At 38.3% G+C, this 288,358-nt stretch overlaps 8 protein-coding genes and 1 pseudogene across 8 annotated transcripts in view; 3 read left to right on the top strand and 6 right to left on the bottom strand.

Annotated features, from left to right (window-relative positions):
- The first annotated feature begins 4,254 nt into the window (after nucleotides 1–4,254).
- LOC140231613 (lipase maturation factor 1-like) lies at nucleotides 4,255–12,423 on the top strand. The gene is made up of 8 exons (XM_072311764.1): nucleotides 4,255–4,395; nucleotides 6,845–6,910; nucleotides 7,345–7,515; nucleotides 9,190–9,361; nucleotides 10,090–10,243; nucleotides 10,636–10,819; nucleotides 11,397–11,509; nucleotides 11,785–12,423. The coding sequence occupies exons 1-8, from the start codon at nucleotides 4,336–4,338 to the stop codon at nucleotides 12,014–12,016; spliced, it is 1,152 nt and encodes a 383-aa protein (XP_072167865.1). The 5' UTR covers nucleotides 4,255–4,335; the 3' UTR covers nucleotides 12,017–12,423.
- Nucleotides 12,424–20,576: 8,153 nt separating this feature from the next.
- On the bottom strand, nucleotides 20,577–31,807 carry LOC140232358 (uncharacterized). Its single transcript, XM_072312483.1, has 3 exons — nucleotides 28,633–31,807; nucleotides 26,690–26,860; nucleotides 20,577–25,212 (listed from the first exon to the last, which is right to left on the bottom strand). The coding sequence occupies exons 1-3, from the start codon at nucleotides 31,787–31,789 to the stop codon at nucleotides 24,959–24,961; spliced, it is 3,582 nt and encodes a 1,193-aa protein (XP_072168584.1). The 5' UTR covers nucleotides 31,790–31,807; the 3' UTR covers nucleotides 20,577–24,958.
- A 56-nt stretch (nucleotides 31,808–31,863) lies between these two features.
- LOC140232081 (N-lysine methyltransferase KMT5A-like) lies at nucleotides 31,864–52,281 on the bottom strand. Its single transcript, XM_072312233.1, has 6 exons — nucleotides 52,221–52,281; nucleotides 41,278–41,333; nucleotides 35,606–35,723; nucleotides 33,364–33,523; nucleotides 31,970–32,417; nucleotides 31,864–31,887 (listed from the first exon to the last, which is right to left on the bottom strand). Exons 1-6 carry the CDS (start codon nucleotides 52,246–52,248, stop codon nucleotides 31,864–31,866), a joined length of 834 nt encoding a protein of 277 aa, XP_072168334.1. The 5' UTR covers nucleotides 52,249–52,281.
- A 23,027-nt stretch (nucleotides 52,282–75,308) lies between these two features.
- Nucleotides 75,309–76,169, bottom strand: LOC140231556 (uncharacterized; annotated as a pseudogene).
- Nucleotides 76,170–104,294: 28,125 nt separating this feature from the next.
- Nucleotides 104,295–117,830, bottom strand: LOC140232080 (kelch-like protein 38). The gene is made up of 8 exons (XM_072312231.1): nucleotides 117,355–117,830; nucleotides 115,554–115,715; nucleotides 114,723–114,908; nucleotides 113,865–113,988; nucleotides 108,774–109,262; nucleotides 107,895–108,064; nucleotides 107,211–107,375; nucleotides 104,295–105,667 (listed from the first exon to the last, which is right to left on the bottom strand). Exons 1-8 carry the CDS (start codon nucleotides 117,797–117,799, stop codon nucleotides 105,528–105,530), a joined length of 1,881 nt encoding a protein of 626 aa, XP_072168332.1. The 5' UTR covers nucleotides 117,800–117,830; the 3' UTR covers nucleotides 104,295–105,527.
- Nucleotides 117,831–125,215: 7,385 nt separating this feature from the next.
- LOC140232079 (tripartite motif-containing protein 2-like) lies at nucleotides 125,216–161,265 on the top strand. Its single transcript, XM_072312230.1, has 2 exons — nucleotides 125,216–125,241; nucleotides 159,420–161,265. Exons 1-2 carry the CDS (start codon nucleotides 125,216–125,218, stop codon nucleotides 161,263–161,265), a joined length of 1,872 nt encoding a protein of 623 aa, XP_072168331.1.
- A 4,851-nt stretch (nucleotides 161,266–166,116) lies between these two features.
- On the bottom strand, nucleotides 166,117–167,061 carry LOC140232057 (urotensin-2 receptor-like). The gene has a single exon (XM_072312209.1). The coding sequence runs from the start codon at nucleotides 167,059–167,061 to the stop codon at nucleotides 166,117–166,119; it is 945 nt and encodes a 314-aa protein (XP_072168310.1).
- An 11,635-nt stretch (nucleotides 167,062–178,696) lies between these two features.
- On the bottom strand, nucleotides 178,697–225,037 carry LOC140232077 (uncharacterized). Its single transcript, XM_072312229.1, has 16 exons — nucleotides 224,753–225,037; nucleotides 224,185–224,356; nucleotides 223,177–223,210; nucleotides 218,120–218,268; nucleotides 217,377–217,453; nucleotides 202,521–202,638; nucleotides 194,626–194,803; nucleotides 189,780–190,063; nucleotides 187,073–187,212; nucleotides 186,500–186,671; nucleotides 183,484–183,600; nucleotides 182,211–182,510; nucleotides 181,061–181,438; nucleotides 180,314–180,727; nucleotides 179,185–179,269; nucleotides 178,697–178,820 (listed from the first exon to the last, which is right to left on the bottom strand). The coding sequence occupies exons 1-16, from the start codon at nucleotides 225,035–225,037 to the stop codon at nucleotides 178,697–178,699; spliced, it is 3,027 nt and encodes a 1,008-aa protein (XP_072168330.1).
- Nucleotides 225,038–244,600: 19,563 nt separating this feature from the next.
- LOC140232287 (small G protein signaling modulator 3 homolog) overlaps nucleotides 244,601–288,358 on the top strand; it is a 68,525-nt gene continuing 24,767 nt past the window's right edge. The window contains exons 1-17 of the mRNA XM_072312416.1: nucleotides 244,601–244,706; nucleotides 246,772–246,923; nucleotides 248,489–248,555; nucleotides 252,903–253,033; nucleotides 254,295–254,432; nucleotides 255,609–255,665; nucleotides 256,363–256,497; nucleotides 257,329–257,445; nucleotides 258,161–258,239; nucleotides 260,503–260,648; nucleotides 261,971–262,066; nucleotides 276,094–276,225; nucleotides 277,014–277,068; nucleotides 277,732–277,862; nucleotides 278,668–278,823; nucleotides 280,909–281,072; nucleotides 284,270–284,363. Of these exons, the coding sequence (XP_072168517.1) occupies nucleotides 244,640–244,706; nucleotides 246,772–246,923; nucleotides 248,489–248,555; nucleotides 252,903–253,033; nucleotides 254,295–254,432; nucleotides 255,609–255,665; nucleotides 256,363–256,497; nucleotides 257,329–257,445; nucleotides 258,161–258,239; nucleotides 260,503–260,648; nucleotides 261,971–262,066; nucleotides 276,094–276,225; nucleotides 277,014–277,068; nucleotides 277,732–277,862; nucleotides 278,668–278,823; nucleotides 280,909–281,072; nucleotides 284,270–284,363 (1,917 nt within the window). The 5' untranslated portion in view covers nucleotides 244,601–244,639. The remainder of the gene's footprint in view (nucleotides 244,707–246,771; nucleotides 246,924–248,488; nucleotides 248,556–252,902; nucleotides 253,034–254,294; nucleotides 254,433–255,608; nucleotides 255,666–256,362; nucleotides 256,498–257,328; nucleotides 257,446–258,160; nucleotides 258,240–260,502; nucleotides 260,649–261,970; nucleotides 262,067–276,093; nucleotides 276,226–277,013; nucleotides 277,069–277,731; nucleotides 277,863–278,667; nucleotides 278,824–280,908; nucleotides 281,073–284,269; nucleotides 284,364–288,358) is intronic.

Genomic DNA, 288,358 nt, shown 5'->3' with positions numbered 1-288,358 from the left:
GTCAAGGAAGGTGAACATTCAACACATTTGTGACAAACTTGTCATTTCAATATTTTGCCAATTTTGTGAAAATGTAATCACACATTGTCCACATATACTATCTAGACCTATTGGGAAAATCATGCATTATGGCGGAGGCATACCAGTCGCCAAAGCGACATTTCTAGTTTTACTTGTATTGTACATTGGCTACAAAATGCTACTCCTTCGCCATTTCTAACCCGATTTCGATTCCGTTTGCTTTATGTGATGGCACTAGGTGAGGGCTTCAAAACGTCTACACAGAATTTTGACCTTTGACTTCTTTGACCTTTGACCTTGATTTTTGACCTATATTGTACATTTTGCTACAAAATGCTACTTCCGGCGGGGACATATATTACGCACCGCGTAATTTCTACTTTTTATGCCTCCGCCACGAAGTGGTGCCGGAGGCATTATGTTTTCGGGTTGTCCGTCCGTCCGTCCTTCCGTCCGTCCGTAATGAATTTTGTGGACAAGGTAACTATCAAAAGCTGTTGAGGTATCCTAATGAAACTTGGCATGTATGTGTATTAGAGGGTGAAGTTGTGCCTATCAACTTTTGGGTGCACATGCTCAAGGTCAAAGGTCAAAAGGTCAAGGTCAAATACATAAAATTTCACTATTTCCACCATATCTATGCAATGCCTGAAGATATTTTCTTGAAACTTAGTGTATACATGTATTACCCAATTTAGATTCTCTGGTGAAAGTTTGGGTCTTGAGGTCAAAGGTCAAAGGTCAAAAGGTCGAGTAAAAGTATTAAAACTTCTTTTTTTTTCTCTGTAAATTGGAAAATTGTTCAAGGTATCTTCATGGAACATAGTATATACATGTACTGACTGGCAGTGATTATCTAGAGAATGTAGAGTTCATGGGGTCAAAGGTCAGGGGTCAAAGGTCAAGTGCAACACTTCAAAATTTTACTAAAAATTCCCTCATGTTCATGCAATGCCAGCAGGATCATTTTTTTTTTACACTTGGTGTATGTATGTGTAACCTAATAGAAATTCTCTGGAGAGTTTTTTTTTTTTTTTTTTTGCCTCAAAGGTCAAAAGGTCAAAGATCAAGTAAAAGTGCTGAACTAACTTTTTCCTCCATATTTCGGAAGTGGCTCAATTTATCGTGAAACTTACTGCATATTTATGCATGTTCTACCTGAAAGTGATTATCTTATGAATTTTAGGGTCAAAGGCCAGATGAACATGGTAACAATTTACTATTCAGTACAGAAGTTGCACTTTTTCTCTATACCAGTACCATGAAAATTACTCAATGCATAAATGTTTGAATGGGTCAAAGTCAAGTTAAAGTCCTTAAATCCCCAAATACATGCTCTCTTATTCATCCAATTAAACCAAGGTCAAGGAAGGTGAACATTCAACACATTTGTGACAAACTTGTCATTTCAATATTTTGCCAGTTTTGTGAAAATGTAATCTCACATTGTCCACATGTACTATCTAGACCTATTAGGAGAATCATGCATTATGGCGGAGGCATATCAGTCGCCATAGCGACATTTCTAGTTTTACTATGATCCTGCATTGCTGCATATTCATTGTCCCAAAGAATTGATAGTCATGCTTTACTGGTCTTTACCCTTTGATAACAGTGTGATACATTAAACTGCAAGTGAGGCACACTGCATCACAAGTTTCTGCCCAATTCACACAATGTTGGAGATTGTCTTAGCTACATGTAGGTAAAAATACCATCATTTTGTGATGAAATACAGTTCTGATACTTGAAATGTACCTGCTTGTTTAGTGTTTGTAATTGTTTTTCTGGGTAGGAGTAGTATCAATAGGCAATAGGGATAAGACAAAATGGGGGGGGGGGGGAAGAAGACAATCTTTCTAGATTTAGTGATAGTAAAGCAAGGAAACCATTTTGCCCAGGCTTCATTTTATCACCTGTAGACTGAACTCAAACTGTGATTTTTTCCCCGAATTGTGACCATGTGCACTTGCAATTATTGTATAGTCTTTAAGCATTCCGTTTTTTTTTTTCTTTTAGTGAATAAGGTGAAATGTCATTGTATTTGATCAGACTGAATTCCACATTTCTTACTTTCATGATCTCAACTTGTCAATTTGTCCTATTTTGACAATGTAGGGGAGGCTTTTCGAAAGAGGCCCTAAACTTTGCCCCCACCCTCCTCTGGTTTGGGGACCTAGACCAACACCTGGACTGGTGGCTGGACGCTGTGGCATACGCTGGACTGGTCCTGTCTGGGTTCGTTGTGGTCCTTGGCTGCAGCAACATGGTCATCATGGCTGCCCTGTGGGTCCTCTACCACTCCCTTGTCAATATCGGCCAGAGATGGTGAGCATCTGTCTCACCTTCCCAATTCATAAACAAACATTGAATGATATTTACAACATAGAATGAGACTACCAGTGGTAATACTCATAGCCCAAACTACCAAAAGGTGAACAGTTTGAAAGGAAAGTTTTCTTCAAAGCTCCCTTCATTGCCTCAGAATACCTCAAGATGTCTTCTCAGGCTAAAGCCAAAATTGTCTAATTTCCTGAGTACGAGAATAAAATGTTTTTCCATTCCACTAAAATGTTACATCATAACCATGTTTAGAATGTTGTGACTACAGTCAGCAAAATGAAGTTGCATTTCAGGTTAGCGCGCAACACCACAAAGCACAAGGTACTGTAAAGTAAGCAGATGGAAAACCCTGATATTTGATTAGTGCAGATTGCCAGTTTTTAGCTCTGTCTGAGAGTTTGCATTGCCGTTCAGTTTTCATAATTATTATCTGCATCAGTGTGCTTATTACGAGATGATGCTGTAGTAGTAGAAGGTATAATGTAAATACTGGAAAATCTGTCATGAGTCCCATGCACAGCATGTTCATCTTAACAGCCTCACTCACTCAAAAAAGATATTAGATAAGGTATAGCATAACCGACAATGATATAAACTCCAAGATTTGAATGCTGTGTATGCATGTCATGGGTTGAAAAAAAAATAAACAACCAACATTACTAATTTCACAAGAAAATAACATAACTATGTAGTGAAAGGACAGGAACCGTTGCATTGCAGCGAGGTTATCCAGTGGGCGTCACAGTAATAGAAGAAATGTGCAGAGCCATTTCTATGGCTTTGACCCAAATAGTGTTATGTAAGCAAATTTTGCAGATCGCATGTGAAGGGTTTATTAATGAAAATGAAATATTAAAGGTCAATATCACCTTTTTGTGTTTTTACAGGTATTCATTTGGTAAGTATGCGAGTGATTATTCATTTCTTTAAACTATGTTTGATATTGAAAGAAACTAATGGGCAAAATGAGGAGACACTCGTCATTTTATCTCCTCAAATATTGAGAGTGTAATAAATTTAGAGCTGAAATGCCATGAACCAGTATATATAATGTGTGATTTCAGCATGAAATTCTTCATAGTATCCACCCCTTAATTCTCTTTCTTCTTTCATTTCAGTTTATAAGTCGTAGTCCTTTAATGTCTTCATTTTTCCCCCAGGACCCTGAGTTATGAAAATACAAAATGTAATGGCAAGTGTCTTTCCTAATTAGGCATGTTCTCTGGTGCCTGGCATTCTTACATTCTTTCATAAAATGCACTTGTTGATTTAGTTTCATACACCTGAAATCTTGTAATTTGTATTCAGTGTTTGACTGTGAAAGTTGGAAAGTAGCTGGCCTTGTCTCTTTGAAGCATAGGAAAGTAGCAGGGTTGACAATTGCTCAATAAACAAAAGTTTTAAGTTTATTTGCAGCCTTTTTGTACAAATGAATTCAGAACTTTTGCCTTCTCAGGTTGTTTCTTCCGAGTGTGTTTGCCCACTGCACTCTTTCCACCATTAAAATTTCCACAAAGAGCTATTAACAAATTGTAGTGTCAAACATGATTCATCTAATGATGCAACATGCCAACTAAGAAGTATGTGTGATATTTCACAACTTAAAGTTAGATAAAAATACTTACAAGAACAGAATTTTGATCAGCTTATCTGCAATATTTTGAAAGGCCTTGGTATATGTACCCCCCCCCATAAAGAAGAAAATGAGAGAAATAATTGTGTAGGTCTTAAGAAATTACCTCATCTGTTTTAGGGCGTGGCGTCTTGGGTTGGCACCATTTGGTCTCTTTACCAAGCCACGAGCCACCTTGGGCAGTGGTAGTTACAACAGATTGTCTGGTGGTGATGTCATATGGTTAGTTCATTTTGTTTTCCACACCAGGCTGGGAGTCTCAGCTTCTGGAAACAGGCTTCCTGGCAATCTTTGCCTGTCCCTTGCTGAGCCTGTGCAAGTTCCCCCGACACACCCCAATGCCTTGGGTGGTCCTCTGGGGCTACAGGTGGCTCCTCTTCAGAATCATGATGGGAGCTGTGAGTATCAGCAAGAACAGCGTGACATCGATAAGACTTCTTGGTTTAAAGGGATGGTGTCATATTGGTTGAGGTGTGGAATTCAGATTTGAACTTTTTGGGAGATAATTAGAAACCACCTATGAAATATCAAAGAGCATACAATTCTAAGAGGTCTTCAAAGTCTGTTTGATAATAAATAGTTTTGAACTGACTGAGATATCCAAAAACAATGAAATGTTTCGTAGAAAGGATGAAATTTAGGGCATTTTAATCTGTCTTCCTCACTATGTGTCTAAAATTAATCAGTCATTGCTACATCTTTTGATATTTGACTTTAACTATGCGCCATACTTTTTTTATGTCACGCAATTCCCACTGCGATTTGCAGTGTTTGATGCCAATACTTTGTGTTTGGATTGATAATTGTGATCGGTATGTGTTTTCTGGTGTTGGAGCTCAGTTAATAAGGCAGTTGTTTGAGAGATAGCTCTAGCACTAGCACTGAACTTGAAATCACCCATTGTTACAGATAAGTCACAGTTGCAGATGCTTTTTTGTGCCTCCGCCAACGAAGTAGCTGGAGGCATTGGGCCGAATGCATAAAACAAGCAATTGCTTGTAAGCAATTGCTTCAAGCAAAAGCACAAGCTCGTCTAGCAAAAGGTCTAGCTCAAGCAATTGCTCAAATCCATATGTATAACCTTTTGCTAGTGCTTATACCTTTTGCTTGTCCCGCACAGGCAATTGCTTGCGTTTTCAACAAAAGGGACGTCACGCCTGTGCGAACACAAGAACAAAGGCGAGTGTGGCAGCATGTATTTGAAAGGGCATGTGTGCAGAAACATTTCCTGACATAGCAGAAGAGCTATGAAATGACACTCATATGTGCACACACAGACGCACACACACAACTACACACACACACACCACATATCACTGGCTGATTCCCATCACTCCTTACAGTAGCCCGGATCTGCCAGATCGCACGTGGAGAGGCGTCTTGCTCCCCACCGAAGTCAGACACCCTACCTGTTTTTCATCACATTTTGCGTGCTGACCACTGGACATTCCTGTTGTTGAAATGAAAAATTTCCTACTCTACTTATGAGTAATTTCTTGTAGATTTATACCACTCCTTCACAAGTGTGGTCTTTCTTCCATGAATATGAAAATGGTACTTAAAAGGGAACGTCCCAGATAAGCAAAAGCTCAAGCTCATTTTACAGAGCTTGTAAAATCGTAAGCAATTGCTAGCAAGAACTAGCAAAAGGTATGTTTTATGCATACGTTTTTAAGCAAATGCTTGGTCTCTAAGCAATTGCTTGCGGGCAGCAAGCAATTGCTTGTGCTTGTTAGCAAAAGCTTCTGCTCACAAGCAATTGCTTGTTTTTATGCATACGGATTCGAGTAAAAGGCTAGCACAAGCAATTGCTAGCGTTTATGCATCCGGCCCATTATGTTTTCGGGTCGTCCGTCCATCTGTACGTACGTCCGTCCCATTTTGTTTTTGTCAATATCTTAAGAACCGTGTGGTGGTTTTACATCAAACTTGGTATGAGGGTATATCCTGGGGGATAATACTTTGTTTGGATTTTAGGGTCGCAGGGTCAAAGGTCAAAGGTCATAGGTTATTTTGTGAAGAAAAAAAGGTTGAAATTTCATGTTTTTCTCCATATCTCGCAAATGGTTCAAGGTATCTTCATGGAACTTAGTACATATGCATGTACCGATGGGCAGTGATTATCTAGGGTAGTTGGGGTCATGGGTCAAAGGTCAGGGGGTCAAAGTTCAAGGTCAACTCCTCAAAATATCACTACTTTCCTTATATTTATGCAGTGCCTGAAGGATTTTTTTTTTTTTAACTTGATGTATGCATGTATTACCCAATATATATTCTGTGGGAAGTTTCTTGCCAAAAGGTCAAAGGTCAAGTGAAAGTGCTAAATTGCACTTTTTCTTCCATATCTCGAAAGTAACTCAAGGTATCATCATGAAACTTACATATTTATGCATTGTCTACCTAACAGTGATTCTCTTTGGAACTGTGAGGTCAAAGGTCAAAGGCCAGGTTTAGATAATACTATTTTACCATTTGATACTGAAATTATACTTTTTCTCAATACCTTGAAAATTACTCAATGCATAAACTTATAAAAGGGTCAAAAGTAAAAATCATCAGTTCCCCAAATACCTGCACTCTGACGTTTTAATCATTCATCCAATTGAACCTAATTCAGCACATTTGTGGCAAACCTGTCATTTTAATATTTTGCCAATTGTGTGAAACTGTCATCACACATTGTCAAGACATTGTACTATAGACCTATTAGGAGAACCATGCATTATGGCGGAGGCATACCAGTCGCCGTAGCGACATTTCTAGTTATTACTGCAGTACTTTCTCACAGTGCCTTAACTTTACTTTCTCCCATCATTTTTTTTTTCTCCATTTTCGTCAATCCTACAGGGTTTGATAAAGATTCGAGGAGACCAGTGCTGGAGAGACCTTACATGTATGAACTATCACTACGAGGTGAGCTGTTTACCAGTGCACCATCAAACATAGATACTAGTGACAATAATGGTATCATGGTTCGGTCCTATAGACTCACCAAGGTGTTAGCACTGCTCTACCAGAGGACCCTGCCATTATCACTATCACATCATTGCAAGTTACCCATTTGTATGCCGCAGTCTAGAAGTAGAATAACGTTGAGGGTGAAACAAGCAACTTGCCCAAGGGTGTGAATAGTGCTCAGAATTCAAACCCAGGTCCATCTATATTCAAAACCAAGACCTTGCTACTAACCACAGTACTTCTACATCTTAAAAATTGAATATGAATATGAAAAGAGCTGATTAGCAGATGCTTCTTTCTATTATTAAGCAAGCCTTAACATGGAGGTACCCCATACTCAACTGGAAGTAAGAATTTTTTTTCTCTCTCCTTGATTGCTACGCTTTCAGACCCAGCCTGTTCCGAATCCAATGAGCTATTACATGCACCAGAGTCCCGAGTGGTTCCACAAGTTTGAGACCGCCTCCAATCACTTCATCGAGCTCATCGCCCCCATCTTCCTCCTCATTCCCTGGAGACCGCTGCGTCTCGTTGGAGGAGTGATACAGATTCTTTTCCAGGTGTGTGTCACTTATGTGTTCCTGTGATTGCTTCTTCCTTCTCACCCAGCCCTCCCCAAATGCAGTATTATATCACTGATGTTGGGCACTTCCATTATCCAGGCTAATCCAGTATACATGTGCTTTTATACACAAGCCCATGCAGTGCCTTCTCGTTTGGATACTTACAGGTGAAAATATTAAATTTGCAAAAAAAATGCACAGGGTATGTAGTGGGCACAGAGAAATCCAAAATACTTGTGACCTGATGGATTTCTACGGTCATAAATGGCATTTTGATGACACTTTCTCAAATATCTTCAGCGATGGGGTGCATTTTTGCTTTGTTTTATTTTGCTTTTGCTTCATCAATACCCAGAGGTATTCTGCTTTCTTTCAAATGTACTTGAATCTTGTTACTCCTTTGAGAATTAATGTTATGATAGGCTGTTGTATATCTGTTTTGAGCATGTGCATTATTCTTGATTATTTCATTTTTTTCCCCTATAGATGTGAGATTCAAAGTTTGCTTTGCAAGTATCATAAGCTTGTTGGTTCTCTTTTTTGATTTGATATATTCATCTACACTTTTTATTCTACTATATTTTGAAACACGTTGTGTATCAAACTGAATTGACTCTTCAGCTTTTTAGCTCACCTGAGCCAAAGGCTCAAGTGAGCTATTGCGATCGCCCTTCGTCCGTCGTGCGTCGTGCGTCGTCCGTCGTGCGTAAACTTTTTACATTTTCATCTTCTTCTTGAAATCCCAAGACCGATTTTCATCAAACTTGGCAGGTAGCATCCCTAGGGGGTTAGGAACTCAATTTGTTAAAATGGGCACCATGCCCCACCCAGGGGGCCCCCAGGGGGCCCAAACCCCCCAAAATTAAGGAATCTGTAAAAATCTTCTTCTCTAGAACAAGAAGTGATAGAGCTAAGTTAATACTATGAGTTAGTACATTGATGACTGTAGTTTCAAGTTTGTTCATGGCAGAATCGGGGGTGCCCCCCTTGGGTCCCAGGGGAGGGGTCCTAATGGGGCCTAAATTGTACATTTTCATCTTCTTCTTGAGAACCCCATGACTCATTTTCACCAAACTTGTCAGGTAGCATTCCTAGGGGGTTAGGATCTCAATTTGTTAAAATGGGCACCATGCCCCACCCAGGGGGCCCCCAGAGGGGCCCAAACCCCCCAAAATGAAGGAATCTTCAAAAATCTTCTCTAGAATCAGAAGATAATACTATGAGTGAGTACATTAATGACTGTAGTTTCAAGTTTGTTCATAGCAGATCCAGGGGTGCCCCTCTTGGGGGGGGGGGGGGGGTTGGGAAGGTCCAAATGGGGGCCTGAATTGTACATTTTCATCTTCTTTCTGAAAATCTCATGATGGATTTTCGTCAAACTTGGCAGGTAGCATCCCTAGGGGGTCAGGATCTCAATCTATCAAAATGGGCACCATGCCCCACCCAGAGGGCCCCAGGGGGCCCTAATCCCCCCAAGTTAAGGAATCTTAAAAAATTTGGGCCCTTATTGTACATTTTCATCTTCTACTTGAGAATGCCTGGTCAAATTTTAGTAGAGCTGTGAATAGTTCAGATTAGTGACTGCGTGAAAGGTGAACATGCGATACTCAGGTGAGTGCTAGACCCGCGGGTCTCTTGTCTCTCTATCTCCTTGACACTTAATATTTTCAGGTCACTCTCATCATCAGTGGTAACCTCAGCTTTCTCAACTGGCTGACCATCCTTCCCGCCATCAGCTGCTTTGATGACCGTAGCCTGTCCTGGCTCTTCCCATCCTGGCTAAGCAGCGCCGTGGCAACGACTGGGAGGATGCACTGCGATGGAGAGCCTCGGCCCAGCCTGGGTGAGCTCGATTAGTGGCATGGGCGCCGACCAGCTAGTTATTGATGGCTGAAATAATAGAAATGAATGATGATGAGGAGGAGGAGGAGGAGGAGCAGGATAATGACGATGATGATGTTGTTGATGATGATGGTGATGATGATGATGATGATGATAATGATGACAAGAATGATCTGCAATATGTAGATAGCATTTTGTACTTAGTGTTTCATTTGCATAAAGTTGCCTTGTAATTAGAGTTTGATGAGCCCTTCTTGGAAAACTCAGACTTGAACAACTATTGCTGAGAAAGTCACACAGGTTCAGTGGAAATTGGTCTAGCAGGACTGCAACAGTTATCATTCCATTTGCCCAGTGTGTGATGGGTGGTGAACACAGTAGCACACAAATGAGTGATAATGCATGTAAACACAGTCTAATTATCACCCAAACATGCAGGTACACTTATCTTGAGATGTGTGCATCATCATCAGTGTGTGGCAAGTTTTGTAGTTTACATTCTTTTGAAGGACATTGCTCTCTTTGGCCACTGCTAGTGTATTTATCAACGTCTCTGTGACATTATCAGTTACAATACTGTTGGAACAAATGTTCACTTGCAAAGACCATGCAACATGCGTGATCAGATGTTTTGAATCTGTTAACATTTAATAATTAGTGCTCAGCAACTTGGTTTGTAAAGGCACATACAGTATAAACAAGACAGCTACTTTTGCTTTTTTCTTGTAGGTGACTACATTCGCACAGTGGCGCACATATCACTGGCAGTGCTGATTGCCTACCTGAGCATCCCGGTGGTGAAGAACCTTCTCTCAACCCGTCAGGCTATGAACACTTCCTTTGACTCCCTCAGGATAGTTAACACCTACGGAGCTTTTGGCAGGTATATCGTTGATCCATGTACAATGGTCTGTATCATCTATACTTCCTGTTTAATGTATGTGTTAGAAACTTGGGTCCGTAAATGGATTTCTTTGTAATTTGGGGTATTTTTTTGTTTGTCAGATACTTTGTGAATCAGCAGCTGAAATAGTGGGGGAAACCCCCAAGGAATATGCAATCTATTGAGATTAGAGAAAATGGTTTGTTAATGAATATGTGCTATCAGATTGCTTATGATGATGGCAAGCATCTGAACCTACGAGCAAGATTTACACACAATGCAGGAAATAATTGCAGAAGGAATGCAAATCTTTACAATAGGTGCCTTCTCAAGCCAAAGCAGTATCATATGGTCATTAATGTTTGTTGTTCTTTTCTTTTTTTCATTGACAGTGTCACTAAAGTGAGAGATGAGGTGATATTCCAGGGGACGAGCAGCCGCAACCCCAACGACCCGCGGGCAGTGTGGCTAGAGTACGAGTTCAAGTGTAAACCAGGCAACGTCACCAGGCGTCCATGCCTCATCTCGCCCTATCACTACCGGCTGGATTGGCTTCTTTGGTTCGCTGCATTCCAGGTCTGAACTCCTCTTTCAGTGTCACCTTTACATTTGAGGTGTCTGCTGGTGATGGGGTGGGGGGGGGGGGGAGAACATATGATCCTCTATATTTGATATTCCTTCAATATTGTAATGCTTTACCAGTGTACTCATCTTCCCTCCTGTTTTCATTAGTTATTCAGACTTGCTCACTTCAGCAACTTCATGGAGTCATTGGAGTTAAAAAAACAAAAAAGACTATTAAACATTAACCGAAAATGGAATATGCATAGTTATAGTCATCTTGTTTAGTAATTGGTGTCTTGCTTGTTAAATTAGTTTGCATTTTTAAGTCGAACATCGTATTTGCACTGTAAATTGCTTCAGTGCACACGTCATGTGTTTTTCTTTGCACAGAGAAATCTACATGATTAAATATATTTATGTCATTTGACACCCAACTCGATTGTGATTTCTTCACAATGATTGTCCTAATATATGAAATTGATCATTTGTCAGCCTCTCACAGTAATTTAAGGAGTCAGCTTCTCACCAGAAAAAGGTGATTCTTCAGTGACAGGTTAACATCACTACTTTCTCCTGTCATTCAATACAGAACTACCAGTCCAACCCCTGGTTTGTTCATCTGGCAGGCAAACTGTTAATCAATGATGAGCAGACACTGGATCTAATCGCTTACAATCCTTTCCATGGTCAGGACCCTCCAAAGTAAGTCATCCTTAACACCTTGAAAAAAAGAAATAATAATTTTTGTTGTTTTGCTTTTATTCTTTGTCAGGCTCTATGAAAATTACCTAACTCTTCTGAAATAGGCTGTAGAATTGCATTTGTCATGTCATGAACGTGTTGTCATGGTTTTGTCGTGATGTTGTCATGATTTTAAGAATAGAACATGACCACTTCTTGTTGCTCAAGTATGAAGAAAACACAGTGCATCTAGGATCTGATATGTATTAACTATCTAACTTCCATTTGGTTGTAAGGTTCATAAGAGTGGAGCACTACCGTTACCAGTACACCAAGGCGGGCAGCAAGGAGGCCCTCAGTGGCCAGTGGTGGAAGAGGAGACGGACGAGGGAGTACATGCCTCCGGTATCCCTGGAGTCGCTGGAGAACTACTTTGTGCAGCAGAGCTGGGACTTGCCCAAGCACATCAAGAGGAGGATTCGGGAGGAACGGAGAGCCAAGGCCAAGATGGGTCAGCGAACAAGTTGATGGCATCAGCCGATTCTGATTGGCTCATTGTCATTTTCGATTATCATTCTGATGGAACACCATGTCGAAGAAAGGGGTAAAGGTGACGAATCATGTTCCATTGCTAATTCCACTCTTTGTGATGTTCATCTTACAGATATCTCTATTGCAGTATAAACCATGAAAAGCAAAACACATGTGAGAATGATGAATTTTTTATGAAGCGCGAAAGAAAAAGAAATGATTCTTTACCCGTTTGAAGTACAATCCTTATTTTATGTTAAGTAATGTATAAAAGGCAGAGATGTCTTGATGAGATCCAGTTAGCAGGTGTGCTAGGCCAAGTTTTCAATCTTAAAAAGCAGAATTCAGACTGACAGACAAGTTTAATACATGAAAGGACGTAACCTCTCCCCTATTACATTATTTGTGAAGTAAGGATTGAACTTCAAACAGATATTTGAGTTATCATTTAATTTCTGTACATTGTGGTGTAATGACGTCAGGATATTAAATCACAATGAGAGGTTCAAAGCAAGATTTCATAGTCCGTGGATGTACAGATATACTTGGGCTGGTCAAATTTAAATGCATCCCTGCCTGTGCAATCTGCGATGCCGCTAACGTGCAGCTGTACAATCAAGTTTATGATACTATAAAACTAGAAATTCCACATCTTATGAAGAAAGTCAATGCCATGCATTTGCAATCGCTCGTATACTACTTTCGTCGCACACTGCCCCGCTGTTGCAAATCTCGAGCCAGGCCTCAGACTCCAAAGTGGCTAGCTGGGCCATTAGCTTCAATCGCTGTGCCTGTGAGGTTATTGATGTGTATTCCGCAGTTTCTGAGTAAGTTTATTGATTCTAGCACTGCAGTCCAGCGCAACAAAATCTGATATTATAAATGTGCAAACGTACCTTACCAGTCGGTATTATTCAAGCGAATATTGGGAGGATCGCCTGTGTCCATTTTGTCCACTTTTTTGCTGTTGTGAGTCTCGTCATCCTGCCGGTGCCCACAGTGTCTACATCTCGAGATGGGTTCAAAGCGGTATTGCTCTGCTCCACTTTTCATCACTATTGACAACCAACAATTTAACACCGTTACTAGGTATTTCGCTGAGCAGAAAATGTTCATGAACATTGTGAATTATTGGTTTTATCAGAGTTTGTAAATGAAGACAATCAAGTTCACTAACAGTTGCCAAGAAATTCGTTAACAGTTTTCATAATCACACTTTTTCTTACCTCAAAGAAAACTGAGATATTCAAAATTTCTTTGTAGCAGAAAAACTCATTTGCGACAATACAAACTGCTTGCAAATTTGATTGCAACTGTTGACAGACTTGATTGCAACTTTTATGAACCCCAACAAAACCTAAAATTTGCTACGTTCATAAACATTTGCAAACATTCACACCTCTGTCAGATACCTCCTTTAAACAGCAGGTTTGAAGAAATGTTGAAATAGCTAAAAAAACAAACAGTCTACATCTTGAAATATATGCAGCTTATCTACAGGTTCATGTGTGGATGAAAGTTCTATGAGTGAATCATCTCCCTGGCACATACATTCCTCTTCCACAAAGAGGAAACTGATATTCAGTCAAAGTCAATGAGATCTTGAGATGCTTGAATTTTCAATGATGTCTTTCCCGAACTGACATCTGTTTGCAGGCATAAGGGGACAAAGTTTGTTCAGGATGTCACATTTCTTGCTTCCTGGGATTCCGCGAGCACCACTCATCGCTGGAAATCGCTCACCCTTTCAGAAGTTTCTCGGCAATTTTCTTCTTCAGAAATTCTCCAGAGAAGAAGTTGCCATCCTCCATTGTTGTCTTCCAGTGCAGTTTGCTGGAACCTCAACGGAACTGAGCTTCACAGACAGTGTTGAGGCAGGGCTTGTCTGTGAATCCTGCATTGCTCATCCCGTTTTGCCACTTCACTGAAGTCTGCTGGCTCCATCTGCATTGCAGTCCCTTTTTCGTTGATGACTTCGACAAAGTCTCCTAAAGTCATACAAGTTCTCTTTTGCCTGCATTCCCACTTGTGCATGGAATGCGTCTGCTGCCATGAAAGTGTGGCCCCTCTCAAAGTACTTGTGTTGTAAGCAGGACTCTTTAAATGATGACGCTGACGCTGCCAGTCTCCAGTTGAAATTGCAGGGATTTATTTAACAAATAAAACAGCCCCTATAAAGGGTGAACAACATCCCATAAACAATAGTCAAACATCTTTACAGTTAAAGCTATGTCACACATACATGTAAATAATGATGTCAATCATTTTCATTATAATTCAACCATCCGCATTATAATGCGATAAATGTAAATTCCATATATCATTTAAACTCAATATTTTGGTTTCATTTAATAATTCACGTTTGGCGGCATGTTCAGTTCAGCTTAGCTTAAGAAGTAGTAGAAAAAGAAGAATAATTATAATGATAAATTGGAAAGGTTTCACTCACCAGACTGCCGATACATGTACTATAATTGCTTCAAACTCCGGTATTATCCTCCGCTATGTATGTGTACACGTCGTAGTGCTTCTACAGTATAACAAATATATAAACTATTCAATATAGAAGAGCTGAGAGAATATGTCTATTTGTCTCTCAAGTAAAAGTGAATATGAATTAAATCTGTGTGTTTAATAGCTCATGAGAACAAAATTTGTGTTTTGCCCATGCCAACCACGCAAGCTGCGCCATTGGCATGGTCACAACACGTCCTTGATGCATTGATGTTACAATGGCGCATTGTCCCATTTACCACACTTGAGCGTCACTGTCTTGGGCCCTCCTTCCTTGTTCACCTCATACACCAATCTGGTAAACAGAGTCCAGTTCTTGTTTTGGGCAGCACAGTTGTCATATGTGCTCATGACATCTTCAGCTTTTACTATTTCCCTCATATTCATGCAATGCCAGCAAGATTATTTTTTTTAACACTTGGTGTATGCATGTATAACCTGATAGAGATTCTCTGGAAAGTTTTTTTTTTTTTTTGCCTCAAAGGTCAAAAGGTCAAAGATCAAGTGAAAGTGCTGAACCAACTTTTTCCTCCATATCTCGAAAGTGGCTCAAGTTATCTTGAAACTTACTACATATTTATGCATGTTCTGCCTGACAGTGATATCTTCTGAATTTTTGGGTCAAAGGCCAGATGAAAATGATAACAATTTACTATTCAATACAGAAATTGCACCTTTTTCTCCATACCTTGAAAATTACTCAATGCATAAATGTATGAATTGGTCAAAGTCAAGTTAAAGTCCTTAAATCCCCAAATACATGCTCTCCTATTCATCCAATTAAACCTAGGTCAGGGAAGGTGAGCATTCAACACATTTGTGACAAACTTGTCATTTTAATGTTTTGCCAATTTTGTGAAAATGTAAATCACACGTTGTCCACATGTACTATCTAGACCTATTAGGAGAACCATGCATTATGGCGGAGGCATACCAGTCGCCATAGCGACATTTCTAGTCCTTTCTGTCCTCTCACTTCTCCCCAGCTTTCTCTCCTTCCTGACCTTGCTTCTCCTCCGCCTTTGCACCATCCCTCTCCTTTTCTCCACCTCGACGTTCATCTCTCTTTTCTTCCTTCCTTCTGTCATCTCTCAGTCTGTCGCTTCTCCTCCACCTTTCCACTAGGGTTTTCAGGTCAAAATTATGTATACCTCCAGGTACCATAAAATTAGTGTCATTTTGAAGCTCTTGATAAGAGAAACAAGGTGTTTTTTAAATCATTCAAATTTGTTGAGTAGTTTTGGAGATATCATGGTTTTTAGTTCGCCAACATAGGCATATCCTGAAGCCCCATGCTGCACATAATAGGTATACCCCCTTGTGGACCCAAATGATGCAAATTAGGGCTATATCAAAGTAATTAAACTTCTGTCATTTCATTAATATTAGTGCTATTGGAATTTAATTTCACTCACTTACATATTTTTTTATGCTTTACAAGAAAATGCATTTGTTTTTTGAAAAGTGTCAAAAGTTCCCGGGAAAAAAGCAATATTTTCCCGCCGGGAAAGTTGTTTTGATCCATAATCTGTGCATATTATTTGAATTTATGTTTGAAATATGCACCTTTGACTGATTTCTTATAGTGCAGATTGCAGTTGTTATTATTTTAAATTTTTCCCCTTTTATTTCACAAGTTTTTAAATTAATTTTCCCTGAAAATTCCTGAATCACAAATGTTTTTCCCGAAACCGGGAATTTTCCCGGATATTCATATTTTAAGAATCATAAGCTGCTTGCTGATCAGTTTTTACTAGACTTACATCAGTGGTACTAGCAAACTGAAATACACATGTATACACACAAACACACACATGCACACACACACACACACACACACATACATGTTTATGGCGTCAACCGTGGACCAAGTTTAGTGCTATGCAATAGAGGACGTATGTAGAATATAATCTAATTAGCGCTTTTGAATTTGAAAACAATTAATTAACTGCTTAGAATAATTATTTTTTATAAATGCGCTAATATTTCATTATATTAATATATATCTTTAATATTTGACGTTACGCATTCAACTGTGGACGTTCTACAAGTGCGCATGTGCAAATCACCATCACACGTTACACAAAATGTACCTCACACCGCGGACGTACCGCAAACAGGTGCAATAACCGACGGTCCTTGATCTCATACCGATATAGACATATGCTGGATATCGGTAGGCCCTATACGTGCCGAACCAGTTTTTGGGAAAACTTCGCTTGAAATACCGTTAGTGAGCGGTTAAGCAGCTACATTAATTTCAGTCAGAGACTGGGGGGAGGGGGGGGGGGTAGGGGGCGGGGCGGAGGTCTGCACTCAAACATGAAAATGACATAGGGATTGGAATGCATTGCAAGTTACCATTGGAATTGAAACAAAAACCAACGTTTGTAAGCTTTAAAAACGCACTTGACCGAAACTGTTACTTGACAACTTTTTCAGTTTCCCTCTTTTGTACGGGCTTCTCTCTCCCTATCTCTCCTCTCTCTCCTTCTCTCTCTCCCTCTCTCTCTGTGTTTCTCTTTCTGTCTGTCTCCCTCATTCTCTCTCTCTCCTGAACTCTCATTTCTTTTTTCGTCTCTTTCATTTTAAACTACGGCGATGTACTTGTATAATTGTACATGGTTATCTTTGATTGATCATGTTTGTTTCTGTCGAAATGTGTGCCGCAGTTTCATCAACATGTTATTGTTTTTTTCTATATTTTTTTTTGTTTTTAAGTATGAGTTTTGTTTGTTTGTTTGTTTGGGTTTTTTTTTTTTTGGCTTCTTTGTTCATTTCTGTATAAAATGTATATCTATGTTGTATTTTTTATCCGCACGGACCTGCGGAAGAACAGCCTTCGGGGCTGAAGTATGTGCCGTGCATAAATAAATGAATGAAATGAAATGAAAAAAAAAAACAAACAAAAAAAAAAACCTTTAGCTGACCATCTAAACGGAAAGGAGGGGAGTGCTTTAGGTGATACACCCCAAAAAATAGAAAGTCGTTTGGGCACTAAAAAAAAAAATTGTGTGGGTCTTTCTGTAGGCCTATATACCACGTCAGGCTAAATTCAAATTCAAATTCAAAGTTTATTTCATTTTTCGACAAAACATATGTTCCACTTCTTTTGATAACAGAGAATAAGGTAAATAATAAGAACATAGTGAAATGAATAGACTGTACAATTGAGGACCTATAGTAATCATACATTGTATAAAAAAAAAGAAACAGAAGTGATCAAAGTGAAGTACATGTATACCGTTGCTTACAGTGCGAAAAATGGAGGGACCCACTAAAAAGACACTAAAAAGACCCACTATTAAAAAAGAAAGAAAGAGAGAGAGAGAGAGGCTGTTCAAAGGTAAACGTAGGTAGGCCTAATAATTTTGATGTATAAGGGTAAGAGGGTAAAAAAGGGAAAAGGGTAAATTTTGGGATTTTTGTGACAAATAAAAAAATTGTTGCCATTGGGTGACAAATTGTAAAATGGTGGGTTATCGGGTGACAGTGCCCCCCCCCCCCAGGGGGGGGGGGGGGTCTTTTTGATCGCACGTATGAACTGAATGTTGATTACCTATAGACGGTAATTTAATATAGGCCCTGCCGACATCCTACAATGGGCAGAGCTGTCTACCGGTGAGATCGAGGACCGTATATTACATCATTATCACAGATACCACAGTACATCCGCGATGTACGGTAATAATTTGTGTGACGTACGTGTGATCGTGATTTGCGCAAGCGCAGTTGTAGAACGTCCGCGGCTGAATGCCAAGTAGAAACATTAAATACATGTAGTGATAATTGCACTCGAATCTAGATCGTTTAAATTATTCTATCAGTTTTGAAGATCAAACGGGATAAACAAATTATATTCTACATAGGCTACATGTACGTCCTCTATTGACTAAAACCAAACTAAAAAAAATAATAATAATAAACCCCAAAGCTCTCATAAAGCAAAATAAACTTGTGCTACCACTCTCGCTAGCATTGAGTTACCCTTCCTAGCGGAGGTCTTCGGGGATAACTACTACAAGGTACAAGGTACTGCATATAGCACTAACCTACATTTGGACGAGCTGTAATTACCGTTGTTCAAGGGTCGGGTCCCGTCACTTTCACGGAATTAAATCACATGGGGGGGGGGGGCTACTTTTAAAGGGACTGATGTATACAATAATCCAATTGGAATGTTATCCCATTTTAACCCATGGCTTTTACCCATGCACCTTCTTCATATATTGGAACTACCGTCATGACCATGTGACCAATTACATCAAAACACACCAGTCGTTAAGATTTGCATGTCATATTATAATGAACATATTTTTTTTTGATATGTATACAGGTGTATTCTAGACTTGTATCGCCCTTTTTATGAAATGTGCTGGTGGATTACTAGCAATTGCATGAGATGAATATGTTTTGATGTGTTCCCCCCCCCCCCCCCAGGGTGGTGGGGGGCGAGTACACGGCAACATAATTTAGGCCCTGCCGATATTCGCCACCAGTATGAGATCGAGGACCGTCCATTATCGCAGATACGTCCGCAGTGTGAGGTATATTTTTTGTGACGTGTGATCGGGAGTTGCGCAAGCGCAGTTGTGGAACGTCCGCAGTTGAATGCAAATTTAAACATTCAAAATTGATAATTGCTCTGAATCTAGCTCGTTTAAAGTAATTCTTAACAGACTTTAAATTCAACAGGGCTAAATACTTTTGTTTCTACATGCTTGTACGTCCTCTACTGCATAGTACTAAACTCCATTTGGAGGAGCCCTAGTTGTTCAAGGGTCCCTGTCACTTTTGCCAATTTCAGTGGGTCACGTGCCAACTGGTTTCAATGGGGACAAATTCTATTGTTTCACTTTCCATGTACAACAGTACTCCCAATTGTCAATGTGTATTCAATAGGGATCTCCAATGGGGATTCAATTGGATATTCATCCTTGGATAGCCAAATAAGAAAATTATTGTTTCATTTGGAACACAAATTAACAGTTGGCCATATTTTGGTTACAGGTACGGTATGTGCAATGAAACTTATGTACACTGGGGCATAAGCATGGATGTTCCCCCCCAAAAAATGTATATGTTCCTTATTAGTCCTCTGTAACACCACTCTTTTCTTAGTAATTTCCTTTCTTATTTATTTAATTCATTCAATGCACAACCTTCATGCCACCACTAAAGAAGTTTTGTCATTTATTAAGCTTTGTTCATACTTCCACCGCAATGTGATATGTGTTACCAATATACATATTAACAATTTTCTGCCAAAACTCATCACAACAATGAAACTTTATTACGATATCTCAATGCTGTGATTTGGAAATAGATTGACATTCCTTCAACTCAACTCAACTGCATCGCAGTGCAGTGGAAGTATCGTTCTTATCGTTCCAGGTTTTTTTGTTTGTTTTTTTAATCCGAGTTTGTCCCGTCACGGAAGTGGCCGGAATTACCTCACAGCACTCACAGCAATGGTTCTCACACCTTCTCGGCACCTCTACCAATTTGGGGCATCCTCCTTTCTTAAGCCAATCTTCCAGGGGGCATTTCATGAAGCATTTTGTCCGACAAGTTGTCGGACAAATTGGGCTCTCAGCCAATCAAATGCAAGGATTTCAATAGCTTGTAACAGTTTGTCAGAAAAATATCCGACCAAAATGCTTTATGAAATGCCCCCCCCCCCCCCCCGAGCTCTTAATTCCTCCACCTGCCTCTTTCCCTCTTTCCACATTTTCTTTGGTCGATCTCCCTTGCTTTCGTAGCTCATTTACTTTAAACTGTGACACCTTCCTCAGGACATCCTCCTCCTTCTTCCTCAACACATGTCCATACCATCACACTCCATTTGCCTTTGCCAGCTGTTCCACTGATTCCTTCAACCCAAGCATCTCCATTATATCCTCAGTCACCCAGTGCCCAGTCACTGGGTATTCCCCTCCCCCCTTGCACAACCTGACACTTATAGTTCCATCATCACAACAACCCCTATCTCTCCACTTGAAATAATCATATCTACATCAAAAGACCTTTGAGTTTGAAAGAATCTGGTTAGAACAAAGAAACTAATATACGTCCAGTCTGACGCACATTTAATTATTGGATGCATGAAATTTGTCCCAGGCAAACTAGGACACTAAAGGGACATTGTATTCCACACCATTGCAACTCTACAATGACGAAAAAACAAAATATCCAGCTAAACAGTAAGTGCGCGATCAGAAAACATTTGTTAAACAGTCCACCATGTCAGTTGGATGTTTATAAAGGTCTAAACTTTAAACAACATTCACATTATGTCACTTCAAATTGACAGATGACACTTGCAAGCTTTGTGGGACATTACGCTAATCTCAGCCTAATGTCACACTGTCCTGAATGTTAACTCCCGATGAACACAAGATTATGGAATTTTAAGAATTTAGTGATCAGGAAGGTGCTCCAGGAGGCCCAAAAACACTACCAGCGGTCACACGATGTTTTCAAAAGCCAACACAAATGACTACGGCAACACCAATGTGACATTTTCCATAATCGTGTGTCCATCGGGAATCAAAATCGGGGCAGTATGATGCCTGCTTTAATGTTGCATGGCTTTGACCTGAACTGTGTAAAGACCTGTTCCTTCTCCTCTGGCCACTCAGTCAATGTACTCTGGAATTAAATGGCACATACATGTAACACTTCTACCACGAGTGGCATATTTTCCCTCTACACAACAGACACAATGTCTCATTGAAGCAATACCAGCAAAACTCAGAAGCAAAAGTGTACCTTCACATGGCAAGAATTAGATTTAATCACTGTTATACAAATTGAAGCACGATATCAGACATGTGTCTAGCATGGTGCCGTAATTCTGTGCTCTAATGTACCTTACCCTTCATTATCGTTCTAATATACTTCAATTATGGATGATATTTGCATCAGACAGATTTTATTGTAGTTCTTTTTTTGGTGACAGTGCAGTGATTGAGTGAACATAAATGTCCGAATGCAATAGCAATGCGAAGGTGTCATGCCTCAACATACATGATGCATGCACAAAGACAGCAATCATTGCAAATTATTCAAATACATACTATGTAGTCCCGTTTTTACTGACACAATAAAATCAACAGACTATAGCTCATATGTGTGCTACTTTTACAGCACACAAACACTCTACATGTCATGTACATTCCCACTGCACATTCCTCATTTAAATGTAAAAAGAGTGCAGTGACAACCATCTGAAACACCTCGAGTGTTGTTTTTTTTTTAAATTCATGTGACTTTCAGTATCTGTATTGATATCCTAGTCATTCTAATTTGCACTCTAATATCATTAGACTCCTTGCACATTTATGCATGTAATTGCTAAACACCAATTTCAGTCATTGGAATTGTATTCACATTCGGAGTGTTTTGGTGTAATTATACAATATAAGACAAATAAGCTGTAACTACTAACTACTTTACAAATGTCTAAGGATTTATAGCTAATATGCCAAATACAAACAATGAACATCTTAAAACATTTAAAAAATGCATCAACGAGTGGGTAACACAAGCCAATATACCATTACACTGCCACCTGAAAGTCGGCATGCACTGTACTGACACAAACTAATCCCTTCATAGAATTCTAATTCCACCTGAATGAAGTTCAATCATTACCATTTATCAAAACTATCTCAATTCATAATCTAGCTTTTCCTTGACCCTGTACACTCTTAACAAAATATTAAATTCTCAAATGGTAATAGATATGTCATGTGGTTAGAATCTTAAATATTCTAAACTAAGCCTATGTAAAGATAATTACAAAACCTTCAAATTTTTAAGAGCCTTCAAAAGGTTCTTACCAATAGATGTCCCTTATCTCATTTTTTTTTTGTTTTTGTTTTTTAAATGTCCCCTCAAGAACTCTGAGGTACCCAGGTTTCTAGGTTCACCTCTCACAACAATTCCTAAACATTTTTGGTTCTAATTCAAGTTTACTATTTTTTTTCTACAAATTGATCTACCATATGTGAGGAATCGGCTCTCTGATTTGATCAAACCAAGAGTGCAGCTTTATGTTCACAGATGTCTGTGAGTAATTGTATTATGTCGTTTTCTTCAATTCTCATCTTTTTACCAATTTTTAGTGGAAATAACAAGTTACAACATATACCTCAAATACAAGGTACTGCAAAATTAGAATTCACTGTTGCAATCAATAAGTGGTCCCTTTAAAAAACACTTTATATTGTTGAGGTATTGACCAATAGTCATAACCAATGTTCTCAACAAAAATCCATGAAACTACAACTACTGGGCTAGTCAATAAAGTGTGAACTTGCCAACAAGAAGTGAAATATTCTAATGGAATAAATCTACACACCTTTTTATTTGGGCTTATTCAACCACACGTGCTTGTTTTGCATTTGCGTTCTCAAGGTCAAAATTGTAATTACATTGCATCAAAATGGCTCACTTCATTTGTGGAAAACTACAATACAACAAAATCTTCAAAATCATAACCACTGTGACGAGTCACATATAAAGTGTGAGCTTGCAGACAAGTAGGCCTACGAAATTTTAATGGAATAAATCTACATGTGGTTTTAATTAGGCTTAACTCAACCACAAGTGTTTGCATTGTATCTGGGTTCTCAAAGTCAAAAGCATATATACATTTTTATCAAACTGACTTGATTCTTTTGTGGAAAACTATATGATATCCTGTATTGTAGAAACTACAATATAATACAATATAATACGAAATCTTCAAAACCATAACCATACTGTGGCGAGTCACATAATAAAGTGTGAAACTGCCAACAAGTGCAAGACATATGAATAGAATAAATCTATTTTCGTTTTTAGGCTCAATTCAACGACAGGTGCTTGCATTGCATCTGGGTTCTCAAGGTCAAAAGTGTATATACATTCCATTAAAATGACTCCCTTTTGGCCCCAACAATTGCAGGCGCATACTTTTGATGAGAAACTTTTTGAGGTGAAGTTACTTTAAAAAAGATGATTCAATTATGCAATAAAATAGGCCTACCTGATAAAATAAACAAGTTCGAAATTTGTTCATACTTGGAAATGATCCATGATCTACTTTCTTAGAGAACAAAACAGGATCAATTCTTCACGTAGGGAAAACAATCTTATTTTTGTAGTAATTAAGATCTACAAGCATTATATCACCACATAATCATATTATAGGCCTACATACTTTTTTTTTCTGAAATCAGGATTTGCTAAGAATGAGCAAGCCCACTATTGTTATGGACAATTGCCTAATTGATTTTTTAGTTGAGGTTCAGGACAGTTGAAGAATGTGGTCCTCCTAATCTGGTGTTGACAGATTATGATGCCACACTTCCTCATATGTACCAACATGCTAACTTCTTAAAATTTTTGTGTGCCATTGCCTGTCATTTATATTTCCATCATTTCACCTCATTTGAAATTTGAAATGTACCAAACTTGTCAACATAATTTTCTGTGAATTTGTATATCTACATGTCAATCAATCGAACACATTTTCTGGTAGTTTACGTCATTTACATGCCCTACATGTATTCATACTTGATCATAAACTAATGCATATACACTGCAATCGAGGCTGAAGTGAAATACACTTTATTATTTTGCTAGTGCTTCAATTCAACTATTCACCAGCAAGACTCACTAGTAATCCAAATTCATACATGTATTTCACTTGTTAAGTGACCTCCAGTGTCTATTTCATGTGTTGTTTCCCCTAATTTCCTTGCATTTCACCATTATGCACTGGTCTTTGCCCAGTTTCTTACAGCCATATTGAAGTGCAAGCCCATTTCCATTAGAAGACAAACCATTGATTCTACACTGGAAACTTCTTCATACTTAAAGAAATATCAAGACAAGAAAAATTTTGTCCCACATTAACTTTTCTACATCTGTAACCAATGAGTTAAATGTTGATCTTTTAAATCGCAAAACAAATGTTGCATATATTTGTGCTCATCTTCAATTTTTCTTTTTAGCCAAATCTTGTGTGACAAACTGTTTTCTTTTGTTTTGTATTTACTATCAGTAATGTGTAATGGTTTGCAAATACAGATGAATAATCTTGCATCTCTATGAAAACAGGCAATTTACTGCAGTTCATTTCATTGTGGAAGTTCAGTGGACATAAAATGTGATAAATACAACACCAACCTTGTGGCGTTGTGCCACTGCGTCCATTATCACATAATTTGCAAAACAAATTCAAGCCGTATGATCCATCACTGTCCATGGCCACAATGAAATAACATGATTATGCAATGTAGGTCTAGTCCACCTACTACATGGAGAGCTTGTTCTTAAAAACTTCATTTAGTATGTATCTATTGATTTGGAAACATCAAAACAGTTACAATCTGGTATTCTTGACTCGATACAGCTGAAAAAAGAATATCCATGTTAGATCCTATCCAAGAAATCTAATGGATCCGCCTTTCTAATCTGATTCCTTACAAAATCTTTAATGTTGTGCCAATCCCGTCCCCGTAGTGATTTTTCACACTTAAGGCACTCTTCACACTGAGCTTTTCCTGGTAAACTTGTTGTTTCAAAACAGGTCTTCAGTCTCTTTGCTACAGCCAGTTTCTCTTCTTTAGTCCATGGTCTCTTTCTCTTCTGACCCCTTTCTCGTTTCGTACCTTTCACTTTGGAACCTGAATGGTAAAAACGACAAACGTTTACATTTGAATTTATCCAGCAAAAAATGTTACTTGTAATTTCATAGGCATGAATGGCGTTCCAGGAAATGGAAAACTCATTGGCTTGCTACTGTTACTTTCAATCAGAGGTAGGTTATACATAGAGTACAAGGCTTGTAATTTAGGCCCCAGTCCCATATAGTTAGAGAATCAACACGGCAGTCCTGGACCATACATGGTGGCTACAAGGACCATACCCCCCCCCCCTCCCCCCCCCCCCCCCCCCAGATGTCACCATCTCCCCGCACCATCAAGCCCCAGTTCCATATATACTATACAGGCCAAAAGTTTGGACACACCTTCTCATTAAAAACGTTTTCTTTATTTTCATGAGCACCCTTTCTTGTAATTACTGCTTTGAACACTTTTGGCATTCTCTCGATGTCCTTCAAGAGGTAGTCTCCTGAAATGGTTTTGTCACAGGTGTGCGTTACTAGGGTGAATTACACTGTATACAGTGGATTTTTGTTGTTGTTGTTGTTGTTGTTCTATCAGCAGGATTGGAATTATCAGTTGTGTTGTGCAGAAATAAGTTTAGTACACAGCTGACAGCCCTATTCGACAACTGTTAAATTTCATATTATGGCAAGAACTATAATGAGCTTATAGAAAAATGAGTGGTCATCATTACTTTAACAAATGAAGGCCAGTCAGTTCAGAAAACTGCAAAAACTTTAAATATGTCCCCAAGTGGAGTCCAAAAACCACCAAGTGCTACAACGAAATTGGCACACATGAGGAAAGACTCAGGAAAGGAAGACCACGAGTCACTTCTGCTTCTGAGGATAGTTCATCCGAGTCACCAGCCTCAGAAATCGCAAGTTAACAACGGCTCAGATCAGAGACCAGGTGAATGCCACACAGAGTTCTAGCAGCAGCCCCATCTCCAGAACAACAATTAAGAGGACACTGTGAATCAGGCCTTCATATGGTAAAATACATTTTTGTACCTGCTAGGGAACCACATGTAGGGGTGTTGCCATAATAATAGGGATACTGACCAGTGACCAGCGACTAGTGACCAGCTGTAATAGTGTGTGTGTTCATGCAAAACATGTCATATGGGGTACTGACAAGAATAAGACATAATGGCGGTCTTTATTGCATTTTCCTTATTTGGACTCCACAAGAAAAACAAAATAAAGGCCATCATTATGTCTTAAACTTTGCTCTGTACCCTATATGACATGGTTTACAAGAGCACACACACACTGCCATCATGAATAAACTCGAATTATCACTTTAAACAATGTGATGAATTCCCCAACCTAACACTAAGGGAATTAAGCTCAACTAGCAATTATTTTACAAAAAAAAAAAATACCATGGCAATGTCAAATTTTTATTTTTGGTTCCGTTGAAATAACATTCAATTTGGCTCTGCGTCACTGTGTGAGCAAAAAGCTGCAATATAGCAAGACTATTTTCTTACCAGATTTGATCACTGCCTTTACTCTTCTAACTGCATTTTCTTTGTCAAACTGGCCAACATCAGAATGCTGTAGCTGGCTAGCATCCGTTGATACTTCAGCATCCATGACTATGTCCTCTTCATCAGCATCATGATCTACATCTGGATCAAGGGCATCGTCTAGTGGTACTTCTGGAAATGCAAATTCAAATTGGAGAATAAGATGCAAGAAATCATTATAAAAGAGGCACTTCACAAACCACAAAGGTTCCCAGCCTTATGGTAGTAAAAGGGGACATCATTGCAATCAAAAGATACCAGAATTGTATCTAAGTAAGCTCAAAATAATTATGTGGTAAACGACACTCAGTTTTGGGGGGAATTTCAAGGATTAGCTCATCAAACTTTTGATTATGAAGGTGAAAATCAGTAAACATATTTACACCAAAACCACAAGATACTAAAATCTTTTAAATTTTAGCCAAGAACACCACCTCACATCATTGTCGTATTGGGTCATGTAACATTCATAATGATAAATTATCAGGTAGTTGAGTAAATGGGTTGACATATTTTTTTAATTCTGTCACTACTTTGCCTTATCATGAACTGCCTGTTGGCCTGATACTAGATTGTTCTTCAGTGGTTTAGTAGTATAAAATTATCAAAAAATATATCTCTAGATTTATATGTTCTTATTAAGTTATAAGCATCAGCTTCTGGAATTAACTATATTGGTTCTAATCTAAAATCATTTACACACTTAGACCTCTCCTTTTCCTTCTCTATTCTTCCCTGCTCCTCTTTCCTTGTTCTTCGTTGTCCAGTATCTGTCTGAGGGCATTTCCTCAAATTCTGTTATTTCTGTGTATTGAGTTATTGTTGTTGTTGTCGTCGTTATGTTTTTTGTGGCCGATTGCATATCTTCCTTTCCATTCAATTTTCCTGGCACACCTGGCCCCATAGTGTCTGTGCCACAAATGTGATATGTTACATAGTTTATACGTTTGCATCCTAAAATCCTAGTAAGTATTGTTTATAGTATCAGCATCATTATATTAATGAGTAAAATGTACAATAGTATATAGAAGAATTTAAAATGAATATATTGGTATAACAAATTGGTGCTGTTGTTGTTTTGTTCCAGTGTTCCACGTCTTACAAGCGTGGCTTTTTTTAGTGGAACACTGTTTTCCATCATTGTGATTATTTACTATTTTTGTTGCCATGACAAAGTGCATTGTTTCTTTTTTACGACATCATTCGTGTATAATATACTTTATATTGTATTGAAAAAATCCTTTATCAGACGAGTGCAAGAGATATGAAAAAAAAATTGTATCACTTTGGATTATGTCAACTTTTCTTTTCTTTTCTATGTAATGATGGAAATGAATAAACTATTGAATTGAATTGAATTGAATAGACCTTGATTAAGAATATCGAACAATTTTCAAAACTGTCTCATTCAAAATTTAAAGCATACCATATTAAATAGTAGGCTTTTTAATCTTGGGAACTGACACTGTTTTATGTAACTACCAAGGTGTGAATGATCTCTCTATATATTATTGAACTGCGATCAGGGAGACATTAAAGGCCTACATCCAATTATTATTATTTTTTTTTTTGCGGGGGATACAAGTAATTTTTTCTTTGTTTTCAAAAATGATCCTGTTCAGATTACAATTATACATAAAAATAGTCATTGGGCTCAGTGGTGCTCTGATAACAATATCAGAACAAGCAGTACTGCCCACAATCTGTCTAACTTGAAGTACATGTACGTAGTGAATGTGTATGAGATAATGGGCCCAAGCCCTGTATACCACATGTTCTATGCACATTAAGTTCCATGCATTAAAGAACATCAATTATAACCGCATTATCTCTCACCCAATAATAACATTTCAGTCAAGCTTCCCAGAGTATGTTAAGTGAATATTATTTAGTTGATAACATACCTTCTCCTTCATCAAGCTGAACCTCATCAAGAGTTGATCCATGAAGTTTACCAAGGGAGCCTTTGTCCATGCACATGAGAATCTTGGAAACCTTAGCTACTTGCATGACATGATCGGGAAGACGGTAAAAGTTCCGGTGAATGCGCACATCGTGTCCCATAAAATTGGCCAGCACATCAAGCTCATTGTCTCTTAAGTTCATCACTTGTGAGACCGTGGCAATATGCTTGCGCAACCTTGTAGATGTTATGTACGAAGGCTTGCTTGCACCACAAGATATGCTGAATTTCCTAACCACGTCACTCCCTCTGATGTGGCCATTAGAACTTGTCAGGGCAAACACATAAGGATTGGTCTCATACACACCAGCATCTCCTCTCTTAGCAACCAACAAGTCCATACTCCTTTTCATCTCACTTGTAAGAAGAACAGGAACTGCACGTTGTTTCTTCCCCACAATTTCCAGACGCCACAGGTTTTTACCGAGTTTTGCTTCCCATTTGGACAGGCCATAGTCGTCAGTCACCTCATCACCTTGCTTACACTTGCTGAAGTCATCTAGTTTCATTTTGCTGACTTCTCCAGATCGTTTCCTGTTAAACACTATTATGGATGTCAATGTCAGCTCAGCTAGGTATCTGTACTCCTTAGATATGTCCTCATCTGTTGTCTCTTCATTGAGTTTTGTGATGACTTCTTCAGTCTCAGTTTTCAGATATGATGTAAGTTTAACTACATCCTTTGTGACAGGTAGGTAAGTAGGATTGTTCCTCTTATTCTCATTCAGGGTGCGTAATGCGTGACTCGATACACTCTCTGTCCACTTCAGCTCGCAGAGTCTGATGAATTGGTTGCATCTTCTTTCCATGGCTTCATTCTCTTTCATGATTGCCTGACCCAAAAGAACACCAGCTGCCTTCTTCAGGGTATGACCAAGCTTTAGGGCTAAGCTTGGCGTTGTGTAAGTATGACTCTTCTCATCAAACCCTGAAATGTTCCTGGTTGCTTGTACAATGTCGGTGAACTTGCTGGGATGGATCAAATCTGCTAATCCTGCATTCTTGTCAGCAGTTACCTTTCTATACTCCAGTACTAATCTTCCAGTTTCCCTCAATTTGGTTCTGATGTAATCAAATTGGTCTTCATCATGGCCAAGTTTAAATGCTAGTTTCTCTGCCAGCAGTCTAGTCAGTTGATCTCCTTTAATAAAAAAGGAGACACCATTCTCATCTTCTCGTAGGCCTGCATAAATTTCTCTGACTTTTGTGGACATACCAGGAGCTGGTTGCAAAAGTCTTCCCTTTTTGATGCAACTTGGTTTTCGCTTCTTTTGAGATGTTTCATGCTTCTCATTTTCATCAGGAACCAACTTACAACTGTGTTTCCATAACTCTCTTTTACTGAAGTATCCTTTGCATTGATGGCAAGGCACATACTTCTTATAGTTAGCATCATAATTCGGTCGATACACAGTTATGATCTCGCCTTCTCCTTCTTGAAGTACGGCATGATTGTGTAAGTAATTGCCCAGATTTCTCATCTTGGTTAATAGTTGGTCCTTCAAAACCTTGTCAGTTGTAGCTTTCCATCGAACTACATCCAGCTCATCTTTATGTCCCTTAAATTCAGCAAGATGACGGGGCAATTTTTTGACGTACTTCCTGCAGAAGGGACAATATGAGCCTTTGTCCCACAATCTTTTGCCTTTTGTGTTGTGTGTCCGCATAACCGTTATTTTTTTCGTCCCTTTATCAGTTTTACTGGCCTGTTGCTCACATTCAGACTTGCTGGGATTTGGTGATCCTTGTGCCAACTTGCCCAATGGCTGATGACACATGTGACATTCAGCTGATGTCCCTGCTTGTTCAAGTTGCTCACTCTCTTCCTCTGATGCATTATTGCTGTGATTTGGTGAAGTTTGATCCACATACTTTCTCCAGGATTTGTGTGGGATAAACTCTTCATCTTCACTATCTGTGCTTACATCCTCAGACTCGGGAACATAGTCATCATCTGTCAGTTGGTCACTTTCTCCCATTGAAACCACAGAAGGACTGCTCAAACCCTGACTGCCATCTGCATCTGTTCCCTTTTCACCACCGAGATAACATTCCACTGATGTCCCAGTTTGTTCAAGATCATCATGTTTCCCCTTTGATACCTCAGAATGATGGCTCAAACCCTGACTGCCATCTGCGTCTGTTCCATTTTCATGCACTAGATCACATTCCGCTGATGTCCCAGTTTGTTCAAGATCCTTATTTTCCCCCTTTGATACCTCAGACGGACTGCAGAAACCCTGACTGCCACCTGTGTCTGTTCCATTTTCATGCACTAGATCACATTCCGCTGATGTCCCAGTTTGTTCAAGATTCTTATTTCCCCCCTTTGATACCTCAGAAGGACTGCAGAAACCCTGACTGCCACCTGTGTCTGTTCCATTTTCATGCACTAGATCACATTCCGCTGATGTCCCAGTTTGTTCAAGATTCTTATTTCCCCCCTTTGATACCTCAGAAGGACTGCAGAAACCCTGACTGCCACCTGTGTCTGTTCCATTTTCATGCACTAGATCACATTCAGCTGATGTCCCAGTTTTTTCAAGATCCCTTTTCTCCCCCTTTGATACCTCAGAAGGACTGCAGAAACCCTGACTGCCATCTGTGTCTGTTCCATTTTCACCCACGAGATCACATTCCGCTGATGTCCCAATTTGTTCAAGATCCTCATGTTCCTTCTTTGATACCTCAAAAGGATCATTGCTCAAACCCTGACTGCCATCTGTGTCTGTTCCATTTTCATGCACTAGATCACATTCCGCTGATGTCCAATTTTGTTCAAGATCTTCATTTTCCCCATTTGATACTTCAGGCAGATTGCTCAAACCCTGACTGCCATCTGCGTCTGTTACATCTTCATGCACGTGATCACGTTCAGCTGATGTCCCAGTTTGTTCAAGTTCCTCATGTTCCTCCTTTGATACCTCAGAAGGACTGTTCAAACCCTGACTGCCATCCGCGTCTGTTCCATTTTCATGCACATGATCATATTCAGCTGATGTCCTAGTTTGTTCAAGATTCTCATTTCCCCCCTTTGATACCTCAGGAGGATTGCTCAAAACCTGATTGCCATCTGTGTCTTTTCCGTTTTCATGCATAAGATCACATTCCGCTGATGTCCCAATTTGTTCAAGATCTTCATTTTCCCCGTTTGATACCTCAGGAAGATTGCTCAAACCCTGACTGCCATCTGCGTCTGTTACATCTTCATGCACGTGATCACATTCAGCTGATGTCCCATCAGTTTGTTCAAGTTCCTCATGTTCCTCCTCTGATACCTCAGGAGGACTGCTCAAACCCTGATCTGGACAACTGCAATCTGTGTCTGTTCCATTTTCATGCACGAGATCACATTCAGCTGATATTCTGGTTTTCTGAAGTTGCTCACTCTCTCCTAGGCCCTCTGATGCCTCATTGCTGTGATGATTTGGTGATGTTTGTGCCACTTCACTCAAAAGCGGCACATCATGTTCTGCTGATTCCTTGGTTTGTTCAAGCTGCTCACTCTCATTGTTCCGCCTTCGACACTTTCTTCGCCACCACAGATTTGGTGCCTTGTAGTCATACCTAATTTCATCACCAACTTTTATGTCTTTAATTGCAAACAAGCAAAGAAAAACTTTTCCGCTTTCTTCCACCTTCCTCATCCTGGAATTGCATTCACTTGTCCCTTCCTTTGCATCATTTACAAAACGACCGTTGGACTTGGTCTCAGTTGCATCAATGCTGTAATAAATGATGAACAATATAATGTCCTCGCTTAGTTTGGGTACTGGACAGAATTTTAAGATTTAATTCAGGGCTGGATTTCATTTAATTTAAGTGATTTATAGTTTACCCATATTGTGAGAAAAGCTTGGTTTCATTCTCAAAACAACAAAAGTAAAATTTTGATTTTGGCTTCATTGATTACTAGTTGGCTTCATCTCTGACAGGGACCACAAATATTCCCTTGAAACAAAGTTTAGGGGACTTTCAGAAACAAAATTCCAAATTTAAGAGAAAACAAAAACTGGACATGATGTAGAATACACTGCAGAGCTATGACTTGAAATAAAAACACCTTGTGTTATCAAGCATTTCATATTAATAGAGTTTGTGTTACCAGGCCCCCATAACATAGAGGTTTGCAATCAATCATAAAGACACAGGTATTGGTCAATCAAGACCATTGTTTCATGCGCATACATGTATATTCCAACATATCCACTATTAACCAATCAGAATTACTCTTTGAATTTACCGACTGATCACAAATCTTTGTTTTACGGGCCCCTGGTTGTCACCGTATTATGTACCAAAAACATAGCAACTACATTTATGTGTAGCCCAATTGCCAGCTGTGGAAATTGTGGAACATACAATATTAATGTACACTATAGGATAACGCCATGCTAAACCATGTAGGATAGTTTCATGTGTAGTGCTTATTCTGCTGATAAGGTTCTGTGAGATTCAGTCAGGTTAGGCCTACCGAGTCCACATTCAACTGCATCAAAGTTTATACCCTGGACTTTTCAATATGGGAACACTTATTTCTAAGTCTTGAGCAAATCATATCTGTCAATATTAGCTCATTTAAAGAGTATTGATCCAATCAATTTTATCAGGGCATGATAAGAAAGTATCCCATTCATGACAACCTGCTGTTAAATAAGTATTCACTGCTTACCACATTGTTTTTCCTCTATAGGAATAGAAGAATTGGTAGTGGTGCTCCGTCTTGTACCTCTCTTCCCTTGTTGCTGCTTCCTCCTCTGATATCACGTCACCTTTATATTGCAGTAAAAACTCCCCTTTGGTAAAGGACCTTGTGGCAAAGATCCCACACCCTTCATGACAGATAAAGTAACAATAATTCAGTACACAAGACAAGCTGTACGTATCAACTGATAAAACAAAATATTTGGTGGTAAAATGCACATTAGAATTCTGCTGATGACTGGCTCATGCCAATTTTAGTTTGGAACAGGTGTATGATCAAAGTTTTAAACCAGCATATTATCAAGCTATTCCATTTGAAATCCACAAGCCATCCCACCCCAGGGAGGAATTATTTGTTACATCAATTTCAGTTGAAACAAATGTTAACTAGAAATGTCGCTACAGCGACTGGTTATACCCCCGCCAAACAACATTTCATAAGCTTTGGTCAAAACAACATTTCATAAGCTTTGGTCAAAAAACTGAGGAAGTAGTTAAATCCGCAAGATCTTTCCTTGATCATCTGCCATTAATATGCCGTTACCATGGCAACGTACTTTCGGGTACTGTCGTAAAATGCATCTTGCACATCTACAACCAAAGGCACACATCTGTACCAAGTTTCATGGAAATTGGGCAAAAACTGAGGAAGTAGTTTGCAACACAAAATTTTCCATCATTTTGGCTCATAATATGTGAGCTGTTACCATGGCAACATACTTTTTGTCACTGTCAAGAAATGTGTCATGCTGACCTATATCCTAAGACAAACATTCAATATGAATTCCATGAGAATTGGAAGAACACTGATGAAGCAGTTTTGCCATGAAGCATTTTGCCCTATATTTTACCAATAACATGCTGTTACCATGGCAACGCACTTTTGCCACTGCGGAAATATGTGTCTTGCACATTAACATATTCAGATGAACATCTGTACCTAATTTCATAAAAATTGATCAAAAACTGTGGGAGGAGTTCGCGACGCAAGATTTGTACCCATTTTTGCCCATAATATGCCGTTACCATGGCAACGTACTTTTGGGTACTGTCAGAAAATACGTCTTGCACATCTACAACCCAAGGCACACATCTGTGCCAAGTTTTATTGGAATCGGTTGAAAACTGAGGAAGTAGTTCGCGACGCAAGATTTGCAACGGACCGACCGCCCGACCGCCCGACCGACCGCCCGACCGTCCGCTGATTCCTATATACCCCCTTCAAACTTCGTTTGGCGGGGGTATAAATATTAGCTCATACTGGGTTAAATATCAGTTGATGTTGTGTTATATTTTGGTATAGGGTGTATTTCAAATGGAAGAGTATGAGCACTAAATGCACAAGTTGACTTTTTTCATTAATTTCTTCATTCTTTTTAATTCACTATTTTGATAAGGTGCGATGTAGTAGTTAGATCCAAGCATTATCGTCCATTATCATCCACAGGCTGTGATGATACAGACTTTGATCCTCTTTAATACAGCCTGTGTGCAACTTGGACAAAATGTTTTAAAAAATTGTTTTTTGACAAGTTTTGGTCACAGATTCAAGAGATAAATGATTCCTAGGTTGGATTCTAAAAGAACCTTTTAGATATCTGATTTTGAGAAAATTTCACCATTTGCATCCAGAGACCAAAAATTTTTTTTTCCTTTCTACAAAAATATTTTGTTGTTACAATTTTTTGGTAGAAATTGGCATTTTTAGTGAAATCTACTGCCATAAATAGACTCATTTCCTTAAAAAAAAAAAATAATATACATATATATGAAGAGTTTGTTTGCAAAAACCGATAAGTCCATATTTGCCAAATGGAGATATTTGCGATTAAAGGTCAAGAAAAATAAAGAGAATAATAAGAAAATTTTTGCTTCTTTTGACCATAACTTAAGAAATATACCTGTATATGTAGTGACCAATATATCATTTAAAAGGTATTATTTTGTACTTTATGACAGAGATCGTACTTCAAAATCTTCAAAAATGGACTTATCGGTTTTTGCAAACAACTCTTCATATATATATAATATATATGCATATATACATAATCAGATGTACATTAGATCAATATGGTAGTTCACAAGTTATAGAGCCCAGCATTGTTTATCACTTGAGCATTAAAATTGAATATGTCTACAAACAAGTCTTGCTGTTCTGGTTAATTAACACTGGCTATTAGCCAAATACTTGCTAATGTTTTCTGACTCACCTATCAGTTTGTTTACTTGTTTGACTTCAAGTCCTTGTGGGTCGTCTTTATCCAGATATTTCTTATATTCATCTTGTTTACGATTTGTCTTCACTGCACATGATCTGGTGACCATTCTCTGCAAGAAAAGCAACATTTGTAATTCATACTATGTTCCTATCCTGTTGCCCTCTTGCAGTACCGTATCTATGTATTTTATAAACCAAGTGTTTCTTTGCTAAAAACTAGATTCCAGGAGAGAAACGGTTATCTTTTTTCCTTCTTCCTTGGACATCACTTACATGTACAGTGTATTATTACCAGTTGGAATCTGGCATGTGTACAACAGGTTTGAGTAATTTGGACAAACTAGGCAAATAAACACACTTCTCTTTTATAATCTGCTTGCATGGTATCCATGTGCATTCAAACCTTATGTACACAAGCAATAGAGGACAGTCCTCAGTTTCATGTAAAAAATCACACTTTACATCCACTCTACCTAGATTATGTACAATACACTTCCTTGGTATCCATACACTCAAACATAATGTACACGAGTAATAGAGGACAGTCCTCTGTTACATGTACAAAATCACACTTTACATCTAATCTACCTAGATTATGTACAATACACTTCCGTGGTATCCACATGCAATGTACACCTCAAACATCGTACTTGAGCAATAGAGGACAGTCCTCAGTTACATGTACAAAATCACACTTTACATCTAATCTACCTAGATTATGTACAATACACTTCCTTGGTATCCATGTACACTCAAACCTAATGTTCTGGTCCATGCCAAAAATAGATCTATGAACCAAGAGCTTCTATTATAAAAAAGTAGAAGCCAAGAGAGAGACATAAGTTATCTTTTTGTTTTCCCCTTGATGAACACTTATATTTATTACCAGTTGGAATCTGGCATGTGTACAACAGGTTTGAGTAATTTGGACAAACTAGGCAAATAAACACACTTCCCTTTTATAATTTGCTTGCATGGTATCCATCAGTATGCATTTAAACCTTATGCACACAAGCAATAGAGGACATGCAGTCCTCATTTTCATGTAAAAAATCACACTTTACATCCAATCTACCCAGATTATGTACAATACACTTCCTTGGTATCCATACACTCAAACATAATGTACACGAGTAATAGAGGACAGTCCTCAGTTACATGTACAAAATCACACTTTACATCTAATCTACCTAGATTATGTACAATTCCTTGGTATCCATATACACTCAAACATCATACACGAGCAATAGAGGACAGTCCTCAGTCACATGTACAAAATCACACTTTACATCTAATCTACCTAGATTATGTACAATACACTTCCTTGGTATCCATTATTGTACACTCAAACCTAATGTTCTGGTCCATGCCAAAAATAGATCTATGAACCAAGAGCTTCTATTATAAAAAAGTAGAAGCCAAGAGAGAGACATCAGTTATCTTTTTGTTTTCCCCTTGATGAACACTTATATTTATTACCAGTTGGAATCTGTTGTATGGATATACAATGTACCATGCATGTTTTATTATTTACTAATAGTTGTAATTGAGGACTGTTCTCTATTGCATGTGTACATTGGATTTGAGCAAGTTGGATAAACCAGGCAAACAAACACACTTTTCCATTCAATGTACTTGAATTACGATTTCCTTGCTTGGCATCCACATACACTCAAATGTAATGCACACAAGAAATAAGAGTCCACGGTCCTCAGTTACTTGTAAAAAAATCACACTTCACATCTAATCTACCTACTGTATTATAATACACTTGCTTGGTATCCACACTCAAACCTAATGTTCCAGTCCATGCCAAATACAATGTAGGAGCCAAGAGCTTTTTTGATAACAAGCAGAATCCAGGAGAGAGATGGTAATCTTTATTTTTTCCATCCCTGAACACTTACATGTTTTACCAGTTAGAATTTATAGCATGGATATACTTGTACCATGCATGTTTCATCATTTACATGAATTGAGTAATGTTCTCTCTTGCATGTATTTGTGTACATCAGGTTTGAGTAATTTGGAAAAAAAAGAGGCAAATAAACACTTCCCATTCAATGCACTTAGATTAAGATTTGCTTGCTTGGCATCCATACACTCAAACCTCAAGTACACAAGCAAATAGAGGACAGTCCTCAATTATGTGTAACAAATCACACTTCACATCTAATTTACCGAAATTATATATAAGCATCGACAGTGATCAGGACATTCTCATCTCCGATGGTGGCATAATTACAGTGAATACGACTCCATGGCTTGTCAGGAAATTCGAGGGATCGACAATATAGTTGTAAGATATTTGCCAATGGTGCCGACATTTTCTTTTTTAGCCTTTTGGTTGTGACGCCCACTTCCGGTATCGGTGGTGATCACTATGTACTAGTGTTTATGTTGTGAGATCATTGTGCAAGCGGGTCACGCTCTCTAAAGGTAACAGTAAAATATTGTCATCATACTGCGACTGGAGTCCAGTCGCAGTATGATGACAGATACACAAAAATGTCTATCGAAGAGAGGAAGATGGACAGAAGATCGGCGAGCTCAGCTTTCCAATTCACGGCCTTTATTACTGTTGAAGTCACGCTCGGAGCCATATCCGCTGCGGTCACCCTACGCCGCTAGCGCAGGGATTCTTCACGATCACAGGGCTGCATCATCACATCGTACGTGGTCGTGTGGCTTTCAATGCAAGACTGAGGAGCTCGTCTAGCATCCGTTTACCATTGCATGGTACGCATCTGTCAGTCAAAAACTTACGAAGTTGGGGGGGGGGGGGGACAGTCATCCTCTGCAAATCTCTGTTCTCAGAACCGTCCATAATGATGGATGAAACGACAAAACAAACTGATAAAATTTGATTCTCCGGGTAGCAATTTGCAAGCCGTGTATACTCGTATATATACCGGAAGTACACAGCACAACCGGAAACTCGATCCATGATAGCTAGAACGCACGGCGACCAATCAAAAATAAGCATTTGATACAACGTACATCCCTCTAACGGCTAAATACTTATCTATCGTTGATCCCTCGAATTCCCATGGGTGAATAGGCGATGCAGCAGGGCTGTGTGTTGACTCTGCTGGCAACTTGGACAGCTCTTCACTTGCTGTTCCAGTTGGCCGTCTATTCCTGGCCACCATACATAGGATCTATAGCCAGAGCTTTCATCTTTCTGATGCCTGGATGGGTGCTAAGTATAGGCTCTTTGAGAATCCTTTCTTTCATGTCAGCATTGTTGGAGATGACCACTCCTGGTCCCCACAGGATGACTGCTTGGTATATCCTCATGTACTAAAACCTAATATTCTAGTCCATGCCAAAAATATATCTATGAACCAATTGAAAGAGCTTCTTTGATAAAAAGTAGAATCCAGGAGACAGTTATCCTTTTTACCTACAATGTTGCAGAACACTGAGAATACATATTACCAGTTGGAATTTGTAGTTTGGAATATATACCACGAACACGTTTCATACATTGTACCATGAGGACTGTTCACTTTTGCATGTGTACATCAGGTTTGGGTACTAATAGTTTGGATAAACCAGGCAAACAAACACACTTCCCATTCAATGTACAGTTTATTTTGCTTGCTTGGTATCCATATGTTGTACAGTACACTCAAATGTACATGTACACAGGCAATAGAGGACAGTCCTCAATTGCATGTAACAGACACAAAAAAAAAAAAAATCACACTTCACATCCAGTCTATACCTAGATGTACAATACATATTATGTATAATACACTTGCTTGGCATCAATAAAACACTCAACTATGAATGTTCTGATCCATGCCAAAAATACAGGTTGTAGATCTACATTGTATGAATTAAGGGCTTCTTTGACGAAAAAAAAAAAGTAGAATTCAGGAGAGAAACGGTTATCTCTTTTTTTCTTCCTTGAACACTTACATGTATTACCAGTTGGAATCTGTAGTAAGAATTTACCATGCATGTTTCATTTATCACATGAATCGAGGACTGTTCTCTATTGTATGCATATATTAAGTTTGACTACTTTTAGTTGAGAAACGACGCATCCCATTCAATGCACATAGATTACAATAATATGCTTGCTTGGTATCCGTATACACTCAAACCTAATGCAATAGTCCTTGCAGCAAATAGAGGACAGTCCTCAATTACATGTAAGAAATCACGCTTCACATATCTCTAGATCATGTATAATACACTTGCTTTGGATATATCCACATAAACTCAAACCTAATGTTCTCGTCCATGCCAAAGAAATAGATGAATCAAGAGCTTCTTTGATAAAAAGTAGAATCCACGAGAGAGAGAGAGAGAGAGAGAGAGAGAATTAATCATCCCCTTTTCTTTCCCCCACTTACTTCCTACCAGTTGGAATCTGTCGTATGGCACACATGTTTATTTACATGTAATGCCATCGAGGACTGTTCTCTATTGCATGTGTACATCTGATTAGAGTAGTTTCGATAAACCAGGCTATTTATACATGTCCACTGTAATTTTGATGCACTCTAGTACTATTGTTATTTAAAAATATTAAATTGCATATGAGTGCTACACCTATAAAACTGTTTACCAATAAGACAAAATAGCTTTTTAATACGCAAATGCTTTTTTGCTCAATAAAAATCACATCTATTGGTAATAAAGTACACTAAATTTTAAAAGATTTGACACTTGTGGATGAGGCTTTACATTTAAGGTGGAAAGTCGATCCCGAGTGTCAGTTGATTTCATAAGCTTTACAGAGTACTTAAATCAACCCCCAAAACTATTCCATCAAGATCTTGATAGGAGGGTCAGGACAAATGCATGCACACTTTATTTTTATATCTTAGTGAGAAAGTAAAATCTAGATAGCACCATGCAATACAGACTATGCACAGATACACCATATATCATTAGTAAACATCCTGCTCAATTACACTTACAAATTTGATATGAACATACATGTAACTGTAAAAAGCATACAAGTGTGATTAATTACCTTTGTAGTTTTGTATGAAACCCACATATAAACATATCCTCTGAAAACAGGACATGGCTGTTCCCATTGCCTATTAAATTGTTTTTTTTTTTCTTTCCCCTGCAACACTTGACTTTGGAAGTGAGAGCAAGGTTCGATGAAAAGCACAAAGTAATGAACAGTGATACTTCCAGACCTTTAATCCCAGAAAAAGCGGGCAGGAAGAATGAATTATTAATTTCAAATCTTTAAATATCATGTGAAAACATTACATTAAAAAAACACGCAAAGTTGGCTATTCTGGTGAAATATGACACAGTTTTTTTTTTTTCTGTCTTTACATCTCATTTCCAAGATCAGTGGAGGTTTGTGTTTACTACACGCATGCAGAAGGGGGTGACTCCAAAATAGAAAAAAAAAAATTAATCCATACAGCAACTTATTTACATTTTCAAGCATATCTTTGCTATAACAGGTGCAAATGAATTCTGGCATTTCGCAAACTAATCAAAATGAAAAGAGCATTATTTCAGCAACACATTTGTTTGCTTGTTTCTTCTTTTTTTTTTTTTTTTTACATATTGAGCTATGTGTATTATGTAGATGATTTCTTCCTACTTGCTTTTTCTGGGCTCACAAAGCAAAATCAACAGACACAATGTATGAAATACTATGATGGGTGCAGCACTCACTTTTGATGATGACTCTGCCATTGCTTCAGTGTTTATTGAGGAGCCGGCATCTTTTTCTGCAAAAAATGTAAATGATGTAAGTATACATGACACTTTCATTCAATTCTTGTTTACTTTTCCTTTTTTTTTAAACGACTTTACACAAGCAAAACAGGACATTCCTCAGTTACATTATGTAAAAAATCACACTTCATATCCAATCTACCTTGTAGATTATGTACAATACATGTACAATTGCTTGGAATATCCATATAAACTCAAATCTAATGTTTTGGTTCATGCCAAAAATTGACTTGTGAACAAAGAGCTTCTTTGAGAAAAAAAAAATAAAATCCAGGAGAGAGACAGAACTTTTTTTTTTTGTTCCCAAGAAAAATTCAGTATTACAAGTTGGAATCTGTAGTATCGATATATCACCCATGTTTATTTACATGTACATGTCATTGAGGACTGTTCATTTATTGCATACATGTGTACGTCAGATGTGAGTAGTTTCGACAAACCAGGTTAAAGATAATAAAAAGTTTTGGTACGTCAAAAGTTTCCCTTAATTTCCGTGTTTCAGGTTAAAGTATCTATCATATAACTAACACTGTGAGACTTACTCGCCCCAAAGTGCTCTCATTTCTTAGTAATCATGCAATTAACTGCGACCAGCAGCCCCATACGCATAGCGACCAGCAGCCCCATACGCATAGCGTAATGGGGCTTCGCATTGTAGCATCCAGGATCATGACAGATTTTGTATCTCGGGCAAATATCAACTTAAAATCCACAAAATTCTTCAATTTGAAGACTTACCAATTAAGCTGAAGTCTTGAAAACAGGCTTCGGGCAACGTTTGGTTCTGCCAATAGTCCCTTTCTGTTCGAATTGATGACTGAATGTGACTCTGTCGAGAGGACCGTAGGAGAGCTACATACACTGATTACTACGGCCAGCGCATACGCACACATCACATGCGAACAAATTTCAAATCCATGAACGGATAAGATGTTTGTGTGCGCATGCGCTGGCCATCAATTCAATGTACGTAGCTCTCCCAAGGTCCTCTCGACCGAGTCACATTCAGTCATCAATTGGAACAGAAAGGGACTATTGGCAAAACCAAACGTTGCCCAAAGCCTGTTTTCAATACTTCAACTTAACTGGTAAGTCTTTAAATTGAAGAAATTTTTGGATTTTAAGTTGATATTCACCCGCGATACTAAATCTGTCATGATCCTGTAAGCTACAATGCGAAGCCCCATTTAGCTATGCGTATGGGGCTGCTGGTCGCAGTTAGCTACACAGTATGCGTATGGGGCTGCACGCTGCTGGTCGCAGTGATATTCGCACAATACGTGTACTACCTCGCCGCCGCCGTACGGCGGCGGCTCTGGTACGAAACCATTATTGCATGATTACTAAGACATGAGAACACTTTGGGGCGAGTAAGTCTCACAGTGTTAGTTATATGAAAGGTACTTTAACCTGAAACACAAACTAAGACAAGAAAATTCAGGGAAACTTTTGAGGTAATACCAAAACTTTATATTATCTTTAATAAACATTATATACATATTAACATAAATAAACATAAAGATTATGCACAATATAATTGCCTGATAAATCCATATATACACTCAAACCTAATGTTCTGGTCCATACCAAAATTGGTTTGTGAATTAAAAAGCTTCTTTGATAAAAAAATAGAATCCAGGAGAGAGACAGTTATCCTTTTTTTTTCTCCCCTAGAAAAATTCATTTAGGCCCTACAAGTTGGAATCTGTAGTATGGATACCTGGTATATCATGCATGTTTATTTACATACCGGTACGTGCATGCATGTCATTGAGGACTGTTCTTCATTGCATCATGCATACATCAGATTTGAGTAGTTTGGATGAACCAGTTAAATAAACACACTGGCAATTCCCATTCAATGTACCTAGTAGAGTATGATTTTAATACTTGCTTAGTATCCATACACTTAAACCTGACGTACACAAGCAATAGAGGACAGTCCTCAGTTACATGTACATGTAAAATACATTGTACATTTGTATCACACTTCACATCCAATAGATTATTGCATGTGTACATTGCACATCACGGCCGTTCCACGGTAAAAGGGTCTATCTTGAGAAATGTTACTGCGGGGGAAAATGGGTTTAAAGTTTGGTGTATTTGTATGTCTGCCTCTTGTGTTTGTAAGGAGAATGGCTCGTGAGTGTTATTGTATTATGAAAATATTAAAAACAGTGAAATATGAAAAACACACCAAACTTTAAACCTGTTTTTCTCCAAAGTAACACTTCTCAAGATAGACCCTTTTACCATGGAATGGCCAATCAGGTATAATTTGGAAAAACCAGGCAAATAAACACTTCTCATTCAATGGACTTAAAGTACAATTTGCTTGTTTGGTATCCATATCCTATTCACTCAAACCTGCTGTACTTGTAGCAAATAGAGGACAGTCCTCAATTACATATAAAAAAATCACACTTCACATCAAATCTCCCTGGATTTTTGTCTAATACATGTACACTTGCTTGGGAAATCCATGCACATACACTCAAACCTAATGTTCTGGTCCATGCCAAAAATAGATGAACCAAGAGCTTCTTTGATAAAAAGGAGAATCCAGGAGAAAGAGAGAGAGAGAGAGAGTTAATTATCCCCCTTTCATTCCCCTAGAATACTTACATTATTACCAGTTGGAATCTATACAAGTACTTCTTTGATAAAATATGTAGAATCCAGGAGAGAGACAGTTCTTACTTTTTTTTTTCTTTGAACACTCACATGTATTACCAGTTGGAATCTGTAGAATGGATACTATTCATGTTTGATTATTAAATTACATATATCGAGGACTGTTCTTTATTGTATGTGTAGGTATCAGGTTTGCGTAATTTGGATAAGCCAGGCAACGCACTTCCCATTCAATGCACACACTTCAGATTTTAATTTGCTTGCTTGGTATTCATGCATACAAACTCAAACCTAATGCTCACAAACAAAATAGATCTCCAGGACAGTCCTCTGCAGTTCATTTCTTGTAAAAAAATCACACTTTACATCCAATCTACCTAGATTATGTACAATACACATGAAGTACATGTTATTCACATTTTGTGAGGGATACAGTGTTAGATTTTGCTGTTTATTGGAATTTTCATTATGTGTTTATTGTACACCAGTACACACAGAAAACTAAACTGCAAATTGCAGCTAAAGTGCAGTTATTTTTGTTAGTGTTTAATTGACCTGTTCTTTGTTAGGAGATTGGTTGGGCAATTTAGTTGGGATTACAAGGATTAACTGGTAGGTTACAGGGAAAGGGGTAAGTTGGCTCTTTGTGTATGCCTTCTCTGTGTACACAGCTATGGAACTTGGCAGTATGCTTTGTTAGGGAATTAAGTTGGCAACTTTAAATGAACTTGGGAATGGTGGGAGACAACGGATTTGGAGCTCCTTTTGTCCTTTCATGATTGTGGAAGTTAGCTTTTTGGTGTGGGAGGAGTTGAATGTTAGGTCTGGCCGAGTACAGACCTTCAGTGTGTAGGAAAAGAACATTTTCTGAGAATTATGATGAGCTGGCACTGCTCTTCATCACTTAGTCCAAGAATTGTGGCAGAGCTTGTACAATTGTATCATCTTGGAAGTTTGAAATATCTTGAGACACTTTGGTAGATATGGTGAATATATACCCTGTGGTTACAGAAATAAAGCTGCCAAGGTCAAATTGGGACTATAAACCAATTTCAAATTTCCCTATGTCTGAGTACTAGTAGTACGTAAGTGTGACAATGGTGCTGATGACAGTCACAATAATGGGACTGTGAGAAAAGCCCACAGAAGTGCAAAGGGTGATATGCCCTCCCCGTGTTTCTCTACATTTGGTGTCAGGAGTGCATGGGGATGGGAATTTCAACAAGTTTTGGTGTATGTACGTGGAGCACAAAAACAGCAAAATATTGCTGGATGTTTTGCTCACCACAGGATGGCTGACATCGCAGGAAGGGTGTATTGAGGACTGGAGATGTACAATGCAGTATGTCAGACTAAGTAACTGTTTTGATTATTTGCGACCCTCTTGAAAAGTAACTTTATTAATAGAGGCAGGATGTGTCGGCCGGTGTTCAATATCTCTCTGATTGGGTGAGCTGAACTTGAGATGGAGTCTGGGAGCTCCTTATTGACAAGTTTTGAGGAGCTGGAATACTTGGACGGAGGGCTACATTTGGATGGATGAGCTCGTGAATGGTGGCCTGGAGCGATCTGGACCCAATGCTGACTTGAGAGGTGACACAGAGACACTGGGGTGGATCTAAACGGGGCAGGATTGCTGATGTGTAGCACAGGACAACTGAATGCCAAGACACACTGTGGCATTATATGCTTTACATCTGCATGTATTGGATACCAATCAATTATAATCTACATGTAGGTAGATTGGATGTACATTGTGATTTTTTACATAAACTGAGGACTGTCCTCTATTGCTTGTGTACATTAGGTTTACATGTATATGGATACCAAGCAAGCAAATCATAATTTAAGTACATTAAAGGGATGGTTAATGTATAGTATTGGTGTAGCTGAGAATTGGGCTTTTAACTTTTCGCGAGATACCAAGAAAACACTTAAGATATAGTACAGAGCGTACCATTTTAAGGGGAATTCAAAGTTTATGTGATGAAAATCGGGTTTGAAATGACTGAAACATCCAAAAACAAAATAAAACAAAGCGATCGTAATAAAGTGTGGGTCCCACACTTTATTAGAATCACTCTTTTTTGGATATCTCAGCCATATCAAAACCAATTTTCATCAAATAAACATTGAATTCCTCATAGAATTACATGCTCTTTCATATTTTATAAGAGGTTTCTCATTATTTCACCAAAAATGTTAGAAACCTGAAATTAGGTGTCAACCAAAACTGTACGATCCCTTTAAATTTAAAGTCTGTTTATTTGCTTGCACCATGGTTTATCCAAACTACTCAAACCTGACATACACATGCAATAGAGAACAATGCTCAATGATATGTACATGAAAATAAACATGTACATGTGTGATTTATCCGCACTACAAATTCCAACTGGTAATACGTAATCTAAGTGTGGAGAAAAAAAAAAGGATAACTATCTTCCTCCTTGATTCTACTACTTATCAAAGAAGCTCTTGGTCCATAGATCTATTTTTGGCACAGACTAGAGCATTAGGTTTGGGTGGATGTACCAAGCAAGTGTTATAATCTAGGGGATATTAGTTGTGAAGTGTGATATTTCACATGTAATTGAGGACTGTCCTCTCATTGCTACAAAGTACATTAGGTTTTGAGTGCATATGGATACCAAGCATGCAAATTGTCACTAAATACATTGAATGGGAAGTGTTTATTTGCCTCATTCCTCCAATAAATTAGTCATACCTGATGTAACACATGCAACAGAGAACAGTTCTCGATTCATGTAATTAACAAAACATGCATGGTAAATTCTTACGACAGATTCCAACTGGTAATACACAAGTGTCCAAGGAAGAAAAAAAAAAGATAACTGTCTCTATCCTGGTGTCTACTTTTTATCAAAGAAGCTCTTAATGTGTACAATACACTATAGTACAGCTATTTTTGGCATGGACCAGAACATTCAGTTTGAGTGTATGGATACTATAGCAAGTGTATTGTACATAGGTACATAGATGTATTGTACATCTAGGTAGACTGGATGTGAAGTGTGAATTTTTTTTTTTATGTAACTGAGGACCGTCCTCTATTTCTTGTGTCTACATTTGAGTGTTTATGGATGCCAAGCAAGGAAATCGTAATCGAAGTACATTGAATGGGAAGTGTGTTTGTTTGTCCGGTTTATCCAAATTACTCAAATCTGATGTACACATGCAATAGAGAACATTCCTCATACAATGTTATGCATGGTATATTCTACATGTAGATATTACAATTTCCAACTGGTAATATGTAATCTCAATAATCTGCTAGGGAAAAAGAAGGATAATTGTCTCTCTCCTGGATTCTACTTGTTATGATCAAAGAAGCTCTTTCAATTGGTTCATAGATCTGTTTTTTTTTTTTTTGCATGGACTAGAACATTAGGTTTTATTGTACACACGGATATACCAAGCAAGTGTATTGTACATGATCCAGGTATATTGGATGTGAAGCGTGATTTTTTTTTATGTCACTGAGGACTGTCCTCTATTTCTTGTGTACTTACATACATTTAAGTGTACAAGTATAATTATGGATGCCAAACAAGCAAATCGTAATCTAAGTACATTGAATGGAAATGTGTGTTTGTTTGCCTAGTTTATCCAAATTGCTCAAATCTGTGTACACATGCAATAGAGAACAGTCCTCAATTACATGTTAATAACAAAACATGCATAGTAATGCATATAATCCATATCTATACTACAGATTCCAACTGGTAATACTCCAGTACATGTATATACAGCTTTCTTGAATCGAGGAATGTTCTTTCTTGCATGTGTACATCAGGTTTCAGTAATTTGGATAGACAAGGCAAATAACCACTTCCTATTCAATGCACTTATAGATTTACAATTTGCTCGCTTGGTATCCATACACTCAAACCTAATGTACACAAGCAAATAGAGGACAGTCCTCAGTTACATGTAAAAAAATCACACGTACTTCACATCTAATCTACCTAGAATATGTACAATATACTTGCTTGGTATCCATGCACACTCAAACCTAATGTTGTGGTCCATGCAAAAAATAGATCTATGTATACCAAGAGCTTCAATGATAAAAAAGTAGAATCCAGGAGAGAGAGACAGTTATCTTTTTGTTCTCCCCTTCAATACTTACAGCACTAAGGGGAGAACAAAAAGGTAACTGTCTCTCTCACCTGGATTCTACTTTTTATCATTGAAGCTCTTGGTATACATAGATCTATTTTTTGCATGGACCACAACATTAGGTTTGAGGGTATATGGATACCAAGCAAGTATATTGTACATAATCTAGGTAGATTAGATGTGAAGTGTGATTTTTTTTTACATGTAACTGAGGACTGGATGTCCTCTATTTGCTTGTGTACATTAGGTTTGAGTGTATGGATACCAAGCGAACAAATTGTAAATCTATAAGTGCATTGAGTAGGAAGTGGTTATTTGCCTTGTTTATCCAAATTACTGAAACCTGACGTACACTTTCTGTATGCAAGAAAGAACATTCCTCGATTCAAGAATGTAAATATTCAAACATGCATGGTATATCCATGCTATAAATTCCAACTGGTAATACGTGTTAGTGTCTATAAGGAAGAAAAAAAAAGATTTTGATCTCTCTCCTGGATTCTACTTTTTATAAAAAAAAAAAAAATAATAAAAAAATCTTGGTTTTCCTACATTGTATTTGGCATAGACTAGAACATTAGGTTTTATTGTACAGTGTAGATACCAAGGAAGTATACAAAGTTGTATTATGATCTAGGTAGATTGGATGAGAAGTGTGATTCTTTACATGTCACTGAGGACCGTCCTCTATTTCTTGTGTACTTATATTTGAGTGTATATGATGATGCCAAACAAGCAAATCGTAATCTAAGTACATTGAATGGAAATGTGTGTTCGTTTGCTTAGTTTATCCAAATTGCTCAAATCTGATGTACACATGCAATAGAGAACAGTCCTCAATTACATGTTAATAATAAAACATGCATAGTAATGCATACATATCCTTATCCATGCTACAGATTCCAACTGGTAATACTCCAGTACACGTAAGTGTTGAAGGGGATAACAAAAAGATAACTGTCTGTCTCTGTCTATCTCTCTCTCTCTCTCTTGGATACATTTTTACCATAGAAGCTCTTGGTGCATAGATCTTTTTTTTTTTTTTTTTTTTTTTGCATGGACCAGAACATTAGGTTTGAGTGTATGAATACCAAATAAGTATATTGTATTGTACATAATCTTGATAGATGGGTTGTGAAGTGTGAGTTTTTACATGTAACCGAGGACTGTCCTCTATTTGCTCGTGCACATTAGGTTTGAGTGTATGTGGATACCAAGCAAGCAAATTATAAATCAAAGTGCATTGAATGGGAAGTGTTTATTTGCCTCGTTTAGCCAAATTACTCAAACCTGATGTACATGTGTACACATGCAAAAGAGAACATTCCTCGATTCATGTAAATAATCAAACATGAATGGTATAGCCACGCTACATGTACAATTGTACGAATCCAACTGGTAATTTAGTGTAAGTGTCTGTAAGGAAAAAAAAAAAAGATAACCATCTCTCTCCTGGATTCTACTTTTTATAAAAAAAGCTCTTGGTTTTCCTACATTGTATTTGGCATGGACCAAGAACCTCCTTGCATGGACTAGAACATTCGGTTAAATGATTGTTGATACCAAGCAAGTGTATTGTACATATAATCCAGGTACAAGTGTATATTGGATGTGAAGTGTGATTGTTTTTACATGTCACTGAGGACCGTCCTCTATTTCTTGTGTTACATTTGAGTGTATATGAGTGGATGCCAAACAAGAAAATTGTAATCTAAGCACATTGAATGGGAAGTGTGTTTGTTTGCCTGGTTTATCCAAATTGCTCAAATCTGATTTACACATGCAGTAGAGAACATTCCTCAATTACATGTAAATAATTAAACATGCATGGTATAGCCATACTACAGATTCCAACTGTTAATACACAAGTTTTGAAGGGGAAAACAAAAAAATATCTGTCTCTCTCTGTTGGATTCTATATGTTTCTATCATTGAAGGTCTCATGCATAGATCTATTTCTGGAATATTAAAGTGGAGCAGAACATTAGGGTTGAGTGTATACAATGGATACAAAGCAAGTGTATTGTACATAATCTATGTACAAAGAGTAGATTAGATGTGAAGTGTGATTTTTTTTTTCATGTAACTGAGGACTGTCCTCTATTGCTTGTGTACATACACGTAAGGTTTGAGTGCATGAATACTATGCAGGCAAATTGTAATCTACATTGTAAGCATAAAGGAAAGTGTGTTTATTAGCCTAGTTTGTCCAACTTTTAAAATCAAACCTGATGTATACATGCTATGCAATAGAGAGCACTCTTCAGTTTCATCATGTAAATTATCAAACATCCATGGTATATCCATACTACAGATTCCAACTGTAATACACTACAGGTAAGTGTCCAAGGAAGAGGAAAAAAATAACTGTCTCTCTCCTGGAATCTACTTTTTCACAAAGAAGCTCTTGGTTTATACACCTATTTTTGGCATGGGCGGCCAGGACATTAGGTTTGAGCGTATATGGATACCAATAACGATATATGGATATATACCTATATTGGATACAATTAATTAACTCTTTACATGCCACGTTCGCACGTTCGACTCAGTCAACGGCGTGCCAACTTCGCATATTCTGCTCAACAAACAAAGCCACCAAAACCGATCGATAAATCGGCGAAGCGATCACTTCTAATCCCGTGGCACAATGAAAGCGTACATCTCGTGCTTTTGTTTCTCATACGGCTTGCATTCTATGTGGTGATTGACTATCAAGCCTTGTTCCCAACTAGATTTGCTCGTACATTCTAAGTTACTGTCACGGTTTTACGTGCAAAAGTCATGCCTTTACAGTAATGTAGCAAGTGGTCATTTAAAAGAAAATTGAAAATAGATTCGTCATATAATTTATATCGAAACAAAGCTTGGCATTCCTCTTTAACTTTGGCTGCTATTATGCCCATCTTAACAGAAATCTGTAGAATTTATACACATTGGGAAAACAGAATTCCTTCTCAAAGCATGACTACACTGTACCTTCCTGTCTCAGAATAACGTGGCACACGGGGGGTTTCCACCATGGCACATAAAGAGTTAATAGTGAGAGCTACAACAAAGTGTACACTTGTGTACACTTTGTGTACACTATACTACTTCTTTTGGATTTGCTACTTTAATTTTGTCAAGTGTTCGCGCGCTTCGCTTGCTCACAAACGGTGTACTAGCGACCTAATGCATGATAATTCAGATGGAACAGTAAATTACCACTGTCAAGGGTGTAATAATATTTTTACGTGCTCTCTCCATTAGCTTTTCATTACATTCCCTATATTATTTTAATATAAATATAATAAATGGGCATTTCCACATTCAATGGGTACTTTTCAGAGATGTCTCTTTATTTTCTGTTTCCCATGTGCATTTTCCCTGAATATAATCTAGAACACTTCAATGAGAGAAAATTGTGCCCCCAAATTGCTCCAATCAAGCAATCCATTAAAATCTATGCCAAGATGAAAAAAAAAAAAAAAAATGGGTGAACACATGTAAAGCAGGACAGAATAGTATGTACTAACATAATTATGATGGTCAAATTATGAATACCGGTACTCATTGGAACTTTGCTGTTTTTCGATTGAATGGCTCATTTTTTTGAGAGAAGATAATAATAGCTGTAAAATTCTATTGAAAATTGTGTTTTGTACCATTTCTAGACTTCATGGTGAACGCGTGTAACATGGACAGACCAAGATGCGACAAGACAGTTACATTTGTACACATTCAGGACGTGACCATGATGTGGAAGTTTATGTGTACCAAATTTGCTTTTGATATGATTTTTGGTAATGAATTTATTGCCAATATAAGGCTTTGAAAAAAAGATAGAATGGCACCTACAGGCTGCACGTGATCCGAACTACAAAAAACTAATACATGAGAAAACTGGTCCTGGCACATATACGATGGCCAAGTTACAAGCACAGGGAGCATCGCATTATAGTGATAATCCGCGAACAAAAAATAGTTGGAAAGAATAAAAAGGAAAAGAAAGAAAGAGGAAAAATCTTGACGAAATTGATAGGTAGTCTGCTATGCAGCTGATCACATAACTGCAAATAAAAATCAAGGTAATGAGTTGATGTACAAAATGTACTTACCAACAGAGCCCATGGAGATTAGTCCCATGATCACATCCCCCCCCCCCCACCTCCATAAAGGGAACATTAAAAAAACAACAACTGCAGTATGACGATTAGTTATTCAAAACATAAACAAGAATGAGAAGGAGAATGAAAAGGAAAAGCAAGAGGAGAAGTAAAACAAGAAAGAAATACAACACAGAATGGAAAGAAGCAGGAAGAGAACTGGGAACAGTGGTAGGAATAGGATTTGAGTGATGGGAAGGAGCTGAAATCAAGGGTGGATGAGAAATAAAGGAACAAGCAGGAGGGGGAGAGGGGAATGCAGAGAAAGAAGAAGAAGGAGTGCAAGGCAGGATAGAATGGAAGGAAGTGAGAGAAGGAGAAGGAGAAACGGGAGGAAGTGGATGGGTTGAACACAATGAGAGAGAAGGCAAAGATGGAGAAAGCGATGTGGAAGAAATTTCAGAATTAGGAGTAGGAGGAGGGGTAATGGCAGAGTTGAAATGAAAAGAAAGAGATACTGTAGAAGAACTTAGTGATGAATGGGAGGTGGGAGGGGTGCTGTCAGCACAGGATATGGTGAATGAAGCTGTGGAAACAAATTGACCAAGATGAGTTCTGAAACATGCACAGTAAGAAACTGGAAAAAAAAAATGTCCTGGTGGCCAGAAGCATGCACATATATGAAAACCACAAAATACACAAATTTACAACAATAAAAATTACTTTTTTGACACATATGTAATAAATTTTTAGTAAAGATCATTACCAAAAGAAGATATTAAATAAACTCAAAAGGTTCATATGCTACCATTACAAGGATTAGGGCAAGTCTAAGATAATGCACATATTACGTATGGGACACTCAGAGACTTTTATGACCTGAAAAATAGTGTTAATGACCTTTGATCATATTGGACTTTATCATGTTGACTGATATCTAGGAGAAGAATCATGTAAAAAATGGAGAAAATGACCTTGACAACTACAGATTTTAGAAGAGAAAATATGTGCCGTTACATATGGGACCAGGAAAAACTTTGTTATTATGAACATTTTTTCAACCTCAAAACTCTCTGAAAGTAGTTCATTCTATACAGTCTGTAACTTCTAAGTCAGCATGATAAAAGTCACAAAACTCAAGTTTCAAGTCATGAGGTAAAAAACTGTTATTACAGGTTCTGATTTAAGACAGATATAACATGTTACATATGGGACAATTACGTAGTACATGGGACACTTTGTCCCACATTCGTTTATTGTGTGGAGAATCATGTTTATGGGTATTTTGCATAATTATTGAAGTAAAATCAGTTGAAATTATTCAAATACTGATCCAGATTGTCAAGGGAACAATATTCCCCAAATATCTACCATCATAACATATTTAATCTTATTTCATATTTCTACTATGACCAACCTGAGTATGCATGCCCTGCATTTTTATCAGAATATAGTTACTACCAAAAAATGGAAATCAGTGACTTGTGTTTACTTCCATTGATGAAGGGCAGTTTTCCATTCAGTTTCCATATTTAAATCTTGATAACATCACCCATCACTTTGTTTCACATGTAATCTATTTGCCATTTTGCATCTACGCTATGTGGCTGACTTTTTTCTTTGCTATCATAGAAAATACACAAGTAACTTGGAACAACAAAGTAATATCTATGGCATCTTGGATTAATTCCAGTGGCCAGAAAACCCAATACAGGGCAGCCAACTTTGAATACTATCATTTGAGAGTGAGGTTATACGAGATTCCCATCTAGGCCATGACTCACTCTAAAATTTTGTTTCATTTGCATGCACGAAAAGTATTGATCTCCCTTTCTATTACCCCACGAGCTCCTTTGATAAAACGTAGAATCCAGGAGAGAGACACTTACATATATCCTCTCTTTTTTTTCTCCTTGAAAACTTACAAAGTACATTACCAGTTGGAATCTGTACTATGGACATGTAATGCATGTTTGATTATTTACATCTATAATTAAGGACTGTTCTGTAATGACTGTGTAAATTAGGTTTGAGTAATTTAAGAATCATAGACTAGGCAAATTAACACACTTCCCGTTCAATGTACTTGGATTATAATTTGCTTGCATGGTATCCACTGGCTTGTACACTCAAACCTAATGTACACATGCAATAGAGGACAGTCCTTAGTCAAAAGCTCACAATTCACATCCAATCTACCAAGATTATATACTATACACTTGCTTGATCCATTATACACTCAAAACTAATGTTCTGGTCCATGCCAAAAAATAGTTGTGCATGTACAAACCAAGAGTTTCTTTGCTGAAAAGTTAAAACCATGAGAGATCGAGATGGTTATCCCCTCCCCCCCCCCTTGAACACTTCCATGTACTACAAGTTAATGGAATCTGTAGGATATATACATTGTACCATGCATGTTTGATTACAAATTTTGTAATCGAGGACTGTTCTCTTATGCATGTGTACTCAACTCAGGCTTGATAGAGTACATTTATAATTTGGATAAACTAGGCAAATAAGCATACTTCCCATTCAATGTAACAATGCAGATTGTGATTTGCTCGCATGGTATCCACATACACTCAAACCTAATGTTTTAGTATAAGCCAAAACTAGGTCTATGAACCAAGAGCCTCTTTGATAAATAGTAGAATCAAGGAGAGAAACAGCTATCCTCTTTATTTCCCCTAGAACACTTACATTTTTACCAGTTGAAATCTGTAGTATGGATACCCTGCGCGCATCATTAGCCGGGTTCACACGTACAAATTAGCGGGATGACGATCGCGATGCTCATCCCGAGTTTTTTTTGCGAGCGTCCACACGTACCAAATTAGCGGGATAGCGATCGCGATCGGTATCCCGCTAATTTGGCGAGCGTCCACACGTACCGAATTATCCCGCTAATTGCCGATAGAGATAACAGCAAAGCCTGCAAACTGGGTCACGCAGCGCCCTTCTCTATCACTGCCTGCGCGCACTTTCCTTTGTCCATTGTCTTTTACGCGTCAGTGGTGTGATTCGCGCGCTGTTGTTGTTGTGCTCCAAAGAGGTGAAGGACCTCTTCGCAGAGGCCTCGCTGTTGTGATGTGCGCATTGCATGATGGGATATAAAAACTCGAGATTCTAATCCCGACCGTTCACACGTACCAGCGCGGGGCCAATTATCCCGCTAATTGACGAACCAGCGCAAGATTTCTTGGGATTAGCATCGCGATGCTTATCCCGCTAATTTTCGGGTTTTTTCTGTCCACACGTGCAAAAAACTCGGGATGACGATCGCGATGCAAATCTCGAGATTTGTATCCCGCTAATTGGTGTACGTGTGAACCCGGCTATTGATGGAGGACTGTCTTTATTTCATGTGAACGGTATGTCAGGTTGTAAGTAGTTTGGATAAACCAGGCAAATAATAATAATAATAATAATAGTTGTTTTGGATATAAACTCCAAATGTTATTGTCCAAGAATGGAAATTTTCTTTGCCCAATTGATCGAATAAACACACTTCCCATTCAATGTACTTTTAGATTACTATTTACTTGCTTGGTATCCATATGATGTGCACTTAGGCATACTAGTAATGTACACAAGCAATAGAGGAGAGTCCTCGGTTACATGTAAAAAAAATTACACACACACTTCACATCCAATCTTCTTCTTCTGTAGAAGTGCATCCTTCATAGTTGAAGATCAGCGCACTGCAGAGTGGTATGCATACTGTAATGGCACTTTGGGAGACCAGGGACATACCGTTGCATAAAATTTATAATTATGGTAACTTTGCCATCCAGTGGTAACTACCATGGCAACAATACTCAACAGCCAACTGAAATCAAGATTTCCATAGATGAAGTTACCACTGGATGGCAAAGTTAGTATACACTGTAGTAACTTTTATGCAACGGGCCATGGGCCCTCAAGGGCCAATCATAATTTACATACAAAGTAGAGTGAACAATAAATTGTGCAGAAATATGTACGGTATGTGAAGTGCTGCTAGAACTAGAAGATTATAATTATACAATTACTTGCTTGGTATCCACATCTACACTCAAATCTAAGGCCATGACCATCGTTCCCTTTCTTCTGCCTTACTGAATACTATAGACTATTTTCAGGGCTACTATTCGTTTTTATTATCATTTAAATGTAAAACTTACAGAAATTACTCCTCATGTGGGGGCCATAAAACTCCCGGCCCTGTCACCCTAGTGGCAGGGTTGAATCTCACATCTCTGCCACTTTAGGTAGGGGATGGTTACTTGCACAATGGTTATTTTGTAACTCTAAGGAAGTGCATACCAGCTACTGTAGGGAGTGTAGGTAGGCCTACAACTTCTGTATGTGTACTATAGTAATAGTATCCTCGGGTCTAGTTTACAAAAACACAAGCAAAGAAACAAACAAACAAAAACAAAGTGGCTTAACCCCAACTAAATTAAGTTAAAGAATATGACAATGACAGAAAATGAGGACAGTGTACATACACAACTAGAACTTTCTACACGTATAACGTTAGATCTATTCTAACAATAGGCCTATGTGACATGTCTCCTTATTGCACACGTAAGGAAGTGCAAAATCACACTCGACTTCCAAATTCTCAGTTTTTAAAGTGATTAGGAAATAGAGACTTTATGTCCCGACACCAAATCTATGCAGCCAGGTTTCTTGTACTAGCTATCTACGATAAAACTAACGTTATGCATTGTTAGACTTGAGTCTATAAAGTACTACGAGGCACTTATGAAGGATGTATGGCGGGTGACTGCTAACGTAACGCTAGTGCTACTACCCTGGACCTACTCAGTATAATTATTAGATCAGATTGTGTGAGCGAAGATATGATCCAAAGTTTGCCAAGGCGGCCGAAATTACCCTCACCTACTCTAGCAGTATCAAAAAAAAAAAAAAAAAAAAAAAAAAATCAGAGAGTCCTCAGTTAGGCCTACAGGTAAAAAACCCACACACTTCACATCCAATCTTCCTCTTCTGTTGTAGTTCTAAGTAATGGTAGTGGTAACTACCATGGTAGTTACCACTGGAAGTTACCATGTCGTTCAAGTATATTTATCTAGAGACCAGACCTGAGGACTAAAAGTCTATAGAATACTAACGTTACAGATCTATTTTGCTTGGCAAACCCGGAGATATAAAGGCTAAAAGAGGCCGGTCAGCGCGGGCATGCCGTGCAAAGAGCGCGGAGACACCTAGACCAATATCCATACTGGCATTGCCACTGCACTCGTGGCTTGCACACAAATGAATACAATGAATAGTTATAAAAACTAGCCCTCAAAATGTGATACTGCAGTTATTTGTGCTACCATAAAATAATATGCCTCACTTACTTTGCTGCATCTCGAGTAGATTCCACTCCCTACTTCTGTTCCTTCTTTTAGCCGGTCTCGTGCCGTGGTTTGGGCGGCCCTCGGATTTGTCAAAAGTGGCTATGCCTGCTGCAGCTAGCGCATCATCGTGGCCGGGGCGGGGCCGGCCGGCCGTAAACCCCCGTATTATGCTAGCAGCTAGGCCAGCCTTGCCAGGCGTACGTACGCGTACGTTTCCAGCAGCCGCGCCGTCATGAGGGGGCGCTGTGAAACATCAGTGATACACAGGTCGATGTTGCTTACACAAATCGTACCCACCAAGTTGCCCTTTTACATGAAACCGCGGACGAATCTCTGATCAATCCAATTTTCACACACCCTCTCTATTGTCGTAAATTTGATACGACTGAATCGTTATCTCAACCGTGGACGGTCCCCCATAGCACGTACGTCCGCGGTTAGAAGGTAGTTTTTGATGGAGTGGTCCGCGGTTGATGGCAATCACAGACGCACACACAGACGCATGCACACACACACACACACACACACGCACACACACACAAACTCTTCCGGAAATAATTATGGTCAGTAAAACTTTTTCAAGGTCAATGAGAAATTGAAGTTTGAGTAAATCAAATCAGAGTTCTGACAATTAACTGCAAACTGTAAATTACTAAATACATGTGATTTTAAGTTTAACAAAACTTGTATAACATGGTTTACCAATGTGTTTGCATGTAACCCATTGTTCCTTTGTAAAGGTCAATGAGAAATTGAAGGTAACTTGACTCTCGAGTAAATCAAACCAGAAGCACATCTGAGTTCTGACAATTAGCTGCAAACTGTAATAATTTTGACAAAACTTTAACATGATTTACTGCTGTGTTTATTTTACAACTTTGTTTATCGTTTTTCAATGTCAATGATAAAATGAAGTTTAGCTTCAGGAGTGAATAAAATGAGAAGCATGCCAAAGTTCTGACAATACAGCAAGCTGATGTAATTATGTGATTTTTGCACTTTTTAACATGACTTGACAATGTTTGGCAACTGCTCATAATCAAATTAAGAGTTTCATTTGAATTATCAAAAGGTACATTCTTATCTAAGTGTTTACTTTTCAGACTTGTCCAGCTTCAAAGTCTGTTATATAAGACATGTATACAAATTCATTGAACTTTGAAGTCATAATTATACATCTCAATGTGTTTGAATAACAGAGAATTCACAGATAAAAAAACAATCAATCATCTCAGTATTTTTTACTAATATTTCTCAAAATCCTATGTAAATTGTAAAGCCATATTACTATGGTATCTAGTGTACAACTCAGGCTCATCTCAATTAAACCCTGGTTTTTCTTTCTTTCCTTTTTTTCCACTGAGTATGAAAATCTGAAAGTAATGTAGATGGAAAAGATATTGATCACACTTTCACCAATTTGAATTCAACAGAGATTTTGAAATTCATGCAATAGATTTGAATAAGAATCATCTTATGCAATGGTAATTTATAATCATGTGTGAAATTCTGAAGTTATAATGCTACTTCATACATGTGAAATAATGTATTCAGAGTTACTTCAAAAGAAACATATCCACCAGACGTTCACTTTCAGGTCTTGCAAAAGCTATAGACAGAAATTACCTGACATAAGCACATACATGGCAAACAATATACTAACAAGATTTACTTGAATTAAAAAAGAAACTTGCTCGCTCAAGTAATCTGTGTGAATTTCTTATGGAAATATATTACAAATGTTTTCATGTCGTGTGAATAAGTTACTCCATGATGATGAGGTCACCATTTTTCATATCTTTGAGGAGGGGAAAATGCCACTCGTCATCCGGAAAACTATCATACACTATTGTGTATTCGGTTAGCATGTTGTCCCTCTTTTTGCTGTAGATTCCTGTTACTTCCGCAGAGAACCACTCGACAGTGCCATCAGTTTCTCGACATTTTTGTTTGACTTTCTTTTGCAGGAGAGTTTCGGGGTCGCTTTGGTACAGAGGAAGAAGATGCTGCTGCTGCTTGGCAATTATTTGGTTCCGTTGCATTCCAATTTTGTTGTGAAGATCCAGTTTGCTTTGGTTGACATTTGAGGTGACCTTTTCTGATGGGTAGTAGTGGAGTAACTTAGCTCCCTTTACATTTTCCGTTGTGATTTTGTTAAGGTCCAGTATTTTTGTGAGGTTAGCTTGGAGTTGGTCCTCTGTGAATGCCACTCCTTGGCTGGATTTTCTAAAGAGGCCTGCACTTCCTTTTGCATTGAGCACTTTTTCTGGTACTGTATCTGGGCAATGAGCGCTCCCTTTCTCTCATTTACTGGAAGTCCCATGACCCTTGTGTCAACTTCCTCACATGTCCAAACCCCTCCATATTGGATTATGCCTTCTGTTGCAGCCACTTTATCCAGCCGTCCCTTCTCTTCTTTGTGCTCCTGTCGGCTCTGTTTAGCTCTCAGGGACTTTGTGTTGCGCTTTCAGTTTATCCTTCCGTTGAGTGTACTGTTGGCGTATCTCTGGGTACCTGTGCCGCGCCATATGCAGAAGTTTTTCCTTCTCTTCACTGTCCAGTGTTTCCAACCATTTACTAGGCCTGTTGTTCAGCCACATGATGTAGGTTTCGTATGCGTGGCTTGCTGCGGCTGGTTTGATGCGTGTAAGTACATCTAGAATGGCAAAATCACGCTCAGAAACAGTGTTGGTTGTTGGGACATTTCTTGCTGATGTCTTCATTTGTTCAGATGGTGCAAAGAACTTGCCTCCTTCCAGCTGATCTTTGGCCTGCCTCTCCAAGATAAGAATCATTGCAGACAGCACCATTTCCAGGGCTGCTTGTGTGTAGGTGTTGAAGTCCGCGTCATCAGTTTCCTTCAGGAGTTCTTGGTAAATGTCATCATCATGGACTATGGCACCTTGAAATGGAACATCCCCTGTAAACAGTGGTGTTGCATCTTCCGCCCATCCTTTCATCTTTTGCAGCATCTCGTTCAATGGGTCATTCAGTTCCAAGATAGAATCTGTGTTTTCTACAAGTCTCCAGAATGGTCCTGTAATTAGTTTGTCGATGAGCCCCAGAGCCCGGAGTTGTGCAAGGTAAACCTTCTGTTGTATATCAAAATTGACTGCTCTGATCAGGTTGTTTGGATCTGGTATGGTTGATATGAAATGGTACAAGTCCTGGCGATGGAAGTATGTGGCCCCAGCATCATAGAAAAGGATATTGAAACGGTTGCCCCTAAACGTCACTAAGTGGTTCGTTTTTCCTTGTTCTCCTAGATACGTTTCCCAGTCTGCTGTCATGCCCGACTTGTCGCTCCCATGAGAAGTGAATGCCTTGGCTGCTGTCCTAACTAGTCTAGCACCACCACTCTCTGTGCCAAATGCATATGGGTTCCTTCCTTCTGCAACTACATCCGCTTCGTTGACTTTCAGGACCTTGTCAGCCTCGGTAGCAAAGTTCACGAGCAGGTGCATCTTGCAAAAAAAGTTCCCCATGTTTGCAATCTCCCTCTGGTTTTCCTCACTGAGCATTTCCCAATTTTCAACTACTTTGGGTAGAAGAGTTTCCCGGAGTGCTTGTACCTGACTGTTGAATTGTGGATTTGTTGGCCCCTGATCCCCCATTGTGTTCTTCAATAATGTAATAAGCCCAGCAATTTTGGTTTGCTTCTCAGCTGTACTGTCTGACACCGCTGCTGTTATTTCTTCCACAGATGAATAGAAGGCATCCATCAGTGTTTCTGTGTCCGCTGCCCCTATTTCTCGCAAGCCTATTGTCATCTGCTTGCCGTTCAAAAGTGTGACTTGGAACCCCTGGTAATGATGATTGAATTTTGTAGTGGCGTCATTGTGTAGTGTGTTTCCAGTTAATGTGGTTGGATCTCCTCCTTCCTCCATGCACTTGAATATTTGGTTTTGGGCAACAAACTTCGCCTCTGAGAGAATTCTGTCCAAAGTTCCGAGGGATGGAAGGCGTTCCGGAAGCTTGCCAAGGAGGTTCTTGCATACTGTATTTATTACCATCTTCATCTTGCTCATACTAACATTACACTCTGTCAGCAGAATCATGATTGTCTCTCGCAGCTCACTGATGTACCTCCCTCCTTCAAAGGTATGGAGTACTTCATCTTCGAGGAGTATGTTTAACTGTTCCAGTTCAGCGATTCGATTGTTGTTGTTTTTTACAGTTTCTCTGAGTTGTGTTATTTCAGCTTCATTATGTAGGATGCTTTCTGCCTTCCTTCTTTCAGTTCTTCTTTTCGCTTGGCTAAGCGTTTTCAGAGCTGTTCTTTTCTCCTTCTTTGCTGACATAAGAAGTTCTGTCGTTTGTTCTAGAGTCTTTGACATTTGCTCAGTCTGCTCCACCAGCTGCATGTTGGTATCTTTCAGTTCTTCGATTTCCTGCTCTTCTTGTTTTTGCTTTTCTGTGCTTCTCCGGAGTCTTTTTGAAATGTTCTTCAATGAAGCCGATTTCTGTGCCACTTTATTCCTTAACTGGTCAACAACTTTGTTCACTTTATCCAATTCTTCGGATTGTTTGTCATATTCCTTTGTCAATTTGACATCTCCCTTCCTAGACTTTTCATGTCCTTTGCATGGATGGCTATACTGGCCTGCTGCTGTTTCACCAGCCTTGTTAGTTGAGCTCCAAGACGATCTGCCTTTTCTTCTTCGCTTGTCAATCTTGACTCCAAGTTCTTTATGTCTGCTTTCATTGCTTCATTTTCTTCATTTAGATCTTCAAGGTTGCGTTTTGGTGCAGGTTGAGAACTTGAGGGTGGAATGAACTCTGTTTGGAGAAAGGCAGGTAGCGCAGCTTTTTTATTCTTTCGTAGTGTTTTCCTCCTCTTGACGACGTTTCCTACTTTTAGGCGTACACTGTCAGGCTTTGAATGATGAATGGCATTGCTGTCATGGGCAAGAACAAACATTGTATCTGTTACAACTTTACTGTTTTGGAAAAAAATCAAAAATCTCTAGAACTAGTCCATTCTTGAAACACTGAATCCTCCCCTTGGCCAGCTGTGGGTTGGCAAAATGAGTAAAGGTCAGCCCCTCTGCTCTGGAAAAAGGTCCAGGATCATCTGCAGCTTGTGTAGAGACTGGAGAAGATGTAGGTCCACCTGCAAAGAAAGAATAAGAAATAAGTAATTACCTGAAACATGAATTAAAATATATGTCAAAATCAATAGAAAGTTGGGAAATCGATTCAATACAACATTCTACAGGTTGTTCTGAATTGGCCAACACTTCAAATGTTTATCACATTACAGGAATGTGTAAAAACAAAATCCAAAATATCACATAAAAACAATTATAAAAAGTTAAAAAAACAATTGCTTTAAGAAGGGAAATTGGAGGTATACCTGGTACAATAAATGTCAAACAAAGCATTATGATCATATGGGTAAAAAGTAATTAGACTGACCTGTTACATCTGCTGAAGAAGACAGTGAAGTTTCTTCCCCTTGGTCAGAATGAGGAGTTGAGCGTCTTGTCACAGGAGGGGCCAAAATATCAGACGACCGGACAGGAGACATCTCCTTCTCTTTCGGTGTGGCAGGAGTATTGGCTATGGGAGTATCATCTGACCAAAAAAAAGAATATGAATATTTATATACATATTTATATATACCTATGAGATTCAAATTAATTAGCCACTGTTTATATCATTTTTTATTACATGCACAATAGTATCACAATTGATTGCCACATTGTAGACATATAAAAAGATTTTTGCAAAATATATATAGACCTCTGTATATATATATATATTTAACTTATGTGGCATAAATCCGTCACAAATGTATTTATTCAACTGCTAAATAAAAGCTGGAACATACACAGAAATGAAGAAAATTACCCCCCCCCCCCAAAAAAAAAAAAAAAAAAAAAAAAACCAACAAAAAAAAAAACAGATATACAGTGGACTCTCATTATAACGAGGTCCTAGGGACCAGAGAAATATGCTTGTTATAATGAATACTTGTTATAAGAGGGGTACAAAAACTATAAAATACAAAGGAAATTACAATTGGGGGCCACAAAAATTAGCTTGTTATTATGAAATTGTTTTATCAGTGCTTGTTAGAACCAGAGTCCACTATACTTTATATTTATGATAAGTCATATTTATAAGTAAATGATTCTATTTTGGTACTCACGTGCTTCATCAGCTGGTGGAGAGGATAGTGGAGTTCCTTCCCCTTGGTCAGAGCATCCAGTCACAAGAGGCTCCAGAATGTCAGACAAAGGGACACGAGGCATCTCCTTCTGTTTTGGTCTAGCATGTGGAAAGGCACTGGGAGCATCGTCTGACCAAGAAAAATAAAAAGAAAATTTTATATTCATATGAGAAACAAAATTAGCCGTAGTTATAATGCATCCTTAATATGCAATAGTATCAAAATTAATTGGCCTAACTGTGTAGACATTTCAAACACATTTTTGCACATGTACACTACACAATATGTTTCTTTCTCTTTATATGACATAAAATGGATTTATCAAACATGTAATTGTTTAACTGCTTAACAAAAAATGGAACATGCAAGTACCAAAGCCAACAGAAGTGGAATAAAAAAAATTATAATTTTAACAATAAATAATAACATTTGAATATCCATGCATGAAATCCCCCCTCAAAAATAAAATTAGAAAGAAATAAATAAACAAATAAATACATAAATAAATTAAGGCAAATTTAAAAGTGAATAAATCTATATAAGTATTTACATGTTATTTTAGCTGCTGAAGAAGACGGTGAAGTTCCTTCCCCTTGGTCATGAGGAGTGGAGTGTCCGGCTCTAGGCACACGAGGGGCCAAACTTTGGGATGAAGGGAGGAAAGACGTTTCATCTTGTTTCAATGTGGCTGGAGGAAAAGCAGAAGAAGAAGAAGAAGAAGAAGAAGAAGGAGGAGGAGGAGAAGAAGAAAACAAGATTACTTATGACATGTCTAAACTGAAAAAAAAAAATTAATAAAAAAATAAAAAGTACACAAATTAAAATTTCAATTGGATGGTGAATAGATTAGGACATCAAAATATTTTTTCAGAAGAAGAAGAAAAAAACAACAATAATAATAAGAAGAAGAAGTAGAAGAAGAAGAAGAAGAAGAAGGAGGAGGAGGAAGAGGAGGAGGAGGAGGAGGAGGAGAAGAAGAAAACAAGATTACTTATGACATGTCTAAACTGAAAAAAAAAATTAATAAAAGAATAAAAAGTACACAAATTAAAATTTCAATTGGATGGTGAATGAATTAGGACATCAAAATAATTTTTCAGAAGAAGAAGAAAAAAACAACAACAAAAAAAAAAAAACAACAGTGGAAATGCAATTATACTAACCAATCTTCTGGGGAATAGAAGGCTTAGTCACATCCGAGTCAGAACTTGCTGCTGCAGAAGAGTTTGAAGATATCGGCTCAACTCCCTGCGATACGCAAGGAATGACACTGCATGGGGCTGAAGGATCACCTGGAGGGTCATCTGGACTTTCTTCCATGGTCACAAAGTTCGATCAGAATAAATCCTTCAGGTAAAAGTAACAAACAATAAACAGAATGAAGTTTACACCATACATTAAAATTAAAAAGCATTAAAATTTAAATTTCATTGATTGTTTTTAATTTAAAAACAATCAATGCAGCATGGCATAGTGGAATTGAACTTGTCTCATTACTTGTTGAATATGACAGAATCGATCTGTTTTCTCTCATATTCTATACTTATATATTTATAATGGAACTAAAAAACAAAACAAAAAATGTGAAAAAAAAACATGTAGTCCCTCCCTATGCGTAAAGAAAAACACCCCTAAAAGTACAAATGGTTCCGCCCACTAAAAATAGACCGGCGGCATACGTAGTTATGAAATGGGTTATTCCATATTAACTTAGGGGTGTTTTTCTCATGTGCCCAAGGAGAAGCTTTATCGTAAATTAATATTGATATTAATGATGGACTTTTCTCACTAATCATAAATATCGAACTCAAATTCCATAATATTTGTGACTTACACTTCAAAAATGACAATGAATAACTGAAAAGTCTGCTATAACCCCGCAACCACCTTCTGTGAATTACAAATCGCACTCGTCAATTAATCCCCAGTCTCTGCACGGGCACTCGCCTTTGTTTACACGGCCAGTGCCCCGGTACAATAGGGCACTCGCACCGCACAATAGCTCGCTGCGCTACGATCAATTCTGTCAACAAAGTCAGGGAATAGCTTTCCAAAATGCTCTTTCCGCATAAAAGTACAAGTCATGAGGACTTAAATTTTACATATGCCTTAGAAAATAAATGTAAGAATCATATCGGATATACTCTTACCTTCAACTTGGCAAAATTCATCCCAAAATCAGCCGGTGACTTTTCAAATCGCCGTAACTTTCGTTGTAGATAAGCTATGAAGATCGAGCAACTTGTAGTATGTAAATTAGTCCTTCGGGTTAACGTTGAAACCCGTTTAAGTGTCAATCAACTTGCGTTTGGCTGCGGAGAAGCATCCGAAGACGTCCTTTCGTGAAAGTTTCGGCAAAATTGCGGTGCCGCGAGCGCCGAATCGCATAAATTCGGAAGTCTTCGAGAGAAGATTGGGCGGAGCGTAGTAGTTCATTCATAACTTTCTGGACTCGCCTACGTAACCCCTACAGCTTCGAACTTTGCATTTTTGAACAGCTGAGACTCTGCTCTTTGTAATGGTACCAGACTCGTGACGTTTGGGCAAAATTAAAGGGTTTGATTTGTAAGTTTAAAAAAGACTTTTTTTTCGGTTTGAAAATGTTCTACGCACATGAGGGGCTTCAGTGAAAGTGGAGGAGACTGAAAACCCTATTTCCACCGTCTCTTTCTCCGCCTCGTCGCTCCTTCACCTTCTCGTCTTTCTTTCTGTCCTTCCTCTCTTCACTACGCCTTTCGTCCCTCTGTCTTCTCTTTCGCCTTTCCTCTTCTTCCATCTCCTTTTCAATATATCTTCTAGTGGCCACCTTATGGTCAACATATCCCGCCTCTTGCCGATGTCCAGGATGCTGTCGCTGGTAATGACGACTGAACTCTGGTCGTCCCCTTGATTCGTAACTACAGTAGCGGCACTGCAAGGTTAGGGTCGTGTTATGCATTAAATGCAAGTTGGTCAGGAGCGATGACATGGACGGCTTGTCGTCACGGCAGATTGTGCACCGCAACATCTATATAAAAACAAGAAATATACCTTGAAGGGCTAACATTGTATTATTAATCTTAATTAATTGTCTTGGAGCATGCCTACTTCTTGCTGGGTTACGTCTGCGGGGTGTTGCATTGAGCCAGTTAACTCGGGGGAGGACCATGATAAGGCTTCAACCGATCAACATGAATAACCTTGGGCTTGGATCTGCTCGATTCTTGGATTCTGTACACCATATCTGATAACTTGTGTATGATCATGAATGGTCCTGTCCACTTGGGAAGAAGCTTTGGACATACCCCCCTTTTTCTTAGTACGTGATACAGCCAAACCCAATCGCCTACTTTGTATTGTACCAGTAGAGTGTTGCGATCATATTGCTTTGCCTGCTTATTGTGAGCTAGCACCAGCTTTTGTCGAGCAATCTCATGCACATCGTTTAGTTTATCTCTGAGATGTTGTGCGTAATTATCTCTCTCCGTTTCTTCTGACGTAGGTTGACTGATGGTGATATCCACTGGCAGTGTAATATCTCGGCCCAACATCATCATGACTGGCAACTTGTTGTATTTTAGTTTGACTAGAGAAAACATTTCCTCCCATCTAGTGAATCAGTATTCAGTAATAAAAAATTCTTCCATTAACTTGCAAGACAATACATGAACATTTGAATTGCATTTTACAATGTAATCACCCATTGTCCACATGTACTATAGACCTATTAGGAGAATCGTGCATTATGGCGGAGGCATACCAGTCGCCATAGCGACATTTCTAGTCTCTTCTCAGGATCGAGTTACTGGGCCTTGTTTCGATACAGCAGGCCCATGATCTTGTTACGGAGGGCGTGCCTGATGTTGGCCGGCTTCATGGCTGTAAAATCTGGAAAGAAACAAGGATGGGATGGTGGGGAGAGGGGAGAGGTAAGGGAAGAGTGTGAAGTACTGTATGTATGTCATCATTTGGAGAAGTACTGTATGTCCCTCTTGCAAATGAAATCATGAAAATTTTAAGTCATACATATCTTTTGTTCTGGAGCAGGAGGAATTTAATTCATGACCAGATTTTTTAAAGGCAATTTTGTCCTCTTCTTTTCTACTGAGTTTTAACTTTTGAAATTTTGCATGACTTAATAACTGATTAGTTCATTTATTTAAGTATAGGTGCCTATACATCCATATGCATGAAAAATGAACTTACCCACAATTGCTGACACAACTGTGTTATGACACTCCACCAGGCTGCCCTGCTGCATCATTTCTTCTGCTGTCATGAAACATGACAGTAGATAGCAGGCCACCCCAGTGCAGCGAGCTTTTTTGGTCACCTATGTGAGTTGGTGCTGGTACAGGTATACACCTGTGCCGTGAGACAGCTCAACCATCTACACATAAAGAGGCAGAGAACACAAATATTACTGTTTTGTGCTCTCCTACCCCCTTCCTCCCCCCCCCCCCATTTAACAACAAATCATAAGATATAAACAACATGCAGCATAAACATTTTGTGCTATATGCCATCATACAATATTGTGGCGGGCTTGGCTGTGGCGCCTTCTGTGTGTTTGTTGTCGAGGGCGCACTGTCGCCACCACAGAATAAAATAATAAGACCGAGATATATTAGCGGTGTGATGTGATATTGTGTGTGTTTTCCAGAAAGATTGATCAACTCCGTGGGCGAGATGTTATGCCCAAATGTCTGAGCGGTAAAAACATATACAGAGTTAATCGACCTTTCGGAAACTAATAGTCTCGGTGGGGATGAGTTCTAAGGTCAAAGTATATGACCGTGGAGGGAAGATGGAATATACAAGGGGAGGAATATATGTGCAGTTTGTGTGTGTGTGTGTGTGTGTGTTGTGTGTATGTATGTAGTAGATGTGTATGTTGTGTATGGGTTGTGTGGTGTATGAAAATAGAAACTAAGTCAAGAAAGTCATACACAGAAACAAAGAAAGACACAAGGTTGTAATACTCGGATTTCAGGTTCAACAAAAACAAAAATCAAAGTTTAATATTCTTTTCCCTAAATCGCCACTGTTACATACTCATTCACATATAGAGACTAAACGCCTGAAGTAATTAAAACTATCTTCAAGTTATTCATGCATGCCTATACAAACCACTTCGTATATTCTAATATAGAATCTTCTAAATTTGATTTGTACTTGTGCCTATTTAAAGTTCCTTTGTTCCGACTTAGTTAATGACTCGCCAGAATCCCTAAGATCTCCTGAAAGTAATACAAAGCATGTCTCTTATACTCTATAGAATTTGAATTTGCCAAAAGATCCTAAAGCATAAGTTGAAATTTTACATGGGGACATAAAGGGGGGGGGGGGGAGGTTGTAGTTGGTATGTTGAGGAGTGAGCAGATGCTCGATACCTGGAGTAGAACTCCAAGAGTCTCCTCTACATATAGGGGAAGGGAAAGAAGAGAGTTGAAGTTATACTAGTGTGTTGAGGAGTGAGCAGAGAGTAGCTCGTTACTTGAAGAAGGACTCCGGGAGTCTCCTCTACATATAGGGGGGAGGGAAGGAAGAAAGTTAAAGTTAGACTAGTGTGTTGAGGAGTGAGCAGAGAGTAGCTCGTTACCTGGAGTAGGACTCCGGGAGTCTCCTGCCGAACTGAAAAATTTTATTGCTTATATAGGCTGAATGCGGACGTCAAGGGAATCACTACGCGGAGGTGGCTACGGTATGCGCTAAGCGCTGAACTTGTACACTCCGTAGATTTTGTGCTACATTGTAGTTTGGCGTCGCAAATATCTTATTATCTCGACAAATATCACTCTCCATAATATGGGTTCCGTGTTACAATAAATTATGAGTTATTTACCAAATGACCAAATACATATAACGAACCAAATTTCTCTAGTATTGACCAGAATCGACAAAATAGCAGTAATTTTCATACACGAAGGATCCAAATCACACGCTGACATGGCTACGTCATAACAGCAATGCGAAGCCAAAGCTCGCATGCAAACTTATATCATTTTGCAAGTTAGCTTCTAAGGAGTAATACAATTCATTTCTATTACCAAAATTCAATTCATGTATTAGTTTTTGCAACTTATTTTTCTGAACTTCTTTGCTGCTTGCCTTTGAAGTTTTTCCTTTCTGAGTTGTCCACTCAATGATGATGCAAGTGTCTTCTTTATGGAGCTACTTGGCTGTGACAACTCTGATGCCACCTCATTCATGACTGACCTCATCCATGACTGTGTCTTTCAATTTTTCTTCTTTACTTCGGATGGTCTTAAGCCTTTTTTTTTTTTCTGGTGAAGCCTGGTTGATTAAGTCCATGACTGTAGATGCATAGTGTGAAGCTTTCTGCGGCATTCCCTTTCGTGTTTGTTTGAGACTTTTTCTCCTAGCTTCCTTTGAACGGACATCCTATCCATTACCTGCCAGTTCTTTCTTCTTCGCATCAAATTCTTCTATTTTCTGGTTCAGCTGCCTTTCTCGCTCCTGCAAACGCTTCTTTTCTTGGTCTAACTTCTCCTTCTCTGACAAAGACATTATCACAACTACAGTATTTACTCACCTGGTTTCTGTGTGAGTTCCGAGCACAAGTCTCCCCTCATCCACTGCGTCAAGGAGGACCGACACCGACTGTCGGGCAGTCACCCCGATTTTTGGCTAATGCCATCCAGCGATCATGTACCTCTACATGCATAAGAACTTTTTTGTTCAACTTGCCCCGCTCTCGGTCTTGTTGTTTTTTCCTCTCTTTTCTTGCACTCTCAGAAAGGGCCGACCCTGCAGGCCTCCCACGTTTCTATCTCGCTGTCTTTTCCATTCTAGAAAATTTTTACGAAAGCACCATGCGCCACGTATACGCCAACGATCTCAAATGCAATACATATACGAATATGAATGCAATGCATGCATGGGCGCCCCCCAAGCCGCGCCGCGCCAGCGCCAGCGCCATCTAACCCGCCCGGCTGCGGCCGGCTGGCCGGTTACTCAGTAGCAAGGAATCGCCAGCGCCTCCCAGCCCGCAGCACACGTAGGCGAGTGGGATTGCCTCTCGAGCTTTCAATCGTACCGTTGCGTAACGATTGGTCGCACGGTACACACGGTGTCAGAAATTCCCCAACCCCTTCTCAATGTACGTTAGATTGCCGCAGAGGGAGCTATTCTGAAATTAACGCTTCTAACGGTCAAAATATTTTTTTTAAAAGCAGGAATAATTTTCGGGTCCCGAAAAGAATGGTGTTGATTGAAACATTACAGATTTGTCAAGTTAAGGCCAGTTTTTAGTTTTTTCATTAAGGGGAAAGTTCCTAATAAGTAGTCTCTTCAATTTAATACTGGATTCATTGAATCTCAAATATTAGATCTGCAATAATGAGACTCCCTACCTTTAAGCCTCAAGTGTTCTTCAACATGCAAGCGTTCTCTTTCTCTTTTCAGAGCACACTTCTCTCGTCTATTTGCCAACATCCTTTCATGTTCTTTTTTTTTCTCATTGTTTCTCTCTGGGCCTTCTTCCTGTCTCTCCAAATCTCTTTCTGTCTCTCATGCTTTTCTAGGTTTGGTTTTCTCTTTTCCCTCTTTCTGCTCTTAAAACTTTCTCTTCTGTCTCATTTTTCTCATCCTTTGTCTTGCTGATTCTTTCAGTCGCTTCTTTCTTTCTAAGAGCTTTTCCTCATTCTCCCTCTCTTCATCTGTCATGTTTCGCTTGGTAGCCGTTTGTTCAGCTGCGTACGCCTCACAGCGATACGAGCTGCTATAAATTCTGCTGTACGATAACACTTTTTCGTACTTCCCTGGATCTTTTGCTTTCATTTTATTCCTCCATGACTTTCTTGGCAGGCGATTGGAGCCCGCATGGTGAGCGAGTGCTGGTGACCAATGGCAATGATGGCTCAAATCTGGGGAGAAAAAAAGAAAGAAAGAAAAGGGGGTAGAAATGATTTGTTCATATAGTAAGAAATAACAGTTACTAGGACAAATTTCTGTAAAAAAAAAAACTTTAAAAATATAAACCCTTCATTATTTGCTACACTAACTTATTCATACTTGTGATAACATAGTCTATGAAATTTCATTTTAAAAAAAAAGGTTTATTTAGTGTCAATTTACTCTGCCAAGATCATACATCACTTAGCTCCATCTTTCCAAGTTCACTAAACTGGGTTGGGGGGGGGGGGGAATAACATTACCCAACGGTTATTTTTTTCTCAACAACTAGAGACCCTATAGCCTACATGTTATAACTTTTTTAAGGGAACACACACAATTAAAAAGATTAAGGAACAAAACAAACAACCTGGGGCAAAATACGCAAAATTCAAAGGCATGATAAGTTAATTAGAGCCACTGTATAATTTTAACCCCATAGCCAGAAATCACAAAGGTAGTTTAGATTTAGACCTAGGGCAGGGCAGGGCAGGTGTTTGGCAAAATTTGTGGTATAGACCTAACAATGTTCGCTTGATTTAGTGCATACACAAAATAAAGGTCCAGAGATTTCTATTGATGGATGTGTGTGTTTGGCAAAAGGCGCTAAATTCCCACTTGTTGCCATGGTTTAAACCATGGATATGTAAATTCATGCATTTTTTTGTTGTGAATTTACATAATCCATGGTTTAAACTATAGGAACATACAAGAATTTAGACTCATGGCAAACACACAAATTCATCATCAGTGATCACTAAACCCTTTGCTTAACCTTACATGTACTACTAGACTAGTCATAGCTCAAAAATTCTAACCAATAATCTGATTCTGAATTTAAAGGGACATTGTACCAGTATTTTATTTTTTGATATGTTGTTCTTTTAATTCTAAAAGACCCAGCGGTGCAAGCAGAATAAAAATTTCATAACAATTTAGTCCGTAATTTCATGTTAAAAATGGAACTTTTTAGGTGGGAATTATGTTAATGAGCTGACGAGCCGGGATGTCGTGACGTCATAGGTGCACAACTTTTATGTCCCTTTTTTCAAAGCAGACAGATCTATATCGATCGGCGGCTATGTAGGTCTACTACAGGCGGTACCTGCTGCTATGGCAGCGCGGGCCGCTACATCCAGCGCTTAGATCTACATAGCGATACAGGATGGTGGAGCTGTTGGGTTGCAAAGGAGGAGCAGGTCGGGACCACTGGCCTGGTGGTGGCCGCGGGGCAAGTCATGGATGTCCTTATTGTTCTTACTGTCACTTTCATTGTTCCTTTGCTGGATTTGCCGTCTGGTTGGCTGAAAATCATATGGGAGAGGGCCATTCATATCTCGTCTAGTCACCATACATCCTTCAGTCAAAATAAGATTTTGGTTTTGTAAGAGTTGTGTAGCCAGACAAGACCTACACAACTTTCGAGTTCAGTACAGTGAACAGCTATCCTGAATTATGTTCTTTGTTAGCTTTTTTTTTCTCTTTATATGTTTTATTGAATCAACAAAATCATGATATATACAAAATATTACAAATGATTAGACAAATTTATGGGCGAAATCAAACATGAATAAAAAAGAAAAGAAAAAAAATAAATAATAATATTAACAATAAATGCAGCTTAACAGAACAAGAAAAAAAAGCAATTGAAAAGCAAACAAAAAGAGCGCGCAAGTGCACAAGATAACAAAAGAAAGGGCTTCAAATCAAAAACCAGCCCTTCCCAAGTGTGCAAGTTAACAGCAGTTGGCTAGTAATTATTTCTTAATGAAAAAAAAAAACCAAAAAACAAAAGAAAACTTAGAGATTGATTTCCCTTAAAAAGGAAGAAGAGAAAAAAAAAAGTAAAAGCGTCATATCTGACGGTATAATCAGCAATTTAAAAAAAAAGTTATCCATATACATTAACCCTATACAGGACCATATATTTTGAGAAATTAAAAAATTTTTGTTGAATAAACATGCAAGAGTAAATTCATATCCCTCCTCAAAAAAAAAAAAATAATAATAATGTGACCGGCTGGACACGTCCAGTCAGTGTTGACCTACAGTAGCTTGGACTCAATTAGACAAAATCAATTACCTGGTTCTATTTGATAAGGACTGGGAACAGAATGAATGCTCAAAGATGATTTTACTGTGTTTCCGTTGCAAAAAAAAGGGTGTTTTTATTACTTCACTTTGTTGCAGTATTCCAAACTAAACCAAAATTAAAACAACTCCAAAATTGTAACAGACTGAACACAAAGCAAACAAATTTAAAACGACGGAGAGCAACTTATAACAAATTCAAAACAACTAATAACAAAACAACACTAAAAGCAAATTTAAACCAAATGCAACAATAACAACTCTTAAAAGCAAATGGTTAAAAAATAACAAGAGGCAACGCAACACTAAAACCAACTACAAAAAAAAAGCAACGCAAACACTTAAAGCAACTTTAACAACGCTAAAAGCAACGTAGCAACAAAAGTTAAAAGCAAACTTAAACAACAAAAGGCAACACTGAAAACAAGTACAAAAAGGCAACGCAAACACTTAAAGCAACTCTAACAACTTTACAGCAACGCAACACTGTCCGACGCAGAATACAGCAAGTCTGTGTCCCTTTCCCACAGAAGCTCTGACATTACAGCATGTGCAGTGCGCTGGGGTCCATCCACTTGACAGAAGTCTTGGTGTCTTCTTTGTACAAAGGATGAGGGACTGGACTATAGCTACAGCCACAGGAGCAGGTTGATTAAAGTGACGTTGCCTGCTTGGACGCCTTCTCAAGAATGATCAAAGGAGGTGCCCCTTCTGTATAACTTCAGGACACGCTTTACCCCTCACAGGGATATTCCACTTATGGGGGGGGGGTGTTCCCCATGATTAAGTAAATTACCTCCTGACCTTACACCACCGTGTATGTACCTCTACTATACAACTAGAGTACTGTGATATATCATATACCTATATATATGTGGATAGAGAGTCAAATAGATAAACATACATATAAATACTACATAATATAACGAGCGAGTGTAATCATCACAGGAAAGGGGGGGGGGGGGTGAGTGCTGATATTACTGTGACCCTCACAATAATAATAAAGTAAAAGGATTACACCCAGTTTAAATTATAAGTGCATTTCAATTATTAACACAGATCATAACATGTATATGAAATAAGAGAAAGTAAATAAAAACATTATAGGAGTGAAAATATATTCAAAAATGTTCTAAGGTCAAAGCAAACAATATCAATGACTAAAACTCTTCAAGTGATAAAAGATATATATGATTATATGCACATAACAATAATGTAAAAAAACTATAACCTGATGTATCTGACTGTTTGCAGATTGCAGACAAAACTAAACAATGTGGTACAACAGTTGTTTTGACCACCATTAAAAGACCTAGACAAAACATTTTTATTTTCCAACAGTACAGGTCTGGAGTGGCGGGGGGAAAAAAATTATGACAAGCACCGACCAAGTGGGATATAAGCAAAACAAAGCATTCAATCATTAAACTGTCATTTTTCCATTCATATCACTTCATGAAGTTGAATGCTTTTAAGTCTCTCTTTTGTGAATTCCTGGTATTTAGTCAAAAATTAAATAACAACACAGATTTTTGTAAACAAAATCAGTAGTTTTTCCATCGGCAGCAAATAAGTTCGAGTTTATTCAACGATGTGCAATTTCCCCTCTTTGCTTCTATACCCAAGGCGGTCAGGGTAGAGAAAAAAGGGCCTTTTCCCCTCTTCTTTCAAGCGTCTGAATGTATCCATTTTGCTCTTTTCTCTTGTTTAGGACCCTCTTAGAAAAGTCGTCACTGACGAAGATCTTACCATCCTCGAATTTGTTGGCTCGGAATTTCTCTACGCATGCCTTGCGAACGTGCTCCTTCTCCGAGCAAGAACTAAAAACTACATGGATGATTCTGGGCCTTGGACCGGCGTTGGTTCCAGGAGCTGTTGTTGTGTGCGAGCCTGGCGTGCAGTGGCATCTCTCCACTTTGAAGTTATTTGGTGAAAGCCAATGAAAACCAATGAAGTCTACGAGGAGCTCCTTTGTAATCAAGTTGTAACAGTTCTCTTTTGGGGACTCAGCAGTCCCATGGAATACAAGATTGTTCCTGCGTGACCTGTTCTCGAGATCATCTAGCTTTCATACTAATTTCTTTCTTTTTTCAGATTCTTCACCTCCTGCTCCATAACTTCTAACTGATGTGTAACCCCAACAATTGTGTCTTCATGTTCCAGAACTTTCACCATCAAATCGTCCAATCTCTTGGAAAATCTCTCTTCCCACTTGTTATCGAAATCTTTCATGAATCGTATGAACCACCGGGGTGGTGGATTGCCCTCATTGGCGGCTGCTGCGTCAGAGTAAGACAGTCGTTTAACGGCCTGCTTTCCCGCCGTCTCCGTCCGCGGAGCACCTCCTTCATCATCCATAGCTGATTTCAACTTCTTCGGGGGCTGGAATGGCGACACTGGAGCTGTGTCCTGCTGATCCACACAATGCTGTTTCTGGTCCATTTTTACTGTCTAGTCAGCACTTATGATCCAAAACACATAATATGTACAAATGACTCGATCACTGTCTTTATAAACACCCCAAAAAACATCAAATTTTGTAGAGAAAATTTATTCCGGTTCAGCCATTTTGTCTGTCAATAGCGCCCTCTGGATCTGACTGAGGTTGCTATCGTGTCTAAAGGATGAAGATGACAATCAAGCTCATTTAAAGTCTTTCCCCAGTTAGTTTCCAGCTGTTGGATGGTAGCGTGGTTCACCGCTGCCCGTTCTGTCATGGTGTTACTGATGTGGCTCAAGATTCGGGCACGAGTTGACTGAAAATCAGTATCATACACCTTGCAGTAGGTCTCACTTATTGTGTCCATTGTTCCATTGATATGCAGGGAATAATCCTCTGCATCGCCTCCAGGTAGTTGATCAATGGCCAACACATGGCATCTGTCTGTGCTCGTGATGTGTATGCTGTTTACATGAATTCCCTCTTGAGTTGTTGCATGAAACCCAACTGCTGGGGGCTGGGGCTCCATGGGAATAAATTGGCCACTAGACATTCAACAATTGCCGACACAATTGTGTTATCACACACCAGGCTGGCCTGCTGCATCATTTCTTCTGCTGTCATGAAACTTGACAGCAGGTAGCAGGCCACCCCAGTGCAGCGAGCTTTTTTTGGTCGCCTCTGTGAGTTGGTGCTCGTACAGGTATACACCTGCACCAGGAGACAGCTCAACCATCTACACATAAAGAGACTGAGAAGACAAATTGTTATGTGCTTTCCTCAGAATCTGACATTACCCACAATTGCTGACACAATTGTGTTGTCACACTTTGCCAGGCTGCCGGCCCCGCTGCATCAGTTCATTTCCTGTCGTCAAACATGACAGCAGGTAGCATGCCACCCCAGTGCATCGAGCTTTTTTTGGTCGCCTCTGTGAGTTGGTGCTGGTACACCTGTACCAGGAGACAGCTCAACCATCTACACCGAAAGAGACAGAGAAGACAAATATTATTGCTTCGTGCTTTCCTCAGAATCTGACATTTTTGCACACTTGCAGCACAAGTCACAGCTAAATGAACAGGCAGTTTGAGCTCTGCAGCTAGGATATTGTCGTGATGTGACAGCAAGCTGTGCGTGCTGCTATATAGCACAGCTGCCGGGCATTTGTTTTCCTAGCTAGTTCTGCTGTCTACATTGTGGGAACCTGTCCCCGTTAGGATCTGGTTAATACTCAAACAGACTGATTTGGATGATTTGAAATGGAAAGCCAAACGTGGACCGATATATCAATGTTTTTTTGATGCCAGGTTTTTGCAAATTTGAAAACTCCCACGGTGATCATCCAATCAGTCCAACGACGACGGAGCCCATCCTTAAAGGGTTTGTTTTAAATGCAAACATCGAGTGGCTGGAGAAGGGACATCATTCCCCCAGGAATGATTGCCAGATCAACATTCATCTGACGCATTGTTGCTTTCACCCCGTCCATCTTATGGCAGCAGAACGCATCGAGCACCAAAAGACTGCACGGTCTGTTGAGCCCTGCGTCATGTCTACCCCATACATACTGGAGCCAATCATTAACGAGACCCTCGTCCATCCAGCCTTCGTGTTGTGCTCTGACAATGACGCCAGCCAGGAACTTTTCCTTGGGCAATGTCTTTCTTTTGAAGACAATGCAGAGTGGCAATCTCATGACCAGTCGTAGCAAGACTGGTCACAAAAATGAAATATTGAGAGTTTTATTAAAAGTCATACATATCTTTTGTTCCGGAGCAGGAGGAATTTAATTCATGACCAGATTTTTAAAGAGATTTTTCGTCCTCTCTTCTTTTCTACTGAGTTTAAATATAACCTTTAAAATTTTGCATGACTTAGTAACTGATTAGTTTATTTATAAGTATAGTTGCCTATACATCCATATGCATGAAAAATGAACTTATTTTCATTCGCAATAATGCTTTTTAGATCCATCAATTGTTCATCAGTGTAAAGAATGATTGACGGCAGGTTATTTTAGGTTTGTATGATTTCTTGCATTATATCACTTTCTTTTTGATCCATCTGTGGTGGAGACATTCCTATATTTAAAATTTTGAACCCGTTTCAGATCTCGTGGGACCTTCTTCTCACCTATTAAGACCATGTCTGAATATAGCTTTCTTGGGGCAGATTCAGACACTTTTTCTCTATCATACCTCTTGTTTCGAGATCTGATCGCTTGTAATAATTGCTGTTCAATTTGCAGTTTCCATGGATGCTATTGTCACGCTTCACGGGGAAAAATTCCTAGTACTCAGCAATTGCAATGTTTGCTGTTGAAGTTTCGTGTCCTGCAATCCTCTCAAAAGTATGATATTCTTCTTCTATATGATAAATATCTTTTCAGGGAGGAATAATATCTTTTCAACGTGACAGACTGAATACGTACATATGAAAATCTACTTCACACATATTAACAATCCCTGGCTCAAAACACTTGAAGAGAAGGTGGAAAGGAAGAACTCGAAAGCAATATTTTGAATTTCAAATGATTGCTTATTTATTAAGATAATTAAAAAAACAGAGTGAGAATTATAAATATCGTTAAAAAAAATGAAAACAAAATTAAAAGATAATTAAAGAGTGAAAACCAACACAGCACAAGATGACGTCTCCTATAAGAGCAAATTACACCATTCACGGCGCCTCGCCAACCGATCCGTTATGACCTAGGTATGCGCCACCTACACAAAAAAAGAAGTTCAGTTTCACTATAAAACTCCTGTAGATTGACCAAACAATCCTCAAATTAAATGAATATATTCAAGTGTTTAAATAACGACCATCTCTCATAATGATATTTTCGTAATGAAAATCTAAATCATAAATCATAAAGAGATATCGCGGTACAAAGCATATAACATACTGGATATCGCTAACATTAATAAGAAGATACATGTATTCTGAATACGTACTACAGTAATAAATAATATATTTCACCAACCAACGATTAAATAGAGGTATGTTGGTAATAATACAATCCCACTAATTTGCAATGTAAATATTGTCAAAGCAAACAAACAAATAAGATATTTGCAAAATACGTATTTAATAATTATAATCACAAAACAATTGTTTATGCCCTTACCTATTCAAGAGTCAGCTCGTGTTGTATGACAAAACTCCGTTATAAGTGGGAGTGCTATGAAATGAACGTCCGGAGTCTTACGAGTCAATCCAACAATGAAATAAATCATGCACAAACAATAATAATTTAGCGCTATGATGCCAATAAGGAGTGGTTACCATGCTGCTAACTAACACGCGCCTTTGAGCAGGCCGCCATGGAGACCGCGGGGGCTTGCGCCACATGCTCAATGGTGCTGATGGAGGGGACAATCCTGTCCTCCCACAAACATAACGTCCATCGCTGCCGGCTGGGGGGCTCCATGGGAATAAATTGGCCACTTGACATTCGACAGTTGCCGACAAATTGTGTTATCACACTCCACCAGGCTGGCCCGCTGCATCATTTCTTCTGCTGTCATGAAACATGACAGTAGGTAGCAGGCTACCCCAGTGCAGCGACCTTTTTTTGATCGCCTCTGTGAGTTGGTGCTGATACAGGTATTCACCTGTACCAGGAGACATATCAACCATCTACACATAAAGAGACTGAGAAGACAAATTGCTTTGTGCTTTCCTCAGAATCTTCAGAAAGCCGAGCATGGACTGTTATATTAATGTTTGGTTGATGCCAAATTTTTGCAAATTTGAAAACTCCCCCGGTGATCATCCAATCAGTCCAACGACAATGGAGCCCATCCTTAAAGGGTTTATTTTAAATGTAAACATCAAGTGTCTGGAGAAGGGACATCATTCCCCCAGGAATTATTGCCAGATCAACATTCATCTGACGCATTGTTGCTTTCACCCCCGTCCGTCTTGTGGCAGCGGTATGCATCGAGCACCAAAAGACTGCGCCGTCTGTTGTGCCCTGCGACATGTCTACCCATACACACAAGAGCCAATCATTGATGATAACCTCGTCCGTCCAGCCTTTGTGTTGCGCTCTGACGATGACGCCAGCCAGGAACTTCTCCTTTGGCAATGGCTTTCTTTTGAAGACAACGCAGAGTGGCAATCTCTCTTCATCTGCTGTGCTGTCAGCATGACCATAAAACAATCCTTTTCGTGACCAGTCCAATAAATGCTTTTTAGATCCATCAATTGTTCATCAGTGTAAAGAATGATTGACGGCGGGTTATTTTTGGTTTGTAGGATTTCTTGCATTATATCACTTTGGTGAAATTGATTTATCACAGTTTGGAAGTCATCTGCTGAATTTTGTCTTTTTAATCCATCCTTGGTGGAGGCATTCTTATTTTTGAAATTTTGAACCTGTTTCAGATCTCGTGGGGCCTTCTTCTTATCTGTTAAGACCATGTCTGAATATAACTTTCTTGGGGCAGATTCGGACACCTATTCTTTTATCTTGTTTCGAGATCTGATCGCATGTAATAATTGCTGTTTAATTTGCAATTTCCTGGATATCTGGATAATATCTGGATGATAAAGTGTTGGAAGCATGTTATCCTGTGGTTGACGTCATCGGGCAACTGCTGTGAAATATGTGTACGGCGGCATAGAGACAGACCGTGCCTGCTCCTGAATCTATAGGCCCACAGTACTGTCTGCTAAAAAGTAGTAGACTAAACAGTCATGAATTTAATAGTAAGGGGTATTATAATTATCCACTAGTTCACTAACATACCAGTCTGAAACTTTTAGTCCCTGTATTTTCTTGCTTTCAATGCCATTTCCGTCCCAAGTTAACCAGATTTTTTGCACTCGTCCCCTTCGGCATCCCCTGAGCTTCTAGTTCTTTGACTTCTTTCTGCCACTTGTTATCCTTTCTCTTCTTTACCTACAATATTTTTAAAAAGAGATAATTTGACAAAGGTTATTGATACCCATAAGTGTACATAAATAAAAACATATTTGATATAACTGATTGTATTATGTGAAAATTGTGTGGATTGAAATAAAGTCAGCATTACTTTTTCTATAAAACCTCAATATATATTTATAAGTCCATTCATAAGATGTGAAACTCATTATCAGTCATCACATCGTTGACATAATTTCTACTTGTGTAACATAGAAATTCATAAACAGAACTAAGTTTGAAACATATTCATGTAAAGACAGAGACAGTGTCATCCTCACTTACTCTGTCAGCACAATGGCCCGCCTTCCCGAACAGGTCGTTTTGGAAGGGTGTCTCTTCACAAATGCAGCCAAAGAGGACACCTGCTGGAGGGTGAGGTTTGGTCTCTGCTTTCCCATGCTTGTACACTGACATTTCTTCTGCTGTCATGAAACATGACAGTAGGTAGCAGGCCACCCCAGTGCAGCGAGCTTTTTTTGCTCGCCTCTTTGAGTTGGTGCTGGTACAGGTATTCACTTTTACCAGGAGACAGCTCAACCATCTACACATAAAGAGACAGAGAAGACAAATTGTTTTTTGCTTTCCTCAGAATCATCAGAAAGCCGAGCATGGACTGTTATATTAATGTTTATTAATTAGATTTTTGCAAATTTGAAAACTCCCCCGGTGATCATCTAATCAGTCTACCGACAATGGAGCCCATCCTTAAAGGGTTTATTTTAAATGTAAACATCAAGTGGCTGGAGAAGGGACATCATTCCCCTAGGAATGATTGCCAGATCAACATTCATCTGACGCATTGTTGCTTACACCCCGTCCGTCTTGTGGCAGCGGAATGCATCGAGCACCAAAAGACTGCGCCGTCTGTTGTGCCCTGCGTCATGTCTACCCCATACACACAAGAGCCAATCATTGATGAGACCCTCGTCCATCCAGCCTTTGTGTTGCGCTCTGACGATGACGCCAGCCAGGAACTTCTCCTTGGGCAATGGTTTTCTTTTGAAGACAACGCAGAGTGGCAATCTCTCTTCATCTGCTGTGCTGTCAGCATGACCATAAAACAATCCTTTTCGTGACCAGTCCCATTAATGCTTTTTAGATCCATCAATTGTTCATCAGTGTAAAGAATGATTGACGGCGGGTTATTTTAGGTTTGTATGATTTCTTGCATTATATCACTTTGGTGAAATTGATTTATCACGGTTTGGAAGTCATCTGCTAAATTTTGTCTTTTTAATCCATCCTTGGTGGAGGCATTCATATTTTTAAAATTTTGAACCTGTTTCAGATCTCGTGGGGCCTTCTTCTCATCTGTAAAGACCATGTCTGAATATAACTTTCTTGGGGCAGATTCAGACTCTTTTTCTCTATCATATCTCTTGTTTCGAGATCTGATCGCATGTAATAATTGCTGTTTAATTTGCAATTTCCTAGATATCTGGATGATATCTGGATAATAAAGTGTTGGAAACATGTTATCCTGTGGTTGACGTCATCGGGCAACTGCTGTGAAATATGTGTACGGCGGCATACAGACAGACCATGCCTGCTCCTGAATCTATGGGCCCACAGTACTGTCTGCTAAAAAGTAGTAGACTATAAACATGAATTTAAAGGGGATGGCTAGTAACTGATCAGTGGGAATCAGTGGGAATGCTGAGGGATGATTGTTCCAATCCTTGTGGGATTCATTTAAGAGTACATTATATATCTATTCTTGTGTGAAAATAATTTGCTTCAGAATGGTCTCATATTCAAGTAATGTGCAGTTTAATGTTTCCAGGTAAGCGTCCCTGGTCAGTGACGGGGCATTAATCTGCACATTACTTGAATATGAGACCGTTCTGAAGCAAATAATTTTCACACAACAGTATATATATAATGTACTCTTAAATGAATCCCACAAGGATTGGAACAATCATCCCTCAGCATTCCCACTGATTTCCACTGATCGGTTACTAGCCATCCCCTTTAATAGTAAGGTAGTATTATAATTATCCACTGGTTCACTAACATACCAGTCTGAAATTTTTAGTCCCTGTATTTTCTTGCTTTCAATGCCATTTCCATCCAAGTTAACCAGATTTTTCGCATTCGTCCCCTTCGGCATCCCCTGAGCTTCTAGTTCATTGACTTCTTTCTGCCCCTTGTCATCCTTTCTCCTCTTTACCTATAATATTTTTCAAAAGAGATAATTTGACAAAGGTTATTGATAGCCATAAGTGTACATAAATAAAAACATATTTGATATAACTGATTGTATTATGTGAAAATTGTGTGGATTGAAATAAAGTCAGCATTACTTTTCCTATAAAAGCTCAATATATACTTTGTAAATTAAATATTTAGTATATCTATAAGTATATTCATAAGATGTGAAACTCATCATGCACATCATTGACATAATTTCTATTTGTGTAGCATAGAAATTCATAAACAGAACTTAGTTTGAAACATATTCATGTATTATTGTAAAGACAGAGACAGTGTCATCCTTACTTACTCTGTCAGCACAATGGCCCACCTTCCATAACAGGTCGTTTGGGAAGGGTGCCTCTTCACAAATGCAGCCAAAGAGGACACCTGCTGGAGGGTGAGGTTTGGTCTCTGCTTTCCCATGCTTGTACACTGAAATTTCTTCTGCTGCCATGAAACATGACAGTAGGTAGCAGGCCACCCAAGTGCAGCGAGCTTTTTTGGTCACCTCTGTGAGTTGGTGCTGGTACAGGTATTCACCTGTACCAGGAAACAGCTCAACCATCTACACATAAAGAGACAGAGAAGACAAATTGTTTTTTGCTTTCCTCAGAATCATCAGAAAGCCGAGCATGGACTGTTATATTAATGTTTAGTTGATGCCAAATTTTTGCAAATTTGAAAACTCCCCCGTTGATCATCCAATCAGTCCAACGACAATGGAGCCCATCCTTAAAGGGTTTATTTTAAATGCAAACATCGAGTGGCTGGAGAAGGGGCTTCATTCCCCCAGGAATGATTGCCAGATCAACATTCATCTGACGCATCGTTGCTTTCACCCCGTCCGTCTTGTGGCAGTGGAATGCATCGAGCACCAAAAGACTGCGCCGTCTGTTGTGCCCTGCGTCATGTCTACCCCATACACACAAGAGCCAATCATTGATGAGACCCTCGTCCGTCCAGCCTTTGTGTTGCGCTCTGACGATGACGCCAGCCAGGAACTTCTCCTTGGGCAATGGCTTTCTTTTGAAGACAACGCAGAGTGGCAATCTCTCTTCATCTGCTGTGCTGTCAGCATGACCATAAAACAATCCTTTTCGTGACCAGTCCCATAAATGCTTTTTAGATCCATCAATTGTTCATCAGTGTAAAGAATGATTGACGGCGGGTTATTTTAGGTTTGTAGGATTTCTTGCATTATATCACTTTGGTGAAGTTGATTTATCACGGTTTGGAAGTCATCTGCTAAATTTTGTCTTTTTAATCCATCCTTGGTGGAGGCATTCTTATTTTTAAAATTTTGAACCTGTTTCAGATCTCGTGGGGCCTTCTTCTCATCTGTAAAGACCACGTCTGAATATAACTTTCTTGGGGCAGATTCAGACTCTTTTTCTCTATCATATCTCTTGTTTCGAGATCTGATCGCATGTAATAATTGCTGTTTAATTTGCAATTTCCTGGATATCTGGATGATATCTGGATAATAAAGTGTTGGAAACATGTTATCCTGTGGTTGACGTCATCGGGCAACTGCTGTGAAATATGTGTACGGCGGCATACAGACAGACCATGCCTGCTCCTGAATCTATGGGCCCACAGTACTGTCTGCTAAAAAGTAGTAAACTATAAACATGAATTTAATAGTAAGGTAGTATTATAATTATCCACTGGTTCACTAACATACCAGTCTGAAATTTTTAGTCCCTGTATTTTCTTGCTTTCAATGCCATTTCCGTCCAAGTTAAACAGAGATTTTTCGCATTCGTCCCCTTCGGCATCCCCTGAGCTTCTAGTTCATTGACTTCTTTCTGCCCCTTGTCATCCTTTCTCCTCTTTACCTATAATATTTTTCAAAAGAGATAATTTGACAAAGGTTATTGATAGCCATAAGTGTACATAAATAAAAACATATTTGATATAACTGATTGTATTATGTGAAAATTGTGTGGATTGAAATAAAGTCAGCATTACTTTTCCTATAAAAGCTCAATATATACTTTGTAAATTAAATATTTAGTATATCTATAAGTATATTCATAAGATGTGAAACTCATCATGCACATCATTGACATAATTTCTATTTGTGTAGCATAGAAATTCATAAACAGAACTTAGTTTGAAACATATTCATGTAAAGACAGAGACAGTGTCATCCTCACTTACTCTGTCAGCACAATGGCCCGCCTTCCCGAACAGGTTGTTTGGGAAGGGTGCCTCTTCACAAATGCAGCCAAAGAGGACACCTGCTGGAGGGTGAGGTTTGGTCTCTGCTTTCCCATGCTTGTACACTGAAATTTCTTCTGCTGCCATGAAACATGACAGTAGGTAGCAGGCCACCCAAGTGCAGCGAGCTTTTTTGGTCACCTCTGTGAGTTGGTGCTGGTACAGGTATTCACCTGTACCAGGAAACAGCTCAACCATCTACACATAAAGAGACAGAGAAGACAAATTGTTTTTTGCTTTCCTCAGAATCATCAGAAAGCCGGGCGTGGATTGTTAAATTAATGTTTGGTTGAAGCCAAATTTTTGCAAATTTGAAAACTCCCCCGGTGATCATCCAATCAGTCTAACGACAATGGAGCCCATCCTTAAAGGGTTTATTTTAAATGTAAACATCAAGTGGCTGGAGAAGGGACATCATTCCCCCAGGAATGATTGCCAGATCAACATTCATCTGACGCATCGTTGCTTTCACCCCGTCCGTCTTGTGGCAGCGGAATGCATCGAGCACCAAAAGACTGCGCCATCTGTTGTGCCCTGCGTCATGTCTACCCCATACACACAAGAGCCAATCATTGATGAGACCCTCGTCCGTCCAGCCTTTGTGTTGCACTCTGACGATGACGCCAGCCAGGAACTTCTCCTTGGGCAATGGCTTTCTTTTGAAGACAACGCAGAGTGGCAATCTCTCTTCATCTGCTGTGCTGTCAGCATGACCATAAAACAATCCTTTTCGTGACCAGTCCCATTAATGCTTTTTAGATCCATCAATTGTTCATCAGTGTAAAGAATGATTGACGGCGGGTTATTTTAGGTTTGTAGGATTTCTTGCATTATATCACTTTGGTGAAGTTGATTTATCACGGTTTGGAAGTCATCTGCTAAATTTTGTCTTTTTAATCCATCCTTGGTGGAGGCATTCTTATTTTTAAAATTTTGAACCTGTTTCAGATCTCGTGGGGCCTTCTTCTCATCTGTAAAGACCATGTCTGAATATAACTTTCTTGGGGCAGATTCAGACTCTTTTTCTCTATCATATCTCTTGTTTCGAGATCTGATCGCATGTAATAATTGCTGTTTAATTTGCAATTTCCTGGATATCTGGATGATATCTGGATAATAAAGTGTTGGAAACATGTTATCCTGTGGTTGACGTCATCGGGCAACTGCTGTGAAATATGTGTACGGCGGCATACAGACAGACCATGCCTGCTCCTGAATCTATGGGCCCACAGTACTGTCTGCTAAAAAGTAGTAAACTATAAACATGAATTTAATAGTAAGGTAGTATTATAATTATCCACTGGTTCACTAACATACCAGTCTGAAATTTTTAGTCCCTGTATTTTCTTGCTTTCAATGCCATTTCCGTCCAAGTTAAACAGAGATTTTTCGCATTCGTCCCCTTCGGCATCCCCTGAGCTTCTAGTTCATTGACTTCTTTCTGCCCCTTGTCATCCTTTCTCCTCTTTACCTATAATATTTTTCAAAAGAGATAATTTGACAAAGGTTATTGATAGCCATAAGTGTACATAAATAAAAACATATTTGATATAACTGATTGTATTATGTGAAAATTGTGTGGATTGAAATAAAGTCAGCATTACTTTTCCTATAAAAGCTCAATATATACTTTGTAAATTAAATATTTAGTATATCTATAAGTATATTCATAAGATGTGAAACTCATCATGCACATCATTGACATAATTTCTATTTGTGTAGCATAGAAATTCATAAACAGAACTTAGTTTGAAACATATTCATGTAAAGACAGAGACAGTGTCATCCTCACTTACTCTGTCAGCACAATGGCCCGCCTTCCCGAACAGGTTGTTTGGGAAGGGTGCCTCTTCACAAATGCAGCCAAAGAGGACACCTGCTGGAGGGTGAGGTTTGGTCTCTGCTTTCCCATGCTTGTACACTGAAATTTCTTCTGCTGCCATGAAACATGACAGTAGGTAGCAGGCCACCCAAGTGCAGCGAGCTTTTTTGGTCACCTCTGTGAGTTGGTGCTGGTACAGGTATTCACCTGTACCAGGAAACAGCTCAACCATCTACACATAAAGAGACAGAGAAGACAAATTGTTTTTTGCTTTCCTCAGAATCATCAGAAAGCCGGGCGTGGATTGTTAAATTAATGTTTGGTTGAAGCCAAATTTTTGCAAATTTGAAAACTCCCCCGGTGATCATCCAATCAGTCTAACGACAATGGAGCCCATCCTTAAAGGGTTTATTTTAAATGTAAACATCAAGTGGCTGGAGAAGGGACATCATTCCCCCAGGAATGATTGCCAGATCAACATTCATCTGACGCATCGTTGCTTTCACCCCGTCCGTCTTGTGGCAGCGGAATGCATCGAGCACCAAAAGACTGCGCCATCTGTTGTGCCCTGCGTCATGTCTACCCCATACACACAAGAGCCAATCATTGATGAGACCCTCGTCCGTCCAGCCTTTGTGTTGCACTCTGACGATGACGCCAGCCAGGAACTTCTCCTTGGGCAATGGCTTTCTTTTGAAGACAACGCAGAGTGGCAATCTCTCTTCATCTGCTGTGCTGTCAGCATGACCATAAAACAATCCTTTTCGTGACCAGTCCCATTAATGCTTTTTAGATCCATCAATTGTTCATCAGTGTAAAGAATGATTGACGGCGGGTTATTTTAGGTTTGTAGGATTTCTTGCATTATATCACTTTGGTGAAGTTGATTTATCACGGTTTGGAAGTCATCTGCTAAATTTTGTCTTTTTAATCCATCCTTGGTGGAGGCATTCTTATTTTTAAAATTTTGAACCTGTTTCAGATCTCGTGGGGCCTTCTTCTCATCTGTAAAGACCATGTCTGAATATAACTTTCTTGGGGCAGATTCAGACTCTTTTTCTCTATCATATCTCTTGTTTCGAGATCTGATCGCATGTAATAATTGCTGTTTAATTTGCAATTTCCTGGATATCTGGATGATATCTGGATAATAAAGTGTTGGAAACATGTTATCCTGTGGTTGACGTCATCGGGCAACTGCTGTGAAATATGTGTACGGCGGCATACAGACAGACCATGCCTGCTCCTGAATCTATGGGCCCACAGTACTGTCTGCTAAAAAGTAGTAAACTATAAACATGAATTTAATAGTAAGGTAGTATTATAATTATCCACTGGTTCACTAACATACCAGTCTGAAATTTTTAGTCCCTGTATTTTCTTGCTTTCAATGCCATTTCCGTCCAAGTTAAACAGAGATTTTTCGCATTCGTCCCCTTCGGCATCCCCTGAGCTTCTAGTTCATTGACTTCTTTCTGCCCCTTGTCATCCTTTCTCCTCTTTACCTATAATATTTTTCAAAAGAGATAATTTGACAAAGGTTATTGATAGCCATAAGTGTACATAAATAAAAACATATTTGATATAACTGATTGTATTATGTGAAAATTGTGTGGATTGAAATAAAGTCAGCATTACTTTTCCTATAAAAGCTCAATATATACTTTGTAAATTAAATATTTAGTATATCTATAAGTATATTCATAAGATGTGAAACTCATCATGCACATCATTGACATAATTTCTATTTGTGTAGCATAGAAATTCATAAACAGAACTTAGTTTGAAACATATTCATGTAAAGACAGAGACAGTGTCATCCTCACTTACTCTGTCAGCACAATGGCCCGCCTTCCCGAACAGGTTGTTTGGGAAGGGTGCCTCTTCACAAATGCAGCCAAAGAGGACACCTGCTGGAGGGTGAGGTTTGGTCTCTGCTTTCCCATGCTTGTACACTGAAATTTCTTCTGCTGCCATGAAACATGACAGTAGGTAGCAGGCCACCCAAGTGCAGCGAGCTTTTTTGGTCACCTCTGTGAGTTGGTGCTGGTACAGGTATTCACCTGTACCAGGAAACAGCTCAACCATCTACACATAAAGAGACAGAGAAGACAAATTGTTTTTTGCTTTCCTCAGAATCATCAGAAAGCCGGGCGTGGATTGTTAAATTAATGTTTGGTTGAAGCCAAATTTTTGCAAATTTGAAAACTCCCCCGGTGATCATCCAATCAGTCTAACGACAATGGAGCCCATCCTTAAAGGGTTTATTTTAAATGTAAACATCAAGTGGCTGGAGAAGGGACATCATTCCCCCAGGAATGATTGCCAGATCAACATTCATCTGACGCATCGTTGCTTTCACCCCGTCCGTCTTGTGGCAGCGGAATGCATCGAGCACCAAAAGACTGCGCCATCTGTTGTGCCCTGCGTCATGTCTACCCCATACACACAAGAGCCAATCATTGATGAGACCCTCGTCCGTCCAGCCTTTGTGTTGCACTCTGACGATGACGCCAGCCAGGAACTTCTCCTTGGGCAATGGCTTTCTTTTGAAGACAACGCAGAGTGGCAATCTCTCTTCATCTGCTGTGCTGTCAGCATGACCATAAAACAATCCTTTTCGTGACCAGTCCCATTAATGCTTTTTAGATCCATCAATTGTTCATCAGTGTAAAGAATGATTGACGGCGGGTTATTTTAGGTTTGTAGGATTTCTTGCATTATATCACTTTGGTGAAATTGATTTATCACAGTTTGGAAGTCTTCTGCTAAATTTTGTCTTTTTAATCCATCATTGGTGGAGGCATTCTTATTTCTAAAATTTTGAACCTGTTTCAGATCTCGTGGGGCCTTCTTCTCATCTGTTAAGACCATGTCTGAATATAACTTTCTTGGGGCAGATTCAGACACCTATTCTCTTATCTTGTTTCGAGATCTGATCGCATGTAATAATTGCTGTTTAATTTGCAATTTCCTGGATATCTGGATAATAAAGTGTTGGAAGCATGTTATCCTGTGGTTGACGTCATCAGGCAACTGCTGTGAAATATGTGTACGGCGGCATACAGACAGACCATGCCTGCTCCTGAATCTATGGGCCCACAGTACTGTCTGCTAAAAAGTAGTAGACTATAAACTTTTATTTAATAGTAAGGTAGTATTATAATTATCCACTAGTTCACTAACATACCAGTCTGAAACTCTTAGTCCCTGTATTTTCTTGCTTTCAATGCCATTTCCATCCAAGTTAACCAGATTTTTTGCACTCAGCGAAAGAGGACACCTGCTGGAGGGTGAGGTTTGGTCTCCGCTTTCCCATGCTTGTTCACTGAAATTGTGTATCTTCAACGTTATTATACCCCCACCCACACATAGTGTATATGGGGTATATAGGAATCACTCTGAGGTCGGGTGGCCAGTCGGGCGGTCGGTCAGGCAGTTAGTTGGGCGCGTGGTCGGGCGGTTGGGCGGTTAGTCCGTTGCAAAATTTTGTGGATTGAACTCCTCTCTCATTTTTTGAACAATTGACCCCAAATTTGGCATGTGTGACCACTATCAAAGGTAGATGTTCAAGACACCTTTTTTGTTAGTATCGTATAATACATTACCATGGTAACGACATATTTTCATAAAAACTTGTGGATCAAACTACTCTCTTATTTTTTTTTTGAGCAATTAACCCCAAATTTGGCATGTGTGACCACTATTAAAGATGTGCATGATACCTTTTTCATTGGTATTGCATAATGCATTGCCATGCCAACAGCAAATTTCAGAAAAATCTTGCAAAATGTTATGGATCGAACTACTCTCTCATTTTTCAAGCAATTGATCCCAAATTCGACATGTGTGACTGCTATCAAAGGTAGATGTGCAATACACCTTTTTTGTTAGTATCACATAATGCATTGCCATGGCAACAGCATATTTTCATAAAAACTTGTGAAACGATCTACTCTCATTTTTTTTTTTTGGAGCAACTATAACTTCAAATTTGGCATGTGTGACTACTAGCAAAAGAAGATGTGCAAGACACTCACTCCAAGTATCTCTCAACATTTGGAATGTCCTCTGGTTTGGTATTGAGTCTTTTGTCCTCTGAAGCATAGGGGTCTGTGCTCAGCTTGCATGTGGCCAACTTTTCTAGTATCTGGCTTTCGCCGTGCAGGCCAATTCCACAACGTATTTGGACACTTTTGGCGTAGGAGCCGTTCCACCCCTGTTCTTAAAGTGACCAAGCAGATTCTCCAGGAATCTCTAAATCACCAACATTATAACATGTATAATGTAATATATCAAAGAAAGCAATGTACACACTGGCGAGTATTACAATCATCAGGCATATGTGCATGTATCTTACGCACGCTCTGTACGCTGAGTGCATTGTCAAGGTGTTTGCTTGCCCTCGAACATGATGTCGTGATTGGTTGTCAGGTAAATGATGACATCAATTGATGCGTAAATGTCTATTGTGTTGCATTTGCTTTGTGATGGCTTGACATTAGGCTTGAACACCACTGAACCTGCTGCTGTTGTAATAAGCTGAACAGTATCTATCCATCCAGAAACATAATAGTTTCTAAATGGGCTTTCAATGACGCGTAGTTCTGCATGGCCTCTCATCTACATTCAGTTTGTAAATACCACTGAATACAAAGCAGATTTCATTAATAACAGCAAGTAAGACTAATCAACTAATACTTCACACTCTCACACAATCCTTTGTCATGACTACATGTAGTTGTCGCAATACTGATGGATTTTGCCCCCTTCATCGCTATGTCGATGTTGTCTGGAATGTCAAAAGTAAGCAGGGTTTGCCTTGGTCATCGTTGCCTATTTGGGAGAGAGGGTACTGTAGTCGTACTGCTGATGAATCTGGATAATGAAGTGTTGGAAGCTTGTTATCCTGTGACTCACCTTAAATTCAGCAATGCTGGTTGTATTGGTGACTGCCCTGTCTTTCAATCTCAGAGCAGTTGTGGAGATGGCACAACCTTCGTGACACTTCTATGTTATCCATGTGACTAGCTGCTCCTCCATTTCAGGCCACTTTGCTTTCTTCCCCTGACGTGCCTTCTGCTGCTTGGGTGTTTGCAAGAGCTGCTGCATATATCCATTTTCCATCGCCGTACGTTAGCCTCGGAGTGTCGTATCTTCTTCCTGCTGCTCGGTTTCTCTCCAATTTGGCGACTCGGGTGATCAGCTGACCTTGAGCTTGAGCGCGGCTACCAGCTGCGAAAGTTTGGCAAGGCATCTTGAGTAGATGTGAAGCTGTGCATGTGCCGGCCATGGCAATTTATGATTATATATCGGTAACATGCAGAGAGGGATCTTATGCTGATTTATGAGACGTACAGTGCGTACTCACTCGCTATTGTTTCACCCAGAGGAGTTATTAACACACCATTTGATTGCGCTATTATGCCTACTGGTACACGGATGTGTCTCTTGTAAGGCAAAATGTTCATAATGAAGAATAAGAAAAACACAATACCAGTAGTGTAGAAGAGGGATTGTACGCTGACACGTGCGGTGGTTAAATATTACACTCACTGTTGTTTTACCCAGTGTGATTACCGGTAACACACCAGTAGAGTACATTCAATCACACATGTGTCTCTTGTATGGTGCGTGAAGCAAAATGTTCATAATGAAGAATGAGAAAAACATCAACAATGGTACCAGTAGATCTATTGCAACACCATGCATGCGTGACACATCGTTTTAACTGTCACCTTGTAGTCGATCCCCACAGAGTTCCCCACAGATGTGCACACTCCTATTGGCCTTTATCACAGGCACTATAGGTGTTGCCCACTCGGAACGTTGTGCTACATTGTACAGTGATAGATTCCTTCGTTTTCCAGAGGATCTAGCTCACTTTGGACCTTTTCTTTCAATGGCATCATGGTACCTGCCTAGATCAACAAGATTTGTGTGTTTTCTGCTCTTTCAGTGTCAACATTGCCTCCATCATGCTTCTAAGGTGTCCCTTCATTCTCAAATACAAATTGGAATAAACTCATTCTATATTGGCAAAAAAATGCATTACCAGTTAATATGTGAATTCCCAACATGTTTATATATGCCAGTACAATACGTATGGGTGGAAATCACTGATCTCTATGGAAGAGCAAGATCTTCTGTGGAAAGTAGCTGCTTGACGAAGGTCTGCGCTCCTAGAATGCTTTTCTAGTTTTAAAGAGAAATCGCTAAGGCAATCTAAGTATTCTGAAAGTTTCTTTTTTGGTTTCATTTGATTGAAAATAAAATATTACACCAGAAATTGCATCTGTTTTCGCCCAGCGGGGACAAGCAGCCTGCACAGTTGCCAAATAAGGTATGTGTAATACATGCTTATCCTATCTTTAAATCGTTCGAGCTTACTAAAGATAAAACATATTTCCGAATGCTGACCCTTATCTACTTAACAGCAGGCATTTGCTTTTAGCTTTGTTTGCCTTTTGTCAGGGGGAACTTACTGCGCTACTTTACTCTAGTATAGACCACGTAAATAACACAGCGTGAAGATTTTTTCTTTTGGATTCAAAATGCAATAAACAAAAATTTAATTCCTCTGCGGGTTCTATGTTTTCTGACAAATCTCATCATAACGCAATGCAACATAAATGAATTATCTGCTTATATACTTAAATCAAATATTCCACTGAATTCCTTAGATTAAATCAACCTCATCAAACTCCCTGTTACAATTACACTACACTTGTACTACTGCCTACGGAGCTCCTGTAACTATCAATTGTCAGGCGTTATCTTGCCGAGTTCTGTGTCCTATGACGTCGCTGGAGGGCGCCCTCGTGCGTCTTGTAGATCGCTAGGGTGCAGTGTCGGTGCCGACGTCGACCAGTCTGGCCCGGCCAGTGATGACAGCGTCTCTGTTGACGACCTTGACTGTGTCACCGAGCAGCGGCTGGTCCCGGACTCAGCTCGTAGTAGTGCGGCTGTCTCAGCTCGTAGCACTGCGGCTGCCTCAGCTCGTAGTGGTGCGGCTGTCTCAGCTCGTAGCACTGCGGCTGTCTCAGCTCGTGGCAATGCGGCTGTCTCAGCTCGTAGCAATATAAGGATGCGGCTGTAAATTTACAATTAACCATCACTAACACAATAATGTCCATCCATATTAATACTGTTCTATTCTCACTTTGATATTCCCCGACTACACGGCGACTATTCTGTGTCACACTCATAATATCACTATCACAATCTTCTTAATAACATCATTATCAAAATCATCTTACAGCATCAATATCAAAATCATCTTATAACATCATGGCATTCACGCTCTGTATGGCGAATATCTAATACCTATTACTACTGTAACTATTCCTTTAAATTCACACAAAAACATTTCTCTACCTGAGAATTCTTTCATCATAATTTATAACCAATGTTTACAATGTGTGCATAAACCATAACCGAGCTTCTTGGTTTACAGCTATAACACTGTTGGATATACTTCTGTACTTTATTTCTGCACAAAAAATTACCACCCTACTTTCTCCAACATATCAATTCATTCTCACCTTACCCATCAAATCGTTCTCTTCGTACAAAAGAACTAATATTGTCATTTACTACCAGGCGCCTCATTTTCACAGCGCCTCTATTGAGTCCCAAAAAAACCTAACTGGAAGAAAATTACTGAAATCAGCATATAAACTCCACTTACAGTTATTTCTGCCCTTCACCAGCGCGGAGAGTTGCCGTCTGCCCTCGGAGTTGTCGTCCAGTACCCCGTCTGCCAATTCCGCTCAGCAGCAGGAATACTTTAGCCTCGGAGTATCACAGTTTCAATTTCTCTCTCGCTTTCTCCCTCACAGCCTTTTAGCTTGGATCTCAGCGGAGTCTTATCCTGGATTCCCTCCTATTTCGACGAGCCTGGACCCTTCCCAATGGGCACAAACGGTCTTTCCACTCTCGTGTCAGATTAGCTTCTCCTCTCTTATTCCTCCTTCACAGCTATTTATCTTCTCTCACGCTCCCTCTCTCGCTCTTAGCCTTGCATACATTATCACTCGCCAATCAGTGCGATTCCCTTAATTCTAACCTTTCGCTCCCATACCAATACAATAATAATTAACCTGTAATTTAACTACTCCCTGTCACTTACATTCTCTTTATTCAAATCCCGGGGTGCGGCCTTTATTGATAACCAAATGAATCATAACAAAATTCGCGGGAAACCCAGCCAAGCATTTCTTACCGCGCTGCGAGAAGGGTGCAGCTTGCAACCTCGATCTCGCCAACTGTTGGCCTAAAAATTCTTTTTACCTTGACAGTAGCCCACCGTAAACAAGAGGGTAGGAGAAAAGGAAAAAAAAAAAACCCTTCTGTGCCGTTTACCTCTGACACCTTTCTTTTTACTCCCCGTGAGTTTCCTTTGGCAGTGTCGCTTCCTCCTTCCTTGTTGTGGGTGTATAGACATAATTGGTATGAATCGACATGCCAGGAAATCAATAGAATTGGTTCGGCTGTCAAAACTGTACACATTGTATGGAAACATTTTATTTCTAGTTATTTGTTCTTCATCGTTTAAATGTTTTCATGTATAGGTCCTATATCTGTAAGATAATCTATATATCATATGATTTTTTTTTCATTATTTACATATGGGAAGCCTACAAATATTATGTGTATCATTGGAGCATCAACTTGGACTGAGTGCTTGGCATTTTCAGCTTCGTTGTAGATTTGGAGGTCTTGGAAATTTAAGACATTTAGTGCAATAAAAAATAAGTAGGATAATGGTATACATACTTACCTCAGCTTTTTTTGCTTCTTGCTCTTGAACTCTGAACTCTTTGTCTATTTTCAGGAGTTCTGGATGGTTCTCTACAAAGAAATGATAATGAATATAAGCAAGTGATAGACACATGAATTCTGAGAATAAATAGGGGGTATCTCGTTCTGACAGAAAATTTCATTAGGTGCTATTATCATGAGAATAGAAATATATATTACACAGGCATTAGTCCTAAACTATTTGAGTTCTTTTGAAAATGATAATGTCAAGTGATATCTTTATCAAGTTCAGGTATGTTATATGGTAAATTGCATAGAGTGGCCTTAGATTAAACCACCCTTTAATAGCAATTTTTGTTTTCAATGTCAGTATGTTTCAGGTTTAGCTGATAAGATATATGATGTGTGGGCTTTATAAGATTCTGTCGTGTATTAAACTTATAATCATCTCTACTTGCGGTACAAAATGGAACAAATTAATTGCAGACAAGTATGCTGCAGTGAATGCTCCAGAGCCACTGTTTCCTTCCACAGACATCATATGACATTGTTCAAAAGAGTTGATGAAATTATCCAAACCTCCCAACCATTCTGAATTTGAAGGAAAGAATTTAAATTTTGACCATTTCCAGCTCATGTTTCAGCAGGACTTCCCTATTTTTCTTGGTAATTTGATCACGCAGTTCTCAGTCGAGAATATAATTATGAGGTGGGGTGTGGTGTGTTGTCATCGCATCGGCTGTGGCTTTTCTTTGATCCTGCATTTCCTTAACTTGTTTCCCCAAATCGTCACGGAATAGATACTTTGTGACTCTCTTGATAGGTTTGCATAGACGCTGGAAATTAGCATTCAGGTCAGGCTTAATCATTTTTTTTCGTTCGTGCATGCGCAGTCAAACTCTCACTTATATGACCACTAATGATTAACGTGACTTCCAGAAGCTCAAACCACTGGGAAGAAGTGGAGGGCATATATTCACTCCCTTCTAATTGCTGTTAAAATAACAATTAAACTTCAAACAGTAAGTTTTCGTGTAATTCTTTATTTTACCACACACTCCTGTGGGCACTGCTCTTTCTTTCATACTATAAGCGGCGGCCACTCGCTTATAAGTTGGAGAAAGAATAATTTGTGATACCTACCTGACTAGGAGTACTGTCATCTCCTGGCTTTGGTAGAAATCAGGATGCCCAAGGCCCAAAGAACGTAAGGCTGTTGTTCGTTTGGGCTCGTAGTTCTCTCTCTCGTTGTACCGCATGTGCGTGCCTTTGGTATCCGAAGGCAGTCCGTCAGTCGAGTCGGTCCGAGTCAGTCTGAGTGAGTCCGAGGTCGCTCCCCACTACACTCTTCCCCGTCGCATTGAAGCTGCCTGGCGGGGATGTGAATCCCCAAGGCAAGCTCCACCCGGGCAAATGCGAATAATTTGGGAAGAAATAGGGGGATAAGAGTTAGTAGTGTGGGATATCACCTATATCCCTCAGTCAGAGAACCTATTATTACCAGACGAAAATATACCTCCAAAAGGAATAATTCTTCAAAATATATGTGGGATAACTGACCCCCTGTGATTAACTTCTCTTGTAAAATGATAAAATCTTCCATTCGAGGATATAAAAGTGACCCCAACTTGCAAAAATTAATAAATGCATAATAAATGCACTTGATTCTCCCCTCACCTAACTCTCCCTCCACCATGCAAAGGGAGTACAGCCTAGCAGCAAAGATTATATTACCCTTCCTCCTGTTGTGGCCCACGGATGTGCATGTACAGAGTATGCTGAACGCAATTCTGCACCTGGCCCACCTTCTAGGGGTTTGGCGCCTGGGCCGCTGGGACAGCCTGTATGTGGGATTAAGACTGTCCTCTGGGCTGCTGACTCCCTGTTAAACAGGAATGACAGAGCCCGCATGCTACTAAATTGAATAATCTGATGGTTAACCGGGGCTTTTCTGGCCAGCCCATGTGCATGCACAGAGCTCTTCTATGCCTCCAGTTCCTCTGAGACTGGTCCCTTCTCTATCATGTGTAAGCAGTGGCCACTCACTTATAAGTTGGAGAAGGAATATGTTTGTGATACCTACCTGACTAGGAGTACTGTCATCTCCTGGCTTTGGTAGAAATCAGGATGCCCAAGGCCCAAAGAATGTAAGGCTGTTATTCGTTTGGGCTCGTAATTCTCTATCTCGTTGTACCGCATGTGCGTGCCTTCGGTATCCGAAGGCAGTCCGTCGGTCGTCGAGTAGGTCCGAGTCAGTCCGAGTGAGTCCAAAGTTGCTCCCCACTACAATACTTTTTAGCCAAATCGTCTCTTTTTTCAGTTAGGAATGTTGGGAGATCTGAAATATCCTTTAAATAACCTAAAAGATCCCCCTGGTGGCCTTTCCTTTTAAAAAAGAAATTTATCCAGATTGAAGATTTTTCACTAAATTTCACAGTTGGTACATGTATGTATTTGTTTTCACATCTTGTTCAACACGACACTGCTGACAAAATTGAAAACTTGGTGCTATGCTCCATTAATTGGCTCTCATTGTGAAGTAAAATCCTGATGTCATTATGCCATGAAATATGATTTGATGATTGTGATTTAGAACACATTTATCTTTTTTTTTTTCTTACACAGTGATCACGGCCTAATAATGGAGACAGTGCAATTCTCATACCTTTTTCTGTCTTGTATACAAATTGATAACTAGACAGATTTTTCTTTTTCTTTGCATCATTATGAGATTCTCGTCTATTTTGATAGACAGTTGTGGCAAGCCAAATGTCCTACGTATAAAGTCAAAGAACTTGGTTTATCAATGGAATAGCTTGGTTTATCAAAAAACAAACAAACAAACACACAAGCTAAGTTTTTGGTCAATAAACAAAGTTTTTTTTTGTTGTTGTTTTTTTTTAAATGGGACATTTGGCTTACCATAGACATTGTCAACATTTCAGTACTTCTGTTCTGAATACACAAGTTATGCTTTGTACGCTAGTCTTGTATATTTAGTATTCAAAGTAGTGTTTTCTGGGCATCCCAAAGTGCATTTCTTGCTTTGTGGATGTACAACATTTGTACTATCAACCATTGCCTGTGATCTTTGTGTGAAATTGTGATCAAGTGCCTATTAAAATGTCGTGAACTTCAGTTAATTCACAATAAGAATCATAGTTGATTGTTGCATTTGATGCCGAATTTGTTGCCACAGCATGCATGTCTTGTTAATAACTTGGTGGAGAGGTAAGAGATACATTGTATAATGCCATAGTGATATCCTTCTATGGTCTGGTAAGATACATGTATGATACCCCTCGTGACTGGTAAATGCATACTTTAGTGGTTATCAATATCATTTGAAACCTATTTCTTCATCTCTTGCAGGGATTTTAGGATTTTGTGATTGATAGGAAGCTGACTCCACAGTTGATAGACAAGCTGTTGTCACATCCCACATTAAATATCACATATGAAAAAAAAAAATGTCTGGATGGACATCCAAGTCATTTGATCATGGTGGTGTGCAGCTTTAAAACTGTGCCTTATCTACTTGTGTTTAGTACTGTAATAGATATTTAGTCTAGACTTGTCAGCCTTTCATATTGCTTCTTGCTTTATCTTTTCAATTCAATTCAATTGTTTATTTATTAGCAGCATTTTATAGCTGCTCAGTATGACTTCCATCTTTATATACATGTACTTATAAAAATAGGAATTTTGAGGGTCATTTTTTTTTTGCAACCTCTCAGTCCTGTATTTTTCATTTTCTTGTACATCTGTCGGCACCATATTTGTGTGTGTATTTTTGTAAATCAGTTTGTAATTCATGAGAAAGAGAACATGGTTTGATTATTGTAGTTGGCATTTTGTATAGTTGGCAGTTTACATGTACTACCTACCTTACATCCAACATGAATCAGAGAAAATAATGAAGATTGAAACTTGGGCCAAGCATAGACTTTTAAGGTAGGTGCAATGTATTTCTTTGAACTTTTTTTTTTGCAAAGGATAATATTACTTCATTCTATCATGTATATACATATATATATATATATATATATATATATATATATATATATATATATATATATATATATATTTGTTGCTTTGCAGGGTTGCCTGCAACCAACTGCTTATTTCTTCTATCGCGTTCTACATACCAGCTTATAGATACTGACAGTTTCCGTCAGTGCTTCTTCTGATGTCAATTATTTGAAGGTTTCTTGGTGTGACTTTCAACAACAAAAGAACCGACACCAAGTTATCCCTGTTGAAGTTTGATAACTATGATGTAAAATCAAAGATGCTACTCCATGCACAGTAATGGCATCTCCTGATTCTAGTAAAGAATAACAATTGTTGTTCATTCTATGTCATTTCTAGGCAGAATTATGTTACACAAATTAATGAAATGTCTGATATTCTTTGTCATTGTGAGCAAATTTCATGTTCTGAAATGATACCTCACGACCAGCATGATGGATCAGTTTGCTCTGTATGATGCAGAGGAGAATAAAAAATATATTATAAATCAATATTTCCCCTTGTTTTATACTGTCTTCTACTTCAGTTACCGGAAATGGCTAGAAGAAACCATTACTTGATGACCAGTACTTGTACATGTAGCTGATGAGTAAAATCCCCTTAATAAATGCGAGTTGGCTACCAGTTTCTAGTGCTATATGCTCTTTGAAAAGGCACATGTATTAGATAAACAAACAATCAAAAAAACAAACACAAATAAGCACCAAAAAATGTCTGACATATCCACTTACTTGAGAGTATCCGTTCAATTTTTTTTTTTTTTTTTTTTTTTTCTGGCTTGACTTTGTGCTTGCTGGTGTATATTTATTGTAAATATTTTGAGTACATGTATAGAATATCAAACCAAGTTGTAATACAATTGAGTCATTCCATACATGTACAGGGTGTGCTAAAACTGAAGAGATAAGATGTGAGACAAAATACAGAAAAAAAGGTGGTACATGTAAAAAAAGACTTTATTAAAATGATATGTACTTATGAGTACACTGTCTATCGCAGGCATGTACATTGCACTTATAAAACAAGGATACATTTATGCATGTACTGGAATGTACACGTACATGGTGTCTGCAGATTTACAAATTTAATAATCAAAATGCAGACTATATTATACTGGTAATCTTTGCTCACCATACAGGACGGTTCAATCATCAACCTACATTCTCCGTTCATAGTGTTAGACTTTGCCCTTAAATACTATTGTAATTGTCCATGTACTTTTACACACTATACATATGTACTATCTGGGCCCAATGATGGATACCCCACACTGTGATGGGGATTCACCTAGTATTATGAACTATAGCCCCAGTCAGACTACACGAAGCTACACACAAGTTTCATTTCCTGATATTTTGCTTCAGGTAGTTTGAACAGTCCAATCACAAACTTCTCAAAAACTTACCAGCAAAAGTTCCCATGTAACTTCCTGCTTGCACTTATAAAGCTTCTCACTTCCCACAAAACTATGCATAATTTTGTGTGGTGTGGCCAGGGCTGAAATGGGAAGTTTGTCGCTTGATTAGATTCACCCTGTTTTATAACGGCATACAAGATTCCTCATTATCAGCGGAACTGCTGTGGCAATTTTTTGGACAGTTTGAAAATCTGACACAGCATCCACAGCAATCAGGGCCTGTCACGTTTGCCTATCCCGTCTCGCCGCTTTGATTCACATCCATCCCATTTTGTCCACGGTGGCCTGAAACATGGCTGCCGTGGTTGCCGGGAACATGTACACGCAGCATGAAGGACTGAAACTACAGGCAGTTTTGCATCGCTCAAACTACACAGAGTGTTGTCAGTAGTGTGATAGTGTGCTCAAAATTGCAGGGAGTTATCGGAAAGTAATCAAAGCGTAGTTTCTTGCAGTCTGAACAGGGCTAATATGAAATCATTGATGTGAAATGGAAAACGTTAATTTCTCACCATGAGGACAAATGTGACCCTGCACCTCAAAACAAACAAAAAGTCGCCAGACATGAATTTATAAATAAGACCATATTCTGAAAGAGCAGACTTTAAGCTTTAAAATGATGTATAACTCAAATCAAATGGACTCTCCTAACCTATATAAATATTGGAAAGAAAGCACAAACTCAGGAAAAGTGTGAACTGAGAAAAGAGGCTCTGAAGTACAGTGTCTATTCAAGCGCTTAATCTTTACCAAAGCGTGCTGGCTGTGTGATGAATGGGACAAAAAACAGGAAGTAAACCACCAGAGTAACAACAATAAAGGGATTATCAGATTAAACTGAAATTAAGCATGGCTCATTAACAAATTCTGTCCATAATTAATGCCAACTTTCAAAACAGTAGTTCTATTCTTTCAAAAGTTATTAGAGTTGAAAGTGAAGAGTGTGGACAAGGTTTTTCAGAAATGAAAAAGGGATTCTAAAGACACACCTAATCACACTGAAATACCAAAAATATTCAAGATAAACTGCTAAAAAAAACACACTTTCCTGTCCGTTTTATGATACCAAATTTTAGCATAATGTAAAAGAAGACTCACTCTTTCAGAAAATATGAATAAGTGAAGTTCGGCTAGGTTGACTCATTTCATTTATTTTCAGTCCTTACGCAAAATCAGTGTGTGCGACTTTATGTTCGTTTTGAGGTGCACGGTCACAAATGATGAGAAAGTAAGTCTTCACAAGCAAAAATTCTCCCACCCCAGAGTTAAAGGGATCGTATAGTTTTGATTGAGATCTAATTTCAGGTTTCCAACATTTTTTGGTGAGGTAATGAGAAACGTCTTATGAAATATGAAAGAGCATGTAATTCTATGAGGAATTCAACTTTTATTTGATGAAAATTGGTTTTGAAATGGCTGAGATATCCAAAAAAGAGCAATTCTAATAAAGTGTGGGACCCACACTTTATTACGATCACTTTGTTTTACTTTGTTTTTTGATGTTTCAGTCATTCCAAACCTGATTTTCATCAAATGAATTTTGAATTCCTCTTAAAATGGTATGCTTTGTACTATATCATAAGTGTTTTCTTGGTATCTCACAAAAAGTTAAAAGCCCAATTTTCATCTCCACCAATACTGTACCATCCCTTTAAAGCTTTCTATCATACAGTTACAATCAATACTGAAACAACAAAATTGATGATCCAGTACATGCATCACTGATATAGTTTATAACAACTGTTAATGCTTTTATAACACTTCTAATGACTGTCAATATGGTCTGCAAATCCTGAGGCAAGTTTAAATACAGAGGTTTCTTACCGAAGTTAACTGTACAACATTGCACACTTTTTATCACAATTTTAATAGAATGATCCAGTAAATGTGAATTTTACAGAAGATCATAGTACCCTGTTCAATTTCTTACATATTTTTATACATTCTCGACCTGCTACATATTGGCCCGTTGAGGACGAGTCCCGAGTACACTCAGGCAAGTGACTATTGGAAATGCGTGTTGTAGCAAAATCGGCCCGTCCTCAACGGGTCAAGATACAGCATTTTTCCGTTTCGATGTTTGGAGCTGCATGTAGTAGCTACATGTAACACGATGTTTCATTCACATGTAATGCACATAAATGATTTAGAGATTTAGTGCACAAGTTTGTGTACTCATCTTCACATCCATTATTTTGGGTAAAAGTTTCATCTTGATGTCTGTACATACACCCTGTAACAACCCGTATAGACATGAAAGGAAATACATGTACACAATGAATTCACACTGAGTAAGCACTAAAATAACATCACATTGGAAATGAACTGAACTCGGTTAAAATTTAGGATACTGCATTTACCGACTCAAGGCCTTTATTGGTAGAGTACTGAAAATTCAGCAGGGCTGCCATAACGGGATTATCGATCATTGTGGCAGCTTTTGTTGCCGTTTTCATAGAGCTTCTTCCTGTATGTGTCATTCTAGTCACTGGACTCAACCTGTGTCTACAGTGCGCCCTCACTCTTCTTCCTTGGGACAATCGCCAGCCAATCTGCTCCTTCAGAGTGGGCACATGCTATTAAAACCACTCTGATGTTCAGCTTCAGGGCCCCGTTTCTTAAAAGATGTTGGGATGTCAACTCTTTCTGGAATGATAACTTCCCATAGTAACAGCCAATCAGGAAGCTGGATTCTTGTCATTACCATGATATAAACATTTGATATGACAGGAAGAGCTGCTATCATATCAATTTTTTATAAAATGGGGCCCAGATAGGTCCTACCCATTTGAGCACCCTCGTTTACAAGAGCACAGCGGACAGAGTGCCTCGATCGGGAACACATGTGCCTTGGCGAGGCTTGAACCCACAACCTACTCATCAAACGTACATAGCAAAACTCACAAGAATGAATACTACCATCTACATGAATATGCCTTTAATTTGCTCCATCCATCTCGTGGATCATCACAGGTATAAATTCTACATGAAGCGCCATGTATATTGGTGGACTCCTCTTTCATCAGCAGGAACAGATAACCACTGAACACCAAAACACTTCAAGCAATGTTGTTTGAAGGACACATTTACATCGAGGCCATGCTTGAGCACTCAAAGGCAAATCAAACCAAACTGTACCACACTGCACCGTACAGTACCACATGCCAGATTGGGAGCAGTCAAGCATTCTGTCAAGATAGCGTACCTAATGAGTTATTTTTGGACCGAGTCAGATGGGTCACATGTTTTGCAGCAACAGGGTCATGTATTTGGCACACTTACACTTCATACACAGATGTCCCTAAACATAGAGAATCAACTCTTTGTATTACAATGTAGTGCAAGTTACACACATTCTTCTCATGTCAACAGCTGGTACAGTTCACCTTTAGTGGACCACTTTGCATTCAAGTGCTCTCTGGCACGGTACAGTATGACACACTATGCTTTTGGAGCACATTGGGAAGTGGTCCATTTTTAACACGGTAACAGTATGGTACATGTACATTTCGGGAGCATTTGAGCTCACACTGGTAGTATAAAGGGAAAGATACAATGGGGTGGGGATGAGATGGGGTGGGAAGGGTTGTGTCCCACATTCAGCAAAATTCAAAAATCTGTGGCATTTGTTGTAGCTGTGCCTCTACAGAGACTCCAACCCCAAGCACCTTCTGATCTGGAGATTCTCCTGCCTGAAACCCCTAGCAAATGGGAGACTCCAACTTAATGTGCGCAAAGCGCATATCACGAGCGCGAAGTTTTTTTTTACTCAATCAGACTACAAAAACAAAGAAATAAAAAGAGTTGGAAGCTGCAAAATCACCTTGTTAGAGGGTGTGAGATATCCAACCTCTTTATAAGAGGTTCCACGGCTGTATATCTACTTGTATACAGGAGGGTCCCAACACTGTCCCAGGGCTAACTCTGACACTACTCTCTAGGTATTATGGTGAGCTGTCGATATAGCTTGTTGCTCAAAGGGCAAAAGCAGTCATGCCCCATCTGCACTCGTCCATGTCCCATGCAACCTCCCAGGTGTTGTCGGCAATGCTGTACCTCTCCACTCCTCGCTGTACGTTTCTGGCCCCTCCGTTCTCACCCGAGTAAGACTGACCTGAATGCATGGGATCGGCAGAGAATACATGTGACTTTATACGGCACAAAATATTTGCAACAGATCTTATTTAGGGTCCATAGACTGGATATAGGGCAAACTAATTATATATTATTGAGAACAACTGTAATATGATTAGGCAATGTCATAGAACACTAAAAACACATGTAGTCCCCATATATGTATACATTCACTTAAACACTGATTGTTTGCATTGCCATATTATGGCATCACGCAAAGCAAGAAAGCCTGCAGAGTCTATACTAGCTCATTTCATTAACAAATCCCCGATAACCAAGCATGTGATAGCACAACAATGGTGTGGTGTAGGAATACTGTAAAAGAAAATATGTGTATTCTGAAGAATACATATGCTGCAGCATATATATATATATATATATATATAAAAAATCTGATAAAAGTAGTAAAATCAAGCAGGTTTTATGACAGGAGATGGCAGCATAATGACAACTTAACCCTATTCTAACATGACCCCCCCTCGACGTTTCGCGCCACGATTCCGCAACGCGCAAAGATTTTGCCGCGTCGTTTCATGACTTTTTTCATTTGAGTCTCCCGCATATTTTGAGACCAAATTTGCGACGTCCGGGTACACCGTTCTGAAGTTATGCAATGTTTTGCATATGCATGTCAACCCGAAAACCGCTCAAATTCATGATTTCATGTGCAAATCCAATGCAAACTGTGGTTTTTTGTTTAATTGATATAAATTAGATTATTTCAACTTTTAACCATTGAAATAAATCAATTCTAATGTAGATAAGCTTGAAAAAATGCCTCCAACAAATTTTGGCAAAAAAACAATAGAAAACAAAAGATCGAAAAAACAATTAAATACATAAGAAATTAACAAAACAATAAAAAACAAAAGAAAATGATTTTGATTGCGCTATTTTTTTACAAGAAAATTGTTTGATGTGTCTTGAGGAACTCTGACACAAAAATTTAATAATCCTTCAGTCTTTTTGATGGAGTTATAGGTGAAAATATGATTTCATGCGTTAATTTGCATAATTAATTTATTAAAAAATATGAAATCAAAATTTTTTTATTGTATGATCATGTAATCTTGTAGTTGACATCCGGCTCTATGTTCAGGCAAAATTTTGCGGCGATCGCGCGATCGGCGGCCGAGATCTGAAGGGGGGGTCAAATTGACCCCCCCCCCCCCCCCCCCAGTAAAAACTTGGTCTCAAATAGCCCAGTTAGAATAGGGTTAAAAAAGTATCCCAAAGCTTATCTAATATGCATTTGAAATGAGCCCAAGCCCCATGACTACAAAGGAGACAGGTTTAATACAAAATTCATGTACTAATAGTACAGCGCAACCTCACTATGACGAGGATGGATACAGCGAGATACTGCATATAACTTGGTAATTTTGCAGACCCCATTCCTTTTATATTCTTTTTATTTTTTATCCCTATTATGATATTCCTGATAAAACCAGGAAAGTTCAGTGGTCCCAAGTAGCTCTTTATAACGAAGTTCCGCTGTACGCAGGGTACATGATTGCACATACCGCCGATAGCAAAGAGAAAGGCTCCTACATCCACCAGTCTGTGGTTCACTCTGGAGACGGTGAGGGGAGAGAGCGAGGTCCAGACGTCCAGGTTTGGGTCGTAGACTTCCACACCCCTGGAGCGCTTCTTGGATGTTGAGCCCCCGGTGGCGTAAATCTTTCCAACTGGAGGAGGAAGTTGGAGGGAAAAAGTAGGGTAACTTCAACACGGCATCATGAAACTTCACTAACGGCTTCTTTTCTTACGTTATTTCAATTTTTCCTCCTTTTTTTTTTTTTTTTGCTTTTGTTTCTGTTTTTACTCGCTCGTCACATCTTCTGGCACTGTGGTACACAATGACAGCAAATAAAACTTGTGTATTATCCACTAATATTTAATAATGGCAGAAACAAATTGCAGGTTGACATTAATATCCCAAATATTTCCTTGTTGCTTATATTTTGTCGCTTTTGTCAATTAGATATTAATCTGAATTACAGCAATTGCAGCAATTCAACAGGCTGGCTGGTTATTGGATCTGAAATATGATGAACACTTCTAAATTCAGTTTGGACACACAATGATTAGATGTCAAAGAGGCCCCATCCCTGAAAATTGTTTTTTTTATAGTTTTTTTTTTTTTTTTAAATGCATTAAAAACAAAGATTGAAATCCCTGCCTTTGTAGTCTCAAAATATTCTTACCAACACAAGCAAATGCACCATCAATCTTTGGTTCGTGCATGGAGCTCACTTCTTCCCACTCATAGTTCTTGGAATTATACCTCAGGACGGAGGAGAGAGGGGATAGTGTCCAGTCTACGCCGCCCAGGACAAACAGTGTTCCACTGGCTACGATAGCCCTGTGGTGGGATCTACAGCAGTACAGGACGCAAAAGAAAGAAAGAAAGAACACCTATGACCTTCACATTTGACTCCTCATTCCAACTTAACTACATTTCTTGTCACTAAAGATCAACAATTTAATGTGAAGACAGCATACTACTAAAAACTGGTATTACTTGCACAAGTTATAAAACACGATAACAAATACTAAGAAGATTTGCAAACAATTAAGTTTGGACTATACTTCGACACCTTTCATGGATAGTTGCATTGAAAGTCAACTTAGGGTAGAGCACCTTGAAAGACTTAAAGTGATATCTATTAGCATTACAGGTCATACATCCCTCGAGCAAATGTTACAAAGTTTTGCATGAGTGGAGAATAATGTCTCCTAACATCATGTATAAAATCTAATCACAAGAGTCTTTAAATTTAAAAAAAAAAAAAAAAAAGGAATGAAAAACTACACCAGTATCACTCCAGAAAACAAGCTCCCCTTTAGCACTGAGAATAATGGTTAGAATTTTTTTCTGGCTCCAAATAAATTTACTGGAAATCTATAGCATTTGTTCACCCTCCATCATAAAGAAGTTTCCAGTTTTTACTCTGAGGAAAGGTCTCTACCTTTCTCTACAATAATACCAGCTAATGAAAGGAATCTAATTTTGAGACTTGTGAAAGGGACACATAAACTTAAAATCTACATATTCTTCTGAAATTGTGTTATCTTTAGTTGACCTTGGGGAGGGCAGACTGGCCAGCTCTAGGATTTGGTCTTCCTTGAGGTCAAGCCTGAAGACTCGCTTTGCAGCTGCCCCATCCCGCTGCTCTGTGCATCCACAAAGGTACACCACTCCAGCCCCCTCATCCACGGCCTGGACATAGTTGTGTTTGTCCATGAGCTCCCACCAGACCGATGCGACATCACGGGGGAGCGTCCTCACAGGCTTCAGGCTGCCGCTGATGATGTTAGCCACGCTGAGGATCAAGATCTCGCCCCTCTCACCGGCGGCTTGGTGGGGTCGCGCCATCGAAGAGAGGGCCAGTCCGGACTTGTCCTGCACAACGATGGCATACAGTCGACCCTGGAAGGGTAGGAATCGATGGTTGGCGCTGGCGGTTATGTGGCTGTGGAACCCCCGGGGCTTGGCCCATCTCCTGATCAGGGTGCCGTCTCTCACACCGATGTCGGCGACCTCCATGGAATTTGTTTGCGGGCCCCAGCGCCTGAATGCATCACAAAGAGAACATGAATGTTACATGTATACTATACAGGAAGTGTCAAAGGACTATCCAGTGAAACAATCAATCTCATTTGAAGATGACTTTAAGTCCTTCATTAACATAAATCTCACCTAATTTTAACCAGTTAAAGACTAGTCCCGAGTATAATCAGGCAGATGTCTATGAGAAATGTGTGTTACAGCAAATCACCTCATCCTTAATGGGTTACACAAGAAGATTCAAATTATCTCTGTACACACTACAAATGAGATCAAATGAAGCATGTTCATTTTCAGTCCTTCTTTATACCTCAAGACTTTACTCTATTTTTAGGTGATACGCTATCAGCGTATCACCTATTGTGATTGTCAAAATCTCTCTTTATTTTTTTTTATTCTTCTTTCTTTCTGGACAATTTTGTGTCGTCAATATCTCAACAATGACATTACGGAATGACATGAAATTTTCAGTCAACATGTCTCATAACAATATCTAGCCACAATAAGGTTTTCATGACAGTAACATATCTATGACGTCATTTAGGCGCCATTTTGTGATTTTCGGACCTTGTCACATGATCGATCATAACTTCATAACTAGATGTAATTTCTGCGTCATTTTCGGTGGACATAAAGTTCAGGTCACGCTCTATCTTACTTTTTAACGCTAGTTACCCAGGTCTTCATTACGCGCGCGTTTGCGCGCGTCAAAATTTTAAAAGGCTCAAAACGACTTCCCAATGGGAAATCTCGAAGTTTCAGACAATTTTAAGCGTTTCAAACATTTTCTCGCGTGCGCGTCCGTCCGCGCAATTTCGCGCGCAGAGGGCGTAACCAACATGAAAATGCAAATTTTTTGACTGATTTGGATTCCTGATACTTTGAGTAACAATATCCACTGATTTCCGATCGATGTTGACCTATAACAAAGGAATGCGCTGGCGTCAAAGTTGAAATTTCGTGTGCGCGTCTATGTGGAAATATAGCGAAAAACATGTCTTTGTTTATTTCGCAATAGCTCTTTAAAAAGTCCGTTGACCCTATGTTTTTATTGCATATTACAAAAGCATATGAATTGGAAATAACGTTTCAAGTATCAATATTTCCCGAAATACATTATGACGTCATCATATCATCATCTGAAATCAAAAAAGTGGAATTAATTTTTTTGAGGTACTGTTTCTAACATTCATTTGCTCGTATCTCTGTTGTTTAAGCTCAATATTATCCCAAATTCAGATATGTTGTACTTTAAACATTTGCCTTTCAAGTCCATGTCATGGTTTTGAAATTTGATGACGTTATCATACTTTAAATTGTGATTAAAAGTAAAGATGCAAAATCGGACAAGTTTACGTGTTATGTCTATGGGAAGTGATTTTTTTTAAAACCATCCATTGACTTGACAACGTTTAAGCACCTTTATCTCAGCTGATTTTGCTTCATTTCCTCTGAAATTTAAGTATGTTGTAGCTGAGACAATAAGCTGCAGTAATCATGCATTTTGTTCTTTGAAATCTTCTCATGAGGTTGACAATTTTGCAGTTTAAAACTGAAAATGAGAATGGAATGTGGACGAATCGATTCCTGATTCATCTTTCACATACATAAGTTTACGTTCCTCATATTTTCTCGTCGAGACGTATGGCCGAGTGGTTAAAGGCGCCGTCTCAGAGACGTGAGGTTGCACTCGTGCGGGTTCGAACCCCACAAGATCACGAAACAAAATACCTAGCTATTTTACTTTTTTTTTCTTCAATGGTGTATTACACATTCGTCCATGTAGAAATTACGTTCGTATATAAACGCACCTATACACACACACACACACACACACACACACACACAATATCCCTCTGTTTTGTGTTGGAGACCACATTGCTTCGACTGCTGCAGAATGTTGCATCCCGACTCTGTCAAATAGTATGTAATGACGACAACGGAGGTGTTGTACTTTGAGCAATTGTCTTTCAAGTCCATGTCATTGTTTTGTACTTTGATGACATCATCACACTGAAAATTGTGATTAAAGGCAAGGTATCAAAATCAGCCGATTATAGGTTTTATGTCTGCGGGACGTATTTTTCCGAAATTGCCAGAAATGGCACAGCGACCTCAGTCGTTACAAGGCCGCATTTCCTTCTAGCAATGCAATACATGTTCACGCGGCCACAATTGTTGAGTGGGCATTGACTTTTTCCCCCTGTAATATCTATACATTTTTTTTCGGCCTTACCGTTTCCGTGGATGTCCCGTGGCCGAGTGGTTAGAGAAACCGTTTTGCATGCACGCTCAATATAACTTCAAGGTGCCTATATCACATTCTTTTCTTTGTCGATCACAGATGACCGACATCTGATGACCCCAGGCGTATCACCTAACTCGTCAGTGTGACGAGTTTCATGTCTCGTTCAGTTTTATCTTTACTATCTCTTTCAAACAGGGCAATCTCCTAAAACTGACAACTGAATCATATAGAAATGCTTTATCACTTCTAGATTATAATACAAAACAGAGATAAGTACATGGATACATATCAAATAATTTGCAATAGTACATTGAAATGGTCACAAATGGGATATAAAATTTACACAAAGTTACTTGCACAGGACAGAGCTGCCCAAACCTTAAAACATTATTTTATTGTATATATATGACAATCATAGATACTCTTGTGCTGTGTCTCGTCATTTATTTTTTAACAATCCACAGGATTCTCATATTGACTTGATTTGAGCGTGAATCCACGGCACAGCCACGAAAAAATGCTGTCTTTGTCACAGTGAATCATGAGTTAACTAGAAATGTCGCTACGGCGACTGGTGTATGCCTCCGCCATAATACATGGTTCTCCTAATAGGTCTATAGTACAATGTCTTGACAATGTGTGATGACAGTTTCACACAATTGGCAAAATATTAAAATGACAGGTTTGCCACAAATGTGCTGAATGTTCACTTTCCTAGAACTAGGTTCAATTGGATGAATGATTAAAACATCAAGAGTACAGGTATTTGGGGGAACTGATGATTTTCACTTGACTTTTGACCCTTTTACAAGTTTATGCATTGAGTAATTTTCAAGGTATTGAGAAAAAGTATAATTTCAGTATCAAATGTGACAGTGCACCTCAAAACAAACAAAAAGTCGCCAGACATGAATTTTTAGTTAAGTCCATATTCTGAAAGAGCAGACTTTAAGCTTTAAAATGATGTATAACTCAAATCAAATGGACTCTCCTAACCTATCTAAATATTGGAAAGAAAGCACGAACTCAGGAAATGTGTGAACTGAGAAAAGAGGCTCTGAAGTACAGTGTCTATTCAAGCGCTTAATCTTTACTAAACCGTGCTGGCTGTGCGATGAATGGGACAAAAAACAGGAAGTAAACCACCAGAGTAACAACAATGAAGGGATTATCAGATTGAACTGAAATTGAGCATGCCTCATTAACACATTCTGTCCATAATCAATGCCAACTTTCAAAGCAGTAGCACTATCCTTTCAAAAGTTACTAGAGTTGAAAGTGAAGAGTGTGGACAAGGTTTTTCAGAAATGAAACAGGGATTCTTAAGACACACATAACCACACTATTCTACCAAAAATGTTCGAGACAAACTGCTAAAAAAACACACTTTCCTGCACGTTTTATGATACCAAATTTTAGCACAATGTAAAAGAAGACCCGCTCTTTCAGAAAATATGAAAAAGTCAAGTTCGGCTAGGTTGACCCATTTCACTTATTTTCAGTCCTCACGCAAAATCAGTGTGTGCGACTTTATGTTCGTTTTGAGGTGCACGGTCACAAATGGTAAAATAGTATTATCGAAACCTGGCCTTTGACCTTTGACCCCACAGTTCCAAAGAGAATCACTGTTAGGTAGAACATGCATAAATATGTAAGTTTCATGACAATACCTTGAGTTATTTTTGAGATATGGAGGAAAAAGTGCAATTTAGCACTTTCACTTGACCTTTGACCTTTTGGCAAGAAACTTCCCACAGAATATATATTGGGTTATACATGCATACATCAAGTTTTAAAAAAATCCTTCAGGCACTGCATAAATATAAGGAAAGTAGTTATATTTTGAGGAGTTGACCTCGACCTTTGACCCCTGACCTTTGACCCATGTCCCCCAACTTCCCTAGATAATCACTGCCCATCGGTACAAGCATATATACTAAGTTCCATGAAGATACCTTGAACCATTTGCGAGATATGGAGAAAGACATGAAATTTCAATTTTTTTTTTTCACAAAATAACCTGTGACCTTTGACCTTTGACCCTGTGACCCTAAAATCCACACAAAGTATCATCCCCCAAGGATATACCCTCATACCAAGTTTGATGCAAAACCACCAAACGGTTCTTGAGATATCGACAAAAACAAAACAGGACGGACGGACGTACGGACGTACGGACGTACGGAAGTACGGACGTACGGAAGTACGGACGTACGGACGGACGGACGACCCGAAAACATAATGCCTCCGGCCACTTCGTTGGCGGAGGCATAATAAAATGGGTGATACAGTTATTATCTATTAGAAACAGCAATCATAGGTGTTTTAAACGGACTAATTGGAACAGAAAAATGTTACCACCCTGCCCGAGAGTTCTGCAGGCCTCCAATGACACAAAGTGAGCAGAAAAACTGTCTTGGCGGTCTAGGCACTTTTGAAAATGCTGTGGTGATCCCATCAGAAATTCCATGGACGCTGTCATCTACAACATGAAGGTATCAGAAAATTGAAAGTCCAATCATGTTAACTCAATCTTAGCTGATAATAAAACATTTCTCAGTATATATAAAAACAAAAACAAATGATAATACTATGGTCTTCTTTAACCAGGGTTGCCTCTTCAGTGTTGCCACTGCTCTACCAGAGGGCCCTGCCATTATCATCATAAAGTGTCATTCTGAATGAAAAGTCACGAGTCTTAGCCACTATGCCACAGTACCCCTACTGATTACAACCTTGCTTTTGATGAAATTGTAATCTGTATGAGACATAAAGGGACCAAATGTAAAACATCTACAAGGTGGTGATAGCCTTTGTTTGCAGAGAAATTTTGTACAGCATTGTCTGCACTCCTCGGCAAAAAAAAAATGGAACTGTTAATCTGAGTTGTAGCGTGCAGTATGCATACCCTCATTTCACCTATCTGCCCAGATAACAGTACAGTCCCGTTATAACGAACACAGTTAAAATAAATTCCGGTTTTGTTAAAATGAAGTAAGAATTTTGGCTCCAACATTATCAGCTCTATCTTCTTTATTGTTTATGTAGTCAGCTATAACAAAATTTCAATATAACGAAAGAAAACTGCCGATCCAAAGCATTTCATTATAACAGAAGTCCACTGTACATTGGACTTGAAGCAGCAAACATTTTCATTCCACTCATCAGCCATTCACATCACCATGTCATATAAAAATGTCGACGATGCAAACATACCAAAGTCATGACACTCCCGATGCCTCTCAAGGAATGACTGGAATTGATTCCTTGCTGCCAGAGTCACCTGGTCCCACTGTATACTCCTGGCGACCACGCCCATGTCGGCTATCCTTGTTTGAGGGTCGTGTTGCAACCATCTTAGGAGAAGCTCCACCATTACATCTTCACTTGCCTCATGGCTTCCTGTCAGGGCAGCAATAACTTCTACGTTACTTTCACCACTTTCTACGAGCTTGACTTTTAATTTTTTTCTCAACAGCCTAACACACTCTTCTACGCGATCCCATAAAAATGAGAAATAACAGATAACATTGCATCTTCATCTCTTTCACCTCATTTCTCAAAATAATTGCTACCACTCAAATCATCTCTTCTGCACCCACATCAAAATCTTGTATTTTTTTTTTTTTAACTTTGCAGTAGCTCCTTCTTTTACCATCTGCGAAACACTGTGAACCATTTTGTGTAAAAGCACTACATAAATGTATCATTCATTGTTATTCCATGAAACTTGGTTCTTCACATCATTCTGATATCAACTGTGATGATGACTCTTATTTATTAGACCTATCACAATTTTTTTCTCCTCTTGTGCTTTACTTCTTACTTTCTTTAATTCTGTCATCCTCAATCACTTCCTTTTATTATCTCCCGTTCTTCACTCTGTCATTTCACCTCCTTGCCTGCGATCTCTTTTCTTATTCTCCTGTCTCTCTCTTCTCTCCTCATCATCTTTGTTATTGTCTTTGATATTAAAGTGCTATTGTACTAGAGTTTTACATCAAGCTCTTCTCATAAAAAGACATCAGTATACTTAAAGTAGCTTACCCACGTTCACTTCCCCCAGACTGAGGAAGGAGACGATATCTTGGCTGCCGAGCTCAATCAAGTAGTCGCTTCTGCTGATAATTTGGAAGTACGTCTGCACATATCTCTTGCAGGATTCGGCAAAATCCGTCAGACCGTACCTTTCTCCAAATAGCCAGAGTTCTAAACAGGTGAAGAGACCATGATACAGCATTATGTTGAAGCAAGTTAGAAAAATGATGTGTCACACGCAATCAAGAGAACAGGTGAACTACATCACTACCTTTCGGTGAAATGGTGTCAGCCAGGCACATGATCAGTAAGTCATTAGACTTACTATATAAACGTGCAAGTCTGCAGGTCAATTAAGTATAATGTGCATATATTCATGTGAAAAAACAAACACACAAACACACAAAAACAAAAATCAGTGCAATCACATATTGGTTCTAGCTCATGATGAAACTATACGTATATTATACACTGTACTGGCTCTTCAGAAAGAATGCCCTCCCAATGAAATAAATATAATAAATGTGTATCTGATATATCAGTGATAAATAGGAAAACAGAGTCTATAATACATGTTACGTGTATATATAATATCAAAAAAATGTATACTCTTTACAAAATCACCAAAATATACTCAAGAATTTTCATTTATTAAACCGGATAAAATTGTGAAGTTTGGTATCTAAAATTTAAAAACAAAACAAAACCCTAATATGTGACCGTGCACCACAAAACGAACAAATAGTCGCACACACTGATTTTGTGTGAGGACTGACAATAAGTGAAATGGGTGAACCCCATCAATCTTGACTTTTTCATATTTTCTGAAAGAAAATGTCTTCTTCTACATTATGCTAAAATTTGGGATCATAAAACAGGCAGGAAAGTGTGTTTTTAGCAGTTTATCTTGAACATTTTTTTTTTTTGTAGAATAGTGTGATTAGGTGTGTTTTTTAGAGTCCCTTTTTCATTTCTTAAAAACCTTGTACTGTACACACTCTTCACTTTCAACTCTAATAACTTTTGAAAGGATGATGCTACTGCTTTGAAAGTTGGCAGCAATTACGAACAGAATGTGTTCATAAGGCATGCTCAATTTCAGTTTAATCTGATAATCCCTTCATTGTTGTTACTCTGGTGGTTTACATCCTTTTTTGTCCCTTTCATTGCACAGCAAGCACGTTTTGGTAAAGATTAAGTGCTTGAATGGACACTGTACTTCAGAGCCTCTTTTCTCAGTTCACACCTTTCCTGAGTGTGTGTTCTCTTTCCCATATTTAGATAGGTTAGGAAGTCCATTTGATTAGAGTTACACATCATTTTAAAGCTTAAAGTCTGCTCTTTCAGAATATGTTCCTAACTAAAATTTCATGTCTTGTGACTTTCTGTGCATTTTGTGATGCAGGGTCACATATAGTCATCACATACATAGCATGATTTCAGAGATGGATTTTTATGCTTCAAGCAAATAAAAAAATGAAAGTTTGTTTCAAAACCAAATGTAATCCCACTCTTGAAACTAATTCCACACAGTCACTCTTATTTTAGTATCATTTGGAGCACATTATATTCATCAACCTTTTAGATATGATTTAACCAAACCTCAAACTACATGTTTTATGGGAATTTCAGTGGTTACAAATTTACTAAAACAATTATCACGAAAAGTCTTTAATATATATATATATATATATATATATATATATATATATATATATATCATTACTATCATTTTCTTTTTAGCTCTGAAATTTCTACACAGGGGGTTTTTTAACAAGAGACATGACTTTTGAAGAAGAGCAAAACTCACCATGAGCATTATTTGAGTCAAGATATTTCTCCAAGTACACACTGCAAGCATGTGAGAGTTCATCGACCTGAAGCATGGTGGAGGCTGCCAGTAAGTCCATCACATTGTCCATGGTTCCTGTGGACAGCCGACAGCTCCCAGTGTACAGAAAGTCTACTATGAGAGCGAGGGTCTCTACCCCAACACCCCGAATCGTCACCTCCTGGTGCTCGCGCTTGCTCTCCGCAAGGCCCGAGGTAAACATCGCGTGGAAGTACACGCTGTTGGCAGCAAGGACGCATCGGTGTGCGGGGACTCTCTCCGCGGACGTGGAGTCCTCCCCTCGCAGAAATATGTCGCATAGTGTCTGCTCACTCTGTCGGAATGCATTGAGCGATTTCAGCGTCGATCCCGGCCACTCTCGTTTATTCACTGCTGTCAGAGTTATCTTGCATTCATCATCCATTTCAGTTCAATTCATCAGCTGCATTTGTTCTTTCACCTAAGTATGCACAGACGAACAATATCATGGAAAACATGACTTCCTAAAACAAATTTGTGGCATGTGAAAGTTCTTTGTTAAGTTGATGAATCTCTAGAGACAGGCACAGAACACACAGTGCACCTACACATATAATCCGTAGATCCTCAGTCTATGTAATGCCTCTTGGTTTACAGTGGGACTTTTTGGCTTTGAACACCTTCTGGCTTTTGGGCTTTCAAATGCAGTACATAGAACAAGAATGAAATCAGTACAACATATCAAAGAATAGTTCATGAAGCTGAGCCTCACATCTTCCGTTGCTCGTACAGTTAACTTGAAGTCGTTCAATCTGTGACTGTGAGATGCTGCGGAGTTGATGTCTATGAAATATCTAGGCCTACTCCGAGCCGAGGATAAGGTCATGCTGTACAACAAATAACCACCTCATTACCTCATCTGGATATTGTCTAAATTTATTCTATGAATGAATGCCATCAGGCTCGGTCCAAGCACATTTATTGCATACACGTAGAAACAATCTAGCAAGAGCCATCAAATAACAAGGGCAGTGATTTGGCTCAATCGGTAGTGCATCTGCACTGCCTCCAGATCCAAAGGAACAGATTTGGGTTAAATTCATTCCCCCGCCCGGTCTCTTCACTCCTTCGCCAAGGATCTCACACCATCACATAATTGTACCCCCGTACACTTGTATACAGTGTTATAATCCTAGTCCTTTGCAATGATTTTTTTTTTTTCACTGTTAAATTCCCTAGAAATTTGCTTTTAAATGCTCTATAAACGTGACTTTTGTACTCTGTTTTCACAAAAAGTCCCTACCGTCGAAGGGGGGTATCCCCCCTCCTACACCCTTCCCCCACCCGGTCGCTTTGGTCCCTCACCGAGGATCTCACACTGTCACATAAAGATACGGTACCCTCTTACAGTGTATGTTATGATCAAATAAGTTCTTCGCATTGATTTTTTTCCCCCACTAGATGAAAGGTCTAGAGTTGTAGAGTCTATGTTTAATCCCCAGGCCCTAGAAATTTGCTTAATATGCTACATAGATAAACACGACTTTTGTACTCTGTTTTTATAAAAAGTTCCTACCATGGGAGGGGGGTATTGCCCTTAACTCATGGGAGGGGGGTATTCCCCACTTCCCCCGCGCCCCCCCCCCCCCCCCCACACACACACACACACACTCGGTCGCTTCGCTCCCTTGCCGAGGATCTCACACCGACACATTTATTGGACTTTGGAGGTGTAGGGCCTATATGAGAATTCAAAGTGGCTCACACAATTGTGGGTTTATGACATCACCTCATAGTCATAGCCTCTGTCGCCCCTGTCGAGATCCCCCCCCCCAAAAAAAAAAAAAACAACAGCAAACAAACAAACAAACAAACAGAACTTTGTTTAGTGTTCCGGCGTGCTCACGATACCCAGCTGATAACAGAACCTACTAGGGTAGGCTCTCTAACCGTTCTTCTTCTTCTTCTTCCGATAAAGTGCTGCCCTCAAATGGTCGAGGATGAACGCACTGCGAGAACATGCGCATACGCTGCACCGGGGCAACAGAAATTTGAAATCAGGTGAAAAATATTTACAGGTGCGAGTAAAAATCTCTGGATGAAGAGTTACATCCTACAGAGTTCCCTCAGCGCAGTTTTGAAGGCGATGAGGGATGGGTATGTGGCAGGATCAACAGGCAGGCTGTTCCAGTCCCGGATGGTGCGTGGGAAGAATGAGTTGGCATACGCTGTAGTACTGGTGTGGGGGATAGTGAATCGGGAACAGTGTCCTCTGGTAGATGTTGAGAGCTGGGTCAGGTAAGTCTGCCAATGGATGTCAACCAAGTGATATCTGATCTTATACATCATCAGCAGACGATTTTGGGAGCGACGTTCCTGCAGCGGAGGCCACTTGAGATGATCCAGCATGGCTGTGACGCTGCTAGATCTTTCGAAGTCGCCCGTGACAAATCGAGCTGCACTTCTCTGAACCTGCTCAAGCTTGTGTATGTTCCGTTGTGTGTGCGGATCCCATGAAGTCGCTGCGTATTCGACAGTTGGTCGGATGAATGTTGTGTAGACAGCTTCTTTGACTTTTTTGCTGCTATGACGTAGGTTGCGTGAGAAGAAGGCTCGAGTACCATTGGCTTTTTTGGTGACGGTATCCACATGATTGTTGAAATTCAATCTTGAATCGATATGGACACCCAGGTATTTGGTTGAGCGGACAACTTGTAGTACATGATCATGAATGGTGTAGGAGGCAGGAACGGGATTCCTCTTGTTGGTGACCTGCAAGACCTGACACTTGGTAGCATTAAATCGCATCAGCCATTTCGCTTCCCATTCTTGAACTGCATCTAAGTCCCTCTGCAAGCGGGTTGAGTCAGCAGGTGAAGAAATGTGCCTGTAAACCACACTATCATCAGCGTATAGTCTGACAGATGAACCTGAGATGCAGTCCGGCAGGTCGTTGATGAAGATGAGGAAGAGCAGGGGGCCCAAGACACTTCCTTGTGGGACTCCCGATGTAACAGGGGATTCCCTGCTCTCCTGGCCATCAACAAGAACAGATTGTGTGCGTGAGTGGAGGAAATCAGATATCCAATCTGCTGTTTTACCACAGATTCCATAGTGCTGGACCTTCTCCTTGAGATGTCGATGGGAGACTTTATCGAAAGCCTTCTCATAATCGAGAAGGACCACATCAATTTGTGACTTCATGTCTAAACCCTTGGCAAGGTCATCCAGCATGCAGATGAGTTGTGTTTCGCACGATCTCAGTTTGCGGAAACCATGCTGGGCATCCGAAATGATGTTGTTGTCAGTCAGGTGACGGATTACAGCACAGTGAATTATGTGTTCACACAGCTTACACAGTACGGACGTTAGAGAAATGGGTCTGTAGTTTGCAGCATCAGAGCGACTTCCTTTCTTGAACAATGGAACGATCTGAGCCTTCTTCCACTGAGAAGGCACTTTTCCTTGGCTGATAGAAGCTTGGAAAAGTAAAGTCACTGCTGGTGCAATCTCCACGGCTGCTTGTTTCAGAAGCATAGTTGGTATCCCATCAGGACCTGAGGCAGTGAAGGACTTGAGATTTTTCAAAAGCTTGATCACTCCGTTTTCACTGACTTGGATGTTATCCATAGTGGGGTGCTCCTTGTCCTCAAGGTCTGGGAGAGGGGCTCCATCATCAATTGAAAAGACAGATGAGAATTGCCTGTTCAAGATGTTGGCTTTAGATCTTGGGTCCGAATGAAGGAAACCTCCATCTTTCAGTGGAGCAACACCTATGTGGTCGCAACGCTTAGCTTTCACTAAAGCACCCAACTTCTTGTTTCTGCAGCCAGCTGGTACGCTGTGGATGATGTCATGCACATAATTGTTGTAGGATTTACGGCACACTTTTTGGGCTTCCTTCTTGAGGAGCTTGAAGCGGTCCCAGTCCCTGGTCATATTCGTCTGGCGGGCCTTTTTGAAGGCACGACGTCTGCGTCTCAGGATGCGTTTGGTTTTGGAATTAAACCATGGTTGATTGACTCTAGTTGAGGTCATCTTGGAAGGAACACAGTCACTGATGATCAAATCAAGTTCCTGCTGCAGAGCATCGGCAAGGTCATCGACTGATGTAGAAGTATTGAAACTGGAGGTATAGCTGGTTGACATCTGTTGTACCCTTGAGCGGATAACGTCAAAATCGGTCTTATTCCATAGAAGAATCTTGCGTCGAATGGGCTTTCTTCTGCTGGCTTGTACGTTTGCATCCATGAAGACAAGATCATGATCACTTAGAGCAGGAAGGCCTGAACATCTATTAGTGAGGGAAGGCCTGTTTGTCAAGATGATGTCAAGTGTGTTATCCCCTCTGGTTGGAAAATCAACCATTTGCTCAAGACCTGCCGACTCCAGTAGATACAAGAAAGTCTCATTGATGGTACGCCGGTACTGATGCGAGATGATGCTGGAGGTTTCCCAGTTGATATCTGGCAGATTTATGTCTCCAGCAAACCAAACTGCGGCACCTGGATTGTCCTGGCAGAGCTGGCTGATGGTACTGCACAGATCTACCATGTAGTCAACATTATTGTTAGTTGGTCTGTAGAAAGAGGCAACAACGATAGACTGTTTGTTGTTGACAATCTTAGCAGCAACTAGCTCAGCTTCAGTCTTGATTGAGATCTGGTGGTTGTTCAAGCTACTATGGACAGCAAGTAGCGCACCGCCGTAACCATCCTGGCGATCAATGCGATAAACATCAAATCCAGGAGGGAAGATTTCTCCATTTGAAATCCCTGGTTTAAGCCACGTTTCGCAACCAAAAACAACATCAGGCTTGACTGCATCCAAAACACTCCAGAATTCTTCACGCTTCCCGAAAATGCTCTGGAAATTAACCTCGAGAAAGCGGAGATTCTGAAAGGATTGATGAGATTTGGTCTTGGAGCTCGGAGATGATTTAGCGAGAGGGGAACCGAGTGGACTTGTACTTGTGGAGCTTGTTGAGGGGTGAGTGTGAGAAGTGTTAGAAGTGTCCACAGTGCTAGATCCATCAAATTCTGTAGAGTTAAAGAGCCCTGAGGAAAAGTTAGGTAATCCACAGTGACAGCACTCCCATGGAAGATCACTTCTTCCGAGGTTGTCTAACGCAGAATCTGACAGGCCCACACACTCCGAGTGAAACCATGTGTTACACGACTCACACAGGATACTGGCTTTTGCACCTTTATAGTTGGTACAAGCTTTATTACACTCCCCACAGGGGTACTTGGGCTTGCGAGGGCCAGGGTTGCATTCTATGTCGCCAGAAAGCAAGAGATTACTCTGGGTGATATAGTTCAAGGCAATCAGGAGGTATGCACTCTTGAGTATAGTCACTTGTGCGTGCATGTTCATAATGATGATAGAAAGTCTAAGTCTATGAACATGTTGAACAGTTATGAACATGTCTAATCAATGCTGACACAGTCACTCGTGTATTGTAATCAAAAGAACAACATTAATATGTGCCAGGAGGATGTGCTATGGGCGAGAGTCATGCACATGCAAGAGCAGTAACCTGTTGAACTCCTGCACTGACAGTAGCAAAACTAACTAGATCATTTGTGAAGCAGTCATAGTAGAACACAGTCACAGTGAAACTTCATGATGTGCTATAGACAATGATGTACGTTGCAGATAGTGAAGCAATCATGCACATGCAAATTCGAGGCAAGCAACTGTAGTAAAAAATCAGTGATAAGGTCACTCGTCACTCAGTTACTCATTGTCAGAATTGGCTATACATACAGTACGTTGACGCTGGTGAGAGCATGGAAGTATGCAGCATGACTGTATAGGCCTAGTACATAGAGGTAGTACTAGTGTAGTACACGTGTAGTACAATACAGGACGGTAGATACTACAGCAAATGCCGTGGGGGAGACCGATGTTACAAAAACTCAGGCTGAATCCATGAGTTCATCATACATCATGATGTATATAGACAAAGATGTAAGTTGCAGGTAATGAAGCAATCATGCACATGCAAATTCGAGGTAAGCAACTGTACTAAAAATCAGTGATAATGTCACTCGTCATTCGTCACTCAGTTACTCATTGACAGAATCGGCTATACATACAGAACGTGACGCTGGTGACAGCATGCGAGCATGCAGTATGGCTGTAGTAGTAGTGCACGCGTAGTACAATACAGGACGGTAGGTACTACAGCAAACGCCGTGGAGGAGACATCTTTAGCTGTTAAAAACACTCAGTAGGGTGAAAAATAAGCTGAATCCATGAAGACATGAGTTCAGGAGACATCAAAACACCGGTACGTTGAAAATAATCAGCAAATGATCAGGAAAACCAGTAAAAAAGAGTAATGTAAGAAAATTTAAATAGTATAGACTAGGGCCTACCCTGCGCCTGCCCTGCCGATACGTGGTACCTGTAGTGTACCCTAAACATAACATGCATACGGCTATGGCTTTAGTCCGACCAGACCCAAGACGCTGTCGCTATTTATACAGCAACTGGGCTGTGTGTAGGTGTAGTTAACCTCATATGCATGGCTTTCGCCGTTTCAAATGACTTACGTGAAAAGCAGTATGTGGGATCATGCTGATGACGGTAAAGGCAATTGGCAAAGAGCGTGATGACTTCAGCTCAGTCTAGATAACCTAGTTCTATTCTGTTCGATAAAAATAGACGAGAGCAAAAGCAACAAGTGCAGCAGCATCCCAGACTACACTATAAGTCATTAGTACAGACGAGTGAAAAGGGGCTACCTTACCATACTTACCACTGCACTGGCACTTCTCTTCAAATCAATACAAAAGCAAAAGCTACCTGTTGCGTTGTTGCGTTTGTGTTGGTCTCGCCTAGCTAGCTCTCGGCGCGGTGTGGCGCCGCGCCGTGCATGTGCACGGGAGTGCGACAAAACAGACGCCAAAGGCCGCGCAAAAGCGGCGGGTTGTTGAACCCACAAATGTAAAAACGCCCACAAATGTAAAAACGCCCACAAATGTAAAAATACATCGCCCACAAATGTAAAAATCGCCAACAAATGTAAAAAAACACTTTCCACAAATGTAAAAAATTTCAACCACAAATGTAAAAATGACAGCGCCCACAAATGTAAAAAACGCCTACTAATGTAGTAAAAAATTCAAACATTAACCACAAATGTAAAAAAAATTTACATTTGTGGTTGACGTATTTCTACTAAGTGGGCGTTTATGTAGACCCTTATTTCGTGCGTCTTACCTGCTACTAGACGCGCGCAACTTAATTGCATGTATTCGGTGTACTGTCACCTGTCAAAGCCGATCCGTTTTCAGTTACGAGCGACATACAGGGACTGGAGCTCTAAAACTATTAAAGGCCTTGTCACATTGTGTCTGGGGAAGCCTAGCTGCGGGTTGACTTGCGGGGAGGTGTTTTTTTTTTTGTTATGTTTTGTTTTGTTTTGTTTTGTTTTTTTCCTCCGGAGCTCCCCGCAGTGGTGTTGGCCCGCACTAGTACCCGAAGATGCGCACGCAAGTCTGATTTTCCAGTGTCGCTGGTCATCTGCGTGCATATTGAGGGTCAGTTACTGCCTCTCTGCTGGTTAGTTGAGAGTATAATAGACATTCTGTATGACTTTCTGCCATTTCAAATTACTGACTTTCTGCCATTTCAAATTACTTCGAGAGGGATTCCTTTGCAGATAAGTCATGCAGTCCTCACCCGCTGCCCAGAAACAGAAACTTGCAGGAAAACATACATACACACACACACACACACACACACACACACATGCACACACACATGCACACACACACACACACACACACACACACACACAAGACAGAAGACAAGCATAATGTTATCACAGTAGTACATGCAACGATACTCCATGGCAGGCCGGCATGCAAATAGCAGGTAAGTGGCACGCGTCTAGCATGTAAAACGCAAGTACGGAACTCTCTAACATCTTTGTCCACCCGCAGAAATTGTACTGCTCGTACTCGCAACAAGCCCGCGAAACTTGCCCGGAGGCGCAGCTGCCCGCCGGAAAGGTGTGACACGCAGCACACCGTAACACACAGACAGACACGCACGCACATCCATCTCCCCCGCTGAACTCTCCACTACTATACCCACACACACGCACTCGAACACGTACACATTATTTTACAAGAAGTGCACTGCTATCCTAAAGAAGTGAGTCTATTTATATCAACGTACTATAGTACTTGTCGTTTTTACATTTGTGGGCGACGTTTGAAATCATTTCTACATTAGTGGTCGATTTTCTACATTTGTGGGCGATGTATTTTTACATTTGTGGGTGTTTTTACATTTGTGGGCGTTTTTACATTTGTGGGTTTAACACGGGTACCTGCAACCTAGCTTTTATTTCACCCATAGAGCTGTATTATGCGATAATCACAGCTCTATAATTTCACCTCATCAGCAGCTGCAGTCGTAGCGATTCAATTTTATCACTGTCAAACAGTGAGTGTACTTGAATTCGATGGTCTAAATATCTCCACTAAATCTGGGATGATGATCAATTTGCTAGAGAATTACGTAAACTAACAAGTGCAGAATTTTTCTTCAAATTCATGACATTCTTCCGTCGAGATAGCTCGAGATGTAGGGCATGTTTGTCAATCAGTTAGCCCTAGCTAATAATATATCCCTCACCCTGTAAGTTACTGTACTAGATTCCCACAGCACTCTACTAACAGGCCTTTATAGTTGTATATTTTATACTTCAGTAAATATCAATTGCAAATCTTGCAATATTAGATGCAATCAATTGCAACTTCGGGCCGTTGCAATGAAGAAAGCTAAATTGTATTATTGATTGCACTTGATTGAATTGATCAGTGTTGATATAGAGTTATATAGAATTAACATGGTATTATGTTTGCTCAATAATTGGCAAGTTTAATTTGGATGACCTATTAGGCCTAACAATTGTTGTTTTTTATGATAGTTCTATTTGTTTTGTTTCCGGAGTCCATGTTTATTTATTTATTTATTTATTTATTCACCGTAAATTCAGCATTAAAAAAAAAGAGTACAGTAAAAGTATGACAAGCAATATACAACATATGAACAACAGTAGAATAATACATAGAATGCATCAAATATGGAAAAGAGGAAGAAAACAAGAGAGGGAAATAAGCAACGAATATGTACGGTAGGATAGCCCATTCAGCTCAGTCTACGAAGACATGGCTGTTCTTCCATGGCGTCCTAGTATAAAATTGATATTGACATCAGGAAAAAACAAACAAACAAACATTCAAACTGTAAAAAATGTGTATATCACTGACAAGAGAAAAAAGGACATTGTATGTCGACTAAGCTACAAAGAAAGTAAACATACTATAAAAGGATTACAAAAAATCTGGTACAAATGATATCAATTTACTAGAAAATGAAGCAGGACTACAAACAACTTTTAAGCTTGGAGGGAGATTGTTGTATTGCACAGCACCCCTATAATAAAAAGTTCTTTTACAGTATTCTGTCCTGGGTTTTGGCAATGCTAAGTTACCTGTTGACCTAAGCAAATAATTAAAATGACAATATTGGAATTGATCTTTTAAATACGGAGGTGCAAAATCATGTAATGCCTTAAAAACCATGGTGTTCAAATGGCAACAACGACGAGCTGCTAAAGACTTCCAGCCTAGACGTGCATGCAGCTCTCTGACCGACATATTAGTCTATACGGACTTATTCCTAATATTATTCGACATGCTCTGTTTTGAAGTTTCTGTAATAACATTGTGTGTTTAGAACTGGTTGAACCATATATGACATCTCCATAATCAAAGATAGGAAGAATAATTGCGTTATAAACAACTTTTAGATTGGACAGATTGATTGTATGTCGTAATCGGGATAACAACCGTACCAATTTACTTATTCGAATGCACATCTTATCAATATGGAGGTTCCATTTCAGACATGGATCTAAGATCATGCCAAGATATTTCGTAGAATGTACCAGACAGATAATATTTTTATTTACCAATAAATGTAGTTTATTGTACTTTTTTAACTTCATCTGAGAGCCGAATAACATACAAACAGTTTTATCTTGATTGAGGCTCAACTTCGATTCACACAACCAACTAAAAATGTTCTGTAGTTCAGAATTCAAAACAGACTCAATCATAATGATGTCTGAATGTGAAAAATAAATAACAGTATCATCCGCGTATAAATGTATTGAACAGGAATGGACTTGCTTGACTATGCTGTCAATATATATGATGAACAAGAGCGGGCCCAAAATTGACCCTTGCGGAACACCGTAATCGATATTGGCTTCCACTGATGTTGATGAACTAAAATGTGTATATATTCTGCGATCAGTTAAATAACTAGAGAACCATGACAAACAACTCTCAGCAACACCTATAGCAGATAACCTTCTTAACAGAATGCAAGGATCAACAGTATCGAACGCTTTGCGTAAGTCTATAAACACTGCACCGGTGTACTGACCGTGGTCTATGGCGGTCAGCCAATCATCAGTTACTTTTAATAAAGTAGAAATGGTTGAATGATTTTTCCTCAAGCCCGACTGGGCTTGGGATAAAATATTGTTATCTTTCAAGTAATTAGTCAGTTGGACTTGAACAAGCTTTTCCAATATTTTAGATACTGAACAAGCTTTTCCAATATTTTAGATACCGAAGACAGAATAGAAATGGGTCTATAATTATTTGGGGATGCTCTGTCTCCAGTTTTATATATTGGAATTATTTTTGATCTCTTCCAATTGGAAGGAAATGTACATGTTGTTTGTTATGTATATTAATGTCCTTCCCGAGCAGGTAACTTCCAATAGTATCTATTTGTTTGCTGATGACACGAACATTTTTAAACATGTTACTTCCAGTATATAGAGATGCTGTGTTTCTGCAAAAAGATCTCGATTGTCTTATTTCTTGGTCGAACAAGTGGCTTCATATAGGTTTTCACTCTAAAAAATGTTGTGTTCTTACGGTTGGCAACCAAGACAACCTGTATGATTACACTATGAATATTGGACATACTGTACATTACCTTTCCCACGTAGATTCATGCAAGGACCTAGGAGTCACGGTTGATTCTAAACTTAAGTTTGATCAACATTTTCAGGAACAAATAAACAAAGCCAATAAAATTATGAATTTAATAAGACGCACATTTGTTTATCTAAATAAAGACAATTTTTTTATTGTTATATAAAGCTTTGGTTAGACCTCATTTAGAATAAGCCCATGCGGTATGGAGTCCTTATTTGAAAAAAACATATTTCAGCTTTAGAAAATGTCCAACGGAGGGCCACAAAATTATAGTACGTGAAATAAGATCTCTATCTTATGAACAGAGATTGAGGCACCTCGGACTTTCAACTCTAGCATACCGCAGGGCGAGAGGTGATATGATTGAAGTTTTTAAATTATTTCATAAATATGATCAGGAAGTAGTGCCTGATTTGGGTTTAATAAAAAATGCACAAGAGGACATAGTAAAAAGTTACATATTTTTCGATCACATACCACTACAAGAAGAAACTCATTTTACATGCGTATCAGGAAACCATGGAATAGTTTACCAAGAAATTTAATAGATGCACCCAGTGTCTTCAGTTTTGAAGTTGGTTTGGATAAATTCTGGGATAATGAACTCATGAAATTTAAGTTCGACGCCACGCCACCTGGTCATGACCCAGCTCATCTCAAGCACTAAACCTGGATCTGAATAGAGGCTCAGCCTGCGTTCAGAATTTTCCATAGGTATCCCTAGGTAGGTATAAGTAGAAACTGCGACCTCAATATTGGTTTTTATTTTGTAGTAGGCCTAAAGGTAATTTCAATGTTCAAGACGGATATTTTTATACTACATGTAGTATCTTCTTTTTTTTTTAGATTATTATTCATGTATCTTTTACTGTTTTGTACACCGTGATTTTAATTTGTTCAAATTGGTTTTATGTAACAAAAAAAAAAAATGTCCATAATTAAGCCTACTGCCTGCCATGGATGTTCTTGATTATAGGCCTAAGATACCTTTTCAATTCAAGACAATATTGTAGATATCTGTTTATATTTCATAACAATGAAGATACATCAAAATAAAAAATACTTGAATATTCAATAACCCCACCTACCAGAAATACAAATGGATTGTTGAGTCATTATGTAAAAGAATATAAATAAACACACGATTTACATGTCCTGAAAACAGCAAGCATGTTTTATTGCTTGTCACATAATTATTAAGGAGAATGAAGTCCAAATATTTTGCGCGGATTGAGTGAATACATCAATTTTAGTAAAACGCATTTTAGGAAAATCGGATTTATTGTTTGTTTGTTTGTTTGCTTTTATTTCTGCATTCAATCAAATGCAATTTGAATGCAAACTTCAAAAAGTACAAAGACAAAGAATAACAAGTGCAATGAAATGAATCGATAGCAGTACATAAATAGATTCACATAGGTGATTGCATTGAGCAATGTTGATACACAGAAACATGAAATAAAATATACAGTATTTTTCAGTAAACAACAGAGATAATTGAATGCAGGAGACCACCATCATAAGCGATTAAACTTGAAATGGATGGAGGCCTCATAAAATGACTATCCAACGACATAACTCTCTTGGAGGAAGGTGATCAGGTGAGTGCAGTGCAGTTGCAGGTGAGAGTGCAAGATGCAGTTGAAGGAAGAAAATAGAGATTGACAATAAGATGACAATCTATACTATAAATATTTGTTAGCTCAATTGGTTTGGAGAATATAATTGTATCAAATATCGTTTAAGTGAAGCTTTCAAAGAATAAATACTTGAACAAGACTTTATATTATCCGGGAGATTATTCCAAATATCCGGACCCGAATATCTTATAGATTTATGTGTCACTAATAATTTGGGATTCAAAAGGTGGAAATTTCTACATATACGAGTAGGGTACGAATGGACAGAAGTATTGAACCTAAACATGTTATCAAACGATGATGGAAGTTGATGATGTATATATTTGAACATAATTACTGCTACTTGAATAATATTCAAATCAAAAACCTTCAATGTTTTAAGCTCATGAAATAAAGAATCAGTATGAGCCAGAAAATGCGATCCTGTACAAATACGTATAACTTTCTTTTGTAATTTAAATATAGAATTTATTTTGGTAGAGCCGCAAGTACCCCATACAACATTGCAATAACTTATATATGGGAGAATTAAGGAATTATATAATAGAAATAAAGTTGAACGAGGAAGAAAGAACTTCAGCTTGGAAATTATCCCTATATTTCTAGAAATACACATTGTAACATGATGTAAATGCTCATTCCAAGTCAAACTTTCATCTATATATACTCCTAGAAATTTTGAATTCATTTTCTTTTCTAATGGGATATCATCAATGTTAATATGTATCAACGTATCTTCATTATGAGAATGAAGTTTGAAATGAATAAAATGAGTCTTTTTTATATTCAAAGAAAGTTTATTAGACTTAAACCAATTTGATACTTTACTAATTTCAATATTTAGAGTGTCATTTAAAATCTTAAGATCTTTATGAGAATAAAATATATTCGTATCGTCAGCAAATAGAACAAAAGAGAGAAGAGAGGATGTATTTATAATATCATTAACATAAAGAAGGAATAATAATGGGCCTAGAATTGAGCCTTGAGGAACACCACATTTAATTAAAAGGGGGTCAGATTCACAACCATTAAAAATAACATATTGTCTTCTATTAGTTAGATAATCTTTAAGCCATAAATGTGCTTGTCCTCGAATACCATAATGACTAAGTTTCGTGAGTAAAATAGAATGATCAAGAGTATCAAATGCTTTACTCAAATCACAAAATATACCTGCAACATGTTCTTTGTTTGCAAAAGCACTCGTAATTTTGTCATAAATTTGTGTTAGTGCTAAATCAGTTGAATAATTTTTTCTGAAACCATATTGATTGGGAATAAGTAAATCATACTTATTAATAAATTTAAGAAGTCTATTATAAACAATTTTTTCTAAGATTTTGGATATACTAGGCAATAAAGAAATAGGACGATAATTGCTAATTTCATGAGGATCATCTTTTTTATGTACAGGATTTACTTTCGCTATTTTCAGCAGATCAGGGAAAATACCTTGTGATAAAGAAAGATTAAATATATAACTTAACGGTTCTGCGAGTGGATAAACTATTTCTTTCAATAACATCATACTTATTTTATCAGAGCCACAAGATTTAGAGCTATTTAAAGATTTAGTGATACTAATGATTTCACTGGGACTTGTTGGATTAAGATAAATAGACTCTTGATTTTGGTCAAAAAGATAATCTGTAAAATGAGCAGAAGTATTGCTAATTTTAGTAGCAAGTTCCGGACCGATATTAACGAAAAATGAGTTAAATGAATTAGCATACATATTGGGATCATTTATTTTAATACCGTTTAATGTGATATCATCCGCTGGCGGAGAATCAGGCTTTTTACCTAGGACCTCTTTAATAATTTTCCATGTTGCATTAATATTCGAAGAAACCTTTTTCATTCTGTCAGAAAAATATAATCTGCGGGATAAACGAATCAATTTTGTCAATTTATTTCGATAAACTTTATACATATTCAAATTATATTCAGTTGGGTTACGAATGTGTAACTTATACAAAAAATTACGAGTTTTTATGGATTTCAAAATACCTTTTGTAATCCAAGGATTTCTTGGTTTATTTCGGTTAATTCTTATTCTGCATAAAGGAATATTATTTTCATAATAATATAATAATTTATCATTAAAACATTTATATGCCAAATTAACATTGTTAATACTATAAATATCTGTCCATTCCTCTAAAAATAAATTCTGTTTCAATAATTCCACATTACGTTTTGACTCTTTATAATACCATATTTTATCATGTAATTTATTACGACCCACTTTACATTCACAAATTGAAAATATTGGTAAATGATCAGAAACTTCAGAACATAATATACCCCCCATAATTGTATTATTATACACATTCGAAAATATATTATCAATCTGAGTTGACGAGTGTGGATTTATCCTGGTGGGTTTATTTATTTATCTATTTATCTGTTTGTATAATATTTATTTGTGTGTGTATATCTATCTATCTATATATATAATGATAATATATCCATCTGCTCATTTATTAGTCTCTCTCCAATTGAGGCAAGAGCTGTTGTACATTGTATGTCTACACACGATGTGCATATAGGCCTATAGTTACTTTGCTCATTTTGAGAACGACGAAGTCAATTGTAATGAAGTCATACTCGAAGGTTTGATTTGATTTGATTTGATTTATTGGTTTCTGTATCATCATTGTACATACACACATTCATGTACAAACACAAAGTATTTTCTTGTTCATTGCCTGTGTACAATGTACAGCAAAAGTACAACAAAACATACCACAATGAATAATACAGAGGGGCTACAGCATAAGCGCAGCTTGATTTGCGTGCAGCCCCCGTAGCATAACATGATATTATAATATAGGACATCGTTGATCGATTTCATGGCATAACGGGTCGGAAAAGTTCCATCACTTTCTGATACCATTTAAATCTCCCGCATCAATCACAACAAACAACCCGCAGACCAATTCGAAGTAATGTTTATATAATTTGGATCGATCACACGTGGATGCACTCCGTAAATTGGGCTGTTCGTTTCAAGCATATCCAGTCTTTATTATTCAGAAGACTTGATACTATCTCGTTTAACGTTATAAGCTTTATCTAATACAGAGCCAGCTTTACTCCCTGGGCAGATATATCACTCCAGGCTATCATGTGTCGCTCCTCCAACGTACCTTATTATATTCATATTCATATCTTTGATAAGAATGAGGAAACAATGTGTATTGAGAGGAGAGATTCCTGTAATGGATTGGTAGATATGCATGATTTTAATCCTTGTTGGGTACCGAAAACTTCAATTTTGTGCTTGTATATCAACGCGTTGTTGTCGCTGCTTTGTGTGTGTGTGTGTGTGTGTGTGTGTGTGTGTGTGTGTGTGTGTGTGTGTGTATGTATGTATGTATGTGTGTGTGGTATAATGCTCAATATCCCTCGCTGTAATAGTAATTTTGTTCGGGCAAATAGAATCAGGAAAAAAGAAAAAGACGTCAAAGTCATGTCAAAGCAAAACATAAAAACGGGTCGTGTCCATCTCGCTAATCTCAAGCACTCTTGAAGAATCAATTACGATTAAGTCCCTGGGCACCAACTTTATCCTTCTATACATATTGTTTTTCATCCGGATGTGTGGTAATATAACCATATACAGCAGAACTACTCATCAAAATTAATTACTGGCATATTCTAAACAAGTGTTATGATACAAAGAGCAAACCTGGAACGTGTGTGTGTGTGTGTGGGGGGGGGGGGGCTCGCTCCCCCCACTTTTTTTTTTTTTTGCATCCGTACATAGGAATGCATAGGGTGTCACCACTTTGCCCCCCCCCCACTTTTTTTTTAACCCCGGAAGTGGCAGTAGAAAACAAATAATTAAGCCCTTTTGCTTGTCAGCTGAAGAAACCCGGAAGTGGCACCAGAAGTTAGCTTGTTAGCTCGTGAAACCCGGAAGTTTACCACTTTCAAAAACAGGGCACCGGGCGGTGCTTGTCATTTTGAAGAAAATATTGACGAGAATGATCGTTTAGACTGCGATTTACTACAAGGTTGTGATGATAATGAATCACTGACTCTAGGAAACTGCAACTCGGTTAGATGATCATTCCGAGAGGCTCAAGTGCAACTCCATAGCTACAATGCATGTTATACATGTCTTACACACTTCAATAACTTAAAAAACTAAGCAGAGGCTGATGATCTCCAAATAGACTATGATATCGTAAAAGCGATATGGCTCTCCTCCGAGAATGCAACCATGAGAAGAGAGGAAAAAGGTGGAAAATTTGTATAAGTGAAACATTATGTGTAAAAATCATTCATGGCGGAATATTCTCTTCCTACCTCCCTGCTCCCAGCGCAACGTAGAAAAGAAAAAAATGTACAGTGATATTGATCCAGCAACACCTTACACCACTGATGCGATCGTCTGCTCAGCACTTTAGGATGATATCGTTCCGCACACTGCCGGGCGCGACAAGCGGTGCATTCTCATTTTCACTCCTCAGTGATCGGATTAGACCTATTCATTCTAATTCGTTTCCATGGCAACGCAACAATATGCACATGGCGGCCATCTCCTCTTTCGTTTATTTTCAGTTACTCACTTTTATAGCATTTGGTTGTTGTTCTTTGTGGCTGTCTGTGATCCATTACAAATAATATAAGCACCTGCTCTCCTCATCTCTCCCTCCTCCCCCCCCCCCCATGATCTTTCTCTCTTTCTGTGCCGTTCGTCGTTTACAAAATGTATGTCTTAACAGGGCGGTCTCTCTTCTACCTCCCTGGTTTTAATTTCGTTAGTACATGTGAAAGAGTATTAGTATACAAGAGTAAGAACGAGAAAGTGAAGAAGCCTACGACGGAAAACGGATGGGGGGGGGGAGGGAGGGGGTCTGGAAGAGGGAGAGAGAGAGAGAGAGAGAGAGAGAGAGGAAGCAATCCTGTTTTATCACTGTTTCTTCCTATCTTTGCTGGTAATGGGCGCCATGTGGTACTTAATACTTAATACCTTATAGCTCAAAGAACAGACCATCCATGATTATTGTATTATTCTCCCGCTCGCATCTTTCTTGAATTCAAATGCCGCGTGCATACCTGACATACTACCTGAGGCATGCTGATGTTAGGCACATATTCCATCCAAAGTCAATGAGATGCATTCTGGAATTTCGCATTGTTACAATTCAATTCAATTCAATTCAATTCAATTCAATTCAATTCAATTCAATTCAATTCAATTCTATTCTATTCAATTCAATTCAATTCAATTCGATTCAATTCAATTCAATTCAATTCAATTCAATTCATTCAATTCAATTCAATTTTTATTTCATTTTTTCGAAAAGAACATAGACATTTCTCTTTCTTTGGAAACAGAGAATAAGGTGGCTTTTATTTCTGTATGTGTGTTTGTTCGTATAAGAAAATTCCTTTGTGAAAATGATTTTCTTTTCCATTCTAAATGGTTCCAAATGATTCTAAATTCTTTTATGGATGACGAAGTTTATCAAACCTTCACGACAAATGACATCAGAAATTAATTTCGGACATCATTATATTTTGAACGGTAATAGAATTTATTGTGTGATCGTGACGAAGCGAATGATCTTAACAGCTGTATCGTCGTTATGAGGAAAATTCACCATCAGCCGACAGGTTTTGGCCAAATTATTACTAATTCACTTTCCTGGTAGGTCCTATAGGCCTATGGAAGATGAATATTTCTCAGGTAAGTGATTGTATCAAGTATCAAGGGATATAGTGATGCTTTGTTAGGAGAGAGTGCAACGAGCTTTCTGTAGGGTGTTAGCTAAATCTTGACTCTCATTACGAAGTGAATTTGACGGGATGGCAAGATTCATCGAGCAATATGCCATGTTCAATACAAGATTAAGGATAGCACACAATTACACAACATTGTATACCATGTTGTTGTCTATGTGTAATGAAAAGCACTCTTTTGCTTTGGAATACCTGAGTATAAGTGAACAATAGAGAATAAATTAACTGAGATAAGCTGCCAGAGATATCACTCAGATTTAGGATATAAATATTAGGACATTCCATGAAGAACGCATCGGTATAAGTGATGAAAATCTTGGAAGTCTTTATATAATCCCTACAATCCAAATGTGCGTTGACCTTCATTGATGTCTCTTGGTCTGTACATAACCAAATTACTGAATACTTCATGAAAGTATATTATGTTTTATCATTAATGGCATTTATATTTGAATGCATTTTCTCTCAATTTCTGCACGCCCTGTTAAAGGGATGATACGGTATTGGTGGAGAAGTTATGATATAGTACGGAGCATACCAGTTTAAGAGGAATTCAAAGTTTATTTGATGAAAATCGGGTTTGGAATGACTGAAACATCCTAAAACAAAGTAAAACAAAGCGATCGTAATAAAGTGTGGGTCCCACACTTTTTAGAATCGCTCTTTTTTGGATATCTCAACCATTTCAAAACCAATTTTCATAAACATTTAATTCCTCATAGAATTACATGCTCTTTCATATTTCATATGAGGCTTCTCATTATCTCACCAAAATTTAATTCCTCATAGAATTACATACTCTTTCATATTTCATAAGAGGTTTCTCATTATCTCACCAAAAAATGTTAGAAACCTGAAATTAGATCTCAACCAAAACTATACGATCCCTTTAAGATCCACCTCTAAAAAATCCTCCAAATCATCTTTCTTCATATTCCAGCTGTGAAGTATACATCATCATCCTGTAACACTTGAGCGGAACAATATTTCTACCTGCACTATACTCATAACAACATCACAATAATTATCTTTTAATGCAAATGTTTCTGCCAAAATCATGGTATAAGCACATAGGGCACATTATTACCATGATACTCTATGCCTGTTTTTCATCTCAAGTGTAACAGGATGATGTCATAGCCGAAATATTATGAACAAAGATGATATGAAGGACTTTATTTTGATACGGTGGGGTGCAGAAAAGAAAAAAAAACCCGATGAATGATGAATATTTTCATAAAACATTTTAGTGATTTGATTATGTACAGACGAAAATGTATCGATAAAGGTCAACCACACATTTGGATTGCAAGGACCCTTTAAATTGACACAAGGACAAGACAGTAACCAACTGGAATTGATCTTTTTTTTTTCTAAGATCAAATGTAGACAAGAGAGATGTACGTACATAGATAGAAATAGAGGAAGGGAGGGAGGGAGGGAGAGAAAAGAGGGTGGGATAGGGAGAGCATGTCGGGATAAATCTTTCAAGGGTCCATCGTCTTTCCAGATTTCTCGATAGCGACTAACCTCAATCAAGCAATGGTGATAAGGTGATTACTTTACTTCTTTAAATTCCCGTTTATGGTTAAAAGTCTTGTGCTTGTCTGTATGTATATCTGTTTGTTTGTCATGAGCTGAGTTTTTGTTTTGCCTTATTTTGTTTGGTTTTGTTTTTTAGACTTTGCCGCGAGGAACTAAAATCCTCTTAAGTATTTAAGTGGCCATGCGGCAATTTCCTAATTTTGTCGCAGTCAAACTTCGAAAAGTGAGAAGGCGGCGTCGCGCTGCTTCTCGAATTCCTGTATATTAAGTGAGTATAACAGTCATCTAAAGCGGTAGAGCTCCATTTCTAATAGCTGCAGAATTCAAGAGGAGAGTATCCGATATCCTCAGAGCGGATAAACCGCTCATCCAGATACCCATTTATCACCACTTGGAGTGATACCATGTTTGATCCCTGTGCAACCGAACGTCCGGCATCGGAGAATATAGAAATTCATGAGGATAGCCAAAAACAGACAAGAATAGATATTTCAAATGCACTGACCGCAAGCCGGGCGTAGTCTCCTTGCTCCCTTCAATCCTTCACCTCCATTTCGAAGGTCACTCATGTCGTTAATGATAATTTTCGATTTTTCTTCCTTCTTGGTTCAATTCAGCTTACATTAATTTCCACTTTCACATGTAAATATGACACAGACTGAAGTAATTAAACAAGACAATTACAAGTGTGTATAGGGATCACCGATTTGAAGTAGGTACATGATTCTATAGCCTAATTAATCTAAAGGTACATGACGCTCAACATGACATAATGACAGGTAACATTTCTTGCAAGGGTAGAATCTTTGGCAATGCTTGTCAGTTCTTGACGTCAAGTATATGTACAATGATTTAAAGAGAATGTGAAGAGAATTCCTTAAAATTTCATTTTGTTTATAATGGAAAGTATATACACACGACCTCTATTAACTAATATGTTAAGGGTAAAAATTAATCGCATCGCTTTCTGAAGAGGAAATTAAGTACTTTTTCATCAGGAGAAACGAAAATAAGTTAAATTTCCATTATGTTTTCTTTATATCATTGTCCTTATGGACCGTCACAAAGCTTTGTAGCCTTCTCTTCCAGCGACAAGCGCATCAAAATGTAAAAAAAAAAAATCCTCCCTGTTGAATGAATTGTCCGATTTTCCGCAAGCTTCGTTGATGTGTTCTACTAACAGTAATATCGCTGCATTCCGTCAATTCTAATTCGGGATTCATTCTCCATTCTCAATTATCAATTTATTTCTTGCAAAATCTGAGTACTTAATCTCCTTTAGATGAGGGCGTATACTTAGTATTAGTCGCGCATGGGATCCGATTACCGGGGTTATGAATTTTTATCGAGTGACTATAGATCATACACGAGGATTGACCCAAAGGGGATCAGTGGTTTTACTTCATTTCCTTTCTATTTGTTGGACGCAGCCTGATGAAGGAGGACAGTAGCTCTATAAATATGGAGAAATTGGTAAGTAAATCATGAAAACGCGAATTACTGAATCAATGTGAGGCATTAATCGCAGGGGCGCCTCGAACGAATAGTTACGGTCATCTGACTGTGATGTGGAGGTAGTGATACCTCATTATTTTTCCCCTTTCTGCAGGTAAATTGTCCCCAAAGAAACACTAAGTTGTTACGGGTTCTGCGGAAAGGAATTTTTATGCTGATATCAACTACAGAGATGCATGGAGGAATTCAGTTTATTTTGCATGTCTGTGTGTGTGTGTATGTGTGTGTGTGTGTGTGTGTGTGAGGGTGTGTGTGTACAGTGCACGTATGTCGGGTAAGAAATTACTGTTAAGTTATGTGTGTAGAGTACGCACACTTTGCAGAAACTCTTTTTTTTCTTCTTCTTCTTCTTTTTTCGTATGGCTTTGGTGGAGGGCCGCTTTCAATCATCTCCTTATGGTATGGAAAGTGGGTTAGTTGTTTTGGTATGGAGGTTTATTTTTGTAGTGTTTGAAGTTATGTACAGGGTAGGTATATGTAGCACATGGGTATCAGGTTTTTGTTACCGAATTAGATATTGGGATAAGTTAGGCTGCAATAGGAGGGAGGGAGGGGGGATTAATTCTAGGAGTGAAGGGTGTGAGGTGAGTGTTGTGTGCTTGAGGTGTTGTGAGCGTGAATGTTATGGGATGTCAAGTCGTGGTAGGGTTGCCTGTTTCCATTTTAAGGAGTTATTTTCAGTCAGCGCAAGTTCGCACTTTGCAATTTCCTGTCTGTGTAATCAGTTAGGAAGAAATGTCCTGGGAAAGAAAGTTTTTTGTGAGCATGTTTGGGGTGTGATTGAATTATCTGTTGGGAATAAGGTTGTTAGAATTTTTGGGATATGTGATGTAGTATATGAATAGTCTGTCTTCTTGTACATTTATGTCTTTAAATGTAAGAGGAATAAGAGATAAGTTGAAAAGGAAGAATATTTTTGAATGGTGTAAAAGTAAAGGGAGTGATATAATTTTATTACAAGAAACATATAGTACACGGGAGGTGGAAGATATATGGAAGTAAGATTGGGATGGACCTATGTTTTTCAGTCATGGATCAAATCATAGTCAGGGTGTATTAACGTTGATATCTTCACATTTAAAATTAAAGATTGAAAAAGTGGTAATAGATGATGATGGAAGATATGTTATTTTCAAAGGTGATATGCAAGGGGTTACTTTGGTAATGGGAAATTGTTATTTCCCTACAAGAGATAAAGAGAGAATGCAAGTGGAGTTTTTGCAGAAATTAGATATTAGTGTATCTAGGTTGTATAATCCTAATCAATTGTTTTTTTATAGGAGGGGATTTTAATTTGATAATGAATGGAAGTTTAGATTATATGGGACCAAGGAAGGTGTTGAAAACTGTCTTTAATGAAAAATTTGAAGATTTTTTGAATAAATATAATTTGATAGATATATGGAGAAAGAGAAATCTGAATAAACAACAATTTACGTTTAGACAAAAATGGCCTGTTATTCAAAGCCGTTTAGATTACTGGTTTTGTTCTTCTAGTTTACAACACTCTGTGAAAAGTGTGAAATAATAACGTCAATAACGCCTGATCACTCTGGTGTTTTGTTACAGGTTGAACAGTTGGTAGATATATTTTGTTATGGTAAGTCATACTGGAAATTTAATAACAGTTTATGTATGGATAGAGAATTTGTTGAAAAATTTAGTAATGAAATAATTAGATTAAGGGAAGAATTGAGTTTGAGTATTCAGGGTAAACGATTGTTATGGGATTTTATGAAAATGAAAATGAGGGGATATATTATAAGTTATTCTAAAGATAAAGCAAAATTGAGAAGAAGTAGAATAGAGGAGTTAGAAAGAAATATTGAGGAATTAGAGAACCAGATATTAGTTTCATCCAGCAATGCGGTAGTAGATGATATAGAGGAGAAGAAATCGGAGTTACGAAAAATATATGAGTACTCTCGACAAGGTTTGAGAGTTCGGTCTAGGGCTGAATGGTTTGAAGAAGGAGAAACAAAAACACAGTATTTTGAACAATTGTTGAAATCTAATAAAAAGAAAAGTGTTATTAAGGAAATATATGATAATAAAGAACAGTTGATAAAGGATGTAAATGGAATAATGAAAGTAATTAGGTTATTTTATGAAAAGTTGTATTCTAATAATGATGAAAATATTTATGATATAAACTGTGTATTTTTTGATGATATTCCGAAATTAAGTGAAGAGAGTAGAGAAAGTTGTGAAGGGAAAGTTAATATAAATGAATGTTTTATGGTTTTAAAAGAAATGAAAGGTAATAAAGCTCCTGGAAACGATGGTTTCACAGTGGAGTTTTATCTCACTTTCTGGTCGGTTCTGGGGCAAATGATGGTAGATGCTCTGAATGAGGCATATGATGAAGGGGCTTTATCAATATCAGAAAAGCAAGGTGTTATTACTTTATTAGAAAAAGAAAATAGGGATGTACTATACATCAAAAATTATAGACCAATTACACTTTTGAATGTAGATTATAAGATATTATCTAAGGTCTTATCAAATAGAATTAAAGAAGTTTTGGGAGAGATTATTCATTTTAATCAAGTTGGGTACATAAAGAATAGGAATATAGGAGAAGCGGTAAGATTAGTAGATGTTTTATGTTATTTCATTCTTTGCACTATACAAGTGGGTTTTTGGTCACAGTGGATTTCGAAAAAGCGTTTGATTCAGTTGCACATGAATTTTTATTTCGGGTCTTACATACACTCTACTGGTTATTTCAAAATCAAGAGAGGGGTTAGGCAAGGTGATCCCCTGTCTCCGTATTTGTTTTTATTAGTAATTGAAACACTGGCACAAGTAGTAAGGAAAGATAACACTGTAAAAGGAATATGTTTTGGGGGAAATGAAATAAAGCAAATTTTATATGCGGATGATATTTCGTTGTTTATAAAGGACATAAAATCTTTAAATAGGTTACAGTATATTTTTGATGAATTCGGGAAAATAAGCGGTTTAATTGTAAATAAAGAAAAATTTAATTTTTTGTGGATGGGTAAGGATACAGAGAAACCTGTATTATCTGTATCTGGAAAATATGTTGATGCAGTTAAAATTTTGGGGGTGAATTTTGCAAGAGATGTGAGGGGGATGAATGAGATCAATTTTAAAGAAATATTAAGTAGAATAAAAAAGTTGTTAGGATGGTGGAAACAGCGTGATTTAACACTCATGGGAAAAATTCATTTGTTGAAAACTTATGCATTATCAAGGTTAAATTATGTTTCATCACTCATAGTTGTTCCTCAATGGATATTTCCTAAATTGGATAAGATGATTTTTGAATTTTTGTGGAATGGTAAAGACCGGGTAAAAAGGAATATTATGTATCAAGATTATGTTAATGGGGGACTGCGAATGATAAATTTTAAGTTGTTTGTCAAAACGCAACGTATTATGTGGCTGAAACGTTTATTGTATGGTGAGAAGAAATCTGGGTGGAAAATGTATTTTGATTTTAGTTTTCGATCAGTAGGAATAAGGTTCTTATTTTTATGTGACTATGAATGGTATAGATTGACATTGACAAATCCAGTTCCACCTTTTTATTTAGAAATGGTTAAGGTATGGCAGGAAATGGATAAATGTAGGAATTTTGAAGATGAAGTGATGAATCCAGTTATATTTAATAATAGAAAAGTATGTATAAAAGGGAAGAGTATTTTTGATTGTGATTTATATGAAAAAGGTGTTTATAATGTACATCATATTTTACAAGGAGGTTTTATTAAACCCGTTGGGTATTTTCGAAATTTAGGTATTATGGGAAATGGTATATTTAAGATAAATGATATTTATAATGTTCTTCCAGAAAAGTGGAAAGAGTCCACAGGGAGTGTAAGGTTTCAGCAAATTGATGTATTAAATTATGATATACAGGTGAAGATTTTTGGTAAGATATTAGAATTTCAAAATATTAAGTCAAAAATAGTGTATGAGTATTTTGTTACAGCTTTACAAGAATTGTATACTCTGGAAATAAGATATGGTGAAGTGAAGTATGATTGCAGTGATAAGGAAATTAGAAATTTATTTCTTAGACATAGAAGCACGGCTTTACTTAGTAAACATAGGGAATTTCAGTTTAAGTTGTTACACGGGGTGATATATACAACGGAACATTTGTTTAAGTTTGGTTTTGTGAATGATAATCTTTGTTCTTTTTGTCAATTGGAAAGGGAAACTTATTCACATATATTTTTTGATTGTGTGAAAGTAAAGCCGATATGGCAGTTTCTTATTGAGTTTTATGATTTAGTTGAGTTAGAAGAATTAGAATGGAGAGATATTTTTTTAGGTTTACGAGGTAGTTCAAATCGAATCAAATGCGTGAATGCCTTAATAATTTTTATGAAAATTGTAATATTTCGGTCAAGAGAACAAAATAAGTTACCCAAGAGGGAAAAGATAAAGAAATTTGTTCTGGATTTTATAGAGGAGGAAAAGAACGTTGCGGTTAAAGCAGGTAAGCTCGGTTTTCGTTTGCAAAAATGGGAGCAGTTGAAACTTTCATAGAGTCAGATGTATGGTCAGTTTAGGTTTTAGCCGTATTAATGTTTAGGAATTGGTATATGTATCAGCATTATGCTGGTCACTTTTTTTCCCCCATGTAAAATGTTTAGTTAGCTTCGGTTTTAATTTGGTGTGTGTTTAAATGTCAAAGAAACAGGTAACCAAGATACCACAAGTATGTAGTGTGATTTGGCGTGCAAATGTTGGTGTTTGTGAGTGCGCACTGGTGGGTATGTTGTTGTTGTTTTGGTTGATGTCTAGTGCATATATGGGTGTGTGTGTGTGTTGAGGTAAGGCTACGGGGGGGGTGTTAGTGGGGAAATAGGTGGGGATGGTTAGGGTTATAGGTAGATGTAGTTAGGTTAGAGTAGAGTAATGGTTAGCGGGGAAATAGGTGGGGATGGTTAGGTAGATGTAGTTAGGCAATGGTAGAATAATGGTTAAGGGGTCAGGCAGGAATATGGTTTGTTTTGATGATATACACATATGGTTATTTTGTGCTTGTACGGGGGGGGGGAGGGGTGGTTGATAGGTTAGATGAAAAAAAAATGAGTTTTGTTCGGTTAAGTAAAGAATGCTTTTTTTATATGTTTTAGGAAGTGCTGTATTCTCAAAAGAGTGTAAGAGAATTTATATAATGAAGTGGATATTGAGCAATCTGATCAAGTTGATCAAGATTTTTTTTTCCCTTTAAGAGTTATACTTTATCTGATATATTTATGTATATAGTGTGTGCTCTGCCAAAAAAAAAAAAAGAAAAAAAAAGGAAGTTAAGTGAAAAAGTGATTGAGTAGCACACATTTCTTAGTCGGTCTGTGAGTGATAAGGCACATTCGAATTGGCTTGATTAGGCTGATCAAAATAGCTTTTTCTGAGAATTATGTAGATTTTTATGTCATTTCCCTTATAAAAACAGGGTATGATTTGGTAAAAAGAATCAAATATATTGTACTGTATGTTTGAAAAATGATTTAGCAGCACAAGAAAGAAGAATACAGCTGCTTTCTTTTTTTTTTGTTGGTGGATGTCTTAATTTTATTGTTAATATGGATTTCACATTGAATGAAACTCAAATAAAAGAATATTATTAAAAAAAAAATGAATGTGCGTGCGTGTGCGTGTGTGTGTGTGTGTGTTTAGAGTGTTGGTTCTTAAATTCATTGATATGAGCATGTTTGGTGTGATTATTATTCATGTAATCCCCAATATATGAATGGGACTGGCCAGTACGTAAACTTCAGGGGCGGATCAAGGAATTTCGTAAATGGGAGGCGCCTCTATAACAATAAAGGGGAAGCGCACGTGCCCTCCCCCCAATCTTTTTCATTTTATTTCTTTTGTTAAAAAAAAAGAATATATATATATATATATATATATATATATATATATATAAATATATATATATATACATCATTATTATATAGTGGGGCATGCACGCGCCCGGTGCACCCCGCCGGGATCCGCCATTGCACGTGACTGCAAGCCTGCTATTTGGTAATATCAAGAGAGAATTTTGTTAATGCGTCCAATGTGTATTAAAAAAAATTGAAACCTTCAAAATAACAAACGTCCCTTATATATTATTTTGATGGGCTCTTGTGGACTTTGATGTTATTCATGACGATTGCATGTTAGAAATGCAAACGCTGTATTGAATTTCTCATGCGAACATGGAAAAATATGACTGAAAAAAAAACACACAAACAAACAAGTTGTTGTTTCCTGAGGTTGACTTTGAACTGACATTGTTTTAACAATACCAACATTTCATCTCAGCAATAAGTTAGCCAACCACCTCATCTTTACACTTGCTAGCCACGTCAGACCCTTGCACTTGCCCACTTTCAAGAATGTACTCCACTCCACATCATGCACGCAAGGACACTCAACCCAATCTTACGATTTCTTTTTACGAAGAAATCTTACTTCTATATGCAAATCCCCTGCTTTTTTGCGCTTTCCATAAATATTCATGTTTTCTTTATCTAACCACAATTACATAGGATGGTGTGGGATACCGGTAATCCCGCAAATCCCTGTATGTTAATCGGGAGGGGATTGGGGGAATCCCCAAGAGAAATGGGGAAAGGCGCGATGTATTCTGTCACATTAGGAATTTAGTAGAGATCCTCATGAAAGTCAAAGCCATTGGATGCCTTTGCGTATTTAAATGCTCCTGCATCACACGTCTCAAATTGCAGTCAATAATCGACACACACACACAGATCATGCATGGTGAACAGGGCTTGAGCAAGACGACTTGAACATTGCTGATGACAAAAAAAAAATAAAATAAAAAATAATGCGCGTTCTGTTCGTGTGTGCCATTTATCAGGAATTAGAACGTCAAAATAATACAGCGTTAGAAATGTTCCCAAATTTTTAGTTACCTTTCTGATTAGTTAACTCCCCATCCTCTGCCCTTTTTAAATTAACTTTGGCTGTACCGAGATAAGAGAGAAAGGTCAATCAAAGATCAATCTTTTTCATTAGCTTGACCTTTTTTTTTTTTCAAAAACTAGACAGCCCACCCTATAGTTCAGATTTAGCTTTTGCTTCGGTGTTTGTTTGTTTGTTTGTGTGTGCGTGTGTGTGTGTGTTTCAGATGATCTGCATGTGCACTAATCGGTTGAAACTTGATCCAGTATTTTTCTCATGAACTCGAATTTTCCTTTTTGTATTGGATATGTATCAATAATAATGATGATGACGATGATAGCACATGTATAGTGTTAGTGATTATAATTACATTAATGTTGATACTAATGATGATAAAGCATCATCACTACATGTAGTGATGATACTAAAATGCTGATGCAGTACAGATTCTGCGACACTACCAACAACTGGCCAAACAAAATTCTAAACAGTGGTCTAAAAGGTCAGAGATCGATTTTCGAAAGTTTGCCTTTGTGTCACATATTTAGATCGGGTCCTTGATTGTTGTTGTTGTTTTTTTTTTTAATAGTTGAAGACTGCTAATGTGTTGTGAGCGGCTGCAGTCCCCGGCTGCAGTCCCTATACATAATAATTGTTCGCACGTACCTGGTGCTACCAATGGCGTATCTAGGGAAAACGGCGCCCGGGGCAAGCGCGAAAATTGCGCTCCTAATTTCTGAAAAAGTGTTCAACCCCAACCCCATCCCGGCAGGGACTTTAAAAAGTCCACATGATATGCTTTTTCAAGCACTTAAAAGAGGTCTGTTGAGGGTGATTTAAATGTAACAGGCAACCCTAAATCTTGATATACTTTGGCGAGCGAGCGCAGCAAGCGAGCGGAAAATTTTTGTATTTAGGCTTACAAAACATGGAATTCTTGTCATTTTTTGGTTATTAAATCTTCGAATTACAGTTTTAATCAAGATATAGTAACGGCCATATAGATAACGATTTATACCAACAGTGTTCAACCCCAACCCCATCCCGGTAGGGACTTTAAAAAGAAATATCCACATGCATGCTTTTTCAAGCACTTAAAATGGTCTTTTGAGGGTGATTTAAATGTAATAAATTTTGATGAATTTTGGCGAGCGAGCGCAGCGAGCGAGCCGAAAAATTTTGCATTTCAGCTTGCAAAACATTGAATTCTTGTCATTTTTGGTTATTAAATCTTCGAATTACAATTCTAATCAAGATATAGTGATGGCCTTATAGATAACGATTTATACCAACAGTGTTCAACCCCAATCCTATCCCGGTAGGGACTTAAAAAAAAAAAGTCCACATGATATGCTTTTTCAAGCACTTAAAAGCGGTCTTTTGAGGGTGATTAAATGTAACAAATTTTGATAAATTTTGGCGAGCGAGCGCAGCGAGCGAGCCGAAAATTTTTGTATTTCAGCTTACAAAACATGGGATTCTTGTCATTTTTTGGTTATTAAATCTGACAATTCTAATCTAAATATAGTGGCGGTGTTATAGATGATTTATATACAAACAAACTGAGGACTTGAAAAAAATACTCTAAATTAGTACGAGCTAGTGAGCCGAAATTTGTATATTTCCGCGTCATCATTACGTTTTGTTCTTATCTTTTCTTCTTTTTTTCATAAATTTTGGCGAGCGAGCGCAGCGAGCGAGCCGAAAATTTTAACATTTCAGCTTACAAAACATGGAATTCATGTTTTGTTTTTATCTTTCTGATTTGGTTTTCTCTCTCCCCCCCCCCCCCCCCGTTCGTGGGAGGGTTTTTTTTTTCTTCTTCTTCTTCTTCTTCTTCACTTCTTCTTCTTCGTCGTTTTTTTCCCGTGTTTGTTTTTGTTTTTTCGTTTTCGGCGCCCCCAAGGAGTGGCGCCCGGGGCACGTGCCCCCCTTGCCCCCCCCCCCTAGATACGCCACTGGGTGCTACTCTGTGTGAACTTCGCAAATGAACAGTTCAAATACGAACGAAACCTTTAAAACCGTCTTTCTGTTCACTGCAGAAGATCAAATAGATTTGATGTTATAGGGTATACGGATTATGGACAAAATAAAACTGCCTGTGGTTGAGAGTGAACATACAAAATTCTTATCTTCAAGTCCCCATGCAGTTCGTTAATGAAGCGAAGAAGAAAGCGATGCTTATCCAGTAATCATACAAAATAACAAGTGAGGGACAGGAGGACGAGCAGTTTTCTAATGTCACGAACCAACTAAGAGACAGAGAGGTAGATGAACGCAAATGTACCTCTTTTAATGAGCAAAACATCTTTTATTTGATGATGATGATGATGATGATGATGATGATGATGATGATGATGATAATGATGATGATTCACAGCATTTATATGGCACCATGTATCTGTTAACCAACAACAACAACAAACATTCAAAGCGCAGACTCCTCCCTGAATGTTAGCAATAATAAATGAATGCCTGGTGAAAAATGTGAGTCTTTAGTAAGGCTTTGAAGTGCTCCAAATCGTCAGTGTCAATATTGTTAGGTCTCGAACCCCAAACTTACCAGCTGTGCATGTATAAATGAACTGGTTACAAAGAATAATGAAAATGTAGCACCATTCACAGCTTTTCCGATTCCATTAACAGATTCGAGTCTGCATGGTCTGGTGCAGGCGAATTTAATTCTTTCTTTCTTTCTTTCTTTTTTCCTATCTTTTTAGGGAGTGCCGTTCAAGTTAATCTGTGGATTTGCATGATCGTTGATAGCGATCACATCTATTTTTTCTCCATCACTTATAAGATAAATGTGCTTATTCATAATAACCATAATACGACTTGAAAACTTGGATGGGTATATATACGCTTCTCACCACCGTTAAACATCGTGATGCCATTATCGCACTATGCTCTGCATAATGCTATTTTACCTGCAGTGAAAACACATAAATTGAATTAAAACAGTTATCAAAATCAAATTAACCTATACGATTTCACGTCAAGGTTTAAAAGAAATACATATTTGAGATGTGACTCTATAAAGAGATATTTTGAATGCCGAATTCTTCGAAAATCTTGAATTTCATTCAAGTTTAAAATACCTATGTCCATCTTTGTGAGGCTGAGAGAGCGAGAGAAAAAAAAACGTGTTTTGTAAAAATAGAACGGAGATCCTGTTTCGTATACAATTTCAGAAAAGTTAATGATTTGGGATGAATTGGGAGCACACCATTTTCGAGAAGTTAATTTAGTCAAAAAGAGAATGTATAGAGTATCAGATTTACGAATTAGAACGCGAGACAGACTTTCTATAAACAGAAATGAGTGAAATTCGATAGTAATTTGAAGAGCTCATAGAGCTTTTAGGCCGCCATTCTTCACTCTGGAGAGTAAAAATCTCCAATTCGACGTGTGAATACTGTCAAGTGATTATGACCACATTAAACTGATATGATTCATATGACATTGTCATTCAACAATCTCATGCTCAAAATTCACTGGAAATAGATTGAAATAACATGGTCAGTCAATCAATCAAAAATTAATTCACTCATTCAATAACATGATTATTCAACAACTTTACTATGCAATACCTCACCAACTTTACGACATAGATTTTCAAAAGTAACCCACCACTTGCAGGACTGCAATATGTGATTTTTTAAACTCACCTTGAGTTCTACTGAGAATAATGTATGCATAAATTATATAACATACTATACAACTGACTGTAGCCACAATATTTTCTTTTTAGCATTACAATGACTCCATTTTGTTTTTACTCTCATGGTACTATTTATATGAATTTATGTGATGAATATAATGATAATGAACATCATAATGGATATGTTACTAATGCATCATTAGTATATTTGTATTTAAGGAAATATCAGTATAGGCCTTTATCATTAAGAGTATACGGCTTCCATTTCTTCCACAATGTATTCTTTTTCCAATTATTTTTACGCCCTCGCCTTTCACTCTATATACCTAATTTGCAGGAGAAAATGTCATGCATAAGATTGAATAGATTTGGTGGAAAACTATGAAACCCCTAATTCGGAGGGAGATGATCAATTCAGTGCTTATAAGCTGTTAAAAGCGAGTAAATCCTTGGGCTGGTTGAGTCCAGGGATTACTGGATAAAAGCACGTGGAAATTATTGCCCACTCCTAGCATTTTTACAATCCATTTCAAACCGTCGCCTTATTATAGGCCAAGACAGAGTGAAATATATCTTATATATTTTGGAAGATTTAATTATAGTTTTGTTTCTTTTTTACAATGACATCACCTACGAAGACTGTCTGAGTTTGTTTTAAAGCTTTTTGCTGATGATCTATTGTACATTCAAAATGATACATCGCTGTGTGAAAACACATTGTATTAAGATCGATCTACCGCTTTAACAAAGTTAGCATGCATAAAAGAAGAGATCACACACTCACAAAGAAATGAGATCATTATACAAGGGAGAATTACCAACTACCAAAAAATGTACGCACAGTCACTACGCTATATAGATAAATGAATAATAATAATGATGATAATAATAATAATAATAATAATAATAATAATAATAATATTAATAATAATAATAATAATAATAATAATAATAATAATAATAATAATAATAATAATAATAATAATGATAATGATAATATATATATATATATATATATATATATATATATATCGATTTTAGTTTATGGCTAACTCCTGACGGGGTGTCGCCGTTTATTTTGACCAATGTTTTGGTATTTCATATACTGTAATTGAATAGGATGATTTAAGAACGGCAATTTCAAAGTCTGAGCATACAAATGCACTTTAAAGGCATCCAGGGTCCAGAAGAGAGAGAGAGCTAATAGGGAGAGAGAGAGAGAGAGAGAGAGCTGGGTCGTTACAGACAACGAGGCGGAGACAAAGCCATTATCGATATGTCACATGCCAATACCTCTTGCATCCATTTCAAGATTCAGATCAACAGCTAGATAGATATCTTGCACAGCCATACGCAGGGAGAGCTTTAGTAAGTCTCGGCAGACATTATGATATCATCAGTCATTCATATTTGATCTAAAATATACAATACATAATACTATGTATATCTATGTCTATATACAACTGTATAGCCCTATACATATACCATTATTAGGATAGACAGACAGATCTATACGTATAATGCTGATCCTTCAAGTCTGTACTGATTATATACAGATTTACATCGTATGCATAATCAAACTCTCAGTAAATTATCAGCGCACCTCACTGGTAAAACAGCTCATTATTCATGTCTGCACTGCGGCAGAGGAGATGCCTTTGTTGTGCATCTAAATCATCATTGATTCCTTGAACAATGCAGCAATACTGGCAGAACACATCAGTGAAGTTTGAGGAAAATTGAACAGTCTGATCAAAAAGCTATGAAGTTTTAAAGTTGCGACGCCGCCATTGCTGGATGATAAGACTACAAAAGTTCGTGATGTAACTGCAGAACAGCGATATAAAAAAAAATGGAATACAATATTTTCATTTTTCTATGAGGAAAGATCAAATCATATACCTCTTTCAGATATCAGCGGGAATGATATTACCTTTAACATAATATATCAGTGACAAGTCGAAGGAAAAAAACAAACAAACAAACAAACAAACAAAAAACAAAAAACGAAAAAACAAAAACGCCATAATGTTTGGATTATAACGAACCTTACTTCATTTTTTTCGGATTAACGATCATCTAAGTATAGGGAATTTGTAGTTTCGAAATAACAAAACTTTAGAATAAGAAACTGAACGTATTTTCGGATTAACGAACCTTCAGGGTAAACGAACATCATCCATCTCGGCCATTCTGTCTCTTGCTCCTTTTGTATAGAATGACGCCAAAATAAAACAAATGATAATTATGATGATAATGATAATAATAATAATAAGGTAAGTTATGAATTCAAGTCACCACATCTTGTTCGTATCGATGATGGAATTATCTTGGTCAAGAATTACGTCAGGTGTCGAGACATGTTGTGCTTATATAAAAATGTCCTCAAGAGTTTGGATGGGTGGTAATTATGATCAATGAATAATATGAATGTCTTTAAGGTGTGTTTGCATAGACATGTTGGTAACACGGGAATAGTGGTGCACAGGTTCGTGTCAAAATACGAAATGCCTTTTAAAATTTAACCTTCCTTTAGAATTTCACCTCCCTTTCAAAATCCAATCTCCCTTTATAATTTGACATTATTTCTCCGGATGACGATGATCGCAGGAAAAATGCCGATGATCACAAAATTGCATAGGTGAGAAGAGCAAAGATACTTCAAGCATCAGCGAATGATCACTCATTTTTGGATATTGATGATGAAGGATCCGCGGTTTACCCAATATTTTGGAATGTTTCAACTGCGCTCTACACAGATGATTCCAAATTCTTGACAGGTGCTTCTTTGAGTATTTCGTGTTTCGCCTTCTTCAATTTGGGCATGGCTCTTTAACATGACACCTCTTATAAGACCTCCTTGTTGTATATACACCGTATACACATGTATATCTTTTCCTGGCGATAAGCGTTGAGGTTGTAAGTAAGCAGCACTTTACGTTTTTGTTTTTGCTGTTGTTGTTGTTGTTGTAGAATAAATACAATGTCAAATTTGTTTCTATTGAAAGATCGATTAGTTTAGATTTTGAAAATAAAAAACATACGTACGTGGTAATCATTGTTTAAAAAAAAGATATATGTGGCCTATGTAAACAATATAGGCCTACATGTATACGTGAACATGTCGCTGAGTTTCGTTATATCTTTAAAATGTTCAACTTAAATCCTCATATTGATAAGCATTATATAGAATGCACTATAAAATGATCAACTTAAATAGGCTCATAGTTTATGTATGAAAAATGCTCAACTTTTGAGACTTTTTCACGAGCGTGCACATCAAAGCTCGCACTTGCATCTATATACATCTTTTTTTTTCTATCCCTACCCGTTTGTTAGTTGCATGGCGCCAAATTCTGACAGAAAAACACCTATAGGAAACTCGCACATGAAAACTGCGCGATATTCGTGAAGAAAGAGGTTGGGAATGTATTCGTAGTAGTGCGTCGGTGTATAATAAGCCGATAATATGATTCCCTTGTTCTCGAAGGGCCTTCCCAGCAGAGAGGCAGTTACCTTGTTAAGGAACTCCGATTTATAAATTCGATTCCGTTTGTGTGTGTGTGTGTGTGTGTGTGCGTGTGTGTGTGTGTGTGCGTGTGTGTGTGTGTGTGGTGCGTCCTAAATTCATTTGAATCTCGGAGTATATGCCGCGACCCAATTTTACAGTGTTGCACTGGTGTACAGTACACTCATAAACACATATACATGCACACACACACACACACACACACACACACATGAAACACATTAGAACCCTTACCCACATTAAAGTCGCACATCCCGCACGAAAACACATATTTTGTGGGTACAATTTTCACAGAACCTCGAATCGTGGGCATTAGCATTTAGGAAACTGCTTTCCTGAATAAGACATCATTCCATCTTAATGTATTGACCTACGACTCGCAATTGGGTTCAAGCTGTGACAACAAAACAAAATAATTGCAGTTGATGTCTATTCAAAAATCAATTGCAGTTCTCTTAAATACCCCGCCTTCAAAATTTACAAACTGACTGCGAGTTGTAAAAGCGTTTTCAAAGAGTCTTTGTGTTGTACAGTTTGGAATCAGGACGTACTAGGTTTTTTTTCTCCTCCATGTGAAATATCAATTAAGTCACTGATTGTTTCCACTCGTTATCGTAACTACGTTTCATTAACAACATTATTTTGTCAATACATTTTGTTAATAAACAAAAAAAAAAGTCCTCAAATGAACAAAGTATTCACCCGTAAACAACGCAGTCAATGTATATCAAAAAAAGTCAGACTTTTGTGGCGCTTATATAGCAGGTAGGACTACAGTGTTGCCAGAATATCTAAGAAAAACAACAATTCATTATAATGCAAGTATTGAAAAGGAAACACAATCACATGACACAGGAAATCACCTCCTCAAAATGTTGCCACATTATTATGACCTAACTTTTGATTACAATGTTCACTTGCTGGGTTTACACATTACGTGCCCTTAAGGCAATAGACGGATATTCCAATGTTAACAATAATGCTGCTACCTACAATAAAGAAGCAAGGCGTTCCTCATTAAAACACAAGATGTAATATTCCATCATATCAGGCACACCCTTGCATTGTGAAAAAAACACACGAAGAAATTACAAATGAATTTCAGAAGAAAAAATACTCTTGAATATGGCAGGATGAATGGGAAGAAAGAAATTCTCTGCAGTTTCTGGTCGATAGTGCGATAATCTTGCCAGCACCTGGCTTCAGTCTACATACAATTATAGTGACATACTATAACATAATTTACGTAACAACGACATTAGACATTTTCACATCAGCCCGATAAAAATCCAAGCTCGAAATATTTTTCGCGATTGCGAATTAGAGCGCTATTTTATTTCTTATTCACATCAGCCCGAAGAGAATTAGTCCGCATTTTTTTCGAGCTAATTCGACAGCTGAGTATGTGCAAACAGCATCAGTAATGCGTGTGCCCTCTCAAAAATTCCTCATGATTTGTGTGCAGTTTGCCTCGATCGATCGGGTCACACACGCTAGGCATGATGGGATTCATCGCGCTAATTTCTCGAGTCGTTTTCACATTATCAAATACGCGCTACTATCCCGCTATTTCAGAAATTTCCCGAGTTGGAGTCGAGAAATTTTCTCGATCAGAGCGATACAACTAGCGCGTTGATTTGTGTTCACATTATCAAATAGAGCGCTATTTCGCTATCGGGAAAATTTCCCAAGTCAGAAAATAGCGCGCTATTTCGAAACATCGGGCTGATGTGAAAACGCCTATTGATTGTTGAGAGCTGGCGGGTTGTAAGCTCTATAGGGGTGATGTTCGCTATTCCGAAGATTCGTTATTCCTAAGCTTCCGTGCGACCATTTAAATTTGAAGAGAAGGAGGTGGATATAAGAATGAGAGGTTTTAATCATCATGCCAATAACTATCAATAACGACATGTGGATCATTATTACTGTTTATCATACATCCTTTCGTTCTTTGCCACTTTCACTTACTCTTTCGCACAGGCCCATGGATACACACACGCTCACATAAAATAGGTACATCATCTTATTCTTGCTACGCATCACTGATCACTAGCCTCAAAACACAGCTGCTACTGGCCAATGAGATTCTCCTAGGGGAGATATACACCAAGTACCTGGTAAATTGTATTGGAGGGGAATAATTGCTGGGATATCTAAAAATGTACTAAGGACAGTTAAGATTAAAGGAAAGATATTGGAGAGGTTCAGGGGATTAGATATGACAATGTCATACATCATTGTAACAATTTCATAACAGCACACAAACTTTACTCTTTCTCATAGTCTCAGAAATAAAAGAAGTCAGATTATTATACAAGAATAATATAAATTTCATAATTCTAAAAATGATTACTCATCTTATTTTCAGCAGATTCTCGTTGAAGTGATCCTTTAACATGACGACTTTTGTTGACATCTTTCTCTCGTGGGAAAATAATTTTCGTGTTTTAAAGGGCCCTGAAATCCAACTGCACGTTGATTTGTGTTGATTCTTGATACCCTCAACATCACTTTTGCGGTGAAACGAATATCTAGAAACATTCCATATTTTCTTCTATTTTTCTTCAGATTACTTGGGAACGCCCACAAAAAATCCTTCCAAACCAATCAATATTAATATTCTTGAGATGACCTCATCTGTCAATCATTGCTAAAGTACTGAAATGTTTAACAAAAGACATTGGAATGCACCTTCCCCTCGACTCAGCATAACTTGTATGTTCCCTCGCCATGTCTTTTGTTAGTCACATTAATGTGACAGAAACATCGGTGAACATGCAAGTTATGCTGAGTCGAGAGGAAGGTGCGTTCCAATGTCTTTTGTTAAACATTTCAGTACTTTAGCAATGATTGACAGATGAGATCATCTCAAGAATATTAATATTGATTGGCTTGGAAGGATTTTTTGTGGGCGTTCCCATGTAATCTGAAGAAAAATAGAAAAAAAAATCGTTAAAAATATATGAAATGTTTCTAGATATTTGTTTTACCGCAAAAGTGATGTTGAGGGTATCATAAAGCAACACTAATCAACATGCATTTGGATTTCAGGGCCCCTTTAAGCTCAATGTCGCATGAACAACTCACTGCACAAGGCTAGAGTTTATTATGCACTATGATTTTCAAACAGACGTAGGATGTACAAAACCCCGTTTCTATAAACGGGGTCAAAGTCAAAAGGTGAAGAAGAATATAACGAACATTCGTGTTTACCTTCTTGGATCGGCCGGCCATTTTGTGAGTACTACATAATATGCGTAGTGCATCTCTCCGTGCGTAAACGAACTTTTAATAGTTTGTTAGGGTCTTAAAAGTTTGACCACATTCCATCTGATACGTATTCGCACCTTCCTATAGGCTAAACAGACGACAGATTGTGATGCAATCCCCCTATATGTAGGCTACTTTGGAGCCAGTATAGAAATCAACAACCCGGAAGTACCGCATACTTGGTAAGCGTACGAAATACCCACACACGCATTTTACTTGTGCGTGACACGGAGTTTTTACAAATAATGCAAGATCCCTAAATGGGGCTGTACTTATATTTGAATATCCCTTTTTACTTGGTTAACCTTTCTGCTCTGACTTTGCTGGTTTTGTTTCTAATGTTCAATAGTACGCCAAACAGAAAAACAGGCACAGCCTGGGTTTTTTTTTTTTCAGAGTGTAAAAATACAATTGTATGTCTCTTTTTGTACTGATCATGAACATGTTGTTATTCCTTGCTGGCCGTGTATATTTTCAACGACACACAATGTCAAATTTCACACATTTCTTTATACATTCTGTTGACAAATTTAAAGTGAAAATAAAGTTTGAATCATTGAATCATGATAATGCTGCTTGAACAACGATAACAATCATTGTCTCGGCTGGAAATATATTAACGTCTCGCGATTTTATCACAAATTGGTGAAAAGAGATAGAAGGGAAGGGAATAAGGAGACGTTAGTAGAACTTGGCATAATTCAGACTTCTTTTTAGAACTTTATTTTATTAAGTTCATTTATTGTTTTATTGTATTAAGGGTAGCCTGAGCAATCAATTGCTTTTAATAACCTTAAAACTGAAACACACGAGAGAGATCCCTATTCATGCTTATTTAGTATTAATTGGAACTCGATCATAGATGATGATCAACAGATGGACAACAAAATTGTTCATAGAGTGTTTGCCTAATGTTGTAGCCAATTAGTCAACATAGAAGCTGTTTGACACATCCTCTTCCCTCAAATGCACTTTGACGTACACAGTCAGGAACATTAGCTGGTACTAGTAATAGTTTGAACACTCTATAGAGCCACAGTAAGGGTAAACTATTATATTCTTGTATCGGGTGTTGATCGACTTACATCACCTAAGAATTTTTCCATTTTTAAAAGGTTATGACGTTGTTCATCTCCTCTTTCTTGTTCTCTTACATTACTTCTCTTAATTCCCCTGGTATCAAGGATGTAAATCACTAAATACTTACTTTTTCCCAGCAAATACTCACTTCTCTTACTTCCCTCTGGTACCGAGGCTGTAAACTCCTCGAAGAATCAAATTGTGGAGATTTTATGGCTTGAAAACGAAAATTTGGCATTTGCTTCAGAAAGATAAGTAAGGAAGGATGTTGGAAAAAAGTGCCGGACTGCTTAATGTTCCGTCATAATTACTGTTTCTCCCTTTTTGTCCTTTGTTTGTTTATTTCTTTCTTTGCTTGTTTGTTTGTTTGTTTATTTTTGGGATGGAAAGTGTCATCCAAAATTGAGATTAAAGTACGTTAATCAGCAATGAAAAGGTGCTATCATGAACGTATCTAATAATGAAAGCATCCAATCAAAACAGTTCTCACAAGATGGCACTGAATGTTCACAAAGATGAGATGATTAGCAGAATGTGGCTGGAAAACGATAAAGGAAGTCAATCGTCGCAGTCAAATCTTTCCAATAGTCTGTAATAGCATTTCCCTGGACGAGAGATTCATCAGTGTTCATTTTATCTGTCCATAAACCCTGAAAGAACATCGAATCCACCGTGAATCTGAAAGGGCTGATGGATCCTTCTTCATTTACTCATTTACTTTAATTCATTACTTTCTTGCACCATTTCGATAGAAATTCTTTATGAACGGAGGCTATCAAAGTTTCGTAAAAATGATGCTACCGGTTTTGTTTGTCCATGAAAAGTGGGTAAGAAGAATTGATCCAGGAAAAAAATATACATTGTGTTAAATTCTGCTTTAAAGGTAAATAGATGAATTTCTTATATGTCTCCCAAAACAAAGGAAGAAAGTATCTTCATGTATCTTAGAAAAATGAAATGCAATTTTAATTGGATTGATTTTTAATGTAAATTAATATTTTTTTTTTTTAAAGTCTTAAAACTATCCCTCAAGAAAGCAAATATTTTGTATAGGACATATTAGGCCTATAAAAAGTCAAACGGACATAATTATGTTTACTAATAATTTCTCCCATTTCGCTCAGATTTTCATTATCTTTTTACGCGACATCTTTTGTATATACGATGTCGCTGGTAGAAATTCTCGCTTCTAAAACTGTGCAGGATCTTGAAGAGTCATCTCCCCATTACCTGCTCAAATCATTCCATCATATGTTTGTGAGTGCATCGTAATGCAACTCTTTCTCTTTCTTGTTTCACTAATACTACTTATGACTTTATTCTAAGTTGCACAATGCTATGACAGGCTCACCACAACAGTCAAATCAGCCACAATGAATCAGCTTTATTGAGCCCGAATACTAAGCACTAGTAAACATAAGGCGTTGTCACATCAGCCCGATGTTTCGAAATAGCGCGCTATTTTCTGACTTGGGAAATTTTCCCGATAGCGAAATAGCGCGCTATTTGATAATGTGAACACAAATTAACGCGCTAGTTGTATCGCTCTGATCGAGAAAATTTCTCGACTCCAACTCGGGAAATTTCTGAAATAGCGGGATAGTAGCGCGCTATTTGATAATGTGAAAACGACTCGAGAAATTAGCGCGATGAATCCCATCATGCCTAGCGTGTGTGACCCGATCGACCGAGGCAAACTGCACACAAAGCATGAGGAATTTTTGAGAGGGCACACACATTACTGATGCTGTTTGCACATACTCAGCTGTCGAATTAGCTATTTTAAAATTGTTAACTATTCGGGCTACCCCCTCTTCGGGCTGATGTGAATAAGAAATGAAATAGCGCTCTAATTCGCAATCGCGGAAAATATTTCGAGCTTGGATTTTTATCGGGCTGATGTGAAAACGCCTATAGAAAACTAGATTCACACATGAATGTCTTCTGAATTGTGGTTCATTACATAATTGCTCGATTTTAAGAATGCATAAAGTTTCATACTTGGTATCAACTTTCCTTCTTTTTTTTTTTCTTTTTTTTTAACTTGGTAAATGCTAATTTCATATTACTTGTGCCGAGTACTTGTCGATGTGTTTACCGCTTTGTGTTTCTTTTGCTTCTAGACTTACAGACACCATGGCAACGTTTCATCAAATCAGCCGCCAGAATTTGGAGTGTCCTATCTGTCTGACACTTTTCAACCAACCTAGATCACTAACGTGTTCTCACATTTTCTGCAAAGACTGTCTGCAACGTATCTTTCAAGCTCAGCCCGCTAAAAAAGCTATTAAGTGCCCTATATGCAGGAATGAAACGCCATTACCCAGTGGAGATGTGAGTAAGTTACAAACAAACGTACCCCTCAGTTCGATGGTGGACGAAGTGAAAACCACGAGTCCAACATGCACAGTTTGTGAGATGAACGAAAAGTCGCCAGCCGTGTCCTACTGTCAGGACTGTGGGAAGTATTTGTGCAAATCATGTGAGACAAGCCACTCTACTTGGAAACCGTTCTCCAACCACGAAAAGGTACCCATGACCGAGGTGCTCTCCGGAAAAGTTTCACTTAAGAGGAGACGTAAATGTAAGAAACATCCTAGCGATGATGAGGAGTGTTTCTGCACCGGATGCCGGGAGTACGTCTGCTTAAGATGCGGGATGTTAGGGCACTTACAGGCAGGGCATCAGATCGAAGAGGCAGCTATCCATGAGGAGAAATTAATGAAAAACATCAAGGAGCTACAAGAAAGCGTAAAATCGAAGAAAACAACCCTTGAAAATCATATCGATTTCATAGAGACACAGCGGGAAGAAATAACAAACATGCTGAGTAAGCTCATTGATGACATCGGCAAGACGTACGACGAATACATGCAGCTATTGTCAACCAGTAGAGAAGCGCTGGAATGCCAAGTGCAACGTTGGTCTGAAAAGTTCGAGAAGGACTTACAAGTCATGGAGGAAGAGAGTCGCCAAACAATTCGTCATATGAACGCTATGGAAAAGCTGGTAACTAACGGTGTGAAAGTACCGCTAGAGAAAGACGCCTTGTTAGCACACGACACGCTGTGTGAGAACTTAAAGAGCTTTCTTGGACGAGATCCTTACGACCATTCACGGACAGGTGTGACAGAACGAGGTCAGAACATTGCATTCATTAAACACGTGAAGGTCAATGAACTTCGTCTTGGAGAGCTGAAAGGTTACACGTGTGATGTCAAAGCAGACTTAAAGCTCCCTTGCAAAGATAGCATGACCTGTATGACTCGTGCACCAGGCGGTAAGATGGCGGTGGGATCCCGTTTCGGCGGAGTCTATCTCTACTCTCCAGATGGACAATTACAGCAGACGGAGCTAAAGGATGTCAGCGTCAGTAAAATCGGATTTCTCTCTGATGGTAGAAGTGTTATTTATGATACAAACGACAGGATGTCACTCTACACTCCACAGTGGGAGAAGCTCGACCTCACGTTCGAGACGATGACCGTTTATGAAGGAGGATTTGATGGTCTCACTGTGGATAAAGATGATAATATCTATATTAGTTATAGAGATCCCAAGAAGATCCAGGTATTTACCCCAGAGGGCGGTAAGGCAGTCAGGGAAATAATGCTTGCTGATACACCCTTTCAATTATTCTCTTTTCACGACACGGGGAAACTGATACTGAATGACCTTGATGTTGTCGAGTGCCTTGATGATAAGGGATTGAAGGAGAATCACGTGATGAAAGATAGTATCTTTCCCTTCCCAGCTGTTTGTCGAGATGATTCGGTCATTGTGGCCTGGGTGAAGCATGAGGACGGTCTTGTCAGTATCGATCGATACACGAGAGATTTGGAGCACGTGTGCAATCTCCTCACTGATTTCAAAATTCAAAAACCAGAAAGAGGTTGGTACTATCTCCAGGAGTTTGAGAGTGGCGAGATAGCTTTCTGCACCAGAGATAGACTGTACATATTTTTTTGATGAAATCAATATGAATTGCCATAGACCAGTGGCGGATCCCGAGGGGGCGCACTGGGCGCGCGCCCCTCTTTATTTTTGGTTAAGAAAAACAAAAAAATGGGGAGGGGAGTGCCTGCGCCCCCGTTTAATTTTGCAAACGCGCCTTCCGTTTACGGAATTCCTGTATCCGCCTCTGTAGACGACTTTATTTTTTGATGATAATGGATCCCAGTCAAATGATTGGCTGAGAGTAATCACGTGACCAGTCATTTATTTTGTCTTACATGCCCAGCGGGCAGAAGTTTTTACCATTGACTGGTACTAACGACTGCTCAGATGTACGCACGTATCTGTGGCTTGCCGCGTATTCACACTCAATGGCGCCACAATTTCATAATAATTTAGCAAAACGCACTTACTCAACTACTAGCGCGTACTCAATCACCTCTTTTCCCGGATTTTTCTAAAGTAAGGTCTACATATAGTATTTGTCCATAAAGGTAAATGAAACATAATTCACAGAGCCATTTTATGAAGAAAACTATGCTCAGGTTGAAATTCGGGACGTTAGTGGAGATGCAGCTCACTCTCAGTATATCAAAGCCTATAATGTATGGGTATGATTTTCCAAATATAAAACTCATCTCATGAAATGACTGATTGACAATACCAATAGTTAGGATCCTTGTATCATTTTTTAGTCAATGTTTTATCGGTTTGTACATTAAAGTATTCCAGCTCGGTCTATGGTACTTTTTTTTTTTTTAACGCGGTGTACACGTTACTATGCTATGATGACTTACTGATACGTTTTATGAAGTATGTTATTTACAGAGGTGCACAACACGACTTGGAGGGCCTGCGTCCATAAGATAAGTCAGTTCGTAGTTAGCTCATGTGCGCGTTTTGGCAAAGACTTTTTTTCTCAGTGTGTTAGACTCTGTACTCGTCAAAGCGACATAATGCACAACCTTACTCGGACGGAAAAAAAAAGAATACGGGATTCATATTTATAGCTACGGTCACAAAAATTCGTACGAACCTCCCCTGTTCGTACGATCAGTAGTTCGTAGAGATTCGTTGACGGGGCATAGTTTCTTACGGCCTTCCTTACGAAGTTCGTTTAATTTGCAAGAACACGTACGACCTTCTTGAAAAACGAAGTGATTTTCGGTTCTACAATGGCCTTCATAATAGACAAGAGTTCGTACGTTAAACTTTCGCAAGAATGCTTTGCGTTCTCATTACGTCATATACATCTTACGATTTGTTGTTGTTGTCGAAAGATAATTGTACGTGCAGGTCACGACATTCTCAATTCGTCAGAACATCTTAGGAATTTTGTATAAAGTTGTATTTTGTCCGGCTGCAAGAAAGCGCTGCCGTGTACTGTCGAAAACCCTCCTCCTGGTCACTTGCGATGTCTATCATTTCTTGATGAGGATGGAGGCTGTTGTTGCAGCTCCCCTCCCTCTCCCTCCTTCTTCCTCATCTCCCTCCTTTTTTTTTTCTCTTCCCCTCTTCCCTTTGACTTCCCTTTTGGTCCCATATTTCTTCGACAGGAGATGAACAGATTGAGGATTTTAACTTCGCGCGCTTGGTTTTATACTCTCTAAAACCTGCTAAAACTCAACAACAGTACTGCACAAATTGTGTACGTACTGCTTACGAGCAGCTTACGAGCGTCTTATTAAAGCCACCATGAAACTTGCACGAATTTGGATTTGCGCATGGTTTGAGCATTGACACGTATCATTTCGTGCCAATGCGAGAAACATTCGTGGCAACCTTGGGAGGGTGCTGGCCGTCAATGCGTGGAAAAATTTTTATCTGTTCAAAATTTTTGGCTGACGGATTTTTTTAAATTTTTTAAAGCAAGTTTTGCGAACCCTTCGTGAACTATGCACAACCAACGACCAACGCGCAAACTAGCCGTATGAGTAGGTGCTAACGCGTGTCTATCAACCTAGTGGCACGTAAATCACGGCTAGATCACGACTAGTTCACGACTAACTTGAGTAACCTTTGCTCATAAAATGCGCATACTCCCACACAGTTTTCGCATGTCAATCTCATAGTCTATACACATGATATGCGCATTAAATGATCAAGAGCAGTGGTCACAATCAGCTGACAATACAGACTACTAGAAATCTGTACGTATTATGGTAACAATTCACAAGCTCCTCAAACCTCTTCTGATAGAACCTCTACAGTCCAAGGTCAGTCCTTCCAAGATCAAAGTCAAGGGGAGGAAGAGAATTGGTTGGTCAAGGAATATGTTCTGCATCACCTACTACTGATATTGTATGGGGCAACTGCGGTATTACAAAAAAGGAATCCTGTATTATATACATACAAAAAAGGAATCCTGTATTATTACAGAAACGTGTCATTTAAAAAAAAATATATCACTGGTTCTCGTTACTCAGCACACACTGAATGCTTGTTTCACGAAGTAAATACTCTCACGATCACTGATATAGGCCTATACACATGGAAAAAGTGCGATATTCCTGGATAAATTTACTAACAACAAACTTTTTGGAAATAATATTTATTGATTCATTTATTTCACATCTTTAGTATCCAGTCACATCTAATTCGTCGCGCAACGGACTGTATCAATATTAGAAAATGCTGAAATTATGCTCAACTTAACACGGAAATAAAAATAAAAAAACACCATAGACCTGATGTATTGAACTTACTGTCTGCTGATCTTAGACGCAGTCCTTCTCGTCAGTGTTTTAAATTATCCTAAAAAAAGGGGTTTGGGGGTTTTTTTTTCTCACCACGCATCACTCGAATTAGCAATCTTGCTCACTAATTTACTCTCATATTACAAATTGTAACTATTTGCCTAACGTATAGTCCTTTACTTTTAGAAGTTGAAAATATCAATCTTTATAATAGGTAAAGATTTTTTTCTTAAATTATGATTATAAACTAAAAACACCAAACACTTCTCTAATGTTCTCCCTACTCTGACAACCCCTTCTATGTCCTTGAATATTCGTTTCTACTTTGTTATATTCCGTTTGTGTTGTGCTCCTCAGCCAAATGTCAGGCCATTTGAAAATACTCGCTTTCAAATGATTCATTTGTTCGTGTGTGTGCTTGTTGCTGTGTGTGTGTGTTTATAAAAGAGATTAAACAAGATATTATACCACCCAGACTTCGTTACCCATGCAGTCAACAAATGGATTATTGATAACCGTCTCTTCCATCGGGATCTTAAAATTCGATAAAAATTTATTAGCATGTACGCACTTGATATTGTACGAGGGATTCTTTAAAGGAAGCGTATAGTTTTGGTTGAGACCTAACTTCAGGTTTCTAATATTTTTGGTGAGATAATGAGAAACCTCTTATGAAATATGAAAGAGCATGTAGCTCCGAGAGGGATTCAACGTTTATTTGATGAAAATCGGTTTTAAAATGGCTGAGATATCCAAAAAAGAGCATTCCTAATAAAAAGCGTTATCCACTTTTATAAGACTTCCTTGTTTTACTTTATTTTTGGATGTCTCAATAATTCCAAAACTGATTTTCATATAATAAACTTTGAATAACTCTTAAAATGGTATGCTCTGTATTTTCATAAGTGGTTTCTTGGTATCTCACAAAAAAAATAATAAAAGCCCTATTCTCATCTCCACCGATACTCTGCAATCACTTTAAGTACTCTTACAAATATTTTTATATAAACATCTGCATCGTTGATTTGTCGAATGATTTCATATTTGCAAGTGTAGAAACAAAACTGAAACTTGAAAATAATAGTCTACAAATTACAGACGTGGTCCTTTACCGATTGGGAGATGTAATGAAAAAAGGAAAGTCATTTTGTATTTTCGCGTTATATCATGCACGCAATAAATGAATAAGCCTTTCATTTAGACTTAGCCTCTTGTACTGAGTCATGACTCTATTTCTTCTTAAATCACACTAATCCTTTGGTGATCATCCATTATGGTGTGAAAAAGATCAAGGGATTAAAGGCATTATTTACCATTTGCAGAAACAAAACCCCAGCTTTAGTGCTGCACAATTATGTTCTAAAACGTGAGTTAGGGATAGAAACAACCAATGTAAAACTTTAATTAGTATATTCAATGTTAAGTGTTGATAGATATACAAAATGAGAGAAATAGTTATAATACATTTGTTTTCAGAGTAAATTGTCTACAGTATTGTGGTTTATTGAGGAAAATATTGATATCTCCCTACTGTATATTTTAGGCCTTTTTGTAACATTTTTCACTTGAACATTGTTTAAATCACTGCTCCCAATGGTAAACAATACCTTTAAGTAGAGAATGTAAGTGTGCTGCTTAAACGACGTTAAAAAACCCCACAAAATATACAGCCAATATTAACTAATTGACCAAGCAGTGTCTCCTGTGCACTTTGAAGCAAAATTACACTCGTGACATTTTGACAGTAATCAACTGAACCTTTGAGGATACCTATGCATGTGGTAAATTTAGATTTTATATTTGATATTGTTCAAGCAATTTACGTATCTACACCTCATTTTCTCAGGGATGGGCCCTGTATCTTCTTCCCTCGTTAAAAAAACCCCAACAAAACACACACACACACACATGGATGAGGTCATCGTAAATCAAAAAGAATATTCACAGATCAGAAATGTCACTTCTTATTTCTCATGAAACGCACTTTAGGTTTACTGTGTGGAGTTGTCCGAATCCAAATTACCGCGATACAAATAATATGTTATTTTCTTCTCTCTTGGTTAAGTTAGTGCCTGCACAAATTCACTTGTTTGTTTTTTCTTCGCACATAATACCAAAAGGGTGTCATTGTTACAGTACTCTCTTAAAAAGTGTACTTTTAATGCAGCAGTTAAATCGAATCACACACTTCCGGGCGACCTGTAAAGCGATACTTTGGAGCCGTGTATGAGCTCTGTTTTCTCATCTTTTGCCACACGTTGTACCGCTTTGGTAACAAGGTGTAGAGGAATGGATTCACGCAGGAGTTCAGGTAGGATATGACCAGTGTTACGAGGCCTATGATCTGGCTGGGATCGAACCTGTCGACGTGGAGCACAGCCAGCTGGTACACCCAAAATGGCGTGTAGCATACCCAGAAGACGAAGACCACTAGGAACACGATCTGGGCCACACGCCGTTTCGACTGCCGCACCTGTCGATTACTGGTTTGATCCGGGCTGACCGTGCAGCAGAAGTGCAGCATGAGAAGGACGTAGACCGCGACGATGATTACCGAAGGGATCATGAAAGTGATGAGAAAGACGAAGATCATGTAGTTGTGCAAGGAGTTATCTCCACTCAAAGTCCACGTGCACGTCTTTTTGACAGCCCCGTGGGCGTCACGGATCCGAGTTAGCGACATGCTGGCAATCATGGGCGTGGCGAGCACGATGGCGGAGAGCCAAATGACGGCCACCACGCGGCGAGCGAAGCCGACGCTGCGGTACTTGAGAGACAACATGGGATGCACGACGGCGACGTAGCGCTCGATGCTCATTACGGTAAGGATGTACACGCTGGCTTGCATGGTGAGAATGTCGATGCTCAAAATCAATCGGCAGCCGACGTCACCAAACATCCACCCGTCCTGGTTGTAGTTCGTCAACGTGTAGAACAAACAGCCGAATACGTATAACAAATCAGCGGCAGCCATGTTGACGATGTATGTATTGATTGTGTTCACATTCACACTGCTTGTCGGTTTCAAGGCTAGAAGAATTACCAGGGCATTGGCGCACACTCCGATGATAAATATACACAAGAATCCCGCGATCAGGATGGATTTGAAGATCATATCGTCGTCGTTGTAGTCGTAATCGTAGCGCCTAGACGGAGTCGATGTTGACTGGACGCGAAGTGAGGCAGAAAACGCGGGAAACGACAACCGCGTAAAGTTGAAGGGTTTCAAATCTTCTAACATTGTTAGGTTATTGGGGCATATTAAGCCAATACCTACTCTTACTGTACAAGGTCGTTCTGGCCTCTAGCTTGGTAGCTTTAACAATGTTCATGAAGATTTTGACTTGATTCGTGTGGTTACACGTAGCCAGGATACATTAAGCTTGCGTCAGCACGTCTCTGTCATGATACGCATTCTAGGACAGGAAACTTGGCCATAAAGTTTACAAAGTCAGAGTGTGCGAGAGTTTGTAAGAGTCAAACATAACTAAGCTGACAAAAAAAGGAAGAAAAATTAAAATATCTTTAGATATGCCGAACAGTGCAATAAAATTCTAAGAAACACATCATCTCTGAATCTTCGATATAGTATGAATCCTGTCAAAGGAAACCACTTTGGCGGAAATCGTTGCAGAGTCAAAGTGGGTCCAGGTGTAGATTAAGCAGGATTTGGTCCCTTGGTCCCTATTTGAAATATGAATACCAGGTTCTGTGAAATGTTTGGTACTCTAAGCCAGATTCTGCTACGATAAGGTTTACTAGAACACACACCAGCCAATTTGCAACGGATGTCGAGCGACTATGAAAGGTGTATTTGTCAGAATTTTAACATGTTCAGATCACCGCCTTGCGTTCTGATGTCCGATCTATATATACGCCCATGTAGTCACGATGATAATGTAACCAGCTGGGATCGAGGTGTTGCTGTTTTTGTTGTTGATACCTTGTTTGAGCAGAGTCTAGGCACGATGCTGATTAGCTATTAAGAAATGGTCTAATCATGGAAACAAATCATCTCTTCCACTGTTTCAAATATAGCACAACACTGAACATCGCTCACAAAAGCGACAAATCCGTACTTCCGCATTGACGACAACAGGCGATGCAAAATCAATGTTTATGAAACTCAGAAAGTTTGAGGGCTGTATTTGACAGTTTCATCATGGAAGAACGTAGCGCGCGCTTCAACGAAGTCTTCTGTCGAGTCATTCACTAAAGTTTCGTTGTGATCAACTCACAGATTTCTACGAATTTATAGTATCGGGTGTATTTGCACCAAACTGCACAGCAAATATACTAACTGTAGTAGTCCTTCCTTTTTTCAATGCACACTGTCTCCTGAGGCACTGTGTCCATATCCTGGCGGAGTGGTGACAGAGTGACACATCGTGCCATGCAATAACCACTCTTGTTCCTTACCTTCCGAACCATGCACTCCCATATACAGGAGATGATATTTGCTTTTCCCTGTGCAATATTTTAACGTTGATATCATATCACACACCGTCGAACATCTTACCGCTTCTACCGAAGTCTTTGTTCCGCGCATAGTTGCGGAAGAGTGCCACGTAGAACAAAAAAGTAGATACTCTTTCAGTGTGATGTTGGAAGCAGTCAACGGGTTTCCATGGTTACGCCATCAAATCATCGACTTCGCATGATCAGGCGTGAAACACAGAGAGGAGATGAATCGAGGGTAACCATGGCGTGCTTAATAATCGGAGAGCACCTCGCAGCCGCAGATGTCGAAGAAAATATGCATAATGATTAACAAGGGAATTGGCACAGCGCCGCAGCTTTAGCGGGCATCCAGCCCTTCTTATCGGAAGAAGGTGGTAATGGGAGTTTTCTCCGCTGAGCGTTGGTGGTGGGCGGTCATCAGCACACCATCCGTTATCTGGGCATTGTTCTCTCGACAGAGCTGTAGATGCCGAGTGTTTCGTCGACTCGAGTGGCAAGATGCTTTATTGAGTGTTTATATAGCAGAACCCTGAACAGGAGATAATATTATGTGCCCGGCTGTTTCTTGTAAATCACGTGATTCTTTTCAGGGCACTGAAGTCACTTCTTTCCCCCCCCCCCCCTCTCTCTCTCTCTCTTTGAATAATCATGTGTGTGTATGTGTGTGTGTTTCTTCGACTATTTTGTGTCCATTCCAGTAACTGACGTTTCCAAATACAAGACAAAAAAGACACTGAACGTGAAACGATTTCAGTTAACTTTCAAGTGTGCATTTTGCAATTAGTTGGTTTGGTTAGCTTGTTTGATTTTTGTTTATTTGTTTGTTTCTGTAATGAAGAGAAGAATACTTGATTCGAAAAGTTGATAGGATGTATAATAGACAAGAAGCAATATAAGGTCGTAATGCTTCTTTACCTGCTGCTGAATACCCAGACGAGTCACATACCGAGAATGTATGCTGGTTCTTTCTGTCAAACAGTCTTGCGTCAATTTAATTCGCAGCATGCAGAATAAACGACGCTACCACAATGATTTACATTTAACGAATCTAGAAAAGAAAGAAAAAAAATTAATTAAAAAAAAATTCAATTATTACGAGGCAGACTATACCTGCAAATTAAAATTCAATTTTATGCATATAGTTCGATCCTTCTCAACATGCAGATTAAACGAGGTTACATACAATGATGTACATTTAACGAATCTGGGAAAAGAAAAGAAAAGAAAATGAATCATCCAAAAATAAATCATTCCCTGGCAGATTATATACCTGCACGTCTGAATTCAATTCTATGTCTAGTTCCTTCGATATCAGTCAGTGAAGAAGAAAGACAAAGACAGAGAGACAGGTGGAAAGAGAGAGAGAGAGAGAGAGAGAGAGGAGGGAGGTGGGGGGGGGGAGATATCCTCACTGGTAAACTTTGAGCAGAAATATTGCAGCTATCGTATATCGCGAAGGGACCTGTAACCAAGAATGGGAAAAAATATCGATTTCAATTATACCAACTGATGCAGTATGAGCCGCCGGGGAAATTTATATTCTTGCATACATGAACCATTAATTCAATGTACGCAGGCACACAACCAGGCAGACAGAGTAGAGACAGACAGATAGACAGAGTAGAGACAGACAGACAGACAGACAGCAATGATAATTTTATACCGGTATTAATGATAATGACGGTGGAACTTGTAATAATGATAATGATGTCGGCGATGACTTTTGGAGCAAAAACTTTGATGATGATAACCACGATAATAATTACACAGAGATACCGTCACTAATAGTGATAAAATGATAATTACGGTAAAAATGCTGATGAGAATACGAACAGAGATTAGAGTACACGTGTCATTTATGGCACATAATTACTCAAGAAGTCTATTTACGCTCAGAATCGACAAATATGGCAAGAAAAAATCACGAGTAAAACGAAGACAATGAATGACATACAATAAAGATAAGTGGGTTTTAACACTTGAAATGGAAGATTGAAGCTCTGAGGTTAGATTGTTCAATATCGTCACATCAAACATTTACAGTATATTATACGTTTTCACCAGTCGAACCGTTTTGATATCCCTGTCATAATGACAATAAAAAAAACAATGAAGAACTAATATGAAATTTTCTTGCTAACTTTCTTTGACGCACGTGAATGGAGAAAAGAGTTACTTGCTTTTTCACAACGTTTGAATTTGCCAGAATGCCCGTGGGATTATTTTCTATTCTCCGAATCGTCGCGTCAGCCAAAGAGAGGACATCACTTTAGAGTGGAATCGATAATTATCAGTTTTACAGTGGGGAAATTTCTCAGGGGGGAGGAGGGGCAGAATCGCATTATGAATATAATATTTTATCTTGGTAGCACTGCGAAATGCTAGATATTTCTTTGGATAACGCTTCATTCGTTTCACGACGCATAGTCAGTATATAGCACTCTCAGCTATATGCCACAAGGAGGCAAGTGAGAAAAATGTTAACTTTTTGTCTCTGTACTATAGACTACAAAAAAGAAAACACTTTTTCAAGTTGATGATTTTTATACAAGATTGCAATATAATCAAATGAAATATCAAATTAAAGGAAATTTTATTTTCTTTCATATTGGTAGGGTAACATAAAGATGTATTTGGAATTGGAACTTATTTCTCTAAATTTACCACAGCAGCTAAATGCAACACATATCACTGGACAAAGTGATATCAAAATCATGAAAATTCAGTAAATAAACAACTATAAAAATCACCTAGAAAGTAAATTTTCTATGATATTTGAACAATCAGATAACGAGAAAACGAAAATTTTTCGACCAGAATTGTTTTAGATTTCTTTTTTGTTTGTTTGAAGAAAGATGACGGAATTAAAGCTTGGATCCATAAGAGGAGTGTGAAATATAACGGAGCCTTCCCAAGGCGATTCTGGTAAGTACTAGTCGGTTCCTCAGTGGAATTCTGAGGATGACATTTTGACGTGGATATCATTCAGTACGATGAAGTTTCCTGCATGTGGCATCCAAGTAAGCTGCATCAAATCTAGAATATTTTTTGTCTCATATTTAGATGATTTGTCACTTGATTCCTTTTGCCATTGAAATGCACAATATCATAATGGTTGCCCGGTGGGTAAACTTCAATAGCTGCAGACGTATTAAAAAGACCCAACTGTACTCCCATGGCTCAGTCACGCTCTGGTGTTACCTTTTCCACATATGTGCACTCTCTCTGTTATCTCCATCTTCTGTCGATGTCAGTTCAAAAATTAATTTGGGAATAGCATGCTATGCCGTTACAGCTCGATTCCCTACTCCGAGACAATCTATATGAGTTTATTGACGCAATGATTTCCGGCGGGAGTGAGAACTGATTCAAATTCTGCTGTCGTTGAACAGAATTAAGATTGTAGAACGATGTTCACAATGCAGAAATGGTTGAATCCTGTGGCTGTCAAACCTGTCAAGTGAATATAGCATTGGCTAGATTTCAATTGATTTCAATCTTATTTTTCACAGTTTCTATGGAAATGCATCGAATGTGAAAAAAAATTATATATTATGATATTCAGTATTGTCCAGTAGGCAGTTACATAATGTATGACTATAATGTAGGCCCTCCTTATAGTATTTGACCATATTGTATCACCCCTAAATGTTATAAAAGCGCTAAATGTGATAACAAATCTAAATGTCATGTATTTTAACCTTAGAGGTAATATCGAACCTAAATATTATGCATCAATACCCTGAATGTAATAATCGAGTTATAGTATCCCTAATATACTATCCCTAATAACTAAATGTCATACATTCTAAACCTACATGCATTAACCGAAGACAACTCCAAGAGTTGACAACTCCAAGAGTACTATTATACTATTACGTAATGTACATATGTAAATAACCCTAAATGTATAATAACAAAAATACATCTTTTTAACTCTATATGCAATTCAACCCTAAATGAAATATCGACCCTAAATGTTATACATTTTATCCCAAATGTTATATATCTTAACTTTAACAAGATTTTTTTTTTATAATCAATTATAAATTTCCTTACCACACAGGCTGCCATAGGCTTACCATATCAAAAATCAACAATATCATCAATTAACTCTTTATAATGAAATAAGATTCATTAATCCGATAACGAGTGAAATCTTGTGACGAACCATTGGAATAACGAACTTTTCCTTCTTTTTTGTACATTTTTAGATTCGATTAGATTTTGGAATAGCATACCTTATATCATTTTAGAATTAACGATCTTTTGGAATAACGTGTCTCCGAAATAAAGTAATGGAGGCCGTTGGAAAGGGCTTCAAAATGGGCGGATGTCTACGTACAGATCAATGATTTACCCAAGTCACACACAAACACACGTGCACACCCACACACATACACATGCTTGTGGCACCCACTGCTAAGATAGAAAAATGTTGGAAAACAAACTGTCTATCTAAATAATAATAATAATAAATTAGATTAAAAGAGATTTTACGTTCGGAGTGACTTTATCAAAAACTAGTCAATGTACCCGTGGAGTGCTGAATCAGCCGAAGTGGGGCATAGAGGGGTGGGGGGGGGGGGGATATGATGAAGTTATCGCAGTAGTTTGGTATGTACTGAGAACTTCTCTGTATACAACATTGTCTACTATCAGAGAGTACATCCGTAACATGTATCATGCTTGTTTGGCTTCAGCCAGTGCCCAGAAATCCTCTATGGGGATTCCCCCAGAAATGGTCAAGGTCACTGGGTCAATGGGGGTCAAATAACTGTTTTGCGCTACTCCTTGGTCCGATCTTGGCCAAACTTGCTGGAAGCATAAGTAGGCCTACACCTGGGAAATCCCCATTGAGGATGTTTCTGGGGGGATCCCCATAATAGTAGGCCTACACCTGGGAGATCCCCATTGAAGGAGTATCGAAAAACAGTTATTTGACCTTTGACCCCAGTGACCTTGACCTTTCCAAAAATGAACCCCTCAAGGGCAATTTCGTGGTCAACCTTCATCCACCCACTAAGTTTGATGGAAATCGGACCAAGGACCTGGGAGGAGTAGAGGAACATACAGACAAACAGACAAACGTTGCTAGATGATGTTACAAAGACTGACACAAAAGAGGGGGGGGGGGGCATTGTGAAGTTGCAAAGTTTTACTTGTCTTTAGATACACAATTTCAGTTTGCAAATTAGATCATCTTTAACCCTACAACGGCCAAAGGGTTGGGGGGGGGGGGGTAACTTTCAAGTCTCGCACATCTTATGAAACTATTTTAGCGAAAATCGTGCATAACGTTACGACGCTGCACGACCTTTTATACATGCTTGTCAGACGGAAAATGGTTCAAAAACGTGAGTTTGTGTACAGAGTCTATGCAAATGGAGTTTTCTTACCTTATTCAAAGATATGATCATTTTCACGTTCATTGATTGAAATCATTAAATTTTGCACATTTATACTAGAAATAGGTTCTGTCATAAATTTTGCGAAAAATTATAAAACAAAAGGTCGAAAAACAAAGAAATACATAAGAAATTCATAAAACAACGCAATACATACGAAATTAATTTTGATATCTGATTCTTTTTTTAAGTTTATCGTTAGGAATGCTTCCCAATAATCATTCCCAAGAATATGTGAAATCACTAGATCACGGACAAATTTTCATGAAACTTTAAATTCAAGAACATTCTTATCGTGACTTAGATATCAATGAAACTTTACCTTGCTTGATTCATTCTGTTCATTGGAGTCTACTTGAACATAATGGTGTTTCATTTTACGCTTTGCCCAGAAAGGATTTTTGTTTTTACTTTTTTGAAGCGGCACGGCAAAATGAAGAACTCAATTACGCATGACTTGTTTTTATCTTTTTTAATTTTCTTTGTAATAATTTGGGAATATGTTTGTTAAGTGGGTCCGTTGAACACACTTGTTCAAATAATCATATTAACTCATTATCATTGTTATTATTATTACTCTCTTATTCTTGCACCAAAACTTTTTTTAAACTCTAATTAGGATTGTGCATCTTCACCCGAGCAGGTCCTTTGGTTTTTCTTCAGAGAGAATCTGCCTTTAATTTGTATGTGTGTGGTATATGTTGATGTTTATTTGTTAGTTCGCTTGTGTGTGTGTGTGTATGTGTGTGTGTGTGTGTGTGTGTGTGTGTGTGTGTGTGTATGGTAGTGTTTTTTACATAAATTGAATGAAAGGACTCTGACATCAATCTTACCTAGCCGCGCAATCCTTCCTTGCGTTGGTTGTCAGTCCAATTTCGCGCCTTGTAAATAAAAAGAACAGCATGAACAGCAACACCTCCATTGACGTGGTATTGAATATGAGATCGAGGTAATGATACGTTTCAGATTGTTCATACGTCAGCTTATCAGTTATCACTGTAGCTATGAACACGTATGACGTATGACTTCAATCTTATACTACTGATCTTGCTTTGGAGGAAAGCAATTCAAATATCATTATCGGGTTTCCTGTGGAAATGCATACCTAATTTCTAGCTTAGAAAGTTCTCTCTCTCTCTAATTGTATATATATATATATATATATATATATATATATATATATAGTTTATGTGTGTGTGTGTGTGTGTGTGTGTGTGCATTCCTTTCCTGTATATATGTATATATATATATATATATATATATATATATATACCCTCAGCAAAAAAAAAAGTAAACACTTTTTCGAGTTTATAATTTTCACAGAAGATTCTGATGAAAATCAGTGTATTATATACCATATTACAGGTAATTTAATTGGATATCAACCTTGTAGGTCAATATAAAGGGAAACTTTACTCATGAGTGAACACATTTGTTTTTGTCCTCTAAGGCACAAAAGTGAAAATTGCAAAAATTGACATATTGTCTTTCATTTACAAATGCCATTGAAGATAATTATGACAACGAAAGACCAGTTTAACACAATGAATGACATGAATGAAATAGCAAAAATAAGTTTTCGTTCTCTTTATCTCTTAACAACTCAAACAAAATCAAAATGGGAAACTGAAAGGAGAAAATAAGAATTTTCTGTCAATTCAAATTTCAAATGACGTGGGGAGTAAGGGCATAAAGATGATTGAATAAACAGAATATCTTAATTTCATTCATTCAATTTAGTAATTTAAGGATTTATGAGACAAATTCAAGAACCAAATATAATTTACAATTTTCCTTTTTGGAAAAATCAGTTAAAAATCCTACCATTTTTGTTAATATTGGTCCTCTTATTTCATTTGAATTTGGATTTGACAGAAAATTCTTCATTTCTCTCCATCCTTTTTAGCCTTTATTGATCTTTCTGGGCTTCAAAGATATTATAAAGATCATAGGTATATTTTTGCAACTGAATTCATGTTTTTCATCGTGTTAAATTTGTGTTTTGTTCTTATTGTTACATGGAGGAGCATTTGCGCATGAATGACAACTTGTTCATTTCTGCAATTTTTACTTTTGTGCCTTGGAAGAGGAAAACAAAATGTGTTCACTCATGCGAAAAGTTTCCCTTGTTATTGATTTACCAAGTTGATAACCTATCAAATTACCTTTCATATGGTATATAATACATTAACATTTAACCGAAAATTCCATGAGAAATATAAACTTGAAAAAATGTTTACTTCCTTCTTTTTTTTTGCTGAGTGTTTTATGTATATATATATATATATATATATATATAAACAGAATCTATGCCGATTAGAAATATTCCACCTCTATAGAGCAAATGACAACAACTGAAAACAAGCGAAGAAAGTCAATTTTATAATAATCCTATCGAAAGTTACCTCGTAATATGCCATATTTATTCCATGACCGGTACTGTAGGAATATCTGATGCGAGATGATATTGTGTGTTATCGGAAGTATTAGAATCGAATGAATGTTTTGAGTGTATAATAAACTCCTGCTGCGTGTATTTCGAATTGCAGAGCAAACCTCGGCAGGTTTATACCGTATCTTAAAATACATATATCGGAATATCTTTGCCAATCTTCAGGCACTTGCGATCCACCAATAGATATGAGTGAACGAGGGATTTCTAGACAAAAGCGTCGCTCCGGCGCCCGGAGCGACTCTCCTATACCACGTATATGGGCGGGCAAATTTTAGCGTAGACTTGGAAGCGTGACTGATGCGAAGTCTGCTCGCAAAAATTGCTGTTCGTAGGGGGCGGGCTTTCGTTTTTGCGATCAATGATATTTGCCTCCCACCGAAGGCGAATCTCTTCAAATGGGGTGAACAATAATCACATTGCAGTATGCATGCTTGCAAAAAAAAAAAAAGAAATAATAATCAAAAATAAATAAATGAATAAATAAATGAATAAATAAATAGATAAATAAATAAATAAATAAATAAATAAATAAATAAATAAATGAATAAATAAATAAATAAATAAATAAATAAATAAACAGATAAATAAATAAATAAATAAATAAATAAATAAATAAATAAAAATACTTCATTAGGCTGATAAGTGATGTATAGTTGCCATAATAACACGTAGTCCTAGGTGACGGTGTCATCGAAGTCAACCTATATTTACCACAACTTTGTTCCACAACATGATGGATACGCCATTATTGAAGAACCGGGAAGGTCTCATCAAGATTCTGTTTATTTTGATATAATTGATATAATGGATAATATATATAAGATTATTATCAATTTATTGATCTTAAATCATTAACTGATGATTAGAAAGTTAAAGGGATAATTTACCATTTGCAGATGAAACAAAAACCCAGCATTAGTGCTTTAAAATAGTTCTAAAATGCGAGTTAGGGATAGAAACAACCACTGTAAAAATTTGAATCCGTATAATCGATGTTAAGTATTGTTAAATACACAAAATGTGAACAATAGTTATGATAAATATGTTTCCAGACTAAACCGTTTACAGTTATGGTTTATTAAGAAAAATACTGATATCTCCTTATATTTCAGGCTTTATTGCGAAAATTTTATATGGTAGGATGTTTTGTGATACAACGGACCTACACATATGCAATAAATGTGCTATCTTGAACATTTCTTTTAAATCACTGCTCCCAAAGGTAAACAGGACCTTTAAGATATAATTGATATACTAGATAATAGATATGCAATATTATTATTAATCCATTAATCTTAAAGCATTTGATGATTAGAAAGTTAAGAAAACGTTGTCCCCTACCCCTGACTCGTAAGTGATTTTCACTCCAGTGACCATTCAATTAGAAAAGTATGATCAAGTGTATAGTAATTCAGTTTGAAAATAGATTCCTCTGAGACACGAAATGATATCGTGAAAAATAATAACTTAAAGATGATTAAATAACGCTTTATTCAAATATACTTGTGATAATATGACACGACCAAGAAGTGTAGAAAATACGTATGTGTATCAAATAAATACTTTACATGCCTTCAAACCTGAAATTTGAAGTATTTGCACAATACAGTGTTGTTTAATCACTTAAGAAGACACAGTTACGTCTAAAGACAGTAAGAAATACGAGCGTTTATCACGTTTCGTCAATACTAAGCTAGTCGCAATCTGATGTACTTGTCATTTCTGTTCCTTTTTAGTTCAAGTTTTTCCAACGTTTTCTGAAATCTACGAAGTCAAGTAGTAGCCAAAGACACCGGAAAGACTCTGCGAGCCTTTTCAACGTATGTAAAATACCGTAATAATGCGACAACTCCAATAATGTACTTTTTTGTTTGTTCTCTTTTTTTTTCTTCGAAGATCGCCTCAGCATTCAGTTTAACGTGCTTCCGCTCGCCTTTGCTTTTCGTGCCCAGTTCTGTGCACGACAACGCCGAGCTGACGCCTTACTGACTATCCTGTGTTGACTCTTTGCCGACTCTGCGACGATGACTGCCGCTGACTCATGGGTCATCAGAGCATTGACTATCGTGTGACGACAGTTTGCAGACCATGATTATGACCAATCTTCAATTTTGGCTTGGCTGCTCTTGCCTGTGGCGTTGCTGTCTTCCATCCGTCTTAAAGTAGATCACAATAGAGTTTTGAGCCAATTGCTATGATCGACTGTCGTTCCTCCCAGCTTGGTCAGTTCGGAGGGACAGAGCAGCATCCCGAAAAAAAAAAGTAATAAGTGAGGCTAGTTTGTTCACAGACTGATCATTTTGCCGTTCTGATAGAGGCTGAGATTCTTCTTCAGTTTGGCATTCTCTCTTCTCAAGCGGCAGTAGAGGATGGCGAATACAATGGCGATGATTATGAACGTTATCAGTACAGTGGTGAGAGCGACTTTAAACACGGACTGAATATGCGCCCGTGGGCTTAGAGGGAGGGGCCTTGGAGAAGCTGATGCTTCCGCAGAGATCGAGGTTGGTTGAGTAGTAGGAGGCCGAGTTGTTGACGTCCATCCTGATGCTAACATATCAAAAGGGGAAAATGGAATAATATTGGGGAAAATATCAATAAATAAAACATAAGAATATGAGGAAAACTTGATAATCTGAAGAGTGTGAAAAATGCGTCCCAATTATAACGAATTGGCAGTTTGGTGCTTTGTCACGTTTGTTGTGCGCTTCACATAAGGGCACACGCCGTATCTTTGATCACAGCGCAAAATGGTAACGAAACGTCAAACAAGACATCACAAATATGATATGATATACCACTGGTAATTCCATTTTATGCCGCCACTCAAATAGATTACCAGATCATTGTAGCATTCGATTTATATTCATAATCTGATTTAAAGGTAGATATTGAATTTTATTGCTAAATTTACTGTGGGCGGGAGACATGATCTAATTCCTCAGAATACTTAGGGGCAATGTCATCTAAAACTGACACGTTGGTGTCATCGGATACAACTTGGATTATTGTGAAACATTTGAAGAAGCCGCAAAAGTAATAAATTCCAAATGGCAGAAGTCAAGCTGAAGATATGAGGGAAATGATACATCCGAAAAGTAAGACGCATGATTGATTATCTCAATCCAGCTATTTTGTGTTTACTAAAACATCGTTCGCCGCGTTAAGGACGGCAATAATGTCAGTAGATGTGAACGCTTCTATGCTGGAACATTTATCTTTTTTTAAACAATTCAGTCTGTATGTCACGCGGTAATGGCTCATTTAGCGCATTCTTCCTCCGAGGTTCTACATACATTCGTCCATTTATTATCGAAGGAAAACCTTGCAAAGACATAATCTATTTCAAAGGCCGTATGACACTATTGAATAATCGTATAAGATGAGATACGTTACATAATAGTGTTATGTTTGGCACTGTATACTATAAAGGACATACCATTCCTCTCAATGGTACAGGGCGAATCCAGGTATTCCGTAAAGGGAGAGGGGGCGCCTTTTCAAAATTAAAGGGGGGCGCATGCCCCTTCATTTTTTTCTGTTCATTTCGTTTTGTTTTAACCAAAAAACCGGTGTGCCCCGCCTGGATCCGCCACTGGTATACCCTTCAGTCAAGTCATGTCGTGTTTCTCCTGTCTTGTTCCGTCCTGTCTTAACTATCAGAATTGTTGTGCCAAGTATTTGTAAATAAGTATTTTCACAAGAATCCTTTGTGGTGGGTTCACAGTATACAAGAATGCTTTTCAGTGGACCTCTCAATTCTTTTTTCTCTAAACAAAACTTTGTATTTTGCCGGTGTACATGTAAATTTTCATTATTGTAAACTATCATTCATTCTTTGCACAGTTGAATGTATGCCTATGATGTGATTCCTGATTTATGTTGTGTTATGTTTTGTTGGAGAATGAAAATAAATCAATTGAATTTAAATGAATATTAAAATGCACTTGTTGCTAATCAACTTAAGTTTGTGGGGTTCCTTTTTCAATTTTTTTTTTTATTGTTGTTGAGGAAATTTAAAAAAAACCCATGTGTTGACGTACTTGATGGGAATTCGACGTCTGCGTGGCTGTCGTTGGTGGGCGGATCAACGAAGGAAAAGGAGGCGGCAAAGCCCGGGTACTGTCCGGATTCGTCCGTCAAGAAGACTATATAGAGTGAGCTAGACTCGGAGATTACGGACACGGGGCCGGTGCCGAATCCGCAGAGGTATTCCAGCCGCGGGCTCCTGGTGTCGTTCCCGTCGAACACGCTGAGGCTGTCGAAGTCGCAGGCGCCTTCCTCCATGTCGGGTTCGATGATGTAGGAGGCGATTTCGAGGGCAATGCGCTTGTTGGCCGGGGCGTCGATGGCGTACCGACAGAGAATATTGGGCGGGTACAGATGGTTAGGCATGTGGAATCGAGGCGAGCTCAGCGAACCGGGCGCCGCCGTGAATTTTTCATCGCAGCGCCATTCTGGATGGAAAATCAGTATAATTCCTCTTAGAACCGCGTTTCAAAACGTTCATGCTCTTCTGAACCTTTTACACATGCCTAGAAGTTTCAGAACGAGACAAAGGAATTGATTATGGACAAACTCGTTGATTGTTCATACACTTTCGTATATCAAATAGGCGCAAGAAATTGAACGTTTTCCTATCAAAAATATTAACAAGCGGAACAATTCAGAAAAGTAAATCTGGTGAAGTGTATACTATCATAAATTATGAGATATTATCAAATACCAAGCCAATATCGGTAAGTTTAGAGAAAAAAGAAAGGTATATGTCTGCTTTTAAATAGACCTACCGGCATCATATTCCAGCATGAAGCCCAGATTCTGCATGTCTGATGCGTAGTAAGTGATGACCGTTACCGGCGAGCTTACGTGGAAAACTTCGTCTGGGGCGAACCCGCTTAGGCACCGTGAGATACCGACGCTGCCCGATCTCGACGTCGTGTTTGCGGCCCCGTTGACGGAGAGGAGAGCGAAAGTCGACCAGCTCCCGCAGTCGACCTTGCCACGGATGGCGAGGACCTTGAAGACAAGCGTGTTAAAGCTGAGCTCAGAGAGACGAATGGTCCAGGTTTGGGCAGACGATGACAGCATGTTGGTTGAAACGGCGGGAAGGTAAGAAGGCGACAAAATCACGTCCGTGCTGGACACGTAAATGGGATTATCTCCAACTGAAACACAAGTAACATAGTAAGAATGGAATTAATCGCAAGATTATGATAGCAATTTGTACTTCTACATATCAAAACTATTTACTGACATGGTAAGCGTCACTTAGATAGCAAATCATATAAGGGGGGGGGGGGTTGAAATAGAAACGGAAGGCACTATTTGATGGGTACCGAAAAGTGGCAGTCGGAGTGATGGACGAAATCACATGACAATATAAAAACAAATTTAATTTCTGCTTACTGAGTATGCGACCTTGCATTAAGTGCGAAGTGCGACATGAGAAAGCTGAAGAGCTTTTCTAAGATAGAAGTAAGACCATAACATGGTGGGTTGCAATGCAGTGGCGCGATGTCTGTCCTTTGAAAACTCTATAATTTCTTGGTCTCATGCTATGCAGGTATATAAAGTTATGAAGTAGGTATTAAAGTTTAAGTTTGAAATTTGAAGAGTGAACATGTTATATGGCTCACAGACAAATCATACTAAAATTTTCATGTGTATAATTTATGCATATAACTGTGTATATATATATATATATTATATACATATATATATTATATATATATTATATATATATATATGTAAATATATTATATACATATATATATTATATATATATATTATATATATATATATATATATACATCCAGTCGTGTGCCTGTGTCTGTGTCTGTGTCTGTGTGTGAGAGAGTATTTCAGAAAGAATGAACATAAGAGTCTAAGAAATAAAATGAAATAGAAATGAAATGAAGACGACTATAATATGGTCACCTGAGATGTTAACTTTCCTGACGAACTGTATGAGATGGCTTGCTCTGGCTTCGGCGACGGAGACCGCGATCATGTCTTCCCCTGCCTGGGCGATGACGCACTTGTACGACGGCTCGGTCTCGTTGTCGCCTGTCTCGAGGTCGGAATCGTCCATGTAGAACTCAAACACACCGCACTCGGTGCCGGCATCGAGGCACTGCCTGGCGCACCGGTGCAGATCACTGGCGGGGACCGCCCGCGTGGCCGATTTATTGGACACTCTCCGATAGAAGAAGGGGTCGAAAAGTTTCAAGACGCCATCTGAAGTTATAAAATGTATAATCGTAATAATCATGTAATATGATCATACGAGTAAGCCCATCGAAGCCAAAAGATTGACATGTACAGTAGCAAAGCTGGTCATATACATTTTGCTCATGCTTACGTGTTGCTCACAGCACACTATGATTGTCCTCAAGTGCTCTATTTATTGCACCTGAAATATTTTGAATGACGTATCGTAGGCCTACTTCTTCAGTAGATATGAACTTACACTCAAAACGTACAAGGAAAGTTGAAACTTTTTTAGAACCCATTCGTCTCTGCTATCTAGAAAGATTAATGCGAAAAAAACTGATGGAGCATCACAATAAATCAGTACAATTCTTCACACTGGCACCTCAGCAGACGCCGCACTGTCTAGAGAAACTTTGAGTAATACTATGCGAGTTTGCACTTCATATAGCTTGACTTCATATCTTTTGATATACACACAAAGTGGGAATCTATTCTTTTCAGACATTATTTTGTATGACATTGATTCCAGTGCGTTTGTACGTCTGGAATTGTCGTTTAAAAGACAACACAGAAATATCTTCTTGATGAAAGGGGGTGTAAATATTATACATTTGTATGTATATATATATATATACATTGCACAAAGTGAGTTTGAGTGAAATCGGACAATCCGTTCAAAAGTTACGAATCCTTAAAAACTTAATGAATCCATGTGATGTCATCACTGAATAAGAAGACGACAACAATCAATGATGTCACACCAGAGCAACGATGTAAATGAAATAAAAAGAAAATTCAACATATTTTCACTATTTCATAATAATGAGAGATCACCTGACTAACCTCTTTCTGGTGGAAAAGGGAACAATATTATCTTAAACATAATACGCACAATCAAAGAAGAATGATTATGTATATGATTATGGATACATATATCGTCCTTCCTTGCTTCTGCGTTACTTTGTATTTCCACATGTCTTTTTGATCACATACTCACCGCAATACAGCTCATCGGTCTCCATACGACAATCGGGAAACCCGTCACACTTTGCGTAGTACGGCACGCACCATCCACCCTGGCACGGGAATTCCCCTTCTTTACACGTCACCACCTCTTGGTAAATGAGAGAAGAAAGATGTGACAATTACACACACACAAAAAAAAACAACCAAACAACAACAACAACAAAAATAACAACAATAAGAAAATGCACACACGCAAAAACCCCCCAAAAAACAATAAATTGATAAATTATAAGATGTACAGTCTTATACCACAAACTCTGTGAACACAATTTGAAAAAAAAAAATTATACACAAACGGGATGTCAGTGTTTCTTTATCACGAGTTGGCTCAAAATCAAACACGTTCAAAAAACGTTGTTGTTCAAATTCATGAAATTCTTCCGTAGAGATGTTTTCATTGCAACTGATTGACAAATTGCCCTACATCGACGTAAATAAGCACTGAACTGATCAGTATTATCTCTGACGGAAGAATTCAGTTCAGTGGTCTAGTGGAGATGACGCCTGTCCGGAGATCAGGGGGGCGTTTCATCAACGAGTTCGTCGGAGGTTTTCACCGACAAATTTGCTATCAGCCAATCAGACGCAAGGATTTCAGTAGCTTTTAACAGTTGTCGGTGTAAATCACCGACAAAAAGTTTCATGAAACACCCCCCAGGAGGTCGTAGATTCGAATACTGCTCGAGTACGTACGCCCATGATTTTTTATCACGGCTACTACTAAAACACTGATCAATTCAGTGCTTATTTACGTCGATGTAGGGCAATTTGTCAATCAGTTGCAACGTTGTTGTTGTTGATGTTGTTGTTGATGTTGTTGTTGTTGTTGTTGTTGTTGTTGTTGTTGTTGTTGTTGTTGTTGTTGTTGTTGTTGTTGTTGTTGTGGGGCACACTGAACTTGTCTATACCAACCAGCAATTAAACTTATAATCTTTGCACCAAGCGCGCTTTCGATCTAATGGTTGGTCTACATTCCTTCGCATAATTGTAAGAATTTTGTTGGCGAGTTTTTTTTTTTTTTTTTTTTTCTATAAACGTTACTCCTTCCATTTCAATCTGTAATGAAATATGTCAATCTTTACCCTGGACACTGCAGAAATGTTAGCATGTCATTTTTGTGTATGTGTTGCCTGGATTATGTTGAATTCAATGATAAATGTTTTATTTCGATTCTCCCCTAACCGCGTTTTGAAAATATTGGAGTGTGTATATTTTCTGTTTTATCGTCAAGTATGTTTGCATGTGTGTGTACATGTGTGTGTGTGTGTGCATGGAAAAGAAGTAAAGTATGACCCTTGAGAATACATTGATCACAGTGAGAAAGGGATTATTCTTATATCTCTACCGAGGTAATGACAACACCTTGTCATTCCTTTCAGTTGTAAATATCAAGTAAGAATTAATCTCACATCAGCATCTGGGAATCTACACCCGACAAGCAATGCTTCTGTGTAGATTCCTCATATGTCACATGTTAAATTGTCTTACATGCTGTACTTGACAATTCATCCACGCTTTTGTATTGTTATGTTTATGGTGTATTTATTTGTTGAAATGTGGAATATGGAACAGTAAAAAACAAACAAAACAAACACGTAGGGCGCTATATACGGTTACAGCTCGTTATTCCGAAGGTTCGTTATTCCGAAGGCTCTTCAGTCCGAAGATTCCTTATTCCGAAGGTTCGTTTTTCCAAATTTCATTTTCGGATGAACAAATCTTCGGAATAACGAACCTTCGGAATAACGCCACAAATGTTCGGATTAACGAACCCTTTTTCATTTTCGGATTAACGAACCTCTAGGTATATGGAATTTGCGTGTTTCGGATTAACGAACCTTCGGAATAACGAACCTTCGGAATATCGAACCTTCGGAATAACGAACAGCACCCCTATATACACTCAGCAAAAAGAAGAAGAAGAAGAAGAAAGTAAACACTTTTACCAGTTAATATTTTTCATAGAAGATTTAGATAAAAATCAATGTGTCATATACCATATCAAAGATTATTTAATTTGCTATCAGCCTGGTAGGTTTGTACAAAGGGAAATTTTACGCATGAGTGAATACATTTGTTTTTGTCCTCCAAGGCAGAAAAGTAAAAATTGCAGAATTGGACATATTGAAATTCATTTGCAAATGCCCTCAAAGATAATAATGATAACAAAAGACCAATTTAACACAATGAGAGACATGAATGAAACAGCAGAAATAAGTTTCCGTTCCCTTGTTTCTCTTAGTATTAACCCCCCCCCAAAAAAAAAAACAACAAACAAACAAACAAACAAACAAACAAACAAACAGTGGGGAAACTGAAGGTGGAACAAAAGCATTTTCCATCAATTCAAACTTTAAATGACATAGGGAGTAAGCCGTAAAGGTGATAAGATCGACAAAATTTCTTCATATTACCTTTTAATCAAGGAATTTAAGAATGCACAAGACAAAATTCAAGATCCGAATATTATTTCAAATTTTCTTAATGTGGAATAACGTTTCAAACTTCTTTCTTTGTCGCCATAATTTTCCCTTATGTCTTTTGACTGCGAATTTGAGAGAAGATTCTTTATTTTCCTCCATTATTTTTGCCTTTCTTTATCTTTGGAGGGTTACAGAGACATTGGGATCATAGGTTGAATTTTGGAAATTAATTTGTATTTCTATTGTGCTAAATTTTTTTTTTTAATTCTCATTAATATATGGAAGAGCAAATACGCTTGAATAACAACTTGTCCATTTTGCAATTTTTACTTTTTTGCCTTTATAAGAGAAAAACGAATGTGTTTACTCATGTGTAAAGTTAACATTTTCATGATAGCTAATTAAATTACCTTTAACATGGTATATAAAACATCATTTTTAGCCAGATAGTCTATGAGAAAGATAAACTTGAAAAAGTGTTTACTTTCTTTTTTTTTTTTTGCTGAGTGTATAATTATGTTCGCTTGTTAACTTAGTCTTGTTCGTTAGCTTGTTTGTTTATACTTCTTGTTGGATCCCTTCCTTCGAAGATGGGCTGGATCCAGTCCTGGAAAGCAATGGTACTGGACGACACACCCCTGAAGCCTGGTACCGCGCACCCCACTCCTCCGATGATTACCCCTACCAGCCACCACCTGTCCCCCTCTTTTGTCACAGTTGGTCCTCCACTATCACCCTGAACCAAACAGACAACGATAACAATAACAATCATAATAATAACAACAATAACAACAACAATAACAATAGCAGAAGTAGTACTAGTTGTAGGAGGAGAATGAATATAATGGTAATACATGTAATGATAGTAACAGTAATGATAATTGACCAATTTGGTTGAGGGGGAGGTCCACGGAAAACATGCAATTACACCCCTGGGCGACTTTTCAGATTATTATAACAACGGGATCAAGGATACTATTTGAGAAATTCTTCACTCTTGAGAAATATATCAGTGTTTTGGATTGTGTGCTTTCGGAGTGCTGTAACTTCGATTCATAAGTCAGAGTACGTCGTAGACATCACCTCCCTGTTATGACAGCATTTTACTGATTCACAATTAAATTGTGGTAATCGAACCTGGCAAGAGTCTTTGCCGCCCTCTTTCGGCCCGGTGCAGATCATGTTGTCGGTGATTGGGAACGGCTTATACTCCTCTCTGCACTGAGTGAGGTTCACCAGGGGGACGCTTACCTCCCGTAGCTGATCAGTCAGACGCCCTAGAAAACGACAAATAACTGTCCTCACTCCTTGGCAAATCGATTGAAACGACGCATAAAATGCGATCTCCCATGGGCCAAAAAACTTCTCAGAACAGAGCAGCATCGAATACTCGTATTTTGATGGACACCAATTTGAATACCGCTCTTGGTCATTTTCGCTATCTTGTTATCGTTTCGGCGAGACTGCAATACTTCGCCCGTCAACAATCGCATTGATTAACCCAACTTGATGCATAATTCTGCGCGTGCAGCCGCCGTCGTGGCAGTTAACATTGTTTGCCTTATTCTAGGTGTGGGTGGATTGTGATACAGAGAAACATGATATCAATAAATGTCCCCACATATAATTCGCATAACTATTTTCGAACGCTGTAGTTTCTGTCACCACTTATCTGATATTCAGGGCATTTACTGTGATTGTGTTATGCTCTAAACCAGACCTCTCTGTTTAAGGCCAATACTTACTATATGTGTACGATTAACCTGAATTGAAAAGTTGGGCATTTTTCATGGCTCACATGGGAAAGGCATACATTCATTTACACGGATCCACACTCGCAGTCCTATAAACAAGACTGAATTGCTGTGTCATACATACCAATGTTATAAAGTGCATTACCCAAAAAATCCAAGTATAAATTAAACATTCAATACCATAAATATAAATAATTAAAAATCCTGAACTTATGCAAAAACTAAGACCTCTGAAATCGCTTCTCTGGGCATCAGCCATACAGAGCCTTCGGTGCATAAGACAGCTTGGGAGATAATCGATGGGAGATAATTATCAATACTCGTGTTCGAACGAAATTACGAATGAAAATGATTCCTGACTGTAACGATTGTCATTCTCATTCTTGGATTCCTTCTTTCTCTTTTAACCTTCCTCACCTCTCTTTCTCTTCCCCTTTTTTCTTTCTCCTTTCTTTTTCTCATTATCTATCTCTCTCTCTCTCTCTCTCGATTTCAGTAACTTAAGACTGTCTGTGTCATTAGGTTCTCTCTTCCTTTCCATTTCCGTCTTCATTTTTTCTAAAAACCTTCGAGATATAAGCTAAATCCATGAGCACCACTTAACCAATTCTAACATTGTACCTTTTATTGATTTTGTAGCTATATATATACCTTTTTTTCGTGGTATGTGTCTTGAAATCTTCCCAGCTCTCGAAATATCTTAAATTGTTAAAGTATACCCATATTCCCTCAATAATCCGCCCCTATTCGACCGTCCACTCTGAATGAGATGACCGAATTCATTGTCAAAGTGATTTCATTTTTATGACGCTCACGAAAACATTATTTCCGTTTATCGTCTCTCTGTACCGGTGTGTGCGCGCACCCCCACCCCCCCCCCCCTCTCTCTCTCTCTCTCTTCTCCTCTCTGTCTTCTTGTTTATCCAACTCTTCTCATCATGTACCTTTCTTGTCACCCCGGTGAGTTCAAGCTCAGTCGTTAGCGCCTCTGCCTCCGACCCAAGCGACCCGGGTTCGATACCCGAGTCTGGACTGAGCAATGTTGCGTGTAATCATGTACCGTCCCCTCAAGCAAGAGGCAAAACACTCTGTTCCTCGGATTGGACATAAAATCAAGGAGGTTTAAAAGATGGAGTTCCAACTGGCTGTAATTATTCAAACAGTAGTCACTTTTCCATTGATGTACAAAAGAATTCCACAGGTGCATCTGTGCCTTTGGTGACGGGGTTTGATGCCGCCGTCGTGCTGAGCAATCTGAAGATTCATTTTGAACGTTAACTTAATGTTGGCTATATTTTGCTTGTTTGTCTATCAAATGAAACGAAATCTCACTTAATGATAAAGCACATTAAACAAAGGTCAATCCCTTCCAGAAATATGTGCAAAAGTGTAAATCAGAGCTGTATTATGTGAAAGTGTTAAAAAACTGTACCCTCCTGGAAAGCCGGTTTTATCACTTTTCCACTGAATACCGCCAAATAAAATTGATATGGAATAATCTTCAAATATAATTCTTTATTAATAGATATATCAGATTAGTGGCCGGGCACGGCCAGTCGAGTAATTTTCATTTTCATTTCATCATTTTTTGCGCAATTTCTATTCGCGCATCCCCGTGTATTTACCATTATATGTCACCTATCTTTTGAAAAGTAATTACCATCACAAAGACATATTTTCGTTAGAAAGTGGCTGATGATGATGCAATGAGACATTAGTCAATATTGTCTTCCTATCTGCGCGGCAGATCCAGTTTGCCACATGCTTCAAATACTTTCGAGTGGCGGCATCGAACGTGACTTCAAAGAAAATACGACAGTTGTAACTCCATTCTCTTGAACCTCCTTGATAAAATGGAGGTCCCGTGTGTGAGAGAGTCTAACTCATGCACGTAAAAGATTCCGCTTCATTCATTCATCGCAAAGAGCAGGGTGTTTAACCCGGTAAAGTGGACCCGCCTCACATCCAACTGGACCCCATGGAAGACCAGCTTAGTGTAGCTGAATATGGGCTATTAGACATCTTCTCAGATGGAAAAATGAGCAAACAAACAAACAAACAAACAAACAAACAAACCCCTTGGTGCCTACCTCCCTGGTAGAGGGTGCCCCACCCTGACATGGTAACCGTCCTCTCCCTCTCAAATACGCTCTTCATATCTCTCGTCGGTAGGCAAGCCGTGGTGACGTAGTCGGTCAGGTTCATGGGTGTCTGCAGCCGGATGACCGCGATGTCGAAGTCGGTGAATTCCCGATCGTAGTTGGGATGGAGGAAGATTTCTTCGGCCGTCGCTGCCTGAGCCGTTTCGGGATGATCGTATACGTTATTGGTTCCCATGAGTGCGCTGTATATTGAGGCGTCGTTCAAGACCTCTCTGTTCAAAATAGGATCACAAAATCAATGCTCATTCCTTTCGTAAACAGATATTAGGGGGCGTTACATCTGCGACGCGAACGCTAAGACAACGCTGTCTCGCGAATGTACAGAACACCATTTGTAGCCTAATAGCGTCGTCTGTAGCGTTCGCGACGCAGATCTAAAGCTCGCTTATAGCAGCTATGACGGTATCGTTATATGCCAGCTTTGTCCAATGGTATTATCAGAAATCATTTCAATGAGCAGCAAATAAGACATTGCAATAACGGATGGCATTTGAAGTGTACTATTTTACAATATTACCCTGAATAAGAATGTTGATCAGTGTTATTTAATGCAGCACGTTGCCATATTTGGGACGAGACTGATCCCTGATACTTGCGAATGTCAAGAACAAAGCATCGTTTTACTCGTGACATCCAACCAAATGAGGCATGCCAAAGGCAATGATTATGGTTATCCTTATACACAAGTAAGGCGCATTGGCTTCGTGGTAGTGTACAATTTGTACTCAACGCGAGGTATTAAGCTTAGGGGTTCAAACCTTATCTCGTCTCGGTATTTACCTATAATCGTCTCGGCAAAAATATGGTGCAGATGAAGCTTCGACTCCTACAACTATTTATAACTGTAACAGAAAATATGTTACGACAATACATTAAAACTCGTTCGGCAGTCCCTCCTCTCACCCCCCCCCCAAAAAAAAAAAGAATGCGATGCAGCAAGAGTAAGTAGACATAATTAGGATGACCTCTTTGATTCTCAATTGATAATGTTCATTTTTGTTGATGATTGTTTGCATTGTTTGTTTGTTTGTTTGTTTACTTGTTTTTGTGGGTGTTTTTTTTTTCATTTTCAATAATAGTGCGACATCAATAACAGCAGTAAGCTAACATCACGATGATACATTTATAAAGTGTTGCAAATTTATTCCAGGAAGTGAAAACATTATTTCGGAATGTATTATTCACAATTTGATGTTGCCGTCGATCGATATTTAAGTTCCAGGCATTACGTTGCATCCCATTTTTCGCTTGAAGCTTAAAATGACACCAAAACGGTATAGCAAAATGAATAATGACCTTCTTCTATTTATTTCTGCATTTGTATCAAACGAGTTGTATCTCTGATATCATGTTGTGAAGTTAAGACATGTAGTGCTATTGGACCACTCTGTACTCCTGTGATCTCCTTCACAAGATGTTTGCTGTACGACACTCCATCGCATCGATGTATTGAAAAAAAAAAAGTCTGACGTAGAAATGGAAATACGTATGAAATAAACGAAAGATTTGATGGTGACGTGGGGCTGCTAGTTTTTACAAAGTTACGTACGTACGTCTGGATTGATGAGCAGTTCAAAAGTCTTCGACGGAGGTTCGAAGAGTTTTACAATTATGCCATTAATCGTCGTTGCTACAAAATTTGTTAGAGAGATTGCGCTTATACATTCTCGCTGTTTTTGTTTTTGTTTTTGTTTTTCTTTAAAATGACGGACTTTGAGATACAGTCACCCATCGACACACGCGAGGAAGCCGTACGGATTCCGGCGGAATTAGTTCCGCCATTGCTAGTCCTGTATACATGCCTACCATCTGATGTGTAAAATATATCTTCCGGATGCTATATCATCAGGAGACGGCGCTTTTCCGACATTACCGCAAAACATTCCCGTGTTATGGTCTCATTAGGGGCAATTACAACCCCATGGCCAGCCGTCCATTTTCTGCCAGCACAGCCCAAGCTCCTGGGTCATTAGAGACGCAAGATTGGCCGTAAAAGGTTGCTTGTCCTTAACGATCGGTTGTGCATCTTTCTTCCCCCTTTTTTAAAGTCATTGTTGTTGTATTTGTTTTGTTTGCTTTCCTCGTCATTTTTTTTTTTTCGTTTCGCTTCTGCCCTCTCCCGCCATTGGTCTTTTTATGGCGTGCTCTCTGCGCGAGATACCAGCGGCGGCCGTGACGGTTGGCTGGACATTAGCGACCTCTCTGACCATCACTCTGTGTCCAGTCGACGTCATTACAGGTGATGGGGTGCATCGGTGACGCTGGGGTTTAATAATTGACCGTTAACGTTTACAAAACACCTCAAAAATGTCGATAAAGTTCACGTGCAAGTGCACAAATAAAATGGCAAAGGAGTCTTTACATTTTTTTTTTTAATACAAAAACTTCGTATATGAGTTATGAAAACTCTCCATACCAACATAAGACATTAACAGACGATGGCCTACATCTTGAGGAATACTTTACTATAATCATAGTCATGTGTACTATAGAAGACTTGTCCCGCGTGCACGGACGCAATGTCATAACACAAAAGATTGGCAGCATTTGAGCCAACACTAGACATGCTCTGTCAGAAACTTTAGGCAAGAACAGTTCGATGTCGGTAGGTAACTAAAATGGTCCTAAAAAGAAGTGGCATTCGTTGTTTGTGAACTGTCATAAAGATGTGACTACGAAATACAAAAGAATCAAAGATCAAGATGAAGATGCAGTCGTACAACATTGAAATGCAAAGGACCAACGGCATTACAATGGGTTGATTAGTTAGCCAGAAACTGACGGACAAGAGTTTGATATTAAAAAAAAAATGAAAGTGAAAGCATATGATATGAAGAAGAGAAATAGAACAGCCAGAAAAAAAAACACAAACATATGAGAAGCATAGAAAGCTTAAAAAGACGTAGGCTCGATCCGCACTAGCTTTCGTGATGCGCAAATGCGTCATTATTCCTGCATCTGCTACTGTTCAAATGCTGTGGCGCTGCTATAAAGATGCCCAATAAACCCTGCCGTTAAGGACGTGACCAATTCTATTGGCAGCATACAACAAGGCAATATCACAGAATTAAAGGTGAAGGATTACGTGAATAATCATTAGAGAGATCTCAATCTTGACCTCGACATTTACTGGTCCCCCCTCCCCCTCCCTCCTTGAGACTTAATGTTGTGATTTAATGTTTCTCCAAGGACGTGAATCTACAAGATGCATCCAGGGTACCTTGTCATCGCATTCGTCTTTAACCATTTGTGTTCCCTTAATTTGTTCATTTCACTTCCTAGTCTTTTCTTCTCAGCCCACCTCATCATGTTCGTCCCCGCCTTACACTCGCATCTAGTGTCGAGTAATCAAGCAACCATAGGCGTCCAGTCATAATGATTTAAAGAGGTATTTTCCCCAATTTTGCGTCTTTCGAGTATGATGTATCATGCATTAACCTCTTTTTGTCAGGGCTGCAATCAAAGGACGCGCTTGTTGATCTTACTGCAGTCCGCCGTTTTTTATCCTTATTCTTACTTTGATTTGTTTATCGCTGGGATTCTTTTTTGTTTCTCTACTGCGTTTGTCACACTTGCTTGGTGACTCATTACGGTATAACACTTACGTCGCCGTCTGATGCAGTTGACTGTTACCAAGCGCGTTACGCATAATGATCGCAAGACGATATTTTCATAAGATATCCAAATTTACTTTGCTGTCGGTTATGCAGCTTAGTTTCTTATATACTTCCTTTTTGTCATAGTCATGCTTGTTTAAGACGGAGGACGTGCTAAGATCAAAGAAGACGCCTGCCTACTTTAAGATATCACTGGAATATTTGCCCATGCAGCTAATAAAGAGATGGCCCCGACAAGGGCAGTGGTCCGTTCGATTGCATTTTCCCATTAAAGTACAGCAACGCACGAAACGAGATTTGTATATGAGGTTTAGCCAATATATACCGAGGGTTCGCGATGTTCTGCGTCTTAATCAACTATAGTCCTTTGCCACGACAATCAAAATGATGGTGGTAATGCTGTCAATGATGATGTTTACAACTTTTAAATAGTGATGATAAATAATGGCCTAATTGACAAGAAAGAGCCTATTCACAATTATCACAGTGCATACCACATCATTGGTAGGGCCTACACATTTTTTTTTCTTTTTTTTTACATCTGGGTGAAAATATGTGACATTTTGGGTACAAAATAATGATTTCCGTTCCAAGAGTCAAGAGTCCTTATATAGTGCCATGTCACCATACTCCAGAAAGTTTACTATACCGATTGAGTAGAGTTATGGATCAAAAACGTTAGGGATCACCCAACAGTATACTGAAGAAACATAAGAAATCACCCATGACAATAGACGTTAAAAAAAATCCCAAACAAACAGAGATTTGGGATAAAAGTGAACATGTTCACCACATTTCATTCCGCGCAAAAAGAAAAAAAAAGAAAAAAAATGTTCCTTACGAAGATTCATAGGACAATATTAATTGGCCTTAAAGGCTACTTATCCCATGTGAACATCGACTGAGTTCCAGAATTTATCAACCCTTTGTGTGCTTTGAGTGCCGCCGATTAGCACAGAAAACTCCATAGTATAAAGGCCTATTGTAACCACTGTCCACAGTTCTTGACACCTGGCAAAGAGAGGATTAAGTAACATCACATGCTTTCACAATAAACTCTACTCAATGCTACTAAAGTGGTCTCGAAAAATCAAGTGCCATTTTAACCATGTGCGGACGGACGCGCAGAGCGTTTGTGCATGGACAGGCGAACTTACATGCAGTGCGCTGCCGTCAGCAGTAAGTTAGGCGCGATGAGTGTGGCGCCGCAGATGTGGTGGTCAAACTCTTGGAGAGAAGCGATCCACGGGTACTCGCCGTCCTGGGCAAGCTCTCCCCCGACAATCAGGGCCTCGGGTTTGAGTGGGACTCGCTGGTAGCCACAATTTGAGTGATCTAGATAAAGGTAATCATGTTGAAAACAAACAATTATGATGCAGTCGTTTAAGACTTCGGTTTTAAGATGTATGGAGATGGTAATCGAAGTTAGTGTTATCTTGAATCTGAACGGTTTGGTCAGCAAAGTATCATCTGCAGACACAGCCACCCTAACTTGGTGATACGAGAAGCGCATAGCGTATGTAACAGCTTAACGATGTCTTCCTAGCTTTGACCTAAATGTTTCCAAAGAATGACTGCTTACAATTAAGGGAAAGTAATTGTTTCCAGTCCCTTACAGTGGATACGAAGAATGAGTCTTGAAACCACTGGCCTTGTTGCTGATCTGGAGGAACTTTCGGTCCTCTGAATGGGAAAATAGGCCAATATAACCGTGTACCATCAAGCGGGCTTTCACTGACAGGAAACCTGACGTCATCTACCTGATATGCTTGAACGGAAAGGATTATGAATTAAATTCACATTTGATCTGTTATGTGAATGTTTGTCTATATCAACAGCTAGCAACCACAAGACCAACGGCTTTTTGAATTCCCCTTCGAAGGACTTTATAGGCGATGAGGAGAGCGCCTCGCCTTGAAAGGTGCACGGCCGCCTGCTGCCAGGGGGTCTCGAACCACGGACCTTGGAATAGAAATTGTCTGTTGTTTTATCTATACTTACCGATGACAGTTTCACTAGACCTGCGGGAAAAAAAAGACTTGAACAGCAATGGCTAGAGATACTGACAATGCAACTCAAAATATTTACTCACATTAAGATTCTTTTGCCCTTACAGTAATGTACAAATTAAATAGCAGATCCTTGACAAAAGAGATGGGAAATCATAATCCCTATCTCCTCAGAGTCTCATCGGTTACAGCTCGTTATTCCGAAGGTTCGTTATTCCGAAGGCTCTTCAGTCCGAAGATTCGTTATTTCGAAGGTTCGTTATTCCGAATTTCATTTTTGGATTAACAAATCTTCGGAGTAACGAACCTTCGGAATAACGCCACAAATGTTCGGATTAACGAAGCCTTTTTCATTTTCGGATTAACGAACCTCTAGGTATAGGAAATTTGTGTGTTTCGGATTAACGAACCTTCGGAATAACGAACATTCGGAATAGCGAACCTTCCGAATAACGAACAGCACCCGTCTCATCAACCCTCCGACCGAGGACAGGTGCTATCGAGTTTTCAAACACTAAAAGCCAAGGGAGAAAATGAGGTTTAACACATAGTATTACTCCAAACGGTTAATCCACAGAAGTTGAATTGATTCTAGCGACTTAGACGACAAAAAATGATTATCTGTGGACGATTCTTTTTGATATTTTCTTCTAGTCATAAGAATGAAAAGACTTGACATTCAGGAGTAGACACCACTAAAATACCAAGTCACAGTGTGTCTGGCTTTTTCATCGTTTATCGTTCACTGTAATGAACAAGGCCCAGTTTGCAAGCCCTTTCAGATGACCCTGATTTCATCTCCAGATGTATCTATCATATAGGATAGTGGCATGTGGCAAAATTAAGATGTGTCAGCTGGTGAATCCATCTCTCAACGCGATTAAATGGTATTGTGAGGAATAGAATTTTCTGTATTTTCCAGGAGGCCTGCACACGTAAGAGTTTATTTTATCTGCTTTTCCCCACTATAGCAGCATGTTGATAACTTGCTGTTTGTTTGTTTGTTTGTTTGTTTGTTTTTGTTTTTGTTTTTTTTTTTCATTTCCATCTGAGAAGATGGCTCGATATCATATATTCAGCTGTAATAACTGGTCTTCCATGGGGTCCAGGTGGATATTAGGCCGGACCACTTCACCGGCACATAGGGTTAAACACCCTGCTCTTTTGCAATGAATAAATGAAGCGGGATCTTTTACATGCATGAGTCGTGACTCTCGCTCCATTTTATGTCCTATTCGAGGGACAGGGTGTTTTGCCTCTTATTATAGAGGGGACGGTATGATTACATAAAGCATTTCTCAGTGGGACTCGGGAATCGAACCCGGGTCCTTTGGATCGTGAGGCAGACGCGCTACCGACTGAGCTAAAACTCACCGTCGTCAATAGTGAGTCAATGGTGAGCGTCTACAATATGACCCATGAGTTCAGCAGTTTCGATGCTGAATTTTTGCTGATTGTCTCTTTAATTTCTGACCCCGGTATATGTTTTGATTCTGTGAGTCGCAGTTATTACACCTTCTTGTTATTACAAAAAACAAACAAACAGAAATCAGCAAAGAAAATGAGACCAACTACATATATCTACATGGAGGCACCTATCCCTTTAACGATCTTTCTCTGACCGACTAGCCGACTAAATGGGCTATGGCTTTTCCGCCCGTGACAGACTGCCATCCGTTGTTTCAATGTCATGACCAAATTGTTCACCAAAATGTGTTTCTGTTGGCCGTGATCGTTCCCGGTTTGTCCTCCCTTCTTTTTCTCGGATAAAGGAAACACATTTAACATCATCCCTTTTGGTTCTCCGCTCGTGAAATGGATAAAAACGCCAGGAGCTTCTTACTTTGCAGGCTAATCGAAAGTGGACAAATACGGCAAAACCTCTTCTTCGGCGCTTCCCTGTGAAGTATACCAACACCAGCCAGACCACGAATGTCGCTATAATGACCCAAGGACAAGAAGGACGTCTGGTGAATTCATTCTACTTGAACGTGACAATACAAACAGCATTAACCCGAAGGTTGTCTTTTACGACGGGGTAAATTACCACTGTCTCTCTTTCTCCCACTTCGTTTGCTTTTGGTTCACTTTAACAAAACTTGATAGTCCATCATGCATGGATCTCGACTGAAGCCAAGAGGAACGTGACAGATGTACTAAATTTTCCAAATGTCCTTTCTTATTCAAAAGAAACAAGCCAAAAGGGGTGGGGGTTAACATTTTTAAACATTTAAAGTAAGTCCATTTTTAGATAGAGTGAAATAAAACATTTCCATTGATCCCCACTTGTTACAGTCATATTGGAATACGTATTCTTAAAGTTAGCATTGAAAATTCAATATTTTCTTCTTTTACCTCTTTATGACTTCTTCATATTTATGTTTTAACAGCTTCATCTCAAATTAAAAAGAACGGAGTTAACTTCTTTTGTGATCAAACTTTTTACAAACTTTATCCAGGAGAAATTATAAAGTAGAGGGAATTCCGCAATCTTGACGTCAATCATTATCCATAATATGGACTCTGCGTTATTTATTTATTTTTTTATTTTTAAGAATAATTTTAGTAATTCGTTTGACTGTGATAGTTCACGTTTGTTTTGCCGTGATCGGCAACTCCGGGAAAGAGGAAGACCGCTTGAGTGACGACCCGGCAGATGGCAAATGAATGAAGGAGAAGTATAAGTAAGTAAACACATGAAATGTATGTCAGTATACTTGCTCATTATTATGTTCAAGTTCAGTTTCATTTACTTGAATCGAAAAAAACAATCATTTAACCTGCAGTTTTGTTTTGTTTTGAAGTACCTGTCCTGAAGTTTAGATGCAGTCAAGCGAACAAGTCATTTGGCCTAAAAAATATAATCACAATCATTTTCTTTTCAGCCCATGATGTTTGCTCCTTTCTGACATGATAACACCTTTCATTTTTGTTTGTTTGTTTGTTAGTTTGGTTGGTTGGTTGGTTGTTGTTGTTGCTGTTGTTGTTGTTTTTTTTTTTGGGGGGGGGGGTGGCGCAAGGAACTATAGGGAGATATGAAATGAGGACTAACAGGGTAAGTTTCCCTAATGCATGTGGATTGCCTAACTGCGTACATAATGAGTATTAGAACACATCCGACGTTTTAGAAAAATCTGAAAATGCCTTTTACAGATTTGATTTCTTTTTAAATTAAGTTTTTGTGCACGCAATCGCTAGATGTGCATATTACAAGAGTTCGTGACGTCAATGTAGAATAGCAAAATAAAGAAAATATTGAAAGAGTGTCATACAAAGAAAAAGAAAAATAAAAATAAATAAATAAAATACACATTTCTTTGAGTTGTTAGTGACACATGTACAGGGTAATCATTCCCCAATGCTTTCTTAACGAGGTGTCCAGCAAGTCATTTTTATTCCTCTTTTATTAGGCTAGAAAAACGACATCTTCCGGAACTCTCTATTTTTTTTTTATCGTATACATAAAGGTCATAATTGTTTGTTTTGTTTTTGTTTTGTTTTGTTTTATTTTCATGTTTTGTTTTCTGTTTTTATCTGGAGAATGACGATAATGCAAATTGTTTTAGATAACGCTTTCCCTCACATAAAGGGGAATAGAAAACTCTCGCATTATTGTCCACGTTGGTTTTCTGTTCCTCCTGCCACTCACGAAGAGCGCTTTACCAGCGATTCCATGACAAAATTTGAAAGGCTGTCAATGACATGTCGATAACCGATTTGGCTGTCGTTACCTACTCGTCGGCCGCGATCGTGAACGGGAGAACGTGGGTTGTCGTTGTCGCTTTTGTATAGTTGAGTTAAGGAAGAGAAGGAGGAGAAAAAGGGACAAAACCAAAAAACCGGAAGGAGCATGATGCCAGAAGCTACACATTTGGCAGAAATAGCAAAGTCAGGAGCCCGGATCAATGTCGAGGGCGTGACCTCGTGACCCGCTAATGCGCGCGATTAATCTAACGACGCGGAGAAAGCAGCCCGAAAGTCCCAGACATCTGCAACGAGTTTCAAGGGACCAAACTGGCCTCGGATCCAAACCTGAGAATGATGACGCTTTACGTGTGCAAGTGGACCTGGTGGTGGTCGTGGTGGTGGTTGTACAGGAGGAAGGAATATTCCAATAAAAGGAGTTGTTCAAAGTGATAGTATTCACATGTTATAGCGCGACAGAAAGGTATAGTTTTGCCACACTTGCATCAAGGAACGTAGCTGAATATTGAACAGCCGCAAACATCTGTGTGTGTGTGACGAGATAAAAAATAAGTACTGTAATATCATCTTAGTATGTATACGGTTACTCGAAAAAAAAATCTGTGTTTACGTGGGAAAAAAGACAATCAAAGGGTTGATTCCTATTCTCTTGCTGTTGTTGTTGTTGTTGTTTTTTACGAACCAGTGAGAAACCTAAGGCTCAAACATCAATCACGAAAATTTAATTAGTATTGATCTCCGACTGTAGCAGGATGAAATTAGAACAGTCTTGATTTTTCTTCCCAGCAGTCCGTTTTTTTTTTTTTGTAATCTTTGCAAGTAACTTTTTGTATGTCACTGATCATCTCCGAAACAACCTTTCCGCCACGATAATATGGTTCCCATCTTTATGAAATTGTTGTATACAGCGAAGAGGATTCCTTTGACCTTTTAAAAAAACGAATCTTGCCATTTCTGAGTGACAACACCTGTATAGTCAGATCAATTTCCGCGGGGGTGGTGGTTGGGGGATGGGAAAGGGGGCTTGTAGGATTATATGCCAGTCTTTATTAGAATTAATTCAAATCGACGCCGGTGATCTAGAATAAAAGGTGAAAATTTCATCAGGAATGAATAAAAATAAGATCTTTTTTAACCTTTATAGCAATGGGGTTTGTTCCCATTCCAAATGTAAATGACGTATAATAGACCGATTGGTGATTACTTTCTGTGATTGACTTGAACATAAATCCTTTTAGATGAATTCTTCCACTATATATATATATATATATATATATATATATATATATATATATATATATATATATATATATATATATATATATATGTATATAATATATAGCATCAATGTGCGTGTGCGTGTGTGTGTGCGTGTGCGTGTGTGTATATTTTCGACCGATTCTATAGTCAAACTTCTTTCTGTTAGCACACGTTTGCTTCCCGGGGGTATTATCAAAACAAGATTGAAAAACAAGATCGAGTTTCCCCTTTAAACTCCTTGAACCGTTCAGAATTGGATTGACATCAGCTATATCTTACTCTAGAATTTCGTCTTTTTTTTTTTCTTCCTGAGGTACAAGCTTTCACAGAGAAATGATCAGAGGTGCATGATCAGAAATTGAATAAAAGAAAAAAAAACACACACACATAAAAAACCAGACTGAAACATTTTTATCATCACAATGTTACCATATTTTTTCTTTTAATCTAGTGAGGATTTATATTGTTTACATGCATGCAGATAATGGCATCACGTTACTCTTTCCTCGTGTACTACAGTTACTTTGGAGGGGACAGAAAGAGAGAATATGTATGTGTGTGTATGTGCGCGTTTGAGTGTGACAAACAGGGAAAGGGGAGAAAGAATGCGATGGTACTGCTGTATGTTATCTGGAGACATAAGAAAGATCGATTGTATAGTGTTTGCACACTAATAACTCCTCACAGCAACACTCGTTGCAGATATCAGGTATCAATAATGTGCACAAGGACTGCCAAATAATGATTGATAGAAAAAAAAAAATACAGTATATTTCACATATCCATAATTATACATACCATGTTTCGCAGTTCCCGCTAGGGCGATTTATATTAAGGGATAATTATTCTCATGTATTTGTCCTCCACGACGTAGCAGACTGCGCGTTTCATGAGTGGAGAGGAGACTACGGAATCGAGTCTCGTAAAAACACACACTCACACACACACACATACACACATACACTCCTACAGAGAGAGCGAGAGAGAAAGAAGAACAGCGAGCATTTATTCAGACTAACTGGAGCTTCTTTTACAAAAAAGGACACTTTGTGTATGTACAGCTTCGAAATGTTCTCATACCGATGAGTTGTTTTTCGAGAGTAGAAAGTCGGGGATTTGTATTATCACTCGGGCCAAGTTTTACACTGTTAACATGATAATTCATTCATTTCATTTTATTGTTTCTGCATGGTACAAATAATCAAAGAAATCGTTGTGACAGAGAACAGAGATATGATAAGAGGAAGAAAAAATCAAAGTACCATACAGGAGGATCCCCAGTATAGTAAGCCGAGCTTAATATTGGGGCCTCATTTTCTTAATCTAGTTTGGAAAATATGTTGAAAAAAATAAGAACATTCACAAATACCCCTCCCACTAAAGAGATGAATATACCATTTGCCCCTTTATTCGACATCTCTTCCCTATTGAATAAAAGTGTATTCATGATAGCCCTAAATCATGGATTTTCCTTTGATCCAAAAAAAAAAAGTTCTCCCAGTACTAAATTATTTTGCAGAAATTTCAAGAATTTTTTTTTTTCCATTCATTCATAACATACCCCGTGACTGGCTTATCTGACTCGGAATTGTTCCTTTTTCGCCTTGCATCGAGAATATACTGACCTGGGTTGCACTCAGTCATACCCTTTCTCTCTTAATTCTAAAATTAGCTTTCTTTCCCTCATTATTCTTCACTGTGACTCTCTTTTGTTGTTTTCTTTTGTTCTTCCTCCATGTGAGAGTGTATGTGTGTATGTGCGCGCGCGCCATAATACTCATTGTCACCGGTATAATGACAAGTGTATTTCTGCACTGGTTGATTAACTTTATGCGTATTTATTTTCTATTTTCTTTTCTTTTATAATGTACTGTACTAATGTACAGTAAGTACATGAGGGGAGAGCATTAGTTTGCTCTTTAGCAGCCCTCAATTTTCGTTTCAAGTCATTAATGAAACAAGAAGCTTTCTTTGTGATACTGTGTTACATTACGTTATTATTTTGACATTAATACAAATGTAATAGAGTCTTTGGAAATGGAAAGTGAAAATGAAAATGAATGAATGTTACTACTTACCCTGCCACATTTCAGCCATCACGACGAAGAATAGCACGCTCAAGACGAACAGCTGAGCGACACCGAGGACGAGGTAAGGACAAACGTACATCTTCCTCGATGACTGGTATCCCAGGGCCTGGCAGGTTTGAAAATGGAGGGGGAGAACAGCTGGCGGTATACGCTACCAGAGAGATCCGACTGGGGTATGAGAGATGAGTGAGAGACACGCAGGAATAAATAGGCAAACAATTCGAGAGAGCATTAAAGGAGGAATCTCCCCTCCGCCCGATTCGCTAAACTGCCTATACTTCTAATAATATGTATAGTACTCGACAGATGATAACTCTCACATCTGTTCATTAACATCTGGTATATCATGTAACGAAACAGAATGTGTCAAAGTGTATAGTCCCTGTATTACGCTTTCATATTTTCTAATTATCATGTAAGACCCAAACGGAGTGTAAAACATCGAAATCAGTTCCAGTTGCATGCTTTTGTGAGGAGAGTCCCTTGTTAAACGATAGTTGTAATGGAAATAATATCATCTTCTGCTTTCAGTATGAAGATCTTGACACGGTACCATCAGTATACACACTCTTTATATGCAAAATTCACGTTTTTCAGTGGCTCTATTTACAATGCGGGGTGAGGTTGCATGCTGAAAAATTATGTTTCTAACTAAAAAACAAAAAACAAAACAGAGAGTTTTGTTATTTCGAAGCAATAGCTATGAAATAAACAAGTTCTACTGCGTGATTTTACATAAATAATAATAATAATAATAATAATATATATATATATATATATATATATATATATATATATATATATATTGTATCCAAACTCTTAAACTCTTAAAACACATGTTCTTTCTGCCATTTATGCACACTCCCAGCGATTTTTCATCGCTTCTGTGTACAGTCTGTATCATAGACGTACATTCAGACGGATGTTTCCAGGTCTCCGACCCCTGGCGTACAATTGGAATATGTTTTATTCTTTTCTCCCCTTCCTATTTAGTGTGTCGTGTCCTAGGTGTTTCCTGGCTTGTTTTTGTCATTTCTGCAGTTGTCATTTGCGACGGACCCCAACAGGCTCTTTCGGCAATGTTTAAAGCCCCATGGTATCGCTTAAAATTTGATTTCAACGAGTATTTATTTTACAAGAAACGCCTTCCATGTTTTTAACATTGTTTCTGTATTCTGTCAGGGTGTTTGTTTTTTTATCATGTACAACGGTTAGCCATGGTACATGATGAATTAATCATGTATTGTCAGTATTGGATATTTTCAATGGCATGATAGGACCTGTAATTATGAATTATGAAAGTATCTCAACGAATTGGGAGGTCGCGCAATTCCCCCCCCCCCAAAAAAAAAAAAAATATATATATATACAACGTATATGTATATGTATTTATATCGCAGTTATTAACATATAGCTGATAGTATGAAGCATCTTGTAATTTTACTTGTTGAAATTGAGAGCAGAACACATGATAGATTATATTCCTTGCAAACAAACTAAAAAAAAAACAAAAACACCACACCCTAAAATACATTCAGGGACGATAGGTCCAATTACTCTGTTTTAGCGATTCTTTTTTTTTTTTTTTTTTGAGAGGCATGTGTATCTGCACTACGTATTTTCAAATGTGATTTTTCATTTGCTAAAAGTTATGCCCAAGCAATTTGGTGACTAAAGTTTCAAATTTCACCAAAGCAATTCCACGTCTAAATTCCATATCCAGGTATAAATAGTGAGACATCTAAAGGAAATTATCAATATACAAATTTAAGAGTGGTTTCCTATAAATCTATCCAACAGCTTCAAACGATCTGAAAAGACAAATAATGTTGTTTTTCAATCTGCTCAATCAATGTACAGTCTGAGGCATGCTGTTTTGAGGTCAAGACATAATATCAAGGGGAATCGAACTGCTGGTCATGGGAAAATTGCAAGAAAAAAATATACATACATGTTATGCCTTGACTGCCTTTAATTAAAGCGCTACTGTAAGATTAAGCACGGCAGATGGGGGCGGGGCCATTGTGCTCGGGGCAAGTGAATAGACAACAAACTCTGTGGTGCATGGACAGATGGAGCATCACTCACACTAACAGACTTCGTACAAGACTGAGCGTATGTGTCTATTCCTTCTTTATTAGGTTGGAGTCTTTCTCTATTATATCTCAAATGCATTACGGTATGCCATGCATGTATGTATTTCGTGTGTGTGTGTGTGTGTGTATGTATTGAGCAAACTATATCATGTCCCCGTTTTGCGAGATTATGTGTGTCAAAAAAAAAAAAGGATTTCGAAGAGTCACAGTGTAAGAGTGACATTATTTTGTACATGATTTTATCATAGGTACTGATATGTGTGTTTCATGTTTATATGTGTGCCTGTTTGCGGGCAATTTTTATTTTTAGATGCTGGTCCCATGTTCCTTTTTGCATGGTGTCATTTTGTGGCACATTACTTCAAAGCAGTATGTGAATATTTCAACCCTGTATAATGAAGAATAAAATCATTTGGTATTTTCACTCGAAATCTCTCTTTTTCTGTCTCTCTTCAGTGTTAGAACGTCGGATAACTCTATATGATCAAGGTGTTGTGTAGTGTTTCTAGCTATAATCAAAGTTTCTGACGCTTCTTATAATTAGTTTACGTGTTATACTACTTTGAATAATAACTATTGATATCAACAGAATTATGACATATTCAAAGTGTCACGTACTTGTGAATTGATTGAATAAAATCGATTTACACAACCATGCTAGTCAGTGTTTGTCGGCCACTCGGCCCGTTAACGATCGCCCCGTCACTGTACAGGCATGCTAACCTGGAAACATTGAACTGCACATTGCTTGAATATCAGACCATTCTGAAGCACATAATATTTTCACACAACAAATGTACTCTCAAATAATCCCACAAGGATTGGAACAATCATCCCCCAGCATTCCCACTGATTCCCACTGATCAGTTACTAGCCACACCCTTTTAAAAAAAAAGCACAGAGGACTGATTTTGTGTTGTTATTAATTAATTTCAAGATATTGATGCTGGTTTAAAGCTCTGAATGGTCAGGCCCCTAGTTATATCAGTGAATTATTGAACTGTAAATCTCAGACTCATAGCCATAATCTCCGCAGTTAATGATAGATTGATATTGCAGATACCCCTAATCAAAACAAAAGTTACCTTAGGTGACCAATCATTTTCTTGTGCAGCCCCTAGGTTGTGGAATAGATTACCATTAGACATTCGGAAATGTCAGACTTTAGACAGTTTTAAATCAAAAGTGAAAACTTTTTTGTTTTAGCATGGACCTATTTCTTTTTGTACTTCCCATGCAGCATTGTGCAACATAGGAATTAAAGAGCTCTTGAAACGCAGTAGAATATATAGACATAGTTTCTGCGCTTAATAAATGATTTATTATTATTGTTATTATTATTATTCTTTTGCTCGCATTTAAAAAATACATGTATTGATGCCAAATACTGTGGTGCCATTATTAGAGCGGAGTAGAAAGAAAAAAAAAAATGACCATGTAGTGATTTTCGTGCCATCATGATAATTACACCCATAAAAGTCATCGTCAGGTTCTGTATCTGTGACTGCGTTCTCTCCGTCCCTTTAAAAACAGGTAGACGTCTCTCTCGTTAATGCAAAGCAGCGATGAAAAGACACAGTTTGGGGCTCAAGTAGACCGCACCATCAAATCAAATTGTTTATGATTTTCCCCGCCTCTCGCCCACATGGCGCCAAATAACAGATCATAAATTAACAGGCTGCTGCGGCCCACAAACGCGGGAGCTAAATCTGCCTTTTTTGAAGACTCTCAAAAGATTTATTGATTGCACAAACGCATCATCATTACCTTTGCCTCTGTCTCTGTGTGTGTGTGTGTGTGTGTGTGTGTGTGTGTGTGTGTGTGTGTGTGTGTGTGTGTGCGTGTGTTTTTATACTATGTTAACGAAATGTGGCCTTTCTCGATCCATGCACTGATGGTAATAACCATATATTTATTTGAGTGTAAGGGATATGAAAGATGTTCTCGCCTATGCATGCATTATAAATGATGTTTGTAGTCCGCGTGTTGATGAATAACATATTGTGTTTTTATCATCATACTTCATGTCGACCCAGTAGAAGATGTATGCATGCGTCGAAATTTTGGTGTGGTTGGACTTGAAAATACATTACTTCTCTACTTTGTCTATACTTATATATATGGAGCATATAACTTTTTTTTTTTCAATTTGTGTGGAATCTACATTCATACTGGCATTGCTGTGTTTCACGTCAACAGTATATTATGACAATAACGGCATCATGCCAAAACGCACTGAAAATGTTGTTTTCATGTTTCCTTCCCTGAAAGTACTAAGATTTGTTTGCTTGATTGTGTGTGTATATGTGTGCGCGCGCGCGCGCGTGTGTGTGTGTTCTTATCTGCTGCTTATCTTCGTTCATATTAACTTCATCGTTAACATGGGCCTGATATCGAATGGAATTTAAATAAAGAATATCATTTAAAAATTCAAAAAAGTGTATGTGTGTGTGTGTGTGTGTGTGTGTGTGTGGATGGGAGTGTGAGTGTGTGTTTTTGTTTGTGTTGTATGATTAGGCCTATATGTTATTGTGTGAAGTTTGTGGGTTTTTTTTAACACAGATAATGAATTTATGCCCACGCATTTCAAAAGCGGCGGCGTTTCTCGACCACTGCAGCATGTCAGCTATTGACGCAGTGTTTTCTGACTTTGTAAATAACTGATCGATAACATAAGTAGCAAAACAAACCTTCAGAGCAAACTGAAGAGAAAAATAACACAACAGCAACTGCAACAACAACAACAACAAAAACAAGCCAACTCATCCATATTCCCAGTTTTCTCACTGGTGGACATAAAAAACATATTGTTTATACAAACGTGGACACCTATCTAGGACACGAATATATATATCAATATCAGTCTCGTTCATTATAGGCGTGGAGTCATTGGGCGATACACTTTCTTTGACAGGTCTATCCGAGGGACAGCAAGGTTGCATTTGTTACTCTTTCGAAATTATTAATCTTGAGAATGTCACCTGACAGTGGTGAGACAGAGCATGATCCCTCTCCCCCCCCCCCCCCCCCGCACAACCCCACCCCTCCCTCCCTATATTTTCATCAGCTGAGTGCTATAGAGAACAGAATGTACTGTTATGTTGAGATGAGTTGAGAGAGGTGCTTTTGATTTGTATTCCGGTTATTAAAGCATTAAAAGCATTGATGTTTGCCAGTGAAGTGACATGGATCGCTGTCTGATAGTTGAGATTATTAGTATTAACATTGTTACTTGGAATGAAAACGTTCAAAAAACGAACACGTTCAAAAAATAAGTTTGTACCTCGATTTCAAAAGCGATTGGAATTCTTTGTAAGTTGGAAGTCACTTTGACTAATAACGTTCTTTGTTTTGCCACATATTAATTACGGTGATATTGTATGGGGTAACCGTTACACATCTGAAATTGATTCTTTATTTCATTTATCGAGGCCATCCGAATTTGTACATATTCTGCCTATCTAATTCGTACTCATCCTTTATTCAAACAATTCAAAACCCTGAAAGTAAACGATCTTCACACCTGCTATTTTTTTATGTTCAAGTACACATCAAAAAATTACTACCTTTCTTTTAAGATACATTCATCCAAAATTATAGTGTACATTCTTATTTTATACTCGCTATCACAACGAATTTCATTTAAACAACCCTTTAAGTGACTCCAAGCTCGCCCATAGAGCTATCCGAAACCACGGGACCAGATGTATGGAATTCCCTGCCCGCACAAATATATCATGTAAATATAAATCATGTATATCACTTTCTTCTTTCAAAGCAAACATGAAAAAGCACATCATGTCGAATAATGGCGACTGGTTGATTTCTGTGAGACTCCGTGAGACTCTTCACAATAAACCATATTCACTTAACACACTTAAGTTTAGTTATTGAAAAAGGCACCTCGTACCACTCGCTTTACTGAGCACGTTCACCTACACCAGCACTCACCACACTCATCCAGGCACACATCTTACTTTCTTGTTCCTAAAATAATCCTTTGTTATCATCGCAATGTGGCGCTAGAAAAGTGGACTACCATGTTTGTTTGTTTTTTTTTTATGAAGTACACATGGTGTTAATGTTGAATGTTTATGTACAAAACTATTTTAATTTCAATTTCAATTTCAATTTTATTTTCGTATTTTCTCAATGGAAAATACATAAAATATAACACAATGTAATAATACAGAATGTTCAGCTTGGATATATACAAAAAGAAATAGAAATACAAACATATAGTACATAGCGGTCGATGTGTCATTTTCAATCAAAGTAAAACAATGCAAAGAGAAATACGATGGAACTAAAAGCAAAGCTTGTTGAGTGTAGGTCCCAACAAAAGCCTAGTGTGGAGAACAGGATTAAGAGCACGGGTACAACTAAAGACCAAACTAAAGTATAAACAAAAGAGAATGACTATTAATACTCGGTGGTACAGAAGATTCTTCTCACATAATTTTATGTGTATGATAAAATGAGAACAAGTAACCACATGCTGCACACTAGCAGTAACTGTTGCTCTAGTAGCAATTTTGACATGGGAGTGATAATGTGAATGCGACATAATTCTAGGGTTTAAACATTCCGGCTTCCATAGACATGCACGGGAAAGAGTCGGAAAATAGAAGACATGAATCAACAATTCCTATAAAGTTATCCCTATATTGGACCTCCCAGTCAAGCTTTTTATAACTTGATAATTATTACGATCCACACTAAATGTATAATAACATATTCCATGTTCAACTATACTGTGTTTGTGTATAATATATGTATGTGCATTTTGTGAATAAATCAAATCAAATCAATTTAATCCAAATTAAATCAAATGTATGCTTAATACGTGTTTTTTCAAGGCTGTCGTATCTTCAAGCGTTTTGCTTATAGACGATAGCTTTTTGCATTCATATTATATTACAATACATTGTACCATGATTAAGTAAGATCATTGTTTGTTCCATTTTCCTGAGTAGTCAAGAGAAAACGAACATAGTGAAGATGATGAGAAGTAAACGACGGTTACAGTTGCAAATATATATGTATATAGAATACATACGAAAACATATTTGAAATAAAATACAAAGTTACAATTTCAGAATAGAAAACTTCATCACTGACGAATATAATAAGGATAATGATAACGATAACGAAAATAGAATGATACATTGCAATAGCAGCTATGACACTTATGGCTAGATGTGAGATGTCATTATCGTCACTATGGTTACTATCATTGTCAGCGACTTCATCATTATTAAAAGAGATTGTATTGTAAAGTATTGAAGTTAATTTAAAAGACATATGAAAACAATAAGAAGCATAAATATAATATCTAGGTCCTACAATAATATGAGAGTGAAAAGTGTTAAACTATCGCCAATAACAGCAATAAGAAGAGCGAAACTAACTGTACTGATGCATTTTAGGATCCCAACGTTATGGATGATACCTACTGCTGGTCAGTTTTACGGTAAATCTTGCGGAAGTATAATTGGCCATCTCAAGTTGGTAAAACGTAACGAGCTTACCTTTTTCGTCCTTTAAAAGGCCGATATCAGATGACGAGAAAGGGTAATACCGAGTCGTGCTTTTCCTCCAGAAGTGGATGTTGGCTCTACCAACAGAGTACCATCCAGACGTCTAAAGAGGTGCATTCACACAGCAAGAGTGTTAAGATAAGAAAAGTCCATTGTCTTATCTTGGTTGGATCCTCAACGAAGAAGGAATATGCCAGAGCTTAGATACCAGTGCTCAGTGCAGTGTGCGGAGAACCCAGTTGTCACTCCGATGACCGGAGACTGTGGAAGTCGGAAGGGCGCAGGGCGTATTATTGTCTGTCACCCCGAGAAATCGAATTTTCACTCCTCCCCCACTAACCTATACACACCCTGCTTCCTTATTCTCGCTCAATATACAGCTGTACAAGTTTCCTCCAACTCCACCCCTCCCCCTCTTCTTTCCTCTGTCTTCTTCATATTCTTTATCGTTTGCGTTCTGCTCCCATTGGAAGTGGTGGTTCTCGGTAAGCTACTCAGATAGAGAGGGAGAGACAAAAAGATTGTTCGTCAAATAAAACTGCTCTGTCTACTTACAATTATGATTGGGATTATTTTGTGCAAAATGGACTTCCATAACAATGCATCGTTTAAGGATAATTGAAAGAATTCAGGATACCACGATGATGTGTGGGTTTCCCGTTCTGAGTTTGTTTCCTGTTGTGTGTGTGTTTTTTTTTTTCTGTAAAGGTCAAACTGTTTTCTTTTTAAGCTTGTTTAGCGGATTATAATGTGACGTCTAAACCCAAAGTCGTCACTTAAGGGCATGAGTGTCCGTAATGCTCTTATACCACACACAGTTTATGAGTGTGTGTGTGTGTGTGTGTGTGTGTGTGTGTGTGTGTGCGTGTGTATGTGTGAGCAGTGAGGTATATTCCATTAGTTCCCAGACTTAGTATCTATAACCAGTGGAAATAGGAAGAGAAAAGAGATTGAAAGAGGGAGGGAGAGTGTGAAAGAGTGGGGGGGGGGGGGGGAGGGAGAGGATCCATCGCTATAATTCCTTTCCTCCAGAAGGTAATATCATCGTAGGCATATAAAAGAAAAATGGATAAGACCTCCAGAAATATCAGAGGGGAAATCAAGACGCAAAATAAGTTAGTCTGCTAAAAAAGAGTAAAATCTTACGAATTCAATAGTAAAAATTTGGCTAAAAATCGAATGAAAAATAAGAAAGTTATGAAATGTTGAAGTTTTGCTTATTGCTGCAAAACAGTTCTTGTACAGTGGATATAAATATATGCAAATGAGTGAGCTGGCCATGTCATAACCTCATGATTTTCCATTGATCGTGTAAAAAAAAAAGAAAATGACGAAAATTCACTGTTTCTGTCATTGAAGTCTAAAACACGATTCCTGCATGGTTGAATAACTTCAGAATATATAGTGATCAGTTAGATATATCAGGATTTGATCCTCCGGCATAATTGCGTTTGAATAAAAAAATGGAAATTCAAAAATTTTATATATAAACTATATGGCAAGTTGTGAGGGTATGACATGCTCACTTTTGCCATTTGCATATTCATATTGACAGTTTAAGAACTGTTTCCTAAAAATTAGCGAAACTTCAAAATATCATAACTTTCTTGTTTTTCACCCGATATTGACCTAAATTTTACCGTTGAACTCGTAATATTTTACTCTTTCTTATCAGACTAACTTATATTTGGACTAGATTTCCCCTTTAACATATCACAGCAATCGTAACATACCAATAGTAAATTAGGATCATGATAAAGTATAACAGTAGGCCCTAATTAGGATAACTGTAAGTAGTAATAGTATTACCGTAGTTTATTTTCTATCAATGAAAGCAACGAAAATGAAATCGTCATTGCTGGGGAAAGAATCAATTAGCTTGAAGCATCCTGGTTGAAATATTGCTATGGATCTCACGGCGACTTACATAGGATCTTCATGAGATGGCGCCCTATGGGCACGTAATACTGAGCACTTCACAGTAGCCAGAGCTGGTTTAGAAACCCGCTCTGCTGGTAGCTATCCCTCAGAGGTATACACCGCATCCAGTGGTAGCCTGGAGTTGCAATTAGTGTGGCGTTTGGCACGACACTTCCATTTTCGTTTCTTGAAGCATGAAATTAGTATGACTTAAAGGGTTGATATAGTATTGGTTGAGGTAAGGATTCAGCTTTTAACTTTTTTTCCCTAGATCGTTAATAGAAACCATTCAATGGAATGTTCAAGAGCATGCGATTCTAAGAGAAAATCAAAGTTTATTTGATGAAAATCGGTTTTGAAATGGGCGAGATATAAAAAAAAACTAAACAAAGTAAAGCAATTAACGATCCTAATAAAAGGTGTGCCCACCTTTTATTGGGACTGATCGTTTTGCTTGGATATCTCCGTCAGTTCCAAGACAATTTTCATCAAATAAACTCTGAATTCCTTTGAGAATAATACACCTTTTCATATTCCATGAGAGATTTACCATTATCTCACAAAAAAGGGGGGTTGGACACCTGAAGTCCATCTCAACCAAAAGTATACCATAACTTTATAAAAATGTAAGACCAAACTATTCCCTTACATTGATTTGATGAGTGACGAAAGAATTCCAGTCATAATCAAGGTCACGGCACGGGTATTGATGTCTCTGCTCAGATCACCCTTGAATGGTTGCCCTTTGCAAAGGTTCATCAAACATAAAAAATCTCGTCGACCATCCTCAGGAAAAGTCATTGATTATCTCAGGGCAGGCTAGATAAAGATAGGCTTGGATCGCTTCAAGATCATATCACAGTACAACTTTACTTCTACTCCTGGTCCGTCAATCTCTTCTTCAAAACGTAACACCAAGAAGAGGCCTTACATAATATTCCTGATATCTGTGCATCACTTGGGACAGCTCCGCTCGTCAAAGGACAGCACCAGTAGTCTACTACACTTCCCATCCCACATGCACGAATCGCGCAGCCTGGGAACCATGACCAGACGATCTTCTAGTTCCACACTCACAATTTTCCCATCTCGCTAAAAAATACACAACCTCTTCAAAACTGTCCAGTAACCAGCTGCATTCATTTTTCTAAAGATTCATCTATACACACTGTAACCAGACTACAACCTGTTTGACAGTTTTATATAGGATTAATAGGCGTACTTCAGATTATCAATGTGACACCAAGACGTATAAGGAGTATGATAAAAGAGAATTGTATACACAATACCACGGTAAAACAGTTTCTACACCGACTCTGCAAAAAGAAGAAGAAAAATCAAATCAGTTTTGCTTTTCCTTATTTCATCGAGATATCCTATATTGCAGGGTATTTAACGAGTTCAATGATTACAGTGAGGCTTCCGATATAGTGACGCATTCAAATCTTTCCCGTGCCCTCTGACGGAAAACGTTATTCCTGTCAAAAAAACACGGCTAATATAAGACTTGTCCTATTTATACGTAGCAACTACACTGTTAAAATTATACAAGCATGATTCCAAAATACGAAGTACATAATACATTCAATAATCCAATTACACTACAAGTCCATATAGATCTCCCTAAAAGAAGTAGGTTTATTTAAATTCTCAATTTTTAAACATAGTATTGCTTACTCAAGCAATAACGTATGGCCATTCAGCCTTATATGCCTTGATGTTCATATTAAATGATTTCACACGAGACTGTTGCGGCACATGTTGTCTGTAAGTCACCACTGCAAAACGCCTGAACACATCAACAACTGAACATCTCAACGGGTATCTTATGGCGAGAATTAAGCATTCTCCATCGTGAAACCGGAGAAGGGACTTAAACATGACAAGTGATGAAATGATGCACAAAAGCATTTGCCAACTTCCCGTTTTCTACGCTAAAGCCCATCCCTTCTCCATCTCTTTCTATCTATCGCTTTCATTCTCCTTCTATTTTTTTTTCACTTTACTTCTTTTTCGCTTCCTTCCTCGACACCCTTCCCTTTGTTCACTCTCTGCTCTATCGTTTGCGTCTTATTGTCCTCCGTATTCTTTCTAATGTAGTCATTCACTATTAATTCTTTTTGGTAATAGAATATTACTTATGATAACATTCTATCGGTTTGTAGCGTGATTCATAATTAACTGTCTTATGTATTTTTTGAGAGTCCCATACGGTACAAGCTTTGCGTTTTAGTGGGACTCTCCATTTCCATTCCCATCCTTAATTAACTTACCTTAATAAATCACCTTTGCCGTATCTATTCCCTGTACTGCCCTTGTTTTAACCGCTTTTTTGTTTTGAGTTTTGTTTGTTTTGTTCTTTGACATGTGTCAAAACGTCATGCAATGTGAGCTTGAGCCACCGGAGAATCGCTCCCTCTACGACGACTTTGTGGTCATTGAGTGGCTGATTAGCTCTTTTTGGAGGTGCTCCCGACCCATGGATAGAGATCAGTGTTTCAGCTCGATCCAAGGAACTATTTACTGCACAAGGCTAGCTAGCCCCATGGCCAAACTCATCAACTGGTCAAGCGACAAAAAAAAAAATAAATAATAATAATAAATAAATAAAAAATCACTTCTGACGTGGAAATTTAACACGACGAAAGTGTCAAACGAAATAGAAATCAAACTGAATCTAAACCAAGAAAATTCAAGAAGGGTACATATTCTTATTTGATATTCCTGACATAATTATTTATTGTATGTGGGTCACCAATTGAATAATTACAACCTCATTATACGTTGGTTGATGTTCGAGTCACTATACCCAACCTAATCCCTACCCCAAGAAAATGAATGTGGAATTTCAAACCACAAAATGAAACAAAGACTTCCTGGTTATTTCTTAAATTGTCTCTGTTTTCTGTCCCAGTAATAAAAAATGATTAGGAGCTTATGTTCTTTATCAAAAGTATTAATTCATATCAGAGGAAGCATCGTCAGTGTTAGCACTGATCACCTCCAGGAGGCCAATCCGGCTTATTACTATACCCCTGCAGCATTGCCGGGTATCCATTGATTTTTACCTGGGTCAACAGAGGGACATTGTTGGCAAAGTATTGAAGTTTTTTTTATTTTTTTATTTTTTTATTTTTTAATTCAAGTTCCATATTCCACATTCCATATTCAGGCTTCATATTCCATTTGATTTCGGAGTAAAATATGTATAACACAACATTCAATTTTAGACATAATTTCACAAATGTATACAAGGACATGTAATAAAATGATGTGTAAATATGAGGAACCTACTAAAAACCAATGCTTGTAGGATGTAGGTTCCAAAGAAACAATTAAGCGTTTAGCACAACATGCTAAATTACGAAAGATGACGAAACACAAGCGAAAATTGGTATGTCGAGATAATAATAAACTCTACAGAATGTACAAAATAGTTTATGATGGTCAAGGTAAAACTCAGGGATTCAATGCTCCATAAAATTGCACTATTGGTCGAAGAAATGTGGTCAAATGAAGTCAAATGAAGACACCAGGTAGTTCGCACCAGGTAGGATTCGAATCCTAAACCTCCCGATAGGAGAACAATCCCTGAGCCATATTCACTCTATCACTGCTCTCGCCAGCGATTTTCATTACGTACTCATAATAAGCTAATGTAATTGCCCCCAACTAATCAGTAGGTCCTATGGACATGGTTATTAAAAAAAAAAGCGTTTATCTTCTTCTTTTCTTCTTCTTCTTCTTCTTCTTCTTCTTCTTCTTCTTCTTCTTCTTCTTCTTCTTTGTGTGAAGTGATTATGTTTTCCTATTTTGCATCACATTCTCTATTCTATCCATCATATTTTTGCATATCAAGTCTCATTACACTGTATGTCTTCAGGCCTGGGTAGGAAGGTATCTACAGACGAGTATCCAAGTTTCTTTATTCTGTTTTCCCTCAGAAAAGTTAACTTAAAAAAAAAATGTCGCCATAGATTTTAGGCTACACCGTGAAGTAGAAACGCCTGATAGCAGACGTTAATATTACATCATGTCTTATGCGAAAATTCACTCTCAAATTTATTGCAAAATCATACAAATTAATATGCACGCAATTTCGAATAAGAATGGCTGTTCACGTAAATTATGTTTCGTTTTTATACAGTCACCCAAACATCACTTAAACACAAACACATTCAAACACACCGGACTTTCTGTTTTTATATAAGAAAAGTTCTGTTCATAATATATTACTCTACTCGTCAGCAAAACTTATTCCATACCTCGTACACGCACCACATTTGCACAAAACACTGTTATTTATTCTGGTCCTATAATAAGCTTTAGAACAAGTTGCCAATTGATATCAAGTCTGCCCCCAGTTTATCTGTATTCAAGCAAAGATTAAAAAAACCCCACCTCCTTGCATCTTATGTTGATTGATGATGATAAATATGACCTTTAATTAATGACCAATATGTGTGTTTTACGCCTACTTGAACTGTATGTCACTACTCTCTCCGTTTTTATTGCTTTTCTTTTCTTCCTTCCCCACCTCCCTCTTGTTTTTTGTTTCCCACCTCAGCCCTTTATTTACTAAGTATACATTTTGCAATACACTGTTTATCATTTCCGCTCATCTGCTTGTACTAGTAATAAGCATTATTTCTTTTATGAGGGGACCTTGTTTAACAAGCTGTGCTTTCTCAAGATCTCCACATAATATTCCATGTAAACATCAACCTAGTTCATTTTTTTTTTTTGTAATCATACAAAACAATGTACTTGTCCCCATAAGGGGTTTGTGTTACATGTGAATGGTTTGTGATATAAATTGAAATTGAATTGAAAATAATTGACTCAGTCTGTCTGTTATGTTGGCGTAGAGGGAGATGAAGCTCGATGGATACGTACGATATGAAGCGAAGCGCACTGCGTGCGCTTCTATACTCTTTATGAAGTACGTGCGCGTACGCCGCTGATACGGCTAGTCCATGTGTAGAGCTGATAAACACTGTCTCCCTGAACAGCTGTTTGTGATATTTGGAACAGATATGTAAATATCGCTGGCTATTCTATGAAAAGCAAACATGGACCTTCGATCAGTCTTCAGTAATCATTCGACAGAAGGTTACTCCGTGGGCCATGTATCAGGTATGTTGATCCATTGCTTGCCGATAACATAATTTGTGTTTATCAAGCTGGTTGTATTCTCGGTGTCTTGTTGCATCGCCATCCCGTGTAAAAGTATGGGGGTTGGACAACTCGACCGCGGGATAAGTCGTCCCTGGACAACTCGTCCCTACCCCTGGACAGCTCGACCGGGTCGAGTTGTCCAGGGGCGGGTTTGCGATTGGACAACTCGACCCAACTTTATTTGTGCCTGATTTTTACAGAATGAAACACATTTTTGTCATAATATTGACATAGGTTAGTGGAATGATGTATGAAAAAATGTTTTATCGCATTTTAAGGCAATTCCTTTTTATTTTCTGATGCTGCGAAGCAATATTTAACGGTATCTTTTCTGCTCTGAGAGTCTTGGTGACGGAGCTTTTTCTTGTGACGAAAGCTTCCATGGTAAGGTGAAATTTGTTGAGAAATTTCCATTAAATGCTTAACATCAGCAATAAAATATGGTATTTTACATAGGTACATGTGTTTTCTATCCTTGGTGACATTTTCATGAGCAGAGGAATCATTTTAGTGTGAAAAATGAAACAATTGTCTACAGTATGTCGAATCGTCTTCGTTCGTACTTGTTCGGTTTCCATATCGCGGGACGCGCGCCGCGCTGCTAGCTGAGAGGCTCGTCTCGGCGTGGCGCTCGACCACTGGCCACCGGACCCCCTCCCACGTGCACCGATACCAGCACAACCTGTGACGACAGCCTGTTTGGTAAGGTGAAATTTGTTGAGAAATTTCCTTTAGATGCGAATAACCAACAATGAAATATAGTGTTTCATATAATTACATGTGTTTTATATCCTTGGTGACATTTTTATGGGCAAATGAATCATTTCAGTAAGAAAAATGAAACAAATCCTACGTCGAATCGTCTTCGTTCGGTTTCCACACCGCGGCACGCTGCTCTCGAGAGTGGCACACGCAACCACCGATACCGGCCCGCGGGCCCCCGGGCTGTAGGGCTGGCAGTCGTGCAGCTCGATGGGTGGAGCGAGCCGTGTTGCTGCGTAGCTACGAAGTCGACCGTGATCTAAATTCCAGTCAATGAAACTATTTCATACATTTCTCTTAACTTTGAACGATGTTATACTGACTAAATGGTTTGAAAAGTGTCTGAAATTTCACCGACACTGTATTGATTCGTAAATAAGTCATCATCAACATGACAACCAGTCTTATCATGCAAGCCCAATAATTCTCCGCACTACCACTGCCATACACTTCCCACAAGCAATGGAGAACCTGACTCCATATTAATACAGTACTGTGGGGACCAGTACTGTACTGTCAACAAATAATGGGGGGAAAAAACAGAGTGACAACAAAGGAAATAAAATTTTCACTCTTTTTCTTTTACTTTTTTGTGTGGTTGGTTTGTTTATTTCTGTTTTTGCCAAAAAAAGGAGAGTTGCTCTGCATGTCCTGCATTTATTATTAAAAAAAAAAAAAGAAAAGGAAAAGAAAAGGGTGTACATGAGGTACTGGCTGTCTTGAATAGCTTGACTGAAAACTTCAAATGTATGTGTATTAATCCTCTATTTTTTTTCCCTATGCACTTCTCTCGGTCTTTGCAGAAGATATTATTTTTGGGGAAAAAATGCCTGTTACTTACACTTAAACACTCGTAAGTTATATTTACCAGTAATTTCTGACAGTGCTTCTCTGAATTTGATGATGTGATCTGAACTAATCCTTTTTAAGAAAAAAAGGGGGAATGAAAGGGGAGGGGGGGGGGGGCATCCCAGGCCTGCGTAGAACATCATTCTAATACCCTGGACAGAGTTGTGTCAGAAAAACAGAAATGTATAATTCTTAATTTCATTTTGTTACCTATATGTATGGTACAGGTTACATTGCCTCTCTCTGTCAAACTCAAAGGTATTAGATTTTTCTTAAAATATAATTATGGTGATAATAAAAATATTTCTGTATGGTACGGTACTTAAAATTATCTCTGTCTTTGCTAAAGATATAATCTGCGAAAACTGTTTGACGTTACAGACACTTCACTACACATTAGTTATGGTGTAACATTATCCTAAGGCCACGTTAAAGTCCATCAAACCATCCAGTTCTCTCTAAACCTTAGTTTCATCACAGAAAACAATGTCACACCTTTCTTCACAACATATTTCTGGTCTGGATATGACTAATTTTCATCACATTTTATTTATCAGGGCATAAACAAAGGTGCATTTTTAATACCATCTTGTCTTATTTTATGTCCCAGTTTGATGTGAGCTCATCTGTCTACTTATCTGGTATCTAGATAGAACAACCTCAAATTTTGCTGAATAGCACTTCAAAGAAGGGAGTATAAACGAAAACTAGAAATGTCACTGTCAAGATGATTTATACCCCCACTTAAATACTGGTATTTTCCATTAAAGCCTATTTGACCTAAAAAAAAAAAAAAAAAATATGTATTTTTCATAATTACTATTTCTACTGACTGAATGTGCACAAATTCGAAAAGAATTTCATGACCCTGCACGGCATTCCTGATTTTGAGGCCATCAAAAATGTGCTGTTACCATGACACCACACTTTACTCTTTAATAATGTATCTTGCACTTTGAATATCAAGTTTTTTTAATGTGTTCCATATATCTGGTAATTTCTAATTGAAAAAATGGCATATCAAGTCTTATTTGCTAGTCCATTACCCCATTTAAAGGGCCATATTTTGCTGTTGCCATGGCAACACACTTTCTCCCCAGTGCTGATTAAAATGTTATAATGTAAACAGGACTCCACAGCTGGGATATTCGGTTGCAGGGGCAAGGTGTCTAGCAGTGCATAAAGCCCCCCCCCCCCCCCCCTCCTCCCGAATGCAAGTTTGCACGTAAGGGCATACACAGCTTTACATTTAGCTCAACGTGTGTGCTATTAAACTTTTGTCTAATCACTGGGGAAGTGCGATCTGCAAGTCCTTTTGTAATTTCCTGGGCCACCATGTAGGGCCTACATTTATCATGGAAACCACCTTCGAATACATTTGTATACTAATATATCTTGCACAACTTTATATTGAGTCAATTTTTGTTTGAATCTCTTGAAAACCAGCATAGTTTGAGAATTCTACACTTTTGAATGATTTATATGTACAAAAATGTTGTTACAGTGGCAAGATATCTTTCGACACTCACACAAAAGTGTCTTGCACAACTACACATTAAAATATAGGCCTACTGATTGTATACATACAACTGAATTGCCAATTGAGAGAATATATTTCAATCCACAACTTTAGATGCATGATTTTCATAAATTTTGCAATTATCAAGGCAATGCATCAATCAGTAAGGAGGAAAATGTGTCGTGCACATCTGCATGTGATTTAGCGGTTACACCTGCCAAGATTTAGGTTTACAATGTACTGCTAAAAAAATGAGGGTAGTTTGATCCACAAGACTTTGCAATGGACTGACCGACGGACCATCCTTTACAAAGTCTTGTGGATCAAACTACTCTATTTTTTTTTTAGTACCAGCTTCAGAATGGTGGACCAACCACTTTCAGAAAGCAGGGGGAATAATTGCTACCCTTAACATATGTCAATATCAAGTTGATGGAATTTGTAATTTTCATGAAAAATGGATTTTTGAAGTATTTTCTTTATATTTTCTTGATACTGTAGTCCACTCATACGTCATAACCTCTACTAGTCTCCTCATCCAGCGGTTCCAACACCAAAACTTTAAAAATTCATAACTTTTGCATCGATTGTCCGATTTTCTTCAAACTTTCACTGATGTGTTCTACTAATGTTGCTGCTTTCACTCAATCCACATTGTTCTTGGGGTTTATCTTCCCTTTAATCATGTATAATGTAAAGATTGCAAATGAATGTGATTTGACTACCTGACATCCAAAAGGAGATACATTTGTAGTTATAACTCACAGAATTGGTATTAAAAACTATTTTAATCTGTAACTGGGGGATTTGAAGGGGAGATAGAGATACAAGAGAGAGAGCCTGGAAAGAGAGATGAGGTGGTGGTGGTGGTGGGGAAGATTGATACAATTTATTATGTTACATTTCACAAAAAAATGTCCAACTGTAGCCCGTTTGTCCAGTTACCTGACAAAATTATAAAGGGATCCTTGATATAGAATTGTGTTGACCATTGTTGATGAGACCATCAACAACAAAAAAAATGCACAAGGAATCCATGATAAAACTTTTTAGTAGATACTAGTAGTCCTTTAGAATGTTGTGGGTTGGTCGATGGAGGTGCACACTGATTTTGATTTTTCAGTAGGCCTACTCATCGCATTTATACACTGAATCTTTTCTTTTTGGATATTTTTGTATTATTTTGGTCTAAATATTAATTTTCCCGGTAAACTGTGCGCTTAGAAACATCCGTATTAAGCCCCTTATAAATGTACTGTATATTACTATTATTATTATTATTAAAACAGAAGATCAAAGTCATTGAAAAAAGGTGGAGGAAATGTCTCTGGTTGTACGAGCCCTTTTGCATTAATCTGTCTGTGTTATGCATTTATTTATTTACCCTGACCCTAATGGTTTGCAGTGACGATTTGCTGCGTGAAGGGATCGAGTCATCATCAATTTAATCAGTGTCACCTAAAAAGTTTGGTGAATTCACCTTTATGCCATGATCATCGGTTGCCAGTTTGTTACTATCAGCCCCATAGAAACACTTTCTTGCAATCAAATGAATGGGGTTATTAACACAGTTTTGTATGCTATGTTACTGTATAGAAATACCTAATTATGACCATAATTACAATTGTGTTGGCCATTGCTGATGAGACCAACAACAACAAAAATGCACAAGGAATCCATGGGGGGGGGGGGGGGTCCATTTTTGATGCACTACTAACACCTTGCACCTGCAACTGAATATCCCAGCTGTGGAGTCCTGTTTGCATTAGCCAGAAGAAGAGAAAGACACATTTCCATCAGTGGGAGAAACTGCATTGCCATGGCAACAAAAAATTGTAATATCTAGATACCTGTTGAGCTTCCCTAAGGAGCTGGGTTGGAAAAAAGCAGTCAAAATCACTATGACCCTTGGGCCTCTCCAACCAACTTAAGGAAGCACATCAGGGAGTAGTTGAACATAAAAGAAAAGAAACAGTACAATTTTGAATGAAGCGTGTACACCATTAGGATTATTCTACATATGGTACAAACTAAATATATCATTGTGGCAAATGGGTATTCATTCCACCCCCTCCCGTAAAAAAAGAAAAAAAAATCCAGTGTACAAAAAGTATTATCAGAGTACATGTCAACAACAACAAATGTCCCCTCTAACTGCACTACTGACTAATAATGTAATTCTTTACACCCAAACCCTATCCCAAGGCCCAAAACCTCCGCCCCTCCCCTAAAAAAAAAAAAAAAAAAAAAATCACTGCAGACAGCAAAGTGTACGATGCCAGCAAGTATCATCAACATACCCAAAACCATCTTCGATACACAGTAAAAATAAAAATAATTTCAAAACTTAAACTTTATCATTTAGACTACCCTGAGACTCCATGACCCAGCACTTTCTTTGAAAAATCCTCGTGTGGTATTACATACACCACTTTGCAATGTATATTATATATCTGGAGCCATAAATTCATAAATAATATTAGATAATGTGAGCATGAATTAAGGCATGAACATTAAAAAAAATATATACAATTACTAATCAGATAATGTTATACACGCTTTGTATACGTCTTACATATAGAATCTGAAACCCAGAGAAGAAATATAACTGTAACTTGACACATTTGGGTATTTCAAACAAAGTCAAGATACAGAGATTCTCATACACATGTACATTGTATGTATGTCATACCTATGGTTATCAATACACTACATTAAAATGAACCTCTCAGCTGTTGAAGGAAAGATGAGAGAGAATCGATAACTGCCGAGTCCCTTACCGAGTCAGGTAATTTGTTCCAGAGTCTGGGAAACCTACGGGTGGGGGACAGGAAGAGTACCTGTAGTGTAAGTACCAGGCCTTTTTTTTTTTTCTCCAAAATAATATCTTCGGCAAAGACCAAGAGAGAAGTGCATAGGAAAAAAAAAAATAGAGGATTACACATACATTTGAAATTTTCAGACAAGCTAAGACATCCAGTAGCAGTTCCTCATGTACACCCTGTTCTTTTCTTTTCTTTTCTTTTCTTTTTAATGAATGCAGGACATGCAGAGCAACTCTCCTTTTTTTTTTTTTTTTTTGGCAAAAGCAGAAATAAACAAACCAACCACAAAAAAAAAAAGTAAAAGAAAAAGAGTGAAAATTTTATTTCCTTTGTTGTCACTCTGTTTTTCCCCCCATTATTTGTTGACAGTACAGTACTGGTCCCTACAGTACTGTATCAATATGGAGTCGGGTTCTCCATTGCTTGTGGGAAGTGTATGGCAGTGGTAGTGCGGAGAATTATTGGGCTTGCATGATAAGACTGGTTGTCATGTTGATGATGACTTATTTACGAATCAATACAGTGCCGGTGAAATTTCAGACACTTTTCAAACCATTTAGTCAGTATAACATCGTTCAAAGTTAAGAGAAATGTATGAAATAGTTTCATTGACTGGAATTTAGTTCAAATGTCGAAGAACAGATCACGGTCGACTTCGTAGCTACGCAGCGACACAGCTCGCTAAACCCATCGAGCTGCACGACTGCCAGCCCTACAGCCCGGGGGGCCCGCGGGCCGGTATCGGTGGTTGCGTGCGCCGCTCTAGAGAGCAGCGTGCCGCGGTGTGGAAACCGAACGAAGACGATTCGACATAGGATTTGTTTCATTTTTCTTACTGAAATGATTCATTTGCCTATAAAAATGTCACCAAGGATAGAAAACACATGTATTTACATGAAACACTATATTTTTATTGTTGGTTATTCGCATCTAAAGGAAATTTCTCCACAAATTTCACCTTACCAAACAGGCTGTCGTCGCACAAGTTGTGCTGGTATCGGTGCAAGTGGGAGGGGCCGGGGGTCCGGTGGCCAGTGGGCGAGCGCCACGCCGAGCCGAGCCTCTCAGCTAGCAGCGCGGCCCGCGTCCCGCGATATGGAAACCGAACAAGTACGAACGAAGACGATTCGACATACTGTAGACAATTGTTTCATTTTTCACACTAAAATGATTCCTCTGCTCATGAAAATGTCACCAAGGATAGAAAACACATGTACCTATGTAGAATACCATATTTTATTGCTGGTGTTAAGCATTTAATGGAAATTTCTCAACAAATTTCACCTTACCATGCAAGCTTTCGTCACAAGAAAAAGCTCCGTCACCGAGACTCTCAGAGCAGAGAAGATATACCGTTAAATATTGCTTCGCAGCATCAGAAAATAAAAAGGAATTGCCTTAAAATGCGATGAAACATTTTTTTTCATACATCATTCCACTACCTATGTCAATATTATGACAAAAATGTGTTTTATTCTGTAAAAATCAGGCACAAATAAAGTTGGGTCGAGTTGTCCAATCGCAAACCCGCCCCTGGACAACTCGACCCGGTCGAGCTGTCCAGGGGTAGGGACGAGCTGTCCAGGGACGACTTATCCCGCGGTCGAGTTGTCCAGGAACCAAAAGTATACAGGGAAAGGTAACGGGCTGTCGCCTGCACGGAGCCTGCAGTGGCCGCTGGTAGTGTTACCTGAGGCTGGCTGTGCTGTGTAGCTGTAGGATCGGAGCGGAGCCGCCGAAGTATTGGGGAATTCGCCGAACGAACTCCCTGTGCAGCTGAATCCGATAAAAATGAACTGAAAAGAGATGGAGGCATGGTTCTCATAGTTGTTATCAAAGCATATTTTCTCACTTATTAAACGTACATGATAAGTAACTATACACAGCCCAGTCGCCGCTGTACATACGTAGCGCGACAGGGCTGTACCAACGAAGCTCCAAACACGAAGAGGGTCCAACGATAGCATGCGATCGGATTGAATTTTGATACTTTAGATCATTTTTTTGTCACTTCAAACTCATCTGACGAACAAAATGATAATGAGACTTCATATCTATGCTATGAATATTGAAATTTAGATTTGATAACTTACCTAAAATGATGGTTATATGTAACTACACGTAGCCGCGACAAAACGCGGCTACACCTCTATTCCTTCGCAGACGTTGTCATTTTTCAGTGTGGTTGTGCGACTCCTTCATGAATATCTTTATTAATCGTGGAAAACTAAAATACAAGGAATTATCGTAATCTATGATAATCATTCAATAATCAGTATGCGATTTTTTCTTTAATTACGTCAAAAACTCACCGAAATCTGTGGCTGAAATCAGGTCTGTAAACGTCCTTATTGCTTCACTCCTCATCTGCGTGTTATTTGAATGGCATTCACTCTCGTATACTACAACGTACAACGTAGGTCGTAGGTAGTCGGAGAGCTAGAGGGCGCCTCTCCGACTACCTACGCTGTACGTTGTAGCATACGAGAGTGAATGCCATTCATAATAACACGCAGATGAGGAGTGAATATTCTGGAAGTCTATCTTGAACGGTGGTCACAAAGAGATCTGAATGCAGTGGAAGGTTTTTACGTTCGTTTTATGGGTCTGACTATACAAAATCGCCTGGTACTTTTCCAGGTCCCAAAACATTCGCAAATTGTCGCAAGGGATTTGCAAACAGTTGCTAATATTTGCAAAACTGTTGCTAACAGTCGCCACCTGTGTTTCGCAAACATTTGCTCAAGTGTTGCTAATTGTCCCTAAACATCGCTAAAAGTCGCTAACTGTCGCTAATGGCAGAAGCGAACATTCGTCAGAAAAGTTGGCGAATCTTAAATTCGCTACGTTTGCAAATGTTTGCCGCTCAGTGAGATACCAGCTTGAGAGTTGAAATGAGATATCAATCCTAATAGAGGTTTATTGTTTAATTTAATGGCTTTTTCCATGGAAGATATGTATGTAATTTTGTTTGTAGTCTCAGGGAGCCTCAGTACATTTTTTGTACATTTACAATGTAATAAGCTTATTTGTCAGCATAAGAAATTATAAGAAGTTCTTCTGGTTTGATTTTGAGTATAAATTGGTATTGATTCTTTACATTGAATTCTGTGAGTTTTAGTCAACATTTGTGTGGCTGTTGACACTTTCAAAGTGTAAAATTTACACATATACATGTATGATATAATGCATTTTTTGTAGTCCCAAATTGCAATATCTCACGTACATTGTAAGGTCACGTACAGTGTATGCAACCAATTGGTAGACCAGTATAATTTGTGACTGATATAAGCTTTGTGTCCCGTGCAATGCCAAAACAGTTTTGCATCAAAGATCAGATGAGATTTCACCATCTCAAATTTGATTTTCAACTTCCATCTACTGTTGTTTGTCCCAGAGCTCAACAAAAGATACAAAGTTAGGAATGCAGACCACAGTTACAAGCGCTCAAAATTGACGACACAAATATGACATGAATATATGATATGTGAGTCTTTCATACATTTTACAGTTTTTAACACTTACAATGTATACCGTGTGTACATGCTATAGTATTTATACAGTAACACTTTGTATTACTGTAGTTGATGATCTATCAGTATTATTTCTATTGTTTTCTGCAGCAATTTCAGTACCTGGTACATACTTTACTACACTAAAACAACTCAAAATTACAAACACATAAATTTTATTATGTGGAACTACACTGTACCAGTTATGAATGCTCAGCAGCTGTTATCATTTCATTTTGATTTGTTGTATAGACACGCTAAAAATAAATCAATACAACAGCAAGTACTGTCTGCATGTCATTAAACTTGAATTCAGGCATCTTTTAATGTCTCTGATTTGGCTAAGCATGCTATTTTCCTGCCAAATGTCTAATGACACTACACATAATTTAAGAGCAGGATGGAAATGAAAAGTTGAATAAACTTTAATAAATGGGAGCAGTGAAAGGTCAAAGGTCATTGTCAGGTCAGTGAAAATTTTAAATTACCGAGAATGGTCATTACATCATAATGTTGCTTCAACAAAGATTTCAGTGATAAGTTTAAATAGGGTTTCATGGATTAGTCACAAGTTGATATGGGAAATATTTTCTTTACTCGTGCAAAGAGGGTTAGGGAGCACTCTTCAATGTCAGTGGTCAAGATCAGTGAGTCTGTACATAGTGGTCAGTGCAGGGCTGGTCATGGTAAATACATTGATTTAAGAGAACAGATCTAAACTAGAAAAGCACTCAGGGAGGGGTCTAGGGCAATTACCCCCTGGGCAATTACCCCGCACCCTTCCCCTGGCCCTAATCCTAATCCTAATCCTGAACCTAACCCTAACCCTAAACTAAACTCCTAACCCTAAACCTAACCCTAACCCTAATCTTTACTCTAACCTTACCACCAACCAGAAATTGGCCGGGGGGTAATTGCCCTCTGGGGGTAATTGCCCGGATACGCTCAGGGAGCGCAGACCTACAACTGTACATTTTGTAGCTCTGCTAGGCATCTCATTTTCACCCAAACATAAACATTGTACGTTGCTGAAAATCACCAAATTTCCCAACATAGAACCTTTTGTTTAAGCCAGGGTTACACCAAAGCCGAATTCTCCCGAATAGATTTGGACCAATTCTACTCAAATATGGCCTGAATCGGCTGGATTCAGTGGATTCGGAACCTAATCTTCTCTGATTCGGGGAGCTACCCGAACCAGAGACGAATAGGTCCTGAATCGGTCCAGAATCAGAGCAAAATTGCCAATATGGCTATTTCGCGAGGCTATTCGGGTCATTCTGGCTGCTCAATTGACCTATTTGGCTGCTATTCGGCTCACTCGCCTGTATTCTGCTCTGTATTCGAGTACGATTCGGATGGATTCGAGGAGGTTTTCGGGGCATTCTGGGCAGATTCTTCTCATTCGTGATATTCTGGTCTATTTGGCTGTAGAGATGTGATTCGGGCTGTTACTCCCCTGATGATATGAATAGGCCGGAATCTACCCAAACTGCTCCGAATGCTCCGAATGCCTCCCCGAATCCAACTGAATTCCATCTGAATACATCCCCAATGAAATTTGTTGGGGCCACATTCGGGAGTAGTTTTGAGGGTATTCGGCTGGTTTTGAACATTTCAAAACGAGCCGAATGCCTCCATGAATGTTCCAGAATCCCTCCTGAATTTTTGCCCATTCGGGGAAAGGAGAACAGAATGCTCCTGAATCCACCTGAATACGTGTATTTGGATGGATTCGCAGCTGATTCGGCTCAGGTGTAACCGAGGCTTTATGTCCTGCTGCACCACACTGCCTTGAGCAGAACAAGCACTTTTATTAGTGCGTATACATGCAAACCTCAAATATGTGTACAACTGTGCATGTAGCTCATACTCCCAAGTTCATTGACCCTATGGATCTACCAAAAGATAAAAAGTCCATTAACAATTCATGAAAGTTTGTGGATCACTACCAAAATTCAATCATCTGTTCCTTGTGTCATTGCAAACTTTTCCTGCAAGTTGCATCCAAATCTGGTCACAACTTTTTGAGTTACGTGTATTTCACGCACAGACAAACAAATGCCAAGGAAAGCATAACCTCCTTCCTTGGCGGAGGTACATTATATTTAACATACCCCGACTGACTTCAGTGGAGTTATTCTAGTGTTTTGTTTTGTTTTGTTGTTGTTTTTATTTTTATCAGTTTCTTCATTACACATTATATACCCAAACCATGTTGAAAGAAAGCAAAGCTTTTCTGTGCTATACTTGTGTGATATTTCCTGCTGTTAATTGACAATTAAACTGAACTACACTGTATGGCTTGGATTTCAGGGAAAAGCAATCCTTCTTATCGATCATCTGTTTTTGTTTTTTGATAATGATGGGGCTAATTAAATGCTGTAGAATTAGATACAGAGGACATAAAGTGGAAGTACATATTCAGGTTACAATGTAGATTCATTCGTCAGAGAATAAGCTATTTACAGTCTCTTGGAATTTGTGAAAGCAAGGATTGTTGAATGTCCACAGCTTTAGCCTCACGACACACCTTAATCCTTTGGAGTGTTTAACCTGCACTTCACTTGATTTACACACCACCATCAGAGAATTATACTGAGGACAGCCTGGTGGACGAGGGCATATGTTTTCAAACACAGTGCCACATCGGGCATGGTACATTGTTGTATTCTGAGCAGAATTGGCTGAATACATTGTATACATGTACAAGGCATAGTACCACATACACTTGTATGATGTACCTGTATGCAAAGACTAGGATCATGGGGTACTCACAAGTTATACTTGTGATAGATAGAGAACAAGTATCCAAGGACTGAATTTAGAAGGGAGTGCACACAAGCCACAAAAACACCTACACTGTAGGTGCATTTTAGGGTATACAACTAAGCATTCAGAAATGTTTCAATAGGCAATAGCTACAAGTAGCCATAACCATGAAGGGGTGCGGTGTACCATTCATGAGCATATTTGGAATGTAGAGGGCTGTGGGGGCTATTCATGGTTCCTTTCTTTAGCAGTTGTTTATAGGAACGTCTTCTTTCCTTTTATTGTGTAACGTGCTTTTCAAATCAATTGAGCTCTCCTTAAAACTCTTCAATAAACATTTCAATGGACACAGTAGTTTGGGATTTAATGCAGCTTAGTGTACAAGGTCATTTACTGCAGATCTATTGATACAATTGTACATTGTAGGCATACTGCACAACCATAGGTACTGCTTGTATCCCTATCTGAGTGCGAGTATAGTAGACCTGTGGTTTCATTGGTAATGCATTCATCCCAGTGAAATTCATATTTTACTAGCCAGTATTTTTGATACCCCCCAAACAAATACCTTGGCAAACTATGTGTTATATGAGCCAATTACAATGATACTACATGTATATAATGCCCATTTCTCTCACTTGAGGGGCGTTGTTTTTATTTCGTTTCTTTGTCTGTTTTGGTGGAAGGGGGTCTGTCGGTGGGATGAGATTGTTCAATTTACAAAATGTTTGTGAACTAAAAGCAGGTGTGAGAAAGGCTGGAATAACATACATTTTACCATGGAAAACTAATTTGTGGCATTTATTATTTTTTTTTTCTGAAGATTTAGATTATGATATCTTACACTGTAGATCTATTGAGAACTTTGATCTCAAAGAATGGCCAGAGAATATATGAGCTGTTTGTAGTGAATGTATTTTTGTATAGTATTAAAAAAGAAGAAGAAGAAGAAGAAAAAAAAGCTTGATAAACATAAAATTTGTAACTGTTTCCATTTCACCTGGTAATTCCACCTGAATTTCAGGTTTTATATTTTATACACTGTTAATTCCACCTGAATTTCAGGTTTTATATTTCATACACTGTTAATTTCTGTTGATTATTATCAAGATCAAGATTTTTCAGGCTGACAATGTCATGGCAAACCTCTAATTTTTTTTTAATTATCAATATTGCTGGTAATCGTCATATTTTTTTTTTTTTGCTAACCAATGTTTTAATCTGGGGTTAATAGTCATTGCAACAACTCACCTCAATGTAGTGCTTTAGATTGAGTAAACATTAAATTTAGTTTAGATTTGAAAAAGAGCAACATTAGTGGGCCTGAAAATGTACAAGTCTGTACATTTTACGTACATGTTGTATGTACATTCGTATCAAAGCAGATATTACCTGTACATGTATGTGATCTTGGACAAGTACAGGTATTTGGCTATTGTCACAAAATGTATGAATATGATGCAGAAATGAGAGCTTGCATGTTTACTTTTCTCCAATGTTTGAGAGGGATTGTATATAAACCTCAGTTCTCCTGCCCCCCCCCCCCCCTCCCAGCAAATACTCATCAGATTTTTAATGACTGTCAATATTTTCTCACTTTTTCTCATCTGGATGGGACAATTCAACTCTATAGATCGATTTGCTAGTATTGTAGTGCGAGAACTGATATATTTTTAGAGACACCGCAAATATATCTTTTTTACGGCTCGGAGCACCTTTTGTTCACAAATGAGAATCCCAAGATCAATAAAAAATCTGGCTACGTACTTATTGTTGGATTGCTATCACTGTATATACAGTAGTACACATTATCATGTTACTCATTCTGTGTCAGGGTTCTGTAGAGGCTTACCGCTACCCATCATTTTCTTAGTTACACTAATCAGTGCTGGCTGTAGAAAGGCTGGATCAGATACCATCGGTGCAAAACATAGTCTCTCGACTCCAGTATGAGGCCACACAGTTGGTATGACATGTTCTATGGATTTCCAAGGAGCTTGCATTCAAATGCAAGTTAACAGACCAGTTGTAACAGTCATTTTTAGTGATCTACATGTATGCGGTATCCAGGATTTATATGATGAAAGCATCATGCTTCTTCTTTTGTGAGTATCACTTGATTACTGTGTCTTTCCCCCAGATTACTATCCTTTTTTTTTTAAATACCTGGTTTTGCAAGTTAACAGACCAGTTGTAACAGTCATTTTTAGTGATCTACATGTATGCGGTATCCAGGATTTATATGATGAAAGCATCATGCTTCTTCTTTTGTGAGTATCACTTGATTACTGTGTCTTTCCCCCAGATTACTATCCTTTTTTTTTTTAAATACCTGTTTTTGTTTTTTGTTGTTGTTGTCATGAATGATCATTTTGATAATGCTACAATGTACATGTGGTAGTTCATGGTATTAGCAAGCTTTTTATTGTCATCATCTTTGCAACCCCATTACTACTGTTTTGTTATTGTCATTTAATATCTTTACGGTTAATTTAAATTGTTATTATGATCATTTAGTATCATCAGAAATAGTTGAACATATCATTACAGTTATTGTTATTGTATCATTAATCGGTGTTCTTGTAGTGTACACCATCATTATTATTGCCGCCACAAAATTCAGTACATGTTTTCTTATTGAGGATATACAATGTACTTTTGTACATCAGTGAATGGGGGCCTCTGTTTCATTATACCAGATTCCTTGACCTCTTTTTAATGTACTACTCTGTCTTGCTAGACTTTTTGCTCTTTGTAAGTTGCTGATCAGGCAGCAGCAACAGCAGTTGTGATGTGTAGGATAAAGAAAAAAAAAAAGCTACAAGTAAACTGAATCAATAAATGACATGACTGAATCATAATGCTTTTAACATCTGACCACTGATAGTACTTAGACCAGATAGATTCAAAATAATCTATTACATGATCTACATACCATAGCCACAAATTATGAGGGAATAGATGTGGTTTGGTGACAGTGAAATGCCTTCCTTTATACATGTACAGTGTACCACCATATCATACAGTTTGATTGTACAATATTGTTTAGTGTTGAGCTTCAAGCCTACAGTACATGTACATACAGTATATACTGTACATTTGTACACTACTATTGTAGACATTGTAGGCAAAGTTTTATTTTCAATTAAATGCAATATTATTATTTATTTCAGTGATGAAATAATTTAATGCCAGCTATTTGTAATTTATGCATGGGATATGATGGAAGTTTTTTGATGGCTCTGATTGTACAGCATGTGTCTGAAATTTGCATCTTATTATTCTTTTTTTTCTTTACTTGTGGAAAAGTTCAATCCATTCTACAGCAAAATACAATGTATGCTTATAATACATGTATACATTGTATTAGCAAAACCCACCCAACCACAGGCACATATGTACAAAAGTGTATGTAAATACATTTGTACAGTATTGCGGAACTTTTTACATTAGCTTATTCAGCAAGGTTTGAAGAACTTCAACTGAACCAATAAGAAGTACATACAATCATTGATTAGACAACTTGATTGAAAATCCTTACCTTTCTGTTGAAAATTTGTTATGTAAGCAACAGATCTAAAAATGGACATTGCCTATGTTGTACAAGTGCCGTGCCTTCGGAGAGAGGATACTTCATCCACTTTTTTTTTTAAATATTATTTTCCAACTTTTACTGTACATCTGCACATTGTCAGAAATTTCATTCTGAATTTAGACCATTACCACTACTGATACCTGTACATGTACATGTAGTATTTTTTTTTTCATTTCCCATTTCCCAAATGTGTCATTAAATGTAAGTGTTGTCACTAACTGCGATTTAGGGACAGCATCCCCCTGTGGTCGGTGGTGATGCAGGCATTCTCAATTCCATCTACCGACGCAAACTATGACATCATCCCAGTGCCATGGAAACGGGAGGCAGTAGTGCAGGCATCTTCCACGCAAACCACATGTTATGCACTGAGAGGATCATTTAAAGCTAGCTTGCAGCATCCCTGATCGAAAATTGCTGAGCAAATCCTTCTCCCCCCCCCCCCCCATTGTGTGTAGACAAAAGCTTGAGCAGTATGCCCTCCCCTCCGAACCTGATGCGCTCATTAGGGATGCGCGCGTGGTAAAGTGGGGATGGTGACGTAGCGCTGACGTCTTTGCCGGTGCGCATAGAAAATCAGTCTGGTGTGTATATTCCCCCCTCACACGAACTACAATGTATGATACACTAGGCAAGTGGAAGTTGGGGGGAAAACATCAGTCAGTATCAAACTGAGGCAGCCACAGCAGACATGCCTTATACATCTGTACAAATTGTACAGTGTACATGAATCTTTAAAACCTAATAGTACGTGCAAGGATGACTATGTTGAAGAGATGTTCTGCAGTTCGTTCTGCAGTTCTTGTCGAGTATTGATTGATACAATATATCAATACACTTACTTGTATTATATGCAATTCATATGAATTCATGATTTTGTGTGTGTGTGTGTGTGTGTGTGTGTGTCTGTGTGAATAGAAGTACAATGTATGTACATAAAATGTAGTACAAAAATGCTGCATGTTGGAAGTGCTGCACTTATAGTTCAGCTCAATGAATTATAGTGATAATAGAAATGGAAAAAAAAAAAACAGTCTAAATTTTGGGCTGTTTGATGTATTGCAAAGTACAATGCATTCTAAATGAGACTACATTGTACGTATTCCTTTCTTTAGTTCATATTGTCATAAAAAACAGGGGATTGATTTGACAATAACTTGGTTATGAGGAGATGTCAGGTTGGCCAAAGATAGAAAGTATGATTTAATGATGCTTCTCTTTTGTCGTGGCAATTTTGATGCTTTATCATTACAATTATCATTATTATTTTTGCCTTTGATGTGTGTACAGTACATGTCTCATGGTTGTTGCTTGGATGTTAATATCTTGTGAAGATCAATCACCTATTTTCTGAAAACTACTGTATTCAGATCATGTTTTATTCAATGCAAATATCAGATTATTTTGATATAATGGTTTAAAATGGAGACATAACAACCCTAACTCAAACAAATGTCTGCTTAGCAACACTTGCAACAGCTGTTACTGTATTTCCAGAGTGTAAACACACTTCCAAAATAGATGTAGGTCTGATCTTGTTTATTTTCTGATAACTGGTGACTGTGTTTGTAGAAGAAGGGGTGAAGCAAATTAACTAATAGACAAATGGGGCAAATTTGATAATGTTTCTGAGTAACAAAGTCAACATACCTCCATTTGTTGATTTTACAGCTCCAGACTCTATAAAGGTTATTTGATGTCGTGGCACCTACAACGTACAGATAAGATTAAAATCAGAGAGTACATGTGTTTTGGCTATTTAGACATACATGTACTTGTATAAATTTATAAATCATGCATAAAATGCTCAATATAAGTTAGTTTCCCAGACAGTATGCATGGAAACAAGACAGTCAAAGCCATGTATACAAAAGTGGGTTACCCAGTACACTGTAGGCCTACAGCTATACACTGTGCTTGTCCAAATGCCAGATGATTGCAACATGTCCTAATGTACGTAATGTCTTGATATACTGTAATATGTAGAGCAGGGGCGGATCCAGGAATTCCGTAAAGAGGGGGCGTGTTTACAGAATTAAAGGGGGCACACGCAAACATCCCATTTTTTTCTTTTTATTTGAACTTTTGTTTATAAATAGGGGGTGCGCCCTGTGCGGTCCTCCCTGGATTCGCCACTGTAGAGTCACAAATGCTACAGCGTATTTCTAAAGTCAAAATTTTTGTCGCATAAGAGCTCCTCTATCCCCCTCCCTTTCCCAAAACAAGGAGAAAGGAAATCCCAAAATTGATATTATTATAAAATACAACACAAATTATTTGAAAAACTGATCTCACAAACAAACCTACAGTAAAACAGATGCACTGTCACAGCACATCAGATTATACATTTTCTTCATGTCTTCCTTTCTTCCTTGTTTATGTGTGCTTTTGTCGTGAAGGTGAACCTTGAGGGGGCAGTATGAATGTACCCCCCTTACCCCCTCCCTAATCTAGTCTTTAACCTGGCTTCCTTCTTTACATTTACTTGTACACGTATCTTTTATGTTCATCCAGTGTGGGCTGTAGACCATGATTATTAAAGTGTACCACTGTACATAAAGAAGTGAGAATATAGTGCATGATTGCGATGGCATCTCTTGGTAATTCTTCCCCCCCCCCCCCCACAGCAAATGGATGTGGGTGGAATAAGAAGATGGCATTTTCCATCTCAGCTTGCATATTTCATAATGTATGTAAGCATTGTGCCTCCTATTGGTGATGTTGGCCTTTAAATGCATTCCACTGTGAGTGTGTCTGAACTGCTGTCTGGCGCCAGATTACATTTTTACAACCTCATTTAGTACCACCCTCTCCACTTGTGCAATGTATCAATTTCTGAGGTGTTGCTACACCTCTACAACAAGCCATCTCTTCTGATGATTAGTTTTCTCTAAAAGGTCCTCAGCCTTGCTTTCAAACACTCCAGACAAGCATTTTTTTTTTTCCATGGGCAGATTGCATTTTTTGTTCTCAAGCGACTCTTGCATTGTACTGCAGGGTGTACAATTTATTATATTGTACGTACGCTCATGAGAAGAACATTCTTTTTCATACACTCTGTGCACCTCTACACCATATACAAGGAGCTACTGTACAATGACATTGTAGTTATATTGAAAATGAAATTTCCTATTGTAAATTTGGAGTTGACCAGAATCATTACTTGTATTGTACAGGAGAGAGAAGTTGAAGAAATGTTGTCTTTTCATTTCTTGCACCATCCTCTTATTAGCGCTAGAGTGATGCGCGCAGCATTGTGTATGAAAAGTTTGAATTTGTAGCGATAGTGTAATATGCACGGAAGCTACAGTATGTTATAGGGCGTGTTTATACAGAGAAGCAAAATACGCGCTCATGCCGGCTCATGCCGACTCATGCCGGCTCATGCGAGAGGACCTCTCGAATTTTGCTCTGTATAAACACGGCGTATGCCGGCATACGCCGCCAAATGCAGGCTCATGCGAGAGGTTCCGTCCGCCACCTTTTGAGGTGGCCGATGCGAGAGGAGCCTCGCGTATTTTGCTGTGTGTTTATACAGACGACCGAAATTCGAGAGGTAACCGGAAAGCGTGTATTTTGATATCTGTCATGATCGAACCACGTCTTCTCCTTCTTACTGAAAAACTGGATTTCAGTTGATCATTTGGCCGGGTGGTTGTCAAGAGGAACGTTACAAGAATGACCTTCAAGCTTGGTGGTCCTGATGACTTTGCCGGTGCCATCTTGATTTTTTTCATTTTTTCCATCATGCAATAAACTGCACTGCGAACGTGACCTATGCTTGACACAAAAATTCGATAGGTCCGGTTCAGCTGAGGTCCGCTCGCATCGGCTCGCATGAGCCGGTATTTTGACTTCTGTATAAACACGAGAAATAAGCGCTCATGCGGGAGGTGAAATACCGGCTCATGTGCGCCGATGCGAGAGGCTCCTGTATAAACACGCACATAGAGAGACTTCAGAAACAAATCTTCAATGGTGTGTGTGTGTGTGTGTGTGTGGGGGGGGGTTAGTAACCTTGAAACCCCCCCCCCCCCCCGAAAAAATGTTCCCCTGCCCTTGTACAGTGTACACTATGTGTGCTGTCTGTGATTCTAGAGGCATCGATGATGAGTGAATACCGTACCATGTACAAAAGTGTAATAAGTTTGCAGAAATGAACACTGTATTTTCTGTGCATGCTGAGATATCCAAAACAAAGAGATCCTACTAAGAGGTGGGACCCACCTTTTACAATATATATTAGGATCTCTTTGTTTTACTTTTTTTTTTTATAGATATCTCAAGCATTTCAAAACTGATTTTCATCAAATAAACTTTGAATTCCTCTTAGAATTGTATGTTCTTTTTAGTTCCTGGGTGGTGTTTCACAAAGCCATTCTTAAATTTAAGAAGGACTTAAGTGCGACTGGTGATCAGTTCTTGTGCTGCCGAATTATTGAGATTCTGATAAGCATAGCACACAAGAACTGATCACCAGTCGCACTTAAGTCCTTCTTAACTTTAAGAACAGCTTTGTGAAACACCCCCCTGAAATGGTTTCTATCTAAAGTATCTCGCTGAATTCTCACCTCAACCAATACTACATGTTGTGTTACACTCCCTTTAATATGCGGTGTACATTACTGCAAAAACAGCAACAATGAGAAAGAAGTGAAGGAAAATTATGATGAACTTCAAAATGCAGATACTCATCAGGGAATAATTTTCCTGGTATCGCATAGCAATTTGCTATGCATGTTGGTATGACTGCTATACAAAATGTAATTTGCATAGCAGTTTCATTACATAGACTTGTATACCATTTTGTTGAAAATGAATGTCCATTGACAAAAATTGCTATCAATTTCGAGAAGGAAAATTATTCCCTGCTCATGTATATGTACACCAAAGTGATGAAGTACTGTAGGCCTACATAATAATATGCTATTGAAGTATTGACTTTCCATTGGGTTGGTTACTACAGGTACACCTGGTTGTGGGATTTTGAGGCTGTGCTCCTCATTCAAATACATGTATGTACACACGTACACAAGAATACATTCAAATAACAGTTTGATATTGCTTTTAACAATGTTCAAAGCCAGCGCGGTATCAATAAGAAGATTTGCAGGTATCCATTCGATATGATCTTGAGTATCGCCATAAGCTGGTGGTTTGACATGGAAGGAACTGATTTATGATAGTCTCCAATTACAACTGTACAGCCCTCGTTATAGCCAAAACTATAGAATTCCTCCCCCCAAAAAAGTGTGAAAGTGTAAAGATTGCTGCCACTTCTTGTCATGTTTTGAGGCGCATTTTAATGTAAAATAGCACCAGCAAAGCCTTGCAGCAGTCTGCATGAACTTGTAATATTCCACACAGCAGAATGTTAATCACTTTTTCACTTTAATGGAATATGGCATGGAATTTGCATTGTCGTTGTCTTGTGAACATGCAGTTAGGAAATGCTATGCTTTCACATTTGTCACATTTACTCAGATTTACAAGTATGTGGGTATTTAAGAGAGGTAACATGCACAGGTTGTACACACCCATATATGCCATATTATACTGTCAGTGTGATGGCTCATAGTTTTACTGTGAGTGCTCTATTGATATTAACTCTCTTCAATGGTACGTTTATGTATACATTTGTACATAATGACAAATGGCAAAGTGAGTCCATGGAGCTACAAGAGTATAGCTCCATTAATTGTGAATCCAAGAGTAGCTGGCACTGTCAGAAACCTATCAGCTTGTTTTTAATCGTATCAGGGCAATTACCTCCGGGCAATTACTCTTGTACCCCCCCCCCCCCCCCCTTAGTACTGGTTAGTGCTACGGTGTTAGAGTAAAGATTGATCAGGTAGGGTTAGGTTTGGGGTTAGAGTTTGGGTTAAATAGGGTTAGGATTAGGTTCAGGATTAGGATTAGGGTTAAGGTCATAGACCGGGGGCCCAGGAGGTTTATTCAACCGAAAAGCGGACAAGCAACTGACCTCATAGGAAGTTTACATGGACCCTGGACATCACAAAAATGCATTGCTGCCGGGTCTCATCGTTGGCCTTCCCGCCAAAATCAAGCAATGTATGACGTCATTTCCGGTTGGCCCTTTTCCCAAATTTTTGAGACAGTTTGAGTTGAAGGATCATTATTAAGATGTCAGTTTCGGCATCTAAGAGTATCCTAGATATATTTTATTTGGTCTCCAACTATTTTGGAGTATGTATTTACCATCTATTTGCCCATTTTCTATGTGGTGATGCTCCTGAGGGTGAATATAATCATGGCAATCATTGTCGACGTCGCACTTTTAGAGAAAATGACACCTAGATTTTGATCACTTTCGAGAAGATAGTTGTTAATACTCTCTATAAATATCTCAATCTTGTCTAACGGTTGTAAAAATCTATATCCAGCCCTTCTTGTGATTTGAGATAAGTCTAGTCCGTTCAAACATTAAAAAGTATAACCCTTCCACCATTTAGGGTAGCGCCCTCTGTGGTCCGAACCTCTGCAACACAAAAACTAAACTTTGAAACAAAGCATTATTGCACACATGTTGGAGATTAATGTTCGTATAATGCGCACAAAAAAATTGTATATCTCGTCTGAGTATTATGATGTTCTTCACTTAAAGCTTCTATATAATTTATGGAAGAGAGTACAGGAACTAGGCAATATCTAAATCTGGTACATGGGGAAACAGTATTTGCATCATTATGACCAAGAGTCAAACTAAATTCGCAATATTTCGGGACACAACCTTTAGAATGTCTTCGTCATCACTGACGTTTCCATCACTCTCATCGCTTTCATCATTCTCATCGCTTTGCTCACTCCATGTCCCTTCGGATTCCTCATCGTCTCGGTTTGCATTATCTGAAGGACTGAACGATGAGCCTTCGAGAGATGCGGGGACTGCACTTCCTTGGTACTAGTCTGGCTCAAAGTGCTTCTGAGTAGATTTCCACCCATAGTCTACAAGACTGCCGTGCTGGCTCTCTTCCACATTCTGGCGACATACTGTGCTCTTGGATGTGATTTTTAAGTGTTGTGGCACAGAGAGGAAGAGAATTATAAAGAGCAGATGATCTTATTCAGTCTTGCAAGGGGCAGTACCTTTGTCACCTCCACTGCTCATTCGCTTGAAGACATTGTATAATATCTGGAATCATTTATGTCCAACGTTGCAAAGCCATACAGTGGGCAGATGAAGAATGTGGCAGCTCGAATATCTACTTCCTCGTTTGAGAGAGACTGAAAAGATTTGATGTGTGTTGCACTTTTTTCCATCTTTTGATAGGGTTTTACTTTCCCTTTCCTGCAGAAACGTGAAGTGAAATCGCAACCTGTCAGAGAGACCAATTGTGCATCGCTAATGTCAGGTTGCCTCTCTTCGAGGACTGCTGCAATTTTTGAGACATCAACTTACCTTCTGTTATTGCCCGAACCAAAGTCTACAATTATTTTTCCTTCATCCGACCTGGCACAGTACAGCAAGATGATGAAGACGTCTGTGTCACTGGACCTCACGAAGATAATGCCCTCTTATTTCCATGTTAGCTTCTTCATGATGGCCTTGCTAGTGTCTCGGCATATCTGCTTACAGTTGGTTGTTGGCATTCCTCAGTTCTACACAGCTTGTGCCATGAGAAGCACACCACATTTTCTATCCAATAACCTGTCCATACTGGGGCTTCCTCCATTCCGATATATCTTGCGAAATGCGAACTGTTCCTTGAATGAAGAACTCTTGAGTAAATCCTTGCCTCTATGGCGCTGAACCTGATCTGGCCCAGCAATGAAGAACTCATGTGAGGTAGAACATTGCAGGTTTCCCTCAGGATCTTTGATGGAGGGGGATTGGTATATTTTGTCTAGTACCAAGTGAATTTCCTCTCCGCGACATGAGCAAAGTCTCTTCAAGAGACCGTTGGCCATATGTTGAACTGCTGTGTTGTAGAATATTGTCTCATGAATGATGATGCCTCCGTCAATCATTCTTGCTGTGATCACAGGAAAATTTGTTTCTTCGTTCTGCCGTTTAAAGAGACTATACAGTTCTGGTTGAGGTGAGGATTTAGCTTTTAAAGGGTGGTACAGTATTGGTGGAGCTGAGGATTTGGCTTTTAACTTTTTGCGAGATGCCAAGAAATCACTTATGAAATAGTACAGAGCATGCCATTCTAAGAGGAATTGAAAGTTTGTTTGATGAAAGTCGGTTTTAGAATAGCTGAGACATCCAAAAACAAAGTAAAAAAGCAATCATAATAATATGTGGGTCCCACAATTTGTTAGTATTACTCTGTTTTAGGTATCTCAGTAATTTCATGACCAATTTTCATCAAATAAACGTTGAATTCCTCTTGGAATTACATGCTCTTTCATATTTCATAAGAGGACTCTCATTATCTCACGCAAGAATGTTAAAAACCTGCAGTTAGATCTCAACCAAAACTGTATGATCCCTTTTGCGAGAGATTCAGAAACCACTCTGTGAGATGGTAAAGAGCATGCAATCCAAAGGGGAATCAAAGGTTTACTTGATGAAACTCGGGTTTGAAATGGCTGAGATATCCAAAAACAAGGTGAAACAAAGAGACCCTAATAAAAAGTCGTGGCCTGTCGCCTTTTATTATCACTTTTTTTTTTGGATATCTCAGCCATTTGAAAACCAATTTTCATCAAATAAACGTTGAATCCTTTTTAAAATTACATGCTCTTTCATTTTTCATAAAAGGTTCCTCATTTTCTCACTTAGGAATGTTATAAACCTGAATTATCACCTCAACCAGTACTGTACAGTCCCTTTAAGCAGCCTTGTCAAAGCTGCTTTCTCAGTCTTCAGGGGTGTCCCCATTACTTGATGGGCCAGCTAAAGAGGTACTTTAGTGAGAGGGTAGCTAAGAATGTGCTTAAGACCGATTGTATCACTTGATTCAGCTGCAACAGCTAGCATACGTCCGAAAAAGTCTCTGGCTCCCTCAGTTGCGTGTACTCTTTTTTACTGCTGTTTTAGAACTCTTTGCGTTTTCAGAAACAAAGTTTAACATTTTGATTCTGGGAACTTTTTGATTCCAGAGACGTTCCTGATCGAAACCTGCAATGTTCTATTTCAAATGAATTCTTCATTACTGGGACAGATCAGGTTCAGCGCTATAGAGGCAAGGATTTACTCGAGAGTTCTTCAGTCAAGGAACAGTTTGCAAGAAATATCATGTAGGAATGGAGGAAGCCCAAGTATGGACAGGTTATTGGATAGAAAAATAATGTGGTGTGTTTCTCATGGCGCAAGCTGTGTAGAACTGAGGAATAGCAACGACCAACTGTTAGCAGATATGCCGAGACACTTGCAAGGCCATCATGTAGAAGCTAATATGCAAATAAGAGGGCATTATCTTCGTTAGGTCCAGTGACACAGACGTCTTCATCATCTTGCTGTACTGTGCCAGGTCGGATGAAGGAAAAATAATTATAGACTTTGGTTCGGGCAAAAACAAAAGTTAAGTTGATGTCTCAAAAATTGCAGCAGTTCTCGTAGAGAAGCAACCTGACATTACCGATGCACATATTGGTCTCCCCGACAGGTTGCGATTTCACTTCACGTTTCTCCAGGAAAGAGAGAGTAAAACCTTATCAAAAGATGGAAAATAGTGCAACACACATCAAATTTTTCCAGTCTCTCTCAAACGAGGAAGTAGATACTCGAGCTGCCACATTCTTCATCTGCCCACTGAATGGCTTTGCAACATCGGACATAAATAATGCCAGATATTTATACAATGTCTTCAAGCGAATGAGCAGTGGACATGACAAAGGTACTGCCCCTTGCAAGACTGAATAAGATCATCTGCTATTTACTAATTCTCTTCCTCTCTGTGCCACAACACTTAAACATCACATCCGAAGAGCACAGTATGTCGCCAGAATGTGGAAGAGAGCCAGCACGGCAGTCTTGTAGACTATGGGTGGAAATCTACCCAGAAGCACTTTGAGCCAGACTGGTACCAAGGAAGTGCAGTCCCCTCATCTCTCGAAGGCTCATCGTTCAGTCCTTCAGATAATGCAAACCGAGACGATGAGGAATCCGAAGGGACATGGAGTGAGCAAAGCGATGAGAGTGGTGAAAGCGATGAGAGTGATGGAAACGTCAGTGATGACGAAGACATTCTAAAGGTTGTGTCCCGAAATATTGCGAATTTAGTTTGACTCTTGGTCGTAATGATGCATATACTGTTTGCCCATGTACAAGACTAAGACTAAGTTCCTGTACTCTCTTCCATAAATTATCTAGAAGCTTTAAGTGAAGAACATTATAATCTGACGAGATATACAATTTTTTTGTGCGCATTACGAACATTATTCTCCAACATATTGTGTGCAATAATGCTTTGTTTCAAAGTTTAGTTTTTGTGTTGCAAAGGTTCAGATCACAGAGGGCGCTACCCTAAATGGTGGAAGGGTTATACTTTTTAATGTTTGAACAGACTAGACTTATCTCAAATCACAAGAAGGGCTGGATATAGATTTTACAACCGTTAGACAAGATTGAGATATTTATAGAGAGTATTAACAACTATCTTTTAGAAAGTGATCAAAATCTAGGTGTCATTTTCTCTAAAACAGCGACGTCGACAATGATTGCCATGAATATATTCACCATCAGGAGCATCACCACATAGAAAATGGGCAAATAGATGGTAAATACATACTCCAAAATAGTTGGATACCAAATAAAATATATCTAGGACACTCTTAGAAGCCGAAACTGACATATTAATAATGATCATTCAACTCAAACTGTCTCAAAAATTTGGGAAAAGGGCCAACCGGAAGTGACGTCATACATTGCGTGATTTTGGCGGGAAGGCCAACGATGAGACCCGGCAGCAATGCATTTTTGTGATGTCCAGGGTCCATGTAAACGTCTTATGAGGTCAGTTGCTTGTCCGCTTTTCGGTTGAATAAACCTCCTGGGCCCCCGGTCTATCAGGGGAAGGGTCTGGGGTTATTACCCAGGGGGTTATTGCCCGAGACCCTGTTATAATATTCCTCTGCTCTGTTTTGACACCTTACAGTGCCGTACATGTAAGTACACATGCACTTTATTATGAAGTATGACCATGTTATGAGAGATGGTGTAAGTAGGTCAGGTGCCCTATGATTTGTGTGTTTGTGTGCGTGTGTGTGTGTGTGTTTTTTTTTTTTTCATGTTTTCTATCATATCACCCTGCAGGTGTCAGCATGTTAATTCCAACTGTTTGACATACATCTTTTGTACCACCTGGTTATTTCTGATTCCATGAGTAATATTACATGTGTATGCAGGGAGGTCTGCTGACAATTTTTTTTTTTTGGGGGGGGGGCAGGTGTGGGGGGGGGGGCAAAAATGCTACATGCACTTCATGAACTGGTGTAGAAAATACAATGTAGTTCCCATGTTTTGCTGGTTGAATTTGCACCTGTAGATTATGTAAATTGTGCTGACAATTTGTATTATACTGCCCAGGAGCTGGCTGTTTTCTAGCAAGTTGTGAATTGTTAGTTTGCAATGGCTCCAGTTGCTACCGAAGGGAGTGGTTGCCACTCGCTTAGGACAAGTTGCTGGAAAATGTGGCGTAAGTACTGTACATGGTTGTACACATGTATACAATTGGTGCTTGTGTGTACTGTAACTGTTATTGGCATATCATTGGAGTAGGACCTACTTTATTACTGAATGTACACTAAAACTCTATTCCTCAAACTTCATTTATGTTGAATTATTAACCCATTGTGTGCTATGGGTGCTGATTGGCACAGGAAACCCTAGAGCATTGTATTCACTGTCCTACAATTGTACAGTACATTAAGTCCCTAGCACAGGAAAGGTTAACTATCACTTTCTTTTGAGTAACTCTTGCATGATGCAACTACGCATTATAATGAGCACCAAACATGCTGCAAGGTGGTTTTGTTGATATCCCCTAGATCTAACACAAGCTGCCCAAAATTTGACCACAACGCAGTCCAAAATTCACTTCCGCGACATTAATACAATTGTACATGTACTTTAATATGCACACAGTTGAACCTTGAAGTTGATGTGGGAGATTGAACCTTGGTACGGATGCCGATATGTGTCATTTTTAAAATCCAGTGTAGCTCCAATTGTTCAGCTAAGTTGCTAAAATTTGTTTGCTTATATACTGTAAATGGAGGAATGTTTGCGTGCATTTCAATTTTGCAAATTTCACAAGAGCCAACATTCGTGAAATTAAAATGCACTCAAAAGTTCTTGCCTACGCAATATGCATTGGATGCCAGTGGCAATTCGCGAAAATTTCATGTCACGTGAAAGGTCATCGGCTCCAATTCGCGAAATTTTCATGCCATGATTATATCATGTTTTATAGTAAACTGTTCTTCGTGTAAACTCCGTAACCTCTGGGTTCCCATTCCTTGAGAGTGTGGTGGATCGATCAAATGGTAAAAGTGCAATGCTTGTTTATGGCACAAGAAACTAGGGGCTATGAAACTTTAAACTTTCCTTTAAACAATTGTACTGGTACTTGTGCGAGATAGTGGTATTCATTTCTATACCATACAGACTGTATCTTGACCTCAAAAGTTATTTTTGTGTGACAAAGATACGCTGTACTGTACGTTGAGTAAATGGATTTGACTTGTTTAACCACATGATGAGGTGGAATCACAAGCAGTCTGTAATGTTCCTGACTTGGAACAAAGTTTTAAAAGGCAATACATGTACTAGCTTTAAAAGAGATGCAAAACGATTTTTATAGTAAGTTGAAATAGGCTTGTAAAGGGGAACTCCACATGTCCCCCACCCCCACCCAACATTCCACATTCATGTCGGGATGAGAGTTAATTGTTTCGCATGTTTTTAAATTCGGGAATAGCACCTGACTCATGAAATTTGCAAAAATAAAAACCTCACGAAATATTTGGCGTATGCTGAACTCTCTCAGGAAGTCTGTATCAATGTGTTACTGCATGCACACACTCGTGTGCTTTCTTTTTTTTTTTTTTTTGTATGGCCAAATGCCTTACATTTTACTAGCACAACAGGTCATTTTGGGTTGCTGTACTCAACATGACTAGAGGGAAATAGAACTCAGCTGACTTCCACTCTTTTAGCATTTTATAGTTACTTGACAAATCAGATATGAATTGTTTTCATCTCTAAGTCATGTTGTCCTTTCTGTTTCCTTGATTTCATACGTTTCATATATGGTGTACTGTCATCTAGAGTTTAGAGGCCATTTCTTTAGTCAAACTGTAGCATATCTGACAATGTACTCATTGTATGTCTTCGATGGAAATCATTGTTAAAAGAGATGAGCAGTAGATCTTTAGAACCTTGCTTGTTTTTACAATTGTATGTCTTCGATGGAAATCATTGTTAAAAGAGATGAGCAGTAGATCTTTAGAACCTTGCTTGTTTTTACAAACCAATCTTTTTTTTTTTTTCTAGGCCACGTACGAGTGTGTATTCATGATGTGTTTTCTTGTGACATTGCACTTGTACATTGTAAACGCAATAAACCATAAAAAAAGAAACTTGAAAAGAAGAATCAATAACTGAATTCATTCATTCATTCACTCATTTATTTATTAATTACATATTCATTTACAATTAATTATTCAATATTTTTTCTTTCTCGTTTGCTCCTCTTTCAGCTGAAACCTTGTCAGAAGACGAGGATGAGATGAGCAGTAAGATGAGTCGGCAGAGGCGGGGATCAGGGGGGTACACGCCCGCCCCAGGGGGGCCCTTCTCTGCCCTCATACCCAGTATGTGGCCCCAGGACATTCTGGCCAAACTGGCACAGGTGGGGGCTCGGCATGCGTGCTACTTTTAGTGCGCCTTCATGATTAGCATTGCATGACCTTTTATCCTGAAATTATTAATAGCATCTGCCACATATCTCTAGGGTCCTGGTTGGGAATTTGGTTAGAGTAATAACACTTGGTACATGTATGCAAGACTGGCCCACGAGTTACAATATTATCACTAGGCCCATGTTCATTTGGAAGTACTGTAAAAATGGAAATTTTCGCGGTGTTGAAATTTTCGCGCATTTCGCACAACCAGAAACTAGCGCAAAAGTAAAAGCACGCAAATATTTCTGCTTGCCATATGTTTCTGTAGTTGATGTCTTGATTCCGCGGAATTAAAAACATAATATGTGAAATTCTTCTACATCCGGCCAAACGGGAAAAATTAGTCACGCGAAAATATCCACTTTTACAGTATCACCACACTAAAGATTATGAAAGATGTTTTAAGCTTTCCATTCACTTCACAAGGAAAAGTCACAAAGTAATGCCAGTTATAAGATATGTGAGTTTATGCAACAAGAATTTCACATGTGAAATTGGTCAGAACATGTAATTACATACAGCCATGACACTTATATTATAACATGACATGAGTGGCTAGCTGCATGTTTTGTACCTGGGTCACTCTGGGGAGGAGTCCAGCAGCTTTCACTTAATTGTCTTTCTTTCTATAGATTAGTTTAATTTCATGATTTTTCTCTGTCAGTGTGAATGGTGCTGGTATCAACTTTGTAGTCAGTGGCAACTCTTCATTATCAAGAGGCCCAGATGTTTTCCTCATCTGATAATGATTGATGCTAATGCTTATAATAGTCTCATTAAAGTCAGGGTAGTTCCTTAAGTGGTGACACTGTTCTCTGTATTTTAATAGAGAGCACAGCCATTTTCATTACTATTCTTATTTTACAGAGCTCGGAGTGAAGAAATGGTTGACTTTCAGGGCTGCCAAGTTTCCCTGACTCTGTTGGAATCTACCTGAAAACTTGATATCTTTTCATATCTACATGTATAGAGAATGTAAAATTTTCCCTTCTAATACCCATATTATTTACTAATATGGAAGTTCTTTTGTCCATTGACATGCACATATTTCACAAGTATCTGCTGATTTGTCTGTAGAATCTACCTGATTTTGATTAGTGAATGTCAATGAGCCATTGACTTTTGAAAAAAATGCCTGTCTTCAGATGTGTAAAATGTGCAGGATTGGAACTGCAGGCTTTCCCAGTTCAAAACAATTGTCCCCTTTTAACATTGTGTCTTCACCCTATCTTTAAGTGGTGAATACCAAATGAAAAACCCAACAGTTGATCCCATACAGTATCTTATAATGGAAACTCTTACCTGCTCATGCCTCCCCCACCCCCTCAAAAAAAGCAAAAAAGAAAAAGAAAAAGGGAACCCCAAATGAGCAAATAATTCACATAAGCGGGCTTCTTTAGTTGACTTCTGAAAAACCCTGTGAGCGCTGCCATTTCCTTCACTAACAGTCCCACATACTTCACTTGATGTATTTTGTTTTTGATTGTTTCTCCTGTGCAACATTTCTTCACAGACTGAAGATTCGGGTGCAGTCGGAGACTTTTATTACGACGAGTTTGGCTTCAGGGTAGAAGAAGAAGGTGAGAAAATTTCAAAGGTGTTGGAAAGGAGTTTGGAAAGGTGGTAAAAGCCATTCACATATTTTTCCCCCTTAAAAACAGAACAGATTATAGAAAGATTTGTGAGACATGAATTCCATGTTTTGACAGATACGAGATCAGTTTCACACAAAAGGTATTTCCTTGTATAAGCATTCATTTACCGGCAATTTATTAATGGGAACTAAAGGAAGGGTATTTTTAAATGTCTAAACCAAGCATGCATAGCCCTTCTTGTATTTTGGTACATGTATGTTGCTTTTACTTTGAGGATCTACCGCTCAGTGTAATTTCATTGTTCAGATTTTTTTGCCCTTCCCCCTATTTTTTTTTTTCTGCATGACTCAATTTTTTAAAAGAATGTCATTGATTCAGATTCATCAGACTATTGATAAATGCTTGGTGATACAAAATGTAGGTGTTATGAAAGGCATGCATGGAGATTCTGATTTTTTTCTAGTGTTTACCAGATCTCTTTCTTTGAAATTATACAATGTATGCACATGATTCTTTAAATGAAATCATGCATTTCTGACCGAAATAATGCAGTTTGAAGGAAGTATGTTTTGCCCTGATATGTACAAAGGTCAGGCACACGGGTAAGGGAGGATTTTTTTTTTCACAGAATTTTTGTTTTGTTTTGTTCGTTTGTTTGATAGGTCACATGTCTTGTCTTGTGTTGGCTGTCCTTGAGATATCCATACCTCATAAAGCAGTTCTTTGTGTGTTTAATAGTGAGTGGGTGTCTGTGTGTTTATTTGTGCAATTGTGTAGGTGGGTGGGTGAGTGTTTTGTAGTCGTATCGTATGTAATGATTTCAAAAACAATTGTGATGGAGTACTATTCATGCTGTGTGTCTGTTATGTACATTTTCTATGTTGCGTGTATACAAGTCTGCCTACCTCAAACACAGCCTTTGCTTTATAATTCTAAATCAAGGAAAAGCTGTCAAAGTATACTGTAGCTAAATATCAGATGTACTGTTCTGTATCTCTTTTACTCTATTAAGATGGTTATTTCACTAGCTTTCTTCAGTTGGTTTTCAGTTAGGAAACTATACACGTTATACCCACAGTAATTTATTCAACAGGGTAGATATGATGTACTGTATGGTTTCATTGTAATCAAGCTGTAAGTGAAGAAATTGCATAAGCCACAGTCATATCGTCGCTGGGGCGACAAGACCTCGTATCTACAAAATGTCAAATGTTCAGGAGAGCCAAAAAACATGGCGGCCAAAGCACTGTGGCGAATGGGAAAGCCTTTCCTTTGACATACCGTGGTGGCTTCATTTTTGGAGTAAGTCAGTTGGAATTTGGACAGGACATCACTTAACCCATTATTTGACCATTAATCAAAAAAAGTCATTTTCACCAAAATTGCAGATACAAGGTCTTGTCACCCCAGTGATGATATGTAATCAACTTCAATGAGAAAATGATGTACAGTAATACCCTCGTAATTCTCCTTTTTGGGGCACACATTTTTAAATTATTTCATATCTGTATGTTAGTTCTATAAAGGAAATTTCATCCTCCCCTACTCTAGGGTTATATTGATTTTTAATGGCAAAAAAATGACTTGTCTCTTTCTTTTAGAGGTGGGAATAGAATTATCAATTAGTACCTAACAAAAGATTTTGGTTTAATGATATGCTATGTAGAAATCAATTGGAGAGTTATGAGCACATGACATCATCACCTCATCTAATTTGCATAAATGATTTAACCCATGTTTCTGTCTCACAAAACATCTTTCATGGAATTGCAATTGATTCCAAAACTGTTCACATTTTTGCCAATTTGCAATGAATCTTTCAATCACTTTTCTACCAAAATGTTATGACTTCTCTCTCTTTGTCGAAGCCAACTTGAATTTTGAGTTTGGGGTGTAACTTTAAACAGTGAAAAAGACGGGGTAATACACCACTCTTTGACATGGAGTCCGTATCGATGCAACCACTTCAAAAGCCACCAAACACTTGAAAGAGATACTGTGAATCCTAAAAGAGGGTGGTTGGCTGTATTTCTACCAGCAGGTTTTATCGAGACTGTACCTTCGAGTCGTGCAGATATAGAGATGTAGAAGTTGAGGCTGTGGATGTGGATGTGAGGCTGTGGTGTGTTGCAGAAAGAGCGTACATTTGCTCTAAATAGAAGCACATTTTTCAGGCCATGCCTTTTCTCAACAAGTGTATTGAACACTGTATGTATGCTGTCATCTGGTATCACATCAGTGCTATGGTAGAATTGTAGTTGCTGTCAGAGTTTAGCCAACTGCTGCCATGATGTGGCCACACAGCGGCTATGGACAGTGAAAGTGATCATGAATTTATCGTCTCCTGCTGTTTTTGTTGTAGTTGTTGTATGTCTGCTGAGTTCATGGGGTAACATCCAGTCTCCCATTAACAAATGAGTCTAAATCATTCAGTGGATGTCTTAATCATTCAGTGGATGTTAAAGTATAAAGTAAATGTTATGTACATGTACAGTATGTGTGCAGTTGTATGTGCTGGTAAACACATGTAGATTTATATTCAGTTTCTGTGTACGGTATTATAGCCAAAGGCTGTTCGTAAACATTTATAGAGTACATGTGCACATTTTTACTACCCCATAAAGGGTATGCCGTATGTCGTAGATATATTCAGAGAACATTATGAATATTTCTCCTCTAAGGACCTTGCAAAGCTATTAATTCAATTCATGTGTTTCTACTTTTATAACGCATTTTGATACATGGAATTCATTTCTCATTTGTGAATTTTAGCATTGCCATGCAAGTCTGTTGGCAAGCTCTGTATCTGTCAGAAAAAAAAAACAACAAAAAACAACCTTGTCATAAAGGCATGCAGAAGAGTTTGTTTGAAATCTGCTGTAGTCTATTAAGAAATGAATTTGTCAATATGACACTGAGACACTGTGCCGTAATTTGAGGAGGAGGGTAGGGAATTACCAAATTATATCTCTGGTGTAGCATCCATGTGTATACACCTCTAGCTCAAGCTCAGCGTCTGACGAGTCTGTAAGTACCGTAGCTCCCTTGGCTTTCTGTAAATGTCAAGACTCGAGAAGCAGCGTTGCGTGGTGCAAGAAGTCCATCAGCACAGCTGTCGGCTACCTACAATGTAATTATGGCAAGAGTATGTGTGCACAGTGTGCTAATAGGGTCCCCAACCCATCAAGCCCCTGAAATTACATTTATGTGGTTTGGTGCTGTAGTGTTCTATTCTGATCTCAATTATTCACTATTACTAATGTTTCGTATTAAAGGTGGTGTACAAATTCTCCTTCATTTAAACCCTACTGTTTGGTATTTATTAGTTTTGATTACAAGATATTCCAATGGTTTCTCTTAAGCTACATTTATAACCAATTCTTCAATTGGTAACATACAATGTAGTTTATAAGATAAAAGGTGATTTTTTTTTTTTTTTTGGGGGGGGGGGGTTCTCAAATCAATCAGCAAATGTTTGCAAATTTCTTTCTGATTTTGCACAGATTCAAAAAATTTAACCTACCCCAGCTTTTCCCCATTTATTATAATTCTAATATGAGATGTATTGATTAATCATGTTTTACTTTCACAGGTTTCATTTTGAGGATCTCTGACTTTTAGCATGTGCAAGCCTTCTACATTGTACTGTATATTATGTTTAAAGCAGGCAAAACCTTGCTAATGTGCTGCAGCAAATTGTTACTGATATTCACGTCAGCAGTTTAGTAGAACTGGGTTGTTTTGATGCAATATATGGACTGTTACTGAAGTGTGTAACTCTGATTTTGTTTTGTTTTTTCAGTCAACTTGTTTGTGTTCATATGTGCATCAAATCTGTATTGTTCAATGCAGGTCACCAAGGTTAAGAATGCACACACTGTACTCTATTAAACCTGTCTGGCTTTGTTATTGGCAGCACTTGACAATTTTACAATGTAATGCATTCCTAAATTATTTTTTGCAGTTTTTAAAAAAAAAAAAACTCTTATCACCTACTGAATAGTATCTCCTCTCCATTAGGATTTCATTCAACTTTTGTGATTGTATCTCTGTTACTATTTTCTCAGTAGTTCTTATGAAACTTAACTGCAGCAAACAAATATTTTTATTCATATTCATTATATTATCTGTCCCTTCAATGAATCAGTTGCCTTCTGCTGTAGGAATCTTTGCATCAATTATTTTGAAGTGGGACTTTGACCGTCATGCTGTGGTTGTTGTCATTATTTGATTTGATTTGATTTGAATGGAATTAAATTGAATTAAATTGAGTTGAATTGAATTGAAATTAATTGGATTGAATTACCATCATCTCTGCACTCTCTCTGCTAGACAAAGCGGAACCCAACTCCAGTAAACTCCTGAGCGAGCCGTTTGTAGAAGACCCCCAGCAGAGGTTAAAGTGGACAGCCTACTTCGAGTTTGCACACAACGCCGATGTGGAAGACCTGACATGGGAAAAGGTATGTATCGGGGGGGGGGGGGGGGGGGGAGGGATTATTGTGTTGTTGTTGTTTTTGTGGCTGAAAAAACACACAAACAAACATGTTTGAGACAGTCTTTTTCCTCTTCAATGTAAATCAATGTTTGCCTATTTTGTTGGGCCAGAACAAAAATAACCTTTCATACTCTAAAGCTTTGTGATAATAACTACATTAAACAAAAACCAACAACTTAGCTATAAAGCTGAAAGCACACCTGGTCCCATTTCATAAAAGATGTTAGGATAGCAACTTCCAATAGCAACAGCCAATCAGGAAGCTGGATTCTTGTCATTACCATGGCAGTTGCCAATCTCGCAAGAGTTGCTATCATATCGACTTTTTATGAAATGGGACCCAGAAGAGGAGGAAGATGAGTATCGAGAATCATTCTTTCATCATTGTCTATCCATGTGCGAGCTTCTCTTCCTCCCTGTCGCTCCTGTTATTTTGCTTATATGTGGTTGTGCCTGTGTGTTTTTGTTTGTCTTTCTGCATATTTGCTCCTCATTCTCTCTGGTTTGGTGAATTTGTTCATTTTACCGACTTTCCAACTTGCCTCTGTTGATCTTCTGACCTGTATGTCTCTTTTTTTTTTTACTGTCTGTCTGAATGATTTTATCCCTCTCAAGTGATCTTTCTCTTTCCTTTTCTCTATCTATTTTATCTTATTCTTTTCTTATTCTATATTTATCTGTCATTTCATCTATCCCTGTACAGACCTCCCAACCATTCTGAATGTGGAAGAATGATCTGAATTTTTACCATTCCCAGTTTCAATAGGAGTTTGCTATTTTCTTGATAATCTTACTGCACACCCCTGTGGGAACTGCTCTTTCTTTCCTACTTTTGAGCCAAATCATCCCTGTTTTTCTATCAGAAAGGTTGGGAGGTCTGCCTGTATATTATATGAATTTTATATGCCCCTCTAGCTATCTGTTAATTTAAAGATATATCTCTCTATATGTCTCCATTTCTCTCTCTGTCTCTGTCTTATGTCTTCTGTATCACTCTCTATATATCTATCCCTAATCCATCTATATATCTATCCATCTTTATCTATCTATCCATCTATCTATTCATCTATCTATCTACAATTGTATCTATCTATTTATCTATTTATCTATCTATCTATCTATCTATCTATACCGATCCATCCATCTATCTGTTCATCCATTCATCCATCTGTGTACCTTTCTCTCTATCTCACAATCTGTCTTTCCATCTTCCTGTGTTTTTACAGATGGATAGCAGACTGCCACAGACAGAGAAGCTGCGATCCCTGGTGAGGGAGGGAATTCCCCACAGTATGCGCCCCCAGCTGTGGATGAGACTCTGTGGGGCCCAGGAGAAGAAGACCAGCAGCGAGATGACATACAAGGTAACAGACATTTTCAACAGTCGAAATTTGATTTCAGATGCACTGCGCTTGCTGCAAACATTTTTATGTCTTCGCCACGAAGCGTCGCCGGAGGCATTATTAACCATTTATATCCGCATTCGCACACTGGAGTTTTTTTTTTTTGGGGGGGGGGGGTTTGTATCATGAAAACGAATATCAGATTTATTTTCTTATCACTTATGCACAAAAAAAAAAAAATGAATAAAAAAAAAAATAATCACTGGGCTGCAAAGGAAGTGCTTTGAATCTTCAGACTGTGTGTGTAAGCAATGACCAAAGTGTGCATATCTGGCGTGGCAAGTTGCATTGTGAGATTTTAAAAAATAATGATAATAAGTGGTTTCTTCCTGTGCCAAATAATTGCGAGTGTTAAAAAGAAACACACAAAAAAAACAAGCTGAACTGATTTTTGGAGTTTAAGAGTAAATTATTTTATTTGTGCGTCCACACACAGGAATTAATGGTATTTGCATCCCCTTCAGTTGAATTTGGGTGCTTGTAAACGGGCGTGTTGGGTGTTTTTCATTGGTGCAGGCTTCCTCTTAACTGTGCGTAGGAGAGAGAGAGAGAGAGAGAGAGAGAGAGAGAAGAGAGAACTCATTTAATGTGAGTGCGGTATAATGAATTACAGTGCCTGCCTGAAATTCTCAACTTATTTTTAGACTAAATTGTACTTTAAGAGGAAACCTTAAAATAAACTATCTCTTCCCTCTGGGGCCACAGATGTGTATTTATAAAGAGATCAACATGAGACTTAGATTGAACTTAATTTACCTCACCCTTACATCGTTTCCCCTTTAAATCTGACCTGTACCATTGCTGACCGCATCATACATTCCCCAGAGTCTCCGGTCATTAATGATGATGTGGTTTTCTCAACCTTGGATGTCAAACCATTATAGATGACTGTAGCCTCTGTGATATATTAAGCCAAGCTTCTGGCGAGCATTACATAACATCTTGGAAACTTCTGAAAAAGCTGAAGGCTGGTAGGCGATTGGAATTAATTTTTCAGTGTAGATGATAATTAGTTTTGACTGCATTTATATAGAAAGTGCCATACAGTTATCTTTGGAGAATTGCAGCTTCCTACACATTTGCTTCATGTACTGTAATGTGTCGGTGATTACTTTTATTCTTCCCTTTGACCTGCAGGAAATTATCAAAGCCAGCTCCAGTGACCAGTCAATGGCTGCAAAACAGATTGAAAAGGTGAGAAAAAAAACTCAAACAAACACGTTTTAAAGAATGTGAATGCTGCAATGTGAGTGAGATGATTACTTGCATGTATCTATAAAATGCTCTTCGGTTTGACTGCTGCATTTGGAAAGACAAAAGGTTGCCCATTAGAACAGGGTGGTGTAGTGATAACTAAAAATCCTACACAGCTATATTAAAGAAAAAGTGTTATTAAAATATTGATGGTGTAGACTTGTACAAAACCTTTAAATTGTATCAATTGATCCATGTAAAAAAAAGATTGTTATTTTCTGCATGTAAAAAAAAAAAAAAAAAAATGTGCATGATAACAATGTCTACATAAATGGTCTTCATAAATACTTGTCTACATAATGGTCTTCATAAATATTGGTCAGTGATTGGTCATAAATACAATCATGTGACTAATGCAGCAAAAATAAAAAAAAATTCCATGTATATTGTGCACAGTGACATCACATCAGGTAGTGAAATTTTAATGATTCTACAGGCTGCAGACAGGGCTAGAATGAAATGATGTGAATTTATGTATACCTAGATGTACATGTACACTATAGCGTAAGTTGCATTGTCCAAAGTTGAAATAAATGCTTGACAGTGACAGTCCTATTGGAATTATAATACTCCTTTAAAAGAGCAATAACCGCAACAAAAGTTTTTGCAACATTTCAATGTTTGTGTTCCCCAACAGGACCTATTACGGACCATGCCCAGCAACGCTTGCTTCTCCACCCAGAAGAGTACTGGTGTGCCCCGGCTACGGCGAGTTTTAAGAGGCATCTCCTGGCTCTACCCTGACATTGGCTACTGTCAAGGAACGGGCGTGGTAAGTCCGAATTAAACATAGGATATATGATATGCAGGGCTCAACACTATCACTTTTCTCTGGTGGCCCATTTGGGCCCTGAAAGTCTTTAAATTTGAAATTTTGGTGGCCTGAAGAAGAAATGTAGTGGCTGAAAATAAAAGAAAATATATTTTTTATTTTGAATTTTAGCTGTTCGATGAGACTACCAATAGATAACCTTATTGGAAATTTGGTGGCCCAACATCAATATTTGGCGGCCCCTGGCCACAGCACCACAGCCGCAATGTCAAACCATGTGATATGCTACCTCATAAAGTTTGTAATAGTATTTGCAATAAAGAGAATATGATTGATGGCATACAATGCATGCACATAGTGCATATGGATCATGTAGTGTTGGCTGTAGGTAAAGCTTTATCACAGTCATACATTTGTTTCATGTACTAGACTGTCATCTAGCATTTATCCAGGCCTGCATCTGTTCTTGCTGCACACAGTGTGTTCTGCATAGATGAGAAGATAAAGTTCTTCTGGTGCAGTAAGTACACAAACAGCCTTGTACAACTGAATTTTACATGGCTCCATGCAACAAGTCTTTATGCTGGCGTGTAGCAAGTTTAGTACTATGGTTTATCTTTGAAGAAAGAGCGACTTTTCTACAATATGTTTCTCATGATGCTGGCTCTTTAGAGATGCAGTGGAAAGTTGTGAGGGTGTCATATTTACTATTTTGCCTTTTTTTTCTGTGTGTGTGTGTGTTGTGTGTGTGTGTGTGAATTGAGCTCCCCTCTATGCTGAGTAAGTTGTGTACTTTTTCTCTAGCCATCTTGTTTGCATCAATCACTACAGATTGTAGCCTCCCTGCTGCTCTTTATGGATGAGGAGGATGCATTCTGGATCTTGTGCTCACTGATAGAGGACCTGGTCCCACCGTCATATTTCTCACACACACTCCTTGGAGTTCAGGTACTCGATCCCTCTCTCTGTCTCTCTCTCTCTCTCTCTCTTCATTCAAGCCATTAAGTCTCAGGAACTAGATTTCTGTGGTATTGTGCTATATTTTCTTAGTATATGTACACACGTTTATATATTGTTTTTTTTTTCATTGTGAGTGTTTCATAATGAAGAGTAAAAGATTCTCTTTCATTAGATTGAGCTCTTTGTTGTCCATGTGAGGTAATTGTTTATTTTACTTACAGAATAATACATGAGAGATTATTTAAAGCCTCTAAATTGCTAAATTTATGACTGATCCTGAAATTGGCAACACATCTTTGAAAATTTAACTTAAACCTGTCTTTTTCGTATTGACTAAATTGATGTATCTGTGATAAAAGATATGCAGCAAAATTCATTGTTCCTGATTTGATGAATTCAAGAACTTTTCTGAGAGAAAATTATCCTGGAACATGTTAGATTACTGTAAAACCAGAAATGTTCATGTGCATTTTAATTTGTGAATTTTGCGAAAGCCAAGATTGGCAAAATCAGAATGCACACACACGGTATGTTCTTGTCTACACTGAATGCATCGAATGCCAGTTGCGTTTTGCAAAAATTTCATGCTGAGAAAATACAATGTATGCAGCATTATTACAGTAACTAAAAGGAATCACCTTATGCATAGAGGAGCTGAGGATAAGAAATTCACAGCAGGTGTTGTTTATATGTTTTTTTGCAGGCTGACCAGAGGGTGCTACGTCAGCTGATGGTCAGCTACCTTCCAGAGCTTGACCAGCTCTTAAAGAGTCATGACATTGGTGAGGCACAGATCTTGGGATGGAGAAATGATTTCATTTTACATGAGAATTTGTACTGTGATGGTGTGGAACTGGTATAGACATGGGCCAGCTACACGTATTTGTCTTTTTTTTTTCTCAGTATTGATTTGAAACTGAAATTCTCATGGGTTGGTTAGTTTTTGTTTTTCTTCAGAAAAAGTTAGCCCTTTGACAAGGCCTTGTGGTGGAGGGTCAAGTCTGACAATTTAGCACGGCTGAAATGAGACTAACTACAAGAACCCGAGTTTATAATGCATGTAACCACGGCAGGCAGTGACAGCGATTCAAGGCCTTGTCAAAAAGCTGAGAATAATTTGATATTCAAAGAAAGCATTCTTCAAAGAGGCATCCTTGAAAGAGAGAAACCCCTTTCACACCTTCAACCCCCCCCCCCCAAAAAAAAAAATGAATAAATAAATAGGGAACAACAAAACTTACTGAACCAAAAACAAGTTTTGAAAGTCTCCATTGGTATACTTATTTCCTTACAGCAGTAAGAATTGGAATCTCCCATAACAGTAATCCCCTACCACTGTTAATACCTATTCCTTCCCCCTCCTTGACTCTGCAGCTTAATGGGGTACTAACCTGCTTTCACAGACCAGTGAACCTTAAAGCAGTATAACTTTCCAAGTCCCATTCATGCTTCAGTATCTGAACTTTTCTTCCTGCTAAGCCTCAAGATGCTTGTGTATACAGTAGTGAAGGCAGTCAAAAGGCTGTTCTATGATTTACTCTATCTGATCCATTTTACGCTTTAAATTGGTTGTTAGTTAATAGCTTTTATAGTGTGGGTTTTTCTTTTTACAGGCTTGTAGGGTATTCCTGTGTGGAAATATTGGGAAACATTGCCTAGTGTCCAGCAAAGAAGCCACACAGTCTGAAGTTTTTCTGTTATTCAGAGGGCATTGAAGACTAGTCTTTGAATCAGACTGGCAGCTATAAATCTGCCTTAAGTGGATCAAGTAAGAGCTTGATGTCTTTGTGGCTTCAGATTCAGTTCCCAATAATGGGAATAGTTGCCACAAAAAGACAGAATTTTGAGTCGATTGCTAAGCTAGGACAAGTGGAAAATAAATATTGAAGAAATGTACTGTGTGTAGGTTACCCAAGTGCATACAAAAGCTTGGGTAGAGTGTGGGCCTCAAATCATTGGTCCCCAGACTATGTCACTTTTAAGCCAAGCCTCAGACCACTCTCAGACAAAGCTGTTCATGATGGGTACTAATAGCCTGGTCCATGTCTAGACCAAACCTAGACCAGTTCCAGTAATTGGCGATGGGGGGTTAATATGAAAACGGGAATAGAGATGTGGCCTCCTTGGATGGGCAGGTTGATGGATTGATAGTCATTAGGAGATAAGTAGCTCTCATATATTGTAGATAGGTCAGCAGCAAACAACACATGGAAGCCTTAGCCTTTGTCCAAGCCTTATCAAACCGCATCATGGATTTCCAAAATTGCAATATGTTGGTCATGGATCATTGATTTGAACAAGCAATACACAAACTTGGAGTTTACATGCATCATGACATGCATCATTTCTGTTTAAACATCTTTATTTGATTTTTGAAAATATGAAGAGCAGTTGTGGTAAACCTTTAGTTTCTTGTGCTAGTATTAACCTTTGCATAATTTTGCATTTCATATGTGCATGTGTGTGTGTTTCATGACTTTCTATTGGAAAATTAAAGATAGATTTCTTTGGTTTTGAAGGGTCCAGATATTTTTTCAATGCAGTGAGCTTTGATGGCAGGCATTTTTCACAAATGATCAGGTCAGTCAGAAATTATTTTATGTAAATGTGAGAAGTTTTGCATGGGGCTTTATTATTGTTTTTGTTTTTACCTATAACCTGCCAGTGTAAACTATCACAAATATAGTAACAAGTATGTACATGTATTTTTAGAGAAATCATAAACAAGTGAAATTCTCTAAAATCAAATGTGCAAAAGTTTCTGAGTGTGCTGTATTTAACTACATTGTGTTGGTAGTTTGAACTTGTCTAAAAGAATATCATTCTCACCGGACACGAAGCCCAGATGTTCGTATATTTTCACTGCCTCTGTGTGTGTTGCCATGGAGAAGTGGGTCAGGGAATGAAGTCAGATGTGAAGCGTGCCATTGAGACTGCTAGTGGACAACCCATTTTACACTTTTCCTTTTTTTGTTGATAATCGTCAAAAAAAAAAATCAATAAATCAATAACATGGTGGGTTTTTGTGTTGTTCCGGCCGGTCAGAGTTGTCGCTGATCACACTCCACTGGTTCCTGACCGCCTTCGCTGGGGTGGTTCACATGAAGGTTCTACTCCGAGTGTGGGACATGTTCTTCTTCGAGGGCTCCATCGTGCTGTTCCAGGTCACACTTGCCATGTTCAAAAAGAAGGTCAGTGGGATGTGATGTAATGTGAAAAGGGGGGGGGGGGGCATGGGGTAAGACGTGATTGGTATGAAAGGGACATGTAATCATGTGAAAAGAGTGTGTAATGATTTGACATGACATAGCAGGGTAAAGTAATGCAATGATTTGAGATGGAGTAACAATGTGAAATGGTCTATTTTGTTGTGAAAGGGTGTATGATGGCATGTATGCATAATTATGTTAAATTTAAATGAGTGTATAATTATGTGAAAGAGTGTAAGATTATTCCAAAATGCATATATGCCATTGTGTTAAAGAGACTGTGACAATGTGATACAAAAAGTATAAGAATTTAAAGGTTGGTGTAATGGTGTGAAACTCCAAAATGTGAAAAGGAGTACAGTATATAATGCAATAGGGTGTGAAATGATGCAAAGAAATTTATGAAACTGAAAGAGCTTGTCTTAGTGTGTAATATTGAATAATGATGAATATTTGTATTTGCCTTGGATATTGATTTGAGTTTAAGATATCTGATTTTCTTTTCATATTTTTTTTTAACATCCTACATGTACATGGTTGCATCAGGATATATTAAATGGCACCATGGACTAAAGTAGATACAGTGCCAAGAAATTTTCCTAGGGAGAGAAGATGGTGCACATTAGATGTATGGACGTAAAACTTGTGCAGAAATTTCATTGGGGTGTATAATTTCTCCATCAATTTTGCTTTAACCTCCAGGCTCTCATACATTTTTTGGCAGGCCATATTTGATTGTTGGTCTGCCATTTTATGTGTACAGAGCTGCCAAGTCTCCTTTATTTTGCTGGAAGCTATTTCAATTCAAATCAGTTTTACTTCTCAATCAATTTATCAATTTTATTCACTCTTTTGGCTCGCCAATATTAGATAAGCAGTTTCCAGCAGCTTTTTTTTTTTTTTACTATAATTTTATTTCAAATATCACATTTTTTTTAATACAATTACAAAAACAAGCAATGTAATACAACAGTTTATAAATGCAGATTTCTTACACACCCTGACAAAATATATAATGATATAGAACAGTGTATAGAAAAAAATAGAAACATAAGTATCATGCACACCCTGAAAAAAAAGCCTCCCTTATAGAAAAATTATCATTGCGTAATGAGATGCGTGCAATATAAAGGTGTCACTGAAAGCTTTCTTTTAGTCTCTGATTTTGATTTGAGAACTTTTGCAAACTCGTTTCTATTCATCCCCTCCCCCTACCCCCATGATTTTTGCATAAATCTGTACCAAATTCATCCCAACCTCTCGAGCTATTTTATATCTTTCCACCACCATTGTTGTCTGTTCAGGAGGAGGATCTTCTAGCCCTGGATAATTCGGCCCAGATCTTCAACTCGCTCTCGGACTTGCCGGGGGAGGTGGACGACATGGACCAACTCATCCAGGTAAAACCTCTTCCTCGTCTAGTCTCGTCCCCCACTTTTCTTTCCTCAGCTTCAACAGAGTACTGTTTCTTGCCTCCATCGTCTCTATCTGCACTAAATTAACATGCCGTTCTCTATCACTTCTAAGTCTTTTGATGCTTGTCCCTTCCGTCTGCAGCACTAAATTTGTCTCAAGCTCACTCTTTCATTACTGTTGCCAGTGTCACTTATATATGTTTTGGTGTAGTAGATTTGAGAGAGTTAAGGGGAACTTCCCCAAATTCACATGTAGATTGAGTGAATGCAGCAATATTATTAGAACACATCAGTGAATGGTTGTACAATTTTCATCAAACTTCACTGATGTGTTTTACTAATGTGGCTGCATTCACTCAATTTACATGTATATTTGGGGTAAATTTCCCTTTATTTGTAAACTGAGCTTCACTTTGGAGTCATCATATGCAATGTAGGTGATATTTCTCTTTGCTGCTCCCAGGCTGGTTGTGTATGTAAGGCATTTAATTGCTTGATTAAAGTTGCACAGACCTTTTTTGAGTACTACTATACAGGAGAGTGTCTGTCACTTGGATGGACGTCCCAAGATGAATATCAAGACTACAGTGAGATATAAAAAGTCCAACCTTGTATGGCATAGGGATTTTTCATGAAGATGTATGGTCCTTGTGGTGAATAACATCCTTTATGTGCATTGTAAAGGTGTACGCTATTCGTATAAGTGAGCAAATGAAGGGCAATACAGCCAGTGACATGGCTTTCCCGTACTTTTTACTTTGCAAATACAAGTGAGTGTGGAGGTGTATCAGCATCTTCTCTGCTTGTACGGTGGACGTTGTTAGTTGAAGGTATGAACACAACACACACAAATATAGACACAACAACGAAAAGTAGAAATTACGCGGTGCGTAATATATGTCCCCGACGGAAGTAGCATTTTGTAGCAAAATGTGCAATATAGGTAAAAAATCAAGGTCAAAGGTCAAAGACGTCAAAGGTCAAAATTCTGTGTAAAAGTTTTGAAGCCCTCACCTAGTGCCATCACATAAAGCAAACGGAATCGAAATCGGGTTAGAAATGGCGAAGGAGTAGCATTTTGTAGCAAAATGTACAATATAGGTCAAAAATCAAGGTCAAAGGTCAAAGAAGGCAAAGGTCAAAATTCTGTGTAGAAGTTTTTAAGCCCTCACCTAGTGCCATCACATAAAGCAAACAGAATTGAAATCGGGTTAGAAATGGCGAAGGAGTAGCATTTTGTAGCAAAATGTACAATATAGGTCAAAGGTCAAGGTCAAAGGTCAAAGAAGGCAAAGGTCAAAATTCTGTGTAGAAGTTTTTAAGCCCTCACCTTGTGCCATCACATAAAGCAAACAGAATCGAAATCGGGTTAGAAATGGCGAAGGAGTAGCATTTTGTAGCAAAATGTACAATATAGGTCAAAGGTCAAGGTCAATGGTCACAACTGAAATTCTGTGTAGAAGTTTCAAAGCTCCCATGTAGTGCTACCATATAAAGCAAACAGAATCAAAATTGGCTCATAAATGACAGAGAAGTAGCAAATTTAACATTTTGATCACACACGGACGCACGGACGGACGCACAGACACACACACGTACGGAGCCCGTTTCATAGTACCCTGCTCGAACTCGTTCGGCGGGGACAAAAACCAACACACATACAGACAAACACATTCACAAACCTTAACCAATAAACAGTCGTGGGCCATATAGCCCTTACAATACCAAATACCTTGTCAATCCCCAACCTACTGCCTGCCGCACACACACCATCCAGTTACACGACCAACATCTACTGAAGCCTATACACTGAGAAGCCATGCACAGGTAATACCATGTGAACTATTACTGTCAGAACACAATTCTTTCCATACGGCTATGCGACTTGGTATGTATGGTTTCATGAATGTATTATGAGTATGTAGATGAAGTCATATACCCGGTACCCATACAGCCCATGCCTGTGGTATCCAGATACTCTTCAAACTGCTGCGATATGTGAATAGTTGTCCTTTATTCATATGTGATCTTCGGTATTTACTCAGATTTATTTGCATTTGGTTGATATGTATTGATTAGACTGTCTATGCAGTTCTGATTTATGACCAGATTCCGATATTTGTAATGACTTTTGTTTTTCTAATGTAATAATTTACACAAATGCGATCATGGCCAAGACAGGTGGAAAGCTTGGTAATATAAAGAATGCAGGGAAGCTATGTCATTGAATGTATCACCCTTTATTGCCTCAGTTATGCATTTATTTATAAAATATGTTTCTCCTGTGTACATGTATGTATGTTTCTCCTACTTGCCCAAGAGGGCATTTTGGTAATGGTCCCATACTTTCGAACAAGTTTCCACTCATTTCACTTGCCCGATATTGAGTTTTAGTTGCCAAAGACAACAGGGCAAATGAATTTGTGCACCCTGTCCATCAAGTGTACATCAATGAAAAAATGCTACGAACAGTAACACACTGTTCATTGTCTTCCTAAGTAATACTTTTTTGGTGTTGTTGTGACCACAGCTGTGGTTTTGTTTTGTTTGGTTTTATCTGGTTATGATGATGTAAGTGCAAGTATCTGACACTGGGGAGTAAGATGGTGCACTACCTTTTTGATGAGACAGTGTAGGATGCAATAGCTTTGCAGCGTTTGATATGTCTGTCTTTATGTTTGCTTTATAGATGATAGATGGCTGTTATGAAGGTAGAGCAATAAATCAGTGTTTGCCTCATGAGGGTGATATCCAAGGTTGTACTAGATGTAAGCTTAGAAATACAACTTGTGGGTACATGTATATCATGAATGTCCAAAGTGTACAATACAGAGGATGACCTACTTGACAATGTAGGTAGTGCAGAGCTGCCAACTAATGTATCATTTTGGAGTTTTTGTTGTTGTTGTTGCACAATATTTAGAATGTTTCATTTCATAAAAAATACACAAATAATGCATTTTCAGGAGATTTTTTTTTGAATGTGAATTACACAGGCATAAAAATATGCAATTTTTCATTTTCTTCTGCAATATATGACTTTGCCTTTTTATTGAATAACATTTCTTTTCTTTATTGGATAAGTATGTTTTACAGTCTGCAGATTTATTTTAGCCCTAGCAGTGTGGAAAATGTGATTGATTAATTATTATTATTATTATTATTTTTTTGCGCATTTGGTCGGATGGACGAATCCTTGTTTTGGAAAAAAATTCAAGTATTTAACATACTAGTTTGCGTCTCTTGCTTTCAAAATGGTCATGAACGGCCTTCAGGTGTCTGTCCGAGACTACTGGAGAGATTTGCTAATAAGGAATTATGACACATCAATGTCTTTAAAAATTGACTTGATCCATCGCTATATATATCACTTGTCCTTATGAAATACCTCTTGTACAGTTTGCTTGATACAAAAAGCAAAAACAATATTTTTCTCTTGTTGTGATCACTTATCCAGAAAATGAAGATGATTGATAAATGCAGGCAGTTTCTACACCAGATGGTCCCACTCAGCTAGTCAAATTCTCACCCCCCCCCCCCACCATATATCACTCCAATTATATTCATGTGAGATACACCTATTAAAAATAGCATTCTACAATCTGTTGGCATCCTGTGGCGTTTACCTCTCATAGTGTGTGATTTGTGCCGCTCCATCTTTTTTTCTCATCTTCTCTCACTTTTGCCAGATTTGGTGTGTGAGAATGCTGCCAGATGTTGGATGACTAAAAATCTGCATATGAATCTCTCCTGTTTCAGGCATCACTGTCCAGTGGGAGTGTCCCATTCTTGCCGTGGGGGAAGGGGGGAGGGTAAGAGGATGATGTCTCGAGGAAAATGGCAGTAAAGATGCCTTGGAAGATTGCAAGATTAGTCAGTGCCATGTGCTGACATGCACATGGGTACATGGGTAGCTTGCCCCTCGGGGCTGCATTCATGGTAAGAGGACATGTTTGACAGGCAACTTCAATTGCTTTGTGAGATTCTTGCAAGCTACAGATATTTGCTTGTACAGTGTATTGAATGAGAAAACTATTAAACATGGCTGCACTGAAAACTTACTCATGTTTCTAGCATACATTAGCATATAGCTGTCAGCTAATATGTCTTTCCCATGTTCAATATGTTTTTCCTTCATTCAAAATAAAAGAATATGGTTTTGAAATGAAAGGTATTAATTTTCTTAATTGTTTTTCTCGCAAGTTATAACAAACTTCATAAATGGCAGTTTCATAAAAAAGAAAACACATTTCTTTAATTCATTTTATTTTTTGCTTTCAGAATGTTTTTCTTGATGCATTCAGCCAGTTTATATCGTGTAACTGTATGCTTCCTCTTTAGAAATAATTTCATTTTTAAAAAGAATACTTTTTTGGCCTTCTATATGTTTTTCACTATTTATCAGTATGTGCTCTGTTTGGCCTTCAGGGGTTGGCAAGCTTGCTTTAATACAAAAAGGTGAATCTTTGTATTGACTCTCATTAAAATGATAAATCCTCTTCTACCTTCTGTTAACCTTATAATGATGGAAATACAATATGCACTGGAGCTTGCTCTTCTGAGCAGACATAGTATTCAAATCTTTCCCTAGATATTCTTGAAGTGTGTTGTATATACCATAATGGCATGGCATTTTACTGAAGTGCCCCCATGCCCGATATAACCCCTTATAGTTTATTTTGTTCAGGCATGTTTGCCCAGCCAATAGATTGAATACATGTGTAAATGTCAAAGCAGAAGGCCTCCCTGTCATTGATTTGTATTCTAATACCGAGCCTAAAAAATGATAAGAACAAGAAAAGGAACAGTTGGTGGACTTTTTGAGCGACATCGAGTTGTTTGCCAACAAATATAAATCCTGATGTGCCAGAGTACAAGCCGCGACTGAAAGTCTCATTGGCTGGCGTGGATTCCGGTTTCAAGTAGTAAACATCATCTTTCATACGGCAAGTGCCGATTCACCCAAGCTTTTACTAGATGTGAGAAAAAAAAAAAGAGAGAGAAAAAACAAAATCAAGGCTAGAACCACCTGAACTTGCAATGGAGGGGTCTGCATAATTTATGCAAATCAGAATAGCCACGTGTGATGTCCTGATTTCCATACAGTTTCTCTTTGGGACCAGCCGGATGTGCTGTCGACATGGTACATTTACTGTTCACAATAGGTAATCTGCCGTGTGAATAAACAGCTGTTTTTGTGTTCTCTGATATAATGCCTAATCAATTGTGGTGATAGATATGAATGTGCATATCTGTAGAGAAATATTCTTCAATTGATGTTAGGAGGACATGCACCTGTTGAACTGTGGTGGTGCAGTTCTTGTTGGATGGATCATTCGACATCAGCGGGGGTTCTTAGTACTCATGGGAGTTTGGTCTTGAGGATATGATTAGCTGTGGAATAATTCAAGATGGTGAATCAAGGGAGTGAATTACAGTTGTCCACGTCTTTGCCAGACATGAAGGTAGGAGTAGGCGTGTTGAAGCAACACATCGGATCTATTTCAGTGTGCAGCTTTTGTCCCATGTTGATGATCATGGTACAGCTGTATTACAATATGGTCATGGTTGATATTTTCCTCAAATGTGCAATCGATTCTAACTTGTATACGATGCAGTATCATGATCCTCATTGTAGCAAAACAAGAAGCCAATGTTTTTCGTTGAAGAAAAGTAGCCAAAAAATAATTAAGCAGGCGGGACTTAACTTATCTATACACAGTATTAAAGCAGTTGTTTTGGATTTTCCATTTTTAATATTCAAATAAAGTATGCACTGTAACTGCAAACAAAATGCAGGTTAGGCATTTTGGATTAAACAAGAAGTGTGTGTGTGTGTGTGTGAAGAGAATGGCCAAACCTACTTATGAAATAACCCCAATCTCCTGATTAGTCTGCAGCTGGGCCTGACTGATATGCCAGGGAAATGTTAACTCATCACAGGATATAAACTGCCAAACATCAACACAGTTATGATCCCTCTACTAATTCATCAATATGCTGGAAACATATTTTATGACTCCCTGCTAATTCAGCAAATTACATTAATTGTAATGAATGAAATGCATTGTGTATGTATAACAAGTTGTTTATAACTGTTACATGTATATCACGTTGACATTGTCCACACACTATTGAAATTGGAAATTAATATTAGAGTACATACACTAATAGCACTTGTTTCTAAGCATGTGAAACCTGACATTAGATTAGAAGTGACAGACCATGTAGAATGGAATTGGCAGATATCACTTTGGAAACCAGAATGAGCAAGTCCTGAAACACCTACACTAATGAATATCAGAGATGGTCAAAACTGCGTGTGATGGCAGCTGTAAGACTTTGATCAACTGCACTTTAGGTAGGAAGACTGGTTCATGGACAGTGGCTTATTGTTTCTTTGGAAACAAAAATGTACCCAAATAAATGTGATTATATTCTTCATCTTTACATTTGGCCCTGTAGTCTGTGGAAATGCAAGCTTTTGATGTCCCCTGGTATTTGGGGGCTTCGTGCTTCACCTGTGAGGTGAGTGAACTGCACGCTTCAGGGCCTGTAACTCAGCCATTCACTTCTGGAGAACTTTTGTTGAAGTGAAACTCTACCCTGTGTTTCAAGATTGACTTATAGATTTTGAGTGAAATCAGAACAAAACAGAAATGTAAAAGATTTTACCTTTGAATGGAACATGCATGAAATTTAAGAGTAAACAAAGGATATATACAGTGTATGCAAGTAAAACACTGATTTTTTGTGTTTTTACAAAACAATATAATTGGTTTAAACTATGAATGCAAATTAGATGAGGTCATAATGTCATTGGCCCACATTGTACTAATAGTTTTTTACATTCTAAAGATATGGAAATTGTTTTCGCGGTCAATGATTTAGCAACTACATACCCCCATTAAAGGTCATTTATAGTAAATCAGCATGCCTTTAGAAAAAAAATAGATGTAAAAATAGTTTTTTTTTAAAGACATTTAAGAAATGAATATGGGACTTGTTAGTCAGTATTGCTTTACTTTATTTGCATCTGTGTGCCTGCAACTTCAAGAAAACACCTGAAAATTTAAGAATCAGTATACAGTAGCTTATCCTTTGATTTCTGATTTTAATGAAATTTGTTTACATTCTCTTTATTTGGATCAAGCCCTTTTGACATCGTCAACTTGAACACAGAGTAGAATTTCTCTTTAATCCAGCAGTAGGCGGAGAAACATTCCAGTTTCAGTTGTTGTTTTTGTTCCCATTTGAATTAACCCACATATCATACTGTACATGTTTTTAGGCTCATGACCTCCCTTCATACAATGTATGTTGGGCATTATTGCAAGTCATTCTATCATACTTGTGGTTTTTGTTTGGAAATATTATTTTCCATTTTATTTTGGGGCAGATATGATTTGGGGTATATACGTGTAGTTACAAACATCAATTTCAAATCACAACATGACTTGGTATTGATATTTCTTTTGATAATGTCATCACATGTACAATACCTATGTACAAAGTGTATATATCTGAACACATTAGTATCATATAAGACTTATCATGAATTCGTCTTAGGGTGTAACTTTTGAAATAATCTGTCACCATATGTCATTGGCATCACTCACTAATGACTTCTGTGTTCATACGATGTTTTGATGATTTTTTTTCCCCATGCGTCAACATGATTCAGCCATTATGAAAATGGATTGTACATAGAAAGTGTTGAGTGATATCTTCATGCACTTATTGCTTTCTTGGAGATTATATCTTTAAATTATGTGTGAAAATGTTTGTTCTTTTGGGATTTTTTTTTTTTTTTGGGGGGGGGGGAGGTGGGGAGCAAATTTCTACTATTTCAATATGTACTTTGGACTAGAGATTTTTTCCCCATTTCAATTTGTGTAGTCATGATTTAAGAAAAAAAAATGAGATGAATCGCTCAGAATGCTGGTTTCAAGTATCAGTTAACCATATGCACGCAGATTTATCGTCACGTTTCAATCTGCCATCAATTTTGAAATTTAGGCGATCCAGCTTGAGAGGTACTTGTCCCTGTTCGCTTAATGTTGCTGGGCCTCAAATGGAAATGGGTATACTGTGTGTAATGTGAAGAATCATGTGGTAGATGCATCAACGCTGGGAGGATTGGTAAATTAGAACTTACTGTGATTGACTTGAATAAGCACCACATAGGATTTATTCCTGTCCTTTTTCTCACTTAGTTTTGTTGTCAGTAGTGCAGGGTCATGCACTATTATACAAATGAAGCATGGGTCTGAGTGCATCAGTAGGAATTGTGAGGTATTATAAACTATGGATTTGAATTGAAATTAAGGGAATGCATGATTCTAATTATTGTCATTATCAATATCATTCTTTGTCACTGCTTTTGAAATTATTTAAGCAAAGATTTTTAACCTGATGGTATTCTGATGTTACATACATGTACCTTCTTTAAGTCAATCAACTCTGTTGCCAGTATATTCAAATTGATGTCTTTCTTTTTTGTTTTCTCTGTACCCAGTTATGAACTATTCAATTTACCTATTCATAACACTAGGAATCAGTTCTTTGCTTTAGATGTCCGTTATGTCTGGCAAGCCTTGCACAAGCTTTTTGGCTGTCATGAATTTTAAAACTTTTTTTCTTCTTCTCCTTCGTGTATGAAGGTATGCATCTAATTTGAATTTATGGAAAAGTTTAACATGCTTGTCTATTATTTGGGACACTGGAATATCTTGCAAGCAAGCCACTTTAAAAAGGCATAGAAGATCTTTTTCAAATGAACCTTGAAAGTAGAAGCTCTCATTAACAAGACCTCTCAGTCTCATCAAGATGTCTCCCCGAGATGTCCTTTGATATCAAGGAGAGGCATACATACACATGTATGACAAATTTGAGAAGAACTACCCCTGACCTTGGAGGGACATCGTGTTCATCTCCCGCAATCGGCAGATATCTTCTGGACGGCCTGAAACGAAGCTGTGAGAATGTCTGAAGGACACAGAGAGTGTTAATGACTCAGGAGGACTTTATCTGTAGGCAAAGTGTTCAGCAGATGGGGTAGTCATTTGAAATCAAGGTATAATGAGCCCACATTTCCGCACAATGTCGTCGCCTCCCTTCCCATCATGCTTTGCACAGTAGCGACTGCTGTCGTATTTGAAGCGTTATTTGGTACAGTGTTCTAACTCTCAGAAAGTTTCTTTTTGTTGTATGTATAGAGACACATCATACTGGTAGAAGACCTCCAGAGTTGCATTACGAGTTAGATGGGAGATGGTCTTCTCTTGAGTGCAATAAGCCAGTTCAAAGTAACATTCTGCAAATAAGCAGATAAAGGTTAACTGAGCAAAACAAGATCATGAGATGAAGAGTTTTAATATGAGTCATGTCATGGACAGTGCCTGGACAGTTTCTTATAAAATGTTCCAGTGAAAGGTCATTCCTAAACATTCAAGGAAGCGTGCTAGCATTTCAAAAGCAAGTAGGATTATGTATAAATGGGTGATATCTACTGATAGAATCTAGTAGATTTGCGACCAATTTGTTTTGATTCAGTGATTTAAACTTTGGGGTCATTTGAACCATCCCTATTTTTAAACTGCCATTGGGTCTATATGGTTTGACTGAGAAGTGATTCTTTTTTTTTTTGTCGAGCACACCGGAGTTGCGGGGAGACTAAGGGATCTCCTGAGGTGTCTGTCCGTCCGTAACGCTACAAAAACTTGAATAACATTCTACTGAGGACTTTAATTTCAATCAAACTTGGAGGGAAGAGTGGTTGTACAAAATGGCACAATTTACTGAACATGAAAGTCACCTCAAGGTCAAAGGTCACAGGCAGGGGTCAATGAACTTTAGGGCCCAATGTTAAGTTTTTTACGACGCATTTTTAATTATGGCTCAAAACCTTTGATCCATATATCTGTTTGTGACCAAACTTGGCTGGTAAATGTCCCTTTGGGAGTTGAAGGTCACCACAATGTCAAAGGTCATAGGTGGGGTCAATGAACTTCCGGGATTTAGAGAAACATTATTTTCTTTTACGTGAATGGGCGAGACACATTTTGGCACTTGATTAGTTCGACAGGACCTACACTGTACATTAGTAGTAGTCAGGTGGGGCTGTATGAGAAGGATTTGGGAGACACATAGACTTGACAATATTTGAGCTGGAGAAATTATTTTATCGTAGAATTGAACTTGTTACCTTGGCAACTCAGAATCTTACTGCATTTCCTATACTGGAGAAAGAGTTGATAGAACCAGTCAAATTCATCTAATCTGCTCAAAATTGGTTAAAGAAAAATTGCTACAGAACAGACTGCTACTATTCTAAAATGTATTGTCAATTCAAAGATCAGGGTTAAATGAAACAATTTGTAGAGGCTTTTGGCAATCATGCAACCAAATATTACCAGAGTGTGGCTGAAAGTAAAAAGTATTCTTCCTTATGAAACACTAGTAGTAAATGATGGTAATCATATAGCAAAAAAAAAAAAGACACTGTAGACTTAAAAATGGCAAATTTCTTAGACTTGATTCGTTAAAGAACCCACTGGATGAGATGGGGTATAAAGTTGAAATCATTTTATGAACAGTGTGTGCCAGCATTCTTCTGCTTATCAACTCACAACATCATCAGTGCAGTATTAGAAGCAAGTAAACACAGTAACAAAGCTAAAGTTGGAAATTATACCTGTTTCCACTTCTTATACAAGTGATGTAATCAGCTTCAGTTTTCTGATTGGATGATGTACAGTATGTGCATGCTTGAAGGACAATGTACATTCAATGTTGTCCTCCCCATTTATATTTTTTTATTTTTTTGTTGATTTTCCACTGTCTGAATGAGAATGATGATAAAAGCGTCTGGATGAGAAATGTGATCTGAGTTTGGCTTTAACACTGGTACCTCTCATGGAAATAGAATATTACATCCCCTCTTGATACTGGAAACTCAGTATGTAACTGCATTGCATATGTGAGCGAATGTTCCAGATGTTGATATTTAAGGCTGTGCCAAAGACTTCAAATATTTAGTGGACATGTCACCAGCTAATTATAGAACTTTCTATCTGAGAGCATCTTTGGTGAGAATTTTGTGGTATTGCAAAGGGACATGCATTGGAAGATCTGTGTGGTAAGGAAAGATGCTATCTCTCCAACTACTCCAAGGTGAACTAAAATTAATTGGCACACTTTTTGTAACAAATGTGTTCAAAAGATAAAGTTGATGACAGAATCTTGATGAAAGTCATGATTTGGATGTGCAGTGTTTGTGTATCAGATTAGACTTATATTTCTGAATGCTCATTAATGATCAAATGTAGCATTTTCTAGCATGTTTGCTGCAAAGTGCGATACTCCCTTCCGAAAATAGCTGTGGAGGTAAGGGGGGCTGATGACTTTTTACAATAATTGTACATGACCTTCATGACAAATAACCTTGATAGGGACATCAAATTTTTCTCATCTTTTTGTATTCTTTGTTCCTGTCATCTCATCTTCACACTTTTATCTCTCACCTGGACGCATATCTTTCTCACAGAAATATGAGGTGTGTAAACTTCCATTGGCATGGTCTGTTTAGATTTTATTTCCCACCCCGTCCCCAATCCCCTGTCCCCGTCCCCATCCCACCTCCCCTCCCAAATCCCCTTACCTGCTGTTCATCCAGTTTCAAATAGTAAGACCCCGTTTACAGCCCGGCCTCAATTGCGCGGCCGAGCCTCGCAATTTTGTCCGTTTACACTGCTGGGCTCGGCCACGCTTTTAATTCAAACCTTTCAATATTTTGTCGTAGTGGCGCTCTGCTTGTAAACAAACGCAATTTGGTATAGCCTGGTTTTCAGACCCTTTGCAAACTGGATTCCGTGGCGACAAAGTCGCCGTTCGGGCAAAGGCCTTTGCAGAAGGAAAAATCCTTTGCAGGACAAAACCACCTTAAACTATACTAGTTTTCCACGTTGAGGGGGTTAATATCGTGAATAGCGAAATAGTACGGGCAGAGGGTCTGGAAGCCAGACCAAAATTGGCCGCTCATTTGGCCCAGTTTGCGTTTACACCAAGAAGAGGATGGGCTCGGCCGTGGCCGAGACCACCTCCAGAGCGAGGCCAAATGCGAGGCCAATTTTGGCCTCGCATTTGGCCTTTTGCGCGTTTACACTGAAGCGGGGCTGGGCCTCGCACTGTAAACAGGGTCTTAGAGTGGTCCGAAGGCATCCCCGTAAAAAAAAAAAAAAAAAAAATGATAATAATAAAAAATCCCTTGCCCTTAATTAAAAAAAAGGAAAAAAAACAAAACAAGAAGAGCATAACCATTGCCATTTTACCCGTGTATGCCAAACGTTGTCATTTTAAAATGCCTGCCATGGATGATATATAGTGATCTCATTCATTCATCTTCAGATCTTCATTAGATTTCATTCATATCTTATCTTTCTTTTTTAAAGATACATAGTATTCACTCATTTAGTGCATAGTACCCCTTTTGGTGTTGTAGATCAGATACTAGTACGTTGTTGCTTTTATTTTTTTTTTCAATAGCTCAATAGAATGACATCATGCCTCTTCAACATGTCATATACTTGTATCATATCAGTGTCATGTAAAAACAACTATTTTTCAAATTATATTTCTACTCCAGTGAGAAAGAGGATATCATATTTTGCCTTTCAAAGTGTTTCATTCTCTTTGCTGAATACGTTATATGGTGTATAGCTATGCAACAAGCCGTTCAAAGAATTTTTTTTTAAACTTTAAATCATGGACAATAAACTTGTGTACAGATCTTACTAAAAAAAAAAAATGTTCTATAGACAAGAGATACTTATCCCTGTAGCTATTCATCAAAGCCAACAGCGCAGAGTCAAAACAAAGAGAAAGACGCAGAAATACAAACTTATGTTGTGTGCAAACACATACACACACACACACACACACTCACAGACAGATATCTGTGCAAATACTCAAAGAGTTGCTACATAGTGCTACATATAGAGACCAACCCTGTGCATGCTCGATGGTACGTACCTGCACTTCGCCAAACCTGAGTAATCAAACCGTGGCTGATTTATATATGACGTGGTATTCAAGCTGTAAGAGTGGTTTGGTAGAGTGTATGTACACACTTAGTGTTGGCTTCTGAATGCTTGTTGTCATCCATATTGTAGGAGTAGCTGTGTTGTTGTAATCATGACACGCTCATGTAGTAGTTCTCATACGTTGCAGAATGGGTATTGTAGTATGGCTTCACTTCATCATATTTCATAGCATGCCAGAATATCTTTTTGATACTTACAATGTATACTACAGGATCATTAGATAATATCATCACTTCTGATTGTTTGTTCTTTTTTTCCAATTCTTTATATTATCTTTTTAAATATATTATGTATATTATCTTTATATTATGTATATCACAAATATGTGTTTTCTGATTCAGTTTTGATTGAATGTTTATTCATTTGACAGGCAACCCTTTAAAAGTACTGGACGGCTAGTCTTTTGTAAAGAGAACACAGATAAATGTATTGCATTCATATGTTTTGTATAAACAGAAATCACAGTAATGTTCAGTAGGCTTCTTTGTTTGAATTATGTCACAGCTTTCCTCATTACCTCATCAAACAATATGCAGTGCCTACAAATCTATTCTTATATCAATCAGTCCTAAGAAAAAAAGGACTAAATTAAAATGTAAGGCATACCAAGTACCCACATACAGTACAGGCAGAAAATGGGGCATATGTTTATCTGTATGTATGTTGTATCCATGCATTTTACAAATTACAAGACTGGAAGTAGAATGAGGTGCTGGAAGAGTAAGGGTTCTTATGATATTACTGGAAGGGAGATCTATAGAGATGAAAATATGACTTTGAAATTTTGCGTGCATGTAAAGGTTCAGACTTTTGCCGCTTATTAAAGATGAATATATGTAAAAAAAAAACTTATGTGCAAAGATGAAATTATGTATTTTCTTTTGTCACCATTACCACTGTCTACACTAGATTGGCATGAAACATTCAGCCTCGCTGACGGACATCATAGTGGACACACACAGACGCAAGCACCTGGCGTATCTCATGGCAGAGCAGGGCGCCATCGTCAACCCGGACTCTGCAGGCAACCTACCGAAGCAGGTAAGTGGACGAGCAATTCTTGTGCTGTTGCTGTAACAAGATTTGTAGGATTCTGATAGTGAACACGTGACCTCAATGTCACTAGCAGCACAGTGCCAACCTGCTGTGTAGTCACACAAACCGTATACCCATACTGCTAATCAGCAGTTGTTGTTTTGACTGTGCATTTGACATTGTCTTTGTGGAATGGATTTGAAAATGTAACTGTCCTGACAAGGACGTGAAATGCCTGTGTTCATTTCTATGGATTTAGTTATCATTTTTAGATATTATTGGGAGACAGTGGAAATGTTTCAGCCAAAATACATCCACATTGATTGGATTTTGAAAATAACACTTGAAGACTTTGCTGCATTGAATTCCATTGCAATTCCCAGTAATTGGGCGAGCACTGAATTATTGAAAGCACTCATCTAAAAGCAGTAGAATGGTGATAATCTTTTTGTAGTTGGATTTTTCATATGAAAAGAATGACTACAAGTGAATAGTTGGAATTTTTATATCTCTTAGAATTTTCTCAGTCTTTCAAAAAGAAATAAGAAGAAAGTTGACCCTGAACAATTACACATCTCAAGGGCAATTAAGTTATTACTACAGTTGCCTTAATCTCCTTCTGGTCAGCTGAAACTTGACAAAAGAATGTCCACATACTTTTGATGTACAGCATACTCCTGCCATTACTATTGTATCAGTTTATTTAAACTTGTGTTATTATTCATTTTATGTATAGTCAGAATTTTCATATATAAAGTTGCAAATTTTTGACACTTCTTTTTCTTCCTGTACAGCAAGTGAACAAGAGACAGCTTCAACGAAGAAAATCCCTCATGGGATCACTCTTTCGTAAGTATCTACTAGAAAAATTACTATTGATCACTTTAGCTTCTACATGATTATTAGAACCTGTTTTGTGGCCACAGATGTGTGTGAAATGGCATTCATTGTCGATTAAAATGACATTCAGGCCAGTAATATGATGAAACAGAAATATTGGTTTGAAAACCATATGTGAGAAATGAAATTGTAGTAGGACTCTTTATTAAAGTGAAAAGTACTGAAAAGGTTTTTGTAAAATAAACAGCCCTTGTACGTTTCCTATCACACATTCAAAGTTCGCTACAAATTTACACATGAACCACCACCCCATCCTCCAAAAAGAGGAAAATAAAAACCAGAGAAAAGAAAGCATAATATACCTTCCATGTCATGAAACTGTGTTTTGGCAAGTTTTTGGCATAGACCTTGAATTTTACCAGACCCCAATTAAGCAACAAAAATTTAAACAACCTTGAAGAAAACGTTACTTGAACCTGCTTTAGGACTGTTCAATCAGGCCTTGACAGGTATATTGTATGCCATTTACAATCAATGTCCACCATATTCATATTGCAATGTTTTGATACAAAATGGTCCGTAAAATATCTTGTTGTATCAGATGAATGTGTTTGAAAAGTTTTATTTTAATGTTTCCTATCTTTACTTCTTTTGTTTTGTTGTTAATTGTAGCGAGTCAAGATGACAAAATGGACCTCAAGGCCAAGAACATCCGGCAGACGGAGCTGGTGTCTGACCTCAGAGAAGCCATCCAGCAGATTGGCAGACATTTCCAGGCCATTGACCCGAAGAATGCCAAAATTGTGAGTCTAGATAGCCTTCAATCAAGAACCTTCCATTCTGTAGGAGCATAATATTTTATCCCTTCTTGCAATGGATTTCAGTTATGTCATGCTTCACATATTCCATTATATTATCTGTTATACGTAGATGGTCATCAGAGTAATGGTGCATTGATTATACTTTATATTTTGGTTAACACTTTGTGTGCTTTGAGTGTCAGGGTTAGGCAGTGTAATTTTGATGGAGGGACCGTCTCCTTTTATTGATGAAATTCTCTTCATTTCATATATCCGTATATAATCAGTTTTCAGTTTCAAGAAACAGACATACGCCATCTGAAAAGTCACATCTCTAATGATCTAGACCACCATGCAGACCTTCACTGTAGATGCTCAAATCTTTCTTCTTCAAAATAAAAATCCATTTTAAATGCGTGGAATGGGAAAGATCTTGCGAAGCAGTATGAAAGAGTATGTAATTTTACTATCTTCTCAGTTTAATGTGCAATGCAGTGATATAGCTGGCCACCAATATGATAGGATCAGACCTTCTTTGAAGATATGCGACTTAATGAATCACAGACAAAAGTGATAATGTACATCCTCATATTTACCAATTACAGTCAGGCAAAGGGAAAGTTTAATAGATTGCCATTTTCTGCAAGAAATGTAATACTTCCCAGGCATCAGTGGTATATTGTTTATAAAGCTGCTATGTGCTTCATCTCGTTGGTGTGTATAATTCTGTTGTTATATATCATCGTGTTCATGCACTTATACCCACATGGGTATGTGTCTTGTCTTGTTGTTGTTTGCTGTTTTGTAGAGTTTGATTCCGGACTACTCGTTGGAAAGCCACCAGAAGGACCACGAGCAGTTTGTCAACATCACAAGGACGAGAAAGAGGAGGGCCAAGGCCCTGCTGGACTTTGAGAGACACGATGATGACGAGCTGGGATTCAGGAAAAACGACATCATCACAGTGAGTGGAATCAAAGTGGAGCTCATAAAAGATTGAAATTTTTGCAACTCCCATGTTGTCTGTTAAAAAGAAATTTTGATGTTTGGACTACCAGTAGGGAAGAAGAATCTTATTTCAGTTTGCCTGATAAGCAAATTTGGTCAATACTTGTAATTAAACACATCATTATCATAGGTGGAATTGGAAGTGATCAAATCAAAATTCTTTCCTTTCCCACTTTGTCTGGTAAAACAAAGTTAGATGTTTGGAAAACCAGTGGGAAAGAAGAATCAATTTTTGTCTGGCTGAGAAGCATTTTCGTTCTCATATTGAATCACTGCAGATGCTTTTAGGTCTCAGTTAACCTTCAATTGCTACTAATTGCACGTAGTCAGTTTTGAGATGAATTGACCGTATTTTGCCCTGAATATGCGATGAAGGAACTACCCAAACATTCATAACTGTATGGACCTGTTTGATAAAGGAAGTGGGCATCCTGAACAGTTGGGAAATTCTGCAACTGTGTATGTGTTTGCTTTCAAGAGTATTGAAAGGGAAAATGTTTTTGCACCTGGGATGATTAAATTCACACACAAGTATGCAGGAATGTATGTCAACAGGTAGGAGATTATTTCAATGCAAATTTTGTGGTCTGAACTGGTTGTTATAAACAAAGAACCAGACTGCTCATTATAATGCAAAGTTTGTGGTCTGAACTGGTTGTTATAAACAAAGAACCAGACTGCTCATTTCAATGCACTTTTGTGTGTGTGTGTGGGGGTGGGGGGTGGGGGAGGGGGGTGGGTGGTATTTCACCAAGCATTTTGTTGGATTTTTTTTCCTGACACACTGTTATAAGCTACTGAAATCCTTGCATCTGATTGGCTGAGAGCAAATTTGTCAAAAAAAAAAAAATCTGACATGAAATGCCCCAGAACTCCTTGTTGTAAACAAAGAGTTTTCCCTCAAACAACCTGTGCCCTATTCTACACACTGAATCAGTTTGCTGTGAATAATTATGTTCAGTGCATGATTGATATCAATTGTGCAGTTAAACTCATTTTTTTTTTATTTGTTTGCACAATGTCATGTTACTAGACCCTCAAACAGTAAACCAGTGAAATTTGATACACAAAGTAGCTACCCTCCTGTCAAGAGTCTTTTGTGGTTCCTATGGCAGTGCAGAGCAATAGGCAAAAATTCTATAGTTTCTTCCTGCATCATTTTAGCTATCTCACTTTACCAGTTGTACAAGATGAAATGGAGGTGCCTACTACAAATTTGTTCCACTTTTCCTTGACACTCTTGCTGTTTCCAAATAGTAGTAGCCCTCTAATGTAAGCCTATCCATTTGGGGTGGGGGTGGGGGGGGGGGGGTGTCATGTATGGAAATTGTATGTACAACCTGAGAACAAAAGGTTTTCCCATGTAACCAAAACTCGTCTAAACTCATTCTTGTGTGTGATGAGCGATATGATCAGACTTGTACAGAGCAAAGTATTCTGGAAAGCTGCAAAGAAATTGCAATCTATTTTCAGCACATTGTGGATAGGTATCCATGCCGATGAACACGTTATAAAACTCTTGATTTCTTTTTTATCCAAGGCCTTTTGGAGATGGCATTTGATATTTATAGAAATCATATGAAACACAGCACCATGGAGAAACATCAACAGAGAAACATCCATAAAAGAAAGTCTCTCATATTCTGTCATATGCCTTATTAAAATGTCATGTGACATTAAAAACCATACAAAACACTAATTACATGTCAAGAAAATATGTTCCTGTAAAATAACAGATAACAGACCTCCCAGAATCCCCAAATCTGCAGGAAGCTCCCGAAAACCCCCTTCAATAACAGACAAGCAAACAAATTATATCTGTCACATCCCAACCAAGAGAATATTCAAGCCTGACTACCTTTGGAATTGTTTTCGCCTACTGAAATGCATGTAACACACAAGTGTCTCCCCAGTTGCTCTTTTAAGCCACGCTGGTTTCGATGTGGGAATATTGGCAGCCTTGTTAAAAACAAACAAACAAAGAAACAAACTTGTCTCATCTTCATTTTTTTTCTCCTTTATTGTTGTTTTTTCCCCAAAGATTATCTCCCAGAAAGATGAGCACTGCTGGGTTGGGGAGCTGAACGGCCTGAGGGGATGGTTCCCAGCCAAGTTTGTAGAGATCCTGGATGAGAGGAGTAAGCAGTACACCATGGCTGGGGACGACTCCGTCACGGAAACCATCACAGACCTCGTCAGAGGATCGTAAGTCTCCTTACCTGGTCTCCATACAGTATCTTATGTCCCCAAAAAATTACAATCGGATTTTTGCATTGATAACTTACAATATGAATAAACTGTCTGAATGATATTTCAGGGTCTAAAAATATAACATCTTATCTATATTTTGCAGAAAACCCCATTTAATTTGGTTAAGTGGTCACAGAGAAATGTGAATTGTTGTGAAGCATGTCATGGATGTGATTCTTCCAAGTTTAGCACTTGGATGTTCTTGGAACTGCATATTAGTGTGTGAACACAATGGACAAAACTTGGAGGGAAGGGATTCCTGACATGCTCTACAAAAATCCTCATTTCTATTTGACCACTGAAGCAAATCGGATGGGGTTTTCTGCAGGATGTGGGTAATAAGTTATAGTTTCATACCCTGAAGTTGTATTTGGATTGATTAACTATTTTTGAAGTTATTATTGTGGAGGATCCCATTGTAAATTTTTTTTTTTTTTTTTGGGGGGGGGGAGGGGGACATACAGTAGATTATGTCACTAAAGCAGAAATTCTTGATGTTGTTCATTAGAATAGACCTTTTTTCATTTTTAAAACTCTGTAACTTATGTTGGCCATAATTGGAGTCCGTCCAAAGTGAGAAGAAAAAAATGATTTCCATGGGTTATGCATTGAGTCAATTACATTGCTATGTCATTGCATAAATCAGTTGTTGTATAGGCATACTGAAGCACCCGAGGGCTCTGTTATATGAAGAGTTATGATTGATTATATAGTTGATTTCTATCAAGTCTATGGCAGCCTGTGTGGTAAGGAAATTTATAATCGATTATATCTAAATCTTTTGATAGAACGGGGCCCAGGTATGGCTAAACTAGACATTAACATAAAAAAAAAAACCAGCACCCAAGCCAAACAGGTCTAAACAACACGTCAAACAAGCAGAAGTAGGGTGCCAGCAAGCAACTGCTTTATCTATTGATTGACTGATTGATTTCTTGATTGATTGATTGATTGATTGATTGATTGATTCATTCATTCATTCATTCATTCACTAATTCAATAAATCATTTGTTCATTCGTCTATTCTCAATCAGTCAATGTAGAATCATGCACAGTCATGGCAAGTAGCAAGTGCTTGCAGTTACTGTGGCAACACTTATGATACTCAAGGCTGTTTAATTGTTGTTGTCTAGCTGTTGTCATGGTAACTGCAATTGTTTGAGATTTCTGTTGTTGCGGAACACTTTGAGGAAATGAGGCCCAGTGGAGCTATGAGCTCTAGGAAGGGCAGGCGGTAATGTCTGGTTTCTCTGTGGAAAACAACAATAATAACAACAAACATCACAGGGGTATTTTTTGTTCCAAAGTTTGCATTATGCTTAACATCATTACTGTTAGCCAATCACAAAGAAGAAAAAGAAAGGAGGATTATGGTGAGGATATTGGGAGTTGAAACATAAAGGTGACGGAGACCCATGAGAAGAAAGAAAGCCACACGTCAAGCCCGGTTTCATCAACCCCTAATTTCACGGTTCCTGGCCCACTTTTCTTGTCAGTTCATGAGGCGAGTAAGTGTCTGGTTTGGCCAACGATACCTTCCTCCCCGCATCGCACCCACGAGTCACTTTAGGTTAATGTGTCATGTGTCTGCGGAGAATAGCCAGAGGGTGTGTGTGGGGATGGGGGGTGGGGGGTGGGGGGTGGGGGGGACGGAATGACAGTATTGTGTTGGGATGATGGTATGTCTGTGTGTGCCTGTGCGGCTTTCTGAGCAGGCATGTGTGCGTTGGTGTTGACCAGGATAATGATACTGTTATGCTTTTCTGGGATTCTGGATTCGTGGAAAGAGATTATCCAGCCTGGTCCAGTGGGATGTGACTTGCACATGACCCTGCTTTCGTGGTAGACAAGGATTAGTACATAACTTCTTTTTGTCCAGTCTCCTGTGAGATTAATAAGTGAAAAAAAAAATGGTTTTGACATAAATCTAGGAACCACACAGACTTCATGGAAGCCTGTAAATCTTATATGACTCTTTATTAAGGCCACTATTAACCTTTTGCAGATGAAAAAAATACTCAACTTTTATGCTTCAAAATAGTACTAAAATGTGAGTTAGGGATAGAATCAACCAATGTAAAAATGTTAATCAGTTAAATCAATGTTAAGTATTGTTATATATTTTGATAAAACTATTGCTCACATTTTGTATCTAGATACAAAATGTGAAATATAGTTTTATTTAAATTGTTTCTAGAATAAACCATCTACAGTTATGGTTTATTGAGAAAATTATTGATATCTGCTAATACTAACATTTGTGGCTTTATTGCAAAATTTAAAATGGTTGGGTGTTTTGTGATGCAACTGAACTATACAAATGCATCAAATGTGACAACGTTAATTTTTTTAATCACTGCTCCCAGTGGTAAACATTAGCTTTTCAAAGAAAACACACTCCACATGTGCTGTGCTTGTGTCATGGCAAAATTAGTCTAGTTTAAAGCGTCTCATCACTTTCTCTCTATCACTGTTGGGGCCATGAAACCTCGTACTAGTATCTCAAACATATGAAATATATGTATTCAAGCGAGCAAAAAATTATGGCAGTCAAAGTACAATGACAAATAGATCCCCTGTCCCTGGACATACCATGGTGGCTTCATTTTTTTTTTTTTTTTTACCTTTTACAGCTGGGATTTGGAGAGAACATCACTTAACTGATTATTGGACAGTCAATCCACAGAAATGATTTTCCCCCAGAATGGAGATACAAGGTCTTGTCACCCTACCAATGCAATAATGAACTCATTGATACATTTATTCATTCTCATAAAGTGTTTATCTACACAAATTATTGTAAATCTATTTGTTTGTCATTACATGTCTCTTCTTCTATAGTTCAGTCATGTATATTCAGGGATTATGAAAGGTTGTCTTAACTAAAGCACATTCTCTTGTAACCAGCGAAATATTTTCTGTAATTCCATAAATGCACCAAAAAAACAAACAAACAAACAAACAAACAAATCAAAGCAAAAACAAAACAAAACAGCCAATCATGAATCAGAAGTGCAGTTCTGCCAGAAATGTGTGTTTACATTTTTTTTTTCATGGCAGTTGCTCTATGAATCAGAAAATAGTATGTTTTGATATTTTCCAAATTTTACCTTTTCAAAATATTATGACAGTATTTATCTTTCCCCACACAGGTTATGTCCAGCTTTAAAGTCACTGTTTGAACATGGCCTGAAGCAGCCCACCATTTTGGGAACGACATACCACCCGTGGCATTTCATCGAGGAGGTAAGCAAAATCTGTTTAACCTTCCTTGTAGACTTTAGGTCAATGATTAAGCTTACTTCAGAAAACCATAGACTTAATCTGTAGTTGTGTCTTTCTCTCAAACTACAGTCAGAGCTGTCTACGTTGACCGCTCAAGGGAAACACAAAACGTGGGCATTATAGACGAGTTCAAAGAGGTAGCTAATGCGATATAATGTCCAATATGATTACATTTACACCACAGTACTCTCAGTCAAAACAAGAAAGAATTAATATCACATCCCCCAAAGGCTGTTATCTCAGTCAAGCAAACTGCCTATTGATGATGGCCTTCTCCACCTGTACCTCAATGTGCATTCTTGTATACTGTGAATTATTTCTAGTACTCTTTAGGTACTCTTATTTATATTTTGATGAGAATATTGTTGATTCTTAGTAATGATTTCATGTATTCGAGTGGAGAAATTTTAAAGACTGAAACTGAAACTGAAACAAGCGTTGGCTAGTCACCCTGCCCCAGGGATCACCCGTTGCCTGTAAGGACTCTGCAACTTGTGTACAGCTAGCTATAGACAGTAGCTATAGACAAGATTTAGTAGTATCTGCTTTATGCGATGTCCAAAATAGTTATGGTACTCTGGCCCCTGTGCCCTGCTGAGAGGACACTACTGCTGAGTGGCTATTTTCGTCATTCAGTGGGAAACCAAATCCTTAGTCACTTGTCACATTAGGCAGGTGGTCATTGTGCTCAGGTTTTAAATGACACACTTTGCCAGAAATTCCCGTGCGGTGGCAACAGAAGATGGTCCTCACAGACAGGTGGTCTCTGGAGCAGGTTTGATAGTAAATCAATATTTTAGCAAGCTATATCAGATAATAACTGCCCTCAGTGAAATCTTAGATCAAGTGCAGAGCTGTGCACTAAACTCATAAAATAGCTTTAAAAATGGGAGTCCAAGGTGGCAGATTGACCTGCTGCTGTCCTGCAGACTTTCAGCTCATACATGCTATGGTACCACCTTGCTGCATAATCATTAGAAGAGCGCCATCTCTGTTGGATGTATGCACAGGTGCTCACTGCCCATGAAGGTGTTAAATACTGATACTCTAGCAAACAGGAAGGCTCTGCCATGCTTGCTTAGTGTTTGTTGGAGTTTATAGCCGTGGCATGCCGCCAAGGCCAGGTAACACTTCCAAGAAAACAGGGCTGATTATTGCTTGCCAGACAAATGAGATCATTCCAGTCAAATTAGTGTGAGCTCAGTTGGGAGGAATCTGGCTTTTTTATCACAGTGTACAGCAAATACTGAACCAATAGCTCTAATGAACCAAAAGAAAGTCCCAAGCTGCCCACTTTTAGACCTCATAGACACACATCTATAACACTATTCTTAATAGAAAAAAAAGTTTCATTGGAAGCATTTTGCCTTGTTCAATATAGGCCTATAGTTACTGTAATTCCAGATACATGTGGAATGTTGTTTTATGCTATCACAGCGAAGATGAGATACGCTGTTTACTAGTAATTTTGTATTTAGAATTATGATATTTGCACCTAAAGATGTTTGTTTTAGTACTCTCAAACTGATCCAACTGTCATATTTCAAGATATGTCTCTGTGTGTTGAGAGAGAAATTAGGAACTGTAGAAAGAGTTGGCCAGCTGACATACAGTTTATCCATTATTCATAAATGGATCATCTGGTGAAATTTCTTTGAGGCAGTTATGACATATAGTCATTGATATAAAAAGTTCACTGAGAGAACAGGATGTGTGCTTTTTTTTTTTGGGGGGGGGGGAGGGGAGGTGTGAGGTCTGTTGGAGATAACAAAGTCCCAGTAACAAGGTAGAATTTCCTAGAGTTTAAAACCCTTCCCCTCTGATCTCCAGAGTACCATCCCCACACAAGAATGACCTTTGCAGCGTCTAGAGGTTCCTTTGCAGCACCGGCATCTACTCAGTTGAAGCAAGCAGTAAATGTCACATTGTCATTTGAGAGTAGATTGCAGTGTGGGGTGACTAGAACCATAATCAAGAAGCACACACAATCTTCGTAATGACTGATTGCATTTGACTTTTGGCATAGGTTGTTAAATGTTGATAAATGTTTACTTCATGTCTTGCTGGAGCCAGACACAAGGTCTACAGTGTCTTGTTCTACCCATCTGATCCCCTACCTTATGCTGGAAAATCAAGAGAACGGAAGCGAAGATTGCCCCTGCTTTCAAAACGATTTTTGTCGCGTCATACAGACTGTCTGTATCCATTCATCCATTGTTGCCCACAAAGTAAACCAAATAAAGTTTCTTCAGTCTCTTTGCCTTGTTTCAATCTCCGAGACCATTGTCTATGCCTCTTTTTGTGTGGCAACAGAAATTAGATGTGAATTACGGAGCATACTTTTTATTCTTCAAATTCATGAAATTCGTCCGTTGAGATGTTTTTATACTTTTTATTTGCACAGTTCTTTCGATCTTAAAAAAAGGAAAGAAAGATTAAGATTCTGCAGTACCTTCTTTTCTTATGTGTCGACCTATTTTCACCAAGCAGCAAATGATTATGGAGTGGGCTTTTGAACAATTCATTCCATTAGACTTGATAATGGAAGTTTGTATGTGGAGTTTTTTGGACCTGCTGTATGTGATTGTGGCTGCAATCATGTACTTGCCACAGAATTTTTTTTTTTTTATTGAAGGGGGGGGGGGGGTTCAACATTTCTTCAGCTGAAAGGTGGTACATGATATTTTGTATTTGTAACATACATTCTACGTATGGATATGCATTTTCATCTTGTAAACAAGAGACAAGTCTGTAGGTAGGCTAAACCATGCTTCAAAGGTCAAATCAAGACCATGAAAAGTCAAGAGAATTTATGTGTTTTCTGAGTTGAATAATGTATTAAAGCTGAGAGGCGACATGAATTTATTCACTGTGACAGTATTTCTGTCCCTTGCGCTCTGTGGAAATGTGTGATGCATGCAGTCAAAATATGTGGAATATCGGTTTGACAACTCCTTTGTAACCACTCCAAAAAGTTTGTTGACTCTTGCCACTGTGTTTTTATTGATTACCTGTCCATGTAAATTCATCTTGGGAGTACCTATGGCTCCATCTACTCTCCCCCTTAACTCCCCCCCCCCCCCCCACCCTTTGCCACCACTGCTGCCATCAGTGTGTGTCCTAGAATGTGACATGAGCTAAAAACGTGACCATGAGTCACCTTCCAGCCTCTTCCCCACCCCCACCAGTGCCCTTCCCCCTCCCCATCCCTACACGCCGGTGTCCCTCCACCCCCCAACTTAATATTGATTCCTCACTCTCCTGTGCTAGCTCATTCTTTATTGTTCCAACTGTTGAGCTCATTGTGCCTATTGAAGGAAAAGGTAGGGAGCTGTAAATGCACTCAATAATGTAGGCAGGCCCCCTTTCTCCTCCCCATTCCCCTCCACCCCTCCCCCCCCCCCCCATGAAAAGTAACAAAAGAAAAAAAATAATACAGACATGATAAGAAAAAAAAAGAAAGAAGAGCTAGGGGCTGGACAGTAATAACAAAGCCTTTGAAAGAACGAAACACTGCCAGTGTACTTGGTAGACCAACTGGCTACTTAGCTGGCCATGCTTCAAACATGTGATCAGCAAGTACCAGCCATCAGGCCCCCCTGGCTTGGAAAACAAAAAGGTGTTTACTTCTTCCGTCCCATAGAATTGATTCATGCAAGGTCAACAGATCTTTGTATTTGAGAGGATGGTGACTATTTAAGTAACTCTTAATTCTGCGTTAAGGCCACAGCTCAGAAAAAAAGGACATTTACAATAAAGGAGGGTGGCCTTATTTTCATTGTTTTTAAGGTCAAATTTAAAAAGAAAAAGAGAGAAAAAGATTGCAAGGGACAGAGACAAAGAGAACAGCAGACTATTGTTATCTTATTTGCTTTTGGTTGATTTGAAAACAGACTTTTGACGCTCTTCGCTCTTTGGAAAGGACTCTTTATTGTGTTTTTACTTTCACTATGTTT

This window comes from Diadema setosum, chromosome 8 (genome assembly GCF_964275005.1).
Source record: "Diadema setosum chromosome 8, eeDiaSeto1, whole genome shotgun sequence".
NCBI lineage: Eukaryota > Metazoa > Echinodermata > Echinoidea > Diadematoida > Diadematidae > Diadema > Diadema setosum.
The sequence above is the reverse complement of the archived record's forward strand: the minus strand, read 5'-3'. Positions and strand labels throughout refer to the sequence as shown.

Excerpts from the sequence above, each read along its gene's own strand:
- LOC140232081 (XM_072312233.1), bottom strand. The coding sequence starts at position 52,248 with ATGGGACTAATCTCCATGGGCTCTGTTG. Across the intron at positions 33,524-35,605 it reads ACAAGTAAACAAACTGATAG|GGTGTGGGATCTTTGCCACA; the intron begins GTGAGTCAGAAA and ends TCTGTCATGAAG. Across the intron at positions 32,418-33,363 it reads TATAGAGGAAAAACAATGTG|CATTGATGCAACTGAGACCA; the intron begins GTAAGCAGTGAA and ends CATTTATTACAG.
- LOC140231613 (XM_072311764.1), top strand. The coding sequence starts at position 4,336 with ATGCCTTGGGTGGTCCTCTGGGGCTACAGGTGGCTCCTCTTCAGAATC. Across the intron at positions 6,911-7,344 it reads GTATGAACTATCACTACGAG|ACCCAGCCTGTTCCGAATCC; the intron begins GTGAGCTGTTTA and ends CTACGCTTTCAG. Across the intron at positions 10,244-10,635 it reads ACCTACGGAGCTTTTGGCAG|TGTCACTAAAGTGAGAGATG; the intron begins GTATATCGTTGA and ends TTTCATTGACAG.
- LOC140232358 (XM_072312483.1), bottom strand. The coding sequence starts at position 31,789 with ATGCATGAAAACGGAAAAGACACAGATGGCAATCAGGTTTTGAGCAAT. Across the intron at positions 26,861-28,632 it reads TCAGCTTGATGAAGGAGAAG|AAGTACCACTAGACGATGCC; the intron begins GTATGTTATCAA and ends TTGCATTTCCAG. Across the intron at positions 25,213-26,689 it reads AAAGGCAGTGATCAAATCTG|GTTCCAAAGTGAAAGGTACG; the intron begins GTAAGAAAATAG and ends TTTACCATTCAG.
- LOC140232080 (XM_072312231.1), bottom strand. The coding sequence starts at position 117,799 with ATGGATGATGAATGCAAGATAACTCTGACAGCAGTGAATAAACGAGAG. Across the intron at positions 114,909-115,553 it reads TCTGGGGGAAGTGAACGTGG|GAAGCCATGAGGCAAGTGAA; the intron begins GTAAGCTACTTT and ends CTGCCCTGACAG. Across the intron at positions 105,668-107,210 it reads CTTTCTCTTTGCTATCGGCG|GTCAGTCTTACTCGGGTGAG; the intron begins GTATGTGCAATC and ends CCATGCATTCAG.
- LOC140232057 (XM_072312209.1), bottom strand. The coding sequence starts at position 167,061 with ATGATCTTCAAATCCATCCTGATCGCGGGATTCTTGTGTATATTTATC.
- LOC140232077 (XM_072312229.1), bottom strand. The coding sequence starts at position 225,037 with ATGCCTCCATCTCTTTTCAGTTCATTTTTATCGGATTCAGCTGCACAG. Across the intron at positions 179,270-180,313 it reads AGACGTCGAATTCCCATCAA|TTGTATCCGATGACACCAAC; the intron begins GTACGTCAACAC and ends CAATAATCCAAG. Across the intron at positions 178,821-179,184 it reads GATCATGTCTCCCGCCCACA|CATCAGGATGGACGTCAACA; the intron begins GTAAATTTAGCA and ends TTGATATGTTAG.
- LOC140232079 (XM_072312230.1), top strand. The coding sequence starts at position 125,216 with ATGGCAGGCCGGCATGCAAATAGCAG. Across the intron at positions 125,242-159,419 it reads GGCCGGCATGCAAATAGCAG|ACTTACAGACACCATGGCAA; the intron begins GTAAGTGGCACG and ends TTTTGCTTCTAG.